This window comes from Pelobates fuscus, chromosome 6 (genome assembly GCF_036172605.1).
Source record: "Pelobates fuscus isolate aPelFus1 chromosome 6, aPelFus1.pri, whole genome shotgun sequence".
NCBI lineage: Eukaryota > Metazoa > Chordata > Amphibia > Anura > Pelobatidae > Pelobates > Pelobates fuscus.
In genome coordinates this window covers 90,058,149-90,346,506 of record NC_086322.1, presented here as the reverse complement: position 1 = coordinate 90,346,506, position 288,358 = coordinate 90,058,149, and the positions used below count along the sequence as shown (strand labels likewise).

The window sequence follows — 288,358 nt, the reverse complement described above, 5'->3', positions numbered from 1 at the left end:
TGTCCGAGGGCACACGGAGGGGCATGTATTGTTTTTCTTCAATCAGGAATTAATGGAAAGAAGGGGAAAAGGGGGGACCGGTGATAGCCTTTGCACAATAAACTATGCAAAGAGCATAAGTAGTCATGGCGTTTTGAGAAGCACTCTAATGTTATTATTCTTTTAAAAGGGCTTTGACCCTTGCTACTAACTAAATATTGTATAATGTATTTATAAACCTGTCCATAAATATATGATCTGACCGGTGAGTAGAAGTTCCATTTTAATGTACTTTTTTATAGTATAGTTTGCCAGGAAGAATACTCTGAGATTGGTGTTGATTTACAGTATGCCCAGGGCCGCAGAAATAATACAATACAGTTGCAGTACAGTCACATCACATGATGTAGAAGAAGCATGTACACAACAAATAAAACATCGACAATTAGCAATTATTACAGTTATGGTGCGACTGCAGATACAATGAGGCAGGTATTTCAGGGAAAAACTATTGGAATAATGGGGGGTATACTAAAGTTGTAGACTGCTACAGGCAGTGGTGTCACTAGGGTTGGTGTCACCCGGTGCGGTAACTCACGGTGTCATACCAACCCCCATAATAATGTGTTTTTTGGGTTTTTGTTTTTACTAATGTAACTCGTAAATCATAACTCCCATCAGGGCCGGTGCAAGGATTTTTGGTGCCTTAGGCAAACAAAAATTTGCCGCCCCCTCATATGCTCTGCCCACCATGTGATATCACGATGCCCCACCCATATGATCTGCCATGAGTTAACGCCAGTGCTGCACACAGTGTCTTTTCTCTGAAAAGGCAGTGTGTTTACATTAAAAAGCCTGCAGGAACAGGCTATTGACACCAGAACCACTACATCAAGCTGTAGTGCTTCTGGTGACTATAGTGTCCCTTTAATGTAAAGTAGAGATTAGTGAGACTACTTACCACTAGGTGAGGACAAGAAGTTGATGAAGGGCTCAGGCTGGCTCCACTCGTCAGGTGTAGAGCAGGCACTCTGGAGGCTGTTTGTAACTCTGCTCACAAATATCAATTAACAGGAAGCAGCTCAATTTTTGAGGCCCCTTATACAGCTCAAGGTCTGGGCCCCCAGGGCCTGACCGTGAGTATGCCTACAAGGCCCACACCTGAGTTCGCTCACAGGGAGTGGCGTGTATGTGTGTAGGGAACATGTTATGTGTTATTGTAGAGGATTTAATGTGTTCTTATGGAATGTAGAGTATAGGAATACCAGTTTGTGTATGGGATGTAGTGTGTGTGTGTGTGTGTGTGTGTGTGTAGGGGATGCAGTGTGTTTGTGTGTAAGGGATAGAAAGCAGTGTGTGTTTGTGTATAAGGAATGCATTGTGTGTTTCTGTGTGTGTGTATAAGGTATGCATTGTGTCCATGCTCTAGTCATTTCCCGTACAAAAAATAAATAAATAAACTTATATACTTATCAGAGTAAACAGAAAACAGCTTCCCACTGAACACCTCCCAAGTAGTGTTACGTCTGAACAAGCCAAGATATACAATATACATGGGATTAAGCTGATAAATCAAAAATAGAATAAAATAAAAACATAGCATCTTCTGTCCGTACTCCCACCTCTGATGCTCGCCTTCAAAATTTCTCGAGGGCTGCTCCGTTCCTGTGGAACTCGCTTCCCTCCTCCATTAGATGCTCACCCAGTCTCCACGCCTTAAAAAAATCGTTAAAAACCCACTTCTTCATAAAAGCGTATCAATTAAACTGTTAATAGCTCCTCACTGATTCCTCTTATGCAACTGTCACTAGTCTAATACTATCCTTACCTTTTTGTGTCATTTTACCCCGCTCCCTCTAGCATGTAAGCTCATTGAGCAGGGCCCTCAACCCCTCTGTTCCTGTGTGTCCAACTTGTCTGGTTACAACTACATGTCTGTTCGTCCACCCATTGTAAAGAGCTGCAGAATTTGATGGCGCTATATAAATATATAATAATAATAATAATAATAGCATAATAGTAGTTGATGGAAATGTAATATTCCCTGCTATAGATTGCACTCAGAGGATGTTGATGTTATATGCGCTCTAATGGTGCCTCCCCCGATGTTTTAGGGGGCTGATATCTCCCTCTCAGGATCAAGTATCACCCAATATCAGGAACCATATATATGACTCCGACAGGTAGATCAGTAGAAAATAGGTTTATTTAAATATAAAAAGACAATAAAAGAGGATTGGTACTTAATGCTAAAATTTCAAATGTATATGTGCCCATCTTCTACACAAATGTTTGTGTATTGTCTAGTTCTATGTTTTTGGTTTTTTCTCTGTAACTTTTTGTCTTATGTCATGCACTGATGTTATATGTTCAATGTGATATTTGATATTCAAGAAAAGATATAATGAAAAGAATTTGAAAAAAAAAAAAAAAGAGGATTGGTCTTACGCGTTTCGTCCACTAAGGGACTTCCTCAGAGACCAATAAAAGACAATGATATTATCAATAATGCTCCCAAAAAAGCAGCCTAATTCCACCCTCCCATCAGTCCCCTTAAATAGGGCTAGTCCCTTTAGTTCATTGGTGATTCCAGTGGGTGTTTTCCTTGTCTTATTGGTGATTTCCAGATCCCCTTCATCTGTTCTTAGTTCGGTGATGTATATTCTCCACTATTCTCCACTATATTCTCCACTTCCGTGCGTTCCAACTTGCGTTCCATTGCGATGTCAAAAGATGAGTTGTTCTCTTCCTGGTGTTCTCCAAGGGAATTAGCTTTCAAGTTACTCAAAAAATAACATCGAGTTAACTGGAAGATTATATTAAATAAAAAGGCATCATTAGATCTTTTCAGATAAAACAAGCTAAATGTATAATTTCTATAAAGGCTATATAGCCAATATTACAATATATACATGAATATCTCTGTAGTACATCATTATTATTTCTTTTAAACCTATCATTTAGGCAAAATGTCTATTCACTAATATCTCTATAGTGCATTGATATTATTTCCTTTAAGCCTATCATACAAACAGTATGTCTAAGTCCTAAATATTATGCTAAAAAATCAATTCAATTCTTATACAAATATATAAAATGAAACATAAAATATATATATAGCCACATATATCCATTATTTTCCCAAAGACTCCATAGTTGTTATTTATCTCAAAAGACTCCTTTGTTTAATATTTTTATTTTCTTGATTTGGAAAGGTTTCTAGTAATTTCCTGCATGGATTATTGTAACCCTCTCCTGATTGGTCTTCCCAAAAGCCATATTGCACCGCTACAGTCTGTAATGAATGCTGCTGCCAGACTTTTCCTCTCTAGTCGGTCCTCTCACACCTCACCCCTCTGGCAGTCCTTACATTGGCTTCCTGTTTCCTATAGGAGTCAATTCAGGGTACTAATTCACACCTATAAAGCACTGAACAAGTCTAGCCCCTCTTATCTCTCCACAGATCCATAGGTATGCCCCTTCTTGGTCTCTCCACTCTGCCCATGACCTTCTCCTGTCCGTTGTTCGTACCCGTACGGCCAACTCATGCTTGCAGGACTTCTCGCGGGTGGCTCCCTTCCTATGGAATAGCATTCCTACCGCCATCAGACTCTTCCCTAGTCTTCAATCGTTTAAGAAATGCCTTAAAAACCATCTCTTTAGGAAATCTTATGACCTGCCAGAGTAACCTCTACCTTACATACCTGTCTCTTGCTTTCTCCTAAAGGGCAGCACTCTACTCTCTCCTCCAGCTCTGATTCACTCCCATCTTATTTGACTGCTATTTCCTGTCCTATTGTGTTTTACACCCCACCTCCTATAGACAGTAAGCTCGTTTGAGCAGGGCCCTCTTCAACCTATTGTTCATGTAAGTTTTCTTGTCATTGTCCTATTTATAGATAAATCCCCCTCTCATAATATTGTAAAGCACTACGGAATCTGTTGGCGCTATATAAATGGCGATAATAATAATAACCTTCCCTCTCCCCCCTCCTCCCCTGGTGGCACCTTCCCTCTCCCCCCCCTCCCCTGGTGGTATCTCCCCTTCCCTTCTGTGCCTCCTACCTTCCTGTGTAGAGTGGCCGGGCAGAGCGAACCACGGTAGAGGAGCTTCTGTTTCCTGTACCTGGCCAGACTGACAGGAAGTGCTCACTCAGAGTGACTGGCAAGAGGGAGTGCTTGTGTCACTACTATCCTGCACCCCCAGAGCCAGTGGGCCCTAAAGGACGCGCTGGCCCTGGTGTCATCCCCCCCGTGGTGCGGTCCGCACTCTCCTTGTGACGCCACTGGTTACGGGACCAGACTACTCAACACACCTGTATGGAGAGAAGGTATGAGTAAACAGTTCAGGTACCGCATACCCACAAACTGGTATTCCTGGGTTTGCTAACTTAACTGTTTTATCAAACTGATAGGTATATAACATTATTATTTTCAATATCTAAAATGAAATTGTTTATCTCCTACAAACTACATGCTCATGTGTTCCATACCATTTCCCATTACTTATATGCTATAGAAAAATTATAGCTGTAAGCTTTGAATCACCTAGGAAACAACATCAATAGACCTTTTCACGTTGACATTATGTGCTGTCTGTTCGTATTTCCATGGTCTGTGTTTTTGTGACACTACTTTTTTTTCTGCCCTCATAAAAGAATTCTTACAAAGGATTTAACTTCTGCGGCATACAAAGCCTACTGAAGATAGTTGTTTTTTTCATTTATACGTCTCCTTTCTTTTAGAACAATTTCATTTTGACAAGAGGTATGATATATATTGTTTTCTGAATTTGCTTCCATAGTAAACATTAAATAAAGAGATCCGCAAGAATTCAAAGGGTGCAGATGTCCCTAAAATCAAACAATGCAACATTGACTAGAATTCAGATTTAATTGGACACCTGTGGCAAAGAGTGCAAGGTTTTGGAACAATAAATTGTTTTATTTAAAAAAACAAAAATTAACTCGATCCTTTTTAGTCTGATTTTCTTGTTTGTGAAAAACACAACACTGGGCAGTTTTGTTTTAGATATGTGAATTATTGATAGATTGAGCTGGATGTGATGCCATGCAAATCAGTGATCCAAAAAAGTATCACAATAAAAGGAATGCACATAATATACTTAACACTTAGACCATTATACATATATATCACTGTCAGAGAACATTTGGATGGACTGGCATGCATTTAACTTCATATAACAATTTAAATGGACACTATAGTGTATAGTCTTGAAGTTGCTGTTTTGCTGACTGGCAGTAAAAAGATGATTTTACTCAGCTTTTCTACCACGCAACGTCAGTCTCAATGCGGCTGTCCCGGTCTGGATCTGCCTTCATTGCTGATATCAGCTGTTGTTTTCATAGGAAGTGGGGAGAATTGCTGAAAATAGGTCTTATATTCTATGTAATTACATATGCTATATATTATATATCCTTGTTTTTTCCCACCCCCTCAAAAGGTGCACTCGAAGCACTATAATCACTGTAGCTCATTGTAGTGGTTATGGTGCTACACGTCTTTTGGAGATGCAGATGCACCAAGAAACTTAGTGCAGGGTGCTGTGTTGTTTTTGAGTGCACCTTTAACTGTAAATGCGTGTTTGTCAAGAAACAAACAAACATTCTCAAACAAAATGTATTTCCTACCAGAACTAGGCATACTGTTTCGGAGATAACGTGCCAATATAATCCCACACGGGTGGCCTCGGCTCCATTATTCAACTTTTGGGCCTGTTTGTTCTACCAGAGCATGTTTAGAGTTGTTACAACAAAAGGGAAGAATAACTATGCAATCTATAGAGTTAGGTTATTTTTATTTGTAAATCATTATGTTAAGCATATGAATTTCTCCTGATTTATTATTATTTCAGTTGATAGTATATCATGTTATCAGGGATTCCTCACAAAACGTATTCGAAGGGTTATGTTTCATATTTGAAAGGCTTGTGGTGGAATTTGGATTGGGGTGGGGCTCTTTAGTTTTAACTGGAAAATGCCCTATCTCTTGTTTCCCAGAACCCAAACAATAGAATTGCAGATATACAGTAAATGACATTATTTTCCATTCATTTATCATTAGTCAGCAATTTCCAAGTAGTTTTTTGTGTGAATTAATTGTATTAAATAAAAATAAGAAATATACAATCTATAGTAGAAAAAGAAGCTTATAGCAGCATGGATAAGAAGTATAGATAAGATGTGAATCACCAATTTATTACTCACAGTAAATAAATTGGTAGCAGGCACGTAAACGTTTCTTTGAGGACGTGGATACTCTGTCACATCAAATCACAGACCACATAGGGAACAGAAGGAGAAAGGCAAACATAGTGTATTTAAAAAATATTACACCTTTTATTTAAATCACACTTATAAGCTGGGTTCTTCAACCTTGCATATCATAAGTTGTTTTCCAGACCCAGAGTAGAATACAGCAAGGTCCTCTGTAGTCAGCAACTGAAGAGCAGCCTCAGATCCATATATACAGAATTAAAACAAATATACAAATACAATAAAATAAAAGTTCAAAATTGAATCACTAAGTCCTTCTCCTGGCCCTACGCGTTTCATCCTGCAAATGGACTTCTTCAGGGAAATATGATAGTGATGTTGCTCGTCCTCGTCTGTGTTCTTTTTAAATGTCCTTAGCGTGCCTTCTTGCCAAACTTCCTCCAATCAGGATGCGTGGTAACTTCCTGGTCACCTGAACTCTGCTTACTTACATCATGGGTCCTAAACCTCAGACAGCATGTAGAGTTCACCACGTCATCTGGCTGCACCGTGGTCGCCCTTGCGTTCCACGGAGCGTTCCAGGAAGTGGAAGAAACTCAGTTTTAACCTCAATCCCAAATAAGTATCGTTACATATAGCGATATGCATAAAAATGAAGGGGATAAGAAGAGGGGGGGGGGGGGGGGGGGGGAAGAAGAACAAACCAAATTACTGTTCAAATAGAAAAATCTTAAAAATGACATAAAAAATTAACATATGTGGAAAGTCAGTAATAATGACAAATATCTAAAAAATAAATAGATAAATAAATCAACAATTATATATAAACCCATACATTAAAATGAAATGATCAATAACCATGCACATCTATATGCACATAGTGAAAATAGTGTGATAAAGAAGAGATAGAGGGGAAAGGGGAAAACGGACTCCTCATACAAAGAAACAGAGAAAATAGGTCCAAACATATGGCAATACAAATAGGGCCAAAAAAGGGGGGTATTATAAAAAACATATCATGTTGAAATCCACGTTAAGTCCAAGAGAACTTAGAGTCTTCAACGTGAATATCCAATGCCCCTCTCTGTCTCAGTCTCATAGTCTGATCCCCTCCTCTCTTATGTAAAAAGACCCGTTCCAGACCAACACATAAAAAATTCTCAAATTTAAATGCAGGACATGCATTACAGTGGACAGGTACCGAGTGTGTTGTGCTTTTCTTTCTGATATTGTTACAATGTTCTAGGGATCTCACTTTTAGTGGTCTAGTGGTCCTACCCACATAATGTATACCACATCCACATGTAAGTAACTATAACTACAAAATCAGTTTTACAGTTAATGTAATTTTTTATTTCAAAACTTTTACCTGTTTGTTTACTCTCAAACCTTAAAGTTTTTTGAGGTAGAAATTTACACCCTTTGCAACTGCCACACTTATAAAATCCCTTTAAATTATTTTCTTTATTTTCCTTGCATCTAAAAGTGCTAGGTGCTAGTATGTTTTTAAGATTTTTACTTTTCTTGAAAATCATTTTCGGGACGGGAGGTATTATATCGTGTAGAAAGTCATCCTCTTATAGCATCGGACAATATTTTTTTATAATTTTCTGAATTTTTAAAGCTTGGGCGTTATATTGCGTTATAAAAGAGAAACCAAATTCGTTGTTTTTAGCATTCAAATTACTTTTATTGATTGAAAATTCATTTCTATTTTTCTTCTTAATTTGATTCTTTATCTAGATCAATTGAGGGGTATCCTTTTTCTACGAATTTAGCCTTTAAAAAGTTACTCTGTTCTAAAAATGATTTCTCGTCGGTGCAGTTTCTTTTGAGTCTAGAAAATTGGCTTTTTGGCACGCTTCGTAGCAAATTAGGATGATTAGAATCTGTTGGTTTAAAATAGGTCTTTGTTTTAATGGTAAAATCTTCAATAAAAATTGTGAGATCTGAAAAAAATTAATACTTTCTTCACTAATCTGAGGTGTTAAAATTAAAACTTGATCGTTCTTGTTGATAAAAGAAAAAACTTCTTGAAGGTCTTCCTTTGAGCCTTTCCAGATTATTAAAATGTCGTCAATGTACCCTCGTCACAGTACCAAATCCGCGCCAAAAGGATTGTTGGTCCAAACGTTCTGTGATTCCCAACTGTCCATAAAAATGTTGGCGTAACTTGGCGACAACTTGGTACATGCTGTCTGAGGTTTAGGACGCATGATGTAAGTAAGTAGAGAACAGGTGACCAGGAAGTTACTGCGCTTCGTGATTGGAGGAAGTTCGGCAAAAAGACGTGCTAAGGACATTTAAAAAGAACACAGACGAGGACGAGCAACATCACTACCATATTCCCCTGAAGAAGTCCGTTTGCAGGATGAAACGCGTAGGGCCCGGAGAAGGACTTGGTGATTCCATTTTGAACTTTTATTTTATTGTATTTGTATATTTGTTTTAATTCTGTATATATGGATCTGAGGCTGCTATTCAGTTGCTGACTACAGAGGACCTTGCTGCATTCTACTCTGGGTCTGGAAAACAACTTATGATATGCAAGTTTGAAGAATCCAGCTTGTAAGTGTGATTTAAATAAAAGGTGTAATATTTTTTAAATAAATACACTATGTTTGCCTTTCTCCTTCTGTTCCCTATGTGGTCTGTGATTTGATGTGACAGAGTATCCACGTCCTCAAAGAAACCTTTACGTGCCTGCTACAAATTTATTTACTGTGAGTAATAAATTGGTGATTCACATCTTATCTATACTTCTTATCCACACTGCTATAAGCTTCTTTTTCTACTACAGATTGTATATTTCTTATGTTTATATAAAGAAGATATGAGGAATCTTCTTACAATCTAGACAACTATATAAGGGTAATTTGACCACTTAAATTTTCACGTGCTATAACAAAAATTCCAAACTTAGCGGTTTTGCAATTTCATGAATTAATTTGAAATTTGGTTTACAAAAAACGCACGCTTTGGTGGATAAACCCCACTCTGTTATTATTTAGTGTCACATTATTTCAACTATTGAGACCCAGAGAACAGAGGAAAATATTAATTGGTGCTGGATCTGTTATATAACACGCTGCCCATTCAATCAACTAATGACATTTCTGCATTTGTGCAAGCTGAATTTAATCCATCAGGGATATTATTAAAATGATAACACAAGTTTCACCTTTTTTTTTTTGGAGGTTAGCACTGCATTCATTTTGGTGAATATTCAGTATTTATTTTGACTGCCAACGACAGCATTGTTATTTATATGAAGGGTAAGTTTGAATCAATCTGACAAAGTTCCACTTTTATGTCCGGTTGTCATTAGACTTTATAGAGTTGGGTTTTTTTCTTGCAAGTTTAAGCCAGGACATGAAATGGCTTGTGGGGGTGTTAAGTTCTGCAAAAGGTAAGGTATCTATCTCTCTTATGACTGTTCTTAAATCATTGTGTTTGTACGTTAAATTGATCCAATGAGTAATCAGTCAGATTGGCGTCAGCTAACTCCTGTATCTGGAAAGGAGCTGGTTACATGTCAGTTATTCAAAACAAGCAGCTGTTGTTCATTATTAGATTATGCATATTTATATTGTAAATATTGGGCTATTAATCAAAGTCTCTTCTGCTGATAATCTAGTGTGGTTTCCTGTCCTGATCTAGTAGCCAAAAAGACTTTGATAAGCAACATGTTAATTGTGAAAAAAAAAACAGTTTTACGTTTAAAGTAGATTATCGTGCAAATTGAATGTTTAATATTCATTCTTTGTGTTCCGTGAAGGGATTTTATATGAAAGAGCCCTGAAGGGTTTTTTCAATAAACACCAAAGTACACTTTACTGAAAATTGTATTGCAAAATATAGACAGCTAAAAAAAAACAGGCTGTCACTACAAGTTTTTGCTAAATGCTCAAAATCCATTTTCAAAATTACTGCACTTTGGTATTGCATTTCGGCATTTAAAGCAATACCCCCAAAGTGTTTACAACTCCTTCATTTAGCGCTCTTTACTGAATGGAATCCTAAGGGGGGAAAAAAAGTTTAGATATTTTACTCGAGAGAAATATAAATCTGTACAGAATTCAAAATAATTTCAGAATGTCTACAGGCTTCTCAATGCAAAAATGACAATAGTCCAAAGCTTTAATGACAGAATGGCTCTAATTAATACTTAATTTGTGTATTACTTTTTTATTTTTTGCATTGAAATGTGCAATATTTTTTTTATAGTCAGTAATGCAGCCACATCCAAATATATTATGTCCAAGAAACATCTTGACACAACATTTTGAAACAATACATCATTTTTGTTGTTGGTAATTAGATTTAGATCCTTTGATAATTAATTATATCTTGATGTCTGTTAGCGAGCAGCTAAAGGTTCCTCTTTAATCAATTAAATCAATGAAAGAACTAAAGAAATAAGCACTGTAACTGCAATATAGATAGGAAGGTCCTCTATTAGCATCATTAGTGTACATTAGTGTCCATTAGTGTACTTAAAGGACCACTATAGTGCCAGGAAAACAAACTAGTTTTCCTGGCACTATCGGGTCTTTAGGTCCCGTCCCCCCCCAATCTCAGGGTCCCACTCCCGCTGGGCTAAAGGGGGCTGAAGGGGCTAAACTCTTACCTTTCTCCAGCGCTGGGCTCCCTCGGCGCTGGGGAACTCTCCTCCCTCTTCCGACGTCAGCGCTGGATGCACATGTGCGGCAAAAGCCGTGCGCACATTCAATCAGTCCATAGGAAAGCATTTCTCAATGCTTTCCTATTGACATCAGCATCTTCTCACTGTGATTTTTCACAGTGAGAATTGCAGAAGCGCCTCTAGCAGCTGTCAATGAGACAGCCACTAGAGGCTGGATTAACCCAAATGTAAACATAGCAGTTTCTCTGAAACTGCTATGTTTACAGCTGCAGGGTTAACCCTAGATGGACCTGGCACCCAGACCACTTCATTGAGCTGAAGTGGTCTGGGTGCCTATAGTGGTCCTTTAATGCCAAATTCTCAGATTGGCTTTCTAGAACTCTCAACATATGATTTAGCAAAAAGTCCATGCTTTATTTTTTGTCATTAATCTTGCAATATTGTCCTATGTAGCTCAACATTATGAGATTTTCAAAGAACTGATGAATTAGGCTCAGTTTTAAAATGATAATGTCGCTGAAGGCAGCAAAACTTAGCAGCAAAATTATGTGGGAATTATGATTCTTTTAGATCACTTTGAAAACTGTCTCTCCAGTTCGTCTTAAAGTTACAAAACAATAATGGTCGTATTCCAACACTGGAACTAAAGTAGTCCTCCTTCACTGTGGATACTGAATGGACTAATCTTTAACAATTCGCATTGTGAATAAACCCAGTGACATATTTAGTTGGGCTTAGAGCAGCATGTCTAGTGGTGGTAGCTGGGCCGAATTAACTTACGGGCTGATGGAGCTGAAGCTCCAGTCCCATGCCCAATGAATAGGCCCATTGATAGATTTACTACACTTTACATGCTCTTGCTTTGTGCAGAGGGAATTACCGTATATACTCGAGTATAAGCCGAGTTTTTCAGCCCATTTTTTGGGCTGAAAAACCCCAACTCGGCTTATACTCGAGTCAGAGTCTGTATTATGGCAATTTGCATTGCCATAATACAGACTGGGGGGAGAGGGGGGCTGGCAGAGCTGTACTTACCTTTCCTGCAGCTCCTGTCAGCTCTCTCCTCCTCCGCGCCGTCCGTTCAGCACCTCGGTCAGCTCCCAGTGTAAGTCTCGCGAGAGCCGCGGCTCTCGCGAGACTTACACTGGGAGCTGACAGAGGGAGCTGCACAGACCGCGCGGAGGAGGAGAGAGCTGACAGGAGCTGCAGGAAAGGTAAGTACAGCTCTGCCAGCCCCCCTCTCCCCCCCACTGAACTGCCAATGACACTGGACCACCAGGGAAGGAGCCCCCCTCCCTGCCATGTATGAAGCAGGGAGGGGGGACGAAAAAAAAAATATAAATTAAATAAGAAATAAAATAATAAAAAAAAAAATAATAATAATAGAAAAAAAGGGGTATAAGGACCACTATGGGAGGGGGGGGGGGTGGGTTAAGGACCACTATGGGAGGGAGGGGGGTATAAGGACCGCTATGGGAGGGAGGGGGGGGTATAAGGACCACTATGGGAGGGAGGGGGGGGGGGGTAAGGACCACTATGGGAGGGAGGGGGGGGGATAAGGACCACTATGGGAGGGAGGGGGGGTATAAGGACCACTATGGGAGGGAGGGGGGTATAAGGACCACTATGGGAGGGAGGGGGGGTATAAGGACCACTATGGGAGGGAGGGGGGTATAAGGACCACTATGGGAGGGAGGGGGGGATAAGGACCACTATGGGAGGGAGGGGGGGATAAGGACCACTATTGGAGGGAGGGGGGTATAAGGACCACTATGGGAGGGATGGGGGGTATAAGGACCACTATGGGAGGGGGTGGGATAAGGACCACTATGGGAGGGAGGGGGGGTATAAGGACCATTATGGGAGGGAGGGGGGGGGTATATGGACCACTATGGGAGGGATGGGGGGGGATAAGGAACACTATGGGAGGGAGAAGGGGGATAAGGACCACTATGAGAGGGGAGGGGGAAGTAAGGACCACTAGGGGAGGGGAGGGTAAGGACCACTAGGGGAGGGGTGAGTCAGGACCACTGGGGGGGGGGGGGGAGTGAAGGAACACGGGGGTGGGGAGGTAAGGACCACTGAGGGAGGAGGAGGGGAAGTCAGGACATATGGGGGGGGGAGGGGGCGGCAAAAAATGTTTTGCCTCCCGCGGCAAATATCCTTGCACCGGCCCTGCACACACTGCATTCACACACTGCATTCATGCACACACACACTGCATTCATGCACACACACACTGCACTCATACACACACTGCACTCATACACACACGCTGCACTCATACACACACACATACGCACACACTGCATTCATTATACACACACTGTAAATAAATATTCAATTAATATATTTTTTTTAGGATCTAATTTTATTTAGAAATTTACCAGTAGCTGCTGCATTTCCCACCCTAGTCTTATACTCGAGTCAATAAGTTTTCCCAGTTTTTTGGGATAAAATTAGGGGCCTCGGCTTATATTCGGGTCGGCTTATACTCGAGTATATACGGTAAGTATGGAAAACTAAGATGGATATAGGGGAACAAAACATGTGTGGACTGGCTGACATTGAAATTAGTTAAACTAAAGCTGTGCAAATACTCTTGCTGCTTCAGTCTCTCTACCAGTGTGGCATGTCCCCTTTCTTCCACACTCACTGCCTCCACCTTTTCTCTGTCTCAGGTGGCATACCAGAAGCTTCTGCCTGCTAGTAAGAAGGTAAGGAGAGGAGTGAACAAGTGATTGCTAGCAGGGCTGGTGCAAGGATTTTTGCTGACCCTAGGCAAACAAAAATGTGCCGCCCCCCCATATGCTCTGCCCACCATATGACATCACAATGCCCCACCCATACGATCTGCAATATGAGCCAATGCCAGTGCTGCACACAGTGTCTTTTCTCTTAAAAAGTTGTGTGTTTTACATTAAAAAGCCTGCAGGGACAGGCTATAGACACCAGAACCACTACATTAAGCTGTAGTGGTTCTGGTGAATATAGTGTCCCTTTAATGTGAGGTAAATTAGTGCCACTAAATATATACTGGATTTCCTACTTACCACCAGATGAGGACAAGAGGATGATGATGGGCTCAGGGTGCAGGTTGGCTCCACTGGTCTGGTGTTTAAATAGGCTCTCTGGAGGCAGTGATCACAAAAAAATCAACAAACATTTTTTGGGACCCCTTAACCCCTTAAGGACCAAACTTCTGGAATAAAAGGGAATCATGACATGTCACACATGTCATGTGTCCTTAAGGGGTTAACGGGCCTGACCGTGAGTATGCCTACAAGGCCCGCCCATAAGCCTTATGCCTACAAGGCCCACGCATGAGTTCTCTCACAGGGAGTGGAGTGTATGTGTGTAGGGGATGTGTTATGTGTTATTGTAGATGATGTAATGTGTGTGTGTTTTATGGAATGTAGGGTGTAGGGCAGGGCTCGAGTCCTGCAGGAACGCGTGGGAACGGCGTTCCTGCACTTTTTCCACAGCAGGAACGCCGTTCCCATTACTAATCCTGCAGGACCCAGGGCTGGCACAAGCGGCTGCGAGAGCAGAGGGGAGCACAAATCCGAATCCCCTGCCTCTGACTGGGGACTCGGATTTCTAAACTCACCTCTCCCCCTGCAGTCAGTGGAGTCGTCCAGCCTCTCCCGATGATGTCAGTAGGAGGGGGCGTGACTTTCTCTGCTCTTCTCACAGGACCGCTGGGGAGCAGAGGAAGCCACGCCCCCTCCTCCTGACATCATCAGGAGAGGCCGGCTTACTCCACTGACTGCAGGCTGCAGGTTCCAGATCCTGTCCCACCCCTCCTGGCCCAAGGTAAGCCTCAGGGAGGGGGGAAGGCACTTTAGGTTTTTTTTTTTGTTTTTTTTATCCCTTTCCTCAGTCCCTGTCCCTGTCCCCCTAGTTAAGGCCCTGTCCCCCCTCCTCAGTCCCTGTCCCCCTATTTAAGGCCCTGTCCCCCCTCCTCAGTTCCTGCCCCCCCTCAGTCCCTGTCCCCCTATTTAAGGCCCTGTCCCATTACTCAGTCCCTGTCTCCCTCCTCAGTCCCTGTCCCTTTCCTCAGCCCCTGCCCCCCTCCTCAAGCCCTGTCCCCTTACTCAGTCCCTGTCTCCCTCCTCAGTCCCTGCCCCCCTCCTCAAGCCCTGTCTCCCTCCTCAGTCCTTGCCCCCCTCCTCAGTCCCTGTCCCTTTCCTCAGTCTCTGTCCCCCTCCTCAAGCCCTGTCCCCTTACTCAGTCCCTGTCTCCCTCCTCAGTCCCTGTCCCTTTCCTCAGTCTCTGTCCCCTTACTCAGTCCCTGTCTCCCTCCTCAGTCCCTGTCTTCTTACTCAGGCCCTGTCCCCCTCCTCAGCCCCTGCTCCCTTCATCAGCCCCTGCCCCCCTCCTCAGCCTCTGTCCCCCTCCTCAGCCTCTGTCCCCCTCCTCAGCCCATGGCCCCTTCCTCAGCCCATGGCCCCCTCCTCCTAAGCTCCTGTCCCTCTTCCTCAGCCCTGCCACCTTACTCAGCCCATGGCCCCTTCCTCAACCCATGTCCCCCCCCCTCCTCCTAAGCTCCTGTCCCTTTTCCACAGCACTGTCACCTTACTTAGCCCCTGTCCCCCTCCTCAGCCCCTGTCCCCCTCCTCAGCCCCTGTCCACCTTACTCAGCCCCTGTCCACCTTACTCAGCCCAGTGCTCTTACTCAGCCCCTGCATACGAGCATCAGCCCCTGTCCCCCTCCTCAGTCCCTGCCCCTCTTCTTCAACCCTGCCCCTCTTCCTCAGCCCCTGTCCCTCTTCCTCAGCCTCAGCCCCTGTCCCTCTTCCTCAGCCCCTGTCCCTCTTCCTCAGCCCCTGTCCCTTTCCTCAGCCCCTGTCCCTTTCCTCAGCCCCTCAGTTCCTGTCCCTTTCCTCAGCCCCTGTCCCTCTTCCTCAGCCCCTGTCCCTCTTCCTCAGCCCCTGTCCCTCTTCCTCAGCCCCTGTCCCTCTTCCTCAGCCCCTGTCCCTCTTCCTCAGCCCCTGTCCCTTTCCTCAGCCCCTGTCCCTTTCCTCAGCCCCTGCCCCCCTCCTCAGCCTCTGTCCCCCTCCTCAGCCTCTGTCCCCCTCCTCAGCCCATGGCCCCTTCCTCAGCCCATGGCCCCCTCCTCCTAAGCTCCTGTCCCTCTTCCTCAGCCCTGCCACCTTACTCAGCCCATGGCCCCTTCCTCAACCCATGTTCCCCCCCCCTCCTCCTAAGCTCCTGTCCCTTTTCCACAGCACTGTCACCTTACTTAGCCCCTGTCCCCCTCCTCAGCCCCTGTCCCCCTCCTCAGCCCCTGTCCCCCTCCTCAGCCCCTGTCCACCTTACTCAGCCCCTGTCCACCTTACTCAGCCCAGTGCTCTTACTCAGCCCCTGCATACGAGCATCAGCCCCTGTTCCCCTCCTCAGTCCCTGCCCCTCTTCTTCAACCCTGCCCCTCTTCCTCAGCCCCTGTCCCTCTTCCTCAGCCTCAGCCCCTGTCCCTCTTCCTCAGCCCCTGTCCCTCTTCCTCAGCCCCTGTCCCTCTTCCTCAGCCCCTGTCCCTTTCCTCAGCCCCTGTCCCTTTCCTCAGCCCCTCAGTTCCTGTCCCTTTCCTCAGCCCCTGTCCCTCTTCCTCAGCCCCTGTCCCTCTTCCTCAGCCCCTGTCCCTCTTCCTCAGCCCCTGTCCCTTTCCTCAGCCCCGGTCCCCCTCCTCAGCCCCTCAGTTCCTGTCCCTTTCCTCAGCCCCTCAGTTCCTGTCCCTTTCCTCAGCCCCTATCCCTTACCTCAGCCCATGTCCCCTTCCTCAGCCCATGCCCCCCCCCCCACCCTCCTAAGCTCCTGTCCCTCTTCCTCAGCTCCTGTCCCCCTCTCCTCAGCCCCGTGCCCTTACTCAGCCCCTGCATACAAGCGTATAATTTTTTTTTGGGGGGGGGGGGGGGGGGGAGGGGGCGGGGAGTGGATCTGGGGTGAGTTCCTGCACTTTTTTACCCAGGACTTGACCCCTGGTGTAGGGATACGAGCTTGTGTAAGGGATGTAGTGTGTGTATAGGGGATGCAGTGTGTGTTTGTGTGTAAGGAATGCATTGTGTGTTTCTGTGTGTGTGTGTGTGTGTGTGTATGAATAAGGGATGCATTGTGTGTATCTGTGTTTGTATGTGTAAGGGATGCAAGGTGTGTGTTTCTGTGTATGTATGTAATGTAATGCAGTGTGTGTGTCTGTAAGGGGTGCATTGAGTGTGTGTAAGAGATACATTGTGTTTTTGTGTGTGTGTAAGAGGAGCAGTGTGTGTTTGTGTGTTTGCAGTGAGAGGTATGCATTGTGTATGTGTAAGGGATGCATTGTGTGCGTGTGTGTAAGGGATGCATTGTGTGTTTCTGTGTGTGTGTAAGGGAAGCATGGTGTGTTTCTGTATAAGTGTAGGGTGCATTGTATGTTTCAGTGTGTCTGTGTATGAGAACCTAAATGATCTCTTTCACTCCCCCCGTCCCTTAGTGGTCTCATCTCCTCTTTTCCCCCTGTCCCCTAGAGGTCTCCCCTACTGTCCCTTAGAACTTCCCCTTACCCTCCTGTTCCTTAGTGTTCTCCCCTCCCGTCCCTTAGTGTTCTCCCCTTCCCTCCTGTCCCTTAGTGTTCTCCCCTTCCCTCCTGTCCCTTAGTGCTCTCCCATCCCCTCCTATCCCTTAGTGCTCTCCCATCCCCACCTGTCCCTTAGTGATCTCCCCTTCCCCCTGTCCCTTAGTGTTCGCTCCTGCCCTTTAGTGCTCTCCCCTAGCCCCTGTCCCTTAGTGCACTCTCCTCTCCCTTACCCCCTGTGCCTTAGTGCTCTTCCCTACCCCCTGTCCCTTAGTGCTTTCTCCTGCCCTATAGTGCACTCCTCTGACCCCTATCCCTTAATGCTCTCCCCTGCTCCCCTGACCCTTCTTAATGCTCTCCCCTGCCCTCTTGACCTTTAGTGCACTACCCTGCTCCCCCCCTATCCCATAGTGCTCTTCCCTGTCCCCCCCTCCCATGTCCCTTAGTGTTCTCCCCCCCCCCCCCCCCATATTTCCCTCAGTGGTCTCTCCTCTTCCCTCCCGTGGCGATGTCACCATCGGGGGACTTTGCGAATCTGGCAAAGTCCCCAAACGGTCACAGTGCTGCTTTAAGAAACAGTTGAGAAATTATGCTTACTGGTCACCACACCTTGGGCAAAATTAAGTTTGTTTGTGTATATTGTGATTAGTATCTCATAAAATGTATTTGGAGCAAACTCTGGCATCCAAAATGTCGCTGAACATCAAGTCCCATGATTCTCTGGCCAACCATTGCATTCAAAGAACTCTGGAAATTGTAGGCCATTAACATCTGGGGGATCAGAGCTTGAGATGCTTAGTTTAGAGGGGATATACTTCCTATCATTGTAATCCGCAATTATTTTTTCAAGATTACTTGAGCTAAGTTTTTCACTTTCTGGTACTGGGTCAATGCTCAAACTACAGCCCTCTAGGGCATAGAAAATTGTTGTATGCAATATTATTTCTTAAAAATAAATACCGGTATACAAAAATCTACCCAATCTATTGTATGTTTTTCTGATGTAAATTTGAATGTTTAAACAATTTTACTTTAAGCAGTTTAAGAGTAGAAGTTGAAAAGTTATAACTTTATAAATAACTCATAATAGTACATTTTAGTAAGCAATATGTCCTTGGCAAAATGTCACCTACTGCTGTGAGAGTGTAACCAATTGCTATGAAAAAAGTTAACTGTGATTTGTAATGTTGCATGCATTGCATACTATGTTAAATTCAGGCAAATTACATTTTTATCAGACCTGCCTCTTAAGAAAAGCCTCCAATTTATCAACAAGATCCAAAATCTAAAGGTTGAGTTTAAAGATAAATGTTATATACACCTAACCTAGGTGAAAACATAGAGACCTCTCAGCTTTTTTAGCTTGTCTATCCTCCACCCGAGTCCCTAAGTGCCATCTCCCCTCCCTTCCAGGGATGTATCTACTGCGAGACAAACAAGGCATTTGCCTTGGGCGACAATTTCCAGGGGCAGCAAAAAACACCGCCCCCAAATGCCCCGGCAAATACCTTGTTTGCCTCATTTTATGGGAGCCCAAGAGCTGGCCACCTTTGGGCTCCCCCGGGGCAGGCGGGCAGTTGTTTCCCGGGCGGGCGGCAAAGGAGCTGAGCAGAGAGCTCAGGGGAAAGTGCTCCCTCACCGCCCGCCTGGGAAACAACTGCCCGCCGGCCCAGTCATATTCTGGCTCCCGGCATCGCTCTGCAGTGCGCGAGGGAGCCGAGGGAGCTGAGCAGAGAGCTCAGGGGAAAGTGCTCCCTCGCTGCCCGCATGCCTGCATGTCCAGCCACCTCCCTGCCCAGCAGCCCACTGGACCCCAGGTGAGAAATCCACCCATCTATCCGAAACGTAGGGAGGCTGGGTGGGGAAATGTGTGTGTCAGTGAATGTGAGTGAGTGAGTGTGTGTTAGTGAATGTGAGTGAGTGTGTGTCAGTGAATGTGAGTGTCAGTGAATGTGTGTGTGAGTGAATATGTGTGTCAGTGAATGTGAGTGAATGTGTGTGTCAGTGAATGTGTGTGTCAGTGAATGTGAGTGAGTGTGTGTGTGTGTGTGTTTCAGTGAATGTTTGTGAGTGTGTGCATCTGTCAGTGAGTGTGTGTGTTTCAGTGAGTGTGTGTGTCTGTCAGTGAGTGTGTTTCAGTGAGTGTGTGTCTGTGTGTCTGTCTGTGAGTGTGTGTGTTTCAGTGAATGTGTGTCAGTGAATTTGAGAGAGTGTGTGTGTCTGTCAGTCAGTGCGTGCATCTGTCAGTCAGTGCGTGCGTCTGTCAGTGAGTCTGTCAGTGAGTGTGTGTCCGAGTAAGTGTATGTCTGTCTAACAGTGTGTCAAATCAGTGAGTGTGTGTATGTCATTGTTTGTCAGTGTATATGAGAGTGTGTGTCTGTCAATGAGTGTGTGCGTCTGTCAGTGAGTGTGCGTCTGTCAGTGAGTGAGTGTCTGTCAGTCAAAGTGCGGCCTTGACAGGAAGGGGTGGGGACAATTTTAATTAGGGGGGTTGCCCGAGCACCGTGCTAAATACACCACTGCTCCCTTCCCTAGTGTGCCTCCTACCTCTTTGTAGCGTGGCCAGGTGGCGCAGACTGCGGTACAGAAGCTTCTCTTTCCTTTACCCGGCCGGACTGACAGTAAGTGCTCAATGAGAGAGCCACGCTACACTCAGTGACTGGCAGGAGGGAGCGCAGTGCGCTTCCCTCCTGCCGGGTCACTCGAAACATGCACCCTAGGCGACTGCCTAAGTCACCTATAGGACGCGCCAGCCCTGATTGCTAGGGCACAGTCCTCAGAAATTGTGAAATGAGCCCATCAATAGTCGCATCTCTGGCATGCTCAGGGCACTGTCTGCATATTACGCCCTTTACACCTGACATGCTGACCTTCCAATTCTTCTGACATGGACCCTTTCTGGGCATGTCCATCCCTTTTGGCCCAACCTTTTACCCTGTACACCCACATCCTGCTTCACTGGGGTATGGATTTGCTTAAAAGATGAAAGCGAGAGATTAGCATAAGGTATGTGTTTTCTTATAGCTGCATCTAGTAAGTTTCCCTCCAGCACCACTTCCACCATGACACTTGGGAGGTATGAGTGTTTTAGTGTTTTCTGTTCATAAGCACCAGGCCCAGTGGGCTCTTAATCCGGCCATGCGTGGTAAAATAGAGTAACTGCCATAATTACAAGGACAGTGTGGGCTTGTTTCTTAGTTCTATCTTCTTTATTGCCAGACATGAGTTAAATCATAGGCCAAGTTGCAAGTTGGCTTTAAACAGAGACTTAACTTATACCAATAAATCAAAGTCACATTTCCATTTTGCTAAAGCTCTAGACGTTCCACTTAAATTTCTCCAATTTACATAATACCAAACAAATGCTAAACGATCATCATAAGCAAAGCAGACACCTGTGAAGTTAGGCAGTGGACTGATGCTAATCACCCTTCACTGGGATGTCAGGTTCAGTATCTGAGGATATATTTCATAACCCGGAGAAAAGAAAGACCTTGACGTGTTTTGTCATTTTACATAATCATTGCAACCAAGCTTAAAATGCTCCTGATCAGAAGCTGGTCTTAGTTATCTGATTGTCTGGGATGCAAAAACTGATCTGCAAAACAGACAGCGTCTTATAATAACACAAGAAAAAGGAACAAATCAAGCAAGATTTCAATTTCCTTTTGAAAACAATCTTTTGATGCCTTTGTGGGTCAGGTTTATCACGGAACAAATCTAACTTTCTCTTGAACAAATAGGATGTAATATATTATTTGAATATTTAAATTTTTACATTTTGCAAATATGCAATAAAGCATTTGTTTCACCTTTGTCTGCAAGTCCCACGAGGGTCCTTTTTCAAAGAATAGAATGTAGAATAGAATAGAATATATAATGTGACTTTTATATATATATATATATATATATATATGTAGAGATTGTAACCGTATTAGTCCAGTGATGCAGATGTAAAAAACTGATACAATTCATATCTTGTAATAGCTTTTTTATTGGACTAACACATTTTGTAATGACAAGCTTTTGGGAGAACCTCCCTTTCTCAAGTCTAAAGCATTTCTGAGCAAAGACGACACATAGAATTCACAGTTGAGTCGTGATACAGGAGTTAAAGCAACATGAGTGCAGATAAGGCACAGGTTTGATAGAAAATAGACACCATTCTCGCAGAGGGTCGTAAATATCTTGTGTGAATATACACAACTAGAAAAAATTCAGCACACTCCACTCAAAACTAACTTTAAAGCCTACAAAGTTTTAAAAACAAACAAAAATAAAACATCTGACTACTTTACAGATAATGGAGATTTATTTATAGTATATGATCACACATTGGATAAGCCTGCGACAAAATCGGTTTACCCCATATCGGTAGAACCTACTCTATACCAACCTTGCTTGCTATTATGAGATTATCCCATGGATCTTGGGCATTCCTATTCTCAGGGCTCTCTCCTGTTCAAGGAGAAAATAGGGTCTACAGTGAGGCACCTGTGAAACATAGAATGTGATTGCAGATAAGAACCATTCGGCCCATCTAGTCTGCCCAATTTTCTAAATACTTTCAATAGTCCCTGGCCTTATCTTATATCTAGGATAGCCTTATGCCTATCCCACGCATGCTTAAACTCCTTCACTGTGTTAACCTCTACCGCTTCAGAAGAATGTTTGTGTATTTGTATATATAGCTGATATTAGAATGCAGGGGTTTATTTGTGTCTAGTGTTGGCATTTGAATGCAGGGGTGTTTTTGTAGTGCTAGTATTTGAATGCAGGGGTGCATTTGTGTGTAGTGTTGGTGTTTCCACACAAGATTGTTTTTGTGTTCAGTTTTGGCATTTGAAAGCAGGTGTATGTTTCTTGTAGTGTCAATGTTTGACTGCAGCAGTGTGTTTGTGTGTAGTGTTAGCAGTTTAACGTGTGTTTATGTGCTATGTAGGTATTTGCATGCAGGCATTTTGTTCACTTATACAGATGTACTTTGCCACACACACTACCACCCACAGAGGCACACAGACACTAACACACAGACTGACAAAAGAGAGATACTGATGAACACACTTGCAGATATACAAACACGTGCGCAGATATGCACTCTGCACACATACACATTTATGCACATATTGATCAACAAACACTGACCCATATGCACACAATACACACATATTGATAGATACCCTCCTGCTGTGAGCACTTTAAATGTCTCCACGGGCCCCGGTAAGTCTCCCTGCAGCTATACCTTACTCTGTTTTGGTGTGCAGATCTTCTGCAGTGTCAGTGCAGCCAGAGAGGGCCCATGGCGCATGTGATAGCGATGGCCTGGGTCCTGGTGTGTTCCCATAGGCTTCCGTGCCCAATACACGATCTTGAGTTCTGTCATACTGAATGCTTTTACTTGATGCAACATGATATTATTTCTATTAGTCCATGAATGTTCGTGTTCTCTATTAAATTACAAATATAATAAAATACCTACTATCTCATTTTCTGGATTTGGGAGCAATACTCCCAAAATATTAATATGATTTTCATCTAACCAACCTGCAGTACATTTTGTTTTAATTATCACTGGAAAACAAGACGGTTTTCAGAGTGGAGGTGGCAATCTTGGAATTGCATTACCATTTCCAACCTCCCAGCGACTGTTACTGATTAAAAGGGCTTAAGATAGTGCATGATGCCAGCAACATGAGATTTGTGCAGTCGGACTGATTAGCTCCCAGCGTTCAACTGTGCAAAGGAAATGGTTATTTAAACCCCTAGATGATACTGAATATAATTTGTGCTCATAGAACATCCAGATCATTTAGAAACATTTTTGCTCAATTTTCATAAACAGAGCGTGCAGAACAGATTGAAAATATTTGTACAATCAACGGATGAAATGAAGATTCCTCTTCTGACATAACAAAAAGCAGTAGAAAGAAAAATAGGGGGAGCACCCCCGGAATATGCATTTCCCAGTAGTGGTGGTGCCGTAAAGACAAAAATATTAAGATTAAGGATTAAAAAGATTAAGGAGCAGTGCACACACACAGAAAAAAACTGTTTTTAATTATTTAACAATGCTACTTAAAATCCCCTTAGGAAACAAATATGGGGATTCAACCATATTGTGCTAAGCCCACCACTACGTCACAGTACCCCAATATTGGTGGGCCCTACACTAATTTTAACAAAGCTTAAACTGCTTTCCGAGACTCTGCTCAATTTATGCTTTCCTGTGGTCACCTCCAAAACATGATGCTATGTCAGAGTTATACATACAGCATTTTTGCCAGTCATAAGCAACAACAAGCAATGACATCCTGCTACGATAATCTATTATTTGAACATATTTTCAGTGGCGTACTAAAGGGGGTGGAGGGAAGGTCAGCCCCGGGTGCCACAAGGTAGGGGGTGCCACCAGGGCTGGCCAGGCTTGGGAAGGTGTGAGCTGTGTGACTGCACAGGGCCCCGGGCAGCTGACACAGCTCACACAGGCAAGGGCTGGGAGCAGAAACAGAAGAAATCCATGGAAAGTTGGGGGCGGAGCCAATCGGCAGCGGAGCTAAAGGTGGCCTCCACCCACTACTGCTGCTGCACACAGAGGGGAAGCAGGAAGGAGTCCCTGCTTACCCAACACCTACAGACCAGGGACTTCACTGACTCCACTCCTCCACCAGTAAGTGAGAGAGAGAGTGTGCTGTCTGTGTAACTGTGATTGTGTCTGACTGTGACTGTAGGTATGACTGTGTGTGTGACTGTCTGCCTGTGAATGTGTGTGTGACTGTCTGTGACGGTATGTGTGACTGTCTGTGACTGTGTGTGTGTGTGTGTGTGTCTGCCTGTGACTGTGTGTGTGACCTTCTGCCTGAGACTGCGTCTGTGACTGTCTGTGATTGTGTGTGTGTGTGTGTGTGATTGTCTGCCTGTGACTGCATGTACAACTGTCTGTCTGTGACTGTGTGTGACTGCCTTTGACTGACTGTGTGTGTGACTGTCTGCCTGTAACTGCGTGTATGACTGCCTACTTGTGCGACTGTTTGCCTGTGCCAGTGTGTGACTATCTACCTGCTATTGTGTGTGACTGTCTATGACTGTGTGTGTGACTGTCTACCTGTGACCATGTGTGTGTGACTGCCTGTAACTGTGTGTGTGACTGTCTGCATGTCACTGAGTGTGTGTGAGTGTGTGTGTAATGCTGCCTGTAAACTGTGTTACAGTCTGCCGGTAGTTGTGCGTGCATGATGACCTTATTTTTTGTAGGAGCTCAGTATGCTTAGTGTGTCTGACTTTACCAGAGCTCCACAGCAATAATACACCCAGTAGTGTAATTTTAAACTAGAATAAATAGGTTTAGAAAGCAGTCTGCTTAAATAAGATAAGTTGCTATGATAAATTACATTTTAGAATTATGGTATGCCACCTAAAATTTCTCAGAACACCCTGTCTCTGGCCACATTCCGGCTCACACCCATAATATGTCCCTCTTTGCCCATCTAATATTGAGAGGTATATCGTCAAGCCTCCCAACTGTGCAACAATGTACATTCTGGTGTTATCTGTAGCTGTATAATGAGGTAAATGTGAGTGTGTCTGAAAAGCTGAGCAACTGAAAGATTAATTTGTTATCAGCATTTCTGACACATTCACACTTAAAAGGGACACTATAGTCACCTGAACAACTTTAGTTTAATGAAGCAGTTTTGGTGTATAGAACATGCCCCTGCAGCCTCACTACTCAATCCTCTGCCATTTAGGAGTTAAATCCCTTTGTTTATGAACCCTAGTCACACCTCCCTGCATGTGACTTGCACAGTCTTCCATAAACACTTCCTGTAAAGAGAGCCCTATTTAGGCTTTCTTTATTGCAAGTTCTGTTTAATTAAGATTTTCTTACCCCCTGCTATGTTAATAGCTTGCTAGACCCTGCAAGAGCCTCCTGTATGTGATTAAAGATCAATTTAGAGATTGAGATAAAATTATTTAAGGCAAATTACCTCTGTTTGAAAGTGAAACCGTTTTTTTTTTCATGCAGGCTCTGTCAATCATAGCCGGGGAGGTGTGGCTAGGGCTGCATAAACAGAAACAAAGTAATTTAACTCCTAAATGACAGTGAATTGAGCAGTGAAATTGCAGGGGAATGATCTATACACTAAAACTGCTTTATTTAGCTAAAGTAATTTAGGTGACTATAGTGTTCCTTTAACTAATTACATGGCCAGAGATAATACTGAAAATTACATTGTTGCATAGTCCTCTACATTGTACAATGGTTAAAAAAAAATTATATATATATATATACAAGTAGATTATAATGAACACATTTTGCTGTTTAGGAACAAATGAGCTAACAGTCTAAAGCAAATGAAGGAGTTATTATACAAAATGCAAAGTGCAGTGTATGTGGAAGGGAGATTAACAGGGGTACAAGGAAAACCTAAAACATACATACATACATACATAAATTATATGTACATAATCTGCACAATAATATGTGTAGCAGCACAAACTATCTGAGCAGTGGTGGAATTAAGCCAGGTGCAGCTGGTGTGGCTGCACCAGGGCCCGAAGCGCTAGGGGGTCTCAGTTTTACCACTGAGTTGCTGCCTGGTAATGGGCCCTCCGGACAGTTATGGGCCCCTTCCAGAGTCGCCGCGGTCCAGTAAAACTTTGCCGTGAGCGCTCTAGGTCCCAAGACCATCAATCAGGATGCTTTTTTTTTTTTACCAAGGACTTGAGAGAGAGCCATGTACTAACGGAAAGCGCCACCATCTAAGGTGACCGGGAAATTCTATCCAGCTTCATGGAGCCACTCGCCAGACCGAAGGCTAGCCATGACCTGCTTAAAACTATGACTTCAATATAGCTCTGGCTAGCCTCATCTGATCCAGACACTTTTTGGACTTAGTGGGTGCTCTGAACCAAGCTTCCTGGGGACACTGGTTGTGCAGGAATGTGAGCACAGGTACCCAAGTTATACTGTGTTTTGTATCCCAGTGACAAGGTGTCTGGCCACTTATTTAATTACCTGCTCAAGTACAGACACCAAGGTGCCGGGATGTTGCAATTGTATTGTTCTCTATTGGGACCTCATGTTGAGACCCCAGTGTAACGGATTGCCTGGCAACCCGACTGGGGACCTCTGTTTGACAGATGGTCCTAGTGCTTCCCGAGGACTCCAAGCACTCCACTAGACACCATAACCACCGCAGACCCCACGAACCGCCGCAGCTTGGTTGGGGTCTTGCCGTCTTCCACCCACTCTGGACCCAAGACCAGCATCCAGCTTCCAGTAGGCAAACCTCTCTTGCAATCTAGAGAGCAGGAACAGGAACAAGCTCTTACGAAGGCTTACTCTGGGGAGTATAGTGATTATAGCAATCCCCAGAGTGTAGGTAGTTCTCCGAACCCCCAAAAATGAGCCAAGACTTCATGAAGGCTAGAATAGGTCTCATTAATAAGCACAAAGTCATTTCTTTTATACAGTTTTCCCCCACACGGTTACCACCCATGTGGGCCTTGTGGAGCACAGGACACAAACTCTCAACAGCCAATCAACACAGTATTGTACAGTTAGACACTGCCAGCTAATGTACACAAACCCTCCCCTCTGCCTGTGATACAATTACCAAACACAATGGACTAACTCAATTACCACATGCAGAAAATATCTAGTTTTACCCAAAGTCCAGAAACACCCTAAAACAACAACATATCCCCACAAATACATCCCTGGATAGCCCTGATCTGGGTGAACAACATATCCCAAAATTACCCAGATCAGAGATAATTGGCTTAAGTGGCTGTGGTAATTTAATTATCTCCAGGTACAGGAAATATCTCTAAGTCAGAAACTGTTACAAAAAAACACATAAAAATACATAACTCTTATAATACAATGTTTAACCTATATGTCCAACATATCCCCAGAAAGCTTGAATCTGAGCGTTCAATACTGTATGTCCAATGTTAAAAGTGCACTATAGTACAAATAAGGGTGGGGTCAGAAAATAGCAAGGGCTGATGGGAGATTGAGGAGGGACAAAGCAGCCAGTTTAAACTGGTCTGGCAGTGTCCCTGGGACAACGCCCTGCTGGATAAACAATAGGACAGGAAAAAGGGGGAGGGGAAGAGGCACATTTTCCCATGTATTTAAAGGGGCAGAAAAAGTGTTTTAAAATCCAATATGCCCAAATAAAGCTTTTAAAGGGCAATTCATCCCAGGGGCCATATTCACAGGGCAAGAGGCTGGAAAGCAGGCCTCTCCAAATCCCAGTGACGAAGGTGCTTATGTCCCACCCAGGTATAAACGGTGACAAGTTTTCTCAATAAACCAGTTCTTCTTCACCATTCACTAAGTCTCGACTAGTGCTTGGATAAGACCGCGGTATATACTGCAGCAGAGAGCATAACACTGTAGGGCTATATTCACAAGGGAAATGTCATAGTTGGTGGTGACAACCCAGCTACTCTGTCAGTGTGTTATTCTGAGTGTGTGTCAGTGTGTATCTGTCTGTCAAGGTGTGTGTATCTGCCAGTGTTTCTGAGTGTGTGTGTGTATGTGTGCCAGTGTGTGTATCTGTGTGTCACTGTGTTTATATGAGTGTGTATTTGTCTGTCAGTGTGTTTATCTGTGTGTAAAGGTGTGTGTGTATGTGTCAGTGTGTGTATAGCAGTGTTGGTGTATGTGTGCCAGTGTTTGTATGTGTCAGTGTGTATGTGCCAATGTGTGTATTTGTGTGCCATTGTGTGTATCTGTATGTGCATGTGCCAGTGTGTGTATCTATGTGCCAGTGTGTGCATGTGTGCATAGCTGTGTGTCAATGTGTGCATAGCTGTGTGTCAATGTGTCTGTATTTATAAGTGGGTTATATAAAAGCACATGTTTTTATTATGCTTTATCATTGCTGAGCGATTTATAAGTACTAGCAAATAGTGAGAGCTGATTCTGCTGCCTTTAGGAACAAATAGGTAAAAAGACAGAGTACTTAAAGAGGAAGGAGTAAAAGATTACTCTAAATATTATATTTCTTAATCTAGGCCAGTGTAAAGGACTACTATAGTCACCTAGGTCTGGCTGCAGTGGTCCTGTCATTTTAACCCTACAATGTAAAACATTTGTACAAGGCTTTTTTTTCACAAACCACAATGTTTATATCGCAGGGTTTAAATTCACCTCTAGTGGCTGTCTTCCTGACAGCCACTAGAGGCACTTTCTCCTCCAGAATATGGGAATCAAATGCTGCTGATAGTCTGATGATTGGAGGAGACTGGATTTTGACTGCACATGCCTAATTCTAATTACAAATACCTAGTTCTTTAAAATTACTCGTAATTTGGTCTTTTGCCATAGCTTATATACCTTAAAGTTTTAAACAGTTCTTGCACAGTTTAACGCCAAGGTTGCCTCCCGCGCCGATCTTAACTCCCACCAGGCGGCATGTGGGTTCTGAAATTACACTTTCAAGAAGCAAGGAGTGCTGCCGGACAGGGGCGCTGCTGGTGCTCTCCGCCAGTCAGTGACTCCCCATTCACTTAATGTTTCTTTGCAAGCCAGTTTTGATTTGGATGAGAGCATCAGCTGACTGCTCAGCCAATCAGCAGTGGCACTCTGCGCTTCCTCAAACTGAAATTTGGCATGATCTATTCAACAAAACTGCTATTTTAAGCTAAAGTTGTTTTGGTGACTATAGTGTCCCTTTAAAGCAGGGGAAATCACCAGGAAATTCTAAAGAACATGACCTCTACTGCAAAATGTCCCTTTAACATGCTTTCATTTTTATTTTAAGAAGAATAATGACCACACGTTTGTGACCACACGTTAATTTAAGGTACATTTTTTAAATACATGGATATACATTAATAAGCTAGTTGTGTGTATTCTGTATATTCAGAATATGTTCTGATTGAATGAAAAAAAGTATGAATGCTAAATTTGCGTACTTAACTATTTAGAATGGAGCACTTTCCTTTCAGAAACCTCAAACAAATTAAAACTATTCTATTCATAGAAATGAGATTTGTCATTTTGAAGCCCAGTGCATAATTGCCTGTCTCTGTTATTATGCTCATGTGTTAATCTCTATTTATAATGCTCTATACCCATACTATGTCACTGAAGGTTTTTAATATGCTTTATTTTTAACATTCGTCTCTACATTTGAGGCATTCCAAAGGGCAAATGTAATTTTTAACCTTTAAACCTAAAATGCTGCTAATATAAGTTTATTGTATCATTATACGCCCTTTTCTATGTTTACAGCTTTTTATATATCTCTGAATGGGTAAATTAAAAGTTTACTCTAACTAAAAACCACCGCTTTCATCAAATACTGGTGTGGCAAAAGTAACCTCGCCACTGGTTTTTGGAGGAGCCTGTTTGCCAGCCTCCTGCCCTGCGACTATGGCCCTGGGATGTATTGCCCTTTAAGGAACTGAGTTGGGGCTTATGGACTTATATTATACTATTACTGATCCTTTAAGAACTGTATTTGGGCATAAGGGATTTGTATAATGCTGTTTCTGGCCCTTTAATCACTTTGGAATAGTGTTGCAACTTTAAATTGGCACTTCGGATACAGCCGAAGTGCCGAAGTAGTCAAAGTGGCCGCCATTCGACAAACGAACACGTGGCGGCGGCCATCTTTGTTCATTCGAACGAGGTCAGCGGTATGTGTAGCCAAATCCATGCAACTGAAATCGGCTACACATTTCAAGAAACACCGCTGACCCTTACTTTCTCCTGCACCGAGTTTTCAGCCACAGAGACTAAGTCCCATTCGAAAATTCGAACGCACGTTCGAATGGGACTTAGTCATTTTTTCAGTGTGAAATTGACCGACCGCACAGCCCAAATCTATGGAAAATGTGCTTGCGGTCGGTCATAAAGGACTTCCAGCTAACTTTTTAACCCCTCGATGTAATTTTTATGAAGATTGAATGTATAGTTATAAAAATGCATAAAAAAGTATAAGTTTTAGCTTGAGATAATTGAGTAGATACAGTAAGAAACTCAATTATCTCCCAAGCAGAGGGGAGGGAATCTGTGGGATGTAACCGTTGGTTAATGTCTAATTGCCTGTGGGCGTCTCCCTTGCAGGGGAGCACTGCATAAAAGCAGAGTACCTGCCATTAAACATAAGTTCTTCTTCACCCTCAATCTAGAGTCCTGTCTCTTATTGGGGGAATTGCTATATCACTACAAGGGATTGCTATGCTCTGCATGCTCCCTTGGATAATCACTTCTAAGCTCTTTTAAGAGCTTGTTCCTGCTTCACTCTCTTGGAGCGGAGATTTACCCACTGGAACCTGGAGCCTTGTCGTAGGTCCAGGGTGGGTAGGAGACGGCGAGACCCCAACCAAGCTGCGGCGGTTCGTGGGGTCTACAGTGGTTGTGGTGTCTGGCGGAGCGCTTGGAGCCCTCTGTAAACGCTAGGAGCATCCTTCAATGGAGGTACCCAGTCGGGGTGCCAGGTGATCCGTTACAACTGGTTTTGGTAAGAATAGCCCAGGGCCTGAGAAATTCCATGTTGCCATGGCAACTATAAATTTTGTCCTGGCACCTGGATGTTTGTCAGCCAGCGGAGGCGACCAGCTGAGGGTGAATGCATGCGGCCAGCTAGGGTTAAATGCAGGTGTTGAGAAGCTGTGATCTTCCTACTCTTTTTGCTCTGCTCCCTTGCGCGACCTGCTGTGATATAACTCCACTCTTGCTGCGGCATCTCTAAAAAAGCCAGTGTTTACACTTAAAAACCTGCAGGGACTGGATATAGACACCAGGACCACTACATTAAGCTGCAGTTGTTCTGGTGTCCCTTTAAGAATTTTATTTTAATCTCTGTATGGGCAGCGGCTAAAACCAAAACTGCAAATCTAGAGCACTTGTTGCTTTTCCAGTGAACCCCAAACCAGCAAGTGATCAAAATCCGGGCCCTATCACTGTACACAGTGGGAACACTGAGCATATGTCACATGGTTTGTAAGGGACACTGTAGGCACCAGAGCAGGACTCTTCAAACTCTGGCTGTACAGATGTTGCTGAACTAAAACTCCCATGATTCTTTGAATGAAATAGCCAGAGAATAATGGGAGTTGTAGTTCAGAAACATCTTATGGGACAGAGTTTAGAGAACCCTTCACTGGAGTCATTTCATCTAATTGAATTTAGCGGGACACTCACAGCCCAACCATAAGTGGAGATATTGCAGAGATTACAGTATGACACTCTCAGCCTATCACTGTAACACATTGCTGCTCAGGCTAATGCTTTCTTAATAGCCTGAGCAGCATACAAGAGGTGGGCTGCTGATACTTTTGTTTAGCATTAAATGGTTCAACGCCAAATGGATGGACCGTGCTAGTGGACTTCAGATACTATAACCACTCATATTGTGAGTTGAAGTAGATAAGTTGCCTAAAAGTCCCCTTTGAATATACAGAAGTATGGCTTTTACTCACTTGCCAAAGTAATTTTTTATATTGTTCTTGAACTGAGCCAGTCACAACTGTCGATCTGTGGATGTGTTTGACATCTTCTGTCTTTGATTCAGAACAGCTTTCCTCTGTGATGTCACTGAGTGAGGCAGGGTAAGCTTATAACTGTAGCAATTTTTCATAATTTTTTAAAATCCTATTATTTATATGTAAAATATCACTTTTTCACTTATTAGAGTGTTTCTTTAATTGTCCTTTTACATTGCAACCAGTGAGCTACACATTAATTGGCATTTCATTTGAAAATAAACTTTAAACTAATAGTAGCGTTTAGATTCTTCTATCCTGGGGTATTTATTTTATAAAAACACAATAAAATAATGTTTGTTTCAAATATTTATATTACTTTTATTTCCTTTTGTGATTCTTGTCCATTGTCTCATGCTGTCAGGTGCAATTAAATGGAACCTGATATCTATAATATGATCCTTACCTTCTATACAGAATAAACATTGTGTTCTAAGTGTTTCCTGGATTGCATATCTTTCTAGTAATATTTACTTTTTAATCTGAGCGGTTTTTGTTGAACTCTCCTATTAATATAAACTTGGGAAAGTCACATTTGTTCATTGTACAATACCACTGAGACAGCAGATTCATCTGACACTACATACCGTATATTCTCGTGTATAAGTCGATCTCATGTATAAGTCGAGTGCAGTTTTGTGACCAACAATTGTGAAATATGCTATGCCTTGTGGATAAGTCGAGGGTAAAACTTGGGGCTATGAAATTCTGTGATTTTTATAATTATATACACACACACACTCATACAAACACACACACACTCTGCATTATATATACACACACTCATACAAACACACACTCTGCATTATATAAACACACTCTGTGTGTTTGTGTGAATGCAGAGTGTGTGTTTGTATGAGTGTGTGTGTATATAATGCAGAGTGTGTGTGTGGGGGGGGGAGGGCATTTTTATTATTTAAATTTTTTTTATTTAAATATTCAAAAAATTTATTTTAATATTATAATTATTTTTTATTTTAATATTTTTTTATTACATTTTTCCATTTTATTTTATTATTATTTTTTTATTATTATTTTTATTATTATTTATTATTTTTTATTATTATTATTTTTTTCCCCTGGTGGTCCAGTGGTGTGTACTGTGCAGGATGGGGGCTGGCAGGAAGCGTTTACTTATCTTTCCGGCAGCTCCTGTCAGCTCCCTTCTCCTGCGTTCCGGTCAGCTCCCCTGTAAGTCTCGCGGTCTGCGTGCCGCGCGGAGCGCGGAGCGTTGCCACGGTAACCTGTGGGAACGCTCTGACTCCGCGGCTCTTGCGAGATTTACAGGGGAGCTGACCAGAATGCAGGAGAATGGAGCTGCAGGAAAGGTAAGTAAATGCTTCCTGCCAGCCCCCAACAGGACCGCCGGGCTTGTAATGAGCCCGGCGGTCCTAGTCTGTATTATGGCAATGTAAGTTGCCATAATACAGACATTGACTCAAGTATAAGTCGAGTGGGGGTTTTTCAGCACAAAAAATGTGCGGAAAAACTAGACTTATACTTGAGTATATATGGTACTCCATAACAAGTACCAGTGGTCACCACTAATTATAATGTGGGGGGACAAATATTTGCAGTAGTTTAGAAACACCAGGAATCTTTTTTTTTTTTTTTTGTAATAAGTTTCAGTTCTGCAGCTGTACACCTTTGGTAGCAGTTTAGAGAAGCATACTTGAAAATATCTGTAAAAATTTTGAAATCTGCCTTGTTTCAGCAGGTTTGGCACATGCCTAGTGCCCTTTAAGAAGGAATTTCAGGAAGTTTCACTGCGTTGCCATTCAGGTAGTAGAGGCAGCTGGCTATGAGTAGAGGCCTGCTATTGACCTCTCTATTTAGGGGCCATCATTGGCTGATAACATCAGGGGATGGGGTTACATTGCTCTAAGGCAGGGGTTCCCAAATAATTTTTCCAGTGGAACCCTTTGACACGGTATATCAACATCGTGGAATCCCATCTCCTCCCCCCACAGTGTGTATCTGTGTGTATGTATGTGTGTGTGTATCTGTGTGTGTATCTGTGTTTGTATGTGCCATTGTGTATGAATCTGACACACAGATACACACACCCTGACAAACCGTGTGTATCTGTGTGTCAAGGTCTGTGTCAAGGTGTGTATATCTGTGTTTGTATGTGCCAGTATGTGTATCTGTGTGTGTTAGTGTGTGTGTGTATGTATCTGACACACAGACACACACACACACACACGAACATAGTGGCACACAGATACACACTGACACACACTCAGAAAAACACTGACACACAAATCTTGACTCACAAATACACACACACTCAGCTGCACCTGGACCCCCACGCTGATGGGGCCCATTAGGTGGGCCAAATATTTAGGGCCACCCGATGGGCCCTATATCTTCAGGGGCCTTCAGCGCTGTGGCCGTTTAATAGCGCGATCGGGCCCCTTTAAAAATGGCAGCCACAAGTTGTGCTGGGAGGAAGTGACAGATGGAGAGGAGAGGCAGCCAACTCCCACCATCCCCAGCCCAGGTGGCTGAAAAATGAGCTGTGTATATATGTCAGTGTGTATGCATGTATGTCTGTATGTGTGTGAATGTATATGTATGAATATGTCTGTATGTCAGTATGTATGTGTGTGTATGTATATATGTCAGTATGTATGTGTGTGTGTGTGTGTGTGTGTATGTATATATCCGTGTGTATGTCAGTATGTATGTATGTCAGTATGTGTATGTTAGTGTATGTATGAATGTGTCTGTATGTGTGTATGTATGTGTGTATATATGTATATATCAGTATGTATATTAGTGTGTATGTATGTATGTCAGTATATATGTATGTCAGTATGTACGTATGCGTATGTATGTAGGTCAGTATGTATGTCTGTATGTGTGTGTGTGTCTGTTTCTCCTTATGCATGTGTGTGTGTCACTGTATATGTATGTGTGTGTATGTCTGTTTCAGTATGTGTTTCAGTTAGTATGTGTGTATCTTTCTGTGTGTGTGTCTGTGTCCTTTTGTGTCTTTGTGTGTATTCCTGTGGGCGGGATTTGGAGGCGGGCCAGGCTTGGAGGCAGGCACCGGGGGCCCACACCTTGAACTATGTTAGGGGCCCCAAAATTTCTGATGGCGGCCCTGAGTGGGTATATAAATGTGTGTGTGTGTATGTGTGTGTCTTTGTGTTAATGTATATGTATATCTGTGCAAGTATGAATGTATGTTGCAGTGTATGTGCATACATCCCAGCACACACCAACACAGTACCCAAACACACCCTTGCACTCAAACTTCAAAAATCTTTACAAACACACCCCTGAACTCAAACACCAATACCACACATCACAAATGCACATCCACATGTAAAAGCTAACACTACATCCAAACACACCAATGAACTCAAATGCAAACATTACATACAAACACACCCCTGTTTTAAACCGCAAATGGTCTATGCCAAGCATGTCAAACATGCGGCCCACAGTAAATATATTTGCGGCCCACCTGCCCTGGGGCCGCTTTCAACTGTGGTTCGACCAGCAAGACAGAAAAAATATTTCCTGATTCTTGCTCTCCCGACCACAAGAGGGCAGAGTGCCTGTGTGTCTGCTGAGCAGACCAGAGCAGCCACTCCCCCTTCCCTCCTGCTCGCAGTGCCAGAGAAGCGTCTGGTCAGCTTGAGCAGGGCTGGAGCTGGAACTGGAGGACGGACAGCAAATCGTAAGTTAGGAGAAGAGGGGCTTGGGGGAGGAGGGGCAGTATTTTAATTTGAGGGAGGGAGGGGGCACTGTATTAACTTGGGGGAGTGAGGCGGGCAGTGTATTAATTTGAAGTAGGGAGGACTGTGTATAAATTTGAGGGAGGGGGCCAGTTTGTTAAAATGAGGGGGGAGGGCAGTGCAGAGTGATGGTGGGGTCAGTGTGTTAAATTAAGGGGAGGGCAGTGTATTAATTTAAGAGAGGGAATGGACAGTTTATTAACCTGGGGGAAGGACAGGGCCAGTGTATTAAATTGGAGAGTGGTGACAGTGTATTAATTTGGGGAAGTCAGTGGGCCATTGTATTAAGTTAAGGGCAAGGGGGGCAGTGTATTTATTTGAGAGAGGGAGGGGGCCAGTGTATTAGAGTGGTGGGGGGCAGTGTGTTAAATTGGGGGGAGGGAGGACAGTGTATTAAAATAGTGGTGGGGTGGGGGCAATCTATTCAATTAGAGTAGAGGGATGAGGAGCTGTGTTTAAGATTAAGGGGCATTGTATGGTGGAGTGGATGAGTGGAGGGAGGAGGGGCAGTGTGTTGGATTTAGGGGCAACGTATTGGATTTGTGGGCAGTGTATTAGAGTGGAAGAAGGGGCAGTGTGTTAGATTGGATCTGCATGGAGGCACTGAATGCTCCCCATGGAGATGCTGTTTGGCCGCGCAGTTTTTTGCCACACATGCACAATAGTCTCCCAAAGATTTCCTATGGGAAAGCATTGGATTGGCTGAGATCATCAAGTGAAGAACACACTCATAGAACTTCAAATTAAAATAACATAATTTTTTTTTTTTTACAGTTGTCCAACAGCGTACATTCACCATTTCAGTCCCATTACCAAACATTTCTAAATATATCAAGGTAGTTGGACTGAAACGTTGTTTATATGCAAAAGCATTTCTTAAAATAAATTCACTCTTTTGTTTATTTTGAAGTCATACGAGCGCAAGGATACCCAGTGTCAGTTAGGCAACGTTTTTTATACTGTACTTTTCTAAATCAACCTACGTTTCTATGGAAACTGAAGTTTTTGTTTTTTTGCGGCCCACATAAACGCAAACCTTGTTTATTTGGCCCTTCTTAGCCTTTGAGTTTGACATGCTTGGTCTATGCAAACACCAATACTACACACAAAAGCACACCTGCATTTAAAAGCAAACAGTACGTAAAAACACCACCCTGCATTGAAATGCAAACATTACACACAAGTATTTAAAAGCCAACACTAATATGTAAGGTAATCTGAACAGCGAGAGGTGTGATGACGTAGGAAGCTAAGGGCGGGGCGTTTCTCTTGAGGATCTGGCGGGGCGACCCAATCTAAGGCGCAAATCGGTGGACGAGACAGGAGAGTAATGCTGTGCAGGCGCCCCTCATCTAAGGGAATAATCTTTTGTGCGGCGGCCACGTGGAACTGGCTTCTCTGAAGATTAATAGACGTTAACATTCATGGTGAATCTGCCTAACCATCGTTAAAATTCCGGAGGAGGTTGGACAAAGAAACTTTCTGCTTCTTAATGCTATTCAGTCACCACGAGGAATCAGCATTTAGGAACGAGCATCGAGCACTGACGAAATTATTTAAGTTGAAAAACTGCGGAATTACCACTAGGGTTTTACTGTATAGATTTACTGTATAGCTATAGCATAAATCTCATTGATAAGGTTATACGTATATCTCAAATATTGGGAAAGGGTAGAGGGAGAAAATTCCCATATCCTATAACCATATGCCCCACTATATTATGAATCCTTCCTACAGAGAATAATCAGTCTATATGCTGAAGCTGAAAGAGGGGAAAAATGTATAAAAAATTGCTTGAGATTTACAGGGAGAATTTACCCTAAGGAAAAGTGTTTAAAAGAGATTAACTATATAAGGCATATCTACTAAGCTGCTAATTGATTGAAAGAGATCACCGAAGGAAGGAAAGAGTAAAACATGGCCTCAAAAAAAGGTGATATCAAAGCAAAAAAAGATAAGAAAGAAGCTGAACTGAGAAATAAAATAAAAATGACTACATTATTTTCTCCCCAGGGCTTAAAAAAAATAGATATTACAAACAGTTGGTTTGGCACACTGGAGAATGAAATGGATGCTTCAGGTAGATCCTCAATTGGCTCTGTAAAACAAAGTTCTAGTCATGAAACAATGCAGGAATTAACACAAGAAACTCAGTTAATTACCCGAGAATATTTACAGCAATGCATGAATACACAATTAAATCTTTTTAAAGTAGAATGAAACTAATTATTTAGAGCTTTGAAAGACGACATCGCTGTATTGGGGGAAAGAATCAGAGTCAATGAACAGAAAAACAAGTTAATGGAATTTGAACTAAAAAATGTACACGACGAAAGCATGTTACTAAAAAAAAAAAGCTACAAGACCTGGAAGAAAAAACGATTGATACGGAAGACAGAATGTGCAGAAAGTATCTCAGGATTAGAGGCATAAATGAAAACGTCGATTCTCATTCAGTACTAGAATTTTTACTGGATCTGTTCAAAAATATGGAAGTCTCAGAAACTTAGAAGGAAGACACAATAGAGCGAGCACACAGAACGGTAAAGCCTAAGGGAATCTTAGAATCCCTCCCAAGAGATGTAATTGTTCGCTTTTCAACATTTCGTATCCGGCAAATCTTCAAGATATTTTAAATCCAATGAAGAAAACTATAAAAAGCTGCTTTACTTTCAAGATTTATCTAATGGCACAAGGCAAAAGAGATACGCCTTTAAGGGTTTTAATAAAACACTGAGATCCAGACAAATTAAATACACCTGGGGATTCTCTACTGAAATAATCCTGTGGCAGGATAATCAGCGATACATCATACATACAGCTGAAGAAGGTCTTAAATGGCTAGAGGCACATCCACCGAAATAGAATGAAGCCTTTAAATGGCTAGAGACACTTCCAGCAAAATAGTAAATTTAGAAAGAAGCTTGGAGATCTGTGAACTCTTTTTATTTTATTTTGTTATCTTATATTTTTAGTAGAATGTAAAATTTATATATAATAGATGTTCTAATATTTAAGTGAACGCAGAGCAAAATTTGGGGAGGATTTTTATTGAGGCAATTTAGGAATATATGAATGGGACGTAGAAGTAAACTTATATTGATTAGCATTCAAAAGATTATCAGTAAAGTGGGAATATTGTGGGAATTGGGAAAGTAACATTGTTGTTTAAAAAAATTTGTGAGAGTTGTAAAATGCACACTTTTTCTGTTTTTTCAATATATAGAGGAATGACACCTATGGGTTGATTATTTCTTTTAAAAAGGTGTTGGGTTCATTCATTGGAGTAACACAAATATTGGCACTCTTAGTGCCTAAAATATTTCGCTTTTGAATATATAAATATAACATATAAGAATAAAAGGGGGGTCGCAATTAATGTAAACGTATATGAAATCTCTTCTTAATTAAGTGAGAATTAAACACAGTTTTTCTTTGCACAGTCTTTAAGATATAGGCTTTACATCTTTTAATGATCATAAAAATATTACAGTAATTGGTTTCAAATAATATTTGAGCAAAGTAAAATGTGGGGTGGATTTGTACCGAGGCTCTTAAAAGAATATATGATTAAAGGGCTGAGGATGTATAGGAATTTTTTTTTTTTTTATGTAAACCTCACATTTTTAGTAGGTTGTAAAATGTATATATAATAGATGTTCTCACATAATATTAAGTGAATGCAGAACAAAACTTAGGGAGGTTCTGTATTGAGGCATTTTTGTTGGATGTATAAGTAAACTTATCTTGAATAACATTCTAAAAATTATCGGTAAAGTGGGAATATTGTGGGAATTTGGAAAGGAACACTGGTGCTTAAACATTTTTAAACTGATAATTTGTGAGAGTTGTAAAATGCACAATTTTTCTATTTTTCCAATATAGGGGTTGAGTATTTTTTTAAAAAAAGGTGTTGGGTTCACTCATTGGAGTAACACAAATATTGGCATACACTCTTAGCGTCTAAAATATTTAGCTTTTGAATATAACATACAAGGATAAAAGGGGGACCACGATAAATATAAACGTATATGATTTGGGGAATATTTTCTTTTCTTTTTTTTTTGTAAAGAGTTATTTAAGAATTTCTCCTTGTCATGCCTCATTTATAATATATTTAGGAAAAAAAAGGGGGTGTCGCCCCGTATGGATCCTCACTTGTGGTTATTGAGGGAAATTGTGGAAAGGAGGGAGAAGGGCTCTCCTCTTCCTCAAATTGTTATGGTCCTCATGCATGGACCTTTTATATGATTTTTTTATTTTTTATAATTTGACAATTTTTATTGTTTTCATTTTGAATTGTCAACACAGAGGCATGAAGAGGGGGAGGGGGTACATAAAGAAAGTAGAGGGGGAGGGGGCAGGGGGAGCATCAATTCAGTATTTACTTAGTTACAATTGGTTTCACAAGCATTTGTCTTCCCTTCAGGGTAACCGTCATGAAATACATTTTTAGCTTTTTCGTTACTTCACATTGCTGTGTACAATTTGTCTCGACCTCTACTCTTCTATACCGTCTCTTTTCGGTGTCTCTACATCCCTTCAGTTATCCATTGAGTTATGGGGCACATGGGGGTGTTTTTGTCTCTATGTATCCCAGCTTTCCCATGTAGCCAGTGTCGTATTATTGGGGGGCATATGTTATGGAAGTGTTTTTCATAAATTCATTGTTTATCCACCTCTGCTAGGACTGCTTCTATGGAAGGAGTATTGCAGGATTTCCATGCCCTTGCGATTACGCGTTGGGCCGTAAGCAGGAGGTGGTAAACCAGCTTCTTCATATGTTGTGGGGTCATTGGAGGGAGTACTAGTAAAAGGTACGTGCTTGGGTCATATTGTGGAACAGAGATCGTGATGTCTTTGAGCACTCCCTGTTTGGCCCTCCAAAAGGGCTGTATCAGTGGGCACTGCCACCAGACATGTAAGGTAGTACCGGTATGTTTGGTGCATCTCCAGCATTCTGGTGAGCTGGATGGATAGAGCCTGTTTAGTTTTGCCGGGACAAAATACCGTCTGTATACTATCTTCATATGTTCTTCAATGAGTGTTGCAGACTTAACCAATTTTCTAGGGGAGCTCACTAGTTCGTCCCATTGCTGTTTGGTGAGGATTGTGCCCAGCTCTCTTTCCCATTGTGTTGCTGGTGTAGCTATTGATAATGGAATGTAGTCTAGGAGCAGTTTATAGCAAGTAGATAAAGGTCTGCCTTTTATATGTTTTTAATGTTTGTTAAGTTGTTGTGCGCACATACGGAAACAGACTTCCGGCAGAACTGTTGAATTACTGCTTAATGGAGGATTTAATTAAGATTATGTCTTTGAATGTTCAATGCTTGAATTCCCCACATAAACGCGCTTTGTTTTGGAATCATATAGTTAAGGAAAATATAGATATATGTTGTATTCAATAAACTCATATGATAGGAAATGATATAATGCGTTTAAATAATAAAAAATACACGGTAATAGAACATTCCTTGTTACAAGGGAAAAAGAAACGAGGCGTGGCTATTCTTTCTTCCAATAATCTTAAATCAGAAATGATATATAAATACAGTGATCTTTTTTTCAAATATCTCATCTTTATTGAGTTTCAACATATAAAGGGTTGACATTGCGACATTTACTACGGTTCGTATAATGGAAAAGTGTTTACAATGAAATAAACTTTTACATTGACAGGTTGTTCATCGTATCATTTACAGGTATAAGATTATTAAAACAGAATGTTCTATGCTCCAGAAATCTGTTACTACTGATCCCTATCCAAGTTTGTTCATGTTGTTAAGACATTCAACGTGTTCACAAGGATAGCTAGTATTCTTTCACATTGGTCACCTTATTTTGCCAGCTTACCTTTCTATTTAGAGAAAACCAGAGTGGGGTGGGGGAGATTAGGTATAGGTTAGATAAAACGGGGAACACTGTACACATTAACTTAAATTGTCAAATCTAGTCGCTGAGAAGTTTCCTGTTACCCTTCACTTTGTGCGCCCTGTTTGTTTATCCAGCAGTGCAATGTCTTCGTGAATTTAAGCTCTTCACCCTTTAATCTGTGGCTCATATGCTCATATGCTCATAGTCATAGTCATGCTCATAGTCATAAGTGGTTTGCACTCTCTTCCACACTTCAGATAAGGAGGGGACCAAGGTGCCTTTCCAGTGGGCAGCTATACTGATATTGGCAGCTGAGAGGATGTGACATATTACTGTTGTGTGTTTAGAGGTCATGATTTCTGGGGAGAGATGCAGGAGGAAGCATTCTGGTGTCAAAGGTACATTCACTAACGTTAGCGCATACATATCTGCCCTCAATTTGGCCCAGAATGTTGTCAATTTGGGGAAGTCCCAAAAAATGTGTTGAAGGGTTCCCACTTGCTGACTGCATCTCCAGCATAAGGGAGATGCCATGGGGTTTATCCTGGCTAATCTAGCGGGGACCCGGTACCACCTCATTAGCAATTTGCTGTATGATTCCCAATGTGGGTGGCTGTTGGATGATGCTCGTGTCATTTGTAGCGTTTGTAGCCACATGGGTTTCATGTATGGATGTTTTTCGGTTTTATCCACATTTGTTAAATGCAGTGTAGTACAGAGAAAGAGCTCTCATCCCTCTCTGCTGTCTTATACATTCCAGGCCAAATGTCGAGCAACAGCAAATTTTGGCGGAGTGTGTGAGATGTTTAATTCGAAGGTATGTGAATAACTCCTTAGACGGGAGTGAGAACTCTTTTTCAGGGCCGCCATCCGAAATTTTGGGGTCCCTGACAAAGCACAAGGTCTGGGCCCCCCTCCCCTTCACTCTCCCCCCGGGCCCGCCCACGCCCTACCTAGTCCGCTGACAATGATGCAGGACTGAATGTGGTGTGTATAGTGGAAGTGAATTAGAATGTGTGTAATGGATGTAGTGTTTGTGTGTATTAGATACTGTTTGTGCAGTGAATGCAGAGTGTGTGTTTGTGTAGCGGATGCAGTGTGTATAGTGAACACAGAGTGTGTTTGAGTAGTGGATGTAGTGTGTGTACAGTGATGTAGTGTGTGTTTGTGTAGTGGATGTAGTGTTTGTTTGTACTAGATGAAATGTGTTTAGTGGATGCAGTGTCTGTAGTGGATGTAGTGTGTGTATTAGATGCAGTGTCTGTGTATAGTGAATGTAGAGTGTTTCAATTTGTGGTGGATGTAGTGTGTGTACTGTGAATACAGGATGTAGTGGATGCTGTGTGTACAGTTAATGCAGAGTGTGTGTTATTGTAGTGAATGCAGAGAGTGTGTTAATGTGTAGTGTATGCAGTATGTGTGTTAGTGTATGCAGTGTGTTGTGTTAGTGTATGCAGTGTGTGTTGTGTTAGTGTATGCAGTGTGTGTATTGTGTTAGTGTATGCAGTGTGTGTGTTAGTGTATGCAGTGTGTTGTGTTAGTGTATGCAGTGTGTGTGTTGTGTTAGTGTATGCAGTGTGTATGTTAGTGTATGCAGTGTGTGTGTTGTGTATAATGTATGCAGTCTGTTGTGTTAGTTTATGCAGTGTGTGTTAGTGTATGCAGTGTGTTGTGTTAGTGTATGCAGTGTGTGTGTTGTGATAGTGTATGCAGTGTGTTGTGTTAATGTATGCAGTCTGTGTGTTGTGTTAGTGTATGAAGTGTGTGTGTGTGTGTTGTGTTAGTGTATGCAGTGTGTGTTAGTGTATGCAGTGTGTTGTGTTAGTTTATGCAGTGTGTGTGTTGTGATAGTGTATGCAGTATGTTGTGTTAATGTATGCAGTGTGTGTGTTGTGTTAGTGTATGCAGTGTGTGTGTTAGTGTATGCAGTATGTTGTGTTAGTGTATGCAGTGTGTGTGTTGTGTTAGTGTATGCAGTGTGTGTGTTAGTGTATGCAGTGTGTGTGTTGTGTATAGTGTATGCAGTGTGTTGTGTAAGTGTATGCAGTGTGTGTGTTAGTGTATGCAGTGTGTGTTGTGTTAAATGTATGCAGTGTGTTGTGTTAGTGTTTGCAATATGTTGTGTTAGTGTATGCAGTGTGTGTGTTGTGTTAGTGTATGCAGTGTGTGTGTTAGTGTATGCAGTGTGTGTGTTGTGTATAATGTATGCAGTGTGTTGTGTTAGTGTATACAGTGTGTGTGTTAGTGTATACAGTGTGTGTGTTGTGTATAATGTATGCAGTGTGTTGTGTTAGTGTATGCAGTGTGTGTGTTAGTGTATGCAGTGTGTTGTGTTAGTGTATGCAGTGTCTGTGTTGTGTATAATGTATGCAGTGCGTTGTGTTAGTGCATGCAGTGTGTGTGTTGTGTTAGTGTATGCAGTGTGTGTGTAAATGTGCAATCTGGGGGAGGGGGGGCAGGAAGGGGCATTTTCACATTTCACATACATTTCCTATTAAATTAATTAACTGTTTCTCCCCCCCCCCCCTCCCTGCTTCTTACCTGTGTCCAGGGAGGGGGGAGATTCCATCCCTGGTGGTCCGGTGGCATGGGGGCCCCCTGGCTCCCTGTTACCGCAGAGGGGGCCCAGCACACAGCTTCTTCTCTTCTCTTCTAATAACTCTCGTGAGACCCATGGAGTGTTGCCATGGCAACACTCAGAAGGCCGCAGGTCTCGTAGTGTTTGTTTGTACTAGATGAAATGTGTTTAGTGGATGCAGTGTCTGTAGTGGATGTAGTGTGTGTATTAGATGCAGTGTCTGTGTATAGTGAATGTAGAGTGTTTCAATTTGTGGTGGATGTAGTGTGTGTACTGTGAATACAGGATGTAGTGGATGCTGTGTGTACAGTTAATGCAGAGTGTGTGTTATTGTAGTGAATGCAGAGAGTGTGTTAATGTGTAGTGTATGCAGTATGTGTGTTAGTGTATGCAGTGTGTTGTGTTAGTGTATGCAGTGTGTGTTGTGTTAGTGTATGCAGTGTGTGTATTGTGTTAGTGTATGCAGTGTGTGTGTTAGTGTATGCAGTGTGTTGTGTTAGTGTATGCAGTGTGTGTGTTGTGTTAGTGTATGCAGTGTGTATGTTAGTGTATGCAGTGTGTGTGTTGTGTATAATGTATGCAGTCTGTTGTGTTAGTTTATGCAGTGTGTGTTACTGTATGCAGTGTGTTGTGTTAGTGTATGCAGTGTGTGTGTTGTGATAGTGTATGCAGTGTGTTGTGTTAATGTATGCAGTCTGTGTGTTGTGTTAGTGTATGAAGTGTGTGTGTGTTGTGTTAGTGTATGCAGTGTGTGTTAGTGTATGCAGTGTGTTGTGTTAATGTATGCAGTGTGTGTGTTGTGTTAGTGTATGCAGTGTGTGTGTTAGTGTATGCAGTATGTTGTGTTAGTGTATGCAGTGTGTGTGTTGTGATAGTGTATGCAGTTTGTTGTGTTAATGTATGCAGTGTGTGTGTTGTGTTAGTGTATGCAGTGTGTGTGTTAGTGTATGCAGTATGTTGTGTTAGTGTATGCAGTGTGTGTGTTGTGTTAGTGTATGCAGTGTGTGTGTTAGTGTATGCAGTGTGTGTGTTGTGTATAATGTATGCAGTGTGTTGTGTAAGTGTATGCAGTGTGTGTGTTAGTGTATGCAGTGTGTGTTGTGTTAAATGTATGCAGTGTGTTGTGTTAGTGTTTGCAGTATGTTGTGTTAGTGTATGCAGTGTGTGTGTTAGTGTATGCAGTGTGTGTGTTGTGTATAATGTATGCAGTGTGTTGTGTTAGTGTATGCAGTGTGTGTGTTGTGTTAGTGTATGCAGTGTGTGTGTAAATGTGCAATCTGGGGGAGGGGGGGCAGGAAGGGGCATTTTCACATTTCACATACATTTCCTATTAAATTAATGAACTGTTTCTCCCCCCCCCCCTCCCTGCTTCTTACCTGTGTCCAGGGAGGGGGGAGATTCCATCCCTGGTGGTCCGGTGGCATGGGGGCCCCCTGGCTCCCTGTTACCGCAGAGGGGGCCCAGCACACAGCTTCTTCTCTTCTCTTCTAATAACTCTCGTGAGACCCATGGAGTGTTGCCATGGCAACACTCAGAAGGCCGCAGGTCTCGCTAGAGTTATTAGAAGAGAAGAGAAGAAGCTGTGTGCTGGGCCCCTCTGCGGTAACAGGGAGCCGGGGGCCCGCGGCTGCACACATAGATAGCGATATTCGCTATCTACGTGTGCAGAGAGGGGAAGTGGGGCCTGGGACTGCCAGAGCAGTCCGGGCCCCCCAGGACCGCCAGGCCCTTGACAACCGTTATGGTTGTCACCCCCTGATGGCGGCCCTGCTCTTTTTGTAAGTCTGGGAATTGTTTGAGAACCGTGTCTGTAAATAAATTACTAATGGCCTTTATCCCCTTGTGAATCCCCGATCCCAGTGGAAGATCCTGGGTTATGGAGGTAAGCACTTTTATAGTTGCAAAATAAAGGAGATTTTCCGTGCCCATCAAGTTTTTTTCCCATTTACGCCAACTGTTTACTAGGAATACTGTGTTACTAAGTGTGCGGTTTGGAATGCGCCCCAATCTGAGAACGTCCACAGCAGGTGTTCTAGAGACGTATATGGGATGCAGGCATTCTCCAAAGAGAGGCATATCGTTTGCGGGACAAGATCTCCAGACCCTGTGCCAATGCTGCTGCTTGGTAATAGGTTCTTACACTTGGCATTTACGGCCCCCTTTGTGCATTGGTAGTCATCTAAAGTATCTGGCTAGTCTCTGTGTTTTTTTTTTTTGTTTTTTTAAATATACGCGTTAAACAAGGATTGGAATTTCTTTATTAGAATATCTGGTAACATTATGGGGATAGTGCAGAATAGGTATACCAAGTGAGGTAAGGCCATCACTTTAATGGTATGGATGCGGCTCATCCAAGAGATCTCCAGGCCCTGCCACTTGTCTAGCACCGTTTGGAGCTTATGTGTAAGTGGTATATGGTTCTCTTTAGTGAGATGTGTGTTCGACTTTGTTGGGTTTATACCCAAGTATTTCAGGGATGTTCTCCGCCAGTCAAAGAAATGATGTGATTGCAATGTTTGGGTTATAGCTAAGGGTAGGCCAATAGGCATCGCCTGCGTTTTTTTACTGTTGTTTTTGTATTATGATACCTTCCCAAACTCCGTAAGTAACTCCATTAGTGTCGGGATCGATGTTTGCGGTTGTGTGAGAAACATCAGCACATCATCCGCAAATAGCGCTATCTTTTGTGGTCCCACTGGGGTGTTTAGACCGGTGATCTTGGCCTGCTGTTTAATTTGGCCTACTAGGTGCTCCAAGCATAAAATGAATTTTAGGGGTGACAGCGGGCATCCCTGTCGAGTACCGTTACCAATGCAGAAGGCACCATACATAAAACCAGAGTTAAACACTTTGGCTGAGGGGTTTTGGTACAGAGCCATGATGCTCTTGATGAAGGAAGAGGAAAATCCTAGATTATTCAGAGTGGCTTGCATATTTTCCCAGTTAAGCAATCGGATGCTTTTTCCGCGTCGAGTGTCAAACCGATTCCCTCCTGTCTGCTGGACTTTGCCCAGTTTATTAGGTTTATAAAATGTCTGTTGTGTTATCACCGGCATGTCTGCCAGGAACAAACTCTGCCTGCTCCACAGAGACCAGCTCTGTCAGTAAGGGTTTTATCCTTGATGCCAAGAGTTTTGCGAATATTTTAACATCCGCGTACCAGGTGTACCTGGTTTTGGCAGTGTTACTACGTGAGCCAATAACATGTCTGTGGGCATTGATCCTTTGATTTTCATATCTTTAAATAGTGAAGTGAGGAAGGGGGTCAGTACCCGCTCCATTTTAACATAATATTAGTTAGAGAACCCGCCTGGGCCTGGTGCCTTGTGCCTAGGCAACAATAGAATAGTTTGTCTGACCTCCTTCTCTGTAAATGGGGTAATTAGAGTGTTTCTCTCTTGTGGAGTTAAGTGTGGGAGGTCTATATTATCTTGGAAGTGGTTTATGGAATCATGGGTGGGTTGGTGGACTGCGAGGTCATCTTTTAGGTTGTAAAGTTTAGTGTAGTATGTTGCTATTTCATTGACAATGTCGGAGGGGTTATACAGTTTAACGTTGTCGGGTGTATGAATAAAGGGAATTTTGGTTTGAAGGTATTGTGCCTTGAGTTTATTCGCCAGCATTTTCCCGGCTTTATTTCCCTGTACATAGAACCTCAGTTTAAGCACCCTCATCTGTCTTTCAGTGTCTTGCATCGATAATGAATGAATCTCCTTTTGTAGGGTATGTATTTGTTTTGTAAGAGTTTTGGAAGAGTTTGTTTAGTTTTGTGTGTCAAGGTCTGTCAGCTCTCGTGTTAGGCGGGCCTTTTCATCTGTGGTTTTCCTTTTTCGCCGTGAGCCATTCTGAATTAATAACCCTCTCATCACCACTTTGTGCGCCCCCCAAATAGCATGTAGGGGAAGTGAGTCGGTCATGTTGTCTGTGAAGTAGTCTATGGCTGCCTTGGTAAGTGTCGTCAAGGTGGCATTGTCATCCAACAGTCCTTCATTGAGTTTCCACTTTCCCTTGCCCCTAGCTGGATATAGGGTCTGAAATGTGACTGTGACCAGGCATGGTCTGACCATGTACGGGTTCCTATGGTCATCTCATCTATATTTGGCAGGGTCATATGGACCTGGAAGAAATAGGTGAAGTCTTTCTCTGATGTGTACTTAGTGCGCCAGGAGTCATAGAGGTTGTGTTCAAACAGTAATTTAGAGAACTGTGTACTATTAATTTTGGCAATGTGCATGTGCTCTCTACCCCGTTCTCTTCTAAAATCTAATTCCGCATTCAGGGTACAGTTAAAATACCCTCATATTATTGTATGGTCTTTTTTCATGAAACCGATTTTAGGGAACCGCTATAGGGATTTGTATTCCATTTAGCGAGCCCACCAATATCAGGAGACAGCCCTTTGGGTCAGTGTATTGTTCAGTTTCCTGGACCACCCAGTCTGACTGGAAGAAAATGGAGAATCCTCTAGATTTGTGGGGGGAGTAGGCATGGTATGCTTGGGGATATTTTTTTGTATGGAGCTGTGGGGGGGTTGCGAGAGCAGAAGTGGGTTTCCTGTAGTCAAACCACTTCTGCTTGGGATTTGTGCATGTCTTGTATTGCTAGGCAGCGTTTGTGCGGGCTGTTGAGTCCTTTAGCGTTTAAGGAGTACATTTTAAATGTTGGTGAAGGCATTGTTCTAAAATAATTTGGATAGCTAGTTCCCTTGCCTGAGACCGGCTACACTGCAGTAAGCGGGTGTGAGTGTATTGTAGAGGCGTGTGATATCCTGTGTCATCCCTGGGTGTTACCACGATCCCCTCTGAGTTCATTGTGTCTCTAGGACCCGGGGAGCCTCGTTGTCGGGCGGATTTGACCTTTCACATGATAGATGTTCCTTGAGTGTTGTACAGGGGCACGGGGGGGGGGGGATATTACAGAGAAATTAAACTTGTATGGTGTAGGGTAAATACAAAATAAAGTATATACATAAAACCTTTGCTAAACCAGCAAGACTAAGACCGAGGCGGTAGAGAAGAAGATCTCTGCCTATCATTCGGTTACGGGGTGGGGCGGAAAAAGTCCTCACCAGTAAGTAGTCCATTTAAATCTTTGTGGAGCCAAATTAAACACATGCAATTGGTATAAAACAACAGTAACATTTTAGAAGTCACCTATAAATTTGACCAAAACATGAGGGTGTAGAGTTGTTGGTTCTATTTCCGGCGGCCAACCTAACTGTAGGTGTGTAGCGACTGCCTCGTGTCGCCTATATCTGGGATACCGTGTATATAATTGCTCCCTCACTGGGCAGTGCACTTGGCCTAGTGGCTGTGGCACTCCCCGGTTTTCTGGCCTACCTAGGATTAAGGCATTTTGCCTTAAGTGGCTGCTCCAGGTGCCCCCTCTACCTAACGTTGGCCCCTCCCAGCCCTGTTCCCATATTTCGCCCGCTCATCTACCCATATAACTGCACAAGGTATTTTAATCTATATTATTATTAATGGCTTCGCTGTTCAAAATACAGCCCTCTTCTCCTCCCTCTAGTGATCACTACTCAAGACCGGGGCCACATAGAAGCCTGCCTGATAGACTCATATGGAGCACCACTTATAGGTTTTCTTTCCATTTGAATTACCTAGCACCTCACTATAACTGTTTAAGGAGGGAAGAGAAGGGACAACCTCACTGTAATGCTAATTTCTTTATTTATTTTTTTATTTTTTTTATAGAGAAAGTCTTGTATTTTTTTTATTTCGTTTGTGAAATATTAGCAGACAAAGAACTAGTTTGATGAACAAATGCGCTGTTGCCTACGCAGAGGCGTCGTATGTCACACATTAGTTGAGGCAAATATGTGCACCAAAGATATTATGCAGTTTTACAGTTTCATGGTATAGCATATTATTTAACAACATAACAGAAAATAACATAAGTCTACAGCACACAGTTTAATCTAAGAATGTCTCTTTGTATGCCAGTCTCAAGACGTGATAGTAATTTAAGTCTGGGTATCACAACATTGTCGAGGCATTTCATTGATTTGATGGGCAGCTATGTCAGGCGGTTCTGGTTTTTAAGAAATTATAAGTGATAAGTTCCATTACACTGCGTCACATTAGATTAAGGTCTGGTTTTGGTTCGTTTGGGCGTAGATACGGAAAGCCTATTTCTGCATAAGGAGCCTATCTAGCATATCAAGCCTACCTAGCCTAGGCCGACGTCTTAAAAAGGTACCGTATATACTCGAGTATAAGCCGACCCGAATATAAGCCGAGGCCCCTAATTTTATCCCAAAAAACTGGGAAAACTTATTGACTCGAGTATAAGACTAGGGTGGGAAATGCAGCAGCTACTGGTAAATTTCTAAATAAAATTAGATCCTAAAATTTTTTTATTAATTGAATATTTATTTACAGTGTGTGTATAATGAATGCAGTGTGTGCGTATGTGTGTGTGTATGAGTGCAGCGTGTGTGTATGAGTGCAGCGTGTGTGTATGAGTGCAGTGTGTGTGTGCATGAATGCAGTGTGTGTGTGCATGAATGCAGTGTGTGAATGCAGTGTGTGCAGGGCCGGTGCAAGGATATTTGCCGCCGTAGGCAAAAAATTTTTTGCCGCCCCCTCCCCCCCCCATATGTCCTGACTTCCCCTCCTCCTCCCTCAGTGGTCCTTACCTCCCCACCCCCGTGTTCCTTCACTCCCCCCCCCCAGTGGTCCTGACTCACCCCTCCCCCAGTGGTCCTTACCCTCCCCTCCCCTAGTGGTCCTTACTTCCCCCTCCCCTCCCATAGTGGTCCTTATCCCACCCCCTCCCTCTCATAGTGGTCCTTATCCCCCTTCTCCCTCCCATAGTGTTCCTTATCCCCCCCCATCCCTCCCATAGTGGTCCATATACCCCCCCCCTCCCTCCCATAATGGTCCTTATACCCCCCTCCCTCCCATAGTGGTCCTTATCCCACCCCCTCCCATAGTGGTCCTTATACCCCCCCTCCCTCCCATAGTGGTCCTTATACCCCCCTCCCTCCAATAGTGGTCCTTATACCCCCCCTCCCTCCCATAGTGGTCCTTATCCCCCCCTCCCTCCCATAGTGGTCCTTATACCCCCCTCCCTCCCATAGTGGTCCTTATACCCCCCTCCCTCCAATAGTGGTCCTTATACCCCCCCCCTCCCTCCCATAGTGGTCCTTATCCCCCCCTCCCTCCCATAGTGGTCCTTATACCCCCCTCCCTCCCATAGTGGTCCTTATACCCCCCCTCCCTCCCATAGTGGTCCTTATACCCCCCTCCATCCCATAGTGGTCCTTATACCCCCCCTCCCTCCCATAGTGGTCCTTATCCCCCCCCTCCCTCCCATAGTGGTCCTTACCCCCCCCCCTCCCTCCCATAGTGGTCCTTATATCCCCCCTCCCTCCCATAGCGGTCCTTATACCCCCCCCCTCCCATAGTGGTCCTTATACCCCCCCCTCCCTCCCATAGTGGTCCTTAACCCACCCCCTCCCTCCCATAGTGGTCCTTAACCCACCCCCTCCCTCCCATAGTGGTCCTTATACCCCCCCCTCCCATAGTGGTCCTTATACCCCCCCCCCCCCCATAGTGGTCCTTATACCCCTTTTTTTTTATTATTTTTTTTATTATTATTTTATTTCTTTTTTTTTTTTTTTCGTCCCCCCTCCCTGCTTGATATATGGCAGGGAGGGGGGCTCTCCTTCCCTGGTGGTCCAGTGGCAGTTCAGTGGGGGGAGAGGGGGGCTGGCAGAGCTGTACTTACCTGTTCTGCAGCTCCTGTCAGCTCTCTCCTCCTCTGCGCTGTCCGTGCAGCTCCCTCTGTCAGCTCACAGTGTAAGTCTCGCGAGAGCCGCGGCTCTCGCGAGACTTACACTGGGAGCTGACCGAGGTGCTGAACGGACGGCGCGGAGGAGGAGAGAGCTGACAGGAGCTGCAGAACAGGTAAGTACAGCTCTGCCAGCCCCCCTCTCCCCCCAGTCTGTGTTATGGCAATGCAAATTGCCATAATACAGACCTTGACTCGAGTATAAGCCGAGTTGGGGTTTTTCAGCCCAAAAAATGGGCTGAAAAACTCGGCTTATACTCGAGTATATACGGTATGTTTTGTAACCTAAGTCAGTATAAACAGCAGTGTAATATTAACCCCTTCAGGACGGAGTCAATAGTGCACGTTCTGATCAAAACAAACGTAAACAAAAACTGGAATTTGCGCTATATGTCTGTTCACCCGTAGTTCCCCTCTTTCAAATTATATGCACCCACACTTATTATATATCATTTTGTTCAGGGGAAACAGGGCTTTAATCTATCATTAACTATTCATATATGGAACATCATTTATTATGAATAAAAGTAAAAAAAATGTGAGAAAATAAGATTTTTTTTTTAATTTGCATTTCCATCTGATATTTTAACTGTGAATGTCATAATACTGTTAGGTTTTACTGCAAAAAAAATGCACATATTTGTAATCAGCGATGTCTCACGAGTACAACAGTACCCCCCATTAACAGGTTTTATGTTGTTTTGGAAAGTTACAGGGTCAAATATAGAACATTACATTTTCAAATTGAAATTTGCCAGATTGGTAATGTTACTTTTGAGACGGTGTGGTAGCCCAGGAATGAGAATTACCCCCATAATGGCATACCATTTGAAAAAGTAGACAAGCCAAGGTATTGAAAGTGGGGTATGTTTAGTCTTTTTTAGTAGCCACTTAGTCACAAACACTGGCCAAAGTTAGCGTTCATATTTGTTTTTGTGTGAAAAAAGCAAAAAAAAACGAATATTTGGCCAGTGTTTGTGACTAAGTGGCTACTAAGAAAGACTGGACATACCCCACTTGCAATACCTCGGGTTGTCTACTTTTGCAAATGGTATGCCATCATGGGGGTAATTCTCATTCCTGGGCTACCATACGCTCTCAAAGGCAACATAACCAATCTGGCAAATTTCAATGTGAAAAAAATGAAATGCAAGCCTTATATGTGACTCTCTAACTTTCCAAAACACCATAAAACTTGTACATGGGGGGTACTGTTATTCTCAGGAGACTCAGGAACTATTCTCAGGAGACTCAGGAACTAAACACAAATATTAGTGTTTTAAAACAGTAAAACATATTACAACAATAATATAGACCATAAAAGTGCAGTTCGCTTGTAAAAAATGCAAAAAACTTCACTTTTACTTAAAATATCATCGTTGTAATACAATTTACCAGTTTGAAACACGAATATTTGAGTTCAGCGAAGTCTCCCGAGTAAAACAGTACCCCCTATGTACAGGTTTTATGGTGTCTTGGAGAGTTACAGGGTCAAATATAGTGCTTGCGAATTAAATTCTCTGCACTTTCTCCCTGTGTTGTCGTGCATGTCAATCAAATTTTAATTAATCAAATCACATAATTACGTTAAAAGATTATTTAAATATACATGTAGAATTTTAATATATATGCATTTATAGGTATTTAAATTCTACGTGTATACTAATGTAATCTTTTATGTAATTATATGTATTTATCTATATATATATATTTGCGGTTATTTGTATTTTATATATATATAGATATATATAGAATGTCATTCTAAGTGTATTTTGTTACCGATATATATATATTAATAACAAAATACAGTTAGAATGAAATTACATATGCATATATAATTTATATTAAATTTTGTTTCAATATTTTATTTATTTATTTTATTATTTTATTTATTTATTATTTTAATTATACGTATTTATATATAATATATATATGTACATCTATTATATATATAATATATATACATATTATATATATGTAACGTCATTCTAAGTGTATTTTAATATTAATATATATACTTATATTAATATTAAAATACACTTTGTATGACGTTACATATATATAATATGTATATATATTATATATATAATATATATACATATTATATATATATAAAAATATATTTAATTTATTTTTACACTTGTCTTTTATTTATTTTTTATACTTCCCACCAGCAGGGGGACTGTCTGATATTTCAAATAGTCCCCCTGCTGGCAGATCCACAGCCAGCTATAGGGGGCCATGTGATCGCTCTTTGAGAGCGATCACATGGCCCCCGGGGGCCTGATTTGCCGTGGGAGGGCTGCCTGGGCTGTGAGGCAGTCCTCCCGAAGCGGATCGCGGCGGAGGTAAGTATAACTTACCTCCTGGGGCTGCAAGCCGTTACGGCGTGCTATGCCGTCATAACGGCTTTAAAGCCCACTTAACCCGTGACGGCATAGCACGCCGTAACGGCGTTAAGGGGTTAAGCTATAGCAGCCGTTAGTGGTCCGGGTTTCCTGTGCGTCAAGCTTTGTATCAAAGTTGTTCCCTGCTTCCAAAAGGGAAAGACATAAAAAGGGAAAAAGGGCCTACGTGAAGTCCCCATTTAAGCACCGGTGGGAGAATCTCCCATTGGTCCAAAAGGGCCTTGTGCTGTGCATGCGCGGCCAGGCATAGTAATACACCCTGAAGTAAAGCAATAAAAGGAAAGAAGTAAGGTGCTGGCAATACAGGTATAGAACAGGTCTGCCCACTCCATTCAAACCTAGCAGTCCGTGGCAGTCAGGTGTGAACAAGCAGTGTAGCCTTACGTACAATGTGTGTCTTAGATCATATCTGTGTGTTGTGTTTAAGCGATGGGCCATATAGAACAACAACAGTAAGCTTACGCCCATGCGGTCACTGTGGCTTTAACTGCGTATTCCTTTTTTATAATGAGATTATATAGAGCAGATTGTTGTTTACAGCTAGTCAGAAAGGTATTATGTGCAATAATTAACGACCTGAAACTGTAGCCCCTACGGGCACTGCAGCCTACACAGCGTATACATGGCTAATACAAGTTATCAAGCAGGCATCATGGGGTAGTGAGAAGTCATAGCTATCTTTTAACTGCGCCTAGTGAATCATGACACAGGCATGTGATAATAATGAATACATAGAGAATAAAAATTGATGATTATGGTAGCTTACAACAAAATAACAGCATAGATAGACATATTCCATAGGTCTTAACAAGGCTTAGTTATGGCAGGTTATAAGAGGGAGTTAAATAAAAATGCCCCAGCCTTCTAGGAAGGGGAGGGGTGTAAATAGAAAAAGGGCCTACATGAGGTCCCCTGTAGAGTTCCAGTGGGAGTGTCCCCTGTGCTCCAAAGGGCCTTGTGCCAAGCACGCACAGCCGGGTGTTGCGAGACACCCTAATGTAAAATAATAAAACAAACAGAAAAATACATTTTTAGAAAGAGGCTAAATTTAGAAATACAAGTAGTAGTCCATCCGATCTTGACAGGTAGGAAAGTGAGTAATTTCACTCCAGGTGGCCATGTGCCGCCCGGTGCGAGGAAACTGTTTCGTTGTGAGCGCTAGTCCCCTGGAAGGTGTACAAAACCAGACCCCCCCTCGGGAATCATATATGCGCGGTGTTGCGCAGGGCCCATAGGCATGTGAAGGGGAGAGCCTTTTACATCTGGGCACCGCGGTCCTCCACGTGACGGTAATCCCCTTCCGTCCCCCCCTCAGGGCGGACTCCAGTCTGTCGGTGGATAGTTCCATAGTGCCGTGGGCACTCGGGGGCATGGGCAGTCCAGCAGACCCCCCCCAAAGCAGAATCCGCAGGCCGTCCATCCCCTGCACCTCCCCAGCTTCTCCAGAACCACCTTGGAGGCCAGATCACGCCTCACCTGGTTCCGGTCACATACTTGGCGCCAGCGCGCGCCCCCCCGGCCACCGGTCCACCGGAGGGTCCGCGCATCCCGGCCCCACAGGGCTCACAGAATCAGGGGCAAAGTCCTCTGGACCCCCACCAAATCCAAAGGGTCGGGCCGGCTCCGTTTCAACACACCGGTCGCCTGAGAGAGGGCATCCGCGGGTCCGCCTCCGCAAGAGGCCCTGGGTATCCTGACGCAGTCGGCCCCAGGAGTGTGTAGGACTCTGCGCGTCGTTTTGAGGGCACATGTTGTTCCCCTGGATTCTGAGGGATAAGGTAGCGCACCGGTCAGGGGCGCTCTTGGAGCTGGGACTCTTGGCTGGGATAACCCCCTCCGGTCGGGGGAGGGAGGCGGGGCCGGGCCTCCCGTCTTCTTGGCTGTCACGAGGCAGGTCTGTATGCCGAGGAGTTCATTGTTTTGGGCGCGATTCTGCGCTTCCATGCTTGCAAGGCCGCAAGGGCCAGCCGTGCTTGGGGTGTGCTGTGAGCGGGTCGCAAGCCGGGTCTATGCGTTCCCGGGGATTACCCCCTCCTTGCGGTTTATTTTCCAGTGGGTCTGGTGTGCTCTAATTGTGGCAGGTATTCGTTTTAAGGGGCTGCATGCCGGAGCTGGCGAAGATGGCTGCTGCTCAGCTCGGCGGCCCGGCCCGGCCCCCCCCCTGTAATGCTAATTTCTATACAGCTTTGTTAAATAAAAAGACAGAACATTTAACTTAGTATGCAGGTATGACAACAGGGAATACTCAAGTGTTAGATTGTTATGCACACTTGATGGTTTCAATTAGTCCTCGGTGCTTCCGCAGGGCCTTGCTGGGTCTCGAACCACAGGGTTGCGGGTCGGAGCAGATCCTAAGGCGTGATGAAGTCCCCAGCTTCGTTGGATACCCCCACCTGTAGGAGATATCGTGGATGCGGAGTGTTTTAGTAACATCAATGAATTTGCGCTGTCATGCCATCGTAGCCCCCGATAGGTCTGCGAAGATCTGGATGGTTGGATAGCTTTCTGTTAGCTACAAGGAGTTGTTCCTTAGATCCATAAATAAAGGAATCTTGTGATCACATCCTTTGGAGTATCCGCTGATAATCTTGCAGGTCTGGGCAGGCGATGTACTCGGTCAAACAGCCACGCAGAGCTTTCATGCTGGGGTGCCAGAGTTGCACACAAGGCCTTAAGGCTTAAGGTATTGCTGTAAGGCTTCCTGGGGGACAGATTCAGTGATGCCACGGAAGCGGACGTTGTTCCTTCGCGATCTGTCCTCCATATCTGCTATCTTTAGTGCTTGATCTTCCTCCAGCTGCTGGAGCCTGTCTGCCACCTCATTGTGTGCTGTATACAATTCTTCGGCCTTTGTTTCTAAGTGGCTGGTTCAGCTACCTATGGCTGTAATATTTTCCCTTAGGTCCACTGTGATTTGTCTGAAGTGTGCTCTAAGGGACGTTTTAAGGTCCTGCAGCTTAAACGCAGCCGTAGCGGGCACAATCACTAAACCCAACATGGGATGTTCCCCCCCCTACAGCCGCTATAGCACTCCCATAGACGGTCTAGAGACCACCTTGCATATGGGTAAGATTACGGGTTTTAACAGCTGGCAGTGCTCACTTAGCAATTAGGAGACCAACCCAGCTCCCCCAGGTGGAGAGGCAACAGACAGGTCTAGTGAGACAACCCACGTGCCAGACCAATACTGCACATCCTCCTGAGGTGTAACCCACACCCCTAACAAACCCTAGGTCGCAACACAGCCACTATTGCGGTAATGGGATATGGGGCCGCTCGGATCGATTGGGGGAAAAACCTAAATCCAGTGAGCTCATATCTGCCACCTGCTGGATTCGACCCGACCACTACAACCCCCACCCGAAAAGTGTCTCAATTGGCACACACCCTTGAAAGTGACCATTGTATTATAAGTTTATATAAGGTTAGACTATATTACTCCTGTATATATAACCCCTGATTTTTCCTTCCTCCCCCTCCCATCGACGATTTTCACCCCCGTGCTACCCAACGCCCCCTCCATACTGAGACACGACGTACACCCTGTCCATCCCTAAAAAAAACACGGCAAGACTCTAGGGAACCCACAGCGACAAGCGACTGCTCCTAGGTGCCTCAGACGCACTAGACACAAACGCACTAGACATAAACGGCCACACGACACTAGGCTTAGATAGATACGTGTAAAGCTACCAAACACCCAAGAACATATACCAACGAGCCACAATGAAAGTATACACACATAACGTTAGAGGGCTGAACACGCCCCACAAGAGATACACGATATTGAAAGAAATAAGAATGACACAAGCGGACATCATATGCCTGCAAGAGACCCACTTTAAACACGACACTAAACCCATCATGGGCCTCAGACACTTCCCTCACCAATACCACGCTACCTCTCCCACCAAAAGTAGAGGAGTGTCAATTCTCGTAAGCCAAGCTTTGGCTTTCGACCAAATAACAGTCCAACTAGATCCACAGACTCCACAGCCATACACACACCCAAAAGGAAAAAAGCCCTACATAAGCCCTACATCGCTGAACAAGACGCTAGCCTCCTATGGCCTCTACGATATCTGGAGAACTCTCCACCCAAACGACAGAGAATACACCCACTATTCGCAAGTGCACAACACATACTACCGCATAGACAGCTACATGATGCTTAGCACACACCTACACCAAGTCAGATCTTGTGAAATAGGCACCACCACAGAATCAGACCACAACCCTGTGATACTCACGCTCTCTCATCCATACCAATACAAAAACCGCAGCCCATGGAGGCTCAACAAGCAACTACTCAATGACCCTAAATTCGCAGATGAGATCCGCAGCGAAATCCAACACTACTTCACCACCAACGACGGGGGGAACGTGTCCCCCGCCACACTATGGCTTGCTCACAAAGCTGTTATTAGAGGACTCCTGCTGAGTCGCGCATCACACCTGAAGAAAACAACTCACACCAATCTGCTCACCCTCCTAAAACAACAAAAAGACCTCCACAGAGAAAATCAGAAGAACCCCTCCCCGGCCCTACAGAAGCGGATCCAATCGGTAAAGAACGACATAAACGCAATCCATACCCAGAAAGCAAGTATAGCACTACGGAAATTTAAAGCAACTTCCTACTCCATGGGAAACAAAGCAACAAAAGTGTTCTTAAACATACACTCTGGCCACAAAGTAATGCAACCAACGCAAATCTGCAATGAATTTGCGCATTACTACACCACTCTGTACAACCTGAAAGACCAATCCACCCAACCTCAACCCTCCCCAGCAACAATTCATACATACTTAGCGAAGCTCACTATACCGAAAATCCAAGCGCACCACTCAGCTCAATTGTGCGCACCGATCACCACGACCGAAGTCCTGCAGCACATAAACAAAATGCCAAAAGGGAAAGCACCAGGCCCAGATGGCTACACCAACACATACTATTCGACCTACCAACAAGAACTGGCCCCGATCCTCACAAAGGTTTTCAACGCTGCCACCCAACACAAGAACTTTCCATCCGAATTTCTAGCAGCCCATGTCATTACCCTCCCAAAACCGGGGAACCCCCCAACAACATGCCAAAATTTCAGACCAATTTCCCTTCTGAATGCAGACGCGAAACTCTACGCTAAAATCTTTGCCGGATGTCTCAGTACCATCTTACCAACGGTAATCCACACGGACCAAGTGGGATTCATGAAAGGAAGACAAGGGCCAGACAACACCAGGAAGGCACTAGATCTTTACCACATCATAAAGCATTATGCTATCCCTAGTCGCCGAAAAGGCGTTAGACCGCCTAAACTGGCACTTTTTACAGGAGACTCTACTCGCCTTCGGATTCGCAACCGCGTTTTGCTCTGCAATCAAAGCGCTATACAGCACACCCTCAGCAACAGTGCTCAACGCGGGGTTCTGCTCACAGGCATTTCCAATCACAAACGGGACCCGTCAAGGGTGCCCCCTATCTCCACTCCTCTACGTACTAGCCCTAGAGCCTCTAGCCATAGCAATCCGCAACAACGAAGACATCCATGGAGTGCAGATCGGAAGCGGAGAATACAAACTCAGCTTATTCGCTGACGACATCCTCCTCACGCTCACACAACCACTCACAACACTTCCCTCCCTCCACAAAGAACTACACGCATACAGCCAACACTCATACTACAAGCTCAACGTCATCAAAACACAAGCAATGTGCCTCAACATCCCCAAACACACAGTTGAAAGTTTAAAACAGAATCATAGATACGACTGGAGAGATGACCACCTGGTATCCTTGGGTATTAAAATAACACACAAAGACAAAGAACTCTTTAGCGCCAACTATATGAGACTATTGAAGGAAGTCGACACCCTCCTGCAATCCTGGAAAAATCTGTTTCTGTCGTGGGTGGGAAGAATTGCGGCACTGAAGATGACAATTCTACCCAAAATCCTCTACCTATTCCGCTCTCTTCAAATCAAGCTCCCCCAGAGCTACATAACGAAACTACAGACAACCTTTGCTTCAGTTGGGGAGGCAAACACCCCAGAGTCCCCAGACCTCTACTAATGAGGAATGTGAAAAAGGGAGGAATGGGCTTCCCGAACATAAAGGCATACTACCAATCTACCACCCTCACCAATGTCATTGGAGCACACTCGACTATCTACACACCTCAATGGGTAGCAATAGAGAGCAGCTACTGCAGAAAACTGGACCTACCAATGATGCTGTAGGCACCCCAACGACTACGATAACCATCGCCGAATTTACTACCAGCCACCAAACACCTTCTAACGATATGTGAATCCTGTAGAAACAAACTGTGCTCAGCACACCCATGGTCCCTCGCAACCCTGATTAAGACTCTATACCATTGTAACGGTACGTTTCCGTATCAAAAGTAGGAAAAAGCAGGAATCACACAAGTATTCCACCTCTGTGACAAAAGAGAACTCAAAACATTCCCAGTACTACAAGAAGAATTCAACCTACCCTCTAAATTTACATTCGCATACCTTCAGATCAAGGCGCTAGTCCATGACATCGCGATCAACAATATCAAACAAAATCTACAATCCTCCCTCACGAAGTTCGAAACACAATGCCTTTTGACAAAACCACAGAAGAAAACGGTGTCCATATGTTACAACACTCTCGCCAACCCTGAAGAGGAGACAATGTGGAAATTCATGACACAATGGCAAGACGACCTACAAACCACTTTTTCCCCGACTGACTGGGACAAGATCTTCACTGCCCATGAGGGGTTGACCACCTGTGCTGCACACTTCGAAACATCCAGAAAAATCTTATATAGGTGGTACATGGTCCCAACTCGCCTACACTCCATGTATGCAACCGCATCGGATCTATGCTGGAGATGTCTCACAAATAAGGGAACTATGCTCCATATATGGTGGACGTGTGCGGAGGTGAATGCCCTGTGGAAGAAGACCATAACATTGATCACAAAGGTCACAAACTTCCAACTAATGCACGAACCAGTTACAATACTACTCAAACTGCTACCGGACAACACGCCTAAACCAATCCGGAAGATGATTTACCTGATATTGAGTACAGTATACACACTGATAGCCAGGTGTTGGAAAACCCCCATCCTGCCCTCACTCAGGGAAATCGAATCTTCAATGACTACGACAATTGAATACGAACTCACAATGTGGTACCAGACAAAAAAATCGTCAAACTAGGCCCCCACACTAACACAATGTGGCAGACCTACCTTCAACATGCTAGCGAGACACATTCACAGACCTCAGACACTCAGGTAGATGAACAAACTCAAGAGGCCCAAGGCCCAGAAACCGGCTGGTTTGAGGAGCACAACACTCCCAAATCTCCTCCCCACCTAGCAGGACACAGTACTACAATTACAGAGCACCCAGGCACGAACACAGAAACAGTTGAGAGACAAGGCTGAGGACAGACATCCGCCCACACTGACCTTCTTCCCCTACCCCCCCCCCCCCCCAACCCCTCTGCCAACCCCGCAGCCAAGAGACCTAACGGATTTCCCCTGGCACACCAATACCAGACGCTGACAATGAAGATAGCATGAACCGACCAACAGCCAAAATCCCTCTGATAACAGGGAGAAAGACTACTGATCAGATCTTAGAACAGACTCTACCCCTCTAGAGACAAGATCCAACACAGCCCCCACCCTACGCTGCATCCCAAACCGAGAGCCCCACCGTAAAAGCCCAATGGGCATCATGGACCACCTGATGGCAAAGGGCCCCCACTCTAATTAAACCTCAGGCAGGGGAAAACAGATTGGGTAGCCAGTAGCCACCAAAGTAGATAGTCGGAATTTAAAATGCATGCATGTAGCAGCAACTTACAAAGATGTATACAACAACCAACTGCATTTCCTGTAGCACAATGTACACACTGAAATTGTACTGCCCCCCTCCCCCACTTCCTTTCTGTACCCCCCTGTCATTTGTTATTTGTAAACAATAAAGAACAAATTAAAAAAAAGAAAGAAAAAAAGCTACCTTTAAGTTGGATTAGAGCATTTCAAATAAATGTAAATAAATTTATCTGGGCTGGTAAAAAAACAAGACTAAATAATAAGATTACTTCTTCTAATTATACAAAAGGGCGGCTAAATATACCTAGCTTGGAACAATATGCAGAAGCTAGTATGTTGTGTCATTTCATTTGTCTAAATTCCAATATAACCAGAGTAAAGATGAAAACTGGTATTATATAGAACAAGAATTAGCAGGCATGAGTAATTTGAATGTGTATTATGGGTACATGATAAAAAAATATAAAAAAACAAAAGATCAACTGGCAATGATAACTAGGAACTGTATTGAATATTGGATAATTTTAAAAGTTGAATAGGCGGGGATTATACCGTCCCCGCCTTCAACAGCAGAGCTCTACATAGCTCTTGAAAGTGTGAGTGAGCTGTCAATAGAAATATATTATTCCAACTTTAATCTATATGCTACTCTTAGATTGTTTGTTATCTCTGTCTCTGTTTTTTTAAGATATTCATCTACAAACAAGATTCTTGTGCATATATGTATGTATATACTATTAGTTACATGAGGTTGTTCTAAACCATAGGTGTGGATTATCTCCTTTTTGCTTGTTTGTTGTTTACAAACAGACACTGACTGGCCCAAGTAGGAATATACCTATACACACAGACAGACCAATGTTGACATACACTTATACAAACAGACACCGAATGACCTATACAGAGATTAATTTGTCACAAATCAGGTGGCAGTAGGTTAAATGGGAATCGGGGTAAGTTAATAAACCCGTCATCTCTGTCAATGATGGTCAGAGATGATGGATGATGATAGTTTCGCTCTCCTGTTCCTCTGGGTAATTAGAGGATTACAGTGATCTCTGCTTTTTTATTTGTATATGAATCATTTTTTATCTCAGTTTATCTCTGGTATTTTCTCATAAATAAAATTCAGGTGTGATAACATTAAATTATTCTTGAAATTAGTTTATTCAAAGAAGTAATAAACCAAATATAATTAGTAGCGTTCAAATTTATAATGAGTGCTCCTAATCTTATTTAATTTTTATTTATTTTTAGAACCTTTCAGGATTTTACACATTTCTGGAAATTGACAACAAGCCTTAATATAATATAATTTCTCCAGATATTTTTCACTGATGGCATTCTCTTGTAACTTCTCCATAAGTAAACCTTGCTGAGTTTCAGTTTCCAGACCTGATCCTTTCCCTTACTACAATAAACAAGTATCACAAATGATTGAGATTGCGTCTCGGGGCTATACGAGAGGAGTCATTTAGAGAGTGATTACATTACACCTTTCTTTCTTTAGTAAATGCTTTTGTTTCTAAGACACACATTAAAGCTTTATTAAATGTGGCTTACAAAAATACACAGCTTTATTGAGTTACTAATACTAATTGTACCAGAAATAATATTGAGATTTTAACCCTGAGAATGTCATTGTGAATAAACATAACATTTATTTATCAAAATAAGGGTTTGCAATGCAGGATCAAGATCTCACAATGAAATATGGCAACAAGCAGTTAAAAAGCAGCTATTGCTTATATGACACAAATGATGCCTCAACAAAAAGTTAAATCATGAATTTTCAAAAAAAACAAACAAACAAGGAAGCCTCCGTTAAATAAGATGCATGACGCGTAAATAAAATCATATGAGGGAACATTCAATACTTTATCGTGGTAATGTACGCTGGAAAATATTTACCATTGTTTGTGTAACTCTAAGAACATTGGTAGGTGCTGTTATTGTCAGAGGGCTTACGCCAATTAGGTCATGCATGGCCTTCCTCGTTGGACATACCCATCATTGAATACAGACACGGCTCATAACACATCAGATGATCAGTAAGCACTTCCTGTTTAGTTTTCCATCATTACAAACTAAGCAGGAGAGCTCTAATGGGAATATTTACTATTTGCATTTATTTAACTCTACAGCTCATTGCTCCTTTGAATCACAGTCAATGCTTTCTCCACTGATGAAGCACCCTCCAAACAATTTCTGACTTCCATCCACGCTCCCCACAGGCCCTCCCATGCATACACTGATTGCACCACAACCTCAATCCAATAATTGCTTCACAGGACCTCTTTCACCAGCCCTAAATAATGTGATTGCATCATGTGCTAGCATACCTTCTTTCACCCATCTTGCATCCTGGGTGAAAGAAGGTATGCTAGCACATGATCCTATCCTATTTTTTACCCATTATTATTATTATTATGGTATTTATATAGCGCCATCAAATTCCGCAGCGCTTTACAATGGGTGGACGAACAGACATGTAGTTGTAACCAGACAAGTTGGACACACAGGAACAGAGGGGTTGAGGGCCCTGCTCAATAAGCTTACATGCTAGAGGGAGTGGGGTAAAGTGACACAAAAAGGTAATGACAGTATTAGACTAGTGACAGTTGCAGAAGAAGAATCAGTCAGGCGCTATTAACAGTTTAATTGCTAAGCTTTTATGAAGAAGTGGGTTTTTAACGATGTTTTGAAGGAGAGGAGACTACGTGAGCATCTAACGGAGGAACGGTGCAGTCCACATGAACGGTGCAGCCCTCGAGAAATCTTGAAGGCGAGCATCAGAGGTGGGAGTACGGATAGAAGATAGACGTAAGTCTTCAGCAGATCGTAAGGGCCTAGACGGGACATACTTGTGTATTAGGGAGGATAGTTAGGTGGGAGCAGCATTATGTAGAGATTTTAAAAGATTGAATGCACTATGTTAATGCTCTATGTACCCTTCTCAAACACATCCTGTATTCCCTGATTTCTAAAAACATCCTTATCTCCTTTCTTTTTACCACTGTTTCCAGTGTTTAACTCAATCTGTCTCACTAGGTGTGCACTTCACATACTTGTTCATATTAACTTTATCCAAGTAAAGTCTTTGTGTTTTCTGACAACCTCCCACATGGACTGTGGTATGAGGCCTAAAGATATATGAAGGAGTCTGGTGTCTAATTATTCATCACATGCAGCCTGTGGCTATCAGTGGCTAACTGCTTCACACTCATTGAAACAATGTGAAACGTGCCACTTCACTGAAATATCTGATTGTCAAAGACCCAGTGTGAAAAACTGTTTAATCATTACACCTTAACAAGCGATATTTGCCAAGATTCGTGTAGAATGTGTCAGACAAAGGATCATTATTCTATCCAACAGCCCAGCAATCTTAAAACATACATGAACATATACATAAATAGGTTTCAACCTTTCTGTGGATTAATGGCGTGTTATCTGCTCTCATTTCCATATGGTAACCACTGCAGACAGAGATACTATAAAAATAAAATTGTTTCCATTCACAAGGCATTTGTTCTCCATTCTAAAAGAGCAAAATTATTATCAACTTCATTACTTTGTAATAAAATAAAATGAACTTCACTAACATCAAAAAACCTTAGACATGCAATAATAGCATGAAACTGGACACGTCTCTTTGGGTTCTGCTAGATTTGTTTGTTTGTTGCAGAGTTAACACACTTGGGATTGGTGCAGATGTGTCTCCAAATTGCAAATGCCAGGGAAATTCTCTAAATGTAACCTAGACTTGGGTATTTACGAAAAATGCCATGTTGAAGGATGTTTAGAGATTTTGGAGACTGACCCCAGAAGAGCAATTGCAATTCAGGACAAATCCCAGTCTGCTTATCTAAACGGTGTGTAGACGCTCACCTGATCTCTGCTTGGTGTCAGCAAAGCCCTGGAGGAATTCTTGTCCTTTTAAACATCTGCCATTGGATTACATTTCCTGTACTGCTTTGTTTGCAGTGATGTGAGGTATGCGACAGCACATTGTGAGAGATGAGTCATAACCTAGTTTTCAACCATATAAATATCACTGAGAGATGGAGTAGAATTGCTTTGTATGGATTCTCCTCTTCTTCCTCTACAGCACAATCCCTGTAGGGGCACTGACGGATTGTGTGGTGGCCTAGTGAGTATACAGATCTGTATGCAGGTCTAGTAAATATTGCTGTAGGGTTTATTGCTAAGGAGCTATGTATTACACACATACACTCTATAAGTTTCATTCATTCTTTCTCTTTCGCACGACATTCCTTTTATCTCCTTCTCATGTTTCTGTTTCTCCCTATCATTAAATGTCTCCCAGTGCTTCCTAGTCACCCCATGTCTGCATATCATTTCATCTCACAGACTTATTCCATGCCCACTTCCAGTTGCCTCTGTATACGCACTAAATTTATTCCCTTTACCGTCTACCTGTCTTTCGTCAATCTTTCGGCACCTTATCGCAGTTCCCATCCCATTCCATGTCTCCCTCCTCACCCTATTCTTCTTTTTTCCCTGCACTCTAGTTCTCTTAACCCTTATTTCATCTTTATCTCCCAATTTCCCCTTTCCATACCAACTTTAATTTCCCCCTGTATCAATGTATCAATGATCTCACTCTTTCCCATTAAATTATTAATCCCTCATAAGCAATTACATGTTTTCCATGGAGCCTGTTGAATGAGTCAGGAGTCCCGATGGTGCTGGCCAGTCATCTCGATCCATGAAAAAATATTAAATAAAAAATCAATTAATTGCCATCCTAAACGCAACTGGCTGCTCAAGAGCATTTGCTCTGGGTCCCCACCACCTGTTATTTGATAAGCCAATAAACACCTGTTATAATAGTGCTTGTAGTGATTTATTTTAAGTGTCACATAACTTGTATAGGTAAATTAATATATTGGTCTTTTATAAATATTAGTCAGTATCTGCAAAAATGGACCAATGGAATTTTATGGAATATGAGCTTCAAACTTTAAAAGTACTTTGACCTGTTTGGTGAAATAATCAGAAACACGGACTAACAGACCGTAACAAAATCTATTTTAAATGTAAATGGCTATTTTAACACTGAGTGTTACTCATAAGCATCAATGCATGACTGACTTGAGTTAATAATTTGCAAAGCACCGTACTTAGATTCACACATACAATAGCCTATTAATGAGTGGTATATACAGTTATATGGTTTGTTATTTGGAATGCCTTATCTTTATTGTCACGCGGAGAATGATGTTTACATACAATTGGAATTGTGCATACATGCATTTCATCTGCATCAAATATATCAAATTCCTGTTAATCTAACCATATGTGCGAATGGATTGATCCATCCAGGAATTACATATCAGCAACTCCCACTGAAGACTTGCAGGAATTGTCACGAAAGTGAGACTTTAAGGTAAATTCAAAGTGAACTTCAAATTCAAGGTCAAAATACCCACACTGTTAAACCTCTCTTTCAGTTAGACTACTCTGGTCTTACATTTCAAATTCACTTTAAATTCACTTTGAATGATCACTTTAGTAAATAACTTAGGTGTCAGCTGCTTCCTAGTCTGAATGATAGGTGTCAGCTGCTTCCTACTCTGGACGTAGCCTAGTGCCTGATGGTGACAAGCCTTGAAATGCATAAAATGCAGGAATGCCAAAGGTCATTAATGTTTGTATGTATAATTGCCCCCAAAAATATAGAAAGTGGAAATCAAAAGCTGTCACACCGTATTGCAGTCACAGCTTGATGTAATGGCTGAAATCAATCAGTAAAAAAAAAAAAAGTATCAGGCATTACTACCTTTATATACAACATAAACTTGGAACCAACAATATTCAAGTGGAAAAAAAAATATGAACAGTTTCCCCTTAAGGACACATGACGGAAATTGTATTTTTCTTTTTTGGGGGACGGGGGCTGACAGAGCTGCCTTTCCTTTAATCCAGCATTAAGTCCAGGTTCCCCCCGCAGCCCATTCCCTCTATGTTGACATGAACTATATTTTTCCAAGGCCATTTGGGAGTTTTGTGTCTTATTACATAGAAACATAGAATGTGACGGCAGATTCGGCCCATCTAGTCTGCCCAATTTTCGAAATACTTTCATTAGTCCCTGGCCTTATCTTATAGCTATGATAGCCTTATGCCTATCCCACACATGCTTAAACTCCTTTACTGTGTTACCCTCTACCACTTCAGCTGGAAGGCTATTCCATGCATCTACTACCCTCTCAGTAAAATAATACTTCCTGATATTATTTATAAACCTTTGTCCCTCTAATTTAAGACCATGCGTCTTGTTGTGGTAGTTTTTCTTTTTTTAAATTCTTTTAGTCTCCTCCTTTACTGTGTGGATTCCCTTTATGTATTTAAATGTTTCTATCATATCCCCCCTGTCTCGTCTTTCCTCCAAGCTATACATGTTAAGATCCTTTAACCTATTCTTGTAAGTTTTATCCTGCAATCCATGAACCAGTTTAGTAGCCCTTCTCTGAACTCTCTCTAAAGTATCAATATCCTTCTGAAGATACGGTTCTCCAGTACTGCGTACAATACTCCAAGTGAGGTCTCACCAGTGTTCTGTACAATGGCATGAGCACTTCCCTCTTTCTACTGCTAATACCTCTCCCTATACAACCAAGCATTCTGCTGGCATTTCCTGCTCCTCCATTACATTGTCTGCCTACCTTTAAGTCATCAGAAATAATCACCCCTAAATCCCTTTCCTCAGATGTTGAGGTTAGGACTCTATCAAATATTCTGTACTCTGCCCTTGGGTTATTACGTCCAAGATGCATTATCTTCCACTTATCCACATTAAATGTCAGTTGCCACAACTCTGACCATTTTTCTAGTTTACCGTTATTCCTAGCGTTACATACATATATGTATTTTTAAGGATTCATATTTTAATACTGGAGTCTTTGAAGTAGCTGTACGTTTCCTATTTCCTACTTTTGTAATAAGGACAACATGTTCTACCTTGTTCTCATCAGACCATAAGAAAATATCCCACAATATGTTGATAGTTCGAATTAGTCTTTTTGCCTAAATTATAAAGTTTACTCTATATTTCAGACACAATTAGAAAAAAAAAATTCTTAATATACAGAGGATGGAACATTATTAGTATATACTCATACACCTCCCTACAAGTTGCCTTTTTGTTGCCTTTCTAATGAGTTTTCTTGCCTAGTCTTCTCTTTTGGAGGTTGTAATGTCCTGGTACTGCCACTTTTTAAAATCTAGATATAAAAGATGTTCTTTAAAGTTCCATAGTTAATGTAATGTCTTTGAAATGCTTTCATATGCTTCTCCGGATCTGTACTGTTCAACATTAATATCACTTAGAACTCGTTAGTAGCTAGTGCACCATGGCAACCTCTGCGGAGAATCATTTAAGGAAATCCTACAGGAACAGCTAATTTAATCAAAATCATAACTGTTGTCAGGTAGAATCATATTGGTACACAGTTTGAAAAATGGTTTGTGAAGCTTGAACTGAATAATAAACTCCTTCTCCAAAAATGTGCCCTCTAACACATTTCAAACATTGAAAGATTTGTAATCTTATTTTTAAAAGTAATCAGTAATGGTTTTTCATTCACTTAAATGGTTTGTCAAGGTCAATTACCCTAACTCACAAACTAAGGAGCCCTATACGTATACAAGCCAAGACGTGTTACCGGGCCTTAGAGTGGCCGGACTCAAAGTATACAGGACATACAGAGAGAGGTATAGAATAGTCAGACAGACTGAGGTCAGGATTGGCGATGGAAGGAAAAACATAGAACAAAGCCAAGGGTCAAGGATACCAGAAGAACGGATAAATGAGAAACCAAATCAAAGTCAGATACCAGAAAGGTTAAAGCTAAAGAAACGCACTCTCGAGCTACAAAGACCATGATTGGTCAGGAAAGTGATGTCAAAGGGAGGTATAAATAGCCTAACTATGTGTTAATAGGCTATGGAACCATTTAGGGTAATTAGTGAGTAGTTATAATAAAAAAGGTTAGCCCAGAAGTAACATGGGCTACAGGGGTCAAAGACAGAGAAGGCGCACGCCCCCTAGACGGTGGGGCCGGAGCAGCGCGGGCCGAAAAGAGCTATGACATGATTTAAACAAATTGTCTTGATTTCAGCTTCTTCAAAAAAAAAAATTCAGTTTCAATGAGAGTTGACTACAATGAGAAATGACTAGAAACCGATCCTGTGCCAATCTCAGAGGGCATTTTGAGTATAATAACCATCTGATCACTGCTTCTTGTGTTATGATATACTCAATTTTTCTATCCCACATTCACGATGAACAATAATTCATGCAAGGGTACCTTAAATGATTCAATTTTTTTTATCAGTTTTTTTTTTATGCATTCTGAGTAAAATGGCTTTAGGATCCGTTCCAGGTATATGCATTTTGAGTGAAATTGCCTGAAACAATTGGCCTCTTGCTGGGAATACTCAGAGCTTTTCAACTTTTGTCAGACAGCAAAACATTGAAGGATAAAAAGATAATAGCGAAAATTATTTTATTCAGTTTTTTTCAAAAATATATTTTATTGGGTTTACAAAGAGCAGAAATAGCATATAACCAACAAGCAAGAGATAAGGAGATAAAAATAATACACAGCATAAAAAAAAAACATCTTGTGAAATAGTATATAGATGGAGGGTAAACTATTCTGTAAAAATTCTCATGGGCATCAGACACTGTAAGGATATAATACAGAATAGCAAATAATACATAATATAATTCCAAGAATAGGAAGAGTGCAAGTTTTAAAACATCAGGGTCAATATTATTCAGAGAAAATATCCACACTTTGGGGTCCAGTAGCCTGTAACCTCAGAGCCTGGAAATGTAGGAGATAAACAAAATAAAATAAAGTAATTAAATACCATACACAAATGTTATCTAGAGGGCTATCAGCTACACCTCGCCGATGAGACCCAAAGAAGGCCAATAGATCATCCAGGGTTGTCTGTATGCTATTAATATCTACTATATGCACATTCATCACATTTGGACTTTGCAATTTTAGGACTCTGTCCCCTATTTGGGTAGCTAATAGTTTCCAGCTAACCAAGTTGCCCTAGATCCATTTCCTCCAATCAATTCAACCAAATGAATTCCCTCCATAAGCCCGAATCCACCATTCACTTCAGCAAACAGCTCCACTTCATGAAATGTGTAACACGAACGGGTGAATTCAAACAAAGGCAAACAGAAGAGTTAAAAAAAATGGAGGGAGGCTGAACCAGTGAAACGCAGACAGCGAAGTGGAACACACGCCAACTTGGTCATTGGTGCCGGCCAGTTTGGGTGTCAGGCTGCAGCTTCAATCCCTCCCATCCTTCCAAAAGACTGTAGGGCTGTAGGGCATGTTGTGTGACATTGCGGGAAAGGCATGTAGGGCATGTTGTGTGACATTGCGGGAAGAAGAGAACCTAAGTCTGTCGACATGAAAAGTGGTAAGTGAAAAAATATTTTTTTTTATCCATTTCCTGACCGGAGTTGGTGGGGACCTAATAAGTTTGGGAAAGGACACACTAGACAGTTTTGCATTCCTAACCTTTGATAGCATTAATTTACATTTAGGGGGAACCTGTCCTATATACGAAATGACAGGACAGTAGAGCTCCTTAAAATGATTACCAATAGGGGGGGCGGGGCTTGACCAGCATGGCGGACGGTCGCAACATGCAGGAGCTCCCTACTAATCTACACTTTCAAGCGAATTGCTGGGACTCCTGACGCTCACATCCTGACTGTCAGGATCGGGACAGGGATCCAACACGCAGCGTACAAACAGTAGCCAGATACGTATACCGGACCTTAGAATGGCCGGACTAACGTAAGTAGTACTGAGAGAATAGTCAAAGACAAGCCGAGGTCGAGGGTAACAGAAGACAGGAGAGCGAGAGACAAGCCGAATCAAGGATACAGAGGAAAGCAGAGTAGAATAAACAAGCTGGGTCAAAACCAAAGGGGATAAGCAGAATACAAGCACTGAGTGACTAGAACAAGCTAGAACCACGACAGGGCAATGAGCTAACGAAAGAAGCTCCGTTAAATACCCTGTTCAGAAAAGTAACCACGCCTCTGAGGCGTCCTGATTGGTCCTGCAGCAATTGACTGACAGGTCGTTCCGGTAGTGTCCTGACGTACTTCCGGACGTGATGCTGTAAAAGGCAGACACTCCCTCGAGGCCGGCTTTGCATGACCGGATAGACCGCGAGGAAGGGAGCCATCAGACCGTCCGGATGGAGGAACTGCTAAGTCTCTACCTCTTTCGGAGGTAGAGACCACAGGTACCCTGACACTGACCCAAACGGGTACCCACCTGCCGCAGACAACGGCTGGAGTGTCCCGGTGTGGAGAGCCGAGACGCTGACCGACAAAAGCCATGTGGAGCGGTTGCGGCTTAGCGGGGGCTACGGGTGGGAAATCGGCCGATCTCCCGTCCCTTTCCTCTCCTACTAACGAGACCTCACAAAGTCCCATCCCCCCCCCCCAGGTCCGGGGGGGGTATCCCAGTCCTCCACGCACTGCATGGGGTTGACCTTGACCCATATACAGGTGACCATACTAGCCGCATGGAGGACGGGGGAACACCAGCCACGTGGAAGCACGATGAAGCATTGGGCGAGCTGAGATATGAATCGAGGCTGGAGAGAATATTCCAAGACTTATGGCGCAAGCTGGAGGCAAAAATGTCCCGTCCAGCCCAGACCCTCCTGAGGGCTGAGCCCTCACACCACCGACTGCCTGATTCACGGCGAATCAGCAAGCATCCTGTCACTAAAAGACCTCCAGCATGGCGGTGGTATAACGAACGCCAGACTAAAGCAGACAGCGAGAAGGGCCAGCCGCGACCCCACATGTCAAAGGAATCTCAAACGCAAGCCAAAAGGCCTAACTCAGTCAGCAGTATCCCAGCCAGGCTCAAAGTCTTACCTTAAGGCCCAAAGCTTCACCCACAGCAGCAGGGGCGAGGTACTAATACACTACGACAGACCGCCCAACGACTCACCCACTTACCAGAGGCTTCTACCATGGGCCGCCTACAACGCCTTCCCAGGCCGAAGTCCACATGGAGTCTGACTCCAAGACACCAACCACACTGCCGGAAGCTTGCCCGCCGCTGGCGGCGGCAGAACACCCGAGCCCCACATGGCGCCCGACGAAGGGACGACCCGGCCTCTCCGAGCAACCGAGTCGGTGGAACACAGGTGAAGGCCTTCATAATGACCTGGGGCTGGCCGACGGCCGACACCAACTCGCACCATGCCGCACCCCTGTGGCTTCTACTGAACGACGGTGCCAACTTCTCCACCCTACCCAGCAGAGGTATAGGCTGAACAGGCCCTACTAACTGACAGTCCCACCACCACCACTCTCAGCCAATGGCTGAAGTGACCTAGCTTGAATGACCCACATGGACTCTCCCTACTGGACTCCTACTTGTAGCTATGCTTACCACGTTGCCTACTGGTATAACTTTATATTATTATTTTATTTTAATTTGTAAATTTTATTTTAAGTAATGTATAAGTTCCCATATCCAGTAATGGTGCGCTTATAACTTGACACTTACCTGGGCTACTTTAGATGTCATGCAGTGTCGTGCATGTTCTGGTCCGTGTATGTGACCCTTGCATTTACTTATTGCATAATGGCCGCGTAGCCCAACCAGGTTATTAACACGCTGAGGTCTGAAGCACCACAACTTTCGTTCTATATTGTAATAAGCTGCAGCAGTTCAGGCATAGTGAATGTAACCACTAGTTGGACGGATTATTCACCCTAGCCATGCTAGCATTGTACGATAGAGAACCAACGTTTTCACTTAACATATAGCATTAACCTTTTATTGTTTCAAGTTGTCATGTTTGAGCTAACCTTGTGCCACACCTTCTCCGATAAGCTGAAATGAAAAACTATGTTACAACCTTTTGGCTTACTCTTGCCACAGTGAGGCTTAGAGAATACACTCAACCTACACAGCCTAGCAAACATAGGCACCTTATACATATGTATACACCTGTCGTATGCCCAGTGAAGTGTATATGTAAGCTTTTAGTAAACTCACACAGCCATTTATGTCTAGCCTTGAGCACAGCCACCACTGTATGCACGTTTCGCATAGATACCTCCTTACAAATGGTTTTTCCTACTGATGAGTATTCAGATAGTTATCTAGCTTGCAATATTCTTGAATGTTTAGCCTGACAATTTAATCACCTAATGCGTGTCTACGATGTTATATAGCCTACTGACTCTCTATTTTAATAGTTTACCTAGACAGGCACTGTTTCTGGTTATAATATGTTTATGCTACACAACAAGCCAACAGAAAAACGTTTTAACAAGAAAAAAAAAAACAATGAGGCATCGCTACTCAGGAAATGTAGTTTCTTCAAATTAATGATGTACGAACCCTCCGCTGTCAACCATTATTGCATTTCCCTCTCTTTATTTTGTACCCCACTTTGTATGCCTCAATAAAAGACAGATTGACAAAAAAAAAATGATTACCAATAATCAATATGTGTGACCAACATATATTCGCCTTGATTTGATTATTTTGAATAAGCTTTTAAAATTATCTTCAAATGATTTGTCTACAGAAGTCATCATTAAAGTCTATGGGGATTTTTGAAAAAAATCTTTTAGACAGATTGTGATCATTTGAGAAGTTTATCCAAAAAAATTAAATAGAGGCCATTATTAGCAGTTATATGTGAATCTAACTCAATAAAGCATCTAAGTAATACCACTAGACTGATTTTTGAAGTTCATAATCCACTATGAATGGATTATATTGAATTAGCACCAATCGGTTACAGATATGTTACAGAAATGTGGTGGGAATATTTATTTTGGGGGATGGTTGCTATTTAACAGAAATTCTTGTAATTCCCAGTAGGTGAATTATCCAGGAACTGTGATGTTATCATTATTATTATTATTAATAGTATTCATGTAGCGCCAATTTATTCCACATGCTTTGCAATATTATAAAAGGGGACATTTAACAATAAATGGGACAATTACAACATTTTACAAGAACAATAGGTTGATGAGGACCCTACTAGAAAGAGCTTACATTCTGGAGTATATGCACTGATAATCTGTGTACAGAAAGTACATCATATTTTTCATTTTTATTTTTATTTTATTTATTTTATTATGTAAGCATTACCATAGTTTTTTTTTCACACATATTTTGGAAAGTAAGTCAGCAACCATTTGAAAATCATGTCTCCAATGTGGCTCATGCACAGAGTACCTGTGTTTTTTGAAATCATTATAAGCTTATATACCTAGGTATAAACATGCAGACCTCCCAAAGAGTGACTAACAACATTCTTCTATAAAGCATTTTGATACATTTATTTAAATAAGGCAGAATGTTAGTTTAAGTTAGTTGCTAGCATCCAGGTGAAAAGAGGTTATGAATGAATTTGGGAGTTCTATTCCTATGAAAACAAACACATTCTTTCACATTAATGTCAACTGACTGTCAATGCTTTCTACTATTTGAAGGTAATGTAACTATTCAAAAGAATGGACACACACGTGACAGCATTTCAAATAAATATGAGGTGCTTACACTATGACACTGACATAGTGGACAAGGCTATGAGAAGATGATTTAATACTCTGTACGGGCCCTGTAATATACTCTACATGATCATCTTATCAGATTTTTGTCACCACTTACTGGCTTGACTTACAATTTCTAAAATATGGGACTGTTGTGATAATTGCTTACTTTACACACTATGTCTCAATATATACTCAAACACAAAGTCATTCAAATTAATGAGTTAATAACAAGAGATTTTGTTGGAAATGTAAACACATTTCTAAGGACGTATAGTATTTCACGATGCGTACACAAAGCACAGCTTGCAGATTATAGGAGGCAATGCCGACAAATGCTTTCTGAATCAGCCAGAGAGATATCTCTAGTCATCAATGAAAAATTACCCGAAGTGAAGTTATGAAATCTACAAGGGTCTAAAATGCGATATTGAAAACCCAATTATATTCGTTACATGGCATTAAAATGTACACAAATTTTCCGTAAGCAATTCCAGTGCTTACACCACTGTGAGCATTGGGGAACTCTTCTGCATCTTGTGTCCAGTCAGAATTTCCCAATTTTATCCAGAACTGGCAAAGTAGTCAACATTTGCTCAAGGCATCAGATCCTTAGTCTACCCTGATGACATCCTGAGTATGGCTCAAGACCCTCTCACTCTTCAATTCCGCACGGAGATGACAATGTCTCTCCTTCAAAATCTCGGGTTTGTGATAAATTACGAAAAATCGGCCTTACTTCCCTCACAAACAGTACAGTATCTGGGCTTTCAGATAGACTCCATTCAAGCTATCCTACAACTTCCATTATCCAAAAAAAAGACTATAAAGAAGGACATTCGCAGACTGATTGGCTCCCCTCGCATCTACCTATGTGATCTAGCAAGGGTTATCTGTCTGATGTCAGCTTCCATTCAGGCCATATTTCTGGGCCCATTGCACTACAAAGCAATGCAACGTTTCAAGGCCTTCTACCTGCGCAGATCCGCTCTACACAATCAACTGATCTCGGATTGGTGGCTCATAATATTATAGCATGGAATGGAAAGGCAGCTCCCTACCAGATTTCATCGTGGAATTGGATGCCAGGCTCTCAGGATGGGGTGCCACTTGCTCGGATCTCTCCATTGGAGGGCTTTGGACACCCTTAGAGTGGACCTTACTGATTGCCAGTTCCTTCGCAGTCTGACTCTGAGGATGGACAACGACTCTGCTGTCCGTTACGTCAACCATTTAGGAGGCTCCCACTCCAAACTCCTCTCGGATCTGATGAAGGAACTCTATCAAGTTTGCTTGACCAGGAACATCCCTCTTCAGACGGATTACCTACCAGGCCCAGACAACCTGGTGGCGGACTGGTTCTCTCGCCACTGGAGAGATGCCAGCAATTGGCAATTGGATCCTTACATTTTCCATCTCTTTCAAATGTCTCGTGGCCCTCTCTATCTGAACCTCTTCGCGTCCCGCTTGAATTGTCAGACTGAGGACTTTTTCAGTTGGCTTCCAGAACCGTCCTGTCAAGCAGTCGAGGCATTCCTGCAACCTTGGCCAAACTCAGGAGCATACGCCTTTCCCCTCTTCTCACTGATTTCTCAAACTATGTAGAAAATAAGAACCCTAGGAGTCACAGTACTACTGATAACCCCTCTATGGAGAACACAGCCTTGGTATCCTAACCTATTGGAATTGTCTGTAGACTTCCCTCTTCTTCTTCCTCGGACCTACGATCTTCTTTTAGGCCCCTCAGGGGAGTTTCACCCTCTCCTCCTTCAGGATCACCTTCAACTCATGGCCTGGATCATTTCAGGGGATCCTGGAATGTCTCAGGACTTTCGAAAAACTGCTAGATGATTATTATGGGACTCCTGGGCTCCTGGAACTCAATGTGCCTACCTCTCTGCCTGGCAAGTTTGGACTAGCTGGTGTGTGGAAAGGGATATTGATTCCTTTTCATCATCTATTATTAACATCATAAATTTCTTATCTTCACTATTTGACCAGGGTAAGTCATACCATACCATAAACCTCTTCCGCTATGCTATCTCTGCGGCTCACACTCCCGTCAATGACTCCTCCGTGGGCAGACATCCTTCGATCTGCAGACTTCTACATGGTATTAGATTTACCAGACCTCCGTCACCTCGATACTCCCAATTTTGGGACATATCTCAGGTTTTCTCTTTATTGGAAACTTGGCCTTTCAACTCGGATCTCACTTTACGACAGCTCTCCACTAAACTAGCCCTGCTTTTATGTTTAGTCTCCTTCTGGAGAGTTTCCGATGTCAAAGCTTTTGACTTCCATGTGCTTGTCTTCACTCCTGAAGGTGTTTGTTTTTCCATTTCCCAGCAAGCTAAGACTCCATTTCCCAGCAAGCTTCCATTTCCCAGCATCTTCCGTTTTTTACCCTTATTTTCCGGATAGACCATTGCTTTGTGTGGCACATTGTCTACGCCAATATGTGGACCTCATTACACCACTCAGATCTCCTTCAGGACCACTATTGATCTCTTATGTTCATCCCCACTGACCGGTATCATCTCCTACGATTGCTCGGTGGGTCAAATGGCTTCTCGGTCTTGCTGGTGTTCACACCTCCTTCGGGGCATATTGAGTTTGGGGAGCAGAGGCTTCCTACGCTCTCCTAGCATGAGGCGACCTTTCGGATATTTTCTTCTCTGCTGACTGGTCTAGGGAATCTACCTTCCGTACCTTTTATTTTCATCCGTCCTCTCATGCCATTTTTCCTCTATTTCTGGGTGTTAAAATAGCAAATATGAAGCCTCCTGTCTTGCCATAATATTAGGGAATACGTCATGTGGTAAACGAGTGGTTGTCAGCTCTCTTACATAAAATGAGTTGCATATAATAGAGGATTAATTTAAATTAGAGCACGCTCTTATTGCAGTACAAACAATAAGGTTATGCATTTGGGTATACAAGAAGTGAACAACTGAGACTTTCTATATTTTTGTCAATCATTTATTTTGGCTGCTTTTTGCTGAATAGGGGGAAATTACATTAGTAGTATGTACACCAAAGTTTTCCAGTTTAAGACTACTTTTCACCTCCCTTCTTGCCATACCCTAAAAGTGAACAGAAATATTTAGGTCCCAAAGGTGCAGTAGAGATGACTCTCTCATAGCTCAGCTAAATGCTGCTTGGTCTAGGGCCAGCATGTGGAGGAGTCAGATAAAAACTTGCTGATTAAAGATTACAAGGTTGTAATCATATAGATTAATACGTTTACCATACCACTGTTTTAAATGTTATTTCTCATAATTTATTTCTTTCAGGATTGAAGAAAAGCAGAGTTGATGCATATATTTAAAACGGGTTCAAAAGCTCAACCCTGAAACTACAGACTTGTGAGCTTAGCATCAATAGTTGGGAAGTTAATCAAAGGGATTTTAAGGTATAACATTAAAAAATTATGTTGAACAAAAATATCATTAGCTGAAATTAAGGTTTAATGAAAGACAAGTCATGCCAAACTAAGTTTATTGTGTTCTATGAACAAGTTAGTAGAAATATAGATCAAGATGTTCCAGTAAGTGTGATCTACTTAGATTTTGTGAAGGCATTTTATACTGTTCCACAAAAAAGGTAAAAAACAATAACTGAAATCAGTTGGTTTATACAAAAAATTGTGTTCTTGGATAGAACACTGGTTTAAAGAAAAGGTGCAGTGAGTAGTTGTAATTGGAAAATATTCAAAGGAATGGTGGTTGAAAACATTAATTATGAGGAAAGGCTAGAAAAACTGGATTTGTTTTCTTTAGAAAAAAAGGCACCTCACTGGGTATATGATACACATATACAAATATACACATGGTCAGAATAAATTGCTATTTGCTAACTTGTTCATTAGAAGGAATATACAACAGAGAAGAGGTCAGCCATTGAGACTGGATGAATGGCATTTGTGGAATTTTCTGCCTAAAGAGGTTGTCTTATCAGATTCCATAGATAATTTTAAATAGCAAAACAGAGAAGGAAATCAGCGCTATTGCATATACTGATACAGTCCAGGTGGGGGTTCAAACAATAAAATCCGGTGTCTCTCTTCTCTGGTTGCATAAAAGTCAGATGAAATAGAGTAATGGATGGTGTAACGGAAGGCCTGTACCCAGAGTGGTACCTCCACTGTAGATTCTCCCAGGTCCCGTAGTGGAGCAGTGATTAGAACTCCCACATATCCAAACATCAGCCCGAGACTTGATGAAGGGTACAAAATGAACTGGTTTATTAAGGCAAAAGCAAACACATTTATACACAGAACCCCAGCAACGGGTCTCTATTCAGAAACACATAAGCCCACCCAGGCGTCTCTGTGTCTGGGAGATAATTGAGTTGATGGAGCGCCTTAAATGTCCTTAGCAATTCACAGAACAATACGAAAAAAGAGACAAAACAGTGATAGTGTTGTACTTCTTAGAGTAACAGGGAAGTAAGGAATACGAATTGCACTCACACTTTTCAGGAGCTTGAATTCAGCTCCTACTAAAGCAATTGAGTGGTATGACCCCCGCTTGTGGATATAGTGTGGTTCTTGTGATGTGTATTTTATAAGTAAAAGAAGAACAAAATAAAAAATATATAGTGTAGTATTTCCTAATAAGGTGCCAGAGGTAAGTGAGTATAAATTTACACTCATGTCTAGTGGAGCCCTGCAGTGGCTCCTAAGATATATCGTGGAGTGCTATAATCACCTCTTTGAGATATACTGGTGGTGCGGATTTTCTCTGTGCCGATATATATGTAAAAGAGAGAAACATATATAGTGCACACTGACGTCCAGATATAAAAATAGATGAAAATTTACTTAACAGGGTTGGAAGTTTTTTTGCATAAATAGAATATTCAGGTATATCATTGATATATATGTAAACATGCTGTCGATCCATGGAGTCAAGAAGAAATGTATTTTATTGTAGTTGTGGCATAATTGGAAATGGATACAACTGTTTTTTTTGCCTTCTTTTTGATCAACAGCATAAAATAATGGGTTTAAGGGTTGAACTTGATGGACTTCAGTCTTTTTTTTATTTTTTAACCTGGACAACTATGTAACTCCTCCCTTGAGATGTGATTGCAGGAGTATGATTCATTTAAGACCAAATGCAAGACTAAACAATTTTGCTTAAAACATTAACACCAGTTTGTTTCAATAATGTTGGAAATATTTGGAGAGTATAAGGAAACCTTTGGGGAAAATAGCATATTTAACAGATAGTGGCAGCTTTTCTGAGCTGTGGAAATAGGCACTGACAAAATAAATGGCCATATTAATTTTGTAACATGGAGATATATTGTATTGATAAGCTGGTGGCCAAAGAAGAGAAATCAGTTTGCCTAGCCACCCCAAATCCACTGATCGGGTCCCAGTCTTACTATTGAACATAGAGGGAATTGTCAGGTTTGACACATAGGAGCCCACACGCCAATACCAAGGCGAATCCAGAAGCTAAGTCAAGTCAGGTCAGGACTCAGAATACAGGGACGGAACAGTTTGATCACAGTTTGGTTTTGTTCATGAAAAGCAATAAGCCTGATGTTTGAGGGTATTTTTGTGATCTGCTACAACCTGAAATATTAAGTCCCATATTCATATTGTGGGAAGCACATATATCTTCCTTGGCCTCGCTGAGCATCATGGAAAACACATTGATAAAACTTAAAGTGCCATAGACAGCTTTGCTCACCCCTCCCCCAGTGTGCCCTAAGGTGGCCATCTGTGCTGCCGTAGGGTAATGCTGGCCCTGAGTAGAATGGGCTGGGATCCTGTGAACCCAGTATATTTCTGTGTGCCTTAGCCTTGTTGTTAGGATTGCTTTTATATGCATGAAAACGTGCGGTTTATAAATGCATGCAGGGGTGGATTTTATATTTAAGCCCTCTAGAACTCAAGATTCTTGTGTAGACGTTTATTGACCATGCTGAAAATGTTTTTTAAGGTGAAACGGTGAATACATTTCAAATTACTGAGGATGGGGAATACAGTGACTTAAAACAATTAACAAAAAAAAGTGATAAAGTGATATTTTATTAAAGTGGTCAGTCAGAACCAAACTCTTTACCAGTTTAACAGCTTACAATCATTTGTTTGAGTTGCTGGGATGCCAGGACTGCTGCTATAGCATTCTCTGTGATAATATTAAAGCGTATCTGCTTTGCAAAGTCTGTTTGGCATGGTCATTCAATCACGCATGCTAATTACATTTTTAAATATTAGATATTATGTTATAACATAAATTAACATATTGTAAAACAACACTTAATCATGACATTGGCTGGTAGGAGGTGAGGAACTCACAGCTTCAGTATGGCTTAGAGAAAATTCTAAACGGCTTCATTTTAATTAGAAAGAGGAACCTCACCTTGCAAACTATTAGAAAGAGTTGCCAGATTGGGCAAATAATTTATAATATTCCAGGCGAAAACCATCTGGGCTGGGAATTTTCCCATTTTCACACTTTATATATTGTTCAATTTCAGCCTCAGTAAAAGGAGCTTGCATTACGTTTAAGCTATTCCAACTCGCTAACTAGCTTATTGGCTTATGTTACTGTGACTACAGTTGCTTCGTTATTTTTCACCTCTTCGGAAATATTACTATATTGAATTGTGTTATACATTGCTACGCATGCCTCTCTATCTCCATCCTCTGTGGCCCTTCCTCTACATTGTGTGTAGGAATCTCACATCCTCAAAAAATGATAACTGGATATCCATTGATAATATTAACCTGAAAACCATCAGCTTTCATATTCACACTCACTCAGGCCAATACATCCAGTTTAAAATGTGGTACAGTTTGATGCAGTCAATGTGTTAGAACAGTATTTTCATATTCTGAGGGTAACATTTAAATTCTCAGTTCAGACTCTCCAAAGGTAATGTTTGTTTGTATGAGGTATATTGTATATTGCTTTTTGTTTTGTTTTCATAACAGGATGAAGAATTTTACAACAAGTTTGTTTGCCTAAACCTTAAAACATGCACTCATACTTTATTATAAAATTCCACTAATAGCAGGAAGCAAAGATAAAACATTCTGCTCCATTTGCAATATAGCATCTGGTGCTGACTGGCCCACACTATCTGCAGCAAGTCCAACAGTAAATAAAGGTCAATATGTTAATAAATCTCTCAAAATAAACTTAAAACAGAACAAAAAAAAACACATTAAGCTTCAATTTTACAGAACATGATTAAAAAGAAAACATATCTAGTTTCTTCCTTCCTGGGGAAATAAATTAGTTAAATAAAATCTTAAAGGGACACTATAGGCACCCAGACCACTTCCCTTAACCCTGCAATATAAATCATTGCAGTTTTAATGAAACTGAATTGTTTAGATTTCAGGGTGTCTAGTGGCTGTCTATCATACAGGGGCAGTCCTCCTGCTGCTTCACTGAGTTTGACTCCGTAAAACGACGTTGGATATCCTTGCGCTTTGCAGGACACCCAGCGTAATTTCACAAAGTCAAACTTCCTGTGGATCGAAGAAGCATCTCTAGTGGCTGTCTGGGAGACCACCAGATGCAATCTTAACCCTGCAATGTAAACATTGCCGTTTCACTGCACCCAGAACACTTCAATGAGATGAAGGGGTCTGGGTACCTATACACTAATCAGCCACCACTTTAAAACCACCGAAGTGAATAACATTGATTATATCGTTACAATGGCACCTGTCAAGGGGTGGGTTATATTAGGCAGCAAGTGAACCGACAGTTCTTGAATTTCATGTGTTAGAAGTAGAAAAAATTGGCAAGCAAAACGAGTGACTTTGACAAGGGCAAAATAGTGATGGCTTGATGATTGGATCAAAACATCTTCAAAACGGCAAGTCTTGTGAGGTGTTATCGGTATGCAGTGGTTAGTACCTAAGAAAAGTGGAGCAAGGAAGGACAACCAGTGAAGGCTCATTGAAGCACCTGAGGAGCGATGGCAAGGCCGTCTGGTCCAGTAACTAAAGTGAGCTACTCTAGCTCAAATTTCTGTAAAAATGTATGCTGGCCATGGTATAAACATGTCTGGACAGATAGTGCATTACAGTTTGCAGAGTATATGGCTGTGTAGCCCCAGACCAGTCAGAGTGCCCATGATGACCCCTGTTCAATGACAAAAGCACTTTCAATGGGAATGTGGGGGTCAGAACTGGACCATGGGACAATAGAAGAAGGTTGCCTGGTCTGATGACTCATGTTTTCTTTAAGATCAGGTGGATGACTGGAATTGTGTGCCTTGTTTACTTGGGGAAGGGATGAAAGCAAGAGCCATTATGGGAAGAATACGGACCGGCGGAGGCAGTGTTAGGCTCTGGACAATGTTCTGCTGAGAAGCCTTGGTTCTGTCATTCTTGTGGATGTTACTCTAACAAATGTACACCCCTTTATAGCAATAATGTTCCCTGATGGCAGTAGTCAGAGGTCTTGTGGAGTCCATGACTCGATACAGCAGAGCTGTTTTGGCAGCACAGGGGAACCTACACGATATTCGGCAGGTGGTTTTAATGTCGTGGCTGATCAGTGCAGTGTCCCTTTAAGGCTTGGGTGGGAAACCCTCGGCCCTCCAGATGTTGTGGACTACATCTCCCTTGATGCTTTGCTAGCATTATGGCAGTAAGAGCATTTTGGAAGATGTAGTCCAAAACATCTAGAGGGCCAAAGGTTCTCCATCCCTGCTTTAAGGAGTTAGTTGGGAACTGCTGATTTAGACTATACTGAATATTTAAACATAAAAATGTATATCATTATATCCAAAAAAACTTATAGCAAAGATTGCTGTGAAAGTGCATATAATAGAGGTTGAATATTAATACAATTAATATGAAAATACTAGCAGTTTTATAGCCGGTTTTGCTAACATGGAACTTTGTAGACGAATTAAATATTTGGGGATAAAATTGTCCTGTTTATAGATAACATGCATATATAATATGTGATTCAACAAAATGTGAGATTCTTGGTAAGCATTGAGTCAGAAAACCACTGTTTGTATATAAACAGCATATGTGTGTACTCAGAAAACGGAATGACAATAACTAATTACCAGATAGAGCTTTAAAACTGCACACAACACACCATTCTTTTAAAATGTATTTGTATCTCAAAAAGCAAAATAAAGTATAAATATTTACATGGTTTGACTACAATCCCGCAGAATGGAAAAATAGATATCTCAGTAATGTATGTTATTATTACATAATTATCTGTTTTGGGTCATTTTGAATGTCTCTAACTGGCTTATTTATTAAAACCCAAAAAATATTGAATTAAAGTCTAAATTGCAAACTTGATGGTAAAATAGCTAGCTTGTAACTGTGGATCATTTTTCCAGACCAGAATTTTAGTCTTAATTTTGCCAGATTTTAATTTGGCGCTATTCAGTCACTCAGAGTTATTCACTATTGGATGAATTGTCAGGAGTTAAAAAAAGAGAATTTGGGGGGCGGAGCCTACGAGCAAACGAACAGGACGCCATTTCTGCCAGCTCCAACTCATACCTGTTCAATCACAAAAATATCAGCCAACCCGAGCCCGATCTGAACCCCGAAACCCTCACCACCCGCTCCAGTAAGCCAGACGGCACTGATTGATGCCTTTCTTCGCCGCCCAGAGACTACCCCAAAGAAAACGAAGGTCTCGGGCCTACCACGCGCCATCGATCCCGGACCTGGGGGAGCTGCTAGAAAGCATAACGGCAAGAGGAGCCGAAAGTGTACATACCTCTTCCCCGACGGCACACTCGCAGGCAATGGGCAGACGATCACAAAAACCCCAAGCCGCAACGCAGACCAGGGTCATTGGAGAGCTGCTCCAGAGGCCTACTCCTCACAGACCCGCGTCCGCGGAAGTACCGCGAGGGGCGACACCCGAACACCACCCGACCCGGGAACAACACCAAGGTGAGGAGAACCCACTAACCTCGGTGCAAGACCCCTCTGATGACTCTGCCCCGACAACCAAACGAGACCTAAAAATATTATTAGCAGACATCCACAAACTGCTGGCCGCCGATTCTGCCCTCTTAAAAACGGAGGTACACGCGGTCACAGAAAGGGTGAGAGCCACAGAGGAAGACGTTATGGCAGTACAGAGCCAACTAGCTAAAATTGATGAATCAATCACCCAAATGCAAACCACTCAGCAAACCCTCACACATAAATTAGCAGCGGTGGAAGACCGCCAAAGACGCACCCATATTAAAATAAGGGGTAGCAAATCTGGCCTACAGGTGGGGAGCAAACTGTACAATCATACTCGCCCGAGATGGGACTACTCATACACTCACAACAATGAATGAGGCACCAACATTTCTCCAAACCCTGAGACAACTGGAACTACAACAACAGATCTTTGGGACCCAGCTGCGGTGGTCCCCTTCGTCCCAAGGGAATCCAGACTGCAGAATGCGGCTCCATGTCGCTAGGGACAGAGACACACTGCAGCCCTAAAGATGGATCAATAAGAAAGTCGGAGGAACTGGCGAACTCACTAAGAACTCGCTAACCTATGGGACGATCTCCGCACTCCGAAACTTTTTAAGTAACTGGACGCAAGAGCAAAAGGGTTTTTTCTACTGTGGATCTTGTAGAGCTTGCTGCAACACCCTAAGACCAAATAATAAAAAAGTAGAAAACTTCCATTCAACAGTTACTAAAAAAGAGTATCAGATTAAAACTCTAATTACTTGTCACTCTACCAATGTAATTTATCTCTTACAATGTAGTTGCGGATACCAATATGTGGGGAAAACGTCCCGCCAACTCAAAATAAGGATCAGCGAACACCTTAGAAATATTCAGAAAGGTTTTCCGAACCATAGTGTATCCAGACATTTTTCACAACACCATGGTTCGGATCCCAGGTTTCTAAGTTTTTCTGCCATTGAAAAAGTGGTAGGACACTGGAGAGGTGGGGACATATCCAAAGCTCTTAGTTTAAAAGAATCCAAGTGGATTTTTGAATTACGTTCCCTGACCCCAAGAGGACTAAATATTGATTTTGAGATCAACAAGCTGCTATAACAGATGCCAATTGGGATAGTCTGCACATGAGAGAACTACTTTCCTTTCCCTCGATTCCCATGGTCCTTTTTAGCCCCTTGTAGCTATTTTTTATTATAGGTTTTATCTATTTATTAAATATATTTATTTATATTTCTCTTACATAGAGAAGCTTTGATTTTTGGTTTTAGCGATTGGGATCAAGAATCTGCTGGACGGCTGGTTTTTATAGTACCTTCTGTTTTTTGTACAGTGACCCTGTATTGGGTCCATCTAGCACTTTAATTCTATGCACTTTATAGTTAATGTATTTCACTTATTATTTATTTTAGTGATCTACATAAGAGATACATCTATTTATGCCATTTATTTATGCTGGATGATGTAATTAATATGTATATTCTCTTTTTTTCAATTTGTATGTAAAATTTGCTCCGTGGTACGAGTATCTATATATGGGGACTTTTTGCCCACTCTAAAGATGGCCACCTCGCCCTCAAGTTAGAAATGGACACTCTCACAACCTTAGAAGAGGGAGGAACTTTTTCCGCTTGATTTCCAGCGAAACCGGAAGTGACGCGACGGACAGATTTGACTGTTACACACGTCACCGGAAGTGACGCGACGGACGGACGCCAGAGATATACGCGTCACCGGAAGTGACGACGGAATACCGGAACGGACCTAAAATACCCCCATCTCTATAGTCACACACGATCTAACCATATCGTGTATGTTGACTATGATGGGGGGAGGACATTAATCACTGATACTGCTCTTTGTTGTTTTCGTTATTTTTGTGTGTAATCCCGCCAATCTATGTATATTTCCGAACCGGATGTGGAGCCATATTGGAGGTGGCAGACCACATCCGGTCCGGATTATATGAGGTAATTACTTTTGTAGGTGTTGTAAATTAAGTAATTAGGCCTGTAATGTTACTCCCTATAAAAGTTGTGGTATATCCATTGTTATTCAGAAGAGCACCTGAGGAAGACCACTAACAGTTGGTTGAAACGCGTTGTGCAATATTGCTTTTTATTACTTATCATTTATTTTTTAAATAAATCACTTATCCTTGACTCCTGGCTCCTGGCTCCTGACTCCAAACTTGACGATTATTGAGACTCAAGGGGAACCTGCCTGAAGATTGAAAGAAATGCATATGTCCCATTTAAGTGACATGAAAGCTGCATAAGTCCTGAGCCTACTTTTAAACGGCTCATTAAAGTGGATTTCTATGAGTGAATCTACTCATTGTATATAAGGAGGAGATACCTATTGTTTATCAAATTTCAGGTAATCACTCCTTTTGGTGTGTGTGTGCGCTTTTACCTTTTTTTGTTGTATAGTATTTCCTTTAAGTATATATAGTGGTGATATACTTGCTTTTGGCTGCACCATTCACCTATTTGATCTTTTAGCGCCATTTCTATACTGTTTCTTGTGATCTCCGCATGTAACTTAATTTACCTTTTTCAGGCTAAACGGGCAAAAGATATTTGCATTTTTCAATCTCGTTTTACTTCTTATATAATTTGGTTACGCTTTGTCGCTCTTAAAGTTTATGTGAACAGTTATATAACATACTCACCTTATCCACAGCGCTCAGTGATAGACACAACACCAACACCACAATAAGCTAGCGCAGCTACTCACACTTCCACCGCAACCAGCTGGCGTCCTCCAGCCCAACACTCCCACCCCCGCGGCCCCCTTGGTTAGGGGCACCCACCCCAGATGTCAGGGGCCTATTCACAAAGCGGCCTCGGAACAAGCCTTGGCACAACTCTGTCACCCATGAACCATACTCAGACACACAACTTGAGGCACCTGGACATCTCGCCGATAAACTCTAGGGACTCACGACCACACCACAAAGACATGTCGACCGACAACTAACCACTCCAGGAACCTAACATGCCACTAGAGAGACATGTATACATTGACACACCTAGGACAGATCAGGTCTGCAAACTGTACACATGAAATGTAAAACCTCTGCTCTGTCCAATGTTTAACCCCTTCAGGACCGGCCTGTTTTTGCGATGTTTGTACGTTAAGGACCAGAGCAGTTTTAACACTTTTGTGGTGTTTGTTTTTAGCTGTAATTTTCCGCTCTCTCATTTACGGTTCCCATACAAGTTATATACTGTTTTTTTCACGACAAGAAGGGCTTTCTTTACATACCAGTATATATATTATGTCATATATTGTATTTAAAAAAAATTATAAAATATGGTGAAAAATAAAAAAAAAAACATGTTTTTGGACTTTTACTTGAAAAATCTTTTACTTATCTACAAAAGCTAATGAAAAAAACTGCTAAATAGATTCAAAATTTTGTCCCGAGTTTAAAAACACCCAGTGTTTACATGCTTTATTGCTTTTTTTTTGCAAGTTATAGGCCTATAAATACAAGTAGGAAATTGCTGTTTCAATATATATATATTTTAAATGTATCAATAGTGACATTGTTACACCGTTATCTGTCATAAATCCCCGAAACACACCTAACATGTACATATTTTTTAAAGTAGACAACCCAGAGTATTCAAAATGGGGTATGTCCAGTTTTTTTTAGTAGCCACCTAGTCACAAACACTGGCCAAAGTTAGCATTTATATTTGTTTGTGTGTTAAAAATGCAAAAAACGCTAACTTTGGCCGGTGTTTGTGACTAAGTGGCTACTAAAAAAAGCTGAACATACCCCATTTGCAATACCTTGGGTTGTCTTCTTTTGCAAATGGTATGCCATCATGGGGCTAATTCTCATTCCTTGGCTACCATACGCTCTCAAAGGCAACCTAACCAATCTGACAAATTTCAATAAAAAAAAAAAAAGTAAAATCAAGCCTTATATTTGACCCTGTAACTTTCACAAACACTATAAAACCTCTACATGTTGGGTACTGTTATACTCAGGAGACTTCGCTGAACACAAATATTAGTGTATCAGAACAGTAAAATATATCACAGCAATAATATCCTCAGTGAAAGAGCTGTTTGTGTGTGAAAAATGCAAAAAACTTCACTTTCACTGACAATATCATCGCTGTGATATGTTTTACTGTTTTGAAACACTAATATTTGTGTTCAGCGAAGTCTCCCGAGTAAAACAGTACCCCCATGTACAGGATTTAGGGTGTCATAGAAAGTTACAGGGTTAAACACAGTGCTAGCAAATTAAATTATCTGGACTTTTGGCCTGGGTTGGCAGGCAGGTCCCTCAAATTGCAATCATTAAAATTACTTAATTAGGTAAAAATATTACATAAATATGCACGTAGAATTTTAATATATATACATATTTATATATTTGACGTCTACGTGTATATTTATGAAATTATTTATGTAATTATGTATGTGGACATATGTATATTTCGTATTATTTTTATTTATTTATTTATACATAGATATATATATCATTACATTCTAAGTGTATTTTGATATAAATATATATATATCAATATCAAAATACTGTTAGAATAAAACTGAATATATATATATAATTTTTTTTAATTATTAAAAATTATTTTTATTTTTTGTTATTTATTTTTATTAACATATTATTTGTATTTTATAATAATATATATATACCATATATATAGTTATTATATATATTGTATATATTCGTGTGTAATTTAAATATAAGTGTATTTTTATAATTATATACGTATATATAAATATAAAAATACACTTAGTGTGACATTATATATATGATATATATACATATATTATATATAGGTATATATAGATATAATACATGTATATATAGCATATATATATACACATATTTTTTTTTTTACACAGATTTTTTTTTTACACTTTATTTTGGATTTTTCACTTGCAGGGAGACTGCCTGTCAGCACAGACAGTCCCCCTGCAGGCAGATACACAGACCCCTATTGCGGTCATGTGATCGAGTGATCACATGGCCGTGGGGTCCTGATCTGCCGAGGGGGGACTGCCCGGGCAGACAGGCAACCCCCCTGGACCGGGAGGAGAGCTGATCGCCGCCGTGGGACCGACGGCGATCAGGTAAGTAGCCCAAAACCGTTATGACGGTTCAGGACCGTCAGCGGTCCAAACGCACGTTTTACCGCTGACGGTCCTGAACCGTCAGCGGTCGTTAAGGGGTTAACCATGTTATATACTACCAAAAATGGTGCGTTACATACGACAAATATATCTTGCTTATGCTTTACCTATGTATACTGTAACCCTGTCACATGTTACCAACGTGAATTTCAACGCACCTCAAAAATAAAGAATTTATAAAAGGGAATTTAAAGTGAATTTCACATTTGAAAGTAAAATGGCTTTTAAAAAAGCATTGCTGTCTTCAGTGGTGTATCCTGGTTTTGTGCTGCCCTAGGCATGCCAAAACTCAGGCGCCACCCCCCCTTGCGCCACCCCCCTTTCCCCGCCTTCTAAATACACACAGACACACATTCACTGACAGACACGCATACACTAGCTAACAGACATACACACTCACTAACAGACACATACAGTCACTAGCAGACACACACATTCACTAACAGACGCATACACTCTCACTAACAGAAAATGCCGCCCAAGGCAAATGCCTTGTTTTCCTCGCGGCTAATACGTCCCTGGCTGTCTTGAAGAATTTCTACAATGGTTATTTCGGCCTAAGACTGTAATTTCTTGATCATTCAAACTCCATGCATTTATTCACTAAACGCCAAACTGTAGCAAATCAAAAATAGTTACATTTAGGCAAAAATAGCTTTTTCTAACTTAACTGCTTTGCTTTTTCGGTTTTGTAAAATTCAGTGTTTAGTGAATAAGCCCTTTTAGTGACTATCCACAACGTGACAGTTTTGCAGTTCCATGAAAGAGAACTAGGTTTCAAAACATTCTCTTACTCTAAAGTTCTAAAATATTCTAGTGTTCTGTACATCACACTCTGTGCCCTGTTACACTCACTTCTCTGTGCATTGTCTCCACTTCCTACGTGCTTCCTGTTATCTCATTATCTCATCAGAATCATTGGAGTGAGTGATAAAATGTATACAAAGTGTGCCCCAAATGCTCATTCTGTTGGTCTCTAGGTGAGTTGTAATCACAGCCCTGCGCTAGCAATAGATCTGCAGCCAAGCCTACCTGTCTGCAGGGGATGGGGGCGTGTCCTGTGATGTCACCTGGGCTGGAAGAATCACCAATTCATATACAGGAAGGGCTAAGAACTCTTACCTGGATTCTGGAATGGACACCTACGTTTAACAGAGTAATGACTTTCCTGGTTCCAGAAGTCAGAACAGGCAGACCTGACTCCAGCAGTTAGAGGTAATGGCCCAAACTTTCCTTATCAAACTTTATTTTACTTTTGTGCTTGTGACCAGAAAAAATCACTAAAGTTTGACAACAACTCTTCTTTATTAGCCTTGACTTAAAATGTCTGTAACGCCAGACAGTAGTTAATTGATTAGGGAATGGTATTATTAAAGGACATTTTCTTACACTTCTGTGTTTAATTCAAAAGCATGGACACCGGTATGCTATTTTTTTTCTTTCGTGACCTTGTAATTGGCTGAGGGTATTGGGAGTTGCAGTCCAGCAAGAAGTATGTTATTACTCAGAAAGAAGCAATACTTCTTGTGATAAACGTCTGCCATGTAAACAATGAGTAAGACTCCCTCTGATGTATATCCCTGCCCTCATTATTTTCAGGAACAAGCAGGATTTTTGCTTTATATGGACAAATGTATTTGTTGGAACTTAAACTGTTCAGTATAGAAAAATCATTTTATTATCATTTATCTGTTTAAAAATGAGGTAAAACCCTGCTCTGGATGGCTTGGAACCCGATGGCAAGCTGTCACTTAATGCAAATTAATGTGTCCTCCTTAAACTGGAGACTTGGGGGTTTATTAATTAAGGGCTTAACTACTAAGCACAAAATAGTAACTTTTAATTCTTATGGGTGTATTAGAGGAGAAAACCAGAGTTGTGCATTTATTAATTTAGTATGGTTCCAGATTTAATACTTACAAATTCATTCAAGGCATTTGGTGTCTGTTAAAGTTTAATATTTTTGTGTGTAAATACAAATCTGTGAATCTCATAGAATGTATAGGAATTCAGATGTTTGTCATTCACCAAATTGTATCCAAAATGCCCCAGGAACTTTCAGATTATTTCTGATCACAATTTAATGAGTAGATGGGAGCCAGGAGAAGCCCCCCTCATTCAATGTGTGGAAGGTGGAAATGTATATCAATAGCAGAGTAATGTCACCATTACAATATAATCTTTCTCAAATGTGGTGAGTTGTAGATTAAATTGCACAATTTAGGGAAAATGTGCTCTATTGAAGAAGTTTGCCAACTTGGCTAATGCAGGTATATTTATTACAAGTGCATGACCAACCAAACCTAAAGAAATTAACAATATTTGCATGAAGCAGAAGGTTAAGATTTGTCATTTTGTTTTAAGGTCTTTTTTTGGTCAATGATTTCCTTGCATAAGTATTACAATGTATAAGGTGTTATCATTTATAAGGTAAGATTATTACTCCTTCCCCAGTGCGAGTTAAGAGTTACAGATGACATACATTAAATTGCTACCCTATATTTCTCTCACACCTCACATTGTCTTCACTAAATGGATGCTCTAAGCATCACAGTTACTACGGTTTATTTTAGCAGCTGTGGTGCAAGACGTCTTTGGGTGCTAATTCGTATTCCAATGCCTGCCCTCTTGCCTCAGATTATAGGGACATTTTTCTTCTAGATCCGTCCAAACGTGAATGGAAGTGATACAGTGGAGGGCTTAGAAGGGTCGTGTCCTGTATGTTAAAACATATTTTGTTGTAATTACATGTATGTTTAATTTACTAATTTTACACTGCTGCTCAGCATGTTGGTATTTTATGTATAATAAAGATCTGTTCTGCTGATGAAGTTTTATTTGATAAGGTTGATTTTTATACAGATTTAAAGGGACACTATAGTCACTAGAACAATCACAGCTTATTGTATTCTGGTGAGTAGAATCATTCCCTTCAGGCTTTTTGCTGTAAACACTGTCTTTTCAGAGAAAATGCAGTGTTTACAGTACAGCCTAGGGATAACGTCACTGGCCACTCCTCATATGTCTGCCAGAGGTGCTTTTCAGTAGTTTTCTATGAGGAGATGCTGATTGGCCAGGGCTGTGTTTGACTTGTGCTGACTCTAATCTGCCACTTTGACAAGCTCAGCCAATCCAATGCTTTCCCCACTTCTGATGATGTCAGGCAGGCCAGGGGCACAGTCGGCAGCAGCAGACTGAAATAAAGATAAGATGTTGCTATATTTGGGGTGAGGGCAAGTTAGCTAGATAGTGGTTTTAACACTATAGGGTCAGGAATACATGTTTGTGTTACTGACCCTATAATGTTCTTTTAAATACTTGCATTTGGTGTTGGTCTTATAGGATGATATCTACTAACTCTCTTGTAACGGGAAAAGATAAGAGTTAGAATGAATCACATGTGGCTTCCCACCTTGCCCTACTGGGTTAGAATAACATTTAATGAAAAGACATTATACATAACTTTTCAAAATACCTTAGCCCTGAATGGTTCAGGTTTACCCTTTCCTTTGAACACAACCCAGTAATTATCAAGGGATTACTCCCTTATCTCCAAATCATAGTGAAACAAAATAAAAAAAAGGCCAAAATAACTGGAATTTGGAAAATTCTCCATCTCTACTGTAGTCTGATTGGCTATTTCAGCCTAAATTTTGCCGTTCTGATTTACCAAATAACTCTTATAAAAACTGGATCCTAGGTATTCCTGACATTGAGCATGGTTTGGAAATGAGTCTGAGACTGGGTGGAAGTAGAAATTTTAAATTTGTAGAGCACACATTGATTAAAAACTGGAACCTTGTCCGTAGCAGTGACACATTTTTATTAACGCTACTAACTACTTTAATATCTTCACTACATGTATACATGTAGTTATCACATATACACGATTACAGTGCGGACAATGTGGGGTGTGCTGCCACTACTCCAGCTGGAGAGGGGATCTAAAGAAGTTTCTCTATCTTGAAACTGCAAAGGAGCTGCAGGTCTGCACTTCCAGCTGGTGCACAACACTGCAAATGCTCCCTCAGGGTCACAGGCTGGAAGCGCTGGCGGAACTACCGTGGTCGCAGGGGTAGCGACTGCGACCGGGCCCCTTCATTCCAGGGGGCCCAGCCACCCTTTTGACCCCTGGGACCGCGGTGCCCGCCAGCATTTTGGTGTGGCCCCGACCGTGCGGAAAAACTGCCGGGGCCGCATTGAAGGAGCCAGTCCGGTGGCCCATGCTCCTGGGGCCACCCGATGGCAATGGATTTCCTGGGGCCCGGTCTGCGCTGAGGCACTTAAAAGGCGCGGCCGGGCCCCAGTGATGATGTCAGAGCTGGGAGGAAGCCGGCACTTCCTCCCAGCCAACAGAGTGCCGCGCAGGAGTAGAGGAGCGATTCAGAGTGGTGGCTCTGACTCCCATCAGCATGAGGCAGTCACTGGACCCCAGATAAGTCACTAAATTTTTTTTAACAGTTTGTGTGTGTGTGTGTGTTTGTTTTTATGTATGTCTGTGTGTATCTGTTTGCCTGCATGTGTTAGGGGGGAGAGGGGGGGGGGGGGGACAATTTTTGCACCGGGCCCTGTGGTTTCTAGTTACGTCTCTGGCTGGAAGGGAGCATTCTAAGGGCTCTGAAACAAGCCAGTGATGCAAACCTGCAGCACAAGACAGATGAAGCACAAGGTAGAAAATTTATAGGCCCAGCTGAACACCATGATGTATATATCTCTATTGCACATGCGCATGAAACCACTGCGCCAATCAGCGTCTCCTCGGCGATGTAATGCTCACTGTGCAGCACTCACCAGAAGGTACCTCTACTGGTCCTATGAGTGACTGCCACTAGAGGTTTTACTAAGCAGTAATGTAAACACCCAACAGTTGTACAGATTGCAAAACCAAAATCAGTCATGATTGAGAGAAAACTGTGCTGTGAATTCATTTTGTTGGATTTATTAAGGGGTTTTATTCAACGAACTCTGAATTATAGCAAAATGAAATCCAACTGATTTTTAAGTCGAAACTTAATGTTTGAAATTCACCATGGAAACCAGTGGGAGCAGCAGGCATGTTCTGTTGGCGACTCCTCGCATTTTTACATACTTACACCATTTTTAGAACACTCTAATAAATTACTCCTGATCTCTCGGAAGTTTGCACAGATTCATATCCGTGCACAAGTAATTTATTCACCACTGAGAGCACGCAATGGGTATCTGTTTTTAAGCATTTTAAGAATTATTCTTTTATAATCAGAACACTAACACCAGGATAAACAGAATTTGAATGACGTGAATTTCCACATGACGTGACAAGAGAACATACTGATACTTTAGCAATCGAAACTGAACAGGTTGTGACATATTTCTCGTCAATTAGCTAGTGATACTGGCATTCCAGCTAATGTGAACAAACCCTCCCACAATGCTCCACCAAGCTTAGGCATTATGGGACTTGTAGTTCACATCAGCTGGAATGTAAAAAGTTGTTTATTCCTGTAATGAAACTACATTGATGAGAATCTATAGCCTGTCACAACAAGTTAAAAATGTTTGGGAAACCATTTCCATCACAATAGATTTACTGATTATTAGCCGATGTAGTATTGCTGTGCATAAACAGGAAGTAGTTTGCAAACTCTCAAAACGCACTTAAGCTCATCATTTATATATTTTTAATATAAAATTAAATTCAGTGTATATATATTTTATTTTGATTCAGAAGCAAACATTTATTGAACAAACACAGTTGAAATGTTTAATGTTATAATCAAAAACAATTGGCACTTTAAAAAAATGAATTTTAATTTTAAATTGTGTATTGTTAGTCTATTGTTAGTCTATTAAACTCTTCATCCTTTCTTTCCTGAACATCCTGATAAGCATGTAATCTCTGTTGGGGAGGTTCACTAGCCTGAGTCTGTGTTTGTTTTTTAGCTTTTCTTTCTATCAAGATTTTGTTAATGTTTTGTATACCTCATGCTTCATTTTGTGCTGACAAAATTGTGACTCTATATATAAAAATGTACTTGCCGAACTATAATCTACAAATATGCTCATGCAGCTTACGTTTCATCATGGATTACATTGTGCATTTGTAATTTTTAGCCTTTAGTCTCAAAGTGGCATATAGCCTAGTATTAGAAGTATTATCTAGCAAAAGGGATGTACATGCATCTAGTGCTGCAGATATATGTAGCCAGTAGTGTGTATTTTGGAAATACACACTATATAAATTTCAGTAAAATCCATATCCTTGCTAATAGGGATGTGCATGGGCAAAAAATTTGGTTAGGTTCGGTATTCCGAGATTCTGGACTTCCACAATTCGGGGGTTGGGGTTAGGGTTAGGGGTAGAGGTACCCTAACCCTACCACTAACACTATTCCTAACCCAACCCCAATCCTACCCCTACCTGTTTTGCCACTTTTCAGAAGTCCAAAGCACTTCGGCACTTCTGAAATTCAGCGCCTCGGACATTCGGAAGCATCCGAATATCCAAAATTAGTCACAATTTCCATTCGGACCAAACCGAATTGCACATGTCTACTTGCTAGCACATAGTCAAACTCAATGAGGAGAGAAAAAATGTTATTGAATGCTTATTTTCATTCCTTGTCTTGTCATAGTAATTTGGTAATTGTTGTGGTATATATTGGTGACTTTAATATTTCATGATTCAACAAAACTAAAATGAAAAAGATTAAATGTAACTAAATAGATGTGTATTTACATAAACAATATTGTGTCTCACACTTATAATACTTTACATCTGTAATGTGGGGAAAGGAAAGAAGGGGTCTGGTAACACCACCATTTGTGATACGATGGAATCTACTCTTTCTTATGCACATATCTTGATGATAGTTCATAATTGGGATCTGACTGCATGATCCATCAGTTCAAGTTGTTAACAAAAAAGGATATTGAATCCGCAACACGTTACACTTGTTTTTTTTGGAAGGCCCAATAAGAAGAGAAATATCAATTCAGGACTTCACAAATTAAATATCTTTTTAGAAGCTGGCTTTTTTAATACATCAGTTTAAAATAAAGCAAATAGATTAATATTTTCAACTTGCCGAGCTATAGTAAACGGACACGTCCCTGATTATGTGTACACTCATAAAGTGGGGTACACATAAAATGATCTAAAATATTTTGCTGCAATTTTGGCATTCTCTTAAATAGTGGATAGCTAAGAGCTTTTTATAACAGTGTCCTTTTAACAGCGGTGAAGGCATTTTAGATTTTCGTTTCAGGGAAAAATTTATGTCATCGACTTGATCACTTATCTCAAGCTTGCCATCAACACACAGTTTGCTTTCTCTGTTTGAATAGGTTTGCTGGGTAATCCTTACAAAGTATGGAAACACAAAAGCTTAATCTTTGCACGATAAAACCACATGGCATGTGTTTCCATTCTGACTCAAGTTAATACAAAGAGGTATACTTATATTTTTCTCAAATGCAATTCTAGGAAAATGAAAACAGGCTTTCCACAGTGGCTATATTGTATTGATGTATACCTTACTTTTTTTTTTTTTTTTTTGTTCGAAAACCAAACTAGGGCTGGTAACTTTACGACTAAAGTACAAACAAATGTCACTTTAAAATTTTGTATTTATTTATTATACAAAACTTTCCTTACTCCTGCATTATTATTACACGCATTCCACTGCTATATGAGATTTGGGTAAGGAGGCTATGCTGAACGACGAACAGATCTGCGATATAACCAGAGCTGGCCTTTTGTAGGGACCTATGCAATTGGCAACAAATTGCACTTGCAACGTAAGAATTTTTTTTTCTAGTTTCTTTACATTTCATGAACTCCTTTACTTGTATTTCCTATCTTTACTTGGCGTCATCCCTGGTAATTTTGGGAAGATTGCCTCCTTTCTTTGTCTTGTCTCTTGTGATGGTGTGGGCTATGGCATCGTGCCACCTACTGCAGGTTTCCGCGGCACAAATTAAAGCGAAGTAGGCATGAGCGAACTGAGGGGAATTGCTCAATTCTCTAGCTACTAATTAAGTAGCAACAAAATCTGTTTCCTTGCTGTTCCTGGTAACTCCAGGGTCTACAGCCATGCAGCACATGTGTAATACAGGTGCCCATTGGCATATAGACCACACAATGGGACAGAGTTCCCATGCATTCCCACTATACTCAAGTCCAGTGGCTAGATATATGCCCCTTGGTGTCCATATCTGTCTAGTTGCCTGTTTGACATACCTGGCATAGACCAACCACTGTACAATAAAGTTCTAATAAAGACATACCTCTATATAATCCTAGATTGACGGAGAAGGGATAGGAGGGGAGGGTGTGATCTCAGTGTGCTGTATCTTTGCACCCCATTAAATTGTTCCACGTATGCTCAGCATGATAAAGTGATCATAAAGTGATTTTGGGGTATTTAGCAGCTAAAGTTTGCCCACCCAATTATCAGGTTGGCTTGCCACCCTTATTGTCACTGATGATGCCAAAGTTAACTGTGATATCCACTTAGAAATTGTTATTGTTTCATATAGAAATACATGTATTCTAAAAGTGCACCATTTACGTAGACTATTGTACACAGAATAAAAGTGTTTTCTAGAATACTATAGAAATCCTGCCATAGCAGAATATATCTCAGTACTGTAAAAAAGGAACATGTGAAATATTAACAGCATAGATCTGATTACAGATATTCTAGTGAAAAATCGCATTTCAAACAATAACATCATGAACGCTCTATAATGTATCTGCAAACCACGCATTGTATTACAGAGTCATACTACTGCCTGCTGTAGCTAATGCACTAATGTATGGTATGTTTACATTGGCCTCAAAGGTAAATATAAATGGACTCATTGGTCAGGGTCACTGTTAAATGAGAAAAGGCTCAGTGCACTCCTCTCTAATGGTCCCTTTAGCATTACTAAGGGAAGTTGGACCTTCACTCACAGCGTCACTGTAATGTACTGTTAGACCCACTGATGTGTGATTTCTACTTTGCAGTCATCTAGGGAGCTTGACTGGACCATTGCCAACCTATTTCTGTTAAAGGGACATGCATCACTTGACAGTTTAATATATTTTTTTATATTTTTAAACCAGGAAGCAGCACTTTTGAAAAAAAATCTAAGTGAAGCAAGAAGAAATAAATTGAAATCCATATAATAAACATTGAGACAGTTGTCTCAAAGTGATGCATGTCTTAAATTAACACTCTCTAAGCACCGTGATCACTACTGGATGCTGTACTGGTTATACCATGAGTGCCGCGGCACCCACATAATGTAAAGTTAGTAAAACCATTTTGCGTTGGAACATTAGAGGTATTGCAGTGCTTAAAGAAGAGATATGTGTTGCCATTGTGTCAATATCAATACAAAATGTCTCTCTGTCCACCAGGCTGTTTTACCAGTTGTAAAAATAAATAAATGTAAACACAAACTCTGAGTAAGAAGCGTAAATAAGACTTGTTAATCGTATAACCTAGTGTTTGTGCTCACATCCAGGCAGTAGGTAGGTAGACAAGCACCTTGGATACAAAATCCAGCTTGCCTCTAGTTAGCAGAATGCATTCATAAAATGGAAGAAAGGATCTGAAATCTGCAAATGAATTTTTTCCTGGTATACAGGACTGCGTCATAAATATATAATTAACACAGAGAATTAAGCTAGCTGTGCCGCTCTTTTCTGATCTCCATAACCACAGCTATTCACACTGCTCATCTGTGAAATAGTAGACCTGGCAGGTGTCCTTCACGCCGAATGACCTCTATGTAGACCTGAGATTATGTTTTAAGGGCAGACTGGGACTGGCACAAAGACAGATTTATAATTGTCATTCAGGTGCAGCAAGCTCTGCTTTTATTGAGAATGTGCTAAATAATGACTGAAACCCAGTGGAGTTCCATTTGAAGAGGTCAGTTACTTTCATTAGGTTTCGGTCAGACATCCAAAGCTGAACATTCTGGGAGATGGAAGTCTCGGCAACTTTTATAGGAGTCATTTGCCTGGACTTGCAGAGGCCAGCAAGGATTTTGTGGATGACCACATTCAGCTACTGAGCTGTACATGGGTTTTTAAGTTGCTGAGAGCGTGTTTGCATATATATATATTCGACAAATTGAGAACGTTTTTGCATTCCTCCCAAGTGTCCCTATTTTGATCCCTGATCCCTCTAACCCTAACTTCTAGGAGCTCTATATTGTTTGTGTATAATAGAATAATAGAGCTCCACAGCTGTAATACTCACATTAATGTGTTGTTTTTTTTTAAACCACCATAACTGTTTAGCAATCGATCTGAGTGAATAATATTGTTCTTGTTCTATATTACATTTTAGTTGCATAAATTAGTAAATCACCTAAAACTTATTTTTTAATAGTAGTAGTAGTGTTGTTTGTTTGTTTGTTTGTTTTGCCTGTTGTAGTAAGTTAAACAAGCTCTGTCTGGCATTGTTTGACATATTTGCATAATTTTACAAAGACTACTAATGGTAACTGCTTTGTTGGCAGAAGTGCTGTGATTGAAGGGTGCAGGGGAAGTTGTTGCACTTGCCTGACTCTGTTCCTCATGGCTGCTGCCATCATATTCCTGCCGGTCAGGGTCGTCCTTTTAATATTGATTTGGTTCTGGGCAAACATTTACTTGGGCTCCATGGATCTGCCTTCCCACTCCCTAGCATGCAATTATTCCCTCTACCACAAAATACAAAAGAAAAACACACATCGATTGTAGACTTGTATCTGTGCTCATAAACATTTTATCACATAAGACTTCCACAGCACACCACAAAACTATATGCACCAGCACATTTGCCAGTAGGTCACACTGCCCCCACACAGCACTTGCAAAAGGGTAACACTGCCCCACAGCACTTGCAAAAGGGTAACACTGCCCCCACTGTACTTGCCACAGTGTCACATTACCCCGACAGCAGTTATGTGTAAACATTACTCCAGAGCACTTAGCACAGTGGCAGTTTAACAACACACACAACTTACCTGTTGACAGTGCCAATCTGCTCCACAGAACATGCCACAGCCAGTTCCCCATTAAAAATATACCACAGTCCGTTTACTCAATAAACATAAGACAAGCCAGGTACCCATTAAAAAATATCATGGTCAGTGTGCCCATTAATATATACCACAGTCGGTGTACCTATTAATAAATATCACACTGATGCACAGAGAGAGACACACATTAACAAATACAGACATGCAGTCGCAATGTGTATTGGGCTGTGTGTATTTCTGTGCACTAGTGTACATACTGCGGTTGCAGGGGTCGCAGCTGCGACCGGGCCCGTCACTCTAGGGGGACCAGCCGCCCTGCAAACCCCTGCGACCGGGTGCCCGCCATCATCATTTGCGACCCCAGCCTGCGCGGCAAACCACCGGGGCTACATGTTAAGGTACGCATCGGGTGGCCCATGCTGTCAGGGCCACCTGATGGAGATGGATTTTCAGGGGGTCCGGTCAACGTTGGGCGTTTTAACAGCGTGACCAGGCCCCCTGTGATGAGATCATCACTGCTGGGAGGAAGTGACTGCATGTCACTCCTCCCAGCTAACACACAGAGCCCGCGCGGGAGGTAGAACAGGGAGTCAGAGTAGGAACTCTGACTCCCATCAACCTGAGCCACCACTGGACCCCAGGGAAAGTCATCCCCCTACACCCAAAAGGTAGGAAACAGGAGGGTGACTTAAATATTATGTGTGTGTTTGTATGTATGTGTCTATCTGTCTGTATGTATGTTTGCCTGTATGTCTTTTGTATGTGTGTGTCTGTATGTATGTTTGTCGTGTGTGTCTGTCTGTGTGTGTGCCTGTCTGTTTTTTATGTATGTATGTATGTGTCTATGTATGTATGTGTGTCTTGTATTTGTGCCTGTCGGTTTGTATGTGTAGTGTGTGTGTGTGTGTGTGTGTCTGTCGGGGGGGGGGGGGAGTTAGAAGGGGGGAAAGGGAGCATGGATCGGTTTCGCACCAGGGCCCCATGGGTTATGTGTACACCACTGTTTCTGTGTATGGCTGTCTAACACTGTCTACCTGTGTATGAGTCTGTATGTCTAACGGGCAGTATCCTTGTGGTTTAATGTACGCCTCTGTGACCATGTGTAAGTTTGTACATAATACAGATTAAGGAACCGTGCATTCAGAAAAATAAATTTCTAAATTCTATTAGGCAACTTAAAATTGTCTATATCGGCAAACAAATATGGGGATTCAGTTCCACCATATGGCCATATCGTGTTAAGCCCACAACTACTTCACAGTAGCCCAATATAGGTGGATCATACACTAATTCCAACATGTGGGACAAATTAAATAGTGCTAATGCTAAAAAAGCTGAAGTATATTTAAAAAATCTGTTGTAAGATCATTGTGTGTGTGTGTGTATATATATATTTCAAAATTAATTTATTAAATATAATAAAAATAGAGTGTCAAAACTAAACCATACAAGTGATAGTGCTTTGATGTATATATTCACAATGCAAATTATCTATCTGCTTAATGAAAATTATAATGGAAGTGACATTATTATCCAAAACCTCCTCAAATATATACCTGTGGTCACCTCCAAAGGGGTCTCTGAAGCCGGTGACCACAGGTATATATTTGGGGAGGTTTTGGATAATAATGTCACTTCCATTATAATTTTCACAATTTTTCTCGTTTTTTTACTCTATTCGTCTCTACACTCTGGCCCCCAGATGTTGCTTAACTACAACTCCCATAATTCTCTGGCCCTACTTTGCATTCAAAGAATTATGGGAATCGCAGGCCTTTGACAACTGAGGACCAGAGTTTGAGTTCCCTGCTCTACCACATGTGCTGCATATATATTTCTATACATCTCATGCTATTTTTGTATAGAAGGAAAACATGCTGCATGTCGTCTTGTTCTAACTTGTCTGTGGTATTTTATTAACTCATTTGATATGTGTACATTGTTATCATGTCACCTCTATCACAGCTCTGTTGCTACGGAATCAGTCTCTCTACAGTTATCAAACTAGGAATCCAACCACAGCAATTTAAATAAAACAAATAAAAAAATACTTTATTATACAGAATGTGAAATGTATAAAAACTTGCGTAGATGGACGTATCACTGCTTAATTATTAGATCCATTTTGGTAAATCCGCATTTGAGGGAAAATTTAATATTAAAATAATAGTATTAATTTGAAACCCAACACGATATATATGGAGGATAAAGCTGCAGATCTACAAAAGACAAAAAATACAATAGTGCAATACAGTTTAAAGTGCAATATGTGCGCTAGCAGAGTTGCACTCACAGGATGAACACTGTTATATCGCCTTAGGGTGCCTCCCCTTAGAATATTGGGGGGCTAATCCAGGGCCCCTTCTCTTTAACGGCCCTCAAACCAACATTGAAGGCAGGACTCCAGGTGTAATCCAAGGAAATGCTTTATTCCATATTTAACTGTGCTAGTGCACATATTGCACTTTAAACTGTATTGCACTGTTTTATTTTTATTCATTTTTGTAGATCTGCAGCTGTATCTTCTATCTATATAGATATTGTTGTTATAGTTGATGCTATAAAGTTAATTATGGGATATCCATAGGGGAAGCTGTATAAATAAGATAAGTTGATTTATTACATCCCACTAATGTGGTTGATATTTTTGTTTGTATAGATTTGAAACTCCTTTCCAATGTTACTGACATCTTTTCTATTTCAAATATTTCCATAAGGTATCGTGATTAAGACCAGGCCGACTCAGTGGTGCACTTTGAAGCAAAAGGATCCACTGGCTATAATTTACACACTAGCCTAGTGTTGAAGATTGATTTCAGACAAGCTCTCCATAAATATTTTTACACCAGGTGTCAACCTTTTGTGGGTCTATCTCTGTTAACAACATGGAGTCGATTGATACCATTGAAGTGTTGGATGTGGACATCCCAGAGTCTGTGTGTACTATATGTGGACAGCAGCACTCTACAGAAGAAAACCATTCTTACACCTATACAGAAGAAGTGGACGATGATTTAATTTGCCATATCTGTTTGCATGCCCTCATACAGCCTCTGGATACACCATGTGGCCATACATACTGTACTCTTTGCCTCACCAACTTCCTAATGCATGAGAACTTCTGTCCAGTGGATCGGAAGCATGTCATGCTACAGACTTGCAAAAAGTCCACTATTCTCGTAAAGAATCTTCTGGATAAGCTGCCGGTGGTCTGTCCTTTTACGGAATATTGTACAGAAGTGTTCCCGAGGTGTGAACTTGAGGATCACTTCATAAATAGGTATGTGTTCTTTTATTTCAATGGATGTACTTTGGTGCCTGGTTCTCCAGATCCTTATGACTATATATAACTGTGAAATCGGTGGTTGAACATGACCTGCCCTCCTAAGACATAGTTATTTTGTAACTATTACACAATGCATTTTGTAGAGGTTCTGTGTCATAGGAAAGAAGACCCTGTTTCTACCTATATTCTGCAACGTTGAAATCTATGTATGTTGTCTGTTTTTTGTAGTGACTGCCTTGTGTTTGGAATGACTATGAACCATCATAAGATTGGTATGGATTTGTACAGTATCTATATTATCTAGAGTACCTGCATCTTTTTGTAGCCCTTTAGAATGGGATATTGGATTGTAAGATGTCGTTGACCAGTGAAAATGGACTGGCCATATGTTGGATGTTGATACGCAGTTAGGGGATTTGTAGTATTCTTAACTTTGAGGATTAATTGCCACTTATTGATTGTCAGTGAAGAAAGACTTTCTAAGTCAATTCCTTACGCTCCATTACAATATTTCTTGTATGTAAAGGGTACATGTGTTTAAATAGTCACATAAATGTGCTAAACTGTGACCGTAAAAAGAGGTTGCATTTTAGTATGTGTAAAATCTCTCTTAAATTGTTTCACATCTTTGTTCAATACTGATGCTTACTGCTTTGGAGCTGCTTTGGAACGTCTCCATAGTCTCACCAAACACAAGCCCGGGTTTGTAAATGGAGTCTTTCATGATTGTGAAAGTGTCCTGATCCAATCAGATATCTATATCAAACCTTAGGACTTTGTAAGCAGCACATTCATTTTATATATAGTCTACTGAAACAAACTTCCGATTGCATTTCCCAACTGTACACAAGAAGTACAGTAATATAAACTTCCAGAGATCTTGTACACATGTTTAGGAAGTAATAATATGTTGGTGTTTGCAAGGATTAACTACTAAAAAGCGCAGTAATTAATATAAACTCACTAAGCCACAAAGAGCCAAAGGTTTTAATTTGTTAATTTACCATCATGCACCTGTTTCCTGAAAAGACCATAGATTTTGTTCAAAAGCAACCAAGGGGTCACTGGAAAGTTTGTGGATAACTTCATTTTGTGTTCATAATTTTGGCTGGTAGAGGATTTTGAATTGTTTGCGTTCCCATACTTGAAAACAAGAGAAATCTCAATATATCATTCCTGGTAAAAAATATTTGATAAATAAAATGCATAATATTGAAGTATTTCACCAGGAGACAGGACACACTAGTTTTCAAATAAATCCAGATGGCTTGATGTCTATTTCCGAACTCAATGGCACTCATATCCACAACCTTGGAAGGATGAAAAAGGCTGATTGAATTGATCTTGCTGAGAATCAAACTTGTGATTCTATAGGTTTTAGGCAGGATTGGGTATAAAAAGGCAGGAAAATGTATTATTTCAATTCTATAATACATTGCATCAGTGCAGATCTAAGGGGGGGGGGGGGGGGGAGGGGATAAGCAATCAAACCTAAAGTTTGAAAATCAGTGTCATACAGAAACCGTATATTGTTATTAAAATTTAAAAATCCTAGATAATTCCTGATGCAAGCAGGATGCTGTGAGAGGAAGGTAAAATGAGTCATGGTCCTTAAAATCTTTAGCATCTACGAGGTAAGCACTCCTTTCTCCGTGCTACCTGTTTCACGTTGGCAGCCTACCACACAGAGTGTTAAGCTAATGGATCCACCTCCTACACAATAAGCTTTTGATTTCCTGTAGCTGCCTTACCTGCTAATATAACAATGCTGTATGAATCATAGAACAGGAGGAGTGAAGACCTTTGCTGAAGTAGAATTTTAAAAGTGGAGCAATTGCCATAGAGAGCAGTAAAATGTTCTAGTTACCAGTAAGTTAATCCCTATGGGCTATAGAGACTAACAGACCTGATTTGACAGCTGACAATCTGATTCTACCTATACCTCTTAGTCTTTAATATTGCTTCAATTTCCTTCTCTGAAGGCATGTTCCTATAGAAGGTATTCGTCACTTCTACAATACACTGCTTTACAGGATGCATACCGCAACATGCACCTTGACAAAGTCCGTTTCCTTATTTTGGCCTGTGATACAAATTATTATTGTATATAATTTGGATATACTCATTGTACTAGGAGTATATAGGTGCCATTAATAGCCTGGCAACCTGTACTTTTTACATGACAAAAATAATGTGTCTCTCCCTGACACCTATAGCCTGCCCGTGGGCAAATGCCCTAATGATGCAGAAATTACAGTTGTGCAATAACAGAGTGAATCTGGCATCTATAGGTTGCAAACACCGGGGGCTTCATATTTCAGTCTTGATCTTCAGAAGGAAAGCACTGCAAATATATGATACATTACATTTAAAAAATGCTTTATTTGCGTCAATAACGTTTCCAGCATTAACATTACCTCTCCATTAAAATGTACATTATATATACAGTGTATATTGGGGGATATAAAAATTATATATAAATCTATTACATATAAAATGTAAACCTGCTAAACCAGTTCTGACTTAAATTGCTACTAATCCAGATACTGTGTCTTTGTGTGTGGAGTAAATTAAGAACTACAGTTGTCATGGCGTGCACATGTTCGGGTGAAGAAATAGATGGCAAGGGACATCAAAGTTCCAAATAATCATTGTTATCCTCATATGACATTGTTTTTGTAGTTGGTGTGTGGCTTGTTTTATATGAATCCTATTTAAAGCAGCAATCTGCACTGATTTGTTTTTCCCTGTGTTCTGTTTGATGTTTTGCGCTGTTGTGCAGGTCATGTGTGTTTATCAAATGAATAACATCAAGAGGCAAGCCCTTGTAGTTTGTTTTATGGGCTATAGGGTCTACCACACCCACATGGATAGTGGATAGTGTCTGTATCTACTCCTTGACCTTCTGCCTTAGTGAAACTAGGATGTAGGTTGTGTGCAAAGATATTTAAACAAAAAAAGACCACTTAGGATAAATTGTGTGTGTGTGTGTGTTTCTTCCTTTATTCTTCATTTAAAAATGGCTTGCCTTTTTTATTTTCCACTATAAAAACTAATCTATTTATAATAATCTGACCAATACTGTGCCATGCTAAAGACTATGTTAACATTATCTACAGTTCAGCCCATACATATTTGGACAGCAAAACAAGGTTTGTTGGATTTTTATCTTTGTATTCCAGCACTTTTGGCACATAATGAAATCACGCTGGATACGTCAACTTTCATTTAAGGTTAACTGTGTTCATAAACCAAAATGAAACTGCATCCTGGAGAAAGGAGTTACATACTATTAAAAGCATACCATCTGGTGGAGGTCGTATTATTGCTTGTGCATGCATGGCGGCCACTGGAAAGAGCTTGTTTTGTATTTGTATTTATTGATGTGACTGACTGAAGCAGCAGGATGAATTCCACACTGTTCCGAAAAATGATGTGTCTTACAATCCAACCAAATGTCTTAGAATGCATTGGAATGCAACGTGACAATAACTTTATACATACCACTGAAACCGTAAATTCATTTTACAAGACCATCATGTGGGAAATGATTGCATAACCCCCATTATCCTCACTTTAGGCTTGATTGTCCCATTTCTGTTCTCCAGTCCTGGTCCTGCAGTTCCAATTTTGTAACTTGGAGTTCCACATCCAGGGACACGAGGGAACTGACTTTAGCTAGTACAATGCAATCTCCCTGAATCTGATATCATAGAAGCAGTCCTACTTGTTACTAATTACAAATATACCATTGTAAATGATCTCTTGAAACAAACCACAGCATTAACGACAATAACGATGGCATTATTTACAAACGGCCCATCTCTGAACAAGCAATACTCCATGAATAAAGTGGTTACTTGTTTCGTCATCTTTAGATAGCTGAGCTATGAGATGGAATGTTTATCACTAGCTACATTGTCCCTTTTTGTTATGCTAATGTCCCAACATCTTCAATATGTACACATCTCTCTGGCTGAGGCCCTTGAAAAGGAGGTCACATGGTCTTGGCATTTCAGCCCTAATGAGCAATAACTAATGTTAATATGGTGATCTGATCTGGAAAATCTAGCTTAGCAGAGCAATGCATAAACCATTTCCTGCAGCTGAACTATAGCCTGAAGAAAATATGGCTATTTTTAGAGAGTGCTTCGCAAGCCATTCCTTTTGTGACCAATGTATCTCTTTGGCTAATAATGTTTAATGGGAATTGTCTCTTTAAAGCCATTTATAACTATATATACATTATTATTTTTTTATTCACGTTGTAACTTCTACTACATGGTCTGTGTTTGAAAGCGTTTTGTGGAAACCCCTAATAATGCAGCCGTGTGCTGTGATGGCGTGTTGTGACTCTGTCTACATTCTATCTTTGTGTTGCCTTAATAGGTCTTTGATGTAATATTACAAACATCACATTCTGCTCTATTCATGGTATCTATTACTACTGTACTGATTCTATGTGTGCTTAGTAAAGCAGAATGGAAAATGTGAAAATCTATTGTTAAAACTAAATACCAATACCATATTGGTCTGTGAACTATAGATTTTCCCATGAGCCATCCATATTCCCCAAAACCTAGGTTCATCTCTATAGTTTGTACCATAACCACACACGTAAGATAAACCTATTATGGCTTTATACTGATTGTCACTGCAGGCTTTATTTTTATTTTTTTTCCTAAGAGTTGGAAAAACAACTGTTCTTTTGGAAATTTGTCCCACCACATTTGAGTTGGCTGCCCCTGCTATACGGCAACTCCTATCATGCTCAGTGAGATTTAGGTTGCCCTATATATCTGATATAACAGGATGGTAAGGCAACCATCTGCTAAACTGCTTATATAGAATGCAACTCCAATCCAATCTTACCCAGCTGAGACTGATAAGAATTTCAGTTTGCATTGGCTCTATGTAGCAAGTCACCATTATAATGTATACATAAAAAAGGAGTGCAGCCCTAAAGTACACATTTTGGTTTTATACAAATCCCTAAAGCCCAATAAACTGATCCATCTCTGAGAAGCTTTAGAGTGGATATATCTCCGCAATGCTTATATGTAAGAAATATTTTTGCAAATTTTAGTAAATACATTTTTCTATGTTTACATTTATTTGCCTTTTTGTACATGGAAGTTGAAAAGATCAAATATTCTCCTTTATGACAAGGAAGTATTGTTGGACTTTCTCTTCTTGTTCGCATGTTTTGTTTTCTTCTGTTTTGATTTTTGCCTTGTATTTTGTTATATTTATTTAGATGACTAATCTGAATAATGGTTTGTACTGGATTAGACTGGCAGGTGTGCATATAAGAGCTAAATGTTTAATATTTGTTCGTTAGGCATTGTGTGAATTCCCATTGTGTTGTAATAAAACCATTAATAGCAGGTCTACCTGAGATTATTAACACATTATCAGACATAAGTCTCGTGGTTTGAGCTATGTATGCTGTTATACAATTGGGCAATTTGTGCCTTTTTAAAAAAAAATGTATTCTGTTTTCTGTGGAATGGTATATTTTGTGGGCAATAATCATACAACTGAGTTTAGACATTTTGTTAATGCCATCTGGCTACATGCCAGGTAGACACATGTATCTTTATAGAATTAGGTTAGATTAATAATTCCTTCTCTCCGATATGATCATTGGATTTAGCTTATTAACAAAGGAATCCATTGAAATAGTGAAGAGACTAACTCCTTATTTTCTTGCCAAAGATGGTTATTAAAGAAGACTACACCTATACTTTATTTTAAAACCTAAATATTATTTTAAATGTTTTTATAACATTGACCACAACCCACACTGGCAGGCAGGTTAGGCAATGTGGAACCCAAAATGCAAAAGTTTACTAAAGTCCAAAGCAAACTATATCCATAAGCGCAAGCCAAAATAGCAGTGTGGGATTGTTCAAAGGTAAAAATCCAGACGCCAAGGCTTCAGGACTTCAGGAACGTAGAGTATGGCCAGAGGTTAATAATTGGAAAAATTAATTAGGAGTTAAATATAAGCCAAGAATTTACAGCAAGAGCACAGAGTAACTAAGCAACGAAGGCTCAGCTGTTCTGTGTTTTCATAGGGCATCTTAGTGTAGCCACACCTCCTCTTTTAAACCGGTGTACCACCCTCACTCTCCTCTTAATGGTGTTCCATAGGGACCCTTATTGTGTATGACAGTGTGCCCTCACATTGGGTTTTCGGGCACTTAATGTGTAAGTCTCCCTGGTGTCTGTGTTGGCCAATCAGACGTGACTCCATACACATTGATGCCTGCATCCCACCCCAGGTGGCCACATGGACGTGCGCCCAGGCAGCCACGAGACTGGACCCTAGAACATGTTGACGATGATGAAGGAGATGCAATGATACAGAGTTCTTAGTCAAATATTGATACTAATAGGAATTGGTTAATAGGTCCATCCTTGGACAGGGGTGAGCAAGAGTGCAGGCCACACCCCTTGTAATTTATAGTTCTGATAGGACTTGTGTGAGTGTTGGTGGGGCAATTGGCCTATCACAGACATAAGGGTTGGAAGGTTTTGACACTAATAATGCACCTGCTAATTCCGCAATGCAGCTAAGGAGGGGACAATCTCAAAGTAGTGTGAAAAAACATGTGTTTCGGTCACACTGCTCCCACATTGTGTGCACCATAACCACTAACCATAACACTAAGCTATAGCGATTACAGGACAAAGAGTGCCCCTAAAGGTTATAAAAGTTAAGGTGCATGAATTTGAAATCTGAAGAAGATACAAGATTACAGCATGAAAGAGTGCCTTGATTATATCCAGTATAAGGAGGGAGTGTGGCCTTAACTATCATGAAATGAGACTAGAGTTTGGGGAAATCCTGATACAGGAACTTGGGGCTCTCCTCAGTTAGCTGGGATCATAATGGGTATAATGGCTGCTTACTGTATAGTGGTTCCCCCACCCATGGCATAACTTGTAGGTGGGGGTATATACCTTCTTCTTAATTTTTCATTTTATTTATTGACTAACCGGGTAAGTCATTAAAAAAAAAAAAGGCTGACAAAAATGATTCTGATGCATATTAATCATCTGACTTTTCTAGAGTTGACAACCCATTTATTGGATTTGGCTGGATGGCATTAAACCAAGCCCAAATTCAGTCCCCTTTAAAACGTCTATATTTATCAACCATTTCTGGTCGTTAGAATTAAATCAAGGCCTTTGTGTTGCTTAATGTAGAGTAAAATTACATTGTGTTAACCAGATTCCAGCTAACATTGTGTAAAAAAAAAAAAAAAAAAGTGCGCAAACAATTTTTTTCTTCCACCCCCAATTTATATTCTTGACCATCACCACAGACTGCTGTTCCTGCTGCTAATCTTCAGATCAACATGTTGTGGGGTTTTGTTTTTTTTTTAATACTTTTCAGGGCATTACATTACTGGTTAGGTAAAATGTATACATCGCTCGGCTCCCTAAATTATGGGTATCTTGCATTCTTTATGCATTTGGCAGGTGTAATAAAGTGAGGCGGAATAACTGAAAATGATTCCTTTTTGCAGATCAAGCACAAAAAAGGGTTAAAATAAATTTCACACTTCTGAATAAATTTATGGATCTAGCAATAAAGCATAGCTTTGATTGATGGAAGCAAACCAACCACACGCTAGAATTCTGTTTGACAATCTCTTGCTATTGTTTCCTTCAATTCCCTTTAAAGCAGACTGTGTGCATTTGTTTTGTACATGCACTGCATCTTTCCTTGCATTCCGTATTCGGCATCAGCAATCAGACCTCTCCCTGACTTGCTTAAGCTCTCACAATCCATCTGCTTCTGGCCAGTGATGTAAACGTACCAGCTGTTTGTAAAGCACCACTCTGAGTGGTGCAGGAGGCTGGTCTGTACCTTGCATCAGAACGTTTCACAGCATAAGTCACTGTCTCGCCATCCATGCTACATTGTCTTTTAAACCCTTCAGTCTCTCTACCAATCTAGTATCCACATCAACTAATCCTCTTACAGGTCAATGGGTTTTTTGTCTCTTCCTTTTTCTCTTTTTTTCTTTTTTTTTCTTTGTTCTTTTGCAACGTAGATTGCTTAGATTGAAATTGATGATGTGCTACAACTGATGTGAAAATGGAAACTATCTATTTGAAAGGAACGCAAAATTGGCTGTCATAGACAGCCAGAAGACTAGCTTTTTTTATTTTTATTTTTTAAATTAAAACGCCAAGCACAGGAATTGGTGTTAGGGGGAAAAAAAACAAGGAAGCTGTGCCTGTCCTCTGCTCAAAATGAAGGCTCTTCTACTGTTGGTCTTACCTTGGTTAAGCCCTGCCAACTATATAGACAATATGGGCAATCTGCATTTGCTGTATTCTGAACTGTGAGTACTCACAGTGAAACCTCTGTGTCTGTCTGTGTGTTCTGTGCACATCTATGTCTAACCCTCCCTACAGTTATTAAGCATGCCCTTTTATGTCTGTTTTTGTGGTATGGTTTTATTTTTGTATTTGTATCTGGGAACAAACTGTATTGGATTTTTTTTCTGCATTAAAGGGGAAACCCATAAATAAAGACTATATTTTTTTTATATATTTTGAAATCAAAATCCCTGTTTTTAGATTCTGCTCATATAGGTGGTAAAAGCGAAAATAAAGTGACATTTTTATTAATTGTTGTTTTTTTATATGTAGCACTTGTATTTTTCATGAACACACTGTCTTAATAATTTCCAGACACTATGGAGTTAATGCAAATTGAAACATAGTCGGAGTGTATGTATGTATGTGTGTCTTATATGCAGCTCTGAATTATGGCTGAAAGTGTCAAGCATAGTTGAAGGTGTTTGTCTATACATCTGTTAAAAACACTTGATGATCAGTGTACACAAGCATTGTCTAAACAGTCTGTATTGCAAACTATCCATTGCATTGCATGCTTATCTTGCAAAGAATATTATGTTACTAAAAAATATCTGCCAAATTAGCACTTTGACAATACTAAGTATAATAAAAAAGGGTGTTTGTTCTGCCGTCATCTGTCACACTGCCTATTATTCAATTAATTTGTTTTTAGGTCATGCCTGGCTTTTTAAGAACCCCCATTTATATGCAGAAGGAGCATAATCACGGATTCAGTGTGTTTCATATACTGTAAGTAATATCTGGGTTGCTGTTCATGCATAAGGAATAGGAAAAGAGAAGCATTTATGCGTAAATTCACAGTAACCTAGATGTTATAAGGATTTGTTGGATGTATTGGGGGGGAAATGGGTTATGTGCCTTTAATATATTCAAATCTTATATGATGGATACAACTAAAAGGTTCCTATTGAGTGGTATAATTCATCACTCCTGGTGACAAGAGGCATGGGCTGAACTAGCATGATGGACCAGGCAGAGTGACATCTCGCTTTGACAGCAAACTGCATGGTCCTGATTTAACAGACATAACTAATAACAAAGATCTTATTGTTGAACCCCGCTCATTACTTAATGGACATCATTAATCATAGATTTTATAGTTCTGCAGTTGCTTAGGGCATGGCTGAAAACACTGACCTCTCTTTCCCTCAATTAACTTGCTGCAAACTCTGATTCACCAGGTAATTGCTGTATTTGGTTGGTGTTTTTTAGAGGGCGGATGTGAGCAATGCTTTCTTTTTTCTGTGATCTGAGAAACTAGGTGTTACCATTCTCTATCTAGAGATGTCACATAGCTGTGTGTGAATGGAGCTAATCAGACCCATGTTGGCACTTAAAATGTAAATAGACCAATGCCCTTCCGGTCTTATGACACCTGTCTGTTTTTGCCTTAAGCGTTTCTGTTGGACTTTAAGGCTGGGGTTTAAATACACTTTTTTATAATCTGTGTAGTAATGTGGAATGCTAGGTTTCCAAAAAAAAAAAAGAAAAGAGAAATTACATGTAAAACATCCATATATATAGTTTGTGACTCAACTGTTCTATTTGTTACCCCAGTGTGTGATATTGAAATGGTCCCCCTGGGATCAGCTTCTTCAGAACTGCATATAATGTAGCCAACAATGTAGCACCATACATAATGATATCAAAGTATTTAAGCAGCAAAGAGACTTTAAGGGACATCGGTACCGCTGATCTCTCAGCCAATTAATACTTTTCAAGGAGACGCACTGGGACACAGGGCAAATAAATGGCAATCCCCGCTCTGTGTTGGCAGTGCTTCTCATAGAATGGAGAGTATGAGAAGCATAACCTTTTTGCTGTTTGCTGGGGCACAACATCATCAGGAGGTGCACTCTCCTGGCTGGCTGGATGATTAAAAGCTGGGAGGATGCAAAGTTGTCACACTAAAAGTGCCAGTTTCACTTGAAATCAGCACTTTATAAATTGATGAAAAGAAATGATGCTTTTAACCCCAAGATGAAGTGTTTTATCGGTTTGAAGCATTCATTTTAAAGAAGTACAAAACCGTTAATCTGTTCACTCCTAAGGCACGCGTTTTTACAGTCTGCAAACTTTGAAATGATCAATGTATATTGTGAACGGTCATTTTCCTGCATACTGTAATCTGATACACAAAATATCTTGGCCAAATAACTTTCAAGGAACAGAAAGATATTGTATTTTTGTGTTTTTGATTCATAGTTTAACAATCTAACCATATCTTAGAGAAATAAAAATGATATCAAAATAACCGTGTAAAGACCGTTGCATAAAAGTGCATATTCATAAACTCCTTTATTTTATTTATTTTTATAGCTACTTACAGCTAGATGCATTACATTGTATCAAGTTACACATAAATCTTTTTTATGACGATATTCATTGATATGAGATGGATGCACAATATTCTAAATGAGATCATAGCCTTCTTTCCACATATGACCTTTGCAAGAAAATATCAGAACCAGCTTCTCTGGGGATATATCTTACGCTTGTATGTTTGCCTTACATCTAAAACCATCTTGTGTAATTTAAAATAATAATTGCCACATTTATGATACACTTATTGTATCATTATAGTTTATTCTAAAAGATGAGCAAATTTATATAAAATACAGATTTTCAGTGTTTCAATGTTGAGAAACTGAATACAAAGTAATCATGGGTCAAAGTTCTAAAAGTGGGACAATCCGCAAGAACATTCTTTTGGAAGCCATTTTTATTTAAATGCCCGTTTAAAATGCCCGTTACTAGCTCTATGATTAACCCTATTGCATCTTTTGTAAAGACGTAATACATTTTGCAATTTTCAAAAGTGGCTACAGTGTGTCTCTGGGTGCAATGATTCTGTGATCATACAGTAACCTGCTTCAGATAGTCTTAAACCTTCTTTATTTTTTTAGCATTTTTAAAACTCACAGCTGATGCCTCAAAAAGGTTGTAGACAAATCTCTTTCTGGAATGATTTCCAGAAGGTTTATAATCATATGATATTTTACTGAGAAGAATGAAAAGATTAATGACTTTATTTTAAAAAGATCTGCTAAGAAGAAATTTTTTTTTTCTTTTTTCTTACCTTTTTTTTTTTAATGCAACGCCAAAGGTACAAATAGAAATTTATAGGTTCACTATATTCTTTTTATTAGCTTTCCAATAACAAACTTGATAACCAATGCATGAATTGTAGAAGCAGTAAGATACATTTTATGACCGTATACAGTGGATATGGATCGATTCATTTCGTTGGTTATTCCAGTTGTGCAGCAATGGACTGCAGAGGAGTCTCTCATAAATATATATATATATATATATATATATATATATATTTACAATTATATCTGAAAGATATGTAAACAGATCAAACAAGTGTAATGGTCACCTTTAAAAATGACAAGCAAATGTAAACTGTTTGAGGATAACTATCTTTTTTATTTTTGAAGGATGATTTTAATGAATTTAAGGAACCTGCTAAGTAGTCAACTCCCAAATCAATCAGATTCAAGATGGAAGCTAGATCTGGGATGGACCTTTTTGTTTCCATGGGTCCCAGTTACCCAATTATATCTGTGTTGAAAGCTGCTTTGTATTCTGGATTGGGATAAGAGCACATTTGTAACAAGTGTATTTATCTCCTTACTCCAGTTCCCAGTGAACTCATTTTAATTGTGACTCTCTACACCGTTAAGTGTACTGGAAACTCGCCAAGTATTCTGACCTAGAGTGAAGACAAGGGCCTACAATTAGAAGTTTGTTCGTTCTGTATCTCTGCCAGTAGTTAATGGATGTATTTCAGATGTGCTTTATCATCTTAGAAGCAGGCACAGGTTAGAAGAATTTTTTCAAGTTAATGGACAGTAATAAAGACCATGAGGAGTTCACTAAACCTAAAATGCCAACCTCCCAGAGCATGAGCTAGATAGAACATAGCCAGATCATAAGCTATTAAAATAAACACAGCGTTAATTGCAGCAGAAACAAACTAAAAAACAAAAAACTACCAGTGAAGAAGGGAAAAAAATACAACCATATTGCATTCCTAACCAGATGTTCTCTGGTAGCTACACTTAATATGATGTGTGATTTTACCTCATTGTAGAGATTTGAGTTTTGAAGGTTATGTGTTCCTAAAATGTGTACTTGTTGGCATGTGTATAGAATGAACCTTTTAACTTTTATAACACATCAAGAGACATTGACGAAAATGATGTGGTATATAATTTGGGAGTACAATGTTCGAGAGAGGACAGTTGTACTTCAGAACTTCCAAATTGGAATTCCAACACATCTTACAACTCGCCTTACTACCAGATGCATAGTGTGATGTCCGCGCTCTCATGATTAGTACAGTTGGATACATTGAGTACAAAGCAAACTCCTCCTAGTTTTATGTGGGTTATTGAGTCCCAGTGAACAGATTTATCCTTGTAAATGTTGAAAAGGAAATGTATAGGAGTTAAGCCAAGTGTAAAAAAATATATATTTTAAAAACACCATTTGCAGAGAATAGACAAATTTGTACTCTGTTGGATTTAACTTGTGCCATCAAAATTAACAGTTTTACTTTTGGTTCCCTAAAGAGAGCAGTTATTATTTTTCCATAGATGCAGCTATTTTTTTTTGTACCTATGATTTTATGCAAATCAGTGTTTTGAACTTTTGCAATGTTATTCCAGTGTCAGATGACAGTTGCAAAAGATAATTCTAGGAATGTAATCACATGGGAGATAATGCTAGATTTTTACAATTTGTTTAAAAAAAAAAAGTCCATATTTGGCAATTGACTAGCACAAAAAAATAGACAATGTTAACCTCACAACTATTTTTAATATAATAATACATTCATCAAGGTTTGAAAGAAGATATATATATATATATATATATATATATATATATATATATATTATATAACATTTTATTATAAGTATTATTATATAAATTTGTTTTGTTTTTTTTTGTTATTGTTTTGTCTGTTTTTTTTTTTTTTGTTTTTTTTTTAAAGAGCGAAACTAATCCCTACCCTAGGTATATGATCGGATCCTTCAGCAATATACATACACCTTGGGTCACAATTCCATTTTTTTTTTAAACGGACTATTGTTCTCCGTGATCTTCTCTGCTTTACTCTCTGCACAGAAGCAGGAGAGACCACAGTTTTTCTTGTTTTTGTTTTACATAAACTTCTTAAATTTTTTTATTTTTTTTTTACAAAATTCTTTTCAAACCTTGATGAAGAGCTTAGAAAATTAAAATAGTTTTGAGGTGACAGTTGTCGTTTACAGGGGGTAGAGTCCTACAGCAGTAATAGTAGGAGTTAGGACTGATAGTTGCATCTTTCATCGGAAGGGAGGCAAAAGAAATATAGGGTTATTAGGAATGTTTGCCAAACTATATAAGAATACCTTAAGAGTTTAATTGCTTGTGTGCCATGTTTGGATGTGATTGCTAAGAAGAGTGGGTTGTGGTTAGGGTATTTATATTTAAGTTAATGAATCAGTGAATAGAGTATTATGGGAAAAGGTTTAGTCAGACACATAATGAAGTAAAGATCAGTGGAAATGTGTTCTAAAGAGTTGGAATGTAGACGACCTCAATGGGAATTTCAGAAATGGAAAAAGTCAAGCTGACACGTTTTCAGTTGTAATGCAAATCAAGTTTGTGTTGCCTATTTATTTCTCTTTTATACATTCATTCTTCAGTTTGGGTTGTGTACTGTTTGGTTTAGTTTGTTTCTACTGTATGTCACATATTTGGCCCAATTAAAATCAGTTTTGTGGTGGTGGGGGAGTTCTGCCAATTTAAAAAAAACTAAGTAGGGGAGAACAGGAATAGGACTTTGTTTTAAGTAGTTAATTAATATTAGAGAGCTTGAGATCGATATATACTGTATGGATGAATACGGTAATAATGACCACAAATCCACCTGCCCCCTTAAACACATGGAAAGAAACCATTTGTTTCAAACAAAAAGCGCCACTTTATGGAGCTCATTGTCTGTGCCCTTGGGTATTGCTTTTCTCAAGATATTAGACTACCATGACTAGATCGATGGCTGGAAATAAAATTTGATCCAGGCCTTTTGGTAATTCCACTAGAACAGCCTGAGGAAGTCTATTAAAGGGAAATGTAAATATCCATTAATAGTAATCTTATTAGTAAATCCTTAGAATGTAGTCCTTTCTAATTGTTATAGGCAATGTATGTCAAACTTTAACATCATTCGTGTTCCCTTTTAGCATTTTTTTTTTTTTTGGGGGGGGTATATGACCAGGCCAGCACCACATAATGAGCAGATTCTCTATAACAACCGCACCCTGAATTTTGCCCTAATTTTACCCTTTGTCTGCATTCACCATTATATGATTTTATACAGACTTTCTGGATACAGTTTTCTGGATTAAAAAAAAAGAAAACACAATTGTGTAAAGAATCGTGTATATATACATATGTTTGAATATCTAACACAGAAAGTAAACATCCAAGTTTAAAAAAAATGTATATGTATTTTTTTTTTTTTAAAGTTCAGTGCTAGAACACTCTGTTATCAGAGGGAGTGCTGTCTACCTGACAGATGGGAGATGATAGTAAGCTCTAGAGGTAATAAACAAGCTAGCCGCAATCCATTCCCTGGGGTGTAAAGTAATGTCTTATTAATCCAGGAAGAAATGGTTATGTATTTCAGATTTCTCTATACTCGGTTTGCTATAGACTTTGTTTGGGAATTTAAACTTGTAACTCTCCCATCCTGGCCAAGCATGATTCCATTCTTGTATTTTTTCTTTTCTTTTGTTTTTTTTTTTTTCTTTTTCTTTTTTGGCCTGGGGGTGTAGTGAGGGGCTGGGGGACATCACGTGAACCACCATTTATTCTATTCAGCCTGAGTATATGCATGTACATCTTTATATTCTCATTATATCCCTATTTATTTATTGGCATTCAGTTATGTTACAAAGGCACCTTAATTTAGGAACATTTTTGTTTTTTCCCTTCTATATATTTATTGCCAGTGACAGACATAATGTAACCCATAAAATGCCATGGCAGTGACGCCTAGTAATGGAATGAAAAGGACTCTGAAATGGAAAGATCAATTGGGATTATTGGTAGCATAGCTCAGCAACATCCGTATCGCCAGTATTTGTCGTTGCTGCAGTAGGACATTGTGGGCATTTATTTGCATTTTCCAGTACAGATTTAATTATGATCCTCCACTTATAAAACACTGGAACGGGGAAATGATATTCGAACGATCAGTGTACATAAGGTGATGTAAACCATACATCAGAGATGGGCAACATTCGACACTCTAGATGTTTTGGTCTACATCTCCCATAATGCTCTTACAGCCATAATTCTAGCAAAGCATCAGGGTACACAGCATCTGCAGTTCAAAGGTTTGCCTACTCCTACTCCTGCTCTACATCATACATCCGCGCATTCTATATCTTCATACACATTTTATGGGTACATTCCCGTGATAGCCCAACTGTGGAACACTGGTTTCGTCGTGGTGTCATTGTAGTTGTGATTTTTTAACTACTTAAAACAAACATAAAAAACACATGTTTATATCCACATGGGTATCAACATTTGATGATAATATTGCAATTTTCAAATCAAAGGGGTAACCTAAATAAATCAAGAGATCCATTGCACAGCAGCGGACGTGTATTTGGACACGTCGACTGTTTTGGAGTGGCTACTTCTTGTTTTGGCTTTGTGACTTTAATCCAAGCTGACAGTAATAGCTGTTGCGTTTCACATCTATTTGCTGCTTTTCCCTTGAGCACATCGCCATTTATAGCTGTCAGGACACAAGGAAATTCATTACGAGGTTGTTGCCTTTTTTATTCAACAAAAATGTTATTCCACAAGAGATTTTAGTTTTTTAACACCAGAACAAGTCGATGATGTCAGTTTAGATACACACTACTCCCACAAGGATAGAGAGTGTTAAAGAAATCTTACATAAGTAGTTCATGTCCTCAACAAAGACTGGCACGGTAAAAGGGTTCCTTAATGTAGCAGGACATTCTGCTTATCATAGGAATCTTGAATGCTTTTTTAGCTCTATCTGTCACCATGAGCCAACCTTTTTTTTTTGTTTTTTTACATTCTGTGTTTATTGGTTTGGTATTTTTGGCATAGCGCTAATCGTTACAGAAAGGAATCATTGCACAGGTTAGTACACATACATTTGCATTATGAGTCAACAGGTATGCAAATTCTGATTGCATTAGACTTTTCCATGGTTATACATTTGATCAATACATTGTATAGGCGCTAACACTGTGGCCCGTTTGTTCAGGGTTTTTGTCTGTGGGTGCTTCCATCTGGTGGATGAATCAATTCGTGGCTATAAGGCCTTTATTATCAAGAGTGAGAATATGGATATTGAGAATATAACGTAACAAAAACTGAACTACAGGAAGTAAAAAAACAAAACAAAAAGGAAGAAATATACCATGATGGTAGCTATTACTGATGGGTGTAGCAGGCGTCTCTGTTGGCAGAGGTGTAGTTTGCCAACTTTCTTTCTATAACAGTGTTGCAGTATATTGTGATAGATATTTTTTTCTTCGTACTAATGATTTTGTTGAAACAAAAGGGTTTTAGGAGATCCCTCACTTTAGCAAGTGTAAAGCATTTCTAGCATGTGATAAAGGAGGATTTTCCAGAAAATTAGGCATTTCAAAATTCTTCTACGGAAATAAAGGAGTATTAAAAGGTACTGCTCCACTATTATTTTTGTATGTGCGTCATGGGGCTCAAATAATATATATATATATATTTTTCCAATTCTCTTTTTCTTTGTGATTTAAGCAAGGTACAAGTACATAATGTAACAAGCAGGCATTGAAGCAAAGCTGTTACCTGCGCAGCATGTTGAAATATACATTCAGACATAACGCTAGCATATGTGTGTACGAATAAAAATAAAAACATACAAAAGAACAGAAATGGTACCTCGGACAGGAGCGAAAACGACAAACTTCGATATTCAGCAAGGTGCTACAGATTTGAGGTATCTCATCCTATCGTGGCCTACCACAGGAATTGATCAAAGCAGAGCTTTGGTGTTGGCAGCCCCTTGATGGAGTGTGAGGGTTGGGAACAGGTAGCAGAATCCCCCCCTCTGTCTAATGTTACTATTAAGTGAAAACAAGGTGAGAATTTGCAATACATCCCAGTAAGCCAATACAGAACCGTCCCTACCTAACCATACACTAATCCCAGGTAAGCCAACAGATTAGGGGGGCTTTTCAGACACACTTTACTGGCACTTCTGTGCTGAGACAAACCCCCTCCGTGGAATAATACTAGCTGTGAGACTGAGGGAATCTTGTCATGTTAGCCCGTTGTTTGTTTCCGACATGTTGGTTGCTCATTGGCAGGTGAAGGGTCGGGGAGGGTGGGTCAGTGGTCTCGGGTTTGTGTTAGGGGGGGTTCTTTGCCGCTGTGTGGTTGTTCGGCCTGGGCCGTCTATGTGTGAGGAATGTTCCTCCAGAGTGGAGGGGTATTGCATCCAGTAACCTGGAGTGACGGAAGAGCATGAAGGTGAGGAGGAGGGGGTCTGGTCTGGAAGTAAAGGATGGGATCTAGTAGGAGAGGGGGTGTCAGCGGGTCGGCTCCGGGTCCCCTCTCCCCCCACCGCCCCGCGCAGGGAGGCATCCGGAGGTGGCTCCGCCATATGTGGTGTCCTTGTGCACTATGGGGACTGTTCTATCGCCGTTGAAAGTTGTGTATTTCCATTACGGGTTGGGTAGATTGTTGTTAGCCAATGTGTCCAGTGGTACCAGATTTTATGGTAGGTCTGGCTTTTTCCCTTTGCCATCAGGATGATTTCCTCTATGTTCCTGATGTCTTCCACTCTCGTGATCCAGTCTTTGGTGGAGGGGGCTGAGCTCCGCCTCCAGAAGGTCGGGACGAGGCTGCTCGCTGCGTTTATCAAATATGGAATGACGGTTTTCTTGTAGGTCTTCAGCGGTATGGGGGTCATGTGGAGCAGATAGGTTTCTGTGGTGTATTCTGCGGTGTCGTCTGTGAGTGCCGAGATGATCCGGTGTATCTCTTGCCAATATGGTTGGATCTGGATGCACGACCACCATATGTGGAATATCGTGCCCAGCTCCTTGCCACATCTCCAGCATTCCGGTGCACATGTGTTGCTAATAGAAGCGAGTTTCTCTGGAGTTTTGTACCAGTGAGAGATTAGTTTGTATCCGGATTCCTGGTATTTCGTGCGTATTGACAACTTATGCGTCAGCGTAAAGGTGTTGGTCCATTGTTCTGTTGTCAGAGGGTGGCCTAAGTCTCGTTCCCAGTGTTTAGTGAAATACGGAAAGTTCAGGTTTGTTGGTGGTGTCTGCAGTAGCCGGTAGAGCAGTGATATGGCATGTGGTGGGGGGAGTGGTTGGGTGCAGAGTGTCTCAAAAGTGGTTAGCGGTCTGTCAGCCAAGTTTATGTTAGTTACTTGTTTGAGTCTGAGTGTGAGTTAGTGGTGTCTAAATCTTGTCAATAGATCTGGAGGTTCTGGCGTGGGCAGTTCAGGGAGCGGTGTAATGGCTCCGTTTGTGAGCAGGTGATGTAGGTTACATTGTGGCGGCAGTCCCAGGCTGGTCATTGTCCGGGCAGTGTCCCGGCCCCTAAATACCGGATTTCCCGTGATGGGGTAAAGGGGAGAAGTCGGTGGGGAGAGGTCCGCCTCTGCCTGTATTTTCTTCCAGATGTGGAGGGTGGCGGCTATTGTGGGGTGGCTTCGGTCTCCCCTGGTCACTGGTGTTTTAGGTTGCCACGGGAGTGTTCGCAGAGGAAGTGTCGTGAAGCTGGCTTCTATGTTCGTCCAGAGTTTTTCCGGGGGTGCTGTTGTCCATTCGATCACCCGTAGTAAGTGGATCGCTGGGTGGTATGTGGCTAGGTCAGGGAGCCCAAGGCCGCCCTGCGGTTTGGGTTTGATCAGGATCTCGTATTTAATTCTGGCCATTCGGTTGTTCCATATGTATGTTGTGAAGGCTCTGCGCACCTGAGCGAAGAATGTCTGAGGGATTGGTATTGGCAGTGTCTGCAGAAGGTATTATTATTATTATTATTATTGCAATTTATATAGCGCCAACAGATTCCGTAGCGCTTTACAATATTATGAGAAGGTACAGGAACCTTGGGAGTACGTTCATTTTGAGGACACTCACCTGCCCCAGCCAGGTGATGTGAGGCACCGGCCACGTTTTGAGGTTTGCAGTCACTGTCTCCAGTAGGGGAGGGAAGTTGCGTCGGAAGAGGTGCAAGATATCAGAGGTTATCCAAACTCCTAGGTACTTGATTGCTTCCTTGCACCAGCGGAGTGGGAAGCGCATTTTAAGTGATGCAATCAGTGTGCGGTCACATCCGATGTGGAGGATTTCTTATTTTGTAAACCTTTTGTTTTAAATGAAAAACATGTCCGTGGCAAGCCAGGTGAAAACCAGGAAAAATCCACAGAGAGGAAATAAAAACAAAACCTTGATTTTAAACAAGCTATGATGGAAGTTTTAGTATAATTTGAAAAATGTGTAATCTGCATAAGTGAAGAATCAGAACCTGTCTATCCTCGATCAAGATCATGTATCGCATATTCATAATTGTAATCTATCTTTTTTTGGCTTCCTTTTTCAGTTTCCCCCTTTTTTTTCTTCTGATCATGTGGCTATCTAGTAACAATGTCAGGTAATTGACAAACACCGTGCATATGGGCTACTGAAACAGGCATTCTGCAAACTTGGAAACACTGTTGTGACCGTATATAAAGAATAAAACCAAGAAATCAGGAGTCAGGTGGCAACCTGTAAATTTTTTAAATACAAGATGTGTTGGTCAGAAGCATAGGGGAATATTTAGGATTTTTCTTATCATTATTTGTATTGTATTGTATTTATTAGAGTAGTCTAAAAAGTAACATTTGTCTTCACTGTAAATGCAACCAATTTTCGCAGAAATGTTTATCTCAGCAGACAAATGGCTTCTTATCAATCATGTCACAATCTCAATACAATGGCTTTCTTATTATTTCCACCACTTTTTACGATTGTTTTTTAGGGTGTCACAAGTTAAGGTGTTAGGGGACTTCTTGAAAATCCACTGAAATGAAATACATCATATTTTTCAATATGTACCATTTTTTTTTCTTCTCAGCGAAATGGATTTATAGAAACATAGAATGTGACGGCAGATAAGAACCATTCGGCCCATCTAGTCTGCCCAATTTTCTAAATACTTTCATTAGTCCCTGGCCTTATCTTATAGTTAGGATAGCCTTATGCCTATCCCACACATGCTTAAACTCCTTTACTGTGTTAACCTCTACCACTTCAGCTGGAAGGCTATTCCATGCATCCACTACCCTCTCAGTAAAGTAATACTTCCTGATATTATTTTTAAACCTTTGTCCCTCTAATTTAAGACTATGTCCTCTTGTTGTGGTAGTTTTTCTTCTTTTAAATATAGTCTCCTCCTTTACTGTGTTGATTCCCTTTATGTATTTAAATGTTTCGATCATATCCCCCCTGTCTCGTCTTTCCTCCAAGCTATACATGTTAAGATCCTTTAACCTTTCCTTATGATTATTTCAACCATTGCGAAGCCCCTTACTGCCTTAGGCTCTAGGCTGCTATTTCTGTACTAGCATTTGTAACTGCTTTAATTTTATGGTCTCTGATTAAGTTCCAAGTGTGGGACGAAACGTATAAGACCACAACCACTGCTGTTTTATAATTTTATTGGATTTATAATAAAAGCTGCTATTTTATACTACCATCCGGAGTCCTGGTTTCCTGCGATTCTGCGTGCAGCGGAGGGAGATTTTCAGCCCCCCAATCACATCCGGGGAGGCACCCTTGAGCGCATTTTATGTCTTTATCTTATTTTGCAGCCATATCCAATTTGTGTTTTGCTTGTTTATAAATAAAAACCCTAAGTTCTATTTTCTGAAACCAAAATGACTTGCTACAAAATTCCACTTTCATAGTGCTTGTTTTTATTAAAAAAATGTTTGTAGTTTATTGCAATTACAGATTTTCCTTGAGACAAAATGTGAAATGGCATACACAATTCCATACTCCATTGTAATTCTGAATGTTCTAATATTTGCACTTAATTCATTGAGCTGTGTAGTCTGTATCTTGTGGTTGAAAACATCCTGTCTTAAATCTTCCATTTTAAGCAGTTGTTTTCAAACTACAATGAACGATATTTCCTACTGTAGCTGTACGAATATTGCCTTTTGGAAAGCTGGTCAATTTGGCTGGATTAGACATCTGCAAAGGCATTCTGTTGGAGTAATATTTACAGAACGCAAGCTGGATTTGTTTGCAATATGTCTGGATTCATTCTGTCAGCACATCTAATACGCACTATTAGTCGCGATACGCCGGACACAAGTGTTGAAGTCCCATTGGACTCGTTAATGTTTACTATTGATGGTCCAGGGCCCCTTGTGTCTCTTTAAATTGAGTGTTGGGTTTCACAAGTTTTCATAAATATTGTACAATGTACATGCAAGTATAAAACTGAAACTTTAAATACAATAACAAGAACACGATAAAGGGAATGTGACAGATCTTTCGGTTGCTGGAAGCTGAGCATAACATCCGTTAGACTGGCTCCTCACAAAGACAAATACCTCATTTAATAAAGAGACACTATAGGCACCAAAACACATGTAGCTTAATAGAGTGGTTTTGGTGAATAAATAGTGCCCCTGCAGTCTAATTGTTCAATACTCTGCCATTTAGGAGTTAAATCACTTTGTTTATGCAGCCCTTGTCTCACCTCCCTGCATGTGACTTACATAGCCTTCCTAAACACTTCCTGTAAATAAAGATCTAATGTTTAAACTTCTGTTTCATTAAGAATGCGTCTCCTGCTCTGTAATTAGCCTTCTAGAGCCTATAGGAGCAGGGGCGGCTCTAGACTTTGCGAGGCCTTAGGCGAAACTCAATTAGCGTGTTTATAAAAACCTGTAGATATATTGCAGTTTTGGATCTCTAGAGGCTTGCATTGTCACGGCTCCCTATGCCACTGCGTTGTGAGCTCTTTGACTGTGGTCATGGCATAATATGCAATAAACAAATCTAATTTACAGTTATGCTAATCATTTATACACGATTGATCGGTATGGCTGAATAGCCTGGCAGTCGTGTATACATAAATGCCAGTGTGAAGGGATTAGGGAACTAAAAACGTTTTACAAATTCTTAATTTGTTAAAATTATTTTACATTATATTTATATTAAATTATGTTTAATATATAAATATTTGATGTTAAATGAAAGCCCTGTTTCTCCTGAATACAATGATATATAATAAGTGTGGGTGCACATAATATGAAAGAGGCAAATTACGCCTGAACAGACAAATAGCGCAAATTCAAGGTTTTGTTTACGTTTTGTTTTAATCACAACTTGTACAACTGGCTCAATCCTTAAGGGGTTAAGACATTCAGAAAATTAGCTTATTTTCTTACCCTTAATCATTTCTAAAAAGGGGCCTCAAGTTGAACCCTGTCTTTTAATGCAACTTGAGCAGAGACTGGGGTTTGGAGGTCTCAAAGCATGGTGTGAAACTATCTCCATACCGGTAGGTCCACATGACCATAGTAAGTGATCCACATACAAAACATGTAAGGACACAGATGAGTAACCCACCGTGCCAATGAGGCTACCAATATGAAGAACCATATAGATCATTTCTTAACATTTACTTACATTTTATCTGTAGAAATGTTGTTATATTAAAAAAAGTCTTCATATTTTTGAAACATGTACATTTTACAATCCTATATTGAATTCCAATTATGTGCTTATTTTTTATTTATTTTTTATAAATGATTTCTCTCTTGCAAATTTACTCCAGTAACATTAAACAGTGGTTCCCAATGTACTTCTATTTTATTTATTTATTTTTTTCTTGGAAATTCTTAAACCCACGTGAATGTTTGTTTTACCCTCCATTATTCCAGGTGTCAAGCTAAGGAGAGCAGCAAGTTGCCAGGTTTTAGCCTGTGACTGCTACATCTTTGGAATTGTAGGAGAATGCAGGCAGTGTCCATCAGAAGAAGGCAAACCCAGGTTCAATTTACGTTAGAAGTTTGCTTGATGCATGTTGCCAGAGAGAATTGAGGGGATAGCTAGTGTATTCCATAGGACATCTACATGACACTAGCAAAGCATATAAGACCAAAGGAGACATAATTATTACAAAAATCATAATGGAAAATAGAGTGGTAATGAGTGGACTGTTTGCACATACAAACATGCACACAATGATGTGTTCCCTCTAAGCACTTTATTGTGAGTGGTCCAGCACTCCTCGATTTTATTTTTTATAATAATCCTACATTTGACCTGTGTACTCGTTTGCTAAAAGCAAACCAAGGAGTGTGGGATATAAACATTTTTCATTAACTGACATGGTCCAACTGGGGTCCTCACATTGTGCTCTTACAGTCCCTGTCATATCCTCTAGCAGCTCTCCGATTCAGCTCCAATAAATGTGAGTGGTCTGACATTAACTTACCAGAGATTTCCCGTTTCACTTTATGTTTTTGTTATGTTTATGTTGCAACCCCAAGAAGTTCTGAAAGGTTGGAATTGGTATGTACTTTGTGCACTTTAAAACATTTTTTTTTTTTTTCCATGATCTGTTTGGATATTCCTCGGCAGGGCTGATCCCAACATAACTGTATAAGTTTATTTCTGAATTTACACTGGACTACAGAATAGTATTCCTCATTAAACGGACACTTCAGACCCCTAAACACTTCCGCTTGCTGAAGTGCTTTATGTGTGACAGACACAGTGAAGACAATAGTAAAGTGTTCCAGTGCTAACAAACACGTACATAGAGTAATAACTGGCTGCGCCAAATAAACACTGGCACATAAGCATGTTAAGTCCATACTCTGCATGTGAACGTTTATGTATTTGAATGTGCATGTCGGAGGTATGTATGCATGCAGGCACAGCAATAATTAACATGTGTCCTACTGTGTTACCTGTTTCACTTTAATTTTTTTTTCTCTTTCATTTTCCTCACAACTCATTGTCATTTAACCAATTAATCTTAGGGAGTTGGAGATTGTGTATAGGGGAGAGGTTTTAAACATGGTAGTATTTTGTTAGTATTGCAAAGCATCTCCTGGAGTCAGGACCAGGTGTTTTAGGGGGTTTGTAAAGTGATGGTGATGTTTTACTGCACCGTGACCAGCAACAAATGTACAGCATGTGGGTGTCACAATGTAAGGGAGGTTAAGATTTAAGGAGAACAATGCGTAACCTCAGCAGAAATTGTCACCTAGAAGACAATCATGCAGTGGAAGGTGCTGCTTTTAGGTATTGCATAAACCCCATTACACTGGTTTACGGAGAAGAGTGATCATTCTTACATACTGTATCAAACCCAGATTGGGGAGAGGAAGACTTCCATTTTTAATGCCACTATTTGGAATATAGTGTGTGTGCATTTTCATAGTCCTAATAGTCTGCATTTTTAGAACATAATTGTTGAAGATCTGGGAAAACCACCAGGGCAGTACACTTCCAAAATGCAAGTTTCCTCTGCACAAGAGATACAGTAGACCCTGGAGCCCTTCCTCACTGTACCTAAATGGTTATCAGTTACACCACACTGACTAGGCCTACTAAGGCTGCAATGCATTTGACAAAAATGTACACCATAAATGCTTAAAGGGACACTATAGCATTAGTATTCCTAACGCTATAGTATCCCTATCCCAACTCCTTTCTATGTTTCTCAACCCCAGAGGCGCAGTAAAAGTTTTATAAAAAAAAGGCGCTGCTTAACTCTTGCAGTGATGTCATGGAAGAGGCAAAGCTTCAAAATCCCCAAGAGGAAAATATTGGATTAATGCTTTACTACAGGGCCTTCGCATCACGTGACAGAGTTTTACTCGATCAGTGCAGTGGAAGCACCTCTAGATCTACTGACAGCCACTAGAGCAGGACTTAGCCCTGCAGTGTGAACATTGCAGTTACTCAAAAAACGTAAAAAGGATATACACATTGCACTCACTTGATTGAGATGAAGTGGTCTGGGTGACTATATTGTTCCTTTAAATAAACACACTAAAAATCTGTGTTGATTTGGAACACAACAGGTTATTGCCACAAATGTTGTATTTTCAAATGTTTTTATTGAAGTTTTTAAATTATCATTGCATACAATAATAAATATTGATTATAATAAAGATTTAACAATAACATGAAAATTATAACACAAGCTGGGAAATATTGGCAAATGTAAAATATAAAAAAATAAAATATCTTGATGTTTCTACGTTAAAGGTCTTTCATTATATATTTTATTTTAAAGGGACACTATAGTCACCAGAACAACTACAACATATTGTATTTGTTCTGGTGAGTAGAATCATTCCCTTCTCAAGCAGATCCCCCAAAAACCTGACTTACATAGGGCACTCACCTCTTTTGAATGACAATGCACTGACCCACAGCCACGTATCCTTACTGTATTCCTTACATCCCAGCTACTGGTTTAATGGGGAAGTGGGAGGTTGCCCTGGGGGAAACCTTTTACAGTGAACAAATGGGGGAAGATCTGTGATCTGGTAAACCACTGCACGCTAGCTAGCAAAACCCAGGAAACCGCGTATAAAGTCCTAACTCTCTGGTACAGAACGCCTCACCTCCTCCGGAGCATTGATCCTGCTTTGGATGGGTGACTGCTGGCGATGCTGAACTGCACCCAGGGCCGGCCTTAGGGGTGTGCGAGCTGTGCGGCCGCACAGGGCGCCATGGAGCAGGGGGCGCCGTGGATTTAAAAAAAAAAAAAAAAATTTTTTTTTTTTTTTTTACATTTGCAGCGGGGGCGGAGCTTACCGTGCGGCGGGGGCGGAGCTAAAAGCGCCGGAAAACTGCTGCAGGGGAAGCAGGAAGGAGTCCCTGCTTCCCCACCAAGCAGTCACCAGGAGCTGCACTGCCTCCACAATGAACTCCACAGGTAACTGTGGGATTGTCAGGTGAGTGTGACTCTCTGCCTGTGTTTATTACTGTCTGTGTGTGTATGACTGTCTGCCTGTGTGTGTCTGTGTGTATGACTGTCTGCCTGTGTGTGTGTGTCTGTGTATGACTGTCTGCCTGTGTGTGTGTGTCTGTGTATGACTGTCTGCATGTGTGTGTGTGTCTGTGTATGACTGTCTGCATGTGTGTGTGTGTCTGTGTATGACTGTCTGCCTGTGTGTGTGTCTGTGTATGACTGTCTGCCTGTGTGTGTGTCTGTGTATGACTGTCTGCCTTTGTGTGTCTGTGTGTGTGTGTATGACTGTCTGCCTCTGTGTGTGTCTGTGTGTATGACTGTCTGCCTCTGTGTGTGTCTGTGTGTGTGTGTGTGTGAGACTGTCTGCCTTTGTGTGTCTGTGTGTGTGTGTATGACTGTCTGCCTGTGTGTGTGTGTGGATGTCTTCCTGTGTGTGTGTATGGCCGTCTGACTCTGTGTGTGTGTGTGTGTGTGTGTCACATACAACCAATACACGCATATCACACACTGTTAATACACCCATTACAAATATCACACATAGCATACATATCACACACAGTCTTCACACCTACTATCACATACACAGACAACACAAACATTACAGCATACATGGATGACGGGGGGGGAGGGAGGGGGGCGCTGTGAAGATTTTTCGCACAGGGCATCAAAATGCCTAAGGCCGGCCCTGACTGCACCAGGCACTTTCCTGCACGTCTAATGCGACTGTCCTAAAATTAGGCCCATCTGGTTGATGATTAACACCATCCTACATAAATTCAAGGACACGCCCCTACCCTACCAACCAGCCCCTATTCTTCTACATCACACCACCACCATGATAGCTATATACAAAAAACAAGTACTCCTCCTCTATTGGAAAAAAGAGACATTGTGGTTAAATAAAATAAAATGGAAGAGCTGAGGTGGCTCGAATAACTGACATTCATGGCCCAAGGACACACCCAAACTTACGCAGACATCTGGACTCATGGGCTGACGGTCGCATATCATGCCGACTTTCAGGCTCTGCTGACGGGAATGATGGCCCAGGGGGACGAAGGTCTCAGGTATTTGGCCGTAAAAACTTCCCAGGCAGGGTGGAAGAGGGGAGGTCCTTTTATCTGAACACTTCAATTCCTATTTAGTGGGGTACCCAAGCCAAGGGAGCAACAAGGGACACTCCTAGCACAGGCTAACCTAGTGGTTAGGGAATTAGCTGGACAGACACACCGACACAAACACTCTGTTATACGGTTCACCGGAACGTGGCATTACTCCCATATATAAAAGAACATTTAACTTGTATAATATGCTATGTAATGGGATTGTGGACGTCTGAGTCCTTTTTTTTTTATTTGCTTACCCAGCTCTGCGCGGCTGCCTGACTTCAACTGTAAATTTAGAAAAAACGGTCTAACTGTGAACTCTTGTATAATACTCTATTGTATCAGCTTAATGAACAGTGACCAATAAAAATCTTTATATATATATAAATATATACGTATATATATATATATATATATATATATATATATACGAATATCAGATTGTATATGTAATTTTATTTATAATAAAGGTCATGGTTTTTAGTTTAAACTAAACTGTTCTTCCAGTACTAAAACATTCAGGATTCAAACAATGCTCTAGAAGTTGAAACATGTGCAGGGTTCATTGGAAGTAAGAGATACCCCCCTGCGGCACATTAGGATTATTTGTAAATTCCTGTAAAGTTTATGATAAACACACGCTACGCTGTTACCATTTGTTTTAATGATTGTTGTCCTCCCCCCCCCCCCACCATTTCTTTACCCCATAGTTTCATCATAAAAGATGACTGGAGCATTAGAAGTGGACAGTTGTTCCCAATTATCAGTAGGAGAACTTTGTTTTCATATGTGAGCAATACTATCACATTTTTTTCTACGGAATTTGATCATGTAGACTAGGAATGTCTACACTTGGACCCGTGGTTGTCGTGCTGGACTTTCATTAAATTCTGTTGTTCCTGCTTTTTTAATTTCCCCCTAGACACGAATATATTTCATATGAGCATAAAAGGATGTTGCCAGTTTTTGTGCATTTTAATTGCATTTTTTTTTTTTTTTTATGTTATTCAACCTTAACAAACCATGGAGTCTTGGAAATGACTGGTGTGGTTAAAAACACTCTTGTTTATTTAGTGATCAAGGTAATCCTAGTTGAAAATTACAACATTGCGTCTTCGTTTCACTAACCTGTGAAAAGGCAGGGCTTGGGTTTTCAAAAATTTTGCTTTATAACACCTGTGTTGTCATTTTGTTCTTCTCTAGTTAGGATAGAGGTAGGCATATGTGAAACTGGAAAGAGAGATCTGTTCCACCAGCGGTGGAGATCTTTCTCTCAGTACCATGATCTAATGGATGTGTAATCTCTCTCAGCATTCTATGTTTTGAGTTAGAGTCCTATCTGCTTGATGCACCAAAAATGGTGGGGCAGCCAAATTTAAGTTTCATATTTGCTGTAGGTTGAATGTCCCTAAAACATGCTGTTCACACGCTCCCTTCTAAGTACAATATTCTGGTTGTCTAGATTGCCCTGGCTGAAATGTATAATATTTTCAATACCTAGGTATGAACATTGTATTGAGATTATACACGTGTAAATGTATTTTGCAGCTCTGTATGTTTCTATATATATATATATATAATGGCTATGTTTTTGGTAGTTATCTCCCTGCTCTTTTATATGAATGAATGGTTTTGTTTTTTTTGGAGATGAACATAAGATGTATTCATGTGTTGATGATATACAATAATGTAGTTTTTAAATGGCAAGAGTTTTCATATTCACTAAGAATTGTGTTCGTGCCTTATTTTTTTTTGTCTTTCTGGAAATTAGTGTGTTTTTGTTTATTTGTTTTTCCATTTTTTTTTCTTTATTCAGTGTTTAGAAGTCTTGTTTTTGCTACCATTTTGTTGAAGCCTCCTCAACCAGATCAAGACTGTATTTAGATCACTGTTTAAACAACTCACAAAGTACACATATACTGCTTTCTGTGCGAAATATAACTCCAGAAAGCACTACTGCCTTACCAGTCAATCTTTGAGTTAATGGACCATTTTGGGAGCGATATAAAATAGGACAGTGTCACATGCTGTTCTAAAACTGCTATCATCGCTATGGAAACTGCTTTTCTTTCAGCAGCATATTTACATCTATTCATTAAACAGTGACCATATATATTCCTTATCAGAGTTCTGTTTAAAAAGAAACTATAGTGCTAAGAAAAGTTATTTTCCTAGCAGTATAGTAACCAATGATGGGCTCCCCCAGTGGCGCTGGAAAGGTAAAACCCTTTCTGTCAGTTGCCATATTCCCGTGCCAATGTCACTTGGCGCTGGGTCAGGCTCCGCTCCTCCTTACCTGACGTCAGCTGGTGGGGGTACCTAATGCACATGCACGGCAAGCGACGTGCTCACATTAGGACTTCCCCATAGGGAAGCATTGCTCAAATTGCATTCTCCTTACTCCAATTGTGGGGAAAAAACTTAACTTCTGGTCATTTTCAGTGATAATACAACATTCATGCTCCACTCGCAAAAGTGTTATTTTGCCTTGTAATGAAAAATAAATATAGTAGACCCTCTATTACGATATTAAAAAAAATAATAAATGTTTTACAAGATTTACAGTATTGTTAGTGGGGCCATTCAAAGTTTTAATCTCACTCTCAGGCCTCCGTATAACGGTATGCAAGTCACTGCCAACTTTCAGGTTTTGGATGTGATGATGAAACTGATGTATTTCACCATGCCAAAAAGGCAATATAGAGAGATTTTGTGTGCTGCGTTTTTTTGGACCAACATACCACCTTATGATGTATTACCGAATTTGGGTTAACATTCACCATGGAGACTACTTTCCTCTCCTCAACAAACTAGTTTTCCTGGCACTATAGGATCTTTAGGTCCCCCCCTCCCGCAGGGCTGAAGGGGGAGGAAGGGGTTAATTACTTACCTTTTTTCCAGAGCCGGGCTCCCTCGGTGCTGGGGTACTCTCCTCCCTCTTCCGACGTCAGCGCTGAATGCGCATGCGTGGCAAGAGCCGCGCGCGCTTTTAATCAGTCCATAGGAAAGCATTACTCAATGCTTTCCTATGGACAGCAGCGTTTGTTTGTTTTTTGGCATTATGCAAAGCCCTCTGCTCTGTAAATCCGTTTTTCAAAATGCATTTGAATACATTAGGAGGTGTGATTTTGTTCCATAGGGTGCTCTAAAAAAATATCTTTGCAGGATCATTGCATGCATTTTCATGATAATCCAGATTAGTAATTGGTCAGATTTTCATTATTTGACAGTTTTGCAGTCTCTGCTGAAGTCCTTTCGCTGTGATCTTCTACAATGACAAGCAGAAGGGGGATGGGTCCTGCGTAGACAACATTGGCACGCATCCAGTGTAACAGCCTACATATGAGCTGTTGCAGAGATTCTCATATGATCCTTAAGGATGCAGTGCACAGACTGGATGCTGTAGATGTTCAGTGACAGATGTCCTATGTGCATAAGACTCCATATGTTGCATATTGGGATATTTCCTGAGATCAATAGTGGCTTACATAAACAGCCTAAACTGCACAATTCAGCTTAAGCATATTGATCTGCATTGATTTTTGACTGCAATAGTCCTCCTTAGAAATAAGACCTTAATCTATTAGTAGCTGCGATCACGATGCATTAGCTTCATACTTTGTTTGCTTTTCGCTGTATGTTAAGGGACACTTCAGCCTAGAGATGACCCAATTTTTCTGCACTATATATACAATGCAATATAAATATACCATGAACTAAATTTCTGCAGTTAGAAGCCATTTCTATGCAGGGGTGCAATGGCAGGGGGCCTGATTGCACAATAATCCTATGTAATAAGTCTATAGCAATACCCATGATCAGTTGATAACATTTTGTAAAGTATGTTGTATAAAAACTATTAAATCAATAATTAGTACTTGGAGTGTCCCTTTAATTTTTCTCTGTACTAGTTGATCTTGCTATATTTTACTTTCGCCTCTACATTTGTTCTCACATAAACATATTCTGTGTCTCATGATCTGAGGTCAAAGAACACTTAAGCATGACATTACTTAAATATGGTGGTGGTGGTGGTGGTGATGACATAACTCCTATAACGTCTTTGTTTAGCAGGACAGTCCCGAACACCCTATCTCTAAAGGGTTCTAGAAACCGTGCCAATAAAGTGTAGGGTTAGGGTAAGAGTGTGTCGTTAGACTATGCACTGAGAGTATTAAGACCATAAACACTTTAACATTGCTCTGCGCGTGTGCTGCCCTGCTGTATAACCAGTCAGCCTAGTGTGCATTGATGTCAGGCTGTCGTGCCCCTGCTCAAATTGAGCATAACCAGTGGCACAATTGTGTCACTGACTGTCCTCCTAAAGCCCACCCTAGTTCTGAAATTATAAAAATGTATGACACTAAGTTTTATGAACCTCCTGTTTCTAACACAACTTTCCTAGCACAGGTTTTCTGTAGGTCAGGTATATCCATTATATCCACTGCTTTGTATATATGCTTCAGTTTCTGCTGCTTGTTCAGTGGTTTCATTCATATGTTGGCCTTGAATTTACCTACTGACAAATTCTGAAATACCTGCAAACAAAAACCCCATTAGACAGAGGTGAATTCGATATGCTCAATGCATACCTTAGTCTTACCTTAGTCCCATGAGGGAGCATTACCAACGACAAGAGCCACACCTAACTCACCTCTTCTTAAAAAGTGATTTTTGAAGCACAGATGCTGCCTCTCCCCTGCAGTGTCCACATTTTGGAATTGCCTAGTGCCTAGTAGTAGATGTCATTCAACCATCCACTAGGGGATTCTGATTGGATTAAATTACTGAATCTATTTGACGTCCACATCAGTGGATTCATTAATGTTGCTTCTGAACTCTGGGTGTGCACCCAGAAAGAAGGTTTGGATTCAGTGGTACTCACAGAGAAGCATTGGATTGATGGAAAACAGATTGCTGCACATATGCTGTGACTCTTCTGATTGGACAAAAGGCATTAGGATTGATGACCTCAATGGAGGAGGATATGGAAGTGAAGGGACTGTCCCAGCAATAGAATAACAAATTGAATTGTGTTGTTTTTATTTTTAATTATTATTATTTTTTTTTAAATGGGTTAGGGAGAGCAGTAGTATAAAATGTATTAAAGGACACTTCTAGAAAAAAAAAAAAGTTTGTTTAAAAAAACAACAACAAAAAAAATACACCACAGCCTGTCTATAAAATATAAAATATCCTGTATTGCTTGAAGCTGTGGAGTTAACCACTTTACTTGTGTCTAATTAAATGACAGTGTTTGACTTTGATTATGTAGTACCAGCTCTCATTTGAAAGTGCAGTAAAGAAGAGACTTAACCTGTTAAAATTGATTCTATGGATTTTCAAGTTATTGAGAAATCTGTAAATTTAAGTTGTTTTGGTGCGAAGAGGTCCTGGGCACCATAAGGCTTTAAAGAATGAATGAACATTTTTACCCCAAACATTCAAAGCTTGGCCGTTTACTGATGCTCTCAGCGGCAACCAATCTGAGGCTTCCTGATTAAAGCCTCAGACAAGGAAATAGCTCCGTAAAGCGAAAAAGTGCTCTCTTCTAATGTACCCAGAGTATACCCTTAAGTAGAAGCTTACTAGGTGCTGATGAATGGCTTGGTAGATCATTTAGATAATGGGTTTGGTAGCTAAAGGATCAAGTTTTTTTTATTTGCCCATCTATGGATTCAAATGTTCTATTCCAAAAATATTGACTGGTTCTTCTCGACATGGCAAAAGATCGGTTCTACAACAGCAAAATAAATTTACCTGTATTAATGTTCCACACTGCAGCACTCAGTGTCCTAGATGTTTCACTGCTATTTAATCTTACAAAAGGCACACTCATACAACCATCTTTAAGTAAAATATGATGTTCGACACTCTCCAAAGCCCGATTCTTTCATTTGTTGGCTTAGAAAAAAAAAAAATATATATTTTTTTTAAAGGAGCAGGTAAAGTTCTATATTAATTTGGTGGAATATGTTTACATTTTTTTATGTTTTCACTGATCCATAGTGTGTGTAATCAGGGCCAAAAATATATATATATACTAAAAAATAAAAAGACTTAAAATAGAATATATTTTTTAATAAATTGTTTGGAGAAGAGAATTTTTATATTTTACCTCCACATTTCCCCTCTAAAAAAATATATATATATATATTCATTTTGTACAGCTAAGCTTTTAAATGTAAATAAACATCTACAGCTATTTCCATCAACACTTGTCTGTGAGTACTGTCTGGCTGTGGATTAATACACTCATCCTATTATCCAAGGTCTTGTTTTCCATTCTTCGGTCCATCTATATTATATGATGTGGAGAGGTCTAGATCTTACAGAGCTTTCTGGTTGGTTAAGACAGCTCCCATTTATTCATTCTAGAATTTTAATGAAAATATTTTCTGTCTGGGGCTAGCATGTATGTTTATTTTTAGGCTTTTTTTCTCTGCAGAATGTTGTAAACACAGAGTTAAGAATTAAATTACATTTTGATCCATGCCGGTGTTCATTTCAATTCAAATAAATAAAATAAATGGCATTTTTATTAAAGAATTCACTCAATAGATTTTTATTTGAGAATCATCCTTTTATTGTACCACAAAGTGTGCTTAATTTATTGGCCATAAATGTAGATATCTATGTATCAAACATTTTTATAGCCTTTTTTTTAATTTATTTTTTTATCTTGAACGTTTTTATGGTGCTAAATATTAAATGTAAGTGCATTGATATGTGTACAAATTGTTCATGCTTTATCAATTATATAAAATTTGAGCTTGTTTAAATATATTGTTGCAATGATATGTGTCTATAAAGTATATAATATGATGGGTATTGTGCATACTTTTAAACTAAGTATTTGTATTATTAATAGGTCAGTAAGGGATGTATTTTGCATTTACTAGTTAGCATGTATAATTTTTACGATGTTCTCAACCTTGGAAAGCATAACTTGGATTTGCATGGTATCAAAACATGGATCATTCTTTACATGAATTGTGAGCTAAAACAATCTTTTCCATCATTTTGCTATATACACGCATTGGCAAACGTTCACGACTTTATTTACCTAAATAATGCTACTGGGAGAAGCTAACTTGCTTTTGTTTTGTTTGTTTTTTTTGTTGTTGTTTTTTTTACGCACAATTTGTAAAACTGAACTTTGATTATAATTTTCGTAAAGGGCTGCCTGAAAAAAGTATTTAAACTCCTTCTGGATGGTGTGTGACCTCTCTTCTGCATGAGGTGATTGTGGAAAGTCTCTACAGCTCTCTTACCGATGTGTTCAGACCACCCTAGGATTGGCTGAGCATGATAGGAAATCTGGCTCTGAAGCATTTAGGGAGTAAACGTTGGTTTCCATTGATCCTCCCAATCAGTAAGGATTGCACTCACAATTGATAACTTAAGAGCTTTGAATAAAATCAATGTGCGAGGTAAATTACTGAAACTAGATACGATGTACCAATTATCTGTTCTTATATCGGCAATAAATCTGTTACTCCAATTTAAACAAAGGATAATAATTAAGTGCACAACACCCAACAGTTAAAATTACCATATTTATTGCACTTCGCTTTTAAAACCAGCATCTTTTTAACTTCTGGGGTGTTCTGAACTATTGTATTATCCTTTGTTTAATTTGGAGGTACATTACATAGCCCATCTTTGGATGGTATAGGAAAGGATATTCAGTATATCGTACCCAGTTTCAGTTATTAATCTTTCGCACTGATTTCATTCAAATCTCTTAACCGCTTGTGAGGACAACGGTCACCTCAGGACTTTTTTTTAGTATAATGATCCTTTCATCAAGATTTGAAAGGAAATAGATTGAGGTAAATGAAGTATATGTAAAAAATGTTTTTCTCTAAAATCGTATCCCTACCTTTAGAATATGACCTGGTCAGTCAACCATTTACGTACACCTTGGGTCAAACTGTGTTTGGAAACCTCTTTATAGTCTCTATGGTCTTTACTTCCTGCGCAGTACCGTGACATCATCAGACCTACTCTATAATTCAAACACTGTCTTACCTAAGGTGTATTTATATGGCTGAAGGATGGCGGTGAATGTGTCTGATAGTTTAAATCAGTGTTGTATCCCATAAGTGTGGCTGGAATGTATTTCTATCGGTCTGTGATTGCTTTTGTCTGTCAGTTTGCTGAGACATATAGATTTGCAAGAAGCATGCTTGCATACATGCAAATAAACTTGATCCACCGCTCACAAAGATACATAGCACACAATACCACAAAAAGTGCTTATGTACACATTTGAACACGGCCCACATACAACCCTACAAAGCAGCCATAACAGCAATGCATAACACAAGCAGCATACCACAACATACAAGTTCATTTAAAAAAAAACAAAAAAACAGAACCAGCATGCCAAGAGTCTGGTTTTGGCGCTGTTCTGCTAAAAGTTTGCATTCCCCCCAGTCAAATGTAGTCCGTTTGTAAATGTATAGTAAATGTGATGTATGAACATTTACATACCCATAAGAGGACACTGCAAAACATTTAACTCTGTAATGTTTTGACCAGTCTCTTGCAGGGTTATTCACATAAGTGAGAATTGTTGAGAATCCAAAGTATATTTCAAATTTAAAGCCTCAATTGGCAGAATTGGAAGCGTAGCTGACTTTGAGAATTTTTCCACTTTGGCTAATTTCAACCTTAAATTTGAAACTCACTTTAAATTCACGTAAATTCTCATTTTGGTAAATAACCCTGTGCGTCTTTGTCGGGTCATGAAAAAGTCTTTGCCACTGCTAATGTGTAAACCTAAATGAAGACTGAAAGGAGTGTGGGGCCGACTAGGTTTTTAAAGGCAGCTATTGTGTCCTATTTTCATGTTGCTTCCATGTGATGTATTCAGCTTCCCAACAAAATACTCCAGGATCCCAGATACTTTCATTATTATGTATTTATAAAGCACCAACAAATTGCGATGGACGAACAGATATGCATTTGAAAAAAGATGAGCTGGACGCACAGGAACAGAGGGTGTTGAGGGCCTTGCTTAAACGAGCTTCCAATAATCTAATGGAATCCAGCGCTCCGATTTTGCTGCCAAGTGATAGTGGAAACCACTATCAAAATCCATCTCTTGCTGCAAGGAAGCAATACTCTCCTTAATGACTTCATATGTTAAGTACAATTGCATTTATAGCAATTTGTATTCATCTTGAATACATTAATTCAAGTAAAAACGTTATTGATTTTGATTAATCAGACAAGCCACCTTCTTCCATTGCTCCATGGTCCAGTCCTGTCACTTCTCCATTGAAGGTGCATTTGGCGATTTGATAGGGATCATCATGGGCACTCTGATAGTTGTGCAGCTAAGCAGTCCCATACACAGCAAACTGCAATGCACTCTGTGTTCTGACACCTTTCTATCAAAAACAGAATTATGTTTTTCAGCAATTTAAGCTACAGTAGCACTTCTATGTGATCAAACCACAAGGTCTAGCCTTTTCTCCACACGTGCATCAATGAGCCTTACACGCCCATGACCGTAGTTCACCATTATTCTTCCACACCACTTTTGTTTTTTGTTTTTTGTTTTTTTAGATTTTATTCATATTAAATTGTGTTTCATATATAAATATTTGATGTGCAATGAAAGCCCTGTTTGTCCTGAACATATTGGTATATAGTAAGTCTCGGTGTGGGTCCAATAAATATGAAAGTAGTAAACTATGACTGAACAAACAGCTCAAATTCTAGGTTCTGAATTTGGACAATTGCCTCTGTCCTGTTAAAGACACAATAATGTGAGTATTATTGTTACAGAGCTCTGTCATACACTCAGACACACAAACGATACGGAGCATGTAGAAAAAAGGGACATTAGGGCCAGAGGGATTTGGATCCAAAACAGTTTGGACATACGCAAGATATGTAATTGATTTCTAACGTGATAATGGCAATAATTTCTACTATAAGCTATATGTCTATAGGAGTGAATAATGTTTCTGTTACTTTGTTAGACTTTGTATTTGTCTAAAGTAGCAATGCAATCTTCTGGTATATGTCAAAAAGACTTCATTTTTAATCTTAATTTATTACTGCTACAAAATATGTGCATGAAGGGAGCATGTTATAATACACACACACACATTAAACATGTGTATGCGTAACTACAATTTTAACTAGACACGCACGCACATAGTTTTAAGTCTGTTTTTTATTGCAAAATATTTTTTAAAAAACTTTGTTGCATTTTTTCAAATGTTTTTTGTGTTTTTTTGTTTTTTTTTACATTCCAAACATGGACTATAGTTTTCAAATACTGCTCTTTGCTCCCAATAAAAGACAAGCATATATCTTCAGTGGAATGAGTGTCACTAAATAAAGACACTGGCTACTTAAAATCCATCTATGGCTTACTGCCAAGACCTTCTCGTCGCTAACTGTACAAATAGGTGATCTGTATTTCATCATGTTTTAGTGATATTCCACAGATACAGCCGCTTGAAACCAAGGGTGACTACTCAATCTGAAAAAAATTATATATATTTGAATGATTTTCTTAGAAATAGTGTATGAGTTCTAGAAGGAAAGCAGATGCCTGGGATTTTCGCAGATACAGCAACCTTGACTTCAATACATGGTTTGGAAAACTTTCCACCCATCCCAAAAATCCTCTCTTGAGCTAGGCTAAAACATGTCCAAACTTGGGGAAATTCAGCCATTAGAGCTTTGTAAACAACCTATATATCTCGCATATTTTTATTTCAATGATATTTCATAAAAAGAATGCTTAATGTGTGGAGATTTGTTTGACAAGCTACTGAAGATAATATCTTTTTTAAATTAGCTCCATTTGCCGTCTCACAAATTTGGCATCTTTTAATTGCATTATTCATAACATTAGTTAATATTTGAGGCTCTACCCAGTGGCGTACATACCAGGGTCGCAGGGGTCGCGGCTGCGACCGGGCCCGGCCCACCAGGGGGCCCGGCCGCCCTGCGACCCAGGTATGTACCCACAGGGCCAGCCTCTTCTGCTGGGGGGCCCAGGAGCCGGCCACCTCCGGGCCCCCCGAGGCTGGCCCTGCTGTCACCCGGCTGGCTGGCGGGCGCGCGAGGGAGCACTGTCCCCTGGGTGCTCCCTCTTCAGCTCCCTCGCGCACCGCACTGAAACCGGAGCCGGAAGATGACGTCATCTTCCGGCTCCGGCATCAGTACGCGGCGCGCGAGGGAGCTGAAGAGGGAGCACCCAGGGGACAGTGCTCCCTCGCGCCCGCCAGCCAGCTGGGTGACAGCAGGGCCAGCAACACCACTGGACCCACAGGTAAGGAGGCTGGGGGAATAAAAAAACAAACAAAAAAAACAAAACCGTTTGAGTATGTGTGTGTTAGTGAGTGAGTGTGTGTTAGTGTTAGAGTGTGTGTGTTAGAGTGTGTGTGTTAGTGTTAGAGTGTGTGTGTTAGTGAGTGTGTGTGTTAGTGTTAGTGAGTGTGTTAGTGAGTCTGTGTGTTAGTGTTAGTGAGTGTGTTAGTGTTAGTGAGTGTGTTAGTGTGACTCAATGCTTTCCTATGGACGTTCAGCGTCTTCTCACTGTGATTTTCACAGTGAGAATCGCAGAAAATCCTCTAGCGGCTGTCAATGAGACAGCCACTAGAGGCTGGATTAACCCTCAGTGAAACATAGCAGTTTCTCTGAAACTGCTATGTTTTCAGCTGCAGGGTTAAAACTAGAGAGACCTGGCACCCAGACCACTTCATTGAGCTGATGTGATCTGGGTGTCTGTAGTGGTCCTTTAAGTATATGTGTTTATGCATGCACTGGCATACATACCGCGGTCGCACGGGTCGCAGCCCTGCAGAGTAAGCGCTCGCGCGGGGGGAGGGGGGGCCCCGGATCAGTTTTCGCACCGGGGCCCCATGGGTTGTGTGTACGCCACTGGCTCTACCGCTCGCATTTCTGCATGGGTATTCTCCTTGAGATGCTAGAGTGTATGCTTGTTCAGATATCCCCACAGAAGGTAGTCGGAAGGGGAAAGGTCGGGCATAGGTGGTGACCAATTAATCTGTGAATTTCTTAAAATTATCCCCTGGCCAGGCGGTTATCTCGGGAGGTCCATCATAGCCCTGCATGTATGGGCAGTAGCCCTATCATGTTGAAACCACATTTCACAATGACTTTCTATTTTGTGTCAAAATAATGGACCTGCCATTTAAAAAATAAAATTGCACTAATTATTACTCATTGTTTCATCGTTAAATTTACTGCAATGAACCAAGACGCTGTTATAATATGTATCTACAACAACACAAATATTAACTACTAACAAATGTTCTTTACCTGTCAAATTCTACTCTGAATTTTGGCCCACCCTTTTACAACCAAGCAGAATTTGAGAGCCAACATGAGGATTATTCTTCACCAGCCCAGCCAGCTCTGTGTACAATTCAGTGTGTGTTTCACTTAAAAACTAAACTGTTTTGGTTATTTTGCCCTTTAAAACTACCCTGTTAGGTATTGATCTAAATTCTTAATGATCTCTGCCTGTCTCTGATTTAAGTTCATACATATTGTTTTGTTGTTTTTTTTTAAAATTCTTTATTTTTGTCGTGCACAATAGTAACATACCGCTCTGGTGCGCCACAACAGTGGCATCAGGATAAGTTTAGAAAACATTTGCTATACAGGTTGTGACATATGTTAGTCAGGCACATTTTTAAGTTATTAGGATTAGTATTTCAACAGTGTAGATTCTCGCTTGAGTAATTATAAAACATCATTAATTGTACAGCTTACAATTTAGCATACAATGTTTAAGACTGGCGTGTGAAACAGCACATTTTGTTTTAAATTGTGGAACAAGCTAGGCTGGCACGTCTATAGCAGTAACTGTAGTGTGGAGCAAATTCACAAGATTATATAGACATGTGTATAAGATGCATTGCTAGATGGGATAGGGTAAAACATAGTAAACTGACAGCATGGTAAAGGCTATTTGTGGATAAAGTTAGGAGTACTCCATGACATGCCTTAGATATGACTATAGAGTGGAACGACAAAAAAGTAAACAATGGTATGTGGGAGCGTTTGTCATGCCTGCTGTTGAGGGTTCCTTAGGCTGTCTATCCTCCACCAGTCTTCCCCAGGTCAGGCCCAACCTACCCGCGTGGCGTTCTGCGGCACCGCGGGCACTCAGAGTCCGGCTCAGTGCACCAGACCCCCCCCTCAAGAGACCATGCCCCGGCCAACTCCTGCACCTTCCCAGCACCGCATATGATTCCTTGAAGTGTTTGGATCCAGCTGCCCCACTGAGCGCCGGCCACTCACTTGGGACTGGGTCTACCTCCTCACGGCGACCCGTATACCGGAAAGGTAGGTGTATCCCCGCCCCACAGGGCTCACAGTGTCGGGAGCAGATCTCCTCTGGGCCACCCCCGAACCCAAAGGCCGGGTCCGTGACTTCTCTCGGGAGCTGGGCAACCAGGGGTCCTTTCGTGTGGCATCTGCCTTCGGGATCCCCAGAGCAGCGTGCAGTTGCTTCCTCCCATTAGTGTAGGCTTCCCTCCTCATCAGCGTCCATGTCTGCTAGCGGGCTGCTTTTCAGACAGCCTTTGCAAGTTCAGGCGACTCGCGTGGCACCAACGCGGGAACCCCCGCCGCTGTGTGAGCTGCCGCCATGTGGCCGGGATAACCCCCGCCGGCTGAGGGGGGGAGCGGGGCCGTGCTCCGAGCCGCGGTAGGGCTCGTGTCCAGGTTTCCTTTGTGAGACTGTTTCCCGTCTTGGCATCGCATTAAGAGTCATCTCGGCGGCCGCGTGTGTTTAGGCTTATGGCGGCTAGTAGGCCGAGGGTAGCTGTTTTAGCTCATCTGGTGTGCAGTGGGTGCCTTCCAGGTATCGGATTGAAGCTAGGGATATTCTCTGTTAAATGGCGTTAGAATATCAGGCTTTGGGTCGGTCGGTACCATCGTTTTAAGTGATTTCCATGGGTTTGGAACTGGAGCCAGTGCAGATGGCTTCCAGTCGGCTCGGCTGCCCGGCCCCGCCCCCCCATACATATTGTTTTCTTGTTCTATTTGTGTTTGCAATCAATGGCTAAATATGCAATTTATCAAAACATATGAAGAGAATTGTGGTAGTGGTTTTTCAGCAGGTAACAGTCATCAAACTAATCTCCCAAGATTGGGGTAAACCAAATAGAAATAATAAAAAAAAGTACTCTGGGCCATACTACTGAGAATACCAGATGACCCATGGATTAGTCATTAAACCTTCTTTATTGAGTGCTGTGCACTATTCACGTTTGTTGTGTTTTTATCTCCTGATACGCACACCCCTTTATTATCCTTAGTCTAATAACATTTGATTCAGGTGTGCTTTTATGACTTGAGTGTATTTTATTGCTTCTATACATTTAATAAAAGCTACGTTGTATTAGTTATGTTATACTTTTCTCTGTATTACCCTCTGGTGCCTCTTAGCAGTTTGGCTCAGAGTTCTTCTCTTTTTCTTTTTTATACATATACAATATGCGTCTATGATCTGTGTGTGTGTCGGTGTACTCAGCAGTGTGTTTTCACCAGTGCTCTCATCTTTCTTCATAATGCTACATGGCACTTTGATAACATATTTTATTAATAATTTCAGCATCCTGATTTTATTTCGGCTTTACGCTGTATTAACTGTGATAGGATAGCCACTTTGAAGAGAGATGAATATAATTTATTTTTGTCTTATTTGTGAGTAAAACCAGCACTCTTTCTATGGGAGATCAGGGTTCTAACTTTTGACAAATCTGGAACATGTGTGGTCTTGAAACCATATGTGTAGTAAGCGTGACATGCTATGCTATGGTGTGTGTGTGTGTGTGTATATATGTGTGAGGCGTGAAGATGCTTAGCAGATGGAGAGCTAATTGGAAGAATTGTCCTTTGCTTGTGTGGTTTGAAAGAATGAGCCTATCTTATTGAATATTAACATGCATACATATAATACATTTAGTGATATCTATCTATCTAGTGTAGATTGGATTAGCAGTATTAGCAGGGCCGTCTTTAATTTGGATTGGACCCTGGGCAAGCATTTACTTGGGCCCCCCTGACTACATATAGATACGCACAAATACACTACCTGACACACACACGTAGATACACACTGACCGCAAATAGATACACACAAGAACATACAGATACACACAGACTACATATAGATACACTGACACACACATAGACACACACAGATACAAACACTGGCATGCATGCAGATACAAAGGTACACACACTGACTTCATATAGATACACCGACACACACACTGACACACATACAGACACACAGATACACAACCTGACACACATGCAGATATACAGATACAAACACTGACACATACAGATACAAACACAAATGGACAACATACAGATACAGAGACACATTCTGACAGACGTACTGACACAGACAGCCATACTGAAACACACATACACAAAGACATACTGAACCACACAGACACTGACGGACTAACACACACAGACATACAGATACACTGACAGACATACCGGCACATATACACACAGACAGATGGACATACTGAAACACACATACACTGACAGACATATTGACAAACACAGACATACAGAACCACACGGACACTGACAGACTCACACATAGACATACAGACATTCTAGCACACATACACACAGACAGACAGACAGACAGACTGAAACACACATACAGACATACTGACACACTGACAGACTCTCTCTCACACACACACACACAGACAGACATATTGACACACTGACAGACTCACACAAACACAGACATACTGACACACTGACAGACATACACACATACACTGACAGACATGCACACATACTGAACCACACAGACACTGACAGACTCACACACACAGACATACAGATACACTGACAGACATACTGGCACACTAACACATACACACATACATATATACTGACACTGACACACACACACACTCATGCAAAATCTGATAACCACCCTCCAGTTTCTTACCTTTTCCTGGAGGGTGGCTTCCCTGGGGTCAGTGGGCTGGCTGGGGTGGCTGGGAGTTAAGCTCTCCCGGCCTGGCCCCCTCCGGAACAGCTTCTTCCTCCCGCGTTTCTGTGGGAGGAAGTGACGCGCGGCTGCCGAAAAGCAAGGGCCCGGTCGCGCTGTTAAAGCGCCACAGCGCCCGACCGGGCCCCTGCTGACACAGGCCCACCTGATGGGCCCCTCATAGTTTGCGAGCAGAGGGCAAACGGAGCAGCTGTCTTGGGCCCCCCAGCAGGGACAGGGCCCGGGGCAGCTGCCCCGTTTGCCCCGCGTTAAAGACGACCCTGAGTATTAGTCCAGTAGACAAGATGCCAAAATATGTCTTTTGATATCTTTTAGATATATTGATATTGATAGATATACACAAAAATTTTAAGATAGCACTCAAAGGACTTGTAGGTATAGTAAAATAAACTTAACTTTTATTCAGTAGATGCTTGCCAACAAAATCGATGTTTCAGTATATAGATAGATAATACGTTTACTACCAGTTCAGAAAATCAGATGTTTAAACAAATAAATAAATACAATTTTAGTGCTTTTTATACTATTTATCTATTTTATTCCCACCTGGCAACAAATGTATTATGAACATAAAATCAACAAAAACGGAATCACTATCAGGATAAAGTCAATATGTTGCTAAATTTACAGGTGTACAAGTAACAAAGTATCCATTTCACTTTAAAGAGACACTATAGTCACCAGAACAACTACAGCTTAATGTAGTTGTTCTGGTGAGTATAATCATTGCCTTCAGGTATTTTCATGCAAACAGAGAAACGGCAGTGTTTACATTGCCCCCTAGGGGCACCTCCAAGTGGCCACTCCTCAGATGGCCACTGGAGGTGCTTCCTGGCTCAGTGCTGCACAGTAGGCAGCTCTGCCATTCAGCGTCTCCACACTCTGCATGGGGACGCTGAATTTTCCTCATAGAGATGCATTGATCCAATGCATCTCTATGAAGAAGTGCTGATTGTCCAAAACTGTGTTTGGCCCTGCCCCCATCCCTCCTCCTTGGCGATTTTAGCAAATCCAATGCTTTCCCTGTGGGAAAGCATTGGATTGGCTCAAAAGTGGAAATTCTGATGATATCAAGGAGGCGGATCGGGGGTGTGGCCAGCTCCGGCAGACCCAGCAGCGCTTGAAATAAGGGAGAGTTTTATTTCCTTTTGTGAGGGGAGGAAGAAGGTGGGGGTGATACCACCTAAATGGTGGGTTAAGTACTATAGGGTCAGGAATACATGTTCCTGACCCTATAGTCTTCCTTTAACAGATTTGTTTTTGAAGCTGACGAACAAAGCAGGCAATAAGTGTGGCATTGCTGCTTATGTTTCTAAGTGGGTTAATGATGTTACATTTCAGTTGGGGGCCTTATGGGCTGACTGAGATATAGTTCTGCCATAGGTCGAGTGCCCTGCCTTTGAGAAAGAGCCACAACTTAGTATATGGTCCCTACAGATTTCGATGTGTCTGTTCAGGTAAGTACATATGACTTGACAAGCTCTCTTCTCATATTACTTTAAAGAGGAGACTGACCATACACAACCTTCTCTTGTCACAAAAATGTCTAGGTGCACAATAAAGCAACAAGCATACCACTGGCTCCCCAGGGCTGGTCTGCTGTTGTCATCACACAGTTCTTGCATCATCAATCATATAATATGTAGGAAACAATTTCCCAAAGTTAAGTTATGTTGTTGAAACCACTGAGGACATTAATAAATGTTGTTTGTGTGTGTGTGTGTGTGCGTGTGTGTGTGTGTGTGTGTGTGTGCGTGTGTGTGTGTATATGTAGATACTATTCAAATTTATTCCAAAGTGCTTTCATAGTCTTGCATTTAATTAGCTGATCCAGCTGATGAAATTGCACTGTTTGGGGATGAAAGTGCTTGTCCTTTTGAAAGATGAGAAGCCCAGTGATTGATTTTATTTTACATGAAGGCTGACACGTACTTTATAAAATGTTCTGCAATGCTTTCCGTATGAATATTAAATTAATGCAAATCTAGAAGCATAAAAGAGGATAAATCATTCTGTTTCACTCAATCTAGATCATGCTGTTCCTAAATCTGGTAGAACACTTTTTGTTACAGTAAGTAATGAGATGGCTATTCAGGATCGATGGCTGTCCTCGTGAACTTTGGTCATTATCTTGGTGTGCTGACATTAGTGGAAGATTATTCATTAGCAGACATTGCTTGTAATGCATTTATTTTTGGTGCCTGTGGTATTTTACTGTATGGTGACAAATTGTGCTCAGTATATCCAGTGTCCCACGATTCTGCGAGATTAAGGGGGGGCACCCAAAATGTCAAAACCTCTTGGTTATTGAAGGACCAGTGAATAAAAGCACCATTGATAGAATACGAAATAATATTAGAAGGATAGCATGTGATTAATGGAGGGGGTAAAATCTGAGAGAGTCAGATTGGCATGTCTGCATACCAAATCCAGTGCCACACTTTAGAACACATTATGGCTTATACAGTTTTACACATTGGCTTAGGGTACGGAAGCACAGTAACCTTACTGGCATAGTAATTTACATTTCCTTTTCTTTCTGCCAACTTGTGTTGGCTGTGGTTTCATACAGACTCTTGAGGAAAACCTTATAAATCTGTAGTATAAATTATGTTAACATTACAAAAGAGGTTCCATTTTTGTACTTGGGAACACATGCCAAGGGTTTGTCAGTTTGGAATACTATTGTGAGCAAATCTGACAGATATATCTCTAGTAATAAAATAGATCAATTTATTCTGACATATAATGTAGTCAGGAGTTACATATTTGTAAAAATAGTAAATTCTCTTGATCCAAGAGATCTCATGTCCCTAATATAATTAGACATTTTAAATAACCGTTCCACAGGTCCATGAAGCCAATTTCCTCTTTCACATATTGTCGATAGTATAGACTTTGAGTGGATATGATCTCTTGTTTTTCAGTTTCCTGTTTTCTACAGTAATAGTTACCAACTATAGTCACCAAATAATGTTTTAGCCCATTCTTTCTTTTTTTTTCATAAATTTTTTTCTTTCTAAAACCTCTACTAGAACTGGTAGAAGGAACATAAACAGAAATATTCACTAAACTGGACCGGAACCGGTAAAGTAGCAGAGTTGTTGAATGTTTACGGGCTTTGCTCTAAAATGTTCAGTTCCCTTGTCAATTTCATATAAATCTCATTTAAGTTAAAAAAAAAAAAAAGAATGAACTGTGTCATGGCTGTTCACCAAAAAGTATTGGAATTGAAAGTGACCTCAAAGTGATTTTTTTTCAAAATCGTAGACGAGAATTTATCAATTGGAAACATTCTGTGAAACGGCTATGTATACAGTTCAGCCATTTTGGTCTAAAACTTAAAATTCACTTTGACACACAAAAAAAACCCCCATAAAATATAGTTGGTTTTTTTGCTATTGATTTCCTTATTACAATTGTACTAACAAGAACCCTCCAATAGAAATCTCTTTTTTGAAGGTTTGTATATACAAGGCCTTTTGTTTTGCCAAGTGACCCTTTACCTGACATCCTGACATGTTGGTGACAAAAATACATATGCTCAGGATATTGGCAAAACTTGGTTTGTGGGAAAGATCAGCTAGATTCTCCTTCCATTAAACAGTGAATACTGTAACTGTAGAATTAAATGAACATGCAGAATTCAGTGTGGTGTAAGACACATAGGCTTCCCATGTCCGGTTAAAGTTAAACCTATATTTTATTATAGAAACGTTAGCCTATGTGCGTGAAATGTTTCATCAGAGTGTATGTGCTCTTTACTTTAGAGGGGAGCTCACCATACTTTTCTCTCTTATTATTCATAAGTAAAGTCTTCTGATCCAGCCTGCAGCTCACATTATTTATTTATAAAATATTTTACCAGGAAAGATACATTGAGATTTCTCTAATTTTCATGTATGTCCTGGGTCAACAAATCATTGCATTGTTACAATTAGGGTACAATAAAATACAAAAACAATATTAATACACAATAAATACAAAATTTAACATAGAACAGGTAGGAAATATATAATCAACCATGACAGGTGCATTCTGTTTTGAGGTATGTAGAGAGGGATCTCTTAAAGGACTTTAGGCTTAGGGAAGATTTTAAATTGTGCGGGAGGTCGTTCCACAATTGCGAAGCTCTGTAGGAGAAGGAGAATCGGGCTGCTTTCTTTTTGTATTGAGGTAGACTAAGTAAAGTGTTGGTACTGGATCGGAGGTTATAGGAAGTGGGAACAGCCGGGGAAAGCATTGTGTTCAGGTAGGGTGGGAGTTTCCCAGAAAAGCTCTTAAACACAAGGCTGGAAAGATGAAGGGTGTGTCTGGATTCCAGCGACAACCAGTTTAGTTATTTTAGCATGTCACAATGGTGGGTCCTGTAATTACATTGTAGCACAAATCAGCAGAACGAGTTATACAATGTGTTAAGTTTATTAAGGTGGGTTTGCGATGCAGATGCATATACTACATCCCCATAATCAATCATTGCCATCAGCATTTGCTGTACAATCTTTTCCTTTACTGTAGGGCTTAGGCAGGATTTGTTTCTGTACAGGGCACCTAGTTTTGGATAAAGTTTAGATGCAAGTTATTCTATGTGCAGGGCAAAGGTAGATTGGGGTCTAACATCATACCCAAGTATTTGAAAGAGTGGACTGCGGTCAGTGTGCCATTTGAATTTGTTTTGATGGATAGGTGGGAATCGTGTAATTTGTGTAATTTAGGTACTGTTCCAAAGATCATTGTGACAGTTTTGGCAGTGTTCAGGAACAGTTTGTTTTTTGCGATCCACTTTTCTACCTCTGTAAACTGGTCTTGGAGCACAGCCTCAAGCTGCGGTAGATCGCAATTGCTCGCATAGATTACCGTGTCATCTGCGTACATGTGTACGTTTGAGGATTTGCAGACATTAGGCAGATCATTTATAAATAATGTAAATAGTAGGGGGCCGAGAATGGAACCTTGGGGAACACCACACGTGACTGGGAGAGGGAGGGAGTTGCTGCAGAAATGGACACATATTGCGAGCGATCCGATACATACGATCGAAACCAGTTTAGCGAATGATCAACAATACCTGAGTTTTTGAGTTTGTGCAGTAGAATGTCGTGGTCTACTGTGTCAAAGGCCTTTGCAAAATCAAGGAAAATAGCTCCAGTTAGGTCTCCTTGTTCCATGCCAGTTTGGATGTCATTGCAAACTTTTAAGAGGGCAGTTGTAGTGGAGTGATTCTGGCAAAAACCCGATTGATCAGGGGTCAGATAGTTTGATTGTTGGTAATACTCACATAGTTGCGTATGGACACATTTTCCTAAGATTTTTGACAATACCGGGAGCAATGATATAAGGCGATAGTTAGAAACCAAAGTAGTGTCACCACTTTTATGGATAGGCACTACTCTCGCAGTCTTCCAAAGTTTGGGTATGTATCCAGACACCAAGGATTCGTTAATTAGAGTTGCGACGGGTTTAGCAATTGCCGACGCACTGAGCTTCAACAGCATTGCTGGGATTTGATCAGGTCCGGACTGGTTTTTCATTTTTAGATTATTAAGATGTTTTTCAATGACACTAACAGGTAGAGGTCTAAAAATGAACTTGTCTATATTGGGACTTTGCAAATTTAGTGGGACCTGATCCACATTTGTAGTTTCAGGATGCGTGTCTTTTATTAGCTTGGCAATCAGGGCAGTAGAGCATGCGACAAAATAATTGTTAAAGGCATTTGCTACATCTAAGGGAAGTTGCAGGGTTTGGTTATCCACTTTTAAGGGTCTGTGCTCCGTATACTCCAATTGAGCACCTGCCATGGTGTAACGCAACAGCAATATCAAAACTCCTGGATCCACGCACTATTTTAAACGTTAATGTCCATTCCAAAAAAAAATCTATCCATAATTTTTTTGGTGAGACCGCTTTATGCAGTGTTGTAGCTTTAATGGTGAAGGATATATAAAGTTTGAAGTAGTTTTTTTTTACATTTTTTTTATTATAGTAAACTTTAAGTTGTTAATAATCTGTAGGTCTTGGAGTATCGGTATTGCTGTCATATTAATCCTTTACCAATGAAGACCAAAGCTTTTCAAAGATGCCTCCTGCCAGTGAGCAGCAATTCCTATAAAGTCTTCCTGTATGCATTCACATAAAGTATGGAAGGTGACCCTCAGACCATGATGGCTGTGACACCACGGCTGCTATGGAGTACAATTCCTGAAGTGTCACATGGTCTTAGTCCACAAAAGCTGAGGTAATCAAGGTTAGCTGTCACAGTCTTATTACACTCTGATTAAAGGACCACTATAGTGGCAGGAAAACAAACTTGTTTTCCTGGCACTATGTAGTCCTTAGGTACCCCCACCCTCTGAGCCCCCTTCCCACTGGGCTGAAGGGGTTAAAACACCTTCAGCCACTTACGTTAATCCAGCACCGGGCTCCCTCAGGGCTGGTGACCTCTCCTCGTCCTCCGACGTCAGCTCCCAAGTGGAGCTGAATGCGCATGCGCGGCCAGAGCCACGCGCGCGTTTAAACCGCCCATAGGAAAGCATAACTCAGTGCTTTCCTATGGACGTTCTGCATGCTCAATGCGATGTTTGCATTGAGCGTCGCGGAAGCGCCTCTAGCGGCTGTCAGGAAGACCGCCACTAGAGGCTGGATTAACCCTGCAATGTAAACATAACAGTTTCTCTGAAACTGCTATTTTTACAGCTGCAGGGTTAAAACCTGGGGGGCCTGGCACCCAGACCACTTCATTGAGCTGAAGTGGTCTGGGTGACTATAGTGGTCCTTTAATATATAGATAAACATGTTATTTAATTTAGAATGTTGGAAAAAATAAAAATCATCCTTTTACTATGTAGAGTCTAAGTATTTTTTTTTTTAATTCTTTATTTTATTTGTGCACAAAGTTAACAAGTAGCCTTGGTGCGCCACAACAGCGACATCAGGGACAGTTAGTAAACATTGATAATACAAGTCATGGCATTTGCTAGTCAGGCACTTTTTTTTTATATATAGCAATATTTCAGTAGTGTAGGTTCTCGATTGGGTTAAGTGAATCAATTATACCAGCAAAGCTGTACGCTTAAGTATAACCTAAGTTTATCAGCGAGATGGTCATACATAGCTCTAGTCAAGTTAAGCTTGGACTAAATGGTTGTCATGCTAACTTTAGCGTATACGTCCAATATATGTATAGTATGAGTATTATGTTTTCATCGCTTAATAAAAAAGTTGTGTTCAGTAAAGTTAAATAACAGGCTTATAGCATTAAAGTTATAGGGTTATAACATTATAAGAGGAGAACAACAATATAAACGCTCAAAATACATCGCTGGTTGCCACGGTGAGACAGTAGCTTTAAGAGGTATGCCTTAAGTAGGGACTGGCTTACTATCTGCGTGATAGGTAAAGTAACTGGTACAGGCTAGGCTAAACAACAGAGACTTATTCAGAGTTGTGGTATTTTCATTGTGGTTTGGGATCTTGGGTGGTATGTCGCCCATCAAACCGAGTAGTCTCAGTTGCGTGTCCCGGTCGGTGTAAAGTCCCTTCAACCTATGCCTTCCTTCAGGCTGCGGCGGTCTCCCTGCTGTGGGTCTTGCAGAGTAATCACCGCGATGGGCTGCGGAGGGGCTTTCCACCCGCATCGCACACCGGCAGCCCGTCTCTCCGTCTCCCGATCAGCGTATCGGCTGGTAGTGTGGGCTGGCAAGGGTGAAGCAGCGCCTTGTGTGAGGGGGTGGCTGGGGCTGCTGAGGTGCTGGCAGGTTGGGCATGTTGGTGTGACCTCGCTTGTGGCAGAGGGGCGTAAATGCTGGTGCCCATGGTACCTGTTATTGATTCTCGCCGTGCCGGTCCCCGGCGGGGAGGCTCCTTGGAGGTATGGGGGGGACATCCGCCCAGACGGCGCCTGAGTGCCGGGCGAATCCAGGCCGCCACCATTTTAATTGCCACCTGAAAGAGTCTCCTCTGGGCATGAAGCTGTGTCCAGAGTGTAGAGTAAATCCGCTTATAAAACTCCTGTGTTCCTAGGAGGTTTGATTGGTGCGTGGCTTGTGGCTTGCCGCGACTGTGTCGCCATTTTGTTTGGGCCCGAGCAGTCCCATGTTGCCTTGGGTGTTGGCGTTGCAGGCTTGCTGTGCGCGTTCATTGCTTGTTTCCTGGGCGACCAGGCTTGGATCGGGATAACCCCCACCGATCCGGGGGGGGGGGAGAGCATCATTCCACCGGTGCTGTCGACGAGAGGACGGGGAGATCGGCCGCCTCTCCCCTGTTCCCGCGTCAGTAGGCCGTGTTCCTGCATCCGTGGATTATGTGCACCGATTTTCACAAGACAGGTATCTTTGTGTACAGTGGGGCACACCGAGCTCAGGCAGGGTATTCTGGTGCTGGTGAGAGTCGTTTTTGCCTAGTTTTAGGGCAGTTTTCGTGATTTAGCTGCAGGAGCTCTGCAGCCATGCGTGTGATCAGGATGCTGGTCAGGCTCCGCCCCCCATTAATTTTCCATTTTAATGTTTTTTTTTATCTTATTCTCACACAGAGGTGTTACAGTTGCCTAGTTGTAAACTGGAAATGGTCAGACTGGACAAAAGACAATGTTCCGCACCTCCTGTATTTACTTCTGGACATGTGCTGGAAACAAGCAAACTGCAGAGAAGACTTTTCCTTGTTTCGACAGTAGCCCAATCCATATCATAGGACTTACGTGGGAAGCACGCAAGTACACTGGCTACAAGATTTCATTTTGCAGACTGCAGCTCCTTTCTATGTCAAATAACATGCATTGGAAGCAAGCCGTCTAGACGGCACTTGTCTCATATTTCAGACTGCAGCTCTTATCTCTAGAGTCTAAGTATTTTAATGCTTATTTTCTAATGGCATCTCAAAACCTTAGTCTGGCTATGGTTTTTACTCACTAAGCAGTGAGGTGGCATCAAACTGCCAAACTTTAGGCTAAAACAGCTGGGTTTAAAAAAAAAAAAATATTCCAATTCTGCTAGTTTGCCTAAATTTGGCATCTGTTGTTGGCCCACAGCAACCCGCTGTCCATCAAATAAATCCCAGTGTTGCGGTGCAAAAAAAGTTTGTGAAGGAAATCTTAATATTGACCAAATTTTCACCCTTATTCAAGCAAAGGAAGTGGGAAAATAGAGATGAGTGGTAGACACAAATCCTGCCTTTAAAGACCACAGAAGTGCTTCTCAGCAAAATGTACAGCTGGGTATTATTCCTCACAAGAAAATATTCCTATAAAGACAGGCCAGCAACCGCCCTATATCCATATAAACCGTCATTACCAAACTTTGCTGATGCCCCGAGAAAAAAGGGCATTGACAGAGCAAGAAAATAAGTTCAGTTGTCAGAGAAATGTATCGGGAGAAATGAATCCTCACTCATAGATACCCAGTTGCATAAGCTGGAAATAAAGGCTGTCAAAATAAATTTAATATGCGAGAAATGGAATGTGAAATAACTTGGCAAATGCAGAACTCAGGAAGTCAGTTCCTTTTTTGACACAATCCAAATCTTTGATGTACTTGCCAGGAGATTGTCTTTATGCAGACAGTGCTGCAAGCATAAGAATGATATAAGTAGGCCTCCAAGTACTCTCTGCCATAGCTTATCAATGCTCTGTTTTAGCCTTTCAGTACAGGAGCTTTTGTAATGCATTAGAACGCCGGAGGGTCATTGCAGACCCTGAGGTGCCCTACTTTTTAACTATAACAGAGCTTTCTACTCCATGTCTTTTAATACAACGGTTCTCACAACCAGTCGATAAAGTCATCCGCAGTGCTTGAGGGTTTAACCATAAAAGAATTCTGTAGATTCCTTCCTTGAGGTAAAGTTCGTATTATTAGCTCTTCTATCCAATTACAAATGTCATATTTCAGTCCCAATGCCTTTATTTTAAGGGTGAGAAAATCTGAAATTCCTTTACAGTATATAGATGGTACCTGCCATACTTTTTTTTTACATTTCTATAAATTCCCAAAGATATTTAAACCAACATAGCATCCTGCTTCTGTGGTGGAATCTCAGTAAAAATAAATTTACTAGGACAAGATTGCCATGTGGCATATGTGTAAATGTTGGTGTATCAGTTAGTCAGTTACACGTAGCTAAGATACAATCAACACTGTATTGAGCAAATGCAGGAATGCAGAAACTGAAAACACTTCCCCTCCTCCATTGTTCTGGGTGAGCCATGTGGTCTAACAGGTAAGGGAAGTTAGGCTTTGTTCAGCTGATTGTGTAAAGAGTATATGTGGGTAGAGTTAACTATAGGAGGAGCTATATGTCTATATCATGCATTTACACAGTCAGTTCTGGGCTCAGATCTTGCTGTATTTTGGTGACATTAGTCCCTCTGAGCCCCGGTCGGTGAATCGAATAAAGAATCTCTTCCTTCCTGAAGAAACCTGTGTCCACTTCTCTGTGCTTGGCTTCCGTCAGTTTCTCCGGTATCACTTCAGTCTTTCAGTCTTTCAGTTGATCCATTAAAATAATTTGTATGTTCTATTTTTACAAAATAGCAAAAAAAATGTTTTAAAAAAGAAACCAATCAGACCTGCAAACTTTGGCAGGTGTAATAATGGAAGCAAGTTTCTATCAGCAATGCATAGGTTTTGGAAGATTTGGATGCAAAACATGTTGTGGTGTTTGGGTGGTAGTGAGGGATGTCTAATGGGGGTGGGGGGGGGGTTATGGATGGATTTCGTTTTTTGGTTTTTCCTTCTACAGTGGCTAATACAAATGGCTTCAAAATGTTTGTTTTTGAAAATGTCAGTTAAAAATGGCAACTTCAGAAAAGCGTGTAATTACCTCAATATCTTAAATATATTTAATGACCTCCATCATGGGGTACAGAGGAGTATCCTGCACTGTAATCTCATAAATATATATGAGAAGAAAACAAATAATTCCACTTTAAAAATGTGGTTCTTTGTTGAGCTAATTTGCATATGCCTACCCAGAATCCCTTGCAGTCAGTGGTGTATTTAGGATTTGTGCTACCCTAGGCAGGACGGTACTCGGTTACCCCCCCCCCCCCCAAATAAAATTTTCCCCACCCCTTCTTGTCAAGGCCTCACTTTGACTGACAGACGCTCACTCACTGACAGACGCACACTCTCATATACACTGACAAACAATGACATACACACACACAATTACTTGGATGCACGCTCTCACTGACAGACGCACGGCACGCACTGACTGACTGACACACACACACATACACTTACATAGACACATTCCTCCCAACACTCACAAATGATTATGTTTTACATTTTATTTTAAATCCACCCAGCTTCCCTGGGAGAGCTGGAGTGGATTACTTACCTGTCCAGTAGGGCTGCTGGGCGGGCAGGCAGGAGGCGGACAGGCAGAGTAGGCGGCGAGGGAACTTTAATCTTCCTGCTCAGCTCCCTCGCGCGCCGCTTAGTGATGCTGGGAGCCGGAGTGACGCTTCATTAAGCAGCACGGAGGGAGCTGAGCAGTAAGAGCTCAGGTGAGTACGCTCCCTCGCTGCCCGCCGCCAGCCTCGGAGGGGAGGCTCAAAAGTGGCCAACTGGCCAGCTCTTGAGTCCCCCAGGACACGAGGCAAGCAAGGGATCTGCCTGGGCGTTTTGGATCAGCTTTTTTTGCCCCGCCCCCTGCAAAGTGCCGCCCAAGGCAGATGCGTTGTTTGCCTCGCGGAAGACACGTCCCTGCTTGCAGTAGTGAGAGTGAGAGCACGGTAAAAGTGAGATTTCTATGGTAAAAGCAAGTCTTATAGCTTGCCTGTTGTGTGTGTGTGTGTGTGTATTTGTGTTTAACATCGCATTAACTATATATATAGGTTTATGTACCTCTAAATCTTATAGATACTGGTAACATTAGCTAACAATTATTGGACATCACCTGGCTGTGGACAATGGGAGTTGCATTTCACATCAGTTTGCACTACCCATAAACTTGTTGACTCTAAATACCCCTAATCCTGAAGGCAATCAAAATCTGGCACACTGATTGTATGTATCACACTTTAATTAAATTTCAGTTTTCGTTATTCATGGAGACCCTACAAATGTAATTTATGCAATCATAAGTGCAATTGTAGATCATGCGTGTAATATTTAAATGTCCAACACATTTGAAAGAATACAAGTGTATGGATAATTTAAAATAAAATACAGAGACTGGAAATATTTTAATCTCCTTTGCATTTAATTCTCTGGTGAGATCACAAGTTTAAATGAGGAGAAGTGGGCCCTGTTAAAACGTGTACTCGTTATTTAAGTCATGTTTAGCAGATGTTAAAGCTGATTTTATTTTATTTACTTTTACGGAGAGACAGAAAATGTTTTGATATAATGTTTGCTGTTATCATTAAGGAAATCTAGGTACAAAGAATGATTTGTGGTTATTTCAAATGGACAAAATAGGGACATTTTCATTTCAGGTGTGTGAGTGGGGAAACAAGGGAGGGGGTGTGGGGTGGGGGGCTGTTAAAACGAAAACATTTTCCTACGGGTATCTGCAGAAATGCTGAATGCAGTCTGATACACTGCTTGTCTGTGCTCCTTTGCATCTCAAGCTGGGAACTCTGGGATAGTTATGGAACCATAAATTCTTGAGTTTCTATTCCCAAGAAGGATTTTTCAAGCTTGAGATATGAAGGTGATGCATAACCATAAATGTTGTATTTGCACTCTGGGAAGTGTTTATCATATTTGCTCTCTCCACAATATTTTTGTTACCTAGCTTTATACAAATAAAATATAACTTTAAAAGAAACAGCAATGGATCTTATTTACACAGACTGGTTTGTAAACACCAAAAACCGTTACCTGAGCACCATCCCAAATCTCTATGAACAATTTAAATAGCTGGATGTTTTTAGTAGAACACCAGTGGCCTTTAAACAGTAAGCTAAATTGCCACATTAACCCCTTAAGGACCAAAATTCTGGAATAAAAGGGAACCATGACATGTCACACATGTCATGTGGCCTTAAGGGGTTAAAGAACCACTATAGTGCCAGGAAAACAAGAGCCGCGCGCGCATTCAATCAGTCCATAGGAAAGCATTTCTCAATGCTTTCCAATGGACGCAAGTGTCTTCTCACTATGAGACTATGTTTACAGCTGCAGGGTTAACCCTAGATGGACCTGGCACCCAGACCACTTTATTGAGCTGAAGTGGTTTGGGTGCCTATAGTGGTCCTTTAAGGGAAACCTCTTTTTTTTTCAACTAAAAGCCCAAATATCTAATGAGACAGGTATGTATATTTTCCTAAACTCATACACACTTATTAACCCTTGATACAGAACATATGGGGTGGGCGCGGCAGCACTATAACATGGCTGTGTAATTAAACAAAAAAAAAAGCAAATACAAGTATACAAAAATAAACCCTGCGCTCAAACTCCCACTTCTCCTGGGCAGCAGCAATAGCAACAGTACCCAATATATAGAACCAAAACAAAAGAAGGTTACCAGCAACCTGTCCCAAATCCCTATACACATGTAAATAACAGTAAGTTTGTATTGTAACCCCAAGGGCCATTAAAGTGTAAGCTCACCTGCCATGTCAAGTCAAATCTCTTAGGAAAGTCCTACAGTAACAATTCACCTTGCGACTTCTAAATGCATTATTATTATTTATATAGCGCCAACAAATAAATACCACAACGCTGTACAATGGACATGTAATTGTAGTTTATATTACTTAGTTTATATTGTTAGTATTTTTACTACGCAGTCTGTTATATACTCAGGAACATTAACAATCCAAATGGCAAAATATGGACTTGGACCCAAAAGAAGGACTTGATATGAACACTTGGAAGTTGTGAACTATTGACAAACAAGAGGGGCCAAGAGAAGCAAAATGAAACGTCTTTATAACAGATCAGATTAAGTGACTGTCCTAATGTGTGCGATTTAGCCTTAAAGTAAGCCTGGCTATGTGATTTAGCATATAGCTCTATCTGCATAACATCTTCCATTTGTGTTGAATATGTTTCTAGAACCTAAAATAGTCATAGAATCTTATGCTAAGCATTATGAAGATCCAGTCTGCTCAGCAGCAGCTGTGATACCTTCTAAGACAGCCTCTCGATGGTAGGTTGAACCCTGCCATAAATCTGTGATGTGAAATAAATACGTTCATTTCAAGGGTGATAGTTGTGGCTTTGATAATCTGCAACTGTAGAACATGTGTTCGCTGTAACAAGCTCCTTTAAAATTTATATAATCAATCATTTGGCAGCTAAGGCCTCTGTTTATTATTAAAGATCTGTTAGAATGACTAGTATTTCTTTGCGTGTTCTCTTTGTGCTCTGAACATTCCATTTTGGAAGCTTCCATCAGAGCTGGTTTATTGGTTAGCAGTGCAGTGGGCCTATATGTTTGTCCTATGGACCAATAGCAGTTGCATAGTATTGGCTTGGTTGAGGATAGTTTAACATTTATTGCTGGCAATAGTAAGAAGGTGTGTATCTCTGCACACAGTAGGTAATGAAAGATTCCTATATTAAGGGTTCCCCAAACCTTGTAATAACATGTGCAGTCTTCTTGTACATTTTTCATCATAAAGAAAGTATATGGTAAATCGTGGTGCAGATATAAACTGTCTCCACCAGGCCCATCTCTTATATTAATACCTGCATGACCCACACATGCAGCGTGTACACCTTGTTTCAAGTCTCTCTAGTAAGTTCATTGAGTTCATATGTATATTCCTACATATGTGTGGCTTTGATGCAAATTGAAGATGGTGAATGTGGGAACTGGCAAGCCAACAGCTATCACAAAAAACTGCCTCTGTTGCTTGAATAGTAGCTTAATTCGGACATTTTTGGAGGTGTCACCGCCAACTGATGGCAAGGCCACTGGTTCTCGGAGCCTGTTTCTGCAGTTGGTATAATTCACAAGAATCGAATCCAAGATTTATATTGAGATAGAAAGGCTCTGATTTTGTGTGATACTGAGAGAGACAATAATTGTTACGTTCACGTAAGCAGAGTTTCAGTGTTCTAGTTTAATTTTACAGAAATCCTAATTAATGGGCAGCATGTTTGCTTTCTTCCAGGTGTAAAGGAGCCTCACATTATGGGTTAACCAAGGAACGCAAGCGACGCTCACAGGACGGTTCCCCAGACTGCAGTTCCTCGCTGGATTTAACAGTAGCAGCTGTCTCCCCAGAACTGTCAGCAGCTGTAGCCTTAGCAAATGATGAAACAGGTCAAGACAACCCTGCCTTTAGTTCCTCTACAGGAGACAGCCATTTGGGGAATGGATCTGAAGAACATTGCAGAATTAATAGGAACAGAAGTAAGGCAATGTAAAATATAAAACCCCTAAAATCATTGTGGTTTTTAAATTGTGCAAACCAATATCATTCAGCAGTATGTTGAAATGATGGGTAAATATTGATCTAATAAGAAAAAAAAATAATAATAATACAGTATGCACTGATGCAAATTTGTCAGTGGCAGGTGATTAAGAACATTTGCAAATTGTAACCTAGTTGTAATTGTAACATAGTTTTTTCATTGTATTACAACATGCAAGCAGCACCTTAAAGGGACACTATAGTCACCAGAACAACCACAGCTTATTGAATTTGTTCTGGTGAATAGAATCATTACCTTCAGGCTTTTTGCTGTAAACACCGTCTTTTCAGAGAAAATGCAGTGTTTACATTACAGCCTGGTGATAACTTCACTGGCCACTCCTCAGATAGCTGTTAGAGATCCTTCCTGGGTCATGGCTGCCTAAAATGCATCCAAACATTCAGTATCTCCTCCCACTGCATGCAGACACTGAACTTTCCTCATAGAGATTCATTGATTCAATTCATCACTATGAGGAGATGCTGATTGGCCAGGGCGGTGTTTGAATCATGCTGGCTCTGCCCCTGATCTGCCTCTTTGTCAGTCTCAGCCAATCCTATTGGGAAGCATTGTGATTGGATCAGACTACCACTTCTGATGATGTCAGCAGGCTGCTTGTTTTTCCTGAGATAAACAGCATGCAGAGTTACAGCTTCAGGCTTGAGTATAGTAAGATTTTGCTATATTTTTGGAGGCATGAGGGGCCCAGGGGGGCTAGATGGTGGTTTTAACACTATAGGGTCAGGAATACATGTTTCTGACCCTAAAGTGATCATTTAACCCCTTAAGGACCAAACTTCTGGAATAAAAGGGAATCATGACATGTCACACATGTCGTGTGTCCTTAAGGGGTTAAAGGAATATTGCAAACACGTAAACACCTCAGTTTTCCCTTGTTTTGTTTAAATCCTCTGGTATCTTCACTCACTTGCAACTTTCTAAACTCTACATTTTTTAGTCATTCAATTTCCTCCTCCTGATTACAGATAAACAATAAACACATTTATGTAAATATTCTGAAACAAATTGGTGCGATTTATAAATTAAAATTGTGAGGTCTTAAAAAAAAATGCTATTAAAAAGTGCTATTGAGAAGATCTTTTTCTTTTAAGAAGTGACATTTTTTTATTTATTGTTTAGACTTGTGAAATGTTCCATAACTGGTAACAGCTTTGTCAATATGAAAAGCAGATTGTGTGAACCCGGTTATGATTAAATTGCAATTGTTTTTGACTTTGCAGATCGTAACTTTGAGCGCTCTACAGTCAGGAGTCTATCTTTTAAAAAACTGAACCGAGCTTTCAGCGTTCTCCGAAGAACAAAGAGTGGAAATGCAGTTGTACATGCCGCTGACAGGCAACGGGGGAACCTGCAAAATGCAAATGTCACAGAAGATTGTGTTGGTTTGTTCCTCTTTATATTTTTCAGTAAATGTTTAACTCCAACCTAATGTCAATCTTAGTGTAAAAGCTATGAGTGTGCTGCTAAGGCACCTTCTTAATTTACACTTTAAAAAAAAATAATTTTAAAAGCACATAAATCTGTCCTTCATAACTGTGGATCTGGCCATTAGTAATTGGTAAGGAAATGTAATATGCACATAATAAGCTTTTTTTGAGTTCATGCAATCTGAAGATGATAAGCAGAGAGTTAGAGATTCCATAAATTGCAAGACTGGATGATTGCGTTAATCTCCTTGAAACTGTGACTCATATTAGTTCAGAAAAATGTTTGCTATCATTGGTTCTAAAATTATTAAAATCGGGACATTAGGGAATGAGATATTTTTGTTTCCTTCATATTTTCAGCTTTAAATCCAACAATATAGGAATTTATCTTGAATGGCATACCTTCAGTACAGCAAAGCTCTTTTAAGACATCCGTGTGTTATTTTCTGTGTTAATTCTTTAGTTGAATACATAACCAATATCAATATATTTTTAAATACCTTAAAAACTGTTGAATATGTTAATTGGTCCACTTAAAGGGAAACCCCACTGCCCGCAAAAAATAATGTATGCGTATTTCTATGGGGGTTATATCTTAAAAGAGCTTACACAAGCTGCAGATATCTTGTCTGTTGCCTTTTTTAAAACCCTTCCCTTCTACACCTACCCAGTTTATGTGACTGTCCAATCACAGACTTCCAAATGCAGCTCAATGAGAAGTGAGATTGAGTTCCGGTTCACCGAGTTAAACAACCAGGAAGTAACAGGACCAGCTGTCTGACAGCCAAGGTTAAAAGGACACTGTAGGCACTCAGACCACTTCTGCCCATTGGAGTGGTCTGGGTGCCAACTCCCATCACCCTTAACTCTGCAAGTGTAATTATTGCAGTTTTTATAAACTGTAATAATTACCTTGCAGGGTTAAGCTCTCCTCTAGTGGCTTTCTATCATGTGCATTAGGTCTTCCCCTCTGGCTGACTGCTGGGGAGGAGCGTGAGAAGAGCCTGACTTCAGGTAAGTCACTGAAGGGGTTTTAACCCCTTCAGCAACATAGGATGGGGGTTGGGAGGGAGAGGGGCACTGCAGGAACCTAGAATTTTAAATAATAAAAGTGCCATTTTCTATTGAAATGTCCACTTCTAGTAAAATGAAGCAAAAAAATAAAATAAAGGACACACTCTATAAAGCAATTCAGGAAACGAAAGAGCTCTGTGGGGTATGGTGTATGCCATTAATAAGCTCAAATGTTAACCTTAAAAAAAAAATGTTGTGCCCAAAGGTAGTAATGTCATAAGCTCCGCAATGTTCCAGTTAGTCAGTCAAAATAATGATTGGCTGTGTTACTTCCCAGTTTGATGAGACTGGAGGTTTTTTGTTTTTTTTAAATATACAAGACTATCTTTCTTTTTTTTTCTTTTTATTATTTTCTTTTTTTTACTTTGTGTAACTTTTTAATTACTTTTGTATATAAAAAAAAATAAATGAAAAGATTGGGTCAACTCCAGCCTAGACTGTTTCTTAAATTATTCATGGTAATATTGTAGGACACACAGGTGTTTCCCTACCTCTTCTTCTTAGCATAGTATTATTTCAGTGTGGATTTTGGGGAATTGAACGTGAATTTTCAACTTTTAGACCAAATAATAAAATTGGAATAAAAAATGCAGATTGATTTTTGTTTTATGTTTTTAGTCTTCTTTCTTTTTTTGTCTAAAATTAGTAATTCACTTTTAGACTAGTTTTCAATCCTCTACAATCCACACTTGAGCATATACACTTGATAAATATTGAGTAGGTAAAGCCACTCTATTCCTTTAATCTGGCTTTGCCTTAACCCCTTAAGGACCAAACTTCTAGAATAAAAGGGAATCATGTCATGTGTCCTTAAGGGGTTAAAGGGACACTATAGTCACCTGAACAACTTTAGCTTAATGAAGCAGTTTTGGTGTATAGAACATGTCCCTGCAGCCTCACTGCTCAATCCTCTGCCATTTAAGAGTTAAATCCCTTTGTTTATGAACCCTAGTCACACCTCCCTGCATGTGACTTGCACAGCCTTCCATAAACACTTCCTGTAAAGAGAGCCCTATTTAGGCTTTCTTTATTGCATGTTCTGTTTAATTAAGATTGTCTTTTCCCCTGCTATGTTAATAGCTTGCTAGACCCTGCACGAGCCTCCTGTATGTGATTAAAGTTAAATTTAGAGATTGAAATACAATTATTTAAGGTAAATTACATCTGTTTGAAAGTGAAACCAGTTGTTTTTTTTTCATGCAGGCTCTGTCAATCATAGCCAGGGGAGGTGTGGCTAGGGCAAAGTGATTTAACTCCTAAATGACAGTGAATTGAGGAGTGAAATTGCAGGGGAATGATCTATACACTAAAACTGCTTTATTTGGCTAAAGTAATTTAGGTGACTATAGTGTTCCTTTAACCCCTTAAGGACCAAACTTCTGGAATAAAAGGGAATCATGACATGTCACACATGTCATGTGTCCTTAAGGGGTTAAAGGCAAATCCTAAACAAGAGATTCCAGACTTGGTAGTAACCCATTGTCAATGTGTACATCTTAGCACTTTACTTATTTTAGACTATTTACAAGAAATGTATAAATATAAAGCTGTGATGTTCCTACAGTGCTTCCCAGACTATATCACCTGATTCCAGATGGAGAAATTACTTGTATAAAAATCAACCGTGCAGAGCCTACTGAAAGCCTCGGGATACGGATTGTGGGTGGCAATGAAACACCTCTTCTCCACATCATCATACAGCATATTTATCAAGAGGGGGTAATTGCTCGTGATGGGAGACTTCTTCCCGGTGATATGATATTGAAGGTAATGGTTACATGACAAATATATATATGTAGAGAGAGTGAGAGAGAGAAGTGAAGTAAAATATTTTCATTTTATGGGGAAAAAAAATGAATACATTTACATTTGATATATTTAATTTGCATGCTTAAAGTGACATGCGACTCTTGAAATTTTTTTTACACCAGCAAACAAAACTTTATAAACCAAATATACAATTTAAAATCTATCAAAAAAAAACTTTGAAAAGTATAAATGTGTAAACTTACTATACACTTGGTCAGATTGCATTGTTAGGCACACCTCTCTCCCCTACACACCCATCTCCATTTCAGACCAGTCCACTAATGATGGAAGCAGGGCATCATTGTGCAGCAACAGGAGAGATAAACATGAACCCGAGGCTGTGCATTAAGCACACTATTCAGACTCCCTCTCTTTTCCCTTTGTTAGGATGTTGCAAGGTAAAGAGATCTTCTAACTGCACATGTGTAAATCTGTCAGGCATGCCCAATGCTCTGCACATGGGCTGTACTGGAAGAGCATTGAACCTACATACTCACTTTGGAGGGATGTGCTTTTCATTGGTGAGGACACCACATGTCCCCTCTCTGGCTGCACTCCCTACCATTTGGGACTCTCTGACTAGAAAATGCACAGGCCAAATCTTTTTATTGTCCGTACCGGCCCGTATCTGCATCAGAGAGAGAGTGTCTGTGATACTTGCATAATGATCGTTGGGCAAACACTAGGGCCTCAGCCTGCTTCCTACACAAAATCTCACCCACTACAGCTCCAACCCTCATTATAGTTGTAGGCTCTATCTTCTGCACACCTGTACGCCATATTCCCTCCCACACACACACCTAAAGCCCCTATCCTGTCACACACGCATACTGCAGCCTCTGTTTACCTCGCACACACTACAGTCACCATTGCACCTATCCACTCACAGGCATATTCTGTCACATCACAATTTACAGATAAATTGTAATTATCTTGATATATTAATAAACCCTCCCCATTAATACATAGTATGAAACAAGTGTGTTGTGCTAATCTTTAATCTTGTATTCCGGTATTCTGAGCAGGTTTAGTCTGTGCAATGAAGATTTAGAAAGAGGTTACTTGAGAAGCTAATAAATAAAAGCTCAATTGCATTCTGGAAATAAGTCTTGTTGGACACGATCTCCCCACTTAGTGTCAAACCATTTTAATTAGTTGACAAAACCTGTGGTTCTCTTAGAACCTGCCATCAATGTTCAAAGTTTGTGCCATGCCATAGCAGAGTTTTATGGTGCCTAGAGTGCACCTTTAAAGAAATCAAGCCCTACAGATATGCATTTTTACATGGCTTTAATAGCTATATATTTTTTAGGTCAATTTTTTTTAATTTTTTTATTCTGATTTATTTCTAGTTTGTGCAGGATAGTGCATTAAATGATGCACCCTTGGTATAGGGCTCACATCTGGCCTAAACCTTTGAAAGATCAGAAGAAAGACTGTCTGTATGATGTCTGTGTGTGCCCTAGATTGATGCAGGCTTGAAAGTAAAATCAAACGCAAACTTTATTTATCCTTCAGGCACACATCACTTAGAGCTCATCTCCTTCTGATCTTCAGAGCTGTCTTTTTAACTCTCTTGCCTTAAAGGGAAATTAGAACACATGTAATAGATGGTAACACGTTTGCCATTGTAATTTGAAGCGACTTTGCAATGGTGAGATTTCCTGAACCCCTATAATTGCCACATCTTTCACCCCTGCAGTGTCAGGATCCGTTTTGAAATTGAAATCCTAGGCATGGATAACGTTCGTAAACAAGACACAGACCTGATTTTTTTTATTTTTTTTTTAACGTATTCATCAGACAATGCAAACATGATGTTGAGTGAGCCTTCGCATTATAAATGTAGGGAGGAAATACGTCATCCTTGAAAATTATTTCTAGATGTCAGCTCGATTGAATATTACTGAATAAACACTGAATAGCAGTGTATTGAAATCCATATCGCAAAATTAAAAAATATATAAATGTAATATATATATATATATATATAATATTGAAATTAAAGAACACACCCACACTGCAAAATTTGGGCTAAAATAGTCCAGCTGGGATATATAGACGTATACACTAATACAATATATACAGTTGTATACATACTATTGGTGACTGCAGTCTATCTTTCAAAATAATTGCAAAGGTTCTTAGCAGCACTTTATTTAAGAAATTAAAGAATAAAAAAAATAGACCCTTTTACTGGACTTTTAAACCATGTGAAATTCTTTAACCAATAGTGGCCAAATGTTACATATAGATCATTATGTCAGCCCAACCTTGGCTTTTCTCAAGATCTTAAAGGACTAGATAGGGCCGAAACGTTGATCTTTATGTAACATATCACAAATGTGTATAAATATAGATCAATCCCAATGGTGGAAGAGTAAAGGTTAGAAAGCAGTATTCAGCCTTTAAGTATATTTGAATGGATTGCTCCCTGTCTTGTGTATAAAGTGTTAAATTTGGTTTCACAGCTGCTTCCAATCAAGCTGATTACCATTTACAAGATTTCAGTTATATTAGTGCAAATTAAGGGGCCAACTAGGAGTCATAGAAAGGCTTGAGTGTATTTGAGGGTAAGCTGGTTCCAGGGCTGCTTCTATAATCCCCAGTTTTTTAAAACCTAATTGTGCCAGTAAACTGAGATGGTCAAAACTATGGATGAAAAATCTGGAAATCATTTTTGGAATTTCCGTATTGACAGTGAAAATTCAGGGATTTCACAATACATGCAGAGCATGTTTTTTTTTTCCTCTCTTCATTTTTATTTCTTCTAAATTTGCAGAACGGTAACATTTTGTTGTGCACATTGCAATTAGGAGCTGATACATCCAAATTTGAATAGGGCCCTGCAAATGAGTACTAAATATTTTATAAAGGATCAGAGCATTTGCAGGTTTTTTGTAATTTTTTTTTTTACGGTTTTGTTTCCCCCTAGGCAAAAAGCTTAACCCCTTAAGGACGCATGACGGACCCAGTCCGTCATGCTGGGGAAGCACTTAACGCCGCATGACGGACTAGGTCCGTCATGTGCTATAATTAACCCCAGATCGCCACATTGCTGGCGATCTCGGGCTTAACGCTGTGTCTGGGCGCCTCCGAGTCAGTGGCAGACTAGCAACAGCAAATCACGATGTCCCAGCGTACGTGATCGTTGTGACAGCCAGTCACAGCGTTCACAATTCTGCTGGGATATCAGATCCGCCTCCCTCCACCTCTTGTGGGTTTTTGAAGTGGATAGAGAGACGGATTCTTGTTACATTGTGTCCCTGAAGAGAATAAATTGTCTGAAGAGGTTCCAAATACCCTTTCCCCTGTTTTTTTAAAAAAATTAACCCTTTTCCTGCTGATTCATCACTGCCAGCAGTGATTAAAATACAGATTACAGTACTTTATTTTTTTACTTTTTACATTAAAATTATTTAGATTAAATCTTTTTTTTAGTAACCCTAAGGGTTTAAATTTTAATATTATATTTGATCAATTTGTGATTTAGTTAGTTTGGGTGGGTGGAATTTAGTGGGAATTGGGGAATTTGGTGTTAAGCTAGTTAGGGGTGAGAAGTAAAAAGAAACATTATTTAAAAAATTAAAGTTTAGTTATTTAGTTAAAGTTCCCTTGATGCTGAACATGGCGCAGATCACTGGGTAACCCCTAATAATTTTTCACCAGCACATTCCAGAGTTCACTGCCAATCCTGGCACACACGCTGACATGTCTGGCTATAATGCGCTGAATTGTATGCATCTGTTCTTGGGGGATGAGATTTTTGGGGAGATAGTCACACAGACTAATCTGTACGCTGAGCAGTATCTGGCACACAAGCAAGAGTCTCTCATCGCCAGGAAAGAGAGATGGTACCCCACCAGTGTGCCAGAATTGAAACAATTCTGGGCACTGACAATGCTAATGGGAATAATTAAAAAGCCCACCATTAGAATGTATTGGTCTAAAAACCCCATTTGCAATGCCCCCATTTTCCCCCCAGACAATGAGCAGGCCCAGATATGAAGGCATACTGCGATTTTTGCACTTTAGTGATAATTTAAAGTGTCCCCAAAAAGGTCATCTGCAGTATGATCTTCTATATAAAATACGCCCTCTAATTGAGCACTTTAACAAAAAATGTGCCACTATTTATACCCCCCAAAAACATATTTCTATTGACGAATCCCTCATGAAGTTTAAGGGAAGACTGGGGTTTAGAGAGTACATCCCATCAAAAAGATCCTGATATGGGATAAAATATTATAAGTTGTAAGTTGTGTGAAAGTGGCAGTGGCTATGTGTACACCTTCCATGTATACGAAGGAAAGGATAGCCATCTTGATCCTCCAGGTTGCCCAAATATAGTAGGGACAAGTAGGAAAATTGTATGGGACCTAATCATGCTGTTACTAGACAAAGGATTTTACTTGTATATCGATAATTTTTACAGCACTATCCCACTTCTAAAAATGCTGCTTTGAGACCGTGGCCTGTGGCACTATTTGGAAGAGTTGCACATGTTTCCAAAAGGCTCTAGCAGAAAAAAAATAAATAAAAAGGGGGTGGGGAAACAGCAGCTCTCTTCCAGAATGAACTGCTGGCACTAAAGTACCGTGATAAAAAGGAGGTGTTCATCCTAATCACCATCCATGATGAACGCACTCGCAGGGTCGCATATATAATGCAGACGGCAATCCAGCATGCCTTTGTAATTTTTAAAAAGGCAATTGCTGAGCTGAAATGCACGTTTCTTTCATTTCAGTTTCAGCTCATTTCTGGGCTGACCATCAGTGGAGCATAGCAGAAAAATGGAGGCAGGTCAATTCTGCTTCAGGATTCCATCAACCTCTAAAAAGAAAACCCCCCAGAAAAGGTGTTGATGTGTTACAAGAGGGGAGTCAGAGCTGAGACCAGTTATTACTGCCCTGAGTGCCCCTCTCAGCCTGGCCTATGTATTGGCCACTATTTTTACAAATTTTCCACACCCAGGCCGAATAAGTAGACCGGTTTTGCAGTGTGATTCTAGTCTTCTGTCTGATTATTTGGTTACTTGGCTTTGTCTCCCGTTTATCCTGTCTTCTCTGATCCTTCACTTCGGCTTGTCCCATCGTTGTCCTATCCTATCGTATAGCCCGGCCATTCTAAGGACCGGTATTACAAGTTATTCTCTCTCTTTGTGGTCTGTCTGTGTGTTTTGGCTCCGAAATCCATGCTAGCTTTGCATGTGTTTACGCCAAATATTCCCCCTTTCACAGCAAATAGTATGCACTTGTTCATAATTTTAATTTATGAGCGGCTTGTATTTAAAAGTAGATGTGGCCTTTGAGAGGTAATTTGCAATCATGAGCTGCTAAAATGAGACTTGGGCCCAACATCCGCTTTTGAAAAATATGAAATTGGTGTGTCTCAAATGTGCCCCTTCACCATCCACATATACCTGAAAAATGTACACATTTGGGTATTAAGACGACATAGCTGAGCAACATATTAGGTGTTATACTGCCGTAGCACACATAAAGATTGCAAAATATACAGTAACATCTAAAAGTGTCTGTCAAAAAGGCAGAAAAAATGCTAGTTGCTACTAGACTTTGTACAAACTAGAAAAAATATGATCCTACGCTAAGGTTTAAAATATGCCTTTTGAAATACCCTGGGGTGTCTACTTTTACAAATGGTAGGCATTTGTGGGGGAGGAGGGGTTTTACAGTCAAACTTCTATAATGCCTCAAATTGAAACAAAGGCCCATCAAATCCGCCTCTCAAACTTCTACAGTAAATACTGAAATGGACACGTCTCCTATATGGCACTGTAGCTTCACGAAATAGTGCCAAAGACATACAATGGGGGTATCGTTGTACTCAGCAGATGTAGCTGAACACAAAATAAAGTACAGGAATAGCACACACCAACTTTACAAAATACACATGAGAAGGTCTTTGTTATAAGATTGTGTGTAAAAAAAAACAAAAAAAAAAACACATAATTTTATTTCAATATCTATCAGAGATTGGAGGTGAAATGGCTACGTAAAAGTAACCTTAGGTAAATAGCCTGTGATGTCTACCTTATATAAATATATACTTTTGTGTGGCAATTTTGTTTTATTTTATGGCTATTAAGCTTACAAGACAAACATACCAAATTCTAAAATCGCTCCACATTAAAAGTTTATTTTACTCCTTGTGCTTTGTGACCTGTAACTACCAAAAAAAAACTTAAAATCCTAGACACATTATATATTCTGTAAATCAGAGCAACTAAATGAATTTATTTCTAATTACTTTCATCAACCTGCATTAATTATGCACACATTATTATTGCAAAAACTGTAAAAAAAACAAAACAAACAATATTTTTAATTTTTTTTGCATTTTTTTGTATTTTGTTTAGAATAAATAAGCATTTATATATGTATATGTTACATCAAATTAAAGCCCTTTTTGTACTTTAAAAAACGGTATATAATATGTGTTGGTGCAATAAATTGGTAAAATGCAAAATGATCCTACGCTAAGGTTTAAAATATGCCTTTTGAAATACCCTGGGGTGTCTACTTTTACAAATGGTAGGCATTTGTGGGGGAGGAGGGGTTTTACAGTCAAACTTCTATAATGCCTCAAATTGAAACAAAGGCCCATCAAATCCGCCTCTCAAACTTCTACAGTAAATACTGAAATGGACACGTCTCCTATATGGCACTGTAGCTTCACGAAATAGTGCCAAAGACATACAATGGGGGTATCGTTGTACTCAGCAGATGTAGCTGAACACAAAATAAAGTACAGGAATAGCACACACCAACTTTACAAAATACACATGAGAAGGTCTTTGTTATAAGATTGTGTGTAAAAAAAAACAAAAAAAAAAACACATAATTTTATTTCAATATCTATCAGAGATTGGAGGTGAAATGGCTACGTAAAAGTAACCTTAGGTAAATAGCCTGTGATGTCTACCTTATATAAATATATACTTTTGTGTGGCAATTTTGTTTTATTTTATGGCTATTAAGCTTACAAGACAAACATACCAAATTCTAAAATCGCTCCACATTAAAAGTTTATTTTACTCCTTGTGCTTTGTGACCTGTAACTACCAAAAAAAAACTTAAAATCCTAGACACATTATATATTCTGTAAATCAGAGCAACTAAATGAATTTATTTCTAATTACTTTCATCAACCTGCATTAATTATGCACACATTATTATTGCAAAAACTGTAAAAAAAACAAAACAAACAATATTTTTAATTTTTTTTGCATTTTTTTGTATTTTGTTTAGAATAAATAAGCATTTATATATGTATATGTTACATCAAATTAAAGCCCTTTTTGTACTTTAAAAAACGGTATATAATATGTGTTGGTGCAATAAATTGGTAAAATGCAAATTGCAGTAAAACGCAAACAGCAAAAAATGCAAAAATGCTTGCGTCCTTAAGTGCAACACAGGCATTTGAAGCTATGTTTTTAAGGGGTTAAAGTGGAGACTTGTCTATTTAAAGCCTGCAAAACCAGGGTTAGACCAGGCACATAATATTGCGAAAGTCCCGTCATTAATGGGTTAATTTCTAAAGCTGGTTCTAGGTGTTAATACATTGTAGAGCTCAATTTAATTAAATTGTGATGTGCAAATCTGTGATGATTATTATATAAACGTTTATAGGAGTGTTATATAACATGGAAATATCTTTATAGTACATAACAAGCCTGCCCTTGCTTTTGTATTAAAATAGATTAAGGACAGTTTGGAAAAAGAGAAATACATCCTTAGAACGTCTGAAACTGTCCTTAAAGGGACACTATAGTCACCAGAACAACTACAGCTTAATGTAGTTATTATGGTGAGTATAATCATTGCCTTCAGGCATTTTAATGCAAACACTGCCTTTTCAGAGAAAAGGCAGTGTTTACATTGCCCCTAGGGACACCTCCAGTGGCCACTCCTCAGATTGCCACTGGAGGTGCTTCCTGGCTCAGGGCTGCACAGTAGGCAGCACTGCCGTTCAGCGTCTCAAAGCTTTGCATGGGGACACAGAATTTTCCTCTTAGAGATGCATTGATCCAGTGCATCTCTATGAGAACGAGCTGATTAGCCTAAACGGCGTTTGGCCCCGCCCCGTCTCAATTTTTGCCATTTCAATGCTTTCCCCATGGGAACGCATTGGATTGGCTAAAAATCAGCAATTCTAATGATGTCACCGAGGTGGCGCTGGAAATACGGTGAGTTTTAATTCTTTTGAAGAATGGTTTTCTTCAAAAGTAATATCAAAGGGTTACTCCTTCCATCCTAATTTCTTCCCTTTCCCTCCCTATACCCTCCATTTAAAAAAAAAAAAAAAATAACAAAAATCTCTCTCTCACTCATCACTCTATGAGAAGCCTTTGATTGGACCTTGCAAAAGCTGCCATAATGTCAGACAAAGGAGTGCTTTATAATGGGGTATTATAACGAATGAAGAGAAGCAATGGAAGCACTGTTTAATTCCTTTTCTTCTCTGTATGTTTCTCTATGCTGACTGCCAGGTGCAAAGGTCGATGCTTGTAAGAATGATTGACATGAAACCAAGATAGAGGCACCCAGGATAAAGTGGTGTGGATTTCTCCATTTCATATTATTTTTCACACCTTATAAATACATATTTGTTAAATATAGGGGTACATAAACATAATATTGAGGTCCTGACAGTTGCCCTTAAAGGAAGACCAACACTCCTTAGGCTGTTTGGTATTTTCGTTACTTTTTCCCTATAATTTTTTTCCGATTTGACAATTTTTAATGTTTAATTTTTCAGGGGTACAGAAAAGAAAACGGGGGGAGGAAAGGTTAAAATGCATATCTTAAGTATGTTGCTGTCACCTCAGCTGCACAGACTGTTTTCCCTTTTTTTATTCTTTATTTTATGCGTGCATGAGTGAACAATGAGGTTCGTTGCGCCAAAATAGCGGAACGCAGCCTTACATCAGCAGCTGATAATATGGCATAGGGAATACTGTGCACAATTTAAAAAAAAAAAACATAAAATACAAGTTGGAACAGAATGCAGGTGTGTTTGAGAGTGCATATAGAATATTAAGGCTTCGCAGTGTGGTCTAGTGTCGATTGTCAAAGCATAATGACATATCATTCTAAAAGTGTGGTAGAGAATTGCTTAGTTCAGTGCTCGTCGGGTGGCAAAGGAAACTCTGCTATGGTGGTTTTTGGTGTAAGCGGTGTGTGTGCGTTATGATATAATAATGGGTACCGGGGTGTTTCAGTGACTGTGGGACAGAGTGAACTGCTGCATGGGTATGTTGTGGGTCATACTCATAGTGGTTTGGCAGGGTTTCGAGGACAAAGATAGTGATCGTGATAGCACTGTGTTTGGTAGGCTGTGTCTGCAGCGTAACTGCTATGATTGGGGGCTATGTGCAGTGTCCGCTTGTGTTGGAGATGGGAGATTTTTAAGGGGGACCCCCCCATGGACATGTGCCTGGAGGTTTGCGGTCGGATAGGGGAAGCCAAGAGTAAGCTAGACTTCAACTCCTAGCTGTCGGACGGATAGGACTGTTCGCAGTGTGTGTGTGGTACCGGGGACACGAGAGGTTAATTCGGCATCTACCCTGTAGGGCCGGAGATAGACTGTTTTCCCTTAAGTACAATTCCCGTGTAATTGCTGATATTAACCTGTGGGTAACAGATAGTATACAATGAGTTGCATGCAGATCCCTAGTTACTCTTTAATCTTTAATCAACCCCTTAGTGTCTTCCATGGGTTAAGTTGCACTAGTTGCTAGTAGGGTCTCATGTTTTCGGGGTTCATTATTTCATGCTTTCTTTGGTTCATGTGTGGGCTCTGCGTATATAGTGCCATGGGACGTATGTAGTGCATGGGCCCTCTAGATAGGTTTTGTCTTGCCTGTCAAGCTCATCTTTGACTTTAGGGAACAGTTTGAGTTTATCTGTGCGGTTACCAGTCCAGCACATATCAAGGTGTAACAGTATGCAAATTGTGGGGTACATAAAGGAAGAGAGGGAGGGATCATGAACATAAACAGAACAAGAACAAGTATCCATATATCATCTGATTTGTGTACCACTTTATCTAGGACCCTGGGGCAATGGAGTTTAGGATTCCCCATTTTTGACAGTGGGGGTTAATTCTAGTGGATATTGTGAGTGCATAAGTATGAGTATCCGGGCCCATTACCCATACTATCTCGTTTCGGGTGTAGCTGTGTGTACTATGGGGTAGGCCCCTTGATAAACTATCTCAGGTCGTCTATGAGGTGGTTCATGCACCCTTTTCCTGTAACTGAGTGACTTTATCTTGACTCCCTGCCAATCATTATTAATGATGATATTAACAATGAAAAGCTCTTTCCTTTGTCATGAACACAATATGTTAAGGTGCTCTCTTGCGTCTTTTAAAAAAAAAAAAAGTGTATATTTTGTGTTGAACAGATTTTCAAGCACAAATGACTCTTCAATTTAATACCGGTGAAAATCTCTCCAGTCGATGATCAAGACATGACCTAAATTCTGTTTCTTTTCCCTTGTAGGTAAATGGCATTGACCTTAGCAGTGTACCTCACACCTACGCACTTTCTGTACTCAGGCAACCTTCACAAGTGTTAAGACTCACAGTTCTCAGAGAACAGCGGTACAAATGCAGAAGCAACGGTGTCTCCGTAGACCCACACGGCACCAGAGAAGACAGTGTACATGTTGTGCTAAGCAAAAGCAGCCATGATGTGCAGCTGGGAATCAAGCTAGGCCGCAAACGCGACGAGCCTGGAATATTTATTTTTAATTTGCTGGAAGGAGGTGTTGCTGCACGAGATGGCTATTTGCAGGAGAACGATCGTGTTTTGGCAGTTAATGGTCATGATTTGCGTACTGGCACTCCAGAAATTGCAGCTCAACTTATACAGGTCAGTGATGATACTACATACTGCAATTTTTTGTCTGCAAGTTACCACCTTCTAAATCAAGGCCTTTTGTTGGATAATCTTATCGCCCTTGTGAAAATAGTGGTTATTTAATAAATCTATAACATATAAACAGATTATTTTTTTCTGCTCCTTGTCTTCTTCCTCCCCCCCCCCCCCCACTATTGGTCCGTCATATTTCCGCCTCCCTCTACCCTCCTTACCCCCCATCAATAATATATATATTTTTTTCTTTGTGCCATGGGTGGAACTCTGAATCACGAAACAAACCAAGCATCTTGTGCATTGCGCATGTTGTTTGTTTGTGATATGTCCATATGGCGCTTCAGAGTTACGGAACTTGGACGACCTGTTGATCTGACAAAATTTGGATGAATTGCAGTTTTTTTTAAATTCGGGTGCACTAATTTAGACTATTCTCAAAAATGTTACTCTTGTTAAATGCAAAGTTTGTGAAACTTTAAAGGGACCTACATCACTTGACAATTTTTTTTTCACATTTTTTAAATCTGGATCCAAACACTTTTAAACAAATGTACAATCTAAAATAAACACAGAAAGACTTTGAAAAGTATGTAATAAATGCTTATAAATGTTCTATAAACTTGGTCTGAATGCATTGTTGGGCACGCCTCTCAGCTAATGAAGTCTCTTCAGCACCCCTCCCCCCAATCCACCCATCTGAGTTTCAGACCAGTCCACTAATGACAGAAAAAGGACATCATTGTGCAGCAGCAGGGAGAGAGAAACATTTTCTGCATTAATCACACTAATCAGACTCCCTCTCTTATCTGCCTGTCAGTATGTGCAATGCGAAGAGATTTTTCAACTGCACACGTGTAAATCTGTCAAGCATGCCCAATGCACTTTTCCAGCTTTCCTAGGTGTAGGACACTGATTGGGTAGATCAGTGACCTACTGGAGTGGGTGTGGAAAGCATATCAAGAAGTGTTCTAAAGTACTACAATAAAGCATTCAGCATGCAAACCAGTGAATCAGCAGGCACAGTGCATTAATGACCTTTTCCCATGTTTGCACCACTTTTCAGACACTTTTTATACAGGATCCCCATAGTCAGGGCCGCCATCAGGGCATGACAACCATAACAGTTGTCATGGGCCCGGCGGTCCTGGGGGGCCCCGAGCCCCACATACTGCTGCAGTAAGTAATGGCTGAGCTGGGGAGTTAAACAATCTCCCCAGCCAGCCTGCACTCAGCAAGGGGCCCGCACAGCGGTCCGCGGGCCCCTGCTGCCACTAATCATGTCCTCCGTGCAGGGCACACTGAGGGACAGCTATAGGGCCCTCCCAAAGACCCCACTAGGCTGCCTCTCAGTGTGCCTGTCTCAGAACACAGCCTCACTGAGCTGCCTGTAACACTGCTCAGGGCAGCTCCGTGCGGCTTGTTTTGCAGGAAGTGACATCACCAGTCACAGTGAGCTATGCGGAGCTGCCCTGAGCAGACTTACAGGCAGCATGTCAGCATTGTGAGGCTCCTTCAGAAGAGGACCACCAGACAGGTAAGGTTTGGGAGGGTTTTGGGAGCCCCTAACCCCCCCTGCTCCCACTGCATTCCCTACCCCCCCCTTGCTCCCACTGCATTCCCTACCCCCCCCCCCTTGCTCCCACTGCATTCCCTACCCCTCCCCCCCTTGCTCCCACTGCATCCCCTACCCCCCCCCCTTGCTCCCACTGCATCCCCTACCCCCCCCCTGGCTCCCACTGCATCCCCTCCCCCCCCTGGCTCCCACTGCATCCCCTCCCCCCCCCTGGCTCCCACTGCATCCCCTCCCCCCCCTGGCTCCCACTGCATCCCCTCCCCCCCCCCCCCTGGCTCCCACTGCATCCCCTGCCCCTCCTTGCTCCCACTACATCCCCTACCCCCCCTGCTCCCACTGCATCCCCTGCTCTCTCTGCAGCCCCTACCCCCTGCTCCCACTGCATCCCCTGCTCCCTCTGCAACCCCCAACCCCCCTACTCCCTTTGCAGCCCCTACCCCCTCTGCAGCCCCTGCACCCACTGAATCCCCTGCTCCCTCTGCATCCCCTACCCCCCTGCTCCCACTGCAGCCCCTGCTCCCTCTGCAGCCCCTACCCCTCTGCTCCCTTTGCAGCCCCTACCCCCCCTGCTCCCACTGCATCCCCTGCTCCCTCTGCAGCCCCCACCCCTCCTGCTCCCTCTGCAGCCCCCACCCCCCCTGCAGCACCCACCCCCCCTGCTCCCACTGCATACCCTACGCCCCTGATCCCACTGCTGCCCATACCCCGTCCCCTTGCAGCTCCTACCCACTGCAGCCCATACCCCCTACAGCCCCTACCTCCCACCTCCCTCTGCAGCTCCTAACCCCTGCGACCACTGCAACCCATACCCCCTACAGCCCCTACCTCCCTGCTCCCTCTGCAGCCCCTACCTCCCTGCTCCCTCTGCAGCCCCAACCTCCCTGCTCCCTCTGCAGCCCCTGCTCCCTCTGCAGCCCCTGTTCCATCTGCAGCCCCTACCCCCTGCTCCATCTGCAGCCCCTACCCCCTGCTCCATCTGCAGCCCCTACCCCCTGCTCCCTCTGCAGCCCATACCCCCTGCTCCCTCTGCAGCCCCTACCCCCTGCTCCCTCTGCAGCCCCTACCCCCTGCTCCTTCTGCAGCCCCTACCCCCTGCTCCTTCTGCAGCCCCTACCCCCTGCTCCCTCTGCAGCCCCTACCCCCTGCTCCCTCTGCAGCCCCTACCCCCTGCTCCCTCTGCAGCCCCTACCCCCTGCTCCCTCTGCAGCCCCTACCCCCTGCTCCCTCTGCAGCCCCTACCCCATACCCCCTACAGCTCCTACCTCCCTGCTCCCTCTGCAACCCCTACCTCATTCAGCCCCTACCTCCCTGCTCCATCTGCAGCACCTACCCCTGCTCCCACTGCAGCCCCTACCTCCCTGCTCCCACTGAATTCCCTACCCCTCTGCTCCCACTGCAGCCCTTACCTGCTGCTCCCACTGCAGCTCCTGCCCCCTGCACTGTGCGCAATGGTAGGGTTTCGCTTTTGGTAGTGGCTAGTGGGCTACCCAACTGCTCCCACTGCAGCTCCTATTACCCTTTGCACCCACTACATCCTGTCCCTCCTCTGCACCCACTACAGCCTCTATTCCCCCTTGTACCCTGTGCAGCCCCTTCCACTCACACCCTTTACAGCCCCTTCCTTTCGGCACCCTCTGCAGTCCCTACCCCTTTGCACGCACAAACATAAAGGGACACTATAGTTACCAGAACAACTACAGCTTAATTTATATTATACGGCTTAATGTAGTTGTTCTGGTGAGTATAGTCTACCACTGTAGGGGTTTTGCTGCAAAGACTGCCTTTTTAGAGAAAATGCAGTGTTTACATTGCTGCCTAGGAACACCTAGGCGCTTCCTGTGTCAGTGTTGCAAAATGTGCAGCACTGACATTCAACATCTCCATGCTCTGCATGTCGACGCTGAATGCTTGTCATAGAGAAGCACATATATATATATATATATATATATATATATATATGTATGTGCACAGAGGGCCCCCTGCTACCTGTACTATGAAGAGGGGGCCCAGCAGCACACTCTGTCCTCCTTTCCAGCTGCTCTCTGGCTAACTTTTCTGCACCCTGCGGCCGCCAGAGCGTTGCCATGGGTTACTATGGCAACGCTCCGCACAGCACGCAGGCCTGTCTCGTGAGATTTAGTCAGAGAGGAGCTGGAAAGGAAGACAATGTGTGCTGCTGGGCCCCCTCTTCAATGTACCGCGGCTGGCTCCCTCCACCATGCCACTGGATCAACAGGAAATGCGATCACTGTAAGAACCAGGGAGGGGGGAATAAAATTGAAAAATAATACTCCCCTTCCCCCCCCTATTTTACACACACACTGAATCCTTACAAGCACACTCTGCACTACACACACACACTACATTCACTCAACACACTCTGCACTACACACACACTACATTCACTAACACACTCTGCACTACACATTCACTAAACACACTCTGCACTCACTACAAACACTACATTTACTAAACACACTCTGCACTACACACACACACACACACACTACATTCACTAAACACACTTTGCGCTACAGACACGCTACATTCACTATACACATTTTGCTCTACACACACACACTACATTCACTATACACATTTTGCACTACACACACTACATTCACTAAACACACTCTGCACTGCATTCACTAAACACACTTTGTACTACACACACACTACATTCACTAAACACACTTTACACTACACACACACACACACTACATTCACACTACACACGTTTCACTCACTACAAGCACACTACATCCACTACAAAAACACACACTCCGCATTCACTATATACACACCTACATTCACTACACACACACTCTGCATCTAATGCATGCATACAAACATTACATACATTACACAAAACGTACAATCTGCATCCACTATACACACTGCATCCATGACACACATAACCCATCCACTATACACACACACACACTTCATCCTTGTGGGCGGACTCAGGGCTGGCCCCGGGGGCCCAGATCTTGAGCTGTGTCAGGGGCCCTAAAATTTCTGATGGCAGCCCTGCCCATAGTGTTTATGCTAAACGAGGAGGAAGAGAACATTTATAGATATTCAGTAAAAACTGCATGATTTACTAGATTCAGTAATTTATATATATAGATTATCAGAGAGTATATACCAACAGGAAGGCTGATGTTGTGCAATTTTTGCACATTAAGTATTTTTCTTTAAACAGAGTCTGGATGTACTACCAAAGATAGTGTATTATTGCTGATTGGATTGATTATTGTTTAAACCTGGTTTTAGAAGCCGTTGTATGTGATCTTTTTCAAATGTCTTTATTGTCTGCAGTATTTTGTCAATGAATATAAACTGGACATCAGGCGTGAGTAAGGATCAGTTTTCATAAGCATAGTAATGGCTTTCCTGCTTAATAAAGGTTTTTCCCTGAAACAAAATTAACCAACATTAGTTCCCCTGATGCTTTCTAATTTGTTTGTTTGGCTGGTATCTGTAGTATAGTCGTTGCAATACACCCTAGCTTCATATGAACAGCTGTGTCTCTTTCTTTATCCCCCGCATTATAAAGACATATCTTAGTGTTATCGGAAATGCTGGCTCCAGACTGCTTGTTTAACATAGGACACTTAAAATTATTCCTTTTTCCAAAGGCAAGAAAAAAAAACAAAAAAACGAAAGCTGAAAACCATTGGAATAATTTCCTCTGACACATATTCAGTGTTGCAATTATAGAATTCCTTCTCTCCTGGAAGCTGTCCGGAGCCCAGGAGTCGGGACATAAAGCAGGCCTGGATCACTGTCTTGTAGTATCTATCACTGCCATTGCAACCATACATTTTGCTCTCCCTTGACTTCAGCCATTTTGACACGTTGCCAAGGAGGCATTTGTAATTTGTTGAGCACAGCACCTGGAAGTGATTACACAGCTCATATGCCCTATTCATTGTTTTCAGTGGTGGAGGTTACTCAGGGGCCAGAGAGACCAGAGTCTCTGCCAAAAATCTTTCTAGGTCAGTAATGGCTGACCTTTGGCATGTTATCTGTTATGGACTGTACTTCTCATAATACTTAGCCAGCCAATGGGGAAGGGTGAACTCCTTGGAGAATGTCCACACAAGAAAGGGATGGTGAACAAAATACATTCTCATAATACACATTTCGTTGTCGTGAATTTTATTTATTTTTTCCTTTTCAAAATAAACATGAAAACTGCGCAAAATAGATACGGCAATTCGCATATGCAAAAATGCTGGTTACACATTGTAGTCCTTCCAGGGTTAAATAGAAAGTTTTAAGCTCATGTAAATGTTCTTTCAGTGATTTAAAGTTCTATGTAAGAAACAGATTTCTCATCTGTATTAAAAGGTGCAGCTAGAATACACATCGATTTTAGTCTGACCGCATCGTTGGTTCTCTATCATTAAAGAAAATTGAATGTTCCCAAAGGGTCTATTTCATACACCCCTAATACCACAAGCTGGTTCCTCAAAAAACAATTCTCCGTGGTAATTTTTGTGGCCCCAGCCGTTGCAGATGCAATTTTGTGTTAAGAGAGCCAAAGTCTACTGCAGTATAATAGAGCCCTCTGATTGTTAAATAACACAGAGGGGGGAAAATCTGCCAAACTACAATTTTATAGGAGCGGTTTAGCTCTGACATTGGCAATGAATAACTGCTGGACAATGGTAATTTGTAACACAAAAATATATACTATTTTATTTAGATATTTTTGTTAAATTTGACGTAAAATATTATGTGCAGACGTGAGTCTTGGCCACATTGGCTGCAAGTAGAGACTGCAGAAGCCCAGGAGGTTGGTGGTGTACACTGCTTAAAGTTTGGCAATTTGAATGTTGAAGTCTGTGGGTTTTTTTTTCTCCCTTTTTACATAATTTGTTAGAATACTGCTTAGCCCTGTACAAAATAAACACAAGAAGACGCTGCTTAAACAATTTCAATCAGATTTTATACTGTGTAACAATATCTAAACCAAGATAATTCCATTAAAATGCTACAGCCCTGTGTATCTATGGGCGTTTAACAATGATCGAGTACTACTAATAAAATAATGAGTGTCCTAACAATGTGTATGATCCAGTTTGATAGAGTAGGGAAAGATCCACCGCCTGCTTCAACCACGTGTGAGCGGTTTAAAGGGACACTATATGCACCCAGGCCACTTCATCTCATTAAAGTGGTTTGTCACCCTTGGCCTCGCAGTGTAAAACATTGCAATACTAAACAGCCACTAGAGGTGCTTCCTGGAGTTTCACAGAGTTTTACTCTGTGAAATGACACTAGATGTCCTCACACTCTGCCTGCCTGAGGATGTCCAGGGTCAGAGAAAACCTCAGAGGAAAGCATTGAGGCAATGCCTTCCTATGGGGAAGGAATAATGTGCTTGTGGTGCATAATCCACCCCCCCTTCCCCATCGCATGATGTCAGAGGAGGGTGAGCATGACCCAGCACTGAGTGACCACAGAGCAGCAATCAGGGCCGGTGCAAAGAATTTGGGGTACATAGGCGAAGATGCATTTTTCCGCCCCCCCAAAAAAACATCTTCACCTGTGCCTCTTAACCTCCCTTTTGTGTTTCTTATCCCGTCTTTAAATATCTGTGTGTCTCCTATCTCTCCTCTTTGTATGACTCTTACATCCTACATTTTGTGTGTCTTACTCCTCCCAGACCCTATGTGTGACTCCTTTTCTCCCAGCCCCTTTGTGTCTTTTACTCTTCCCAGCTCCTTTGTGTGTGTCTCTTTCCTTCTCAAGCCCCGCTGTGTGTTTTTCACATCCAGCCCCTCTCCCCGTCCCTTAATGGTCCCCTCCCTTCTCTGACCCTTACTGTTCCTATCCCCTCTCTCCTGCTTTCCCTGTCCCTTAGTGTTCCTCTCCCCTCCCCCCTCTGTTCCCTGTCGCTTAGTGTTCCTCTCCCCCCTCCCTCCTTTTCCTGTACCACAGGGTATCTCTCCCCTCCTCTACCTGTCCCTTGGTGCGCCACCCACCCCAATAGTGGTCCCCTCCCCTTCCTGGTGTGCCTCCTACCTTTCTTGTAGCGTGGCTGAGCGGAGCGAATCCCGGTACAGTGAGCTTTTCCTGTCAGTCCTGCCAGGAACAGGAAACAGAAGTCCCTGTACCACGCTACACTCCGCTTGGCCACGCTACAGTCAGGGGTGTATAAACACTGACAGTCACACACACTCAATGACAAAACACAGACGTAAGACAAACACAGACGTATCTGACAGCCAGACTCACTTATCTGACACACTCATTCATTGACAGACACTCACACGCACACTGACAGACACACAAATACTGACAGACTCATTGACAAACACACACACTCACATGCCCACACAGACACACATACTCACATGCACACATACACACATACCGACAGACACAAACTCACTCACACACACTGACAGACACACACACACACACACACACACACAAACTCACAGACACACACACACAAACACACACACACACACACAAACTCACACACACACACACAAACTCACAGACACACATACTCACATGCACACACACACTGACAGACACACATACTCACACACAAACTCACAGACACACATACTCACATGCACACACTCACTCACACACACACTGACAGACACACAAACTCACAGACACACATACTCACACACAAACTCACAGACACACATACTCACTCACACACACACTGACAGACACACAAACTCAGACACACATACTCACACGCACAAACTCACAGACACACAAACTCACACACACACACACACACAGTAATAAATAATGTCAATTTAATTTACATTTCCCACCCAGCCTCCCTACCTGGAGAGCTGGCGTGGGTCTCTCATTGGTGGTCCAGTGGGGCTGCTGGGAGGCGTCCGGCTGAACTTGATTGCGAGGTGGCGAGGGAGGTCTGATCTCTCTGACCGGTTCCCTCGCAGGCTGTTTTCTGATGCCGCGGAAGCCGGAATATGACGTCATATTCCGGCTGCCGCGGCATCAGAAAACAGCCTGCGAGGGAGCCGGTCAGAGAGATCAGAGCTCCCTCGCCGCCTCCTAATCAACTTCAGCCGCACGCCGCGCAGCTCCGGGGATCCAGGAGGTGACCTGGCAGGAGGGAGCACTTCCCTCCTGCCGGTCACTGGAATTTTGCGCCCCCAGAGCTGGTGCGCCCTAAGGCCTTATGGACGCGCCGGCCCTGGCAGCAATCGGGTAATGCATAGTTATTTAACCCTTTACATCGCAGGTAGAAAGGGCATGTGGCTTAGGAGGCTGAGTGTCAAGTTAGTGTCAGGAATACCCCTTTGTATTTCTAGCACTAAAGTGTTCTTTTGACTATAGCTCATTGGTTAAAAGGACACTATAGTCACCTGAACAACTTTAGCTTAATTAAGCAGTTTTGGTGTATAGAACATGCCCCTGCAGCCTCACTGCTTAATCCCCTGCCATTTAGGAGTTAAATCCCTTTGTTTATGAACCCTAGTCACACCTCCCTGCATGTGACATGCACAGCCTTCCATAAACACTTCCTGTAAAGAGAGCCCTATTTAGGCTTTCTTTATTGCAAGTTCTGTTTAATTAAGATTGTCTTATCCCCTGCCATGTTAATAGCTTGCTAGACCCTGCAAGAGCCTCCTGTATGTGATTAAAGTTCAATTTAGAGATTGAGATACAATTATTTAAGGTAAATTACATCTGTTTAAAAGTGAAACCAGTTTTTTTTTTTTATGCAGGCTCTGTCAATCATAGCCAGGGGAGGTGTGGCTAGGGCTGCATAAACAGAAACAAAGTGATTTAACTCCTAAATGACAGTGAATTGAGCAGTGAAATTGCAGGGGAATGATCTATACACTAAAACTGCTTTATTTAGCTAAAGTAATTTAGGTGACTATAGTGTTCCTTTAAGGGCTGCTAGGAGCAATGTGAAACAAACAAAGAAAAGTTCTACATTCCATGTCCTACTGTTATTGGGGATACTGCTGCCATATCCAATACCTTTGTACAGATAAGATGAGTGAGAGAGTAGGGAGTATACACTGCAGGTGGACACATCACGAGTGTCTCAGGATCTCATGCTAAGTTATGCTAATGTTCACTTTATTATTGTTGCTTAATTTCTCGATCATCGTCCGTTGTTGAATGTCCATGTGGACATTAGTGGCTCACAAATCAGAAGTGTAACAAAGTGAACAAGTGAATTTGATAACTATAACTATGTAGTTTCACAGAAAAAAAGGGGAGTTGGGGGCACACCTTAAACATGCATTTCTAAGTACAAAATAGGTATAAAAGAACAGCACTGTATTTTGAGCCCTGGTTGCACATATCCATGGTCTGTGGTGAATCCCTATTGGTAAATTATTTTACCTTCAACAAACTTTTGGAGCTTCCAACTTTGGGCAGACATTGAAAGGTTTCCAGACATTTTGTCAGACACAATTTAGATCTCGGTGGATATATATATATATATATATATATATATATATATATATATATATATATATTCTTTTTTTCATTTTATTTTTAGCTGGATACAGAAATCTCAGGAGAGAAAGTATCTGTTTTGTACATGAGTCCGAAGCAACAAGAAAGCATCAAAAATCCCAAATTCTGCAACCTGTTTTAATTGTTCTATTTCTATTCCTAGCAATAGAAAACACATGCTGTGTTTGTCAGCCAGTCTCTTATTTATGTATATTTATCCGTAACCTTGCATACCCACACTAATACTTTTACGGTTGTGCATCATAATACACATCAACAAAGATAACCATCTCATCAGCAGTCACCTAGAGATGCAATCAATTGATTGCACATTGTCCTTGATTTTAACACGGTCTTAGATGACACTGTGTGCTCTGTCACATGGGTCACCTTTATTATGTATCTGCTAAACACATTTCTGCTTTAAATAAGCTAAAAATAACATTGGTTTTGGGCTGGATTCCAGCTGTTTTTTGGGGTTTTTTTTTGCATCTGTCATTGTGTAGATGAGCTTGATGTAGTTAGCCGCTTTTGTTTCAGGCGAAGCTATTTTTAAAAACAGACCACTGCACAATTAAATGTAAATGTACCATTTTGTCCTTGTGGTGATTTGGTCTATCCATCTATCCATCCATCCCTTTTTCATTTATTTTGTTTAAGAATATTTCAAAAATCATGAATTTGATACTGTAACAAAATGACAAGACTAATGCCCCTAGTTGATTTGTATTTCTGTTTCCTTTTATTTAAAAATAATTTGTGAATGGCGTATGGGTGAAAGGTAGATGGGTAAAACCTGCAATAAATGGTCAAATACGGGCACTGATTTCATTTTTGCCTTCCATGGTGGCAATAAGTTCATTATTCAAAACGGTCACATATCTAGCAGGATTATTCCGATTGGGACTGGCATCCCACTGTTTTGATTTTATTTATAATTATTTAGCACCAACATATCCCAGTGCTCTACTTTAATATTTCTTGGGTGTTTCACTTCTTACTGTAAGCTACGTGCTAGAGCATGTTCTGCAGTATTCTCTGGCAGAATAATGAGCACCATCACGAACGCCCATTTAACAAGCCCAACTCTTTGTGGTTCCTTTCAAACTTGTAATCCAACCAACTTCCTTTGTCCAAGTCATATCCTTGGTCGCAGTGGACAAAAATTAGACATAGAAATGGGACACTTCAAATAACCCGGGATGATAGCACTCAGATCAAGGTGTATGCTGAAGTAGTTAGAATGGTCAGATTGCAGTTTTTACATAGAAGAACTTGAGTTCTTAATAAACTCGTACGGTGAATACTTTTGGAAACAAAAACATTTTTTTTTTCTCTCCTCGTTCTTTTATTTGGAGGACCTCCAGCTGCTGCAGAGAGAGACAAATATTGTTTCATTCAACATATCCTGTTTTTATTTCCACTTTCAACTGTTCAGTCCAGCACTTCTCCATAAAATGAGTCAGGAGAATGGGTGGAGAATGCCGTCAGAAAAATAATTTACGGCCATCTTCCCATGGTTATTTTATTTTTGCAAAATCTTTTTATAAAGGAACATTTTCGGTACTCAACGCAATTCCAAATATATCAAGGTAGATCATTACAGCAAATCTAATCAAAAAGATTTGTTAATCGTGTAATAGAGCATTACACATTGAGAAAGGACATTGTGGCCAAAACTTTGTATGTTTTTCATCTTAAAATACATTTTGGGCAGCACTAGTAGCTTCTTATGCTTATTGCTTTAGTATTGTGCTAAAGTATCCGCATTACCACCAGAACTCTTTTGGTATGTACTTTACAAGTAGCGCCAAGCCTCCATAGCAAGCCAGTAACCTATCTCATGCTGATGAGTTGCATTAACAACGAAACAGCTGTCCATAAGTGGCTCACTGGCTTTGCTCCTCTTCCCAATTTGTGTTTCAAAGCTGTTGTATACAGCAGACACAAACTCCAAGGAATCCGTGTATAAAGTGGAATTTTGAGGCAAACGTGGTTCCTGTTGAGCTCAGTTGCATACACCTACCCAGAATCCCTTGCAGTAGTGAGAGCACTGTTAAAGTGAGATTTCTGTGGGAAAAGCAAGTCGTATGGCTTGACTGGTGTGTGTATTTGTGTTTATAATGTATTAACTATATATATATATATATTTTTTTTATTTCTGTTATGAGTATACAATAAAGTGATATGACGTCACAAGTTATTTTCCATAAGTGGAACAAATCACTTTGGATTTTATGGTTACGTTGGATAAATTGTGTATTTTTTTAAAACTATTTTTAGATAACTAGCCATGAACAAGCAGACATGAGTCCTTATGCTAATAGGCATATGTCATTTTGATAAGATTATAAAAACACAATCACAACTGCAGCTGAAACAAAATGAGTTCAGACTCCTATAAGTTTGTTGTATCTGGAAATAAAATTCTGTACTGAAGTAAGAAATAAGAAAAGAACAGAAAAACATAAGAGCAAAGATTATGCAGGATGGGCTTACATGGTAGAGCATGGTGTTAATACCATTGTGACTTCTAATTTATGTAACACTATAAAATGGGTGGACAAGACGTACAAGTAATTGCAACAAGAGAATATCGGATTTTAAGAATGAGGAGGTAAGGTTCTGCTCAGGCTTATATTCTAGAGACCATTGCAGGGCCGGACTTGCCCACCGGGATACCAGGAAATTTTCCGGGGGCTGTTGGCACCTGGGGCCTGGATGTGCTGGTGGCTCGCAGGGGAGAGCTGGCTCCTGGCTGTTCTGGCGGCCGCAGGGGGAGCTGGCTGTGCTGGCTCTGCTCCCCCGGCCTCGCTCCTACTTAATGAGACCGGGGCTGGAATATGACGTCCTATTCTGGCCCCGGTCTCATTAAACTGCGCGCTGGGGAGCAGAGCCAGCACAGCCAGCTCCCCCCTGCGGCCTCCAGAACAGCCTGGAGCCAGCTCCCCCCTGCGGCCACCAGAACAGCCAGGAGCCAGCTCCCCCCTGTGGCCGCCAGCACAGCCAGGAGCAAGTTCCGCCTGCGGCCGCCAGCACCACTGACCCAGCTGTCTCCCTGGCCGGTCGCCCACAGGTAGCTATAGTATGTGTCAGTTTGTCAGTGTGAGTGTATATGTGTGTGTGTGTGTCTGTGTCTGTGTCATGGTGTGTGTGTCTGTGTCTGTCACGCTGTGTGTGTCTGTCATGGTGTGTGTGTGTCTGTGTTTAAAAATAGTGTTTTCACTCACCACATTGGTTTTTTTTTTGGGGGGGGGGGGGGGTTTACGCCGTGCCGCAGGGCTGGCATAGATTTTTTTTTTTTTTTTTTTTCAGGGCTGCTTTGTATCCCCAGTCCGGCCCTGGACCATTGTTGATCATTACCGAGTGAATGTTGCTGGCAGATTGCAGTTACTTTAATGGCCTTGCTGTATACCAGCTTGAAGAATATTGTCCATACACATTGGACAACTTTTGTTTGTGCTTCCATTGTTCAGTGTTGTAGACTGTATTGGAGATTTATAACGAATACTCACCACCATTTACTTTCCTGAGATAATGGATTTCAAAGTGAAGCATTATAACCCATCTCATCAGAAAATCTAAGTATGAGATTTCGTAAAAAACTGAAACCTGTCATTTTCTCAGCAGAATTACTTTGTGACTATACTATGCTTTTACCCTTGTTCTTCATGTCATGGTTTTGGAAAGGGAGGAAGATTGATTCCTTTTGGTGAAAGAATACACTTCTGAGGTCACCATTAAGTTCTTCATCTTCTTGCCATTTTGTATTTCTCCAGGGTAATTAGGAATATCCATGTTAAATTCCCCAACAGCCTAAAGAAACTAAGACCTACCTACTCCTTTTCTGGACATTTGTGGGTTAACTGGCCATTTTACTTACTGAAGCTGAATTCATAGAAATGATCAGACTGGAGATAGAACTACGGTAAATGTTTGTGGAACCTAAGACAGTGCCCACAGCACTTCTATCAGACAGAAATATTAAGTAGGTTGTTGACTGAATTAGGTTCACCTGGAGGTTTGTCTTCTTGCTAGTTATTATTTCTAATCTCTAACATGTCTTATTAGTAACAGATGGCTGACCAGGCCTTGTAGAATATTGGGCAAAGCAAGCTCACTTTGTAAATAAGACACAAGGCACAGTTTTCAGAAGCCATTCAAGATCAATACTGCTAATGGATTTGTACATTTGAATGTTCTCCAAAAACCTGACATCCAACTGATCAGGTCCCCTATGGCTGTCTGCTAAACCACAGTTTACAACATTTAAGCCATTCCTCCTACCGCATGTTAAAGGTTACTTACCTTTCTCAGTATGGCCATAAAAGGGTACCAATTGCTAACCAAGAATTGGATTCACCGTAACTTCCCTGTGGTTTTGCCCATTAAGTACCCCATGACTATGTGGTAATGAATGGTATCTTCAGAATCGGGCATGGATTAGATAAAGTGAAGTTGGCGCTAACAATCTTTTTTAGCTAGTAGCCAAATCGTTCAATCATACACATACAAGCAACATGCATACACACGATGAAATGAAGTACATTTTGCTTTTCTCCCTGAAGAATTAGTGTACAAAGCAAATTTTCCCATATACAATCTTCAAAAAGACCCTCTGGGTCAAAACGTCAATCATCAACATTGATGTAACTTTTTTTGCAGGACCAGGAGTGCATACATTTTTTTCACATTTTTCATAATTTCGCTGGTTTGCACCTTGGCTTTAATTCTTTGATTTACGTGCCGGGAGAGTGCCAAGGATACCCCTATTATAAAAAAATGTTTTTCTCTAAATGTGTGTGTGTGTGTGTGTATACATATGTATTTGTGTTCGGTGCTATTCTTGTAATGTAAACGTATGTATAGTTTGATATAAATTATAGATCTGAACAAGTCGGTTGAAGTGTGTCGAAACTGATGTATGCAGTAGGCCTGTAATAAAGAGGGCATAAATGAGCAGTATCTTTTCAAAGAAATATTTATTGCATAGATGAAACATAAGAAAATACCTCAAGATGACAATTTAACAAAAGCAGACCTCATTTCTAACACAGGTTGAGGTATGTACAAAGCAAATGCCGATGACTTCCAGTGGCCCAAAGACTTAATTACATGTACTGGAATATCATGACCAGAGGCCGTGGAGGCTGACCCTATCTGAAAAGAATGCCCCAAAAAATTGATAGTGTTTAGACCTAGTCTGGTCAGTAATATGCGTACGTACTGCATGAACTTTGCTGTTGTTAAGACAGTTTTGTGGAGGACTAGCAGCGGGATGTCAGACTGAGGCGGTAATGATTGGAGATATGTACATAGCACTTTTACTGGCCACCATTTGTTTGAAGTAGGATAATATGTGACATGCACTACTTTACCAAGCTGACGTTTTTTAGTAACGGGTAGGGACAAGATATAGTGATCTTATCGTTTAATGAGATAGGAACGTTTGAGGCAGTCTCGTGCGTATTTATTACCATGTATGATAAATTCACAAGGTCTAAGAAAACCGTAATAAGCCAAGTAAATAGCTGTTTTGATTTGAACATGTTCTTAAATAACTGTTTATGCATTGGTAATCTTATGGGTGGAGGAGTGGTACTGGTTTTCTGTATGCCTTTTTGTATTTTTTTAATGTGGTAAGTTGATAAAAACTAGGGTTATCTGTGTATAAGGTATACATGTGGTGTTGGATGTCAGTTAAATATAATTTAATGGTGTTGTGTGATAGTTTGAGATGACAAAAGGATGCAAAAGCTACGTTGAAATGTTGTGTGATAGTTTGAAATGACAAAAGGATGCGAAAGCTACGTTGAAATAGTAAAAAACGAAACCAAGTTATGTTCTAACATGAATCTCTTATACAATGTGAAAACTCTATTGTAAGACAGTTTTGTGTTCTCAGAGAGGGCCACAGTAGCCAAGGCGAGACTATGCCTTGCCAATTCTTTTAATCCATTACCAGTTCCTGAAAACATGGTGCTGCAGTGGCTGTTGGGGAGGCCGTGGTTAAAGTGTCTCTGAAGACCTGGAACAAAAGCGAGACAATTTGTCAGCTGCATTATTATAAATCCCTGGTACATGACAACACACCAAATAAAATTGATTACAGGCTGCCAACCAGGTCAGTCTTCTCATGAATCTCATGATCATCACAGACGAGGAACGTCTCTTGTTTATGATGTGGCAGGTAATTAGGTTGTCGGAGAAACGGCGTACTGGGCTACCTGCCCAAGACTGACCCCAAACCACGGCTGCTGCAACGATAGGGTATACCTCGAATAAGGCTGAGGTGCGTGAGAACCCTTTGATTTTCTGAACCTCCTCTGGCCAACCATCCCAGAGCCACTCATTGCCAAATATGGCAGCAAAACCTGTTGATGCTGCAGCATCCGTCCAAATGACAGCAGAATGAATAGACAATTTGCGCCACATTAATAAATCAGCAGTAGCCTGTGAATCCAGGCAAATACGGCTGAAGTCATTTGGCAATAGTGGAAGAAAGCAAAGAAATAAAGGCTCTACCTTGCGGAATGATGCGTATTGCAAAATTTAGTGAGCCCAACAAAGATTGCAATTCCTTTCGATTGCATGTCCCATTATGCAGAAAGTCGTTTATGGTTTGTAGGATACTGTCAATTTTGCCTAAGGGGAGGCTAGCTTCCATGCTCGCTGAATCGAGCAGGATACCCAAAAAATTAACCAACATGTCAGGGCCTTCTGTTTTCTTGGGAGAAACTGGCACCCTCAAGGAATGAAAAAACGAGATGGCCTTAGTTAGGTCACTGGGAGGAGAGGAATTATTTTCCACAAAGAAAAAGTTGTCTAAATAATGTATCACCGCATTGCATCTGCAATTGTTCAAGAGGAGCCAAAATAAGGTTTCGGTAAAGATATTGAATATTTTTGGGCTTCTTTTCGACCTGAAGGTGAGCCTTGTAAAAAAAATAATATAAACCTTTCTATTTCAGACCATGCAGATGCCATAGCGACAGGCGAATTGGTAGTAATTTAAACGCATTGATGATGTCTGTCTTACTAAGCCAAGCCCCTACACCAGCTCTAATAATGGTGTGTATGGCGTTGTCTATGGTGGCGTACTGAAGGGAAAATTCCTTGGATGGAATTAGAGAGTTTAGGCTAGGTATGGCCAAGGAGTGAGGTGCGGACAGATCTAAAATGAGTCTGTGTTTCCCTGAGGACTTCCCGGTGACTAATCCTCTAGGGTTGGTTCTCCAATTGGAAAATGGGGGCGCCTGAAAAGGTCCCAACAAAAACCCATCTTCGAATTCTCTTTGTAAAAGATCATCAACCGTTTCCACATCAGAAAACGCTGAATGCAAATTGTTGCATTTGTAAATGCCAGCAGGAATATGTACCAGACCTGTATGAAATCCCTCCGCGAAACCATCAATTAAAAAATCCACTAGATGTTTGGATGGGTAAGAAACTAATGCGTGAGTCAAAGAACCAATATTTACGGATGTCAGATACGGTTAAGCATGACTTTTATTAGGACACATGGTCTTGGCATGAGCCCTAAAACAATGTGAACACACATGTAACAATCTGCAGGCACTATATCCGCATGTACCTACATTAAAGTTGTTACACACCTGCGACTTCCCAATGTAAACAATAGGACGACCGAGTTTGTCCTTGCCTGATCTGTCCATCCTAGTCTGTGTCTCCTGGAAAGTCCCAGGTGTTGACTCTTGCATGATAGGACAATAGTCCGAGGCATGTGAGGTGGAAGCACAAATTGCACAAGCCGTGTCTTTAGACCAGCAAAGTGTCTGCAAAATAGCTCAGTATCCATACGGCTCCAGTCAGTTTTAAAGTTGTACTGAGCCAAAATTGCAGACGCCCTTGCCGAAAAGGACCGGTGGTAATCATAAAAGGATGACCCACCGTATTTATTTCCCAAGTCCACCAGCTTTTGCAAATAAAGGTTGAGTTCCTCTCGTCTATGCAGGTATACCAAACAAATGACATCCCGATATATACCAAATGTAATGACAAAATCGGGAATAGACAGTTTCTTATTAAGTCTAGGGTCCCTGGCCTTTAACACCACCGAAATATCACCATAAACATAAGTGTGGTTCTCAATAACATCGTGTGATGCGATAAGTGCAACAAGATTAACATCTTTCCTCTCCAAGATGTCTTTCTTAATGTTTGCGGGAACCATATGCACCGGATTAATAATGTGGGTTTTGGAACCAGAAGGTAAGTAATTACCCATTTGTAATAGTGGAGCATCAGGGAGTACAGTAGCTGAGGGCATAGATGACATAACAGGAAGGCACCGAGCCTTGATCCTTTCAAGCCTATCCTTAAACTTGCCGATAGATGCTACTAGTGAGGCAACCATGGCATGAAGGTCTGAGTTGCCTGGACCACTTGTCCCCTCTCCTGCCCCTGAGGTATCGTTATTAGTCCGCATTAGCTTGAATAGTTCAGCTTTCCTGGCCGTAGCAGGAAAAGGGATACTGCGTCTACGAAGCTCCGCAGTAATAAGAGGGATTGTCCATGATCTTATAGATGTTGGGCTACCGATGTCGCTTTTTCGTGAAGGTGACAAGGACCTGACCGGAGTACTGGGGAGAGACAAATTGTCTGTATCTTCAGGTAGCTGAGACATACTAAAAGAAAAATATTCAAGACATAATCCGCAACTGTAACATATTGGTTACTGGCTGGCTAATGCCAAGTGGCGAAACAATTTCCTAAGTTGGGTGACAGGTGAGGCCCTACTAGATGCCAAGTGGCTTGAGAGGCTCTATCTATCGATTGGCGCAAGGGAAAATGTTGCTACCGAAACGTTGTGGTGGGTTGTTGGCCTCTCAATGACAACTAAAAGTATAAGATAGAAAGGGAGTGACAAGGGAGGCCTTCTCTATGCAACTGTGCGAGGCGGTTAACTATGATTTGGACCGAAGGGCGAATATCCTCAAACGTGGAGGAAAGGGGTTGACCTCGCAGGACCACTGTGACTGAGGCGAAGAGGCCAGAAACTTTTTTATACTAGTGGCCACCTAGATTTGAATAGCCAGTAACACTCAACTCATAACAATGAGGGGAAGGAGGGAGTTTGCCTCACAAGTCAAAACTTTCCTATTCATCTGAGTTTATAGAATTGCTAAATCCCAGCAAGCACCCAACGCAGCTCTGCGAGACCTCATACTACGGTGCCAATCAGTGTCAGACAAATTGGGGCTCTTGGCAGCGCTACAAGGAAAGACTCCTTTAGAGTTTGAGGACTGTCGACTCTCCTTTTTTCAGGAATTGAGCAGGGTCACACTGCTCTGGTGCAGCCACTCCCTAAAGCACTCCAAGCAGCTGGCATTGCATACAGGTGGTCGACTCCAGGGACCCTATGGGTTACCAAAGATAAGCACTACAAGGCCACAAACTCCTCAGAGGGCCCAGCACTTATGGCAGCACTGGGACTCCCTACCCTTGCACCTAGATCCCACAGAGGCATTGACCTGAACCAATGCACACAGCCTTAGGCCTCTAATAAGTTAATTTAGCTATTATGTTTAGCATTGTTTGTTAGGTTATCTACTTTTGGTTAATCATTTTGTTGCAATAACCAAGTGACAGTTGCTGAGATGTGATAGGGAGCTATTGGGGGTTTCACCAACCAGGTTTGGTGACACCCTCCCCCCCCCCTCCTCCTTGACCGGGAGTAGCAGGGTACGCCCAGCACGGGAGCTCTATACCCTCGCATAGCGTAATGCTTTAAGTCTCATCTGCCACCATTAGACCTCTGCCCTACGGGTGCAGATAGACTCTCCCACAGCTCCCAACCACCTAGACACATACTCGACATAGACAGTAAACCACCTCGAGACTACACATAACCATCACCACTACTATGAAATAGCCCAAGACCCACAGTGCACTTCCATTACAGGCGTTGGCCAACATGGGTGTAGGCCAAGATTGAGCAAGGGGCTTGTTGAGGGAACACCACAACAAGGCTCAAGTCCTGGGTGCCACAAGGAGCACCTTACTTCAATAGACTTAAGCGAGCAGACCGGGGTTTGACCCCCATAGCCAGAAGGCATACTGGATACAACACGCCCCACCCACCATATGGCTCCATGATAACTGCACTGACACACATAGACAAGTGTCTATACACCCATAGATTTACTAGTTCAGGCCCCCGTAACAACACACCAGCTCAATAGAATTTAAAATGTATGCGAATTGTACCTCAACATACAGTGTATCTAATGTGAAATGTTTCTGAATACCGTGTGCATGCTGTTGTTGTATTACACGTATAACTGACTGTCTTTTCATCGCATTAAAAATAAAGATTTAAAATGTTTTGTTTTTTTTTAAATAAAAAAAAATAATTAAATGAACAATAATAAAAAATTGGGAAGGGGAAACTTAGAGGAAGTATCCATTCGAATTTACAATATTTTTGTGCAATATTGATATGTCTATATTTAGATGATAATAAAACAATTAGAATATATCTATGTAAAACGAATAAAACAAGTGTGTACAACTAATAATTTACAGTTTGTATATCTTGAATTGTAAATTATAAGATTTTTTTTTAACCTTGTTTTCCCACTCAGTCCAGAAATAATTAAGCTGATCCCATAGTAAGATGGATGTCTAATAGCCATCTCATACAATTTGTTTTCTAATGCTAGCGTATGTACATCAACTATAGAGGGTATAGCAGGGGATTTCCAATATATGGGTAAGTAGGATGTAGCGGCTATAAGAATGTCCTATTATTACTATTGGCTACTTTATTAACATATTCTGGAAATGTTTTTAAAGAGCCCGAGTTCCGATGTAAAGGTGGTAATATTTGGGTCAACTATTTTAATAAGTTTATGAATTTCACTCCAGAATCTAGCGTGTTTTAGGGCAATACCACCAAATGTGTGACATGGTACCCATCTCTTCACACTCCCTCCAACATCTGTCTGAGACATTAGGATTTATTTAGTGAAGGCGTGATGGAACCAGGTACCAATGATAGAGAATTTTAAAATGATTTTCAAGATGACTAGCACACTGTGTGATACCTCTCAAGGCAAGAAAAAAACATATCCAATCCTCCAGTGCATATTGAACTCCCAAATCTCTTTCCCATGACTCCATAAAAGATAATTTAAATGTGGACCTAGGAGAAATATGGGAATATCAAAATGAGATTATGCAGTTACGATATATTTTCTAAATTTGAAGTTTTTAATGATTTATCTCATTAACCATTGTCCAATATTTCAAAATGTTCTTTCAATTTGTCTGTTATTAGAGTATATTTTGGTAATATAGAATCGTCTAAATCAAATTTTTCTTTAAATTGATCAAATGTTAAAAGGGAATTCCCTGAAATGGATAATGGCATTACTCCCGTTACTTATTTCTGTCTTAATTGTAAAAGTATTGGCAGATATATTACACACATACCGACAGCAGCAAATGACATCGTTTTGATAATTTTGACTCATTCCCTGTGCATAAACACACACTTCATGCTTTATTTATACAATGTAAAACAAAATTGCTGAGCGGCAGTCCTTTTGTCTGTCTGATTTTAGCTCTTCCATTCTGGTACTGCAGAAAATAGTGAAACTCGGCCCCTGACCCGGACATCAAGCAGTCTAATAAATACCATGTCTGCCTGTGTGAGCATCTCCAGCTGCATTCTGCTTCCAGTATTTATAAAGCACAAATTGTTGATAAAAATAATTTATGGTAATGGCTATCCAGAGTTCATTATAAACTGCACTACATTATAGGATCTATCTTGGAGTACTATTGAAAATGTGTAGGACGAACATTATCCCCCACATCAAAATAATATAGCTAATTTAAAATCCAGATAATCCAGTTCGATATATCAAACTGTTACAGACATTTTAATAATATTTGTGCATTTTTATTTAGTTTGCTAAAATTGGTTCACTTCCTGCTGCTGGTTGTATCTTTTTTTACATTTTTTTTCTATTGGTAACATTTCTTATTGGGGGGAGGTAGAAGAGTAAGTTTTTACTATTTTAAACACTGCTAAACTTTGATATTCTCCCCCCCCCCCTCCCCCCCAAGTATATAGTCAATAATGATGATAATATAATACTGGTGACTGGACAAAACTACTGTGTAAAAATGTTGCCTTCTCGTGTAATTACAGTGTGTGGCATGCTAATGTGCCTATGGTATTGTATTGTAATGAAGTGGGGTACACGAGTGCATCTAGTGCAGAAATCACATCAGTGGGATTATGTGAAGTTAGGATTAGATATATAGATGTTGGCACGTTGAGATTATCTAATTCACTATCCCGCACATTTTCAAATCTTCCCCATGCCTAAAATCCTTTAAGAGATCCCACTCTACATATCTCAAAACAGAATGCACGTGTCGTGGTTGATTTAAATATTTCCTACCTGTTATATGTTACATTTTGTATATATTGTGTATTAATATTGATTTTGTATTTTATTGTATCCTATTGTGTCAATGCAAAGTTTGGTGGACCCAGGACATACTTCGCAATGAGAGAAATCTCAATGTATCCTTCCTGGTGAAATATTTTATAAATAAATAAAATAAAAAAAACTATAAGCATAAGACCTCTAAGAGGTTAATATATATATATATATATATATATATATATATATATATATATATTTTTTTTTTTTACAAAAATAAAATACCAGGTTATTTTGCATCCATTTTTCTGTTTGTTTTTTTTGAGTGCAGAATCCCTACAAATATATCATTTTCGATTTCAAAGATTACTTTGGGAGGGAGTATTATTTTGGGAGATACACCTGGTGACTCATTGCAGCAGTGCGGGCTAGTAACGTTTTACGATGGCGAGGCACTAGGCTGTCCAGCTGGAACTGGATCCCCTATAAACACCTTTCCGTGATCTGATGAATTCTGCAAACATTGACTTCCGCTCTGACCTAATAAGAAGCTATACCATAAACCTATGGAAATATTGGGTTTTCACAAATACCCCAAGATCTTGTCATGCTCAGCTGTGTTGAACAGCTTCTCCAGACAGACCTCAAGCAGGTGGGATGGCAACCATGGAGCTGCTTTGTTAGATTTATTTATTTTTTATATTGATTTTATTTATTTTTCATTTTATTACCCCCCAACCAAAAATGTCTTAGAAGCCACATCATGGAAAACATTCAATCCTTTCCAACAGAATATGTAGCACGGGCGTTGGGTACATGGAGTAAACATGCTTCAGACTTTTCTTATATCCCATTCCACGTGTAGAGCAATATCTCATCCCTTGCTTTGTTGATCAAGCTGTTAATTATCTGTGGAACACCACCCTAATGTTTACGGATTCTGAGAAGTGTTATGTAGCTATACATTCAAGACTTTGTGAGTCATACTGCCATATAATTAAGCCATGTTTACTAGCAATCATGTGGTATAATGATCTCCACAGCTATAATTTTGTCTAATTGGCTTGCAACCACACAGCATTTTGCATAGCTTGATTGGTATTGTGTAACCTTAGCTGACCTGCATAAAATTCAGTCACTGTATTGTTCTGTGTGCATTGTCTCTTCTTGTGATATTTTTTTTCTGGTAGTCCGCTGTACACGTTTCAAGTTGAGAATGTAAAAATTGCATCTAGAGTAATGACGAATCATTGTAAGTAGCAGCCTTTGTTCAGTTAGTAATTTGGCTGATTACATTTTTCTTTTGTGCACATGCGCCATATTTGATCATTCCAAGTAATATTTTAGAATCCTTGCTGCCAAGTTAGGCTTTTAACAAATGTGCATAAAATGGTTAATTTAATTATATAGTTTAATATGAAATATTAGCTTGGTACCAAAAAGAATGTGGTGAGACTGAACCTGATAAAACTCCCCACAGTGCACATACACAAATTATGGAGATAGTTATAGAGAGAGATATATATTACACATAGATTTGGAATTCATTGTGAATGATCACTTTATTGAATAACCCTGTTACTGATATCTGTCTTATTTGAAAAAGTATTGGCAAACATATTACAAACTTAGTTCTCATGTTAGTATGAACTTGTATATCCTGTAATTTCAGCCACTGTCAAATGTTGAAATATTGTCTACATGTGAGATATATTTAGTTTTGTTAGTAAATGTTTTAATTAATGTCTGGATTATGGTTTTATATAATATTTAATTACACCATATTGTATGCACTAATTATACGTTTGTAGCCCTTGTAGGAGAAAATCATATATATATTCCTTCCTCAAAAAAATCCCCTCCCAATCCTTCCGGTACATACAGGTCATTTGATGTCCTCTGTGTATTTCTCACTCATCCCTGTAGATTGTAAACTTGTGTAAGTCTGTCAAGTATTTCATAATACTGATTAAGGAACAGTGCACACACAAAACCTAACTCCACAAATAAATAGGTGATAGATGATTTTAAGTAACCTAAATTATGTATTTTGTTTACATTTTGGTCTTTACAGCAACACCACTGCTAAGAAATGCATGTTCCAGGTATGCTCCAATTCATGTTTTTTTCCCTTCTCGGAGTATTTAATAGTAAACGATATACCGGTAATCAACAATTTTTTGGACATATTTACAGTTTTCAAGGCTGTTATATTAATATTATTGTATTATATATTAATATTTTCACATACACTAATTGTGTGTGTTGGAGTAGCCATGCATGCGCTTTGTTTCCCTGGAATAGAGATGGCACAAGGATGTATTATGTGAAGAAGGTTGGCTTGTGGAAGCAATGTTATGCTGGGAAATCTTGGGTCCTGGCATTCATGTGGATGTAACTGGGACACTGTCAGGGTACCTGTGGTCTCTACCTCCGAAAGAGGTAGAGACTTAGCTGTTCCTCCATCCAGACGGCCTGATGGCTCCCTTCCCCGCGGTCTATCCGGTCATGCTAGGCCGGCCGCGAGGGAGTGACTGCCTTTTACAGCATCTAGGCAGGAAGTAGTCATCAGGACACGCCCCCGGATCGACCTGTCAGTCAATTGCTGCAGGACCAATCAAGACGCCTTGGAGGCGTGGTTACTGCTCTGAACAGGGTATTTAACAGAGCTTCTTTCATTAGCTCATTGCCCTGTCGTGGTTCTAGTTTGTTCTAGTCACTCAGTGCTTGTGTATTCTATTATCCCTTTTGGTTTTGACCCGGCTTGTTTACCTTACTCTGCTTATCTCTGTTACCCTTGATTCGGCTTGTCTCTCGCTTACCTGTCTTCTGTTACCCTCGACCTCGGCTTGTCTTTGACCATTCTATACTGTACTACTTACGTTAGTCCGGCCATTCTAAGGTCCGGTATACGTATCTGGCTACTGTTTGTACTCTGCGTGTTGGATCCCTGTCCCGATCCTGACATTACGACAGGGTCAATGGATCCTGCAAGTACAAACAGTAAGCTGGCTGCTCCTGATCCTAGGTTTGAAGCCATGGATCACAGAATGGATCAGATGGCGCTTGCGCTACAGGCTCTATTAGCTTGTGCCAATAACCCACCAGAGGAGATACGCAATACCCCTGTTTCTCCTGTCGGTTCAGGTCTAGAGGTAGCCACAGTGGGTGCTTCTTCTCACATTACCCCCCCAGTACGCTATGGTGGGGCTCCTGAGAAGTGTCGTGGTTTTTTAAACCAAATTAGTATCCACTTTGAATTGCAACCTCGCTCTTATCTTACAGATAGGGCAAAAGTAGGATTTATTATCACCCTACTCATTGAGAAAGCTCTGAGATGGGCCAACCCACTATGGGAGAACGATAACCCATTAGTTTATAACTATAACGCATTTGTAGATGCTTTTAGAAGAACATTTGACCCTCCAGGTAGAAAGGTTAATGCAGCCAGATTACTGTTGCGCCTGAGACAGGAGAACCGAACACTGGTGGATTATGCACTAGAGTTCAGGTCTCTGGCGGCAGAAATCAAGTGGAATGAGCAGGCGTATATGGATGTATTTTTGAATGGCCTATCTGATGTAATCCTTGATGAGGTTGCTACCAGAGAACTCCCTGAGAATTTAGAGGATTTAATTTCGTTCATCTCTCGTATAGATGAACGTCTAAGAGAGAGACAGAACACTCGAGAGAGGAACCAGAGACCTTCTTTTAGGTTAGCTCCCGCTTTTTCAAGTCCTGACTCCACGATATCTTTGTTTACTGAACCTATGCAGATAGGGTATACCCGCCTCTCTGAGGAGGAAAGACAGCACAGGAGAAGAGAGGGTTTGTGTATGTACTGTGGGGCCAAGGGTCATTTACTCTCGAACTGTTCTAACCGCCCAGGAAACGCTCGCACCTAAGTCTCTCTAGAGGACAGGCCTTGGGTGTTTCTATTTTGTCCTCTACTCCGAATTATAAAGATCACAGGCTTCTGCTACCAGTTTCCTTAACTTGGGGGAAGGAAGTAGTAAGGGCTATGGCATTGATAGATTCCGGTGCTGCTGAGAATTTTATCGACCAAGCCTTTGCTAGTAAGAACAATTTCCCATCCCAGCTAACGGAGACACCTTTGGCCGTTGAGGCCATAGATGGTAGACCACTACTAGACCCTGTTATCTTTCGTGAGACCATACCCATTGAGTTAAATGTTGGTATCCTACACGTGGAGAAGTTATCTCTTATGCTCATTTCGTCTCCTTCTGTTCCCATAGTTCTGGGGTACCCATGGTTGAAAAAACATAACCCTATTATCGATTGGGAGTTAGGGGAGATACTCTCGTGGGGCCAGGGCTGCCAGGATCGGTGTTTGTGCAAGGTTTCCCCATTAGCTAATATTAACATACCGGAGAATCCTACTCAGTCCACAGAAAGACAAATACCAGACCTTTACCTAGACTTAAGGGCAGTATTTGACAAGAAGAATGCCGATTCTTTGCCTCCACACAGGTCATTTGACTGTAAGATTAAGCTTCTACCCGGCACTATGCCTCCGAGGGGTCATGTATATCCTTTGTCTGTTCAGGAAAACTCGGTTCTAGAGGAGTATATTCGGGAGAATTTAGAAAAGGGATTCATCAGGAGGTCTTCTTCTCCGGCCGGGGCTGGGTTCTTTTTCATTAAGAAGAAGGATGGCACGCTGAGACCATGTATCGATTACCGAGGCTTGAATAAAATAACTGTCAGAAATGCCTATCCTATCCCACTGATTACCGAGTTATTTGATCGTCTTAAGGGCTCCATAATCTTCACCAAGTTAGATCTCAGAGGGGCTTACAATTTGGTGAGAATCCAGCAAGGTCACGAGTGGATGACGGCATTCAATACCCGGTATGGCCATTACGAATACACTGTTATGCCATTTGGACTCTGCAATGCGCCTGCAGTATTTCAAGATTTGATTAATGAGGTACTTAGGGAGTTTCAGCATGATTGTGTTATTGTTTACCTGGACGACATACTAATACACTCTAAGGAGATTGAGACTCACCATAGACAGGTCAGAAAGGTATTACACAAGCTGCTGCAACATGGCCTATATTGCAAATTGGAGAAGTGCAGTTTTGATCAGTCTCAGGTAGACTTTCTTGGATACGTGATTTCTGGGGAGGGTTTTAAAATGGATCCTGTAAAACTCCAATCTATTTTAGACTGGCCCTTGCCCAAAGGACTCAAAGCTATCCAAAGGTTTATTGGTTTTTCCAACTACTATAGGCGCTTCATTAAAGGATACTCCTCTATCATTGCGCCTATTACCAATATGACCAAACAAGGGGCTGATACTAAGTTCTGGTCTAAGGAAGCTCTTGGTGCTTTCAAGACTCTCAAGGAACTTTTTGCCTCGGCTCCCATTCTAGTCCATGCTGATACGACTCTGCCTTTCTTGCTTGAGGTCGATGCCTCTGAGACAGCAGTTGGGGCTGTTCTGTCTCAAAGGTTAGGGGTGGATAAACCGTTACACCCTTGTGGTTTCTTCTCTAAGAAATTTTCTGGGCCTGAGAGCAGATATGACATCGGGGAAAGGGAACTGTTAGCAGTCATTAAAGCCTTAAAGGAGTGGAGACATTTGTTGGAGGGGACCCTACACCCTATTACGATTTTGACGGACCACAAAAACTTGTCCTATATTGGGGAGGCTAAGCGCTTATCCTCTAGACAAGCTCGTTGGTCCTTATTCCTGACTCACTTCAATTATGTACTGACTTACAGACCTGGTTCTAAAAACTCTAAAGCCGATGCATTATCTCGCCAATATGAACCTTCTACTGTACCTGAACCAGTTCTTTCTTCTATAGTTCCGAAATGCAATATCATTGCTAATACGAATCTCAGGATTCATTCTCCATTACTGGCCGAGATCATTAAGTTGCAACATCTAGCACCTAAACAGACTCCTGCGGGCCGTCATTTCGTTCCTCCTGCTCTTCAACTGGAACTTTTACAGTGTTTACATAATAGCAAGATGGCGGGACATCCTGGTATTCGCAAAACTTACGCGTTGATCTCTAAGGACTTCTGGTGGCCTGCTTTACGGAGGGATATTGAGGAGTTAATCGCTGCATGTGAAGTTTGTACTAAAACCAAACAACCCCATACGCTTCCATGTGGATTCCTGCACCCCTTGGAGGTTCCAGAAAAACCATGGTCCTGTTTGGCCATGGACTTTATTGTCGATCTACCTATCTCTAAAAGACAGACTGTTATCCTCACCGTGGTTGACAGGTTTACTAAGATGGCACACTTCATTCCCCTGCCTAAACTCCCGTCTTCTCCCGAATTGGCAGTGATATTCGCTAAGGAGATTTTTCGCCTACATGGGATACCCTCTCAAATTGTATCGGACAGAGGCTCCCAATTTGTTTCCCGCTTTTGGAGGTCCTTCTGCTCTCAACTTGGTATTAAATTAAACTTTTCTTCTGCCTATCATCCTCAGTCTAACGGAGCTGCTGAACGTACCAACCAGAAAATTGAACAATATTTACGATGCTTTGTTTCTGAACATCAGGATGATTGGGTCGGTTTGATTCCTTGGGCGGAGTTTGCACACAACAATCTCGTTTGCGATTCTACTCATTCAAGCCCCTTCTTCATGAATTATGGTTTTCATCCGTCTATTCTTCCTTCGGATTCTCCTTCCCAGGGGGTGCCGTCGGTTGATGTTCATGTTGCCAATTTGAGGAAGTTGTGGGATCAAACTCGACAAATCCTTGTGCACAACTCTATGTTGGTTAAGAAACACGCTGATAAACGTAGAAGGGCGGCTCCGGTCTTTGTTCCAGGTGATAGGGTATGGCTGAGCACGAGGAACATCCGTTTAAAAGTGCCATCCATGAAGTTCGCTCCTCGTTATATTGGACCCTACAGGGTGCTGACCCGTATCAATCCAGTTGCGTATCGTTTAGCTCTTCCTAATACCTTACGCATCCCGAACTCGTTTCACGTTTCATTGCTGAAACCACTCATATGTAACAGATTTTCCTCCACAATAGCCCCTCCTTGCCCCGTTCAGGTGGAGGGTCAGGAGGAGTATGAGGTTAACTCTATTATTGATTCTCGAATCTCCCGGGGGAGAGTACAATATCTGGTTGATTGGAAGGGATATGGTCCTGAGGAGAGGAGTTGGGTACCTCAGGAGGATGTTCATGCTCCCCGTCTCCGCAGGGCGTATCACTCTCGCTTCCCATCTCGTCCCGGTTCATTCCGCCCGGTGGGCGTATCTGAGAGGGGGGTTACTGTCAGGGTACCTGTGGTCTCTACCTCCGAAAGAGGTAGAGACTTAGCTGTTCCTCCATCCAGACGGCCTGATGGCTCCCTTCCCCGCGGTCTATCCGGTCATGCTAGGCCGGCCGCGAGGGAGTGACTGCCTTTTACAGCATCTAGGCAGGAAGTAGTCATCAGGACACGCCCCCGGATCGACCTGTCAGTCAATTGCTGCAGGACCAATCAAGACGCCTTGGAGGCGTGGTTACTGCTCTGAACAGGGTATTTAACAGAGCTTCTTTCATTAGCTCATTGCCCTGTCGTGGTTCTAGTTTGTTCTAGTCACTCAGTGCTTGTGTATTCTATTATCCCTTTTGGTTTTGACCCGGCTTGTTTACCTTACTCTGCTTATCTCTGTTACCCTTGATTCGGCTTGTCTCTCGCTTACCTGTCTTCTGTTACCCTCGACCTCGGCTTGTCTTTGACCATTCTATACTGTACTACTTACGTTAGTCCGGCCATTCTAAGGTCCGGTATACGTATCTGGCTACTGTTTGTACTCTGCGTGTTGGATCCCTGTCCCGATCCTGACAGACACGTAACACTTACCTAGAGATTGGTGCAGACCACATACACCCCTTCATGGCAGTGGTGTGGTCTGATGGCAGTGACCTCTTTCGGCAGGATTTTGCACTCTCCCACACTGCAAACATTGTTCAGGAATGGTTTTTGGAATATGACACAATATTAGGTATGTGCTTTTAATTTAGCTCTGTGTATATTCTAGGTTTCCTTTGACAAATCCCCACCTTCCACCCAGTCCCTTATCTCTTGCAGCACACGACTCCAACCTTCTGGTATAGGAAATCCCTCACCATACATATATTTAATGTGCCCAAACAAGTGGTTCCATTGTTCTGGAAACAGGACATATCTGCCCCCTACACACTGGTGCACTAAGATGGAGGAGTTGAGGCTGCAGGCAAAGCTAACGTTCTCTGCTCAAGGCAGGATGCAGGACTACTCCAGCACATGGGCAAAGTGGCTGGCCACAGCCTTCTCACCTGATTTTCTCAGCTACCCATACCAGTAAAGCTCAGAAGCTCTGGCAAGCTACTTCTCTGCTGGGGTACTGGTCGTGACCATCTCAACATGGTCCCGGGTTCCCAGGTCCCCTCACTCTTTTACTCCTTCTATTGCACATTGATGCATGTTGTCACGCTCACCCAAAACTACTTGAGACCTGCGGGTCTCGTTATACTTTGAATCTTGTTTCTGGGTCCTGCGAGGCCCATTATGTTCTTATGGTCTATATTGAAATCTTTAATAAAAAATTATATTTAACACACAACATTCCACGTTAGAGCAGCAATGCCACCCATGATAGTTTTTTTTTTTTTTTTTGGTATTAATTTAGAAGACAAAAAAGGAAACCATTAAACACACAGCCAAGATGTTTTGACATCTAACTGAACGCTATCAAAGTTTATAGGATAAGAGGAAGTTCTAAACTTTCTTACAGAGGGAATAACAGCTGGCAGAAACTGATACAAAGTATCCAAGTAAAATTGCATCTAGAGTAATGACGAATCGTTGTAAATAGCAGCCTTTGTTCAGTTAGTAATTTGGCTGATTACATTTTTCTTTTGTACATATGCACCATATTTGATCATTCCAAGTCATATTTTAGAATCCAAGTAGATTTAACATGGTATAAACAATAAAACCAGTGTAACCATGCACAAACCATGTAAATTATGTCTGTAACTTTTTCAACATATAAAAGCTGAATATTGTGTGTATAAATGTGTATGTATGTACTGTGTGTGTGTGTGTGTGTGTGTATGTATAATATATATATATATTTATCACACAAAATCTGTCAGTAGAAGAACTGTGAAAGCCAAGTGGACCAACTGTGTGCTGAGACTCATTTCTAGTAAAAAATTACACTTCTTTACTTGTGTATTTTAATGATAATTTTCATTAGAATACAACTGTACAATATTATAGCTAACATTTGAGACCAGTATTTAGCATGTCCTCTAGGGCCCAAGTTACAAGCATAGAACTCAACTTGCAATCAGTATTGCACATATAGAGGTAGGCAAAGTAAAGAAAGGAAAGAAACACGTTTAAAAACATAAGGTGTAAAGCAGTATTTGGCAATAATCTTTTGTTCGGTTCCTGTGCATAGAATGTCTCCCGGTGAGTTGCCCCCAAGTTCTGAACTTGCACTTGAGTATGATCATAGTGAATGTTCAGTGTGTTAATGGCCTTAATTTTTTTGATTTGGTCGAATGTTCCGTTCGCTTCCTTGCGCCTCTCTCGCTCATTCCAGCCGCTGCGTCGACCCATATAGTTCTAGAGTGTGTGAGCTGCCTTGGGATGCTTTTTCCCCTGTAGGGTTAGCTGGGATGCCCAGTGTCTGGTTCAGAGTCTCTGGGTTTTCAGATGAGGAAAAGGTTAGTGTCTCTTGTCTATGTGAGATTGCCAGAGATCCGCCGGTGTTCCACCTGTATTTGATGGAGTGGTCACGTAAGGCCCTTGTAACTGGTGCCAGCTTTCTCCTTTCCACTAGGACCGAGAAGGGGAGATCATTGTAGATGGATATAGTACATTCACCAAATTTCAATATATTCATTATGGTGGTTCGTACCGTTTTGTCAAGGTTTTCCAGCTGTTGTGTGTTGCCCTGGATTTTCTTCTCTCTGGTCCCCTTTCTCTCCTCCACAGCAGTCACTCTCTGGTGCAGTATGTCCACTTCAGCCTGGGTCTCCTGCAAGTCTTCCTTCCAAATATGTCCCTGGTCAACCAGGAATTTTTTTTTTCTTTGTTTCTCAGTCCTCCTGTGATTCCTCTGAGGCCTTAGTCTCTCTGGAGGTTGGGCACCATCTTGACTGATGTCAGCAAAACGGGACGCTCAAAGGAGAGCCTGATGTCGGGGAGTGGCGATCTCTCTGGTGGAAAGAACCGCCTGTGCTTGCGCCCCATAGATTCAGCTGTGGGGTAGCGTATAGGTTGCAGTCTGTAAGTTTGTTTTTCTGACGTCGCTGGTTTGCGTGGCTTCAGCGGAGCTCCACACAGACACGTCTGGATTGGTTGCTAGGCAAATCACGCCCCCACAATTTAAAATTTTTATGTTTGTAACATTGATCTAGATATAAGAATTTAGATAAAAAAAATTTGAGCGATTTATCGAGTAACGTACGCACAGAAAACCAATATTTGTACTTTCTAAATGAAATGCTAATAAGAGTGCTAGAAGGATTAGGGAGGACGATGCACATTGCATCCCATTTCTGTCAGATAAATAGAATATTTGCATCTTCTCGTTCTCTTCCTGACCTCACTGAGTCACTTTTCTCTTATGCATAAACAGATTTATCTGTGTACCAACCTGCAATTCAGGTTTCCTACATTGCCAATCTCCTGCCTCCCTGCTACCATCCTTCGGATTGCTATTTGTCTACATTTTATTCTTGTATCATTTTTCGATGGCTTACATACTATTCCTAGCATTGCTACTCTCTAAGATCTGACCATTATCTGAGGACGATATAGCCATGGTCAGCCATGATTTGTCATCAAATTGTCTCACTCCTTCCAACCAAATACTCGGACTGTTTGTCCTTCATTTTTCTGTTCTTTACACCCCATAAATATAGCTTGATTAAGACTTCATAATGCCCTAGATAACGAAACCATTTCAGACAGATCTCTAGTTTGTTCGCCATAAAATGTAAGGCTAATGTGAATAGGTTTCGAATGCTAGCCTTGGACAATGGTATTTTGAACATCACTATGCCAAAATGATAACTCGACGAATGATGCTGTAATGATTTTGCACTCTTATGAATGTAGCCCAATTTTCGCATCAGTCTGATGGTGCTATTGGTAGTTACGGTACCTATTTTAGGCAGTGCTGTTCTAAATATTTTAGATTTACCCTGCTGCCCATGGATCCTGAACTCTAAGTATGCACTTGGGCTGTATTATAAGTTCTGGAACTACTCTAATCACATTACTAAGCTCTGTATTACTTATTCTATGGCTAGGAACATCTACAAAAGGGGAACTCAGAACTCCGAGTGTAAGTCATTAGCCAGTATAATTAAGCCATAGTTGCCATACCTTCATACAATTTGCTCAAATCTTCAACATTGCCTATCAATTTATCCATTAAATCAATTTAAAGAGACACTATAGGCATCAAAATAACTATAGCTTAATGAAGCAGTTTTGGTGTTTAGACCATGCCCCTAAAGTTTCACTGCTTAATTCTCTGCTATTTAGTATTTACATCACTTTTGTTTCTGTTTATGCAGCCCTAGCCATACCTCCCCTGGCTGACTCACACAGCCTGCATTAAAAAAAATGGTTTCATTTCCAATGAGATATTAACTTGCTTCAGTTTTAATCTCCTGCTCTGTAAAATAGAACTTTAATCAAGAGCTACTGCATGGTCTAGAAGGCTATTAACAGAGCAGAAGACAATAACTTCTAAATTAAACAGACTGTGCAATAAAGCAATTTTACCTAGCTCTTCCTGCTGCTGGACATTATTTAATCATATTCTCTCCAAGAGAAGCATTGAGGACAAATCTCCACACCTCAGCTTCTCATAAACATGGATACCATTTATTGAGAGTTAGTGATTTGTATAAATAATAATAATAATAATACTTAAGGCCTATATTAGTTAAAATGGTGCTTTAAGTATTCATTTTTATGAATCCAGGAATATAGTTACCTGCTTTATAAAGCTCTTGTGGACCATTCTTTCCTGACTTAATCAGTGGATTAAATGGAGTTGTATTCCACATGAGCTGTTTAGCATGTGGTTGCTTCACCCTTCCATTATATCACATGTAAATTACAGTTCCCACCAGCCTCAGCCAGAATCCCATGAGCATTATAGGAGTTATTGAAAACTTTTTTTGTTTGGATGCATGAATCCATTTTTGCTGCCACTGTTAGCACTGGCTTTTTGCTGGCCATGTGGCAATCAGTAAAATGAAGTGGTTATTGAGCCAACAATTCCGTTTTAACTACCAACATGTAAAACACCTACACACGCTGGTGATTTACTGCATTTATACTCTACCTTTTGTCTCATCTCCCCATTTTAACCTTTAGATTTTAAGCTCACGGGTTATCTAGCAAAGTGCTCTGTATAAAAGATGTTCAGGGGCTAGATCTCCGCACCTAGGCAGTGCCCTGTTTACCTTTTGCATTAGTCTGTTTATATGGTACTGTCCTTTTCCCCAAAAGTACAGCGCTGCAAAATATGTCGGTTTATTATAAATGCCGGTAAAATAATACATTTACGGGTTGGTGTTTCAACTTTTTTTTTGGGGGGCTTTAATTGGAAGGCATATTTATAATTATCTGAGGACAAATAATTGAATGTTGGCATGCTGTGAGTGATCTACTCATTAATCTTCACCCTAAATTGATCCCACTTTCTCAGATTAAGGTTTGAGGTGCAGGTCATAACCGTGATCAGCCAGATGTACTGTGAACTGTCAAGTGCAAACCCATATAGAATTACCAGTTGATGGTTTCCTTGGGACATTATGTATTTTTACTAAATGAGGGTCTGGCATTGGAACCGAAACCTGAAACCTCACTTCAGTCATATGAGAAAGGACTGTTCTGAATAGTTTATAGGTTAACATTTTCCAATGAATTTGAAATGCCATTTGCCCCCATAGTTCAACTGCATGCAAGTATTGTAAAAACAAATTTAGACCTGTACATGCCTCTTTAAATTACAAACTGCGTGCAGTGATGTATATAATATGTTTCTCTCTTAACACTGAATTTTAAAAATAACTTTCTTAAAAAAAATAAAAAATGAAATGTTGGAAGATGGCTTTGGTTTCACCAACCAGTCATCAAGACCGTGGCTACAAAGCAACCAAAACTTTACTCGTAGAATGTTTACATACGGATTTTGCTTGTCTTCATGAATGCACTAGCATGCACGCAAGACGAGGGTAAGGTATGAAAGAACCGTAAACATTGACACTTTTTTTTGTAGTGTGGTTACAATAAAGCATAATTTGAGGGATATAAAGTGCCAGACTTTGATGTCCTGCTTTATGATATTTGAATACATTTCCATATATGTTCTTTTAAAGTGACTCTGGTTTCATGTTGGAGAGTATATTTAAGTAGTAATACTTAATGGTGCTTGCATACGTATTGAACCCATATGTGGTGAAAGGTGCCAGTTTGCACAGATTGAATAAATTGTGATAATGAGGGCACAATTACCTTACAATTGGCCTCCACCTGTGAGTCATTAAAGTTACTGCCATTTTGTTAGGATGACCCCCCCCCCCCTGCCCCTGAAGGAAATAGAGCATTCTACCAAAGTTATAGTGCAAGTAATGTTAATAAATAGATTGAGAATATTATCAAAGTCTTTGGATCGAGTAATGAGCACCACAGTCACTAACCTATGATTAAAATAAAAGTATCCGAATCGTGTCCAGAATGTGATATTGCTGTAAAATTACATAAACTAGTTATACGGTACTGAATTTTTAACAAGAAATCATCTTCATTTTTCTCAATTTAATACCCCCCATCAGAGCCCATCGTTTATCTCTCTACGATGAGTAATGACCATCTTAATGTGGATTGCATAATCTTAATACAGAGCTACACAAACAGTATCTCATTTTAGAGTAAATAGAAAATCCCCCCGGCAATTCATATCGGGAATAAAGCCTTGCAAGTGAGTAAATTAGATTTTACTAACTATCTGACTAAACATTTAGCTCTTTAAAAAGAAAGGAAACCTTATACATAAATACAGTCTTTGGGTGCTTAAACCTCTGCACATGCCGGTTACGTGACTGAAAACAAATAATATTACCAAGTAAACAAACACCACCATTATTTGCAACCATAACTTATAGTATATTAGGTTCAACACATTTCCTACCATTTAACGTTAAAGGTGATGGACTATCAACCTAAAAATGATGGGTCACCCCCTAGAGAACCTTGAAACAGAATGTTTTTTTTTTGTTTTGTTTTTTTAATGTAAAAATTAAAAATTAAAACAAATAATGGAATGTATTGTTACCTTAATAAATGTAACCCTAGCTTTAAATATCAATGTATTTGCACATTTGTACATAACTAATATGTATGCATGTGTGTGTATATGTGTGTGTATGTATGTGTATATATATGTGTGTGTGTAGACACGGAGGGAAAATACACAGTGAATGAGGTCCAAAACTATCAAATGTACTTGCAACTCTCCCAACTATCTGGGCGGGGGAATCAGGACGGCGAGTAGGGTCATTAGAAGGAGATCTGTATCAGTAGTGGTGCCCATAATGGGTTGGCCCTTCAGAGAAGTGGAGGATCCACCCAATGATCATATGCCTGGATGTCCCCGCATGGTCCTAGTGCCCACTGCACCAGGCAACTAAAACACATGACAGCAGGACTGGAACCCGAAATCAGGAATGTCTCACAAAAAGCTGGTCTATTGGGAGGATTATCCTTAAGTTGTATTGGTGCCACAAGTGTTCCTTTTAAACAACTTTTTTAAATGTATTATTATTATTATTTACAAAGTGCCAACACATGTCTTATTTTGAGTCAGTCCCTTGTTGCATTTGCTTCTATAAATCTACTCAAAGTTTGGTTAATGGAAAAATGCTTAAAACTCTAAAATGTTTCCATGGGATGTTTCACCTTAAAGTCCTTCCAAGGGAACAAAGAATCTTGTTGAGTGCTCCTGTTTCTGTGAACCTTCAGGGGTCATTGCATGATAGATTGCTTACATTCACACCAGTCTGCTTATGCCAAAGTGCATTAGAACATGTACAAGGTACACACTATTCAGATGCAACTGATTATTTCGAGTGCATTGTAAATCTTCAACCACTAGTCATGTACTCTTGGGTGACAAATGAACATAGATCCTGCTGCTGTTTCACAACTTGTTTTGTTTGTGAAATTGATGGTGTAGCACTAAACATCTGTTTGTTGCTGGCTTTTGTTGATCACTCCCCCTGTGGACTTGCGAAGGATAGGATCTGTTGCTATAGAAAACCAAAAATAATAAACACACTTAAACTACAAAAATGACTATTCATTTAGAAATCATTTTACCAGTAAGAATGTATTGCTTGTGCGTCCTAACTTAATCAAGGGAGATTTAAATATCTTGTTGCCCAATTAGACATTTAACATACACACGTAACCATTAGCAGTTTTGGTTTGAGATAGTCACTATCAAATTTAAACTGGTAGGTTAATTTAGAGTTATGGAGCTCCATATGAGAAAGCTTCTTGACCCATTCCCCTGCAAGGTAGGTTTCGATGAACTTTGGTTTACAATTATTTCTATAGCGCAAACCTATTCTGCAGCGCTGTATTATAAATAAACAAGACAAACACCTAATTCTAGCAAAACATGATAGACCTAATAGAACATGAGGTGAAGAGCTTATATGGACTATAAAGAACAAGACAACGCTTAATGCTTAGGTAGTGGACAAGGTGAATGAAGGGTGTCAGCCATTTTAATCATTGTAACAAATCAAAATGATGAGTAATGTAATGACCTTGCAGGACAAATTGACAAAATTAATTGTATAGAGTGTTGCCTTTACAGATCTGTGTGAGATACAGATACATATTGTACATCTGTGAAATGAATGATTGGCATTTGAATTTGTTGTATTCCTAGCAACTGGTAAGGGGTATTGAACAGGGGGGTGGTGTCTAATTCAGAGGTTGAGTGCGTAGAGTTAAGTGGGCTGCACACAACATGTTAGGAGCCGTCAAATGATTGGATAGAATCTAATGCCCTGCCGTCTTTAAACTTTGCCATCCTAGCCGCCACAACTTACTGTCTGTAATGAAATATGAGTAAGTGATCGCAGGCAAAACTCTTTAGGGATCCCTAAATATGTAGACTGTTAAATTTACTCTTCATATAAACAGTAAGACAGTCATAGGTTAGTAGTGCTTGTTAGTAGATTACTTAAATTTATTATAAACTACTGTATGTGGAAGACCTATATGGCGTTGACCTAAAAAAGAGGAAATTTAATTTGGTAAAAATAGATGAGGAAATGTCTTTATATTATCTACGACAACTGGTGTTCAGTGTATGAAATGTGTTTACCTGAAGAGTTTCTTCACCAAGAAGTGTAATTTGGAGAAGTCAAAAGCAAATTTGCGAACACCACCATGCTAACAATATCCTTTATTCTGTTGGCCTGGCTGCTGTTAGCACACATTTCTCCTGCTAAGCATTGTAGGAGATGTAGTCAACAACAGCTGGAGTGTCATAGGTTGCCCATCATTGGTAGATGCCATGATTCTATGTATTAACAATCATTCTTTCTTTTCCTCTGCTTATTAACACCTTGTTGGGCTGGCTCCTTGCCTGTGAGAGAGGAAGGGGTGCAGTAAGATGGGGTACAGATCTACAAGTGAGGTCTGTAAATATACCTCCTGTATTAAATGTCAGAATACGCTTAGCAGTGCCTTAACCCCTCCACTGCTGAATGGGTATGGTTATTCTGAAATATACCCATTGGATTGTAGGGATTAAAGGAATACAGCCTTAGGTCTAAAATCTGACCTTTCTGAACTTGTAGGAAACTTGCTGTCTGGATCAGTAAAACAGCAGGATTTACATCTGTCTTTCATCACACAGGCCAGCGAGGAGGGGGTGTACTTTATTGTTTCACGGCAGACCAGACATCAGACCCCTGATATCTTGCAGGAGGCTGGGTGGCATAACAACGGCAACCCTCCAACATGCCCAAACGAGCGAAATCATTTTAACAAGGTACTTTACTATTGATTATGGTGAGATTTGAGTTAAAACATTGGAATTTTGTCTAAATTTGACACAAATATATTTACTGTGTGCATCATTGTAATTTATTTACCTCACGGGGGCTGGTTAGCCAGTTTCCTGCCTGGAGGCATGCCCCAAACAATGGGCCAGAAATGTCATCTACATGAAATGTTGATACATTTAGTACACAGTCTTTCCTGCAAGTATATATTTGTCTAACACCCATTAACACCTTTACCAAGCATGGGATGGATTCAGCCAGTGAATACAAATTCTGTATATGCTACAAACTCATGAAAGAACATTAGACTAGCTGCAAACATCAGGTTAAAATGAAATATATTACAGGGGATAGTGTAATTACTACCGTACCTTTTTAGTAAGGTTTATAAATGGGAAGTCACTGATTGGCTGAGTGTGTCAGCTGACCACTCTCAACTAGTTAGTGGCACCGCTGGCCGATTCTGCAAGAGCCTTCCTGTTTCCTGATTTTTTTTATAAAATGGAAGGATAGAGAGAGAGGGAGATTCTGCACTGGAACACAGAATTTGGGGTTTAATCGTTCTAGAATGGTTTAACCTCTTATGATGAGCCAGCGCCAGGAATCTCCTTGCACCATCACTTAATATCGATGAGGTTATGGTGCCTTGAATATTCCTTTAAGTAATGAAACACATTAGCGCTGTGATCCAGTGCTGCTCCCTGTTTTTTCTAACCGCATTGGTATTTACAAGGAATAAAGGTGATTTTTTGGCTCACAATCCATGTGAGTAAAGTCCAGATTCTCATTTTCCAATGTTTCAAGCAGGTGTTAAACCTGCTATTCCCACTCCCAGGTTAAGAGGTACATCTCTTAAATAGTGCATTGGAATAATTGTGTTGATTATGTGACCTCTGGCTCTTTTTTTGTTTTGTTTTGTTTTCTTTCACCAGCACTCATTTAGTTACATTCACCTGGTTGCAGCCTGTCACATGCGGTTACCCTGTCGCATTCACCCAGCCGCTCACCCTGTCGCATTCACCCAGCCGCTCACCCTGTCGCATTCACCCAGCCGCTCACCCTGTCGCATTCACCCAGCCGCTCACCCTGTCGCATTCACCCAGCCGCTCACCCTGTCGCATTCACCCGGCCGCTCACCCTGACACATTCAACCGGCTGATCAACCGGGTAACATAATCCCCGTCACCTCCCTCCTTGTTCAAGTTGTAGCCTACACATACCAACTGACCAATTTGGCTGCTTCCATGTAGTGCACTAAATATAACCCTCGCCCAAGTATCAGTTGCTCTCACCTGATTTACCTTCATAACCATGTGCATGGGAAATTGAGGGACTTCTACATATCCTCGTTAGAGGTACATACACTGTGCTTCCCTTTATCCTCTCAATGATAGATATTTGAATAAGTAATGAAAGTGCAGGACACTAGAATACACTAGAATACTGCTAGAGATAATAGAGGCTAGCATTTATAAAATTAACATTTCTTGTATACCGGTTTTCCCTGAAAATAATACCTCCCCGGAAAATAAGCCCCAGCTTATTTTCAGGGCATGCTCGTAATATAAGCCCTACCTTGAAAATAAGCCCTTGTCACTAGTTTGCTAATCTAGATTCGCGTGATTCCATGCCCGAGTGAGCTGGTCTATGTTCGAGGGAATTCCCCCGAATGTAGACCTGCTGTCTTGCACATGCTTGCTACCATTTCCCACCGGAATTAAAACATCCCCCAAAAACAAGCCCTAATGCGTTTTTCAGTGGAAAAATTAATATAAGACCCGGTCTTATTTTCAGGGGAAAACGGTAGTGCTCTTATCCAGAACGTTTTACAATTTCTGAAAAACGAACATTGGTAATTATACAGAATATAGACTGACAATACACGCAAATTAATACAAAAGTAATGGTGAACCTTGTGTTATGGAAAACTGGTTTCTGGAGACACAATAATAAGCCAGAAGACCAAAAAGGTGACTGGTTTAAAAATGTCTCCAGAACCCTGATTATTTCCCCATAACACATTATTCTCCATTCTATATCTTTTATTTATTTATTTTTATTATATGTGTGATCAATGTCAATAAGCAGAGTTATTGTAGTGGTGGTGTAAGTCAGTTGTGGTGTGACGCAAAAGACGTTCAGGTAGACCTGTAAAAAGAGGGCCACCAAAATTGAATGGCTTGATAAAAGGAGCAGAGGGTGGGCTGACCCAAGCACTATCTGCCCATTGGAAGGGGTGGCCTGTGTATTGGCAGTATAACCCATCCCTATATATATAACCTAACCCTATATATATTTGGGTTAGGGTACATGTTAAGGTAGTGTAGGTTAGTATTTGGGTTATATAGTATTCATATAGTGGCTAATGATGTGTACTGTAGGGGTTAATGTTTTGTTATATTACTGTAGTTAATGTTTATTGATAATCTTGGTTAATATTTATGTAGTATGGAGGTTAGGGGAAAACCTAATTAAAAGTCCTAGTGCTGCCTGAGATTAGTGGAAGTTGTAGTCTCAGAAGATATTTCAGCTGCCATCATTAAAATATCAGTATGAAATTGCCGAGGGGCTCACATGGTTTGGTCACCTCCTGTTCCTCCAAAGTAAAATGAACGGTCAGCCGCAGTGTGTGCCTTTACTTGGTCACCAAAAAAAAGATGGCCTATTCATTTAAATAGCGGCATGTGCTGCTCCAAAGTTTAAAGCCCGTTAATCTTGGGCAGACTGGGACGTTTATATCCCGGCTCTGCCTGAGATTAGGACCCCAGACTGCACTGAGTTGATTCACACAAATATAGGCAATATTTGCACGGATAGCTTCATCACTCGCATAGTACCAGATTATAATGATCTGCCCATTAAGTTAAGAAAGAGAAACCTATTTACAAAATATATAATATTTCTTCTCGATGGTTTGGGAATGTATTTGGTGGTGCCTGCATGGAGTACAAGAATATTTGTACATAGTAGTTGTAGAAATAAGTCACATGTTTAGTGCCTGATCCCATGCTGAATCTCTCGGGAATCCATGTCATTTTATCTGGATGGGATTCCAGTTTGTGAAGGTATCTTCACATTGTTAGTGATGTGAAGTGCAGATGATAAAAGCTTGTTCTGTACATTAACATATACCGTAATATAATGATAGGTATCCAATACTTTTACTCCAGTCGGTTAAACTTTGCATATCTATACATATTGACATGGGTGGGTGGGGTGAGGGGGTTAAAAGAAAAATAAATGTTTTATTATTTATTAAAGCCAAGAGTTCAGTTCTGAAAGACACTAAAAAAATAAAATAAGTAAAAAAAATATCCTCATGGGGTTAACCAAATCTCTTGAATACAAGATCCCCCCAGGATTAGTATACATTAATCTAGTAATTCCGCAGTATGAGAAGACCTTCCTTGAATGCTGATGAACAATCAATCCAGTCTGTTCCGTTAAGACTGTGTTTACATTTTTGCAATGCAGAGAGCATTTTGTGGAATCTTCTAAAGGTAATAAAGAATATATTGAAATGATTTCCATAGAATCTTAAAGAGAAGTGGTTCGTGATAAGGATGGAGTGTATGGATACCATAGGAGAAGTAGTGTCATTTTGAAGGTTTGTTTTCTTCCTTTCTGTACGTGTGACCCAAGTCTTGTATAACGCTGGCCCTGTATCTTGCAGCAAAATGTAATGTGTTATGATAACTGTTGTAAGAGGCTTAACTTCTTTACAGAGCCTGGATTAAAGCATAGATCAAGGAGCTTGTGACCACATCCCGGCATCTGGTTCATACCATGGTGACTTATCTTCAAATCCATTCGATCTTTACATTTTAAGATGAGTGGTCATTCCAAAAGCAAGGTTGGATGTTCAGCAAGGATTTTAACGTTGAGCGTTAGAGAGCACAGCTGGGTCGGTTATCTGTCAGGGGGAAGCAGGAAGACATGTTTACACCCCTCACTTCTTATGACGTGTTTAAATAGTCATTCTTTATACAAAGATACATCTGGACAAATTGTTGATAAGAACAGAACTTTGAGTTGTGTCGCCCACATGCAATCTACGATGGAGCTTACAGGACAGGCTAATGTTTTCAGAAATTACACCGCAAGGGGGAACACTGTGTGCTGTGTGTTTTATTAAATATGTTAAAACCGCACTGTCACGTGAACTTTTTTTTTTTACATGCAATGTTTATAACAAATATCCCCAAAAAGTAATAATATTTTAATAAAATATCCATTTATTTCTACCATGTAATGATCTGACAGTGTTTCATCATGGAGATGATTACCTTGGAGTCTCATTTATTGGGTAATGGTAACCCCTCTGTGACAATAACTAGAAAGGTGTTGTGCAAGGGGTACTATTAGCAGCCAATTGGAGCGTGTAATCTTAGGAGTAGATTCCACTTTTACATTGATATACTCATTTGAGCTTTCTGATTCTGTGTGCCAATTGAGTCCAGGCACTGATTATGCAGAGTACATAAGGCCAACGAAAAGCTGTTTAGCTATATATGTTTGAGTGTCATTGTAATGGTGCTGCATTAACATGGTGAACTGATGCTGCAAGGGTTAGGGAGAGTACTGGAAGAATTTGTTTTGGTGTTAGTGGGGATATAGGGCTATGTACAAAATCCTGCGAACTTGAACTCTTATCACTTGTATCTAGGCAAAGCGGTATGACTAGTCTGTAATATCTCTTATCATTATATATAGTGCTGTAATCATGATGGGATCATTTAGTTATGTTTATTATTTAAAAAAACAAATCTCTCTAAAAGTCAACATTTTGATATCCACATTTAAGTTTTAATTTGCAGTTGAAGTGCCATACCGTTTAATTTTTCACTTTAAATATCTATTACATTAAATAATCGTTTAAGAAGATGTTTTTTAGATTTCTGATTTATTATTTAACATCCATATGACCACGATTCAAACCTAGCAGTGATGTTAACACTGTTCTAACCAGCAGATATTTATTCGTAGAGTAAAAAATAAAAATGCAACCACTTCATACCCTTAAGATTTACTTACCGGTAAGTGGGAATTGTTTTGAATTCAAAGTAAATTGACCATTTTAAGCCAACATTGCGAAACTGGAACAAGTCCGTTATGTGTTCAGTTTGGCGATTTTGTCTTTGAATTCACACTTTAGTTAATATGCCTGTATCTTAATTTGTCACTTTGTACAGAACAACGAACTTAGACTCTCCCTGTACATTACACATAACATGCTCATTAATGTACATTATAAATGATCTGCTTCTTGTTGTATAATATTAATAATCTGCTTCTTTTTGTATATCAATATACAATGTGCTAGTTATCGTTCTGTATTCAACCTTCCAATCTCAGTGCTGTAGATTTAATGTACAATTACAAAATGAAAGTTAGATTATCGTTCAGTGGAAGGTTTTCACTGAAATGTACATTATTATAGAGTGAACTCTGCTTAACCCTACGGATACTCCTACCCGATCTCATGCATTGCATGCGTTCATTCGTTAACGGAGAAGAGGCCTTCTGATTATTTAATTTTCCTATTCCTTCACAAAAAAAATATCCCTGGGCTTTGTGTCCAACTGGTTTAGAGTTCTGACGTGTGCAGTAGACTTGTTTCTATACTTAGCCAAGCACACATGTGTTAGTGAGGAAAATGACTTTTTGAGCCAAGGATTCTGGTTCAGTGAACATGTGAGGTGTGCACACCGATAATAGCACAATATCTGAATCAGAAACCGCTTACTTTCAGAATACAATATCCTGTACAATTTCATGTTACATTATTAGCAACGTGACAGAAAGGGGGGTAATAAAAATACCTTTAGTTGTTATAGGTACTTTGTATAAATCCTGTGTACTGTCTTGTAACAATTCTTACACCAGTGTCTGTAGATTCCAAAAAGTTCCTATGGACACGTTTAAATGAGGGATTTACATTTCTTAAGACGTTGCATGATAAAACTGCATCTGTGTCTTATAAGTGCTTACTTAAAATGGAAACATTCAAGATGTGACTTACATGGAGCTTTGAGAGCTCATTTCTGCGTTGTAGGAGATTTAAAGGGACACTCCAGGCTCCCAGACCACTTCTGCCCATTGGAGTGGTCTGGGTGCCAACTCCCATCATCCTTAACCCTGCAAGTGTAATTATTGCAGTTTTCATAAACTGCAATATTTACCTTGCAGGGTTAAGTCCTCCTCTTGTGGCTGTCTACTAGACAGCCACTAGAGGACTCTTCCGTGTTCATAGAACACGATAAGTGTGTTGTAACGTCGCTGGACGTCCTCACGCTATGTGAGGACCTCCAGCGTCGCAGAAATCCCCATAGGAAAGCATAGAAAGCGTGGAGCGTGGGCGGACCATGATCCAGCGCAGAGGGACATCGGCGCTGGATACCGGTAAGTCACTGAAGGGGTTTTAACCCCTTGAGCAACATGCGATGGGGGGTGGGAGGAAGAGGGGACCTGCAGTGCCAGGAAAATGGATTGTTTTCCTGGCACTGGAGAGTCCCTTTAAGCTAATTTCCCTAAAATGTAAGGTTACCGTGGCAACAAAAATGTTATTTAAGTATGAAGATGCAAACCAAATGGGAGTCAGTCAGATTAGAAGAGGGTACTCAGTCACACAGCCAGAGGAGGTGTGTCTACGGATGCATAAAAAGAGGCAAAAGTGCTATAACTGCTAAATAGCAAATAATTGAAGATTGAGACTATAAAGGCATAGTCTTTATAAAAAAAAACAGCTTCATTAAATGAACACTATAGTCACCTAAATTACTTTAGCTAAATAAAGCAGTTTTAGCGTATAGATCATTCCCCTGCAATTTCACTGCTCAATTCACTGCCATTTAGGAGTTAAATCACTTTGTTTCTGTTTATGCAGCCCTAGCCACACCTCCCCTGGCTATGATTGACAGAGCCTGCATGAAAAACAAAACTGGTTTCACTTTCAAACAGATGTAATTTACCTTAAATAATTGTATCTCAATCTCTAAATTGAACTTTAAACACATACAAGAGGTTCTTGCAGGGTCTAGCAAGCTATTAACATAGCAGGGGAAAATCTTAATTAAACAGAACTTGCAACAAAGAAAGCCTAAATAGGGCTCTCTTTACAGGAAGTGTTTATGGAAGGCTGTGCAAGTCACATGCAGGGAGGTGTGACCAGGGTTCATAAACAAAGGGATTTAACTCTTAAATGGCAGAGGATTGAGCAGTGAGGCTGCAGGGGCATGTTTTATACACCAAAACTGCTTCATTAAGCTAAAGTTGTTCAGGTGACTATAGTGTCCCTTTAAGCGAAAGTTGTTTTGGTGACTATAGTGTCCCTTTAATTCTACTGGTAACAATTAAACGCTGGCATTAAGAGGGTCGCTGTAATAATGTGTTCTTATGTTTTGCCTTGAAGAAATCACTGATGGTATGCTACACAGTTTAGCAATATTTTGCATGAATTGTATAAGATCACCAAATCCTGCCATAACCATATCATTCATCTTTCACCTTCACAATAGATGGATAGATGCTAGACAGAAGTACTATACTATACTATACTATACATATGTTTTATACCGCACACATTGCAACATACACTGTCAGACAATTTATGCTTACATTCATCTAGTAAAACATACACAGAAAAAATGTTTGTTCAGTTGTCAAAACCATTGTATATTTTACGGAGACATGTTGAGTGTGACTGTGTCCTGGAGCTCTGTGTCCTCCTGCAATGTGCAGCTGGAGTATTACTGCAGGATCGCAAGGAATCCTCTACAATCTACATCAAGACAAAGAGTTAGTGACTTTCAAAGGGCATCCAAAGACTCCCTATGTGATTCTACTGTCATGGTATGTGTTTTTTAGCACACACAGCACTAAACAGAGATTTTCTCCTTTATACTTTAGTCACATTTCCCATGATCTTATACATCTTCTAGATTTTCAAAACCGAGCATTACAGTATTGCAACAAAATATTCCTCTACTTAACCACCTTAATGTTTTACATAGAACCAAATAAACATTTTAAAATGTAAACAAAACTGTTACCAGTTAGTGCCCACCTTAAAGCGGCTCTGTAACATTCAGGGATGTCATATATGTTGCAAATACCCTGATGTTGACATCCCTGCATTGCATGCGCACACCCTCCAGGCTCCTTGAGAATGTTGTACTCTCGTACATGCACATGAGTACCAAAGTGATCTGTGTAGAATCCTGTGAGATTACAGGGGCATCCATAGAACACCGCTCACGATACATTTTAGAATTAGCCTGATACCCACGGCTGTCTGAAACTCTGTCTTTTGTTAAGTTTTGTCAAATTTGTGTTTCACTATTTTCCTACTTTGTCTTATATCTTCTGAGAAGTATCTCATAGGGATTCTATCTTTATAAAACAAGCCTCAAGCCATATTGTCAGATCTACTTTGAATGCCTCAGCGCGGAGTTAGTACATAAATATATAAATATGTGCTTACATTGGCCAACATTACAATGGCACTGCCACAACCATTAAATACATCCCTTGTATTTATTAGGAGCATACTAAGTAAAATATCTTAAATCTGTAAGTGTTTTATGGGTTCAGAAATGTTGGCACTGCATGATCCCCAAAAAGCAGCAATCCCTTCCGACTAATAGTACCATTTACACGTTACTTTCTAGAGATATTGGAGTAAGAAAACATGATGAATTCATGAAGGGTTCTTTGTCATTTTGTAGTCTAGAGGAAGTGTCTACCAATGTCATTGGTCTCTAATGGTTAAACAAGAATTCCAAAGCTATTACTGCAATTACCTTTGCAGCCACCCTGCATCCACAATTACTCTAACCTTCTTTACTAGAAGAAAGGACGGTCATTAAATTCTCAATACATAGGTAACCAACCACCTAAAGCGGTTACTCAACTAAAAGAAAAAAACAAGATCACATAGTACATCTACTTACATCTCTTCTAGTAATTGAGGGCAAACTCTCACTCATGGTGCTTCTCATTCAAGGGGTATTCCAGGCACCAGTTCAACGTTTGATAGATTTTGACCTCAAAAAGCTGTATTTTTCGTTCATAACCTGGCTGCTGACATGAAATCCTTACTATATGCCTCCCTGGGTGTAATCTCCTTCTAATGCAGGTCATTATGCTGTTTAGATCATTCAGTATTGTCAGTGGCTGAACTATGTCCATACATTTGATATGGAGTGAGGGGGGCATGGCTGATGAGGCTCTGTTTATTTTATGCAAAAAAATACAGCATATTAATGAGGCCAATACTTATTAAATGCATCAAAGTAGTACTGGTGTTGGTATGTCCCTTTAATGCTGCAAGTTGGCAATAAAGGAGGAGGAGATGCAACTGATAATGCATTGAACAATAGGTCTTTATTACTTTATCAGGATACCCTGAATCCAGGACCTCCCGTCCACCATTGCATAAGTGACCTGCCATTAGCATATCCCCATTTTGCCAATGAACAACTGTCACGGCGCCCGCTTTCCCGTGCAGCACGCGCGCGCACGTTCTTGCTTCACATGACCGCAACCAGCCAATCGTTGCCCTCCTAGGTGTATTTAAGCTCATTTTGGCACTTATACTGTGCCATGGCAAGGTTTCCCTATTCTGGATATCAGAGAGTATGTTATCTATCGCTGTATTTACGTTGTCTGACTCCAGCTTGTCTCTTGACCATTGTTCAGTCCTGCCACTCTAATTAGCTTTAGTATTCTGGTTTAATATAGTTTGGGTTTTTAACTTAATTTCTGCATGTTGGGACCATCCAGACCACACCCTAGTAAGTCTAAGCTCTACTTGGTTCTAGTCCATCTATGTTTCTCTCTATAGGATCTCTACAATCTGAGTCAGTTCTATTAGTGTATTCTATGTCTTTTCACTTTTACAAATAAACCGCAAATACTATCCTTGCCTTTTGCCACTTCCTTGGTTTGTATATAGTATTGCAGGACAGGTTATTTGTTGTCTACCTTGTACTTCGCTATTGGTTCTTTTACAGTTTTCCTGCCTCAACTATTGACCTGTGGAACATCAACAATTTAATTTGCTCAATAGAAAATAGAATAAAATCATAAAACCAGCTAAATATTCAATAAGTTAGTAAGTTCCTTGCACAGATCAAGTGAACTGAATGTCAAAGCCAACAATGAGACAGCTAGAAAATGTTACAGGAACAGTAGGTTGATCAGGAACCTGCTCAAGAGCTTACAATGGACTTCTCCAATGGTTGAAGACTAGAGGAGAATCTTTTCCAAAGGAAAGGAGCCAAGAAGTACTGCAAGCTCAAGTAAGCAGTCAGGGCCGGACTGGGAATGAAAATCAGCCCTGGAAATACTTGCATACCAGCCCAACAGCATACAAACTAAAACACTGCCCCCCCACCCCGTCCCTCCACTCTTATACACTGCCCCCCTCCGCCCTTCCCTTCCCCCCAATTCAATACACTGCCCCCACTTCCTTCCCCAATTTAGTACACTGCCCACTCCCCTAATCGAAAATACTGCCTCCGCTCCTTCTCCCCAATTTAATACACAGCCCCCATCCCACCAATACACTGCCCCACCCCCAATTTAATACACTGCCATCCCACCAATTGAATACACTGCCCCCACTCCCCCAATTTTAAACACGGTCTTCCCCCGACTTATTACACTTCAGTCCCCATCACTCCCCCAATTAAATACACTGACCTCCCCCCAATTTAATACACTACCCCCCACACTCCCCCAATTTAATACATTGCTCTTCCACCAATTTAATACACTGCCCCTTCCCCCCAATTGAATACATTGTTCTCCCCCATTGACGCAATTAAATATACTGCCCTCCTCCCAATTCAATACATTCTCTGCCCACTGCATTGGTGTGACAATGACACCTTACCTACCTGAGATTGCAGACTGTGTGCAGTGCGGCCACACGTAAAGTGTAAAACCTTACCTACCTGAGAGTGCTGTTTGCAGAGGGACTGAGTGAGCGGAGCAGACACTCTAGACAGTGGCATTACTACTGTAGGTAACGGGAACTTTAATTGAAGCTTTTAAAGAAAATGATATGTATGTACCAAGGATTACATTATTGTGCGCATAAGATCGAAACAAGCAATTTTAGTTTGTGTTGGTGAAGGATTCACCAATTTTTATACAGGTCATATGCAGGTCAGAGCACAAATTTTAGTTTAATCCAGCAGTTTTGGTGTATAAATCATGTCCCTGCAGTCTCACTGCTCCATTACATGCAGTTTAGGAATTAAATCACTTTATTTGTGAAATATTTATATAAAAATGTTAAGTTAAATTCGATTCAAATTGCTATAAATTATTTTGAAAATAAATACTATTTTTTTTTTTTTTTTAAACTATAGTTATGTAATCATTCTGGCGCCATGAGATATTGTCACAATGGTATCTCTAAAGCAGGTAGACTTTAGCATATTTCTCAATGTTGCTGGAAATCTGAATTTTGTTAACTTGTACATGTTCTCAATTGTGTGTGTATGTATATGTATATATGTGTGTATGTATACATACATACACACATACACGTTTTATAATTGCCCCCCTTCTTTTGTCACTGGCCCCCCTTAAATATGAATCCTGGAGATGCCACTGCCATCAACTTGCAAATGGAAAGAGGATGATTAGTATTATGAGAAGGAAAAATAGGAAGCTTCGTTTTAGAGAGATTGTGTTTCAAAAGTTGGGAAAATCCATGGAAGAAAGATGGAGATGGAAGAAAGACAACCAGTGACACATTTTAGGAGAGAGGGATAGAGATCAGGAGAGGAGAGATATAGCAGGGTGTCATTGGCATACAGGTTGTTGCGGAAACCAAAATAATTCAAATGTTTTCCAAGAGAGGCAGTAAAAAGAGAAAATAAGAGGACAAAGAAAAGAGACAGAACGAGGAAAGGAGGTGTTATTAGAGATGGAGACATGAACGTGGGTGGAGAGAGAACATGAACCATAAGAGAACTGTGTCACAGAGACCAAGGGATTGAAGAGTGTAAAGAAAGAAGACATGATCAACTGTGTGAAAGGCTGCACAGAGGTCTAGAAGAATTAGTACGGAGTAGAGGCCTTTGGATTTAGCCACAATAAGATTTTTAGTTACTTTAATCAGAGCTGTCTCAGTAGAGTGGAGGGGGCGGAAGAAAGTTGATGAGAGAGTTGAAACTGAGAAAGCATGCCAGACGGGTAAAGACAAGAATTCCAGAAGCTTTGAGGAGTAAGGGAGCAGTAATATGGGATGGTAGTTAGAGGAGAAGACTTAGACAACAGTAGCATGTTTAAGGGGAGCAGGGACAATGATGAAGAAAGCGAGCAGGTTGACCTATGCATTAAAGATGGCACAAGACAACAAAGAGAGATCTGAGAAGGTGAGATGGGACTTTGAATTCTATGCTTAGGCGATAGAATATAATGGTACTGAGGTTCTATTTCATCGGTTAGATGTCCCTCATTTGCCTAGGTTTTGCACATTTTTTTTTCTTTCATTTACTCTTGGCTTTATTTTAGGCTTGGAAGTTGATTTCTTCATACATTGCATATATGCAAATGGTAGATATGTTTATATATGGATATGTATGTGATCATAATGGTCGATTATATTCACATTTTCATCTTATATACAATCTGTAATTTATGTATATGGCAATTTGTGCTCACATTTGTACATTTATGCACATGGTCTATAGGATTACATTTTGTACTTTATGCACATGGTCTTATGTGCTCACACCATGCTTGTTATGCATATGGCCTATGTGCTCACAATTAGAACTTTGTCATTGCAGTTTGCGTTCTCTGCGTATGATAGATGCGACTAGTTGAATTGTTGTATGCTTGATAAAGGCTCAAATGCAGAGCTGAAACGTGGCTCTAGCTAATAAATTTCGCAGACCAATAGTTGAGGCAAAAAAAATAAATCATTAGGCAAGTGCAGAAGACATATTTTTCAATGTGTATATACAATTCTTGGGAAATTAGTTGGGGGACAAAAAGCGCACCAGTACATTTAGAGGTTCCACAAACAGAAATCTAGAGAATTAAACAAATGCACAAACCTCTTTAGCTGGCTCACACAGCCATGATTCAAACTAATTAATTTGTATGTGTTCACCTGAGACTGATTCTTCTTGAACCCATTAAGGACCAATTGCTAAACGATATCATCACAATCTTTTTCCTGTGTAGCCAGAGCCAAAATGGAATGTTTATTTAGCATTAGTAGCTCTATACAGCCCTACAGTATTTTATGGAATGTATAATTACATTCTGGAATAGGGTCCTTAAAGAAGACATTGCTATGACGTTTTAGATCATCATTTGACCTTAACGAGTTAAACTCTTTGGCCCTGTTTACAGAAACCCACCCCTTTTTAAAATGTCTTATCCGCATGAGCGCTTGTACAGGCAATGAAAAGAATAATATGTGCACTCTAAACACATCTGTCATATTTTATTATAATTTCACAATGATATTAAGGTGACTGTTTTTTTGGGTTATATAAGGTCGGGGATAGATGGCTTGCCTGGTAATCCCAAGTTCCTCTATAGTTGGAAAAAAGGAGGGGGGCATTGGAATAAAGACAGGCAAGGAGTTGTGGTCAGTAGGTGGTGCCAGTCCACCAAAGGGCATGTACCCGATTAAATGTAGAAATTGAATATTTTATACTGGCAAGATGATGTATTTAAACAACTTGGAGGTCCGTACCTACTAAGCCTTACAGTGATGTACTTTGTATATGGGAAAACAGCGGGGGTAGGAGATAAAAGACTCCTTACTGACTAAATATCGGTACTTATGCAGAGTAAGCTTTGGATTCCCTAAGAGATAATAAGGAAATTACAATTAAATCATCTGACAAAGGGGGCAACGTGGTCATTATGGATACTATCAACTATGCCAATATGACCAAAAAAATACTGACGGACGTAAATACCTATAAAGTAATCCAAAACGACCCCACTAAGAAGTTTCAGGAAGAACTAAAAATGATCCTAGAAAAAGGACTCAATCAAAAATTGATTTCCAAAAACGAATATGAGTTCATTATAGGCGATAGTCCACGCATCTCTACCTTTTACAGCCTCCCAAAGATACACAAAAAATATGATATCTTAACAGGGAGACCAATAGTCTCTGGAAACAACAATTTAACTCAAAATGCAAGCATATACGTTGATTTCAGTAAGGCTTTTGACACTGTTGCACATAGAAGGCTTATCAATAAACTGCAATCTTTGAGTTTGGATTCCAATATTGTTGAATGGGTAAGGCAGTGGCTGAGTGACAGGCAACAGAGGGTTGTAGTCAATGGAGTATATTCGAAGCTTGGGCTTGTCACCAGTGGGGTACCTCAGGGATCTGTACTTGGACCCATTCTCTTTAATATTTTTATTAGTGATATTGCAGAAGGTCTTGATGGTAAGGTGTGTCTTTTTGCGGATGATACTAAGATATGTAACAGGGTTGATGTTCCAGGAGGGATAAGCCAAATGGCAAATGATTTAGGTAAACTAGAAAAATGGTCAGAGTTGTGGCAACTGACATTTAATGTGGATAAGTGCAAGATAATGCATCTTGGACGTAAAAACCCAAGGGCAGAGTACAGAATATTTAATAGAGTCCTAACCTCAACATGTGAGGAAAGGGATTTAGGGGTGATTATTTCTGACGACTTAAAGGTAGGCAGACAATGTAATAGAGCAGCAGGAAATGCTAGCAGAATGCTTGGTTGTATAGGGAGAGGTATTAGCAGTAGAAAGAGGGAAGTGCTCATGCCATTGTACAGAACACTGGTGAGACCTCACTTGGAGTACTGTACGCAGTACTGGAGACCATATCTTCAAAAGGATATTGATACCTTAGAGAGAGTTCAAAGAAGGGCTACTAAACCGGATCATGGATTGCAGGATAAAACTTACCAGGAAAGGTTAAAGGAACTTAACATGTATAGCTTGGAGGAAAGACGAGACAGGGGGGATATGATAGAAACATTTAAATACATAAAGGGAATCAACACAGTAAAGGAGGAGACTATATTTAAAAGAAGAAAAACTACCACAACAAGAGGACATAGTCTTAAATTAGAGGGACAAAGGTTTAAAAATAATATCAGGAAGTATTACTTTACTGAGAGGGTAGTGGATGCATGGAATAGCCTTCCAGCTGAAGTGGTAGAGGTTAACACAGTAAAGGAGTTTAAGCATGCGTGGGATAGGCATAAGGCTATCCTAACTATAAGATAATGCCAGGGACTAATGAAAGTATTTAGAAAACTGGGCAGACTAGATGGGCCGAATGGTTCTTATCTGCCATCACATTCTATGTTTCTATGTTTCTATGTTGATCAAATTCTGAAACCACTGGTTATCCAACTCCCATCATACTTGAGAGACACCAAACAGACCCTGGCAGAGCTAACTAAGATACGGATGCCCCCACATTCTATACTATGTAGTTTGGATGTGGAGTCGCTGTACAGTTCTATCCCTCACTCCTCAGGCCTAGAACACACAAGCTATTTCTTACGGAAAAGAGGCATACATCTGTATGAGCATAGTGACTTCACAACACAACTACTCAAGTTCATACTGACACACAACTTTTTTCTGTTTGATGGGGTATACTACCACCAGGTGCAGGGAACAGCGATGGGGACGTCTTGTGCGCCCTAATATGCCAACCTGCACCTGGGATGGTGGGAGGAAAAAATAGTGTTCGCTCACCCACAAAACCATCTAGTCCAATGCATCCACTATTGGAAAAGATACATAGATGACATTGTGATTATATGGACAGGCACACAAGATCAGTTTTCAGATTTCGTACATTTGCTGAACATCAATGATCTTAACCTCAGATTTACCACTGAGGTGGGAACCCCTAATTTAACGTTCCTAGACCTCACCCTGATCCCTAACTCAAATGGGACAATTAAAAGCGATCTATTTAGGAAGAGCACGGCTACAAATAGCCTACTAAACTGGAAGAGTCACCATCCAGCCCCCCAGAAGAAGGGAATCCCTATTGGACAATATCTGCGCCTTAGGCGTAATTGTCCAGATATTGAAGACTTCAAAACCAGGGCCAGGGATCTGCGAACAATGTTCAGGACAAAGGGGTATCCCAACAAATGCCTCAAAAGGGCCTATCACAGAGCCCTATTAGTAGACAGAGAGAGCCTAATAAGAGAGGACTCTGTTCCACGTAAGAAATTAATGGAACAAGACAATAAGCAACTCAGATGTATAGCCACTTACGATGCTGGATGGAACTGTGTAAGATCGATTATGAATAGATTCTGGCCACTGCTAAAACAGGACGAACACCTGAGGGAGATCATCCCGGCACAGGTAGCCCTGGTAGCAAGGAGAGGCAAGAATCTCAAAGACTCTTTAGTACACAGTCACTTTCAGAGAACTACAGCACCAACACATTGGCAATCTAACAACCTCAAGGGTACTTATAAATGTGGCAGGTGTAAGGCATGTAAATTCATCAAGAAAGATTTAAAAACCTTCACCGACAGCACCAAAAACCAGCATTTTGACACACGCTCCTTTTTCAATTGTAGCTCAAAAGGCTTAGTGTATTTGATCACCTGTCAATGTTCAATATCTTATGTGGGAAAAACCTTCCGCCCCTTCAGAAGAAGAATCCTTGAACATATCAACTCTGTCAAAACCACCAGACATATAGAGACCCCCATCTCTAGACATGTAAAGAATGTACATAGTGGAGACCCTACAGTTTTGAAATTTCAGGGAATCGAACTGATTAGACAGGACCAAAGGAAGGGAAACTGGGATCAACACATTAGGAAAAGGGAGTGCTATTGGATTTATCGATTGAAAACCTTGTCCCCCAAAGGACTGAACGAAGGGTTTACTTACACTCCCTTTATAACATGATCTCTATCCATAATGACTTACAACTTGAATCTATAACTGATTCTAATTCAAACGAAAGACTGCCTAATATGCCGTCATCTTAACTGGAGGAGCAGCACTGCATACGGTGAAAAAAGAAAAATAACCAACTAAGGGTCTAAATACCCATGGTGCAAAAAAGAAAAGTGTCCCTAAAGTGAAAAAATCAGTGAGAGAGGTCAGGACATGCCGATGCAAGATGATGGCATATTAGGCAGTCTTTCGTTTGAATTAGAATCAGTTATAGATTAGAACACCCTCAAAGGTGTTTGGAGGATATTAGGGACTAGTGTTGAGCTTTTTTCTGTGGATTATAAATCAGACAAGTCTCTTTTCACAGTCCAACTACTAATATATACTCCTGGCACCATGGGTATTTAGACCCTTAGTTGGTTATTTTTCTTTTTTCACCGTATGCAGTGCTGCTCCTCCAGTTAAGATGATGGCATATTAGGCAGTCTTTCGTTTGAATTAGAATCAGTTATAGATTAGAACACCCTCAAAGGTGTTTGGAGGATATTAGGGACTAGTGTTGAGCTTTTTTCTGTGGATTATAAGTCAGACAAGTCTCTTTTCATAGTCCAACTACTAATATATACTCCTGGCTATAACTACAAGCAAGGGTACAGTTTATTTGTTTATTAGCTTTTTTGTGAACAATAAGAAGGGGAAACCTTTTTCCAGGGGATCCTGGTGTTACTTAGTAGCTCCCCTCCCTCCCCCTTTTCTCCCCTTCTCTCACCGATCGCTACATTATATTCAATTACACCCTTGCTTTTTTATTCTTTCCATTTTTTCTGCCTATATGGTTACATGGGAATTTTCTCCTACCTCTGGCCAATTTACTATAGCAATTAGCACCATTACTGGCCAGCTCTAGGGGCAACCTTTTTTACTGGTGATATCATGCTTCTAATAAGGATTTAATAAAGGCAGTTGCCATTTGACTGTTTAGCATAGCACCAGTATAAGAATTTGGGGAGCCTCTTTTTCTCTCCCATTCCCCTTCCCATGTACACATCACACTACTGACGGGACGTATTGGAGGCACAGACCCCCACAGTTGTCAAACGTATCATCATGCCAGTATAACATATTTCTCTATTTAAAGCGGCACTGTCATGCCGAACTTACCTTTCCTCAATCTCTTCCTCTTCTCCCCCTCTCTCGGGATCTGTTATTCTTTTCTTCCTGTCTTCTTTAGTTTTCTTTAAAACCATAAGACAAAGTAGGGACTCTTTGTCTTATGGGATTCCTCCGCTTGACCAGCTCTGACCAGCGGAGGAGCAAAGTGTGCTTCATTTCCGCTGGTCAGAGCAATTTTCCCATGATCCCTAGCTTTCCTCCCAGTTCCCACAATACTTCCTGTCAGTATTGCCGAAAGTCCTGTCACTTAGACAGAACGCCGGCAAAACTGCCGAATTGCATCCTAACAGAATGAGAAGAGTTTCTCCATTGTTGTTAGGATGCAATTCGGTACTTTGTTCGGATCGGAATTTCATTCTAATGAATGAAACTCCGATCCTATTCATTGCTGTGGCTGCATCTTGCAGCCGCTTAGTAGATAACTCCCTAATCCCCACGGTATCAGGGAGCTATCTACTAAAAGGCTGAAAGACCTAAATTGGTCTTTCAGCCAAATTTACTAACACCAAGTAAAAATGACTTGGTATTAGTAAATAATATGCCCCTACTCGCTATACCGCGAGTAGGGGCATGTCTAGTAAGCAGTGAGCAGCCTGTGGCTGCTCACTGTAGAAAAAAAATAAAAAAAATATTGCCCCCCACCCCTAAATGACGGGTGGGGGCCGTAAAGTAAAATAAGGGAGGGAGACCTATTGTCCCCCCCCCCGGCCCCCACCCCTGAGCGGTGGGTGGGGGCCATAAAGATAATAAGGGGGGGGGACCTACTGTCCTCCCCCCCGGCCCCCACCCCTGGGCGGCGGGTGGGGGCCATAATAGTAGTAGGGGGGGGGACCTACTGTCCTCCCCCCCGGCCCCCACCCCTGGCCGGCGGGTGGGGGCCATAATAGTAATAAAGGGGGGGGGGGACCTACTGTCCTCCCCCCCGGCCCCCACCCCTGGGCGGCGGGTGGGGGCCATAATAGTAATAAAGGGGGGGGGGGACCTACTGTCCTCCCCCCCGGCCCCCACCCCTGGGCGGCGGGTGGGGGCCATAATAGTAATAAGGGGGGGGGGGGACCTACTGTCCTCCACCCCCCGGCCCCCACCCCTGGGCGGCGGGTGGGGGCCATAATAGTAATAGGGGGGGGGGGGACCTACTGTCCTCCCCCCCGGCCCCCACCCCTGGGCGGCGGGTGGGGGCCATAATAGTAATAAGGGGGGGGGGACCTACTGTCCTCCACCCCCCGGCCCCCACCCCTGGGCGGCGGGTGGGGGCCATAATAGTAATAGGGGGGGGGACCTACTGTCCTCCCCCCCCCGGCCCCCACCCCTGGGCGGCGGGTGGGGGCCATAATAGTAATAAGGGGGGGGGCCTACTGTCCTCCAGCCCCCGGCCCCCACCCCTGGGCGGCGGGTGGGGGCCCTAATGGAAAAAAGGGGGGGGGGACCTACTGTCCTCCCCCCCGGCCCCCACCCCTGGGCGGCGGGTGGGGGCCATAATAGTAATAAGGGGGGGGGGATCTACTGTCCTCCCCCCCCCCCGGCCCCCACCCCTGGGCGGCGGGTGGGGGCCATAACGATAATGGGGGGGGGACCTACTGTCCTCCCCCCGCCCCCACCCCTGGGCGGCGGGTGGGGGCACTAAGTAAATTCCCCCCCCCCCCCCATCAAGGTGACTAGGGGTGCCCAAGCCCCTAGTCACCCACCCCCCACCCAAATAAAAAATGCCCCTACCTACCCCCCTCACCCTAAAAAATAGTGAGGGGGGAATAAAATTGCTAACCTGTAAAGTAAAATTAAACTTACCATTCGACGTCTTCTTTTTTCTAAAATCTTCATTTTTCAGCCCCAAAAAAGGCCAAATAAAAAACCATCATAGCCGTCGAACTAAAAATAAAATAAAAAACCCGAGCGCAAAAAAAAAAAACCCGACGAAAAAGAAAAAACCCGAGCGCACAAAAAAATAATCCATCTTCACCCATGGAGGGCTCCGCGCAGACTGAGCTCCGCAGGGCGGGGCAAGGCTTATAAAGCCTTGCCCCGCCCTGCAATTAGCCTAAGAACACTCTGATTGGTGGGTTTAAGCCAATCAGAGTGCTCTTTGTCATTTTACAAGCGTGGGAAAGTTCTTTGGAATTTTCCCACGCTTATAAAATGACACAGAGCACTGTGATTGGATGGCTTGAAATCCATCCAATCACAGTGCTCTGTGTCATTTTACAAGCGTGGAAAAGTTCTTTGGAACTTTCCCACGCTTGTAAAATGACACAGAGCACTGTGATTGGATGGCTTGAAATCCATCCAATCACAGTGCTCTGTGTCATTTTACAAGCGTGGGAAAATTCCAAAGAACTTTCCCACGCTTGTAAAATGACACAGAGCACTGTGATTGGATGGATTTCAAGCCATCCAATCACAGTGCTCTGTGACATTTTACAAGCGTGGGAAAATTCCAAAGAACTTTCCCACGCTTGTAAAATGACAAAGAGCACTCTGATTGGCTTAAACCCACCAATCAGAGTGTTCTTAGGCTAATTGCAGGGCGGGGCAAGGCTTTATAAGCCTTGCCCCGCCCTGCGGAGCTCAGTCTGCGCGGAGCCCTCCATGGGTGAAGATGGATTATTTTTTTGTGCGCTCGGGTTTTTTCTTTTTCGTCTGGTTTTTTTTTTTGCGCTCGGGTTTTTTATTTTATTTTTAGTTCGACGGCTATGATGGTTTTTTATTTGGCCTTTTTTGGGGCTGAAAAATGAAGATTTTAGAAAAAAGAAGACGTCGAATGGTAAGTTTAATTTTACTTTACAGGTTAGCAATTTTATTCCCCCCTCACTATTTTTTAGGGTGAGGGGGGTAGGTAGGGGCATTTTTTATTTGGGTGGGGGGTGGGTGACTAGGGGCTTGGGCACCCCTAGTCACCTTGATGGGGGGGGGGGGATTTACTTAGTGCCCCCACCCGCCGCCCAGGGGTGGGGGCGGGGGGAGGACAGTAGGTCCCCCCCCCCATTATCGTTATGGCCCCCACCCGCCGCCCAGGGGTGGGGGCCGGGGGGGGGGAAGGACAGTAGATCCCCCCCCCCCCCCCTTATTACTATTATGGCCCCCACCCGCCGCCCAGGGGTGGGGGCCGGGGGGGAGGACAGTAGGTCCCCCCCCCCTTTTTTCCATTAGGGCCCCCACCCGCCGCCCAGGGGTGGGGGCCGGGGGGTGGAGGACAGTAGGTCCCCCCCCCCTTATTACTATTATGGCCCCCACCCGCCGCCCAGGGGTGGGGGCCTGAGGGGAGGACAGTAGGTCCCCCCTCATTCCCATTATGGCCCCCACCCGCCGTCCAGGGGTGGGGGCCGGGGGGGGGGGAGGACAGTAGATCCCCCCCCCCTTATTACTATTATGGCCCCCACCCGCCGCCCAGGGGTGGGGGCCTGAGGGGAGGACAGTAGGTCCCCCCTCATTCCCATTATGGCCCCCACCCGCCGTCCAGGGGTGGGGGCCGGCGGGGGAGGACAGTAGGCCCCCCGTCCCCCCCCTTATTACCCTTTTTTTTTTTTTTTTTTTTTTTTTTTTTACAGTGAGCAGCCACAGGCTGCTCACTGTTTAGTGGACATGCCCCTACTCGCGATATAGCGAGTAGGGGCATTGGGGAGATTTTAATCTCCCTTGTGCTATTATGGGGGTCATATTGACCCCCATAGAGTGAGGGGGGGACCTGGGGGGCTTATGAAGTGGTGGGGAGCTCTGCTCCCTGCCGCTTCTATAGTTACATATTACAAGGAGGGAGCTGCACGCCGGTAGCTCCCTCCTTGTAATAAACTGAACGAACAAACTAACACTGATACACAGTGTTAGTTTGTTCGTCTGATTTTTTCTATTCATTCATTCGTCTGTCTGATGAATGAATGAATAGGTGAAATTCCCGTTCGCATGTCCAGGTGTTTCACTGGGCATGTGCGGGAATCTCAGGGCTATCTAGTGTGGGCAGATGACGTGTCCCACAGGGACTTCACCTACCCACACAAAGATGGCGGCGCCCTGAATAAAGATCGGGCAGAAAATAAAGAATAAAAAATAGGTAATGTGGGGGGCATAGGGGCATTTGGGGATGACTAGGGGGTCGATTGGATGTAGTTGAGGCGGGAGGGGGGTTAAAAAAAAAACGGAATTCGGCATGACAGTGCCGCTTTAAGGAGTTACTTTAGTTGCATCACTGTTGACGATTGCAACACTGTATTGAGCCAATACTCTGGCTTTTTACCCTTTGCGTTTTCTATTTCTGCCAAATGTGTCTCCATGGGAAATTGATGTTTGTTCTTGGTAACCAGACCATAGCAACAAACACTATTTAATTATTGGCTAGGCAAATAGCTACCGATAAAGGGAGACTGTTTATCGGCAAACTATGCGATTAAGGATCCAATAAAGACAGTTGTCATTTGATTACTCTGCATAAGTACCGATATTTAGTCAGTAAGGAGTCTTTTATCTCCTACCCCCGCTGTTTTCCCATATACAAAGTACATTACTGTAAGGCTTAGTAGGTACGGACCTCCAAGTTGTTTAAATACATCATCTTGCCAGTATAAAATATTCTTCAATTTCTAGTTATATAAGGTCTACTGCTTCCACTTGCAAGAAAATAAAAAAAATATTTGCAGAGGTTTAGTTATTGTCTGTGGACTCCTGAGCATATCGTAGCATGGCAATAGCTGTCAAAATAAAAAGATGGCTGTGCTACAAGATTCGTCTATTGTATACAAATTGTAATCCTATTAAATGATATGTAATTGAATATCAGTTGGAAGGACCATACTTTGACACTAAAATATAGTTTTTTCTCTATCAGACTCTCTCCCAACTACTGCGCTCACTCCTCCTGAACACCCTCTTAACCTTCGGGTACACACAGATCATTTGATTCGCTTTGTGTATTTGTCCCGTGACATTTTTTCATTTGAAAAGCCAAGCCCTTTTAATGGAAAAGCGAAAATCTAAACTGAAAAACAAAATTTGATGATATTAATTTCATATAGGGAAAAAGGAAATCTGATTATGGTGACATTTTTTAGAAAGTAATGATGTAGAATTATTAAAAAATCTTTATTGTACTTGTATTGAATTATTGCACTAACTCCATTTTAACCTGATGCTGTGACAAATCCTCCATTTTGTCCTCATAACCTGACTTCTCCATATGAAAACTACATTACATGACAGAATTGCTCAGCACATCTAACACAATAGACAAAGACTGTATTTTTCCATAAAGATATGACTAACCCAGGAACTGCTGAATTTCCCCTAACTCGCAACATAGTATAAATTGAAGGCCATGAGAACACTGTAGTAATGAAATGTTCTATTCATAAGAGACCTTGCACCTGACCACGAGATCTGACATCACCGACCGTGTAAAATGACGCTCAAGACCCCCTTGTCCCCACCCGTGTCCAAAATAATACCACCTCTTGGTGGGTGGACACGAAGTTAGTCACATAATGTTTAATCCAATTAATGATGTTTATTTGTTATTATCTGATAACCAATGATGATGTCATTTTGCTTTTAAAAAGATCTGCACAACTGTTTTCCAACCAGATTGCATTAAATTTTCTGAAGTGCTTTTAACCTGAACTCCATGTGTCAGTGTGAGCTTACTTCTGCGTATACGCAATTTAATCATCTCAGATTTGGACAGGAACAGATAGACATTTAAACATATTTGTTTATTTCTAAATTAATCCACATCAATTTGGCGCCCAACGTGGGGCGTCGGGCTATGACCTCTGGCCGGTGAGCCGTCCTAAGGAAGACAAGGTTGGACGGGGGAATCCTGGGGGTAGGAAAGGAGATTGATCACCTCCAGGTACACGGTAGAGACTTCTGCAGAGCCACCGGTATGTTCCGGCCCCTTTGATTGACCCGTCCACGTGTCTGTGACTGCTTCCCGGGAGGACATCAAAGACAGGTAATATCTTGCCCGGTGTCTCGTTACTCACTTGTTTACCTGCATTTTAGTCTATCTGTTGCCTGGGTGTGTTTGAATTGTTTGCCTGTTTCCCCATTTTGAGATAAAGGGGGGGTGGACCTGCAGGGGATTTGCCTGGGGTTCTGTCTTGCTTGTTTTCCCCTTTTTGGGATAAAGGGGGGTGGACCTGAGGGGACTTGCCTGGGTCTTCAGTTTGTCTGTTTATCTGTTTGTATTTTACCCCTTTTGGGATAAAGGGGGGTGGACCTGTGGATGCGTTCCTGGGGGTCTTCTGTTACCTGTTTTACTCCTTTTAGGAACCACGGTGCTGTGGTTGTAGGGAAAAAGGGGGGTTGACCTGTGGATGCGTTCCTGGGGGTCTTCTTTGCCTGTTTACCTCTTTTAGGAGCCTCGTGGCTGTGGCTGTAAGGAAAAAGAGGATTGTTGGAACTGTGGATTTTGTGTAGACTCATAATTTCCTGTGATCCTTCTTGTGACACTTTGAGAGCCCAGCTAGCCTCATTGTGCACGTGGTAACCCACAGTTTCGAGTACTGGGGCTAGTGGAATTCCAAGTTTGGTAACCACTGCCCCGAGTGTTGAGGCTGGGGGGATTCCAGTTTTGGTAAACCTCAGCTTCGGCTGGGGGGATTCCAGTTTTGGTAAACCTCAACTTCGGCTGGGGGGATTCCAGTTTTCTTTTGGTAACCACAACCCTGAGCGCTGGGGCTGGTGGAATTCCAGTTTTCTGTTTATTTGTGGTAGGGGACTTAGTCTTGTGGCAGGGGACTCTGTTTCCTGGGGGGATTCAAGTAGGCATTGCTTGTTTTCCGCATCACGTGGTAGTGAGACTTATAAGTGGGTTTTATAGGGGCACTACGGGAGTGAGGATAGAGGTGGCCACATTCTTGTGGACTGCTGTGCAGAGGGAGGCTGACGGAACTCGGACCGGTGTCAGTTGTTTTCCGTGGCCGCTGGTAGTGAGACTTACGAAAGTCGTTCTCCGAGCGGGGACACTACGAGGTTGAGGGAGGTGACTTTGGAGTAAGCACACGAGTAAAGGAAAGGAATTACTGTTGATTTCATTTGAACTGTGATGCATGCACTGTATTTCAATTGTACTGTTGTTTTGTTTGTGTAATTAGGAGTTATTTAAACTCCTGTGTCTGTCCCTAAGGATTTTTCCTTACTCTTTACCTTTTCTATACTTCCTATATTATTATTCTATCCTCTCCTATTTCTATTGTGAGAGAAGTGATTGGTCACACACTTCTCACCTCCAATTAGTGACTAGTCTACGTTTTGGGAAGACGCACTGGGGAAGACCCACCCCTCTCGAGTGTCAGTCCACCATTGTAGACACTGTTTAAAACCTTTTCCCCCTATATCTGGGACACCTGTATAGGAGGGGAATGGAACAGGGTTAGAAAAGCCCAATAAGGGCTGGCTAGCGCGTGTGATCTAGTTGAAGATAGAGATTGCTAAAGTGTGTAAAATTGCTGTGCCTTCATGTGGTAGATTACTGACAGAGAAGAAAGCAAGCTTACTGGTACAGAGTAGCAATGCTATTCAGCAGGAAGGTAGGGTTGAGGAAGAACTAGATCACAAAGGGTTAAGAATGTATGTATATTATAATAATTGTTTTTGTATTTTGTGTTAGCCATTACCCTGGTAGAGGGTGGGGGTTTTGTATTGAGTTTCACTGAAGAGTATTATTAAATGTTGTGTTTTTGTGTCTCTTTGCCTTTGCAATAATTGTAACGTAACTGTCTTTCCAGCACTGACATGGTTAAAATGTCATGCTTGCAGCCCCCCCACCTCTTGTTTATCTCCCTCTCTCCCCCCCCCTCCTCCCTCCCTCTCTTGCTTCTGGTCTCTGTGTGCGGAGGTTCGGGGGGGAGGAGGGAGGGGGGTGGCATGCTTGCGATTCAGGTCTGTCTCTTCAGTGTTACGTAGAGTTGTTCAGAAGCTACTGACTCTAGAAAAATACTCTAGAAAAATATTCTAATTGTGTATTTTGCTACTTACATAGGAGTGAGGTTTCTAGGGTTTGTGTGTTGTTGCTGCTGCCATTTGTGCGACGCCAGCAGGTTCCGTGGCGTTGTATATGTATTTGGACGTGTTGAGTGATTAATAGCTGGTGAATGATGGGGGAGGTTGGCTGCATCCCGTGAGTTTATTTTATTTTATTTATTTATTTTTTTTTTTTTGCACCATGTTATTTCAAAGCTTCACGGGCTGTTAAATGTATAATGCTTTCATTTGTCAGCTGAAATGCCCTAAAAGAAAATGGCCCCTAGAACAAAAGAAGGTTGTCCTTAGTACCCACGCCTCCTCCTGCCCTCACTCTGCCCTTACCATATCAGTGAGGTCATATCCGCCCGTGTATTGTGTCATGCTCATCCTATCTTAAAGACATGCTGTCTTCCTTAATTCCCATATATTATGAACAAAAAAGTTACAATTACTAAAATTATCCTACTATTAGTTTCCCTATATCAGGAAAGTGTCTGTGACAAGTAATGGTTAATATGTAGATAGAATATATATGTCTATCGTTTCACGTATAAGTAACAAGTGTGTTTTAGCTTTGTGTACAAAGATTGATAACATGCTGAAAGAAGGGTTATCTTAAAGAACATTTACTAAAAGAAAGTTCTAATAAACCAAGATTTCTTGAACAAATGAATAAGCCAAGTTTAAAGACTGACTAACATAATTTTTGTTGTAAGCCCAGATATTTTATTATTGCATATGCATAGGAATTGAGACTTCGGGCATTATAGTATATTAATTCTAGATCTGTTACTAGCAGCAAGTGCTTAGCCTTATGCCTATCCCACGCATGCCTAAACACTTCTACTGAGTTAACCTCTACCACTACAGTTGGAAGGCTATTCCATGTATCCACTACCCTCTCAGTAATGTAATGCTTCCTGATATCATTTTTAAACCTTTGTCCCTCTATTTTTGAGACTATGTCCTCTTGTTATGGTAGTTTTCCTTCTTTTAAATATAGTCTCCACTTTTACTGTGTTGTTTCCCTTTATGTATTTAAAATGTTTTTATCATCTTTTCACCAAGCTATACCTGTCAAGATCCTTTCACCTTTCCTGGTGAATTTTACCCTGCAATCCATGAACCAGTTTAATAGCCCTTCTTTGAACTCTCTCTAAGGTATCCATATCCTTCTGAAGATATGGTCTCCAGTACTGTATCCAGTACTCTGCACTTCCCTCTTCCTACTGCTAATACCTCTCCCTATGCAACCAAGCATTCTGCTAGCATTCCCTGCTGCTCTATTACATTGTACATTGTCATTAACAGCCAGAAACTGGAGAACAAGAAATGTGAATTAATGTATAGCCATTTATAAGCTTAACAAAATCTCCATTATCTTTTCCATTTATTTTCCAGAAGACAATGTTATTTGTCTATTTCGTATGTTTTAAAGATACATTATCAGTGAAAGTAGAATAAATTTTATCCCATTTGCGAGACATAAAAATTGTGATAATGTATATTTGTGATATAAGTAGGAATTACATTTTGAGATGTTAGATATAAATTATTAAATCAAGAACAAGAGTCAGGGATAGCGTCTGTCTCCGCGGGCACAAGACCCCGTGTGGAGAAGTGGTGGGCAAGCCATCATGGGCCACCCATGGGAGTGAAACGTTCGAGGCTTGTGGAGACGAGATGAGCATGTTAGCCTTTTATTATTTTTCTCTAGGGAAAGCTTAGGGCCAGTTAATAGTTGTTGTACATGGGCTATTTGCAGCCTCCATTGCATTTCTACCTAGTCTTGATTTCTGATGTCTCCTCCATTGCTACATCACCTGTCTGCTCCCTTACCTGCCCACCCCCGCTTATTCCTCCCACCGATCCCTCCCCTTCATCTGCAGTCCCCCACTTTCCCCTACTGCCCCTCCCTCTACTCCACCTTCTCCTCCTCCTACTCCTTCTTCCTGCTCTTACTCCTCCCTCCTCTTCCTACTCCTCCCTCTACTCCACTTTCTCCTCCTACTCCTTCCTCTACTCCACCTTCTCCTCTCTCCTCCTACTTCTCCTCTTCTCCTCCTCCTACTCCTCCCTCTACTCCACCTTCTCCTCTCTCCTCCTACTTCTCCTCTACTCCTCCTCCTACTCCTCCCTCTACTCCACCTTCTCCTCTCTCCTCCTACTTCTCCTCTACTCCTCCTCCTACTCCTCCCTCTACTCCTCCTACTCCTTCTTCCTGCTCTTACTCCTCCTTCTTCTTCCTACTCCTCCCTCTACTCCACTTTCTCCTCCTACTCCTCCCTCTACTCCACCTTCTCCTCTCTCCTCCTACTTCCCCTCTACTCCTCCTCCTACTCCTCCCTCTACTCCACTTTCTCCTTCCACTCCACCTTCTCCTCTCTCCTCCTACTTCTCCTCTATTCCTCCTCCTCCTCCTCCTACTCCTTCCTCTACTCCACCTTCTCCTTCTCCTACTCCACCTTCTTCCCTCTCACTCTATCCACTACTCATTCTTCCATCTCCCCACCACCATATCTATATCCCTTATATGCTTCCTCCCTTCTTATTCCTTACCAATTTCCTCCACCCATAGACAACTCTGCCTCTACCTGACGACATTATATTTTTGAAGGAAAGTTGCTCTGGCCACTCTTCCGCCACTTCCCAGGGGGGAATCCCACACTAACGAAAAATTATTCAGACATGAAAGAACTGTTTTGGGCACTCTCAAGGAAATAGTGCGGTCCTGACCCAGATTCCCATGGAAGTAAGACACCTGTAAGGGAGGTGGCTGTCCCTCATGTTTTTTCTTCACTAAGCCCCCAGAAATCTCATGAAAGGAACACATGAAACACTAACAATCAATTTGCAACTCTCTACAGAGGGGGGTCAGCAAGAGAACTGTAAATAGAAAGACAAATACCCCCCAATCTCACACAGAAATAGGTGAGGAAACCTCTCCTACTGCTCCTCATGGTTGCTTTGAACAGATGAAAGAAGAAACAAGACACCTTTCAACAGAGCATGCAGTAGCTTTACCAGATCCTGACTCCACTCTGTTTGCGGATAATGAGGAAAGGTACCATACTGGATTTGCTGTTGCTACAGAAGATCAGGTACATCAAGCATCTTCACTTTCCTCACTCACATCTGCTCAAGACGCTGAATTGACAGCCTTCTCAGTGGCATACAAAATGCCTGAAGGAAGACATGCCAATACCTACACTGACTCAAGATATGCCCTGGGTGCAGCACATTATTTTGGATCAATCTGGAAGATAAGAAGCACCACTCAGCTGACTAAAAGCTGCCAACCAAGCCACAAGTGCACCAAGGGAAGTGGACAGAATGGTGTCCGCTAAAGAAACTTCTATACTCACCATGTAGATCCTACCTACAGATCTCAAGCTTCTGAAAGAATGACAAGCAGCTACTGACCCTGAAGAAATACAAAGCTGGAAAAACAGAAAGGGGCAACCCTTGAAGACGGGCTGTACTCCAACGCTCTCAAGCTCTGTTTACCCAAAAACATGTACTGGGCAGTGAGCCCATGGAACTTTATACCTATCCAAGACCCTCATGAACTCTTTGATCTCTAAATACTCCTAAGCACCTAGCTAACTCTCAATATCCCTTTCAAGAATCCAGGTGACAGAGCTACTGGGTCAAATATGCACTAGTTATAATAGACATTTTGTCAGGATGGCCAGAAGCCTAGCCGGTCATCAATGTGACAACCAAGACCATATACCCAATAGTGCATTGTGAAAGTTGCAGAGATCACTCAATGGATTCATTGTTCCAGATTCAAGACTCTCTCTCTCTCTGCAACATGAGAAGTAACATTTGTTGATTTTGACACACTTTTGACTCTAAAGAAAAAAAGATACCAACAAGTAGGTGTTTGATGGCCATAATAATGCCTGACCACTTGCCATCGATGGAAAGCCGAGGACCCCAAAAGGAGACCTCGTGAAGCTAAAGCAATCCAAACGCCAAGCTCCCTCAGGATTATTTGCCCATCCTGAGTTTGTGGTGATATTAATATTGACTAAATGATCCGAGTCCACCTACGCTGGTGTAGCGTGAGACAGGTTTAATACTACAATGCATAAGCAAATGCGCCCTAGCCAAGGTTATTATGTCCATACACATAATACATGACAAGGTACTCTTGACACACCACATTCATGCTTCAGAACATAAAGAGGAGCACCCCTCTAAAGGGAAAGTTTGACACACATATATATATATATATATGGATGCCATAGGTGTGCCAAGGGGGGTACCAGATGATTTTGCAGTAAAAGGAAAGTTTGAGTCCATTTTCCCAATCGTCACTGCTAATAATTATAATAATATTTTGATTTGCATTTATTATATCTATTGCAACCAACAACGTTTACCTGTCACCATGACTTGTTGTGCCTATATTCCAGATAACACAGGTCCATATGGTAATGTAAGCTCGTCTATTTATGATGTCCCTCTGAAGAACTAAGAAGACTTTAAGAACCGTTACTTCATAGGGTTTTGTGCCTTTGGGCTAACCTGTCTTCTGAAACTAACTAATAAAGTTTATCTCTTAGAATATTTACATTTCATAGGGGGGACTGATGTAGAATTATTAAAAAATCTTTATTGTACTTGTATTGAATTATTGCACTAACTCCATTTTAACCTGATGCTGTGACAAATCCTCCATTTTGTCCTCATAACCTGACTTCTCCATATGAAAACTACATTACATGACAGAATTGCTCAGCACATCTAACACAATAGACAAAGACTGTATTTTTCCATAAAGATATGACTAACCCAGGAACTGCTGAATTTCCCCTAACTCGCAACATAGTATAAATTGAAGGCCATGAGAACACTGTAGTAATGAAATGTTCTATTCATAAGAGACCTTGCACCTGACCACGAGATCTGACATCACCGACCGTGTAAAATGACGCTCAAGACCCCCTTGTCCCCACCCGTGTCCAAAATAATACCACCTCTTGGTGGGTGGACACGAAGTTAGTCACATAATGTTTAATCCAATTAATGATGTTTATTTGTTATTATCTGATAACCAATGATGATGTCATTTTGCTTTTAAAAAGAGCTGCACAACTGTTTTCCAACCAGATTGCATTAAATTTTCTGAAGTGCTTTTAACCTGAACTCCGTGTGTCAGTGTGAGCTTACTTCTGCGTATACGCAATTTAATCATCTCAGATTTGGACAGGAACAGATAGACATTTAAACATATTTGTTTATTTCTAAATTAATCCACATCAGTAATATTGTCGAAACAGTTGCATTTATTACTGAAACAGTTGCAAAATAGATCAGCATCGATCAGTAAAAGCCGTGTTATTGCCAGGTAGTTGTAGAATTCTGGGTAAATAAGGGAAGAACTACAGAAGGCGATGATAACTATCGTATGCCTTTATTCTGTGATTAAAGCAGCTGCCTGGCCATCCCTCCAGCTCTGCTTTCTGTGCTCATGCAGCTGTGGCTCATCTGTGTGGGACACGTGTTGGGATACTGAGGTTGTGCTGGCCAGATAGAAACCTTTATCTTACATTAAACAGGAAAAAAAACAGCCATTGAGTTATATTGCATATTCTGTGTCATGGCTAAAAAGGGTCATTTTAGAAGGACAGCTGTTTAGAAATGCTCACATGGCCAAATTGTAAACTGTTAATCAAGTGAATTAATTTTTTGTTTACAGAACTTTTTTTTCTTTTCTTTTTTTCCAACGTCCTCTAGTATACAAACGAGTGCACACAGTATGTTGTTTTTACATTTAAAACAGTATTCCTCAGGAGTGGCCTACTCTTACATTACAACTTTTGGTTAAAAGAATGGGTTTTAATCTATATGAACCGCCTTATCTTTTCACAGGCTGACATTTAATCCTTTGTGGATCTCATCATTTGAAACTTGGTTTGTAGGGTAAAATATAATACAAGACAGATTTTGTGTTGTTTTTTTTTTTTTTTTTTATTATCATAAGGTTTCACACAGATAAGGTCCATAATGGGAAAAATATCAGTCTGTGCTTTGTGTGGGTTTAAAAAAAAAAAAAAAAAAAATGTATGGCCCACTAGTCCAGTAATGGCTAACATTTGTCACTGTAGTTGCTGTTGACTCAGTTTCCCATGATGCCTATCTAGCTGAATGGCTCCGTGATCGCAAAACATGTGGTCCCAAATTGCTGGTATGCCCAAGAACGGCTCACACTGCATGTATATTTTTGATTTATTTGATATTTCTTTTTATTATTATTATTGCCATTTATATAGCGCTCTTAGCCCAGAACTTTATAACATTTAACAATTGATCCTAGGCTTTGCAACTGACAGAGAATATCATGAAACCTCATGAAGTAGAGCCCTGCCTGCAGAAATTAGCCATTTGTAGAACTTTTGTAAGACACCCAGCGAGCTTACTATCTAAGCATTATACTAAATCAATATGTTTTAAGTCAATGTATCCTCTCTATCTTCAATGAATAATCATTGTCCATAACATGATTTTACCATTTAATCTCTTATTAATATATAATTAACAAATTTACACTGTGGATAACATGAATATTATCTCTACAAAATCATAATTAGCCAATTTTGTTGTAGCATACTAGTGGTTGGAAAAATGAAAAGCATAGGGATTTTTTAAAATGAGTAAAACATTAACCCCTTAAAGATAGAGGCAATTGTCCAAGTTCTGAACCAAAACAAAACCTAGATTTTAAGCTATATGCAGCGGTGTACCTGGAGCATTTGGCACCCGGGGCGGATCTTATATTTTAAAAAGTAAAAAACACCTACTTTTTTTTTTTTTTTTTTTAAATTTAGCATTGAGCAGTGTTTGCATTTTTTGTATGTATTTAGCACTGAGTAGTGTTTGTGTGTTTGAATGTAAGCATGTTTTTGTATGAAGTATGTGGGAGTGAATGTAGGGGTGTGTTTGCATGTAGTGTTGGCATTTGAATGCCGGCGTGCATTTCTGTATAGTGTGTTTTTTGAATATGTGGTGTGTTTTTATGTAGTGTTGATATTTGGATGCAGGGGTGTATTTGTGTGTAGTGTTGGCGAAATGCTGAGATGTACACATATAGTCAAACATACACACACTGGCACACATGCAGATACATAGACATACAGATGCACACACTGGCACATACAGATACACAGACACATATGTATACACATGCAGGTACTTAGAAACACACACACTTACAGACTCACACTGACATGTACAGACACACATGGGCACAGATACACTAACACGCACATACAGACACACACACACACACACATACAGATACACAGACACACAGGTAAAAGTGTGTGTTTATTGTATGCAGTGTTTGTGTAGTGTATGTGTTTGTGTACTGTATGCGGTGTGTGCGTATAGTGTATGCGGTGTGTGTGCGTATAGTATATGCGGTGTGTGCGTGCATATAGTGTGTGTGTGTCCCTTCCCTGACTCTTACCTGTGTCCAGGGAGGGGGGGCACTACATTCCCTGATGGTCCTGTGGCACAGTATGGTTGCCCAGTGAAGAGGGGCCCAGAAGTCTCCACATCCAGCAGCAGCATGTCCTCTGTTTTCGCGATCCGCGATAGCGTTGTCGCGGGTAGCCATAGCAACACGCGGTACCACTCTTGTGGATCGCGAGAACAGAGGAAATGCTGCTGCTGGATGTGGAGACTCCTGCAAGCAGCATCAAAATACGCTTCGGGCACCCCCCTAGTGAGTAGCACCCGGGGCGGACCGCTCCCTCCGCCATCCTCTTAGTAAGCCGCTGGCTATATAACTGTTTAACCATAATTTACCTCTTTTATATTAAGTGCACCCACACTTATTATAGATCATTTTGTTCAGGAGAAATGCAGCGTTTATTTCACTTTAGATATTTATATATGAAACATAATTTAATATGAATAACATTTTAAGAAATGTTACTTTCCTACTTCTGCACGGCATTTTAACTGTGAATGTCAGAATACTATCAGCTTTAAAATAATGTAAAAATACACAATTATTTGTATGATGTCATGTTCCACGAGTGTCCTCCCATATACAAGTTTATGGTGTTTTGAAAAGTTGCAAGGTCGAATAAAAAGATGGCCCATTTCAGTTTTTACACATTGAAATTTGCCTGATTGTCTTTCTGGAGGATAGCCAGTCTGAGAGATCTTTGAGTATCGATGGGTTATTAGTTAATAAATATAATGGGGAACAGGTGGTCGATAAACCATAGTTTGTTTTAAATCTATGCCAGATGGACAGAGTGGGATAGATAGTGGTATGTCACTGTGAACATAGGGCTGTGAGTCTTGCAGTTTGTAAAGATAAATGGTCTATAGGTGCCTCCGAGAAACTAGTTTAGAAGAGCTTCCAGGGTTTGGAAACATCAACCAATAACCATTCTCGGATCCTTGTCAGGAGATTGGCTACATTGCATTGAGTGTTTGGGAAGCATAAGCCCCCTCTATATTTTGGTCTCGCCATGTCCAACGTCAGCCGGCGGGGGAGACCTAGTGCGCATCTGGGGCAATGGCGGTGCACGCGCATTAGACCTCCCCATAGGAAAGCATTATTCAATGCTTTCCTATGGGGATTTTGGCAACGCTGGAGGTCCTCACATAGCGTGAGGACGTCCAGCGTCGCTGAAAACACTTTTCGTGTTCTATGAACACGGAAGTCCCTCTAGTGGCTGTCTAGTAGACAGCCACTAGAGGAGGACTTAACCCTGCCAGGTAAATATTGCAGTTTATGAAAACTGCAATAATTACACTTGCAGGGTTAAGGGTAGTGGGAGTTGGCAACCAGACCACTCCAATGGGCAGAAGTGGTCTGGGTGCCGGGAGTATCCCTTTAATTGAAAAGTGAGATAAGGTGCTGTATAACTTCCTTTCCTTGATTGGATCAGGATGGGAGACTAGTGGATTTGTAAGGGAGAAGAGCAGATCATCTGCATATACAGTGATTTTATAGTCAGTGATTTGTTTGGAATCCAGTTTCATTCTATTTGTTTGCACTGCGTTAATGATTCTAGGGCAATTGTGAATAATTGCAGAGATAGTGGGCATCCCTGTCGGTATTATTATTAAAATATACTGGATCGATTGTAGACCATTTATATTCCCAGCTCTATGCCCGAATCAGAATAGTGCTCCCACCCATCTCCTCCAAATCCAAATCTGAGCCTTTGCAAGACAGCTCTCAGGAAGTGTTTTTACTCTGAGATGCCAGAGAATTGAGCATTGAGATTGCAGGGGCATGATCTATACACCAAAACTGCTTAAAGGGACACTATAGTCACCAGTGCAACTACATGTATTCCTGACCCTATAGTGTTAACACCACCATCTTGCCCCCCTGGGCCCCTCATGCCTCCATAAATATAGTAAAAATCTTACTGTATTCAAGCCAGAAGCTGTAACTCTGCATGCTGTTTGTCTAAATAAAAAAAAAAGTCTGCTGACATCATCAGAAGTGGTAGCCTGATCCAATCACAGTGCTTCCCCATAGGATTGGCTGAGATTAATAAAGAGGCAGATGAGGGGCTGAGCCAGCATGATTCAAACACAGCCCTGGCCAATCAGCATCTCCTCATAGAGATGAATTGAATCAATGAATCTCTATGAGGAAAGTTCAGTATCTGCATGAAGAGGGAGGAGACACAGTTTTATAGCAATGAGCTTCAGTGAGGGGTAACAAATAATCTGCCATGGTTTTGAAGAATATTGTAACAACTCTATCTGGTGGAATCAACAGAAACATTTCACTGGGCACCAAGAATTCTGAATCATTTGATGAAACCTGATTGGAGCTTTATTAGCATGCATCTTTGGCTATCAAACACTGTCAAAGCAGTTAGGCTGAGGTGGAATAGAATAGCCCAGATATCCATTTCATCCATCCATGGAGCTCAAAGTGCCTTCTCTGGATGACCAAGAATAAGGACTAGAAGAAGCAGCTCTGTTACAGCATATAATTTACTGTTCTATTTCATACAGTAACTTACATTGCACAGTTAGGCCACCTACGCAAACCTCTCCTTATCGTTGATGGACCTGAGAGAACGTAATGAGCTCCCTGACATGTGCATTGCAGTGAACTGATTGATAGTCTGTGATCTATTTATACTTGCTATTGCTTATGGGTTAGCTTCCCAGATCCTCAGTTGACACATTTGTGTAGTTTTCAAGGGCACTAAGCTGTGCCTACTGAATATGCCAAAGACCGTACACACACTTGTCAGTAGAGCATAATGGGCCTCACACATGCCAGCCATTTGTAAGGATGTGGAGCCTTTGCCAGTATTGTGTACATACATGTTGACAAAATCAAGTGCCAACTATATTCTTTCATGTTACATGGTGGGAAGTCTGTCCTTAGTATCTGGGTGTGCATATTACCATTGGGATCCAGGGCTCTTTTATGAAGTCACATGTTATTTATCATATTTGCTGAGCAAAAATTCACATGGGATATCTGTACTCATTTTTTAAACTTACAAGAACTGTATGGTGTTAATTGGATTGTTAATATTGTTGGTAAAAAATAAATTATAATTCTTCCAGGTTTATGTCTTGTATTACATCCAGTCTCATTCTTGCCCCCCTTAGAATGGATATCGTAACTCCTTGTGTCACGAGAAGTTGGTGAATATTGTGAAAGACCACACAGAGTCTCTGGGAATGACCGTGGCTGGTGGTGTATCCAACTGGGAATGGGACCTGCCTATATTTGTTACAAGTGTAGACCCTGATGGAGTGATTGGAAGAGACGGGAGAATAAAAACAGGTCAATTGACTTTATGTGTATTCATCACATTACCTGTATATATTTTGCATATTTGTGTACATTTTGAAATACATTTGGCATTTTATGCTAAACTATTATATTCAAAGTATTTTTTGAGTATCTTTTCTTACAAGAATAAATTGATTTAAATCTGATTCATACAGAGCATCTCTAGACTAGTGTACTCCAACCTATTGCTCGTTACTAACAGAACCGAAGTGCCTGATTTGCATATGTTTAAACTTTAATATACCTTTCATAGTCTAATCCAGAGATCAGCAACCAATGACACGCAAGGCTGCCAGACACAGACAGGTCAATTCCAGGGGAGAGCCTCCGGTATCTGTAGCTGAGCAGGGTTCCCAATGGGAATTCCTTAGATATCTTCTAGTGCCAGCTCAAGATTCGCACCAGCAGTGATTGAAAGCTTTTGTCACCACATGCTGCAGTTAACTTTCTCCGAGCATTAAAAAAAGGGAATCCAACTGGAGCGCATCCCTCAGCAGCCATAGAAGCCCCTGCATTTGACCTTAACCTAGGCAGCCTGGTCCCCATTACACCATGGAAGCCACCCACAGAGCTAGCAGACACATAGCTGCAGAAGAGGCCTCTCCCTCACACAAATACTACAAACAGCCCACATGCAAACAATGGCTTCAAAAGCAAAACACAACACCACTGATAATTCACACACAAAACTACACAGACAGCCCCTTATACAGACACACAAAATTATATATTTCCCACACTGACAATCCCACATGCAGCTCCCCTATGCACAACTATCATTCACACACAAAACATAATACACAGCTCCCTTACATACACACACACACACACACACACACTACTACAAACCACTCATGCAATTTCTATGGACGACCACGAGGTGGCGGCCATCTTGTTCGCATGAAAGTAGACAGCGGTGTTTGGGCATGAATCTCATGGAACTGAAAACGGACACCGAAACTCCCGAACACCGCTGCACTTCCAGCATCGCCTGCGTTCGGTTTAACAACACTTAGAAAAGCGCTGTTCAGTGCAAACGTTCCCACGAAAAAGGGAATCAAGCTCCAGGGTAAGGCTATTGACTCTGTTAGGTAGTTTGTTCGTTTTTAAACTACCGAACTAGACCGCCTGCAAGCCCTGATTCTCTGGAACTGTTTTGGGCATAGGACCATGTGCACAGTCGGTCAAAAATAAGACTTCCAGGAAATTCCTGAACCCCTGAACCGATCTGGGGGATTTTTGGATATGTTGGTCATCCTGATCAGGGCTATCAGGGGATTTTGTGTGTTTGAAGTTATTTTGGGTGTTTTTGGAAAAATGTATTTTTTTTTGTGTTTGGAGATAATTGAGTTTAGTACAGTGCTTGACTCAATTAACTCCCAGGCATAGGGGAGGGATTGACCTATTTTGTATGGGAGTGTCCGGGACCTGAGAGCCAATGTGATTGTGTATTTGTTTCTACTGTGGTTTACTCTCAGGTCAAGGGGGCAAGTGCCATTTGCATGGGGATTGTCCTAAAAGGCCAGTTGTGGCTACCATTAAGAAGGATTTGTTTTACCCTTCATGAAGTCTAGGCTCATGTTTGGGGGATTGGAGAGCTATATTCACACTCTGGGGATTGCTATAATCACTATACTCCCTTGGATCACAACACTTGCTCTTATAAGCACAGCCTGCTTCACTCTCTGGACTAGGAGCTGGATCCTGGTCTTGGGTCCAGGGTGGGTGGAGGACAGCGAGACCCCAACCAAGATGCGGCGGTTTGTGGGGTTTACGGTGGTTATGGTGTTCCAGTGCAGTGCTTATGGTGCTTGCAAGTACTAGGAAGCAGCGGTTGACGAAGGTACCCGGTCGGGGTGCCAAGCGGTCCGTCACAATGTTTCTCTCATTAAAGTGTACTTTGGTCCATAAATTGTTGTGATTCACTGATATGACATATAGGGTATAGAAACTGTGTATTTCCCAATAAAACTTGTTTTTTTGGAACTTCCTTCAGCTGTTCTGTTTTCCAAGTAAGTTCCCCATAGCAGTAACTAATAACTAAATAAAATATTCTAAGCGCGAGCCAGCCCAAGTTACTCTGAGGACAATTATCTGAATAAATACTAAGCACGAGGCAATCTAAGGATTCCTATCTGGTCTTTCTGCACGTTAATTATTGCTAATTACAATATTTGTGCCTTGCATAACCCTTTTAAAAATGATATGGAAAACATGAGAAGATGCTGAAAACGATGAGAGGTTTCATATTAGGTATTGTCTCCCAGAGGTTTCGTGTTCCTCAAATATATAACACTATACTAAGAGTAGTAAAAGTTCTAAGCAAATTGAATTGTGTTTCAGCCCTGTAATCCATATACTGGCACAAGCTCTGCATGTACCACCAAAAGAATTGGGTTGGCCCAAATAAACATGCTTGTTTTATTAATGAAATGTAAGTTTGGCTCTGTCTCTTAAAAAAAAAATTTTTTTTTAAATAAGATTTTGTCAAATGTGTGTTAACATGAGCAGTAGAACAATTTGTTTTAGTAATTATTATTATGGGGTAGATGTTCCTTAGCAAATGTAATTCATACCATAAGGTTATATAATGTTTAAAAACATTATTTACCCATCTGTGACTAAATTTTTTTTTTTATATATTTTTTAAAACAATGTGAAAAAAGTGTGAGGTTAGTGTATCAATAAGGTGATTATTAATATTCATAAAAAAATACATGCATTTGTTTCTAATATTTTTTGTGAGTCAGAAGGAAATTATTAAAGAACGGATAGAAGTCTGATTGCAACAACTCCCTAAACCCCCCCCCCCCAAAAAAAACCTGTAAGTCATGCACTGAAAATAATTTTAGGACTTTTTAAAACGCTGTACTTGACTTGTATTTTTCTTTTGCTCCCTTGGGTCAACAGGAGATATTTTACTGAATGTAAATGGCATTGATCTAACAGGAGTAAGCCGCAGCGAGGCTGTCTCTTTACTGAAAAATTCTTCCTCTTCCTCTGTGGTTCTGAAAGTCTTGGAAACAATAGAACATGAGCCTGAAGAGGACAATAGCAGCAACGCCCTGTCCATGGATTCTGTTCAGAACGACGTAGTGAACAGGGAATGGTCACCTGGTTGGGTCATGTGGTTGAAGCTACCTCGGTAAGTTCAGCCGTCCTTGCCTTTCTCCTGCAATAGAGTGGGTGGTTTGATTTATGTCCTTGGGTCGTGATCTCTCTCTCTCTCCTTTGGGTTTATTATTCACTGCAATGAGGTGTCCTAATTGAAGCCAGACTTTGGCTTAGGGAAGATTGTGTAATTTCATATTATTCTTTCTCTAATTGGATGTGTGCATAGCCCTAGCCTGGACTTTGCACAGGAAGGAGAAGAACCTGCCAAATCATTTTTAGAGGGACCTTGGTGAAATTCTGGTGTTATCATCTACGAACTATGTATTTGTCACTCCCTTGAACTCAAATATTGTTTGTAATATATTTGTTGAAGGAATTTGTTGCAATTTTATTCTGTCTAAATATACTTCCGTTTAACAGTAATATTTAGTGTGTTTGTCATGCTATAACAGCTTTGAGAATTCAAATACACAGGTGTCTTTATTTCTGTAAACACTTTCACTGAGCTGTGCCAAAGTAGATTTCTTGAATAAAATTATCCGTCCGTCACAATTTAGCACAAATTAATAGATAATGGGTGATGGGTAGCGACGCTTACAAGGCTCGCTTGTGATGTCTAACATTTGACCTTTCTCTTCGAGGATCACTCTTCTCTTCCCATTCAGCATTGAAACTCCGGATATTTTGTATTTTATTGTAGGAATGGTTTTTCCATGCTGGCTGGAGTGCCAAAGGCTGGCCATCTCTTGGATAGCCTTACTCTCTTGGCCCATAATTTTAATTTCATAGCCATATTCCTGGAATTTGTCCATGGAGAACTGCGAAAATAATCATCGTTAACCAATATAAGAATTTGACTGATTATCAATATTGTTCTCACCATCTGTTTAACCCTTGGGTCACAGATTCAAACTCAGCCCTTTATCCTTCCGAGGTAGATAAAATGAGTACCATTAAATTCTATAATAGTAACAACCCCTGGTTGTTGGGCTAAGGTAACATCCCCAGGACTTGAAAACCAGAGTAATCTGAATGTACCTTTCCTGGTTAAATACTTTGTTGTTGTTGTTATTATTATTATAATTATTATTATTGTTCTCATCCATTTAGTAATTTTTTTTGCATTTAAATTTTGTGACCTTTAGATTACGATTCAGACCGTTTACTTTTTCTGATGAATTCCTGACTGTTCCAAGTGGAACCTTTTTTTTTCTTCTTCAGATTTATTAGTTTCTTGCATTCAAACCACACGTGGTCTGTTTAAATTTGAAGTCTGGTTTTTGTAATGGTCAGTGAAGAATAATGATATTCTGTGCTCATTCTGTGCATTTTAGGCATGTTTTGGATTATTGTGTTCATCTGTCAGTGTCTGACTAAGTTCAAGTCTCCTTCTGGAGTGTCGAAAATCTTGGATAAAATGATACTTGCTTAGAAGAAATATCACATGGACAACATGGCAGTTGTCATGTCAGTTGCAATAATAATCTTTTTTTCAGTGCAGAGATCTGTGCTGCCGCCTGCTCCACTTCCAGTGAGCACTGTGCTTGCCCATTAAATACTTCTTATAGAAAAGCATTGAATACAATGTTTCCCTTTGACCATTATTTGATGATGCGAAAGTTACAAAGCTGAGTCAGATGTGCTTCTCAAAGCAGAAGCGCTTCTAATGTCTGGCAGGAATGCCACCATTACAGGCATGTTTAACATTGCTGGATCTACTAGAGAGGGGTGTTTTGGATTGCAGGTTTAAAAAAAACTGTTGCAATGCACCCAGATCTCTTCATTGAGATGATGTCGTCCAGGTGCCTTTAGTGTCTCTTTAATATACATCTTCCCATCTCTCTGATCTGTACCAGAGTTCTTTTGTTTTTGAGAAAGATGGCAAATAAGACGCCAGGTAACAGAACCTCCATAAAATCACACTCTTTGCTACTGCTGCAACCAATTTATGGGTAACCTATATTTTTACTTTTTACACTGTCTTCTAATCTAATAATTTGTTTAAAGGGACACTATATACAAACATTTATTCCTGACACTATAGTTCTAATTGTAATATTTAGGCGTCCAGCCCCCCTGTCAGAGTAAAAGGTGAGTTGACCTTTCTTCCACCGCTGCGTGGGTCTAGTCACGTCTTTCCCTGCCCCAACTCAAACACCTTGGCTGAGATAATCAAATTTAATGATCTCAGCTAATCCAACGCGGCTATTGCACATGTACAGCAAAATGCCATGCTGCGCCAATCAGCATCTCCTCATAAAGATGCATTGAATCAATGCATCTCTATAGGGATCGCTCAGTGTCTCTATGCAGACAGTGACTCAAGAATCACCTCTAGTGGTCGTCTACGTGACTGTCACTACAGGTGTTCCTAGGCTGTAATCTAAACCCTACCTTTTCTCTGGGTGCCTATAGTGTACCGTTAAAGGGACACTATAGGCACCCAAACTACTTAAGCTCATTGAAGTGGTCTGGGTGCATATTCCCAGGTCCCTTAACCTTGTAAAGGTAATTACTACAAATTTCAATAAACTGCAATAATTACCTTTTGTGGGTTAACTCTTCCTCTAGTGGTTGTCTACTAGAGGGACATCTGCTATGCATGAGGATATCTAGTGTCACTTGAAACCCCATAGGAAAGCATTGTATAATCCTTTCCTATGGGTGGGGGGGGGCCGAGCACAGCCATTGGCATGCATGAGCATTAGTTCTCCCGCACCGGTTAACGTTGGCAGGGGAGGAGCGGAGGCGGAGCCATCACCAAGGGACATCGGTGCTGGTCTCGGGTAAGTTATAGAAAGGGTTTTAAAGGGAGGTTGAAGCTAAAGTGCCAATAAAACAACTTTGGCATCAGTTTTTTTATTTTTTTCATATTTCCTAGTGATGTCTTGGTTTTGAATTGGTTTAGATTTTTGGGTGGATTTGTTTGTTGTTGCTTTTTGTTTCCATTTGTTGCTGATGTTTTGCCGTTGTTGCCTTGCGTAATAAATTATAAGGCACCATTCATTTTAATCGAAATCAGAGTCGTAAATTCTCCTTGTTGCCTTCACCATTTATTAATAAAATGCACATTATTTTGATAGTCAAGCTCTTTACCAATCCAATTATGCCGAATTTAGACAGCCATCTCTGAATCTTTATTGTGTGTTTTTGGCTTCCCGCACAGAAAGGGTTTTAATATTATTGCCTGAGTTTGCCCAGATGTTCTTCACAAGTTCCAGTAAAAGAACTTGCTGTGTTCCTAGAACCTTTACTTTTGAAACTTTGTGTATGTGTTTTTTCTAAATAATTTACAGGAAACAGCTGTGTGTTTGTAAAGCAAATCCTACTACTCATGTGGGTTGTAAAACTAAACAGAGAATATATATATTTGAAATTTTGAAACTCGTTGTTGGTTTGCAACTAGCACACCCATTAGGTTGTGTCAGGGAATAGATTGACATTCTGGAAAAAGACACATTTGTCTGTGACTAAACCCTAGAGCTCTGGACTGTACTTGGTGATGTCTCCTGATCCATCTGACTGAAGGGAAGAAGACCTAATGGACAAATGGAAAGGGAAGGGCACAGATTTATGGCTAAATGTAACCCCATGATTAGAAGAGCAGTGTAACCTAATTGAAGCTAAATATGATGGAAGATTAAATGCAGGGAGTGGGCCTGGCACTTAGTCATGCAATGGGCATCCAAAATTCAAATCTTCCAATATCTGAAATGACCATAGAATGTTTTGAGACATGTGACAAAGGAGCGGGGCTATGCCAAAACGTTCTCTATGGCTTCTACTGACAACCAGTTATAAAAACCCATTTTTAACGGCTGTAGAGAGTCCAGGGAGGAAGCATTTTGAAAGTAAATGGTTTAATCTTATAAGAGCAGGCATTAGGCTGCTAGATTAGAACCTGCCAAGAATGGGGTACATTAACATTGTGGCAGGCTTATGCAATGTATGATCATACAATCTTTCTAAACCCCCATTATTTGTGCCTAGGTGAGATGTTTTTAAAGGAAAATATAACAATCTGGGAGACTTGAAATAGCTGTTTAGTGAATAAGCGAGTGCGCTGGATCTTATATGTTGTATAAATTGGCCCCAGCAGCACCCTATAATGTATGCATGTTCAGATTGAGTGCAGCCCTCTTTGTTATATATATAAATAATATATTCCCTGTGTGTGCTTACGGTGTCTGGAGCCATTTTACACATAATGAGTTAAGCAGAGTCTAGTTTCCATAGCTCTAATGTTTGAGAAACAATGCAAAGACTTGATTGCCTCATCTTGTGGAATGAATGTATTATAAAGTCTTGGGGTAAGATCTGCAATGTTTCTATTGATCATCTTTAAAACGTATTCTTTAAAATTCAGGAATACACATTGAGATCTATTATAATGTTACTTGCAAGCCAAGAAAATCCTAAGGGTATCATCGCCTATTTGTTTTCTTCCAGCACGGAATTCCTTGTTTCACTGAATGGACGGTGTATGTATAAGTATTACTCTGCCAGGTCGTTTTATTTCTCATATTGAGATTTTATAATTCCCTGCTCACAGACAAAAGCACAGGATCATTTAAAAGTTTCAAAAAAAAAATTCCAACTCAATTTTAGACTACATTGCACTGATTGTTTGTTTATCCTTTTTCACAAACCACTAATGGGGTTATTCGGAAATGTCCAAATTGCCCTGTACCGAATAAGTACTATTTGGACTGCAAAATCCAGACACTGTTGATGGAAAAACAACGGTGTTCAGATTTTGTAAATCGGGCACCAAATGGGCCTGAATTTGGTCTGGATGTCAGCTGTACCAAACTCTGCCAAATGCTGAAATCCAGACCAAAAATCATTAAATTGGGTTGGGAGGCTTCAAATTTGGACATGGACTGGGGGTGGGGAATCTTAACTATTTGTCTATTGGCAGCATTATTGGACAAATGGTTAAATAGACCCTTAGTGGAGCAAGTGAGACGTGGATTGAGAGAGCTCCTCAATTTAACCATGCTTTTTGGTTAAAACATGCTTACACTACAAAGCTTTTTGGTTAAAACATGCTTACACTACGAAGAACGTGCCTGTGCAACCCACGTGCTGAAATTATTGTTCTGAGAAGGTTCATCACGAAGACGTTGATCTTCTGAGGCTGACATCTTGATCATGAGCTAGAGACGTAGACTATCTCTTGCCTTACCAGGTATTGGCTGACTGTTGATTCTTTCCTCTAAGTTGGCCTGTCATGTGATACAGAGCCTCTGTCCTTTCTGAAGTTAGATACCCAAACAGTGGATCTATATTCACACTATCAAGTCACTCGCCTGTTCACTTCATCCAACTGCGCAATGACATGCTTGTCGTTGATTACTATCTTGATTACATACAATTTGTATAGAATTATTGTTTCTTACAATATGTATATATCATCTTATGCCACACTGCCATGCTAAATGTTGTTCTGTAGTATTATTGCACAACAAAAACAAACATTTACAATATTAATAGTAAAGGGTGTCACCCCTTCCAGCCTCCCCCCGCCGCCCTCAGTCATCTAATTATAAAATAGGAGGGACATTGTCCACCTCCCCAGCCCTCCAAATAATAACATGCTCCTCAGAGTGGCTATGGGTCTCAAATTCCCTAGCCACCCCTTACAAAAACATATTACCCTACCTACCCTCACCCTAATAACTGGGAGGAATGGTGCAATTAAACGAATACCTGTGAGGGGGGGGGGGGGATAATAATCATCAGGTGTCTTCTTTCTTTTAATTAGTCTGACCTTCAAGCCCAAAAATAAAAAAAAGACCTCACCACAATATGAAATGATCAATCTTCAGCCAAGGAGGGCTTGCTGCAGAATGAGGACTGATAGCATGGAAAGTCAATACATATTCTTTCTCATGCTATAACAGAGCTTTCTGACCGCCATGTCTAAAGAGAAGGAAGACTTCTGAACACTTACAAATGAATGATACAGATTCGGTCGGGCCCACTAAATCCTGACCACATTTTACTTTAGTAAATCTGCAAATTGTCTGGTCGAAATTCAGTCATTTTCACCAGATTTTGTCCATTCTGAGACAATCTGACAGCGAAATCTCCAGGGATTTTTCTTTTTATAACTTACAAAATTTCAGGGTTTTTTTTTATGAAAATCTGTATCTTTATCTACTATATATAAAAACACTGTATGTGAATGTATTTGTACAGTTCATAAGGTGTCTATATATTTCAAGATCAGAAATGTCTACCATCATTTACAGCTTAAGCCAATTAGAAACCACAAGCAGTCAGCCTGGCCAAACGCAGTGCACTAAGCTCTTATAATGCCCAGTGGAGATTTATCTGATCGAGACTCCCACTGAAGTCACACAGAATTTATTTATTCATTAAGACTTAAATTAGTAGGGCTTTCACTCCCCAGACTCTGTAGGATGTGTGTACTATGTGATGGCTATCCAAAGCCTCTGCAGGCAGAGCCAAGGTCGTGGACTTTAATATTGTTTTTCCAGACAAGTTTTTAACGGGAGTCTGCGATCTAAATGAAAACAGAGAATGCCTCCTTCTAATCATTCAGCAGGGAGATTGAACCGAGATTCACCGTTAACTCTACTAATGAGCGATATATTATTCACTTTAGTGAAGGAGATTCTACCAGTTATCATTCTAACATTATAGATAAACTCAATAAAACAAAAAATGGATAAGTTCCATTTGGAAAAAAAAGAAGATTAAAAAACAAATCCACTTTTTTTAATACCACTTTTTTTAATATGTCCTCCTCTTCATTTCCTAGTCCTTATGGTTTCCTTTAATGTATAAAGTTATCTGGTGTAAAGAGTGCAAATAAATATAACTATATATAATATATATATTTTTAAATACATTGCCCCAGTTGTTTGCGAAGGAACATTATCTTTTGTGCCGATTTTCTGGGAGTTGTAGTATTGGTATTTTGCACTTAATTTTTTTGCCTTTAGGTTCCTATAACCTATATCACACATGATCGCTCAGTGGAATCTGTACATCCTTTGGGGGTCACAGGTTCAAATCTTGACAGGGTTGATTCACCCCTTTGTCATTCCAAAGTAGGTAAACTGAGTACCATTAAATTGGGCTATCGTAACATACCTTGGATGTTGGGCAAAAGTAATATAGGGATATTACTAGGATGTAGTTGGAAAACAGAGTAATCTGAATGTACCTTTCCTGGCTAAATACTTTGTTGTTATTATTATTACTCTCTTCATTTCAGACAGCATCTTGTGTTATTATCACCAAGTCAACTTTTTTGTAACTTATTTTTATTCTTCTTCAAATTCAAATAGCTCAGTTCATACCTCCTGTTATAAAATAGGTTTGTAAAATTGTATGTAAAGCTAAAGTCCTATCCAGCCTTGAGTGTTATTTTAGTGCTAGAATTTGTTTGCTAAAATACACAGCTCTTAAATAATCGCATTATGTGCCATTTTGACAACTGTGACTGATTTCTGCGTGACTTAATTTGTAGCCAATTTTCCACTATGCCATCAACAAGGAATTCTTGTATGCCCACCTCTGTGAATCACTCAGCCTGCCACAATTCTGTGGAATCTTCCACCCCATCAGTACTTTTCCTTATTGATGGGTTACATATGTCTCTTCTGCTTCAGCCTTCTCCTGGAGTGAACTTAATCATTATAGTGTTGACTGTTATCATAGGCTTATTCCAAACATGTTTAACTGCAGCATAAACACTGATTTGTATTTCTTAAATAGCTGTAGTATATGCAGATTTGGTCATAAAACAGTACTGTCATATTTGTATACCATAATCTACCATGTTTTACAATATATTTAATTTTTTCCCCAAATTCCTGGAATATGGTTGAGTTTCTCCCCCTTCCTTTTTCAGTCACAAAAAGTAACTGAGTCATTCTGGTGCCTGGTGACCTTGAGTGTTAACTTATGCGACCTTAAAGGCCTAAAATTCCACATCTGGAATGCCTTTCAATTCTCCTGCCAAGATGCACATTACACAGTCATTTCCCTGAATTTTAACTCATCATTCCCCTTTGTAACACATGTCCTTGTGGGGCCACTTGGGAGAGTTTCCAGGATAGTAGGTGTGGTGTAATGAATTTATTTTACCAACTCTGATGTTAAATACTGCAAAAAGCAGAAAACTGCCGCTCTAAGACTATAATATGAACATCAACCTGTGATTTAGTTAATACATCAGCAAAGCATGTTGTAAGCATTTTGATAATTAACCAAATACCATTGGTGTTTTGTGTGGAAAATAAATAGTAAAAATGAAAGTTTTGACCTGGCTTGAATTTCCTGTTTGCACAAAATTTGTATGCTCATTTTTTAATGGGTTTTAAGATGTGCTGTAGTCCAATGAAAGATATTGCTATAGAAAATATTTAATTATATACGTTCAAAGTTTCTGTTAATACATTGCAAGAAAAGAATGACACAGAGCCCTCCCAGACCAGGAAGAAGTACCACCAATCAGGAGCCAGTTATTCTGATGTTGGGTATTATTGTAGGAACCCCTATCTGAAAGCACATTTGATGAGTTGAACTGCTCAATAAGCCATGAGAGACATATAATTACTGCAGTCCGCCTATGTACAGATATACAGACAAGTTCAGGTCTGTGAGTGGGGATTTTGTGCAGTAATATGTCCAGTCACTGATTGTACATGCAGAAGTGGCTTTGGTGAAAGTAGGGACTTGGGCGACGTGTCCTCTCTTCACTTGCAACTTGGATGGAAGTCCACGTCAGATGAGGAATCAGGACGTGTATTGATAGATCTTTAACCTATTACAGAATTCATGGTACTTAACCAATATGTCAAGGTTGAAACTAAATACAGAGAGTATTGGCCCCATGTACAGCTAGCCATTACTTGAACCCAAGACGAGAACCTGCATTAGTATTAAAGATTAAATTAAAGTAATTGTTCCAAAATGGATTCAAGGATGCTTACAATTACAAATATTTATATAGCGCCAGCATATAACACAGTGCTGTACAAGAGGTAAACCAACACTATATTCAAAACAAACATGATGGATGTACTAAAACAGTAGATTATTTTGATTTTAATAAACTATAGGTGTTTAAGAAAGAGTATTAAAAAAATGAAATGGGAAGTACATAAAACACACACACACACACACACACAATTTGCAAAAAAAAAGTATGGCAAGCCTGTAACAGTTATTATCCACTCTGTGCAGGGAAACTGAGATCAAGAAATTCTCTGCACTATAACCTTTGGCAACGATCTGCACACTTAATGGAATGAAAAAGGTAAATGACAGAAGGAAATGCCCATAGATTTTAGGAAAAATATTAAAAGTGCTGTAGTTTAAAAGCCCCATGACAGATCACATAAATAAAAACATTGGGTGTCCCCCAAATACAGTGTCAGGTTCTTAGAGTCAAATTAAGTGGGATTATCGTGCCTTTTTTGGAATAACATTGGTGTCTGAGATAAGAGACAGGGATTGATGGGAAAAAGGAAAAGAGTAATCTAAGCACCATAACCACTTCATGAATGTCTGTCTTTTCGGTCAGAAGTCCCTGTTATTACATTGCATGCCACTTTTATACCACTTAATCTGAATCAGGGTACCTGCCACTTACCGTGTTCTGTTTCTCAATCATACAGAGCTGCAAAATGTTTTGCTGCATTACAAAACGATACTGTATATGTAGTCTTGAAGTTATTTTTCATCTGGATAGCAGGCAACCATTAGCCACAGCATTTACTGTAGGGATTTTAGCTCTCAGAAGTGAGGAAAGCTGTTCTGGAAAAGCATTTGTGATTTAAGAAGGTAACCTGAAACTTTTTATTGCGTTGTAATTTAAAATCATTGGACATCAAGGAGTTCTTCTACTTTTCCAGATTGTCTACCTTAATTGTCCTTTCACCATAGAAAAGTAATGGCTAACTTTAACTCTGCAGATGTTTGTGGACTACCACTCTCTGATGCTCAGTCAGCCTGGCCAAAGTTACTCATCACTGCAACAGAAAGCATGAGAAAGAAGCAGAGTATTTCCCCCCACATTGATGTTATCTAGGAATGGAGATGAGATAATTGAAGACATGCCAATAACAATGAGAAGGGACTCTTTAGTTTCTATTTAGGTTATATATGCTTTGAATAGGTAGGAATTGGAGACATTTCTGTCCCTGACAAAAAATAGAACCTAAAAAATCACAAATCTGTAGTTCCAGTTTATAAAAAGAATGAATTACAAGTAGGATTTATAGCGCTTGTATACAGGTGGGTAGGCAGCTGGAACGATCCAACCATATCTTGCATATTGATTTAAACCTGGAAAGTCCACCAAGGTGCTGCTACCCTTCCACCGCCAGTTTATAAAAGGTCTGAATGTTGTCTCATAAGTAGCATTCAGTGACAGAAGGAAGGATAAGAAGTTTCATCTGTCACATAGGGTCACAGTATTTTTTCCGGTAGCATATAGTTTTTAGGCTATTGGTGGTATGGGCTCCACCAGGGCTGCACAGACTTCTGAGGTGGCACACACCCTGGGAAACTCATGTAAATATCGAGTCTGATGCAAGAAGATGCCACCAAGTAAAAGCTAGGGCAGATATCCACGTTAAGAATTAAATACAACATGGTTTTTCACTCGCTACACCTTAACCAAGATGAAACCCAGTTAAAGTCACAAAACACAAAAGAAATAACTCTTCGGGAATTAGCAGATAAGGGCTACACACTATCCCTTGGTCAGTATCAGGGCCGTCTTTAATATTGATTGGACCCTGGGCAAGAATTTACTTGGGCCCCCGGGATCCCGCCTTCCCACACCCTAGCATGCAATCACGCCCTCCACCACAACACACACACAAATGTGCAGTATGTGAGTATATATCAGCCAACCCACTGCTTTCACCTAGGAAAGCATTGCGAGGCTATTGGGCATGCGTGGCAAAACACTACCCTGCACCAATCAGCATCTCCTCATAGAGATGCGTTGAATCAATGCATTTCTATGAGGACTGTTCAGCGTGAATGCCAGTGCTGCACGTTGTGCAACACTGGACTAGAAAACATCTCTAGTCGCCGTCTGATGAGTGGCCACTATATATATATATTTTTTACATATACAGATTGTGTAATACTGCCCCTCACCCCCTCCAACCAGCACTGAAATTAGCACAAATATATGAAATCAAATGGCTGTATCATTATTCTAAAAATTAAAAAAGCACAACTTCTGTAACAAATATTTAGTATTTTAAAGATTACTTATTATATTTTTTAAACAATGTGTAGATAGAGATAGTACAATACTAACCCCTCATCCCCCCCCCACCCCCCCCCCCCCTGCTACAACCACCCCTCCCTAATCCTCCCCCCCTCCAGTTGGGGGAGACCGGGCTCACCCTAGTGTTGCCGTGACTCCGCCTCCGCGTGACATCACGGCAACGCGCGCAAGTAAAAGGCAGGGGAGGTCGGGAGTGACGGGAGGAGATCGGGAGGAGGAGCGAGTAAGTCCTTCAACTCCTTCACTATGCGGCAATGTCGCTCGCATAATGAAGGACTCAGGAGGCAAATAAAATATGTAGCATATTATTGTGGACAGCGGGGCTCAAGAGGTAGCTGCCATGGGCCCCCCAGGAGCAACTGGGCCCGGGGCAGCTGCCCCTTTTGCCCCGTGGTAAAGAGGGCCCTGGCCAGTATATAAGCTGTAGCTAATTTTTCTTATTAGAACCATATGCAAAAACAAACCAGGAGAATGGCTACAGTATGAAGGAAACCAGTGGTGTAATACTGCTAAAAAATATAATAGCTTAATGCACCCTTGCTAGGTATCCACTGGCAATGCGTCCAACATGCATCTCACCCGTGACTTCTGATCCTTCTCATTCCATAGACTTCCTGAATATAGAAATGGCAGAAATGTTCAAATATTGGTGTTGGCAATGGTTCGCCTTAAGAGAATCCATTCTTAGTCATGGCCTCTTTTAGTTTCTTTTATTATTTTCACATTGTTTTATTGAAGAGGGCACATTGATTGCAGTAGTTGCAATGGAGAATAGCTCATATTATTTTAGATTATTCTATACATGCAATACTGGTTACTTTTTGCTTTTTCAGATGCATTTATATGCATATATATATGTGTGTGTGTGTGTGTGTGTTTTATGTGGTACTTCCCATTTCATTTTGTTTTTAATACTTTTTCTTAAACACCTACAGTTTATTAAAATCAAAATAATCTACTGTTCTAGTACATCCATCATGTTTGTTTTGAATATAGTGTTGGTTTACCTCTTGTACAGCACTGTGTTATATGCTGGCGCTATATAAATATTTGTAATTGTAAGTATCCTTGAATCCATTTTGGAACAATTACTTTAATTTAATCTTTAATACTAATGCAGGTTCTCGTCTTGGGTTCAAGTAATGGCTAGCTGTACATGGGGCCAATACTCTCTGTATTTAGTTTCAACCTTGACATATTGGTTAAGTACCATGAATTCTGTAATAGGTTAAAGATCTATCAATACACGTCCTGATTCCTGTGTCCAGGAATCTGCCATTTCAGGGGAGCTGCACACACTTCGTTATTAGAGCAGCTCGCTGATTAAGACCAGAAGGGGTTAGAGGTAAAAGGTCAGACTCCTTGTTATGGCTTCAGGCCCTGACAAGAGGCATATGTAGGGTACACAAACGTCATCATTCCCGCCCTCCGCACAGAGCACAGAATATCTGACAATAATTAGAAATGTACCGTGAAGTAGCCAACCAGTTTATTATGTTACAATTACATATGGCATGTTCTTTCCCTTCATTTCTGTTTTTTTACAACATTCACACTTTTAGAGGTGTAGCTGGCTGAGAGCAATTTGATTTCTGCTGTTCTACAGTGACCCCATCCTGACAGAGATTATTACAATGAGAGTAAAAAAAATACGTTAATGGTTGTTCATTATTATTATTGATGTTTATGTGATCCATGGAGTGCTTGCACCATCAGTAGTGGAGATATGAATATGATATATTAAAACAGACCTCCCCCCGCTCCCAACATGTCCCTGTGTTAGAAGATATGTATGACTGGAAAATTAAATCTCAGTCATAAATTTCAACAGGGTTATTTATTCTATGGTCAGTCCTTTCTTCTCTGCCTTTTGAGTGACAGAAGCATGCACAACACATCCCAGAGCAACGGCTTGCTCCGCTAGGGGAATATAAAGGGTTAAAGGATAGGTCCCTTGAGACTCTGGATGAAGTGTTGGCTTATGAACACTGATTCTTTTAGTAATTTTTTTTTTCTTTTAAATCTGACACAACACTGCCACCTAGTGTTCTGTATGTCAACGTATGGCACAATGGTAAGCAAATACAGATGCATATTTAGATCATATTGAGTCTGTGCTAAAATTGACTTGTCTCTCAGTTTATTCATCATATCTGTCAGCGGTCCTGCACTCCCTGACACAGTGCTTGGTTCAGAGCACACTGTCCTGCTGCCCTCTGTTTTTGTAATGCTAATCCACTACTCATGTCTGTTTAAAAGTCTTTGAAAGGCTAATCGACTGTTCATAATGTGTTCTTAAACTTCTCGTGTATCACCCTGCAGTAGGTTTTGAAGTAGTATTCTGCTAGATCATCCGCTCCATAAGGCTATCGTGTTCAGGGTTAATATTTATGTGACCACTTGCTGGTGATTAGTCGCAGATGTTTGTGAACTACACTTCCCATAATGCCCAGCCAGCCTAATTAGCATCTTCAAAGTGGGTGTAAAGTTATGGAATTTCTGTTCATGAAAGGCTGGGGGGGTTAATTTTCATATTCATCAGTAGATCTTAAAGCAGACTCCTGTTCACATCATAACCAGAGTAATTCTTAATCATTAGTAATGTCCCACTGAGGAAATATCTCTTACGTTCCCCCTCTCATAATATTGTAAAGCGCTATGGAATCTGTTGGCGCTATATAAATGGCAATAATAATAATAATAATAATACGTTGGTGACTATGTAAACCTTGCAGATTGTGTAACCTGAGCATGGTTTAATACATCACTCCAAATGAGAAAGTATGTATGCCAATGGAGAGGGCAATCAATTGCAGAAGAGAAAAAAAGTATTGCCCCCCATTTGGGCTACTTTGTTTGTGATCACATAACACTAGAAGAGCCATATGACCTCATCATTGCAGTATACCATTTCTTATTATAGTTGCAGTTAAAAAGCTAACTGTATAAATGTAAACATTTAACATTTAAAGCTTCATTACTTTTCCTCGTGTCACTTTTGCAGTGAATTGCTCGGAATAAATGGAACCACAATTTGACCTGCACTGTGTATGTATGTATGTATATAGAGTTGCAAAGGTTCTCTATTCTGCCAAGCCGTGTCTCACGGTTCTAACACGTGTAAGGGATCTCACAAACCAAGGATTGGGCTCTCAGTAGTGCTATGTTTTCCTGTTAGGACAATTGTTGTCAATTAGTGGCATGAATGCGTATTAGTATAATGAATGTTTTGAGCACTGTTTGCATTATCAAATGCCAGCAATTGGAGCCAATTTAATTTTCTTTACACAGCTGAGTTTTTACTTTATGAGCCCCGAGGCAGAAGTTTTTGGCATAAACCCTCTCATACTGTTTTAATTCACCCCTAAGGAAAAATTCACAGTCCATTTGGAAGAAATGGCAGTATATGATGTGATTTTAGTTAAAGAGCTGTTAATGTTTATTGTCTATGGTTGTCCCTCGAATAGGAGAGATCCCCAAGGAAGGAAATTGACTACTTTCCTATATCTACAGGGTTATTCTCACTGTAGAGCAGGGGTAGGCAACTTTGGTGCACCAGATTCTGTGGACTACATCTTTCCATAATGCCATATTGCTGGTAGTCCAAAACATCTGGAGTGCCAAAGTTTGCCTACCCCTACTCTGCAGTGTCTTCCAGTGGTTTTAATAGACAAAGTCAATTTGTGATTGAAAACACATTTTATTCTAAGTATCAGGGTATGAATGGTATAACATTATTAAACATTACTAAGAATGATGATTATTTCATTAGTATTTATGATGTACCAAAATACTCATTACTGCGTATAATGCAAATGGTAAAGAGCTTGTGTACAAACGGCTGCTGAGTTGTTTAGCTGGGTGTAAAATATAGTGGAAGTAAAACAGTAACACAATTCAGTAAAGTTGAAATGTGATTAGGTGATGAATAAACACATCCATTTCTATGTTTTTTAGGTATTTGTACAGCTGCCGGGAGGTTGTGCTGAGGAGGAATCCAGCTGGCAGTCTGGGATTCAGTATAGTAGGCGGCTCGGAGGACTACAGCAGGGACAAACCATTCTTTATTAAATCCATACTGGAGGGAACTCCCGCTTACAACGATGGACGAATCAGGTGATTTGATTGTTCTGTCTTTTCATGTTGCATGTTCCCCAAATATATCATTGGAAGAAATACAAAAAAAAAAAAAAAGTTCTCTACTTGAAATAAAATCCCATCAATTACACCAATCTTAGATGCTTAGTTCCTGGTAATATGCAAAACCGTTCTCCACATTAAAAATAAAATCCCAAGGCGGACAATTTTAGATAGTTCTATGCTTAGTTCCTGGTAATAAACAATGTTGAACTGTGTAGTATGAAAAACGAATGGCATTCAGTGTTCTAGGGGATCGTAAAACAAATATCGAATAGATTACAGATGTCTCCAGAACCCCAGCAAAATATTTCCCCCCTTGATACACTGTTGCATTATATATAAAAATAATAGATTTTCTCGCCCCTCCTGCGTGGTATGTTTTATTCCTCATTCTCGGGTCCTCTACCAGAGGCCTGGAAGTTTAAGGGTTCTGCGCAGTATCTTAGCTGTTCCTATAACTGTGATCTTAGATGATTTCTCAGATGATCTCCAAAAAATAAAAATAAAAATTGTGTGTGTGTGTGTGTGTGTGTGTATATATAAAAATCAAATAAAGAACAGTGTGTCAACTGTCAACAGAAAGGCAGTAACAGTGCATTACAGGCACTAGGAGTAAGGTTCACTAACAGAGCAGAGAAATAACAGCCTACTAAAGCAATAAACGTCAGTACAAACTGGCCTAAGGCAAGAGAAGAGACTGAGTGGCAGCTGTCTCAACAAGAAATGGAAAGGAAAAAGTGTGGGAACAGTATAAGAAAGTGGGCACAGCAGAAAAAGGTAGATCGTTGGAAGATATGCATGACATGAGCAGTAGACACAAGGAGCAGCAGAATTGCAATATTTCCAGATGTTAGGTACCAAAGAAGAAACATCTGTAGCCAATATAGAAACGTTAGACACCTGCAATAGTCTTAGAACACAAAGTGTGAGCACCAATAAGGCCACCGCAAACTCTTGCAAGATGCGAGAATGCGTCCGAGCCAGAAGTGAACAAAATGTGTTTATAAATAACTTACTATTGTAGCAGTGCTACTCTATTGTGTGGTAAATTGTTCATAAACTATTACGGTGAGCTGATAAATTAGTGACTTAATCTCAGCTGAACCATTTTTATATAAAACTTTTTGGAAAGGTCTGAATTTCACCCATATGCCAGCATGCCTAGTCAGTACTTGATTCGGGAAACAGGCAAATCAAAATGGAGTGGAAATAGGCCAATCCGTGTACTGCTAAATATATATACCCATATAATCATGGTTGATTATATTTTTCCTACCTGTTCTATGTTAAATGTTGTATATATTGTATATTAATTTTGTATTTTATTGTACACTAACTGTAACAATGCAATGATTTGTGGACCCAGGACATACTTGAAAACGAGAGAAATCTCAATGTATCTTTCCTGATAAAATATTTTATAAATAAATAATAATATACAGATATACAATATAAAATGTACATATTTTGCAGTACATCGAAAGGAGCATTTTATAGCTATCTGGTTCACAGATCAAGTAAGAAAAAGTAACCAATAGCAGGAAGAGAGGAGCAGATTGGAAAAAACCCACAAAATCTATATATTTATTAAATATAGATTTTTTTTTTTTATTATTTAAAACATTTATTTATTATTATCCTTTTTCCCTGTATTTTCTCCTTTTTCCCTGTATTTTTTCCTTTTTCCCTGTATTTTCTCCTTTTTCCCTTCTCACGTGATCTGTGAATAAAATCAACATTTACTAGCTAACCCTATCATTTTTTTTCCCCATAAATAATTTTTTTTTTCTTTTTAATTTGGCACCACACACTGATTTTAGAATCCCAAGTCAAAACAAACAATTTAGGCTATTGCGCATTTTTGGTCGATTTGATTAAATTTTGGCTCAGAGTTCGGAATTCGACTGAACACCTAATCGGCCCAAATTCAGAAGAATTGCAGTCCGGACCAAAACAAATCTCCAAGTCTAGAATTTATCAAATTTAGACCAAACTAGTTGAGTTAAAAATTGCTAAGCTGAATAATTATATCTTCAATATTTTGTAATTCTTTGGTTAATGTGTCCCAAATTCACTCTTTACCCCATAATATTTAATCAGTAGTGTTTATTGAATTATTCGTCTTACACACACCAATATTTTTTTTTATAATCTTCTGTTCTTTTATGTAATATTTGTGTAGCAGAAATTCACTGATGTAGAAAGTGTTCCTCGCTTCTGACGCATTAAACAGAAATGCTACACACATCAAGGTCAATTTGCCAACCGTCTAACTTTTAGTACAAGCTGGGCTTGTTTTGTGTGTTGATAGCTGTGTATATATATATATATATATATATATTTTTTTTTATTATTATTATTTTTATAATGGGACTACATCAAAGATGTGTGCAAACTAGAATGTAAGCTCGTTTGAGCAGGGTCCTCTTCAACCTATTGTTCCTGTAAGTTTATTTGTAACTGTCCTATTTATAGTTAAATCCCCCTCTCATAATATTGTAAAGCGCTACGGAATCTGTTGGCGCTATATAAATGGCAATAATAAATAAAAAAATAAATAAATAAAACTCCCAACCCTTCTGTAGTTTATGTTCTGTCTGACTTATTGTTTGATATTTTGACAGTATATAATAATCTATGTTTGCATAATCACATCAGTCAACTCACTGCCCGAACGACTCTGCTTTTTCGGAAATCGAGACAGTGTTTTGCAAAATGTCCTATGTCAGTGTAAATCTCATGAAAACATTTAATTTGTATTAAAACGGTCATAGAATGAAGCAGTAACTTGATGTAGTTATATACATATACATCTATTATAGTGAGCCAGCAAAGCAATATTTCTTCTCCATATAAAAAAAAAATCACTGGTTGATTTTAAGTTAACCAGTATTTACAAAGATCTATTAATATATTGCATACACATTCTGGAAGACAGATTAAATTGATTAAAGGGTAGCATTATTTAACCTGGTTTGACATACATAGTGTGTGTGTGTTTCCAACCAATTCCTCATGGCAAACCAACGATAAGGATTTAAGCATTGTAGAATTCCATTACAGAACCAGGACTCTTGATGTACCATGAAGACTGTTTTGCAACCTCTGGTGTAGATTATATTATAACGCAGAATTAAAACCTATTGACTCTGATGATAAAGAGATAAAAACGTTACTGCCCATCACACTGTGTACATCTAAGTATTTGCTAACATATAAAATGTATTGCGTTTTCCTTCAGGTGTGGCGACATCCTTCTTGCTGTGAATGGCCGATGCACATCAGGGATATCGCATGACTGCTTAGTTAGAATGCTAAAAGAAATCAGAGGAAGAGTTCTTCTCACAATCGTGTCATGGCCTGGTTCCTTATTGTAGACCACCTCTCATTCAGCAAACCTACTGCCATGCTGTAAAGCACATTCCACGTATAGTGTACTTAACACCCGTATTTGTTAACACTTGCGTCTGTTGTCAGATTTGGATATATATGGCGATATATAACACCGGTGTGTTATTTGTGCATGTAGGAAAATCACAGCCTTGAAATTCCATAGGTCAAGCACTTTTACATCTTCATTAAGAGCGATATAACCATCTAGATGTGCTTTATATGTTTCTTTGTTGTCTGTTAACGTTTTTTCAAATGGTCTGGTTTTGTTCCTCGTTTTGGCTAGTCGATCTTACACACCAATAACACTCAGTTTGTTCTACTAAAATCATTAAGTCGGTCATCTTGAACATGTGCCAGTGACCTGCGCTAAATGTAAAATGTTATCCTAGAGCAGTGATGGCGAACATTTTTGAGCCCGAGTACCCAAACCGAAATACAAACCAACTTTTTCCCCTCTAAGTGCCAACACGGCAATTAAACACAACAATTATACACACTGTCACTCACTGATTCAGACACTCACTGATACACTTACACATTGACACCAATATTGACACACGCATACTCACTGACACTCACAGATATACACTGACACTCACACACACTCACTGACAGACACATAGTGACAGACACACACACTCATAAACACAATCACAGACAAACACAGACACACACTCGTACAAATTTCCCCCAACACTCACAAATTGCTATCATTATTTTTTTATTTTATTTTAATTTAACTCCACCCAGCCTCCATGAGAGATCTGGAGTGGATTACTCACCTGGTGGTGCTGCAGGGGCTGCTTGTGCTGCTGGACAGGCAGGCAGGGGGCGAACTGGCAGAGTAGGCATCAAGGGAGCTCTAATCTTCCTGCTCAGCTCCCTCGCGTGCCGCTTAGTGATGACGGGAGCTGGTCTGATGTCATAGTCCGTCTCCCGGCATCACTAAGTGGCGCGTGAGGGAGCTGAGCAGTAGGAGCTCAGACTACAGCACTCCTTCGCCTCAAGCCCGCAAATCAAGCTGCCGTCTGCCTTGGGGGATGCCCAAAGGTGGCCAGCCGGCCAGCTCTTGGGTCCCCCCCGTCAGGACACAAGGCTAACAAGGCAGTGCCGCACAAGGCAAATGCCTTGTTAGCCTCGCGGTGAATACACCACCCTACCAGCAACCTGTGGCCACATGCTCACAGAGAGGTCTCGGCATACCAGCTGTGGCACGTGTGCCATAGGTTCGCCATCACTGTCCTAGAGTCATGCAGTGGAAGAAATTACATTATGACATGCTGTTTTAACCAGTGCAGAATCTTTTTGAAAAGAACTTAAAAATCACTTTGAATTCTCACTTTAGTAAATAACACTCTTAGTGTTCACCAAGGACAGATTATCCTTTTTATTACTGGGGTGTTTATTGGCCAAGCCACCAATCATTATAAAAGAGAGGTAGCCATGTTTGATCCTTATACTGGTATGTCATTGTTTGGTGCACTGTCTGAGCACTGCCGTCAGATAATACTTAGGGAACTCAGGGATGTATGTAATAAATGGATGCTATACACACATAATCTAAAGAGTCAGTGAAGGCTGGCATGTCCTATCCAGTCTGTGGAATCTTGACATTATTTAAAATTGTGCAGTTAAATGAATTGCAAAAAAAAGTTTTATTTTAACTTTATCTTTAGTTTTTCTTCTATAAAAAGAGCTTTGTTTCCCAAATTGCACATAGTAGAGACCAGGGTAGTGTTTTAAAATGATTTTACCATTTAATAACTTTTACAACTATGGAAGAGATACTACTGTATTGTAAAACAAATCACAGATATAGTTTTGTGTGTGTGTGTGTGTGTGAAGAAAAAGTGTTTGCTATGGCACAGGCATCACATATAAATAATGTCCTTAATCTAGTGTCCACTCATACAATCCTATGACCAAATTTATTAAACTAGTACCTCAGGCTAGATCTGACAGATTTATTTATTATTCAAATAACAAAACAACTAATCCAAAATAATAAAATGTGAGAAAGTTACTGCACAACAGAGTTTTATTGACAACGCCGGAGTATCTAGAAGTTGTGGTTTATTTGTCTGCTTTTCATACATGAAAATTGAACTACAACTCCCAATCAGATTTACGATGGAGAAATAATGCAGGTTAGGAGGAGGGGTGGACAGACATTTTAAAACGTGGCGGTGGGACAGAGTAAGCATGAAACATGCTGCAATTTTTTTTATTTCAAAAATTTATACAAAAGTTAGTATGCAGAAAAAAAATCAGCTAATTATTTAGGCAAGAAGCGATCTAGTGCATAAAAGGTGTGTTGGTGCCTGGAACCTCCGTTCAATGAAAAATACAAAGAACTAGATGTGTATGACGAGCACAGCATCTCTGCTGCCTGTGACATGGCTAGCCTTTTCTAGTCAATCACCTAAACTAGTTTCACTGTAACTATATTGTATGTTGGAGATGTATGTAAGTGGAATGTAAGTATTGCTCTGTGAAAATTGTAATTTTTTTAAATTTTTTTTTTTAAACAGTTAAATGGACACTCTGGGATGGATTTTGCCATGTGTATTTCACGATTTGTCTAGATCTGGGTGTTCAAAAGGTAGAACCCCAGATGTTTTAAAACTACAACGTCCATCCATGATGCCTTATCATTCTAAAGATATGCTAAGCATAAGGGGAGTTGAAGTTCTGCAACATCTGGGGATCTATCTTTTGGACACCCCTGGTCTAGATGATGCATTAAATATTCATTAAAATGATTAAATTTAAGTACATTGTACAGAGTTGCAATACTTCCAGATAACAATTATGTGATATTTCAGCCAAACCTGTTTATCCCACGACTGTCGACGGGGAAAGTAGTTGAGCATGTTCAGTGCTTCACCAATTCAAATGAATGGCAAGTAGTCTTGAATGCATAGTGCAGATGCTCACCCTTACACTCACTTGAGTCTCTTTAATGGGAGTCTTTGCACGTGAACAATTCAGTTGAACTTGGCGTTCGTTCACTTTAACAGAGATCACACACAGTTGTACTTTACTTGCAATGTATCTTCTCTCTCTTTGTATAGCAATATGGGTTGTATGATTTCAAATCCTATTATATCCTATTATAATTCACTATCTGATAACTGCCTCGCCTTACGATGGTTTACACAGTATGGGGAATTATTGCATCTGTCATCATTGAAAATAAATTGATAAGGCTCGGCTTGCAGCTTGCTTGTAGTTTTGGTGGTTAGAGTGTTCCTTTTATTGTCAGCCTGTGTACCAGTGAAATATTGTACCAGCAGCCGATCTTTTCTGTTTGTTCCCAAAGCCATAAGACTGCAAAGTTTAGTTGATTTTGCTATTCGGGATCCTGGTAGAGAATTATGTCTGTTTTTGATGCTGCTGTGAAATATAGACACACATTCCTGTTTGTATAATATGTATGAATATGTTGTAACATATATGACTGTCTTGTTGCCATATTAATATGTGAGCCCTATTCCCTTTGCCCAAAAAATACCTTATTTTCTCCCTCCAAATTCAGGTATACAATACATGGGTCCAAGGATCAGATCCTGGTTTCAGAATAATAGTTTAAATCCCCATGAGCAGCTCTGGGTGCATTTCACAATAAAATATGTCCTCTGCTGATCGGTCGGTGCTAGTGTCCAAATCTGTAAATCAGTCTGCTCTTCAGTCCAAGAGGTAGTCAGAATGCATTTATTAAATCCATATTCCACTGCCATCAAGTCTGACGTTTGCCAAACATTCAAAATGAGTTATTCCTTAACAAACACATTAAGACATATTTATGAAAGGAATAAATGCTCTAGAAATTTTAGGGCACAGTGATTACTTGCATGGTATTTAGTTAAAAAAAACATTTTATTATGGCAGAATTCCATGTGGTCTACTGAATCCTCAAACAGTTGGCTTTGTAATTAGAATATGGATGTCATTTTTATTTATTTATAAAATATTTTACCAGGAAAGATACATTGAGATTTCTCTCGTTTTCAAGTATGTCCTGGGTTTTTCAAGTATGTCCTGTAAAAATGAGAACTTCGTCTTTGGACATTACGAATGAGACAACCATTCTTTGCAACAGTTGGAAATAATGTGGGTCTCGATGGAATATACAAACCTAATAAAAGCTATTACCCACGAATAAATGGATTACTTCTCACCAAAGCCTCATACCAGGTTAGCAGTAATAAAGTGAATTCCAATTATTTGAGTTGGAGAGATGCGCCATCACCATTGGCTCCAGTCAATGGTGGGAACCTTGTTATGGCTCTCCAGTAGGTCATGATTGAACATTCTTTGAGTTTGAGATCCTGGAAATCTGAAGGTAATCACCCCCTGGTCATTTTCACACCTGTTGTCATCCTTTGTGCCATTTAAAATGAACAGAGGTGCTGGAAAGTATGCCAACAAACTCTGTCACATGTTTTATTGATGGGAGGTCTTATTTTATTCAGACAATAACAGATTAAGGTATTCATTGCTGCACTTGCATAACTGTATTTGGATTAAAACGTGCTTATTTACAGAAACATTCCATGTAAGTAAATTGCTCTCTGATTTCATTCAGTGATGTGAAGCGGACCAAATTGTTGAGTAACAATCAGGATTAAAGTGATTTTCTAATTTTAATCCATCATTAAGGTGCTAAGAATCCTTAAATTCATTGCTTACTGCTCTGGTATTGAAATGGTTCTCCAGTCATGTATGTGTTTTTATAGCCTAGGAGAGCAGTGGAGTTACTAATGTAAACTAACCATTAATTCTTTATATTTAAATTTCTCACATTCCAAGGGCCAAATGTAATAATAGTGTTAAAGGATTTTTTAATTTTAGAGACATTACTAAAATCCGTACACCAGAGTGTATTTATTATGAGTAGCATAATTCGGCTGGGGCCCTTATTCCAGAGCAGTCTTGGGGTCCCGTACCAGCTGTGTGACTCGACAACCTCATTCACATCAAACCCATAATGTAGGTTGTAGGGATGGTACAAGGAAACCTCTGTTGTCACTATGTAAGCATATCCTCCCCATTGCCCTGTGATATTGAATACAATTAAGCAGAACACGGATCACCACTAAAAGCTTAAATAGCGAAATAAAATCCTCGGCTCACCAGTCTATGCTGTACGAAGTATTCTAAGGTTTATTTGACCTCTTCCTCAGGACAAAAAAAGATTTATATAATGTATAAAAAATATACAGACTTAATATAACACACATGTTATTACGAAATCCTATATGAAATTCCAATAGTATGAGACATATATCAAATAAGGTAGCGATTTCGGCAAAAGAACTCCACTGAAATGGGTGACGGGAGGTGCAGAGTCCCAGAGCTCCAGTCACAGCGACCAATACGTGTGACAGTCGTATCTCCACTGAATAACATCCAGGATTTAAGCCACTTTTTGTTTTCTAATATACATTATATACATACTAATGTTTAAATATTCTATTCTGCATTCTGATTTTTATAAACTTAAATATGCAGTTGTCCTCTATATCTGCAGCTGATATTTTATAATTTAGCGCAATACTGTATTATGAACAAAGCAAAAGAGACATCTAATATATATAAAAAAATAACATGGAATAAAAGATTACAAAAGTGATATATACACCAGCATAAATTGAAAACAAAGTTGTAAATGAAAGGAACAAAAAAAGTGGTTATTGTGATGGAGTGTTAATTAGTGTACTGGAACCGCTTTCCCCTCGAATACATATAAAATGTATCTCTAATCCAGCTCCACTTTGCCTATGGAAGATCATCATTACTGATAATCTCCCAGCCAATTCAATGCTATTATAGCACAAAGCAGTCAAAAATCGAATACCAGTTGCAGGGAAGGTGTGGAGTTAGTACTGCGACACCATCTGAGTCATTCCGGGCAGGGAAAATATAAAAGGGGCAATCAATTTATGCATTTAATTGTACATTTGGGTTTTATCTAATAAGAGCTGGAAAATCTTCAGTTCTCTTGTCTGCTGCATTTGTAAGTCCTCCCCTTCTTCCTCAGTCCAGACTTTCTGTGGCTGTCCAATCACAGACTTCCCAATGCAGCTCAATGTAAAAATCTTTGCAAGGCAGGTGCTCCGGGCAATAGCAGCCTCTTGAGTTTATCTGCACCGAGCTCACCAAACCAGGAAGTAGCAGAACTGTTTGTCTGATTGATAGCCAGGTTTGTGTAACCAGTCTAATTTATAAAAGTGTCAATTTCTATTGAAATATACTCCTTTGTAAAAGGAAAAAATATGACACACTCTTTACACATAAAACAAATTAAAGTGCTTTAAGTGTTTGGAGTGTTCCTTTAAGGTACATATTTTAATATTTTTTTATGTTGAAACAACTCTTGATTTCCACCTGCTATGGTACCCCCGCAGGGCACCTGGGATGCTGGGCTAACATCATGTGAGGGTCTAACTTGTATAACCAACACCTGATGTAAGGTGTATAGAAGCTAGTGTGACTACTGAAACTAGGACAAATTTATGGAAAGGCTAAATTATTAATATAAATTCATGGGTTAATAAAGTCCCAACTAGTTCACACAAGACGGTTTTTAGATTTTAACTTTTATTCATATTTCCAATTAGAAAGTAGATTCACCTTCTATAATCCATGAAAAGGTTTTTGTTTGTTTTTTTATTTTAAAAACTGTGTACGAATTACCCCTTTTCCATAAAGATATTTTACTGAATTTTGTATTTAAAATATAAAATAAGGCTATTCAACAATCCAAACAATTTATAACATTTTAATAACTAATGTCCTCTTAATGTTCCCATTTTTGTGGCTGTATTTATATCTTAGCTAATTAAAATGACACATCAACAGCCCGATATATTTCTAAACCAACAAATTGCTTTGTTCTAGACATTTAGTCTTTTAGGCATCAAACCCATAGGTGTTTCTATCATAATATGCTGGATAAAGTAAGAGTAATGTACAGCATTACCACAATAGTCTGCTGTAGTGGTTATGGTGTTGTCGGGCTCATTTAAATCCTGTAACATCATTGTAGGTATTGAATTATGTCAATGTGTTAAAATAGCAAACCTTGAGTTGTCTACAAGGAGAGGACAAATACTGTCATGCAAATGTAACTATATTGTGACTAAGGTCATGTCACCAAAGATTCTGTAACTGACTCATCACCACCCAAAGCCAATGGCATACACCCACAACCAAAAACGTCTAGACTGTAGGCGTTACGTTGATGCTGTATCCTTGGTCTGCAGTGATGTTTAAAGGGAATGGCTTTGGATTAAAAGAAACACAAAAATATAACACACCCACAGATCACAAGACGTGCCTGACAAATATATTTTCAATAACCGTTACAAAGGCAACTCCTGTTTCCCCCACTGTTGTGTTCTTTCTGGTAAACACTGTCGTCATCGCTGTTAATGATGTCTTTTCAGGGTCAATCTCTTCCGGTTCTATTTACTGATGATGCGTTTTGTATTTGTGATGTGTAAATTTCAAATGTGATTTATTGGTTTGTAAGTGCATGTCATACATACCATTGAAAATATTTTTCTAAGCTAGACATGGGGTTTTTACAAATGCATTGGAGTAAATGTTGAATATTTTTTTTTTCTGACGTGTTAATGAGATTATTTTTTGTAAAAGTATTGTTTCTTAAAACGTGTTAAAAGTGAAGAAAATTATATTTGCTGTCAATAAAAGTCTACTTCATTTATATTCTGAAATGACCGTGTTTAATTTCTTCCAAATCTTCCATTTGCTGAGCTAAATATGTCTACAGGTGATTGAAAATATTGGATGTATCAGCACTAGAGAAAATGCAAAGAAATTAATCTAGACGACGAATAATGAATGTGAGGATATGTCACTGGATTGACTAGTAGATGCCTGTAAGAATTTACTAGTGGAAGTCGTAAAACCTAAATAATTCAAGAATGATTTACTAAAGGGTCATAAAACTAATTTTTTCTTTTTTTAAACCGTAAACTACGAGTTCCACGTTCTGTAGTGGATATGGTGCTCCATGACCATATGAAATACATGTTATCCTGGGGTGGAATCGATTTCCAAAATCCTATTCAAATACTATTTTTATTTGGTCCTACCAGTGAACCTGTTGCTACTTTGCTTTCCCTTCAATAGTTACCTCCATATGTTCTGGACTCTGGCTACTGTCACATCTTAAAGTAAAACCTCATTCTGTGCTTTTGAAGTTCAAGTACTCCCGTTGCATAGAATGTATTGCTCTCCTGTTTATTTTTTGTGCATCCTTCAATAGGTGTGAGTGTCAATTTCACATTTAGATCCTGATGGAGCTTTCTCAATGTTGTTATTCTTTTTGTTGCACTAACTTGGCTCTCAAAGTTAAAATGGTAATCCTGACGTGTTCACTGTGTCTAGACTCTAGAGGGATATCAGCTACGCCTCACTGACGAGGCCCAAAGAAGGCCAAGGCGATTGTCCAGGGTCGCTGTATCTCTTGTGCAGAGAGAAGTTGCCTGCATTTCAGTTCTGGACTGCCCATATAGGTTGGATCAGTCAGATATGCCTTGGAATGGTCCTCTCTGTAATGATACAGGTGGGCAAAAACTATTTTGAGACCTGAGTGAGGATTTACCGAAGGGCAAAATATAGAGGTTGTCTAAGTGTTTGTTCTCAAAGTTCTCATATTCTTGGTTTCTGATGGAGCTTTCCCAGGAAAAGGAAATATTTATTGATTTAAACATTATTATTGAGCTTTTTCAAAATAACAGAGGGAAGACGTGCAGGAAAAAAGTAATGAAACCGGTTTTCTCCCCCTTCAAACTCTGATAAGAACTAGTCATGTGCATTGTTCTTAATCGCAATTTGACAGAATTGTGGGTAATTGTGACTCAATTCTGAACTTGGAAATGGCATTTAAACTAACAATGGATGAGCCGTTTTGTATGTGTTATGATTTGGAGATCCATCTGTAGTGCCAAAATAAAAATATGTTTGATGGGGGAGGGGGGAAATAATTTAATTGGTTATTTGGCATAACATTTCTACTTTAATTTCCATTTTTTGGCTGTCATTTAACATTGCTGGGTAAGATTTTCAATGTAATATTTTTGGATAAAGTTTGAAATGATTTAACATTCTAAAAAATATTTTATATTTTTATTTAAAAAAATATATATTTATTTTTTTATAATTTATTTTTGTAGTGCATACATAATCACGCAAGTTTGTAAGGACATAGCAACAATTATTAAAGCAACAAGGAGGATTATATATTTGTGACAGGACATATTGAGAGGTTTGCAATTTTTTTGGGGGGGGATTAACATCAGTAGTGGAACAGTCATGTCTAAATTCTGCAATAAGTAGAGGTGTAGGAAAAGAGGACATGATTGATATATTTTTAAGAAATTGAATCAATGTGTATGGATGCTTTATCCCACAGTTTTGTGTTGTGACACAAATTGATAATATAGGTGTCATGTCCTCCTACAGTTCATAAAAACACAGGCATTTTGTGCTACAAATTCTCCCCTCCCCCTCACGCACCAATCACACTAACTTATTACAAATGTCTACTACTTTCCCATAATCAAATGCTTGCGGTTTCTGATAACTGGAAACTGAAAAAGGAAAAACATTCACACGGACTTATTGGCATGTCAAACAAAGTATTATCAAACCAAATATCGCTCAACTGTTTGTTTATGACTTTAAGGAATGTCAGATAAAGCTATCTCCAAAATTACAAATCGGAATCTGTTCAAAGACATCTAATTAATGGAAACTGCTATATTAAGTGATCAGAAGTCCCTCGGGTCTTTCAGAAAAACTTGGACTAATTAAAAAAAATATATATATACCTACCATGAGATGAACTATGTTTCTAAGCAGGCTGATTTTTAGCTAAAGTTCACTTACAACGTTCCCACGCATTCTTAAACTCCTTCACTGTGTTAACCTCTACCACTTCAGCTGGAAGGCTATTCCATGCATCCACTACCCTCTCAGTAAATTATTACTCCTCTTGTTGTGGTAGTTTGTCTTCTTTTACATATAGTCTCCTACTTTACTGTGTTGATTCCTTTTATGTATTTAAATGTTTCTATCATATCCCCCCTGTCTCGTCTTTCCTCCAAGCTATACATGTTAAGATCCTTTAACCTTTCCTGGTAAGTTTTATCCTGCAATCCACAAACCAGTTAAGTAGCCCTTCTCTGAACTCTCTCTAAAGTATCAATATCCTTCTGGAGATACGGTCTCCAGTACTGTGTACAGTACTCCAAGTGAGGTCTCACCAGTGTTCTGTACAATGGCATGAGCACTTCCATCTTTCTACTGCTAATACCTCTCCCTATATAACCAAGCATTCTGCTAGCATTTCCTGCTGCTCTATTACATTGTCTGCCTACCTTTAAGTCCTCAGAAATAATCACCCCTAAATCCCTTTCCTCAGATGTTGAGGTTAGGACTCTATCAAATATTCTGTACTCTGCCCTTGGATTTTTACATCCAAGATGCATCATCTTGCACTTATCCACATTAAAT

At 40.7% G+C, this 288,358-nt stretch overlaps 1 protein-coding gene across 4 annotated transcripts; it reads left to right on the top strand.

Annotated features, from left to right (window-relative positions):
• The first annotated feature begins 92,050 nt into the window (after window positions 1-92,050).
• On the top strand, window positions 92,051-279,994 carry LNX1 (ligand of numb-protein X 1). 4 transcript variants are annotated; one of them, XM_063458007.1, is made up of 11 exons: window positions 92,051-92,136; window positions 104,643-105,205; window positions 163,899-164,140; window positions 165,444-165,605; window positions 168,289-168,491; window positions 179,065-179,436; window positions 218,870-219,004; window positions 255,687-255,864; window positions 258,784-259,018; window positions 274,235-274,393; window positions 277,659-279,994. In XM_063458007.1, the coding sequence occupies exons 2-11, from the start codon at window positions 104,811-104,813 to the stop codon at window positions 277,792-277,794; spliced, it is 2,217 nt and encodes a 738-aa protein (XP_063314077.1). In that variant the 5' UTR covers window positions 92,051-92,136; window positions 104,643-104,810; the 3' UTR covers window positions 277,795-279,994. The 4 variants fall into 4 exon arrangements, with proteins under 4 accessions (XP_063314077.1, XP_063314079.1, XP_063314080.1 ...); XM_063458011.1 differs by lacking the exons at window positions 92,051-92,136; window positions 104,643-105,205 and adding exons at window positions 113,497-113,574; window positions 114,267-114,343; XM_063458009.1 differs by lacking the exon at window positions 218,870-219,004.
• The last annotated feature ends 8,364 nt before the right edge of the window (window positions 279,995-288,358 follow it).

Excerpts from the sequence above, each read along its gene's own strand:
- LNX1 (XM_063458007.1), top strand. The coding sequence starts at position 104,811 with ATGGAGTCGATTGATACCATTGAAGTGTTGGATGTGGACATCCCAGAG. Across the intron at positions 255,865-258,783 it reads AGACGGGAGAATAAAAACAG|GAGATATTTTACTGAATGTA; the intron begins GTCAATTGACTT and ends TTGGGTCAACAG. Across the intron at positions 259,019-274,234 it reads ATGTGGTTGAAGCTACCTCG|GTATTTGTACAGCTGCCGGG; the intron begins GTAAGTTCAGCC and ends TATGTTTTTTAG.